Raw genomic sequence first — 288,358 nt, 5'->3', positions numbered from 1 at the left:
CCTTTTTTGGGGAAATGCATCTTGGGTCAGAGACTGCACATGAGAAACAAGAACAAGGAAGTTTTTTAAAAGGCGGTGTAGTCAACATCAGGCTTGCCATGAAAAATAATTACTGATCTCTGCTAAGAGGTTGACTGCAGAATTTTCAGTCCAGCTGTGGACTCCATGAAGCTGTGCTTCCCTTCAGTTCTGTGGTTTTGTAAATGGCTAGTTTTAATCATAATTTATATTTCAAAAAACAAAGGCAGAGCCATAGAGACGCAAGCTGGCAATTAAGGGTGGAAGTTTTTCGTCGTGGATTTTTCTGTGGTGTCTAAATGCTCTGTCTTGATTCCTGTGCTGCTGCTGAAGGGGACACAGGCAGCACACAGGGATTTGAAGCAGTGGAGAACTGTCAGAGGCAACGTGCATGGCTGCCACCAGCTTCTCCCTGAAGGACTGTGCAGAGCAGGACAAGCTCCTCTGCTAAGAGGCCAACGTGGGAACAGCTGATTAGACTGAAAAGCAATTTTCTCAAGCAAAGTAACCAGTGGAGACAACAATGGGAGGGTCTGAAGTTATACGCCTACAAAGTGACTTGATTTGTAAAGGCAATGAACGCATACCATCCTTCTTCACATCACTAAAAACTACATCATTTTCTGTCTTTGAAAACTGGTGCACATCTTGATCTAATTGTGCCTGATGAAGGATTTAAGATCCTGATACTAATTAACAGTTGGACACTTTATGCATTTCTAAAGCAAACGTGACTGACACTCACTTCAAGGTCTATTTACATTACCAGAGAGGTAAACTGTTATCTTGCATATGGTAACTTGATATAGTTGTTTGACTGAGACTACAAGTTTGGCTGATAAAGCAAATAAAGTTGATGCAATGACTTCTGTTTGGTGTTTGACTTGGTGCTCATAAGGTTTTGATTAAAAAGTGAGAGAAATTCAAAATCCCGGTGGCCTGGATGAAACCCCAGCTAACTGCTAGCAATGAAAATGTAATTGTGCACAAATAAATGGGTTTGTACTGAAAGGCAATGCGGCTGTTGGCCATTCTCTGCTTAACATAGATCGCAGATCTTGTATCTAGAACTAGAGGAGCTGCTATTAAAGTTTGCAGGGAGTGGTGCATAATGCAGGGCAAGCATCAGCCAAGCAGAATGATCAGCGCTGCACCTCGTCATTCCCCAGTGTTATACCTCTAGTTGACAAAGAGATACAGGATTAAGCCACTTTGATGACAGTCGCTGCTCTGTCTATACCTTAGTCAGGAGAGTCCCAAGGAAGATGCTGGTATCCAAGCAGCTGGAGGGTATTCTTTTTAAATATTAGAGTGGGTTGATGTAAGAGACTTCACCTCAGAGGACTCAGCTACTGACAAACTGAGGTGACACAGACAAGCTCACCACCTACTCTTACAGTGCCTGTTGGGACCATAAAACTTGCAGTACAACTGACGAAGGTGGTGTTAGTGGGATTGCCAAATTCACCATGCCTGCCAGAACGCAGCAAGCGCTGAAGGAAAGGGAAGGCAGCTTTCCACTAGGCTGTCCTGTCACGCTGATTGAGAGGAACTGCAAGGAAACCTGACCTGGAGGAGTGGGGGAAGAAGCACTGCTTACCTCTCCTTATGTGACTGGTAAGGCCACTCTCCCTCACAGCAGAGCGGCTAAGGTCCCAGCATCTGATATGCAAGTTGCTGTAGTCCAGGAGCCTCGTTGTGAACGTAAATGTGGCACTAATTCAGTCAAGTCCTATAACCTGTGTAATGTAAGAGGTTCAGATGGCTGATCATCATGGTTCTTTCTGCTGCTATTAGATTTCTCTCCTTTAAACCAATCTTTGTATTATTTTTCTTTTGTCTCTAGGGCACCAACTGATTCCATGCCCAACCATTTATTGATTTTAGGACCTTGGAATGCCATATATAATCTTGAGGAGTCCACTTTGTAACTTAATACTGAGCTAGCTACTTGGTAAGGACCCTACCCTATCTTTTTGTTATTTGCTGATTTTGGTTTGTTCCCCTTCTGTTTTAAAATCTGATCTCCAGCTGTCAAAAAAAAGAAAGATTTTTATCTGATGTGCTCTTCATTGACACTACAATGCAGAAGTATCAGAAACAATATGAAGACTAAGATGTTAATATCATATTGAAAAAATGTTTACATGTTTATTTCTAAAAAAGTAGTGCCCTTTATTTTTCTCTCTAATTATATCAGTAATGCAGTTTATTGTAAGGGTGCAGTTCTGCCATTGTGCTCATGCTTTACTGTAGTAATGTAGGAACTGTGAAATGACTCTGTCCCTTAGAGTACCATGTTTTGCTTTGTGTTGTCTAAGAGTGCACTTTCATTATTTTCTTCAGAGAAAGCATGTGGTAACTGACCTCAGTGCTTAAATACTTTGAAAAGTATTTCAAATTGATCAAGTTGATCTTTTGATAAAACATTGATACAATAGAATTGAATCTGAAGAATTTTGGCTCTGTGCCTTTACTGGGCTAAAGAATGGCTGGTGACAGCTGAAGTGAATCGGCAAAGCTGAGGTTTGAAGGGTTGCATTCAGTCATACTTATTTCTAGTATCATGTAATATTACATTGTTCTGTAATATTATACTGTGTAACATCTTCATTCATGACCTGGATGATGGGGCAGAGTGCACCCTCAGCAACTTTGCAGAAGATACCAAACTGGGAGGAGGGGCTGATACGCCAGAGGGTGGTGCTGCCATCCAGAGGGACCTGGACTAGGAACCTCATGCAGCTCCACAAGGGGACGTGCAAAGTCCTGCACCTGGGAAGGAACAACCCCAGGCACCAGTTCATGCTGGGGGCCACCCCGCTGGAAACCAGCTTGGCAGAAAAGGATATGGGTCCAAGCTGAACATGAGCCGGCAACGTGCCCTTGCAGCAAAGGCCAATGGTGTCCTGGGCTGCCTTAGGGGTGTTGCCAGCAGGTCGAGGGAGGTGATCCTTCCCCTCTCTATTCAGCACTGGTGAGGCCACACCTGGAGTGCTGGGTCCAGTTCTGGGCTCCCCAGTACAAGACGGACATGGATATACTGGAGAGAGTCCTGCAAAGGACCACCAAGATGATGAAAGGACTGGAGCAGCTCTTCTAGGAGGAGAGGCTGAGAGAGCAGGGAATGTTTGGCCTGGAGAAGAGAAGGCTCAGGGGGGATCACATCAGTGTGTATAAATACCTGCATAGAGGGTGCAAAGAGGACAGAGCCAGGCTCTTTTCAGTGGTGCCCAGTGCCAGGAGCAGAGGCAATGGGCACAGAATGAAACGCAGGAGGTTCTCTCTGAACATCAGGAAGCACGTTTTCACTGTGAGGGTGACCAAGCCCTGCACGGGTTGCCCAAGGAGGTTGTGGGGTCTCCATCCTTGGAGATATCCCTTCTGTGATTCTGTGTTATATTGCATTAAGACAGGATGCAAAGATGATATTGAAGAGCCACTACTCAATATTGCAAGTTGTTTCACTGTCTTTTATATGATTAAAGTGCTCTATGTTAATTTAATAGGATATTTCTCTCTCTCACCTGAAAACTGGTATAGATACTGACTCCATTTATCCACGTGATGTCTGGCATTTTTGATTTGGTACAGGTCTGCAAATCAGTACAGATTGATAAGAATGTACAAGTCTCCTTTTGCTTGACCTATGAGAAATTAACTGTTCATCTACATTCGGTCATGTTTGTAATCTAAGGCCAAAAATGCCACATTTGAAAAGAAATTTTGTGCTCCTGGGAAACAGAGGAAATTTGAAAGGCAACGAAGGTGAAGAGAGAGAAGGAAGAAACAATCAACCAAGGAGCGAAGTCCAGTATTTAACCATAGGTTATGGAGGTCTTCAGTAGATTGCTCTTCTGGAATCTAGCCAGACTATCATCTGACACAAGGTTAACAACTGTATGTGAAAGACTTGGTGGATCAGCTTAGTTCATAATTGATATTATTTCACAATAATCCTTGCAATCAGGAGTAACTGGCATTCTCATTTCCTGACACAGTAAGAAGTGGTGGACTAAAAAGCAATGCAGACAAATGGAGAAGGTCCCTTCAGGTCAGTGCTGTGACACTCCGTCAGCAGTATGGAGGGACACGTAACCATGTGCCTTTTGCTTTTGTTTTGTCTTTCATAATGGATCCTCACTGTTTCATTGTCCTCTTCTGGTACTCCACTATGTATCATGAAATGTTGTATTATCACAATAAAGACATCGTTTCCAAACTTTAAATTAAACAGAGAATACATACTATTGTATGTTTTCCTTTCACTTTTACTGCTAATATTTGTTTTTTAATAAATGCTTTCCATCACTGTTTAGATTCTGCTGCTTGATCCTATGGTGAAGTCATAAACCTGAATTTACATCATCGCAGGCTGTTGCCCTGGAAATAGCAAAGTTCAGACTTTGTACTCCTGCATAACAGCAATTTAAAGATAGATTGTATAGATTAAAATCTCATTTTGTGTGTTTAACAACCATGCTTTCTCCATTAAACATCTTTAGGATGACCAAGAAAAATGATGTGTTAAGTCATAGATTTATAAGGAATATTCAGACTTCAAACCTATCACAATTTAAAGATTATAATTCAGTTATTTTAGATCCCAAGTTAAAAGTGAGTTGCAATTTTTCTAAGGTCATATTGAAAGAAGTAACAGTATAGTTACATTTTTTTGAGAGTCAAGTTCTTTCCACAATTGCTCAGAGGTTCTGGGTAATATTTTTCAAAGTTGCTTGGCAAAACTGTATTTGAAAAAAAACCCATCCATTTTGATTTGAAACATTCTGCACCTAAGAAAATAAAGTGTGAAAAAAGAAATACTAAAGAATATCTTAATACATTTATTTTTAAACAAACTAACTGAACTCTTAGTTTTTCTATTTGATTTTTCACCTTACAGGTTCTAACCGTATACGGTAACACCTTGCAAGAGCATGTTTTTTCCAAAATACATCACAATTCATACTGATTAGGTACCGACTGATTTGTCACAGATGCACCCCTCATATTCCTCATTTAATCTGGATTTAAATATATGACTGGGGGAAAAGTACGGGGTGGTTTGGCTTACAGTACTTTCATTACGGCAACACTCTTGTCTGGCGTCTTGATTCAGCATCAGCTGAACTCAATGGGGCTTTCAATCAAGCCCTTAGTCTCATCTTCAGCAAAACAACTTGAGGTCTCTGCTTTCCAACTGCCTGAGAATGACAGGTGCTCAGCTGCAAGCTGCTTAGCTCAAATTCACCCCATATAAAATGGAAGTCATGCAACCTGATAGGTAGAGTGATGTATATCTGTCCAGCTAATGAAGGGCTCATTATTCTTATCTCAGAGTGGTTTGCAGACCCAGGATTTTACTCGAATAATAACTATAGCTTGAATTTGAAGGTAACCATGGTGACTTTAAATGCTTCACTGTATTTATGAGCCAAGAGACTGCTTTATCCAGAAATGGTCACCTTAGTGCACTTCTGCAGCTCTGTCCTATTGGACTGCAATGTATTTTGCTGTTAATTAGATTTTGAAAAGACCTGAAGGCTTCATACAGTGTTTAACACAGCAGCTCACCTCTTGCCTGGAGTGGGCTTCTGCGTTTCTCTACTTCTTAGATTCAGTGGCCTGTATTTCCTCCTCCATGTTATAATTCACAAGTCTGAATTTCTGCAAGACCTGAATTTCTGCAAGTTTTGATTCCTTCATAAACTTTTCCTTATCTATGTGTTTCTTGCCTGTAGGATGATAACCAAGATGTGTTTGCTCTTTTCTCCTGGAAGAGAAATATCCACAAGCAGACTGTGTGTATGTTCATAACAGAATGATCATGCCATGCAAACTGCTTTCGTTTATGTCTGGATGGCACCTTCATAATGTGTCCATCAGGGCGTTGTGTGAGGCACCTTTAAATTAACAGTTATCTTACCAGCCTGGCAGGGAGAGGGGATCTGTTTGCTGGTAGCAGGTGATTCTTTCATAGACATGAAACTGTGGCAACCTCTGTGGTTATTTTTATTTCAGATCACATAATTGCAAAATAATTCAGGCTGGAAGGGACCTCAGGACGTCTCTAGTCCATCCTCCTGCTCAAAGTAGGGTCAGCATCTGAGGTCAGACAGGGTCACTCACGGCCTTGTCCACTCGGGGCTTGGAACCCTCCAAGGACGGACACTGCACAAGCTCTCTGGGTGAGCTCTGCCACTGCTTGACTGTCCTCATGGGGAAAAAGTTTTTTCTTAAATCCAGTCTGAACCACTCGTTTCAACTCATGCCCATTGTCTCTCATCCTCTTCCCATGCACCACTGAGAAGAACCTGGCTCCTTCTTCTTATTTGATTGTTTACTCAGACCTAAGACATCATATACATTTTACAATGGGCAAAGGAAACCAACAGTGTCAGAATCATAACTGCACTGCGGCAGCAGCAGGAGAACTCACACTTCTATCAGCTGATAAATGAAAAAATATTTTGTCAAGCAATATTACAGCATATGCCATAAATTTTACTACTGAGCTCATACTAATTCATGTTATCTGAAGGCTATGTGATCTGTAAGCTTCTGAAGCATTTTTAGTGAACTTGAGGACCTTCAGTTATTTATGTTGTTCCAAGACTGTGGACTTCAACAAGAAACCCATAACACTGCAGAAGAGACAGACACTACTTTTAATATCAGAAGAGAGAACTCAACTTTTTGGAGCTTCTCTAGATAAAAAAATGAAAAATCCAATCATGCTAGAACCATTGTTAACCACAACAGATAGCATTAGCCAACTCTAAGCAGGTGGAAGAGATAGATGATTTTCAGACTTCTTTCTACAGATTAAATACATTTTTGGAAAATCTCACTGTTGTGACTCTAAAGACTAAGTAGCTACTAATGGGACAGCTCACCTTCAGAATGAGCCAAGACTGGAGATCAAGGTTGCAGAGACAGAGAGAGTGGGAGATGGGAGGTCATTTGCATCAATGGATGGCATTTTCACTCCAGCTGCTCACAGCTGGTCTGCTTGGAGCACTCTCTGGGATGGCGAGTGGCAAGCTGGAGAAGACGTAGCCAGAAATGTGCTAGGAATGAACATGAGTTTCTGGAACAATCTCTTCCACAGAAGTGGTGGGAGTAAAGGGCATCATGTAATACAGAATTTGATACATTTCTGAAAGAGATTATATGTTGTGATACCTGTCACAGGAAAAGGCTAGACTCAGTAACCCTAGAGGTTCATTTCTCTGCCATCTTTCTCTGCTGCTTCTTCTCTCAATTTCTCTCTTCATTCCTTGTCTTAACCTTTTCAGGAAACTGGAACACTGATTGTTTTTCCATTTATTATTATCAACTGACAGAGATATTTAAGGGTGGGACAGAAAAGCATAAGAGAGTGGGAAAGCATTCTGTAGAAAATCGGAAGGATGCCACAGCTGGCAAGTGTTATTTCTGAGGCATCCACAATACATGGACTGCTTTCCTTTCAGAACTGAAAGAGAAATTTTCACAATGTTATCAGTCCACTACTCTCTTTCTGGGTTGTCCTTTCCAGAATGCAAAAAAAGAGGGACAGGGGAAGCCTCACATGTTGGACTCAGATGGCCAAGGGGTGGTGGTGAACAGAAGGTTGAATATATTTCCAGCTGTGCACTGGAGTAAAGGACAAAAATCACACATTGAATAGACCTTTTCCAGAAAAGTTAATGAGAAGATATATAGGGGATTCTATGTAAAACAACACACATGAGTTTTCAGGAAGCATACAAGGTCTCAACCATAGTCACTGATTTTCATGAAGCCACATTATATATTTGGAAGTGTCTATTGTACTTCTGCTTCCCTGAAGTAAATTCCTGTTTCTTTTCCTCTCCTCTAAGAACCAATCAGTGCTAAATGAAACAATCCAGAAAAACTTGTCTTAAGAGTTTACGGCGTACCATTTCTGGCAGTAGCATTGGTGTTGGGATAGACCAGCCGGTATTGTAGGAATACGCAGGAACTATGGCGCCTTCACCAGGTGTACACATAAAGGTACTCAGTAAAACTGTGGACCTCTTCAGTTAGTGAATCATTTACGTTTCACCTTGGACCTAATCTAAAACTCATTTAAGCTGGCCAGATTCTTCTTGACTTCAATAACTTGGGATAAGATTTTATCAATCATTACATTTTACATACCTGAGAGAGCTCTTATTTTCTCTTACAGAACTGTAAGCAAAATAAACTGATTTCCAAAAGAGGTTATCCAAGCAGATGCAAAACCTACCTGAAAATAGTGTAGGTTGAGGAAAATAATGATTCCTTTATCAATAATATTTTTGAAGACTTTGTAGGAACTTTATAGAAATTATGTTGAAACTTTTGTAATTGTATTATGAAAGGCTAATCAAAATGTATTGCTTCTATTTCCACTTCTGCTGAGAAAATAATCGAATCAATTTAGAAAGTTTAAGCTGTAATAAATTAGAATCTGAACCTTAGAAGCCATAGAAGGATCATTTAAAAGACTATAAATTCTAGTGAAGGTAAGTCAAACACACTGACAAACCAGAAGTACTTTGGTAAATGCACATATGCTGAGAAATAGACATATAAATATATGGACCAACCAAGTGTACTTGAAATACTACTGTGTCAAAAATTGTTCAGATTTTGTAACATGCTGAAATCAGGGACATGCATAAGGACCTAGCAATTTTTATGAGTTTGGAAAATTCTTAGCACAGGTCAAAACTGAGGCCTTTACATAGACATTGTTTCTCATTTTGCACAACATCAGCTTGTGAACAGCTTCAGAAATCACAGAGTCTCTGGGGCCTTGAAAATAAGGTTTTGATATATACTGTAAATGCATAATGCAGAAATGCCTCCATCTGTCCACCCCCAGTGTTCACTATTCATAATGATGGAGGTAATCCTTGAAAAGGGGCATTTATTGGAAGTAATAGTGGTAGATATTGCAGGGTTTAACAAGCTCATTCTTGCAGAGTAGATGGATACATCCTCAGTAATAGCAAAATGCCCACATACATTACGAAGTTACTAACCTGGGTTTTTATAGTTCAGTAGGAACACTGGCCATAATATATTTAATATACTCCTGAGGAAAATGTCCTTAACTTCTGAGTTTGCCTAACCCTATAGCAATGTATCTGAGCAGGAGTGCCAAGTCTCAGTTCTCTCTGTACATATCCAGTTTTGAGATGTGGGTCACACCAGCAAGTTCTAGCCACATAACTACATTGGCAAGGAGCCAGGAAAGAGTATACACCTCATGAACAATGCTGTGGCAACAAAAAGGTTTTACGGATTTAGTTATCCTGTCACAAAAGTTTTTTTCAGTGATACAAGTTGTACTCCTTAGGGACCTGGTTTAGGGTATACTGGCAAAAATACCGCCTTCGCTACAATCAGCTATAGTACTTTCTACACATCTCACTTTACCTACAAGCCTCTTAAATGTACACAAAACATAGCAAAACATGAGAAATGGGTGGAAAGAGTAATCTCTAATAGTACGCATTTCATCCCAGTCAGCAACCAAACATTAATAAAACTAGATTTGTGGTTGGGAAAACATTGGTATGTTATCCATATGATTAATAAGCATCTTCACTACTTTTGCTAATTTTTAATCTTTTAGTTCTGAAATATTTGTAAATATAATTATGATTGAATGGTCTAGCCCAATTTATCTAATTGCCAGTCTGTTCCCTGGAATTTTCAGGTGATTTATAACCCCTATGATTCCCCTTTTGAAGTAAACCTTCTAGAAATGGTCAGCTTATTTACCTCCCTTTGAAGTAAATAAGCAGCATTGAGGTCAAGCATACACCTCAGTAAAAGGAGTTTAAGACATCTGGGCTTCTATGTGTATTTTTGCTCCTGAAATCTGTGAGCCCACATCTGCCTGTCTCTGAAACAGAGAAAAGTTCCACTCCATAGATGAAAAACTTGGGGCTAAGACTAAATGTGATAATTTAATATTTGTTTCAACTTGTTTTATTAGGAAAATATTTTCTCCATGTCTTACCGCTCACAGGCTTGTGTACATTAACATGTACATTAAAATGTACAGCTTAGCTATGTCTTACAGTCTGATATAAAAAGTATGCAAAAGGGATAAAGAGAAAAGGAACTCATAAGCATGCCATAATACCATCTGAAATGCTACTTCCTTTCTTTATTACCTCCGAGCACAATTATGTTGTAATATTTTTCTCTTCAATGAAGCATATTTCAGGAATTTCAGATGAAAATAAAAACAATTTGTATAGGAAACATGCCATGTGAACGTCATGCTTGGTTTCCTTTACAACCAAAAAAGGTTTATAATGGACCTCGTGCCACCTTGTGAGGGGCAAGAGGCAGGTGTGAGCCATGGAGGGGCTGCAGCGGTGCTGTGTCCCAGGCACCACCACAGCGGGGGCAGCTGGGGAGTGAGAGCTGGTGTGACGTGCTGCTGCTTCGAGGACACTTTCCCTTCGCCTTGACAGCCCACAAACAGATTGCTGTAGCTTTTCTTCTATGAGAAATGAGAGGTGTTTTTGTCTTTGTATTATGCAATATAGTGAAAAGGAGAAAGATTTTTCACTTGAATCTTTGTTGCAGTGAGAAAAATCTCGTGGTTTCTCTTGGAGCCTGCCCCAGCAATTCCCCAGCACTGCTGTTTCAGTCAGAAATGGTGTGAAAACTGGAAAGGGCTTTCTGGGCCCCTCTAACAGTGAAAAACTACCACCTGTTAAGCTAAAACTTCAGCATAAACTTCAAATGTTAAAGTAAAAGCAGCATATGATATAAGGTTATGCTTTATACCAAACAGAAACTGAAATACTGCAAACTTAGCCGTCTTCTTTGCATTCAGGAGCAGTTGTGAGGCTGTTATTTCAAAACTCACATTTTTCACCTTCGTTGTGAAATAGAAAGGTCTAGTCCTTAACCAACTGTTTCACTTTCTATTTATGGCTCTTATGCTAATATTTAACACAGAATTGCCGTTTCTGATACGGTATATTCACTCTGACATTGCCACTATATTGTGAAGAAAGTATAAATCTCCCGCTACCTCGTTTTCAGCTACAAGAACTTATTTGTTCATCACTATGGCAACTGCTGCCCCAGCCCAGCTTAATAGGGTGCTAGTCTAGACAGCATTAAACATATCTGCACTTATGTGTGTCTGGTTTTAACAGCCAGGTGTGCAGAAGGTGCAGTGAAGGGAAGAGAGGCAACAGAAAAGCAATGAGTAGAAGAAGAGTAAAAGCATTTCAGAAGTCACCACACTTTAGATGAGACTTTTTAATTCTGGAGGCCTTTCCTGGGATGCAGTGTTAAAATGTGTTCCTCACTCAGGACACACCGATTTATAGATGTACATGAAAGAATGCCAAATTGATTTCTAACTGACCTGAGCAAGGGCCACCACCATCTGTGGGCTCCTCCGGGAGCAAAGGTATCTCTCAGGGGCAGGAGTCCATTTCACAGTTCCCATGGAGAAGCGTGATGTGTCTGGGACTGACCAAGGTCAGCAGGTCTAAGCAAGGACCTGAGGAAGGTCTTAGTTCTGATTCAGATCAGCTGGTTGGATCTTGGGGAAAACAGAATAAAGCACCCCAGCACTGTTCCCTGTCACGGGAAGCCCCTCTGGAAGGGGACAGTGTCATGGAATCATAGAATCACAAAATCATTAAGGTTGGAAAGGACCTCTGAGATCATCGAGTCCAACCGTTAACCCAACTGCCTCGTCCACCTCTAAACCATGTCCCTAAGCGCCACATACACACGTTTTTTTGAACACTTCCAGGGACTGTGATTGCACCACTTCCCTGGGCAGTCTGTTCCAATGCCTAACCATTCTCTCTGTGAAGAAATTTTTCCTAATATCTAATCTAAATGTCCCCTGGCACAACTTGAGGCCATTTCCTCTCATCCTGTTGCTTGCTACCTAGGAGAAGAGACCAACCCCCACCTCGCTACAGCCTCCTTTCATGTAGTTGTACAGAGTAATAAGGTCTCCCCTCAGCCTCCTCTTCTCCAGGCTAAACAACCCCAGCTCCCTCAGCTTCTCCTCATAAGACTTGTGCTCCAGACCCTTCACCAGCTTCGTTGCACTTCTTTGGACACTCTCCAGCGCCTCAATGTCCTTCTTGTAGTGAGGGACCCAAAACTGAACACAGTACTCGAGGTGCGGCCTCACCAGTGCCAAGTACAGGGGCACTATCACCTCCCTGGTCCTGCTGGCCACACTATTTCTGATGCAAGCCAGGATGCTATTGGCCCTCTTGGCCACCTGAGCACACTGCTGACTCATGTTCAGGCGTCTGTCAACCAGCACCGCCAGGTCCTTTTCTGCCAGGCAGCTCTCCAGCCGCTCTTCACCAAGCCTGTAGCGTTACATGGGATCGTTGTGACTCAAGGGCAGGACTCGGCACTTAGCCTTGTTGAACCTCATACAGTTGGCTTTGGACCATTGATCCAGCCTGTCAGGTCCCTCTGTAGGGCCTTCCTACCTTCAGGCAGATCAACACTTCCACCCAACTTGGTGTCATCTGGCAAACTTGCTGAGGGTGCACTCAATCCCCTCATCCAGACCATCGATAAAGATATTGACCAGAACCAGCCCCAATACTGAGCCCTAGGGAACACCACTTGTGACCAGTCACCAACTGGATTTGACTCCATTCACCACCACTCTCTGGGCTCAGCCATTCAGCCAGTTTTTAACCCAGCGGAGACTGCACTTATCCAAGCCATGAGCAGTCAGTTTCTCCAGAAGAATGCTGTGGGAGACAGTGTCAAAGGCTTTACTAAAGTCCAGGTAGACAACATCCACAGCCTTCCCCTCATCCACCAAGTGGGTCACCTTGTCATAGAAGGAGATCAGGTTGGTCAAGAAGGACCTGCCCTTCATGAACCCGTGCTGGCTGGGCCTGATCCCCTGATTGTCCTCCACGTGCCGTGTGATGGCACTCAAGATGATCTGCTCCATGACCTCGCAGGCAGTGTCCTCGCAGGTAGTGGAGCAACTGAGCCTGTGTAGACCAAGAGCCACATGACTTCAGCTGGGTGCAGTCCATGTAAGCAGAGTTTACTCACCAAAATATGGCACTACAGTCACCCTGAAACTTCTACAAACATGTGCCCATCTCAGAAGTACTTTCCGTGCAGTAAAAGAAACGAAGCATTAACTTCACAGTGAAAGAGAGCACACCCTGATGGTGAGTTAGGATATGGGAGACACAGCCTTGATTTTCCTGTCCTCCCCCTCCCAAAGATTGTCTCAAACAGCATGCTATGGCATGTTTGAGCATGCTGAAATGTCAGTGTGCATTTTTTGGAACTGTCCTTACTTCAGTATGTAAACACAGACTAGAGCAGGTCCAGCTGACATCCAGACATTGACCAACGTAAGCCTCCCCCCAACCAACGTCTAAGCAGGCATCCTTCCGCCTCTCCTGTTTCCACTATGCATGATACAAGCAAATAATCACTGAGCCATAACAAATGAATGTTGAGGTGTTCTCCTGGAAGGCAGAGGGTAAAATACCCCTGGAGAGAGGCAAGAGTTGAAGTAGCTTTACCAGTACTGGAAGTGGGAAGCAACAGCATAAATCTAACCCTTCATTCCTATTTATTATTTTCTGTAAGAGGCTGAAAAACATAACACTTATTTCCAATCTAAACTAAGCAAACTTATTAGGGGGCAAGAACAGTGGGAAGACAGGGGAGAAGAGCAATAAAAATGAAGTGGGAGGAGTCAGTCTTAATTTCTGCAACACTAAAAAGCACCTAATTATTCATACTGCTTAGCCAATGACCCTTGTATTCCTAGATGGACAAGATATAATTTTGTTGCTCACATATGTTAGATAAATACCATGCATGCATTCCTATGATGAATACCTAAAATATGAAAGCTGTATGGCACCAGGAGCTGCATGTAACACTTAGCATCATCCTTGGAAATACACTGTGAAGTGATGCACAGGTGTCTGCAGGACTAAATAGCTGGATTTTTAATCATTATCTGTAAACTAGGGATTTTAAAAAATATTTAACCCTTAATTGTGCCCTTATTGTAAATTAAAGATAGCAGAAAGGTACATACAAACGAGGCCAACATATAAACTTGGTATTGCAGCCAAAATTAACGAGTATACCAGCAGATAAAAAATGCTATCTCTGACACTTACATTTTCGTTTTCTTTACTAAGACAAAAATTGTTGCGGTGTATGTTGGCAGGCATCAACCTTCTGGCTGGCACTAGGTGACAGAGGAATACAGCAGTGTCCAGAATCAATTCAGGGACGATACCTGCTGGCAAACAGGCTCATCACAGGAAAAGCCAGAGATGGGTGTTGCAACTACCTGTGATGCCGACACACTGCTTGTGTGTTGTGGGGCTGACTGGTTGCCAGAAGTGTTCAAAAAGTGAGCATCTCCCTTTGAAGAGAAGACAGTTAAGACTGTTGGTAGAGATACATATTCAGCACATTCCCAATACCACCTTGTCTAGACAGACTGTTACTGAATTCATGAGAAAATGCTCTCCAGGTGGAAACACTAGCAACTAGCTCCCACTACTGAGTCCTTTTTATTTGACACACTGTCTGTACAGGACACGGAGATGCAGTTTGCACTTTCTGAAACACATTGGATGGATTGACAGCAAAGACTGAAAGGGCAAGTTTTTAACAAAAACAGCATTAGGTGATCATGTGTCCAGTTACCTGGCTAGGTCCACTGCAACATAGCCATTTGCCCCTTTTACAGCTCTTCCAAACTCATGCTCACAAGATCATATCGTGTGTTCATGTGTTGCATGCCAGTATCCCACCCTAACATCTGCAGTTATGCTATATCCTTCCATGTGTTTGGCTCAGCATCACTCACATTGAAGCATTTGATCATTCCAAAAAGGGATATTCTTGTAACACATTAATTCATTCCATAAATATGAGGAAATGGTAAGCAAAACACCTACACATTGTATTTTATAGTTCAAAAGTATCACTACAGTCTCTCTTGCTAAATATACTGTCTTGAAAAACAAGTCCTTTTCACTTGAATTCACTACGCTACAGTGTGCAACATAGCATGAATTTTACTGATGTGTATAATTATTGACCTTTCCTACCCAAAAGATCCCCATTATTTTTACATTGCAACAGCACTATGCCAGCCTAGGTGTCACTGTGGGGTGGGCATTGACCATCTGCTTATTGTACAATACTAATAAATCTAATGGCTCGGTATTAGGAAAATCTCTTATTTACTTAATGATCTACCAAAGCCTTAAAATAAGAGTGTTCACCTGCTAGAAGTCACTCTAATGCAGCCAGATTAATTACCTGTAGCTGTTTGAAAATGCTTGAATTCTCTGAAACCCAATGTTATTTTGCTTTGGGGCTGCAACTGACGCCATGACAAGCTTAATGAGAGCAGTAGCATATACGGGGGTACTGTTGCTAGGCATCTGTGTGCAAGGTCCTATCAACTTAGTCCCAGCAGTTACCACAGAGAACTGGCACAATACCTTCTGCTTAAACTTCTTGAGTTTCCTTTGTTTAAACACTCTTGGGAGAAAAAAATAGCTTCCCGAGACGTCAAGTGCCTAAGCTGAAGCATTACTTGTAAGAGCTTAATATTCTCCGTCAGGAAGCCAGACTGCCGATGAATGCCAATAATTGATATAATGTAGAAGGGATTGTATATGAGTACGGATTTAATCTCAGTGTTAGTATTGCCCCTAGGAAAATTGCCATCTGTGTTTAATAAAGGATGTAACTCACTGATGGAATATGATTTTTCTGTGAATGAAGCCTAGTGTTTAATGCTCAGCATCACTTCCATTTCTGCAGCAAACTGAACTATTAGGATACTTCCCACTCTTTGGCAAAAAGTGCAGATGAAGAGGCATAGTTCAAATACCAAAAGAATGACATCTATTATACATACAGATGCTCCAGAAAGTTTATTGTTTTTCTAACCAGAAATTATGTCCAGATGTCCAAAGGTGACTTTCAGCCTACTGTCAGCTACTTCTCTCATGGGGCTGCCAGACATGCAGGAGAGCTGCCTGTGGGTGATGGTGCCTATGCTCTGACACCAACACCTCTATGCATTGGAAATACTGGCATTTGCTTAGAATATTAGGGGCATGTAATGCTGAACTGGACTGATAAAGGAGTGTTAGATAGTGTTTGTATTTAGTAGCAATTAATAAATATCTTTTTGCTTCATATAATTTGAAATGTGAATTTAAATAGCTGCTGTGCTTCATGAGTCATCATACAGCTACCACTGTACTATACATTTGATTGCATAGTAAGGTAAATGCAATTGCAATCACTGCACTCTTTAAAAAGGACATTACATTTGCTGAAAAGATATAAGCAGACAAATAATTTACAGATTATAACAAGAAAAACAAACTCCTGCTGAAAGTTTCTTATTAGAAATTGTAGAAATCAAACACATTGCAAAGTTCTACAGCAAAGCAGAACATTTTTTTGCTTGATTCACTGTTGTAATTGCCAAAAAAGTCAATGTTGTCAAAACTTTACAACTTACCAGGCAACATTAAAACAAAACAAAACAAAACAAAACAAAACAAAACACAACAAAACAAAACAAAACACAACAAAACAAAACAGAACCAACATACTGCTTTAACTCTTCTGTCTATAAAAAGGTGATAATTTCTATTTTTGCAGCATCATTTCTGTTTCATGGTCCTCGCTTCAGTGGACAGAGTTTTGTAATATTTGCAAAGAATTTTCAAGCTAGCATCTTATTTGGCTTTGCAGCTTTTCTGTTATACTGTTGTACATTTGCTGGTTTTATTCTTCTTGGTGCACTTACTAGTGCTTTCATCTTGCCAAACCCTACCTAGGAAGAATCACTTAAAATGGCAGTTAGGCTAAGTGGCCTAATGGAAGAAAGAAAGGAGTTCTGGATGCCTTGAAAATTTCTCCAGTATATAATTTTATCAAGTGAAGATTGATAAAGTTGTCCTGATAAAAATCACAGGCAACACAACTTTTTACCAGCATAATGGGAGTTTCATTTCAGTGGGACAAGGATTTGGCCCATCTGTATGTTTTTACTGACAATTTTGAGCATATGCACAAAGCATTTGAAGTAGTTTTCAGAGACTGACATCTTATTTCCGTAAACTTTTTACAGTTGCTCATCTATGCCTCTGTTGTGCTTAGCTTGAAAAAACAATTCTCAGTTGGAAACTCAGTCACACAAACTGTAAAAACATAAAATGTCATGCATTTGTCAGCTGAAGTAGTAAAACTGTACTTGATATAGATGCTACTTGACTATAACTGAGAAGTAACAGAAATATTATCTATCTATTTCTGCTCTAACATAGAGATCTGCAAATCTTTCACAGTGCAAAACCTTGGGGTCAGATTCTTGTTCAGCTGTAGCCTGACAAATCCTGGGAAAGAGAGGAAGTGCTGTGCAAATGTAATTGAAAGCAGAAACCAGTTTTTGCTCATTATTTAGCTACAGCTGTCACTGTATTATGCTATGGATTTGCATGGTGAACTTCATCTTACACACGTGAAACAACACAGTGGCTGTAGCTGTCTATACCTAGTCTGAGGGCTGTGACAAACACACTTCCAGGCTGTGCTACAACATCATAGATGTCGCACACTGGAATTGGATTGTGTGGCATTCTTTCCTGTGAGCCAAATTCTGATTCAGCCTTAATTGTATTAAATAAAAGACATGAAACACACATACAGAAGCAAATCTGCTCCATGTAGGCCAATGGCCGCATAAGTCATCTGCAGTCTTCAACCTCCAGGGACACCACGGTCTGTGGGAAAGCCAAAATAGGCCTTCCCATCCTGCTGTCTTCTCATTGTTCTACTGCAATCTCCTCTGGAGAAGAAGGTGCTGAAGTTTAAATATTCCTCCAGCAGTAGAACCCATAGGCTGAATGACCCTTCTGGCATGTTGCTTGCCAGGGTAAACTGAGCAAACAAGGTAGAATCTGGCTTTTATACTTCTATTTTAGTTTCAGCAGCAACATTAATAAAGCATGGCAGCTTGCCTTCATTCCAGTTCAGTGGCAGCCTTATTATACAATGCACTTTGATGTACAGTAGTCTTTATTTGCTATCAGATTGGGAGACAAAATCATATTGCAACACAGAATCTGATAATTTATCTCACTCTGACTTAGGAGCATGAAGGTTACAGCTAAAATCTGGAATTTGGTCATTACATACTGGACTTTTTACAGGAATTTTTTTTTTTAAAATTAGTATTTGAAATCTGGTATGGTAGGTCTCTTGGTAATCGTGAGGGTTTGTCTCTGCTGCATCAGTAGCAGTTCGGCCTTTCAGCATAATATTTATGGAGAGAAGGGGGAAATGCCAAAGGGAAGAACACTGAAACCTCAGTGTAGATTGAGTAAAGGCTGCTGGATTTGACTGGCTTTCAGAAATGGAATCATAAACATTCCCAGTTTCTCCTGGGTCAGTGCTGTTATGGAGTAGCACTTTATTTTCTGTGTTCACTGAGAAATTGAAGATATTCCCTGAGAAATATGAAGATTGAGGCCCTGGTTCACTGAGCTGATTTTCCTTTGGGGGAAATTAAGTATCCTTAAAACTAAAAATGATGAAAATATGTTCCCGAGGAGTAAGACCTAATCAGTAGAGTTATTGCAGACCATCACGTAATTTACCCCAAAGTGGCTTTACTTTTAATATAGAAATGTCTTACTCTTTAGCCTTTCTGTCTAGGAAAGGATTTGAGTATCTTTGTCAAATTAGACCTGAACCTCCTTAACAAGTGACCACAGAACATTGTATATCAAAATTCAGACAGATTTATCATTTCAAGAACATCTAAAACCATTGCAATGGGAAGAAATTAAGATAACAGAGACCTTCTTTCTGTACTGTATTAGCAGAACCAGCCAGAGATGCAACCAACAGGATCTCAGTGTTCCCAAAAGGATTAACACCAACAGAATGAAACCACCTTCAGATTTGCATGAAAAAAAATAGTGCAAAATGAGTGCCTTGCCCAAGTAAGATGCAAAGAGAGTTCTAAGAATTAAAATGCATTTTTCCTTATTAAGCTGCCCTGAGGGCACAGAGAATGTGATATATCCATTAGCTTCATTCATGTGCTCTTGTCACAGAATCACAGAACAGTTTAGGTTGCAAGGGACCTTTAAAGATCATGTAGTCCAACCCCTCTGCCATGGGCAGGGACGTCCTTCACTAGATCAGGTTGCTCAAAGCCCCATCCAACCTGACCTTGAACACTTCCAGGAAAGGGGTGTCCAGAACTTCTCTGAGCAACCTGTTCCAGGGTTTCACCACCCTCATAAAAAATTTCTTCCTTATGTCTAACCTAAGTCTACCCTCTTTCAGTTTAAAACCGTCACCCCTTGTCCTATCACTACAGGCTGTGGTAAAACGTCTTTTTGCATCTTTCTTGTAAGCCCCCTCTTACAAGAAAAGGGCACAGTAATGTCCTCCCAGAGCCTTCTCTTCTCCAGGTTGAACAATCCCAACTCTCTGAGCCTTTCTTCATAGCAGAGGTGTTCCAGCCCTCTGATCATCTGTGTGGCCCTCCTCTGGAGCTGCTCTAACAGGTCCATGTCTTTCTTGTACAGGGGACCCCAGAGCTGGACATGGTACTCCAGCGGGGTTCTTACAAGAGTGGAGTAGAGGAAGAGAAATGTTACTAAGAGAAATGCTGCTCTGTAGCACACCACCACCCTGCAGCCCTAATAACACCACTTCATCAGCATTCAGGCCTGATTGCATATTTTTATATATTAGTGAAAGCCACTGGTACGAAAGTTGCAATTAAACACATGGGGAGTCCTGAATATACGAGTGTAGGGAGTAGGGGAGAACAGATAAGCTGGGAAAGGAGGGTCTCTATGCAAGGCTGGGCAGGCAGCATCCTGCTCTCCCAGCCCATTCTTCCTCTGCCACAAAAGGCGTCCGTGCATTTGATTTCCAGAAGGGGCATATGCCAAATTTCACTGACCTTTTGGTAAGGAGGAAACAGTGGATGAAATGAATACAACACAACAGTGCATGCTGACGAGTATTTGCACCTTATTTGCACCTTATTTGCTCATGCAAAAGAAACAACTGGATTCATAACTCAAATCATACAAAAGGTCAAAGACTGAGGATACCATAAGCAAGCAGCCATGTTGGCATCTGTGATGGGGACCTCCATCTCTGCCCTGGAAGCAGCAGTCTCTTTCATGTCCCCAGCAAGAAATGCTAGTCCTGAAACTCCAGACAGATTTGCACAGCCTGAGGGAATTGTGCCTATAGATGAGGTCCTGCATGCCTTTTTCAAAAGAGCAACTGCAGGGCTTCATGCAGCCAAAATTGCTATTGGAACAGTTTTGCTCACCTGAAACCTTAGCTGAGTGTTAATTCGCTTGTTGGAAGTCTGCCCTGTGAAGTCTAGCAGACAGGGGATCAGATTGTCTGCAGCGTCTAGCTCCCACTGTCTTTTGGCAGAGTGGGGTGGCTGACAGGGAGTTAATAACGGCACCTTCAATCTCTTTCTAGTCGAGGGCCCAAATGTGGATTAGACCACAGGAGACACCTGCCAGCTGCTGCATTGGAAAGTAAATCTCATTTTGTCTGCTCCCCTCCCTGCACTTCTGGTTCAGGAGAGAATAATCATACTGGATCTATGACCTCTGGACCTGCTGGGGTTCTTTCCAACACAGAAATGTACCCAGGTAGAGAATCCTCATCTTTACTGGAATACTTGGGTGTCTAAGAAAGTATACAAAGATGTCTTCCACCCAGTCAGAAGGCTTCTAGGTGTCTTCAGAGACACTGCTGGCATCCAATACTGTGAAACCACCTGCAGATTTCAGGCAGTGGGTTTTAACTGGAAAATTATATTCTGGTGATAGATGGCAATGAAAAGTCCTAAAAATGAACAATATGACACAGAGGAAAATGCTTTTGATCTTGTTAGACTTAGACTAGACCCTTACAGAGGACCTGAGTGTAAGCCTTATACATAGCACAATCAAGACCTATGTTAGGCCAGTCTGTTCAAATCTTCTCTGTGGTGCAGAGACTATTTCTTTGAATGAGGGTTAAAAAAACCACACTTTTGCCATTGAACTTGCCTTCCAGAAGATACAAATACATCATTTACTATTCTGTATGCAGCAGTTGTGCTAGGGATTTGTCTCATTGTGCTTTACCAACATTTGCTGCAAATAAGAGGTTAGCAGAGTTGTTCCCTGCCGCCGGGCCCCTTGCTCCTCACCTTATTTCATTATTATACATGACTCCTGTGAAACAGCAGGAGATCACAAGAGGTCATCTAACTTTCAAAGACCATTGTCCCAGAGCTGTTGTCAAATACCTGCTTATACAGCTTACTGTACATGGCACTATACAGTAAGCTGTATAAGTAGGCAGAACAAGGAGTGCAACACCAATTATTTGCTTAAACTATTCTAGGGAGGTTGGTGGTTTGTTTTGTTTTTTTTTTTTTTTTTTCTCACAGTTCATAAAAAGTACCTGAGGAGAAAGGCAGCAGTGTTCTGTAAAATGTATAGCCAGTTTATGCTCTTATCTCTACAATACTAACATGGTACTGCCTGACCCAGTATTCAGTGGAAAACAATTTCTCTGCGAAGAGTTTTAGATTGCAGTGGGATTGCTGCCAGAGCAGAATGTCAGCTTAGGCAACAGAGCCTTGAATCCAGCATGGCTATCATGAATCCTTGCTGGAGGATGCCCCATTAGGCTTTAAATTTTGAGGCACTGCAGAACTGCCAACTCTTTCTTACTCACCTTCAGTGAGATCCAATCATTCATTACTTTGTATGTTGCACTTCTTTGATCATGGATCTCAGTAAAAAAATTATGAGCAACTCCACACATCCATAGGAAAGTCCCTCTCATTCTCCTCTTGAAGCTAATTTTGTAACCCTGCGTGAAAGAAGCTGGCAATGAGATCTTCCGTAAAGGAGTTCTGGATCATTTCATTATTACTGGAAATATAGTCAAGGGAAGAAGAACCCATCTGGAGTATATTTTTGCCAGCCTTCCATCATATGGTGACACACAATTGCCGACATCTACATTCTTGCTTAAATTCTGTTATTTCTTTCCTTCTTTCCCTCCATTAAATTACATCCCAAGGAAGAACTGATGTCTGAACTTCTGTGGAACAGTTATATTTAACATCAGCTTGTGATTCCATAACAATTGGTTTTTTTTTTCCCTTTGGGTCTTAAGAAACAATGTAGCTTTCAGGAGCACAAGGCTAATGAGAAGTAGTGAAGGTAGCAGCACTTACCACTGGTTTTGCTAAACAAAGTTCAGACTTCACTCTCTCAGACCAGGTCAGAAAGCTAGACTTACCAGAAGACACATTTTGAATAAAGCTTTTTATCAAAAGCTTGATCTAATAAAGTTATTTCTAGAGGACTTTGTGTCTTGGTTAGTTGCCAAACAGAGGTCAGAACCTGTCAGTTCAGCCGATGGTTCAGATACAGCCTAGGTTATCAAAATGTGGCTGTTGGTTAAGAAAAAGAAGTGACTGGTCTCAGGTTCATTTAAATTTAACAGAACTGGGGCCTAGCTAGCCTAAATATTTTTAAACATGTAAATATAGTGAATATGAAAAGTGCTGTCTTCTAGCTAACCCCTCAGAAGGGGCAGTGTACCTCTCATTCCCCAGGCAGAAACAGAAGTCAGCAGCTTCCACATCAATAGACTTCAGCTCTGATTTAGCAAAACCATTCCCAGGTGTTCAGTTTTCATTATATTACTACTGATATTGTCAACAAGGCTCTCAGTTACTGCCAAATCTTTGTTTAGTGTCAACCAGACTTGCATGGTGTAAGGGGAGTCCAGGGTTCCTCGGGGAATCCTAGGTGCGACAGGATACAGCCTTGGGGGACAATTTTGATTCAGCTTTACAGGGACAATAATTACATTCAGGGAATTCAGATGCTGTTAGAAAGTCTTGTGTTGAGTTCTGCCCAAACACAGATGTCCAAGAATGCAACAGCTGCAAATAATGAATCACAGTCATTTCCAGTGATACCTTTTTTTTTCCCTCTCAGATTTGCTATGTGAAGCTTAGGACCAAAGTTGGGAAACTTACAAAGAAAGTGGATTTGAGGAGAGCATGAAGAAAAAGCACTTTCTAAAAGTCCAGCAACTCAAGGCAATTATGCAAGATTGTACTACCACGTGAATCATTGCAGCTGTTTACTGGAAGTAAAGCAGATGTACAGAATGTAAATACAGGCATCGTGTTTCTGTGCTTTCATCTCTGAGATAATCTTCATGTTTCCAAATTAATATATAGTGTGATCACTGTGTTCTATCATACTGATTCCCCAGACATGCTTAAGAGATGGGAATTGTCAGATAAAGATAATACCTTAGTAAAAGTTAATGGTTCAAACAGGATCAAAGCTGGAAATTTCTCAAGGACTCTTCAGACAGAAAACATGAACTCTAAGTGTCTAGCTGTAAAAAGGACTCCCTTAGTAAAGCAGTCATGCAGTCCAGGCCAAGGTCCCTTCAGTTTCTCCCAGAAGATCCAGATAAGAGTATGAAGAAAAAAGAGCGTGCATGTAAAAGCAGCAAAGTGGGCTAAGGGAGCAGTCCCTAGTTCCAGGAATTTTTGTAACTTTTCACCCTAAAGCTAATGCTCCGTGATGCCACGGAGTCAGAGTAAAGCAGTCCTGTAGATGTTTTGCCTCTCTCAGTTCCTCACAGAATTATTGTCAGCAGAACAAGCAGTAATAATGTTTAGTCTTGCTCCACTCCTTTTCAGCAGAGAAGATAGTGCAGGGAGACCCTTGAAAGTATCTTGCTGCAAGGAAAATTAACAGTATCTCTGGAAATCATGCTTTCTGTCTTGCGTATGGACATGCATTCCTCTGGGAGGCAGTTCCAAGTGATGAGGCGATCCTTAACATGATGAACTACTGTACTGGGCTCCCTGTCTTCTTGTGGATCTTCTTGTGGCCCTGACTTCATTAATGCCCACAGCTGAAGTATACAGTTGAAACAACTCTTGGTTATCTTCTGGTTTTCTTTGCTTTGTATAATTTATATAAGCTTCTGCTATAACACCATTGATTGAAACAAAAATGCAGTTGCAGAGAATAAATCTTTTGCTTTTATGAAGCCTCAGGCTATTGTCCATAAAATAAAGGACTCATCAAGACAAGTTCACATGAAATCTTAATTCTTCCATTGTGTATATCTATTATAAAAAGCCAAGCTTTTCAGGAGAGATAACTCCTTCTATTAGCTGGCTGATATAGTTAAAAAAAGTCAGACAAGCTTACACAGTCCCTTCATCTATCCAGGCAGAAGCACCAAGCTCCATGCCAAACAGATGTTGGAAATTATATGTGCCTACATCACTCTTCCTATTGCCACATGGGCAGTAACACTGGATTGTAACTTGCTCCAAATAAAAAGTGACATTTTATCCCACAATAACTTTTTGGAATAAAGCAGTACAGAAATGAAGTGCATTAAGCATTTTCTTCTATATTGTTGGTATCTGCTTCCAAATGTGAAAGACGTAAATCACAGACCACATATCAGTCCATGGTTCAGTTTTTCAATACACATACCAAAGAAAAGGAGCTATTTAACTAGGAAAACAATGACCTCTTCAGACTAGCAAGACACGATCTATCCCAGTAGCCACAGAGAGGGGAAGATACTCAGCACTTTGCAGGTTGGATATTAAAAATACTACACCATAATTTTTCTGGGAAAGGAAGAAAGAGCCTTTCTGAAACTGGAATTAAAACTGTACATGAGTGTTTACTAGATTAAAATATCCTTAAACCCTGTATTAAAAAAAAAATCATGAAAGCACTGAGGTATATTCTAGGACTGAAACTGTCTTCCACTCCTTGTAATAGGCGGTACAAAACTATGCAAGAGAAAATCTCCTACTCAGTCTATCATTTCTAAAACAGTTTTTCAGTATGGATCATATTCATGCATCTCAGCCCCACCAACAAATTTAACAGATGAAGTGTCTATGCCCCCTCCCATCCTTACTGAGGAGGAAGGCAGGCAGGCAGGGAATATTGAGGGAGACATGAAAGAAAAGGGGCAGTGTTCTACGTAGCATAACCTTGCCCTCAACACGCACAATCTCCTCTAGCTAAGGAGAGGCTTTGGGAGTGGTTCTTCCCCACAAACCATCTGTAAGCAGCTGTTCTCTGCCTAAAGCAGGCAGTTGTTCCTCCAGCTCCTGTTGTAACTTGTGTGAGCTCTCCTGCAGAGCTCATTAAGGCACCTGGTTGAGGTGGTAAATTGAACGAAACTTCCATCATTTATTGGAAGCCATAATTGTAAACCTGAAATTAAGGGCTTGGAGGGATTATAGAAAATCTTCCAGCTGCTTGAAAAAAATCTATTAGTCCATTAGGAAGGGCTGCAAAAATTGCTATTTCAGCTAGTTTTCTTGTATAACTCATAAAAATTGCCTGTCAAATCCCAAACTCTTCACCCAGGCAAACTCCTCCTGAGCAAATGGAATTTTGCCTGAGGAAGGACTGAATAAGGTCTTCTGCAATTAACCCAGTGAGCCTGGCACTGAAGGACTGGTTGTCATGATAATGCTGCTTATTCTCATTGAATCTAACAAGGTGGAAAAAGCCACAGAGGTTATACATTTTTACAGGTTGGTCCATGAGCATTCATTTAGCCTAGGAATTCACTGATCACCAAATATTTACAATATATACAGTACAGTGGTCAAATTTGTGTTTGCCCTCCAGACACCTACAATTTGTGCATCGTTATTTTCGATAATTTGTGTGCCAGGTAGGGATACAAATACAAATGCTTTTTTTGGTAACCGTCAACCTTTTTTCAATTTATGGTTCTCCTAAAAAGAGAATGCTATTGACAATAACTTTGCTTTCCTTAACTGCCTTTTATGGATCCCTTAGAGGCATCCCTTAAGAGTTTCTGGATCAGAATGCTGAAAACCATTGCTAACTTAAATTATTTCCTTTTGTCCTGAAGCTGTTGACACATGTAGTCCACAGGCTAAGTAATTTTTTAAAATTTGACAACCAAAGGCAGGATTCTGATGTTCTTACTTGCCCTCTAACAGGAAGCTTTTCTGTGGGTCTACTCCTGCAATGAAGTACTACAAGATAAATAAGAGTATTATCATGCAACTTCAAATTACTGGTCTTCCTTATCAACACTGTGTGCACAAGACAAGTATCAGCTGTATTGTTTTGGAGCAATGCAGGACCTTGAAAGTGTCCTGACCTGGATTTTACTGGTACTGGGTAAATTCCCATTATTATTCCTCACAAATGAATTACACAGATTGTGTTTACCCTCTGTGGGAGGCACAGCACTGTGTGTTATTGTTATGTCTAATGCCACCATTTGCTCAGGGCAGAATGAGACAAAAATAAATTGGCTGAGATTAACCTAACACACTTCAACTTCACAGGCCCACATGAGTGGCAGAAGTAGTAAATGATGAAAGAAAGTATATCTAAGAATTTTGGATGTAGAAAATTCAGCTTAAGTGCTCTGAGAGAACTCAGTTCCCATTCACCCATGTAAGAGGTGTCTTGGTCAGATTCCAATTCAGTTAACTGCATGAAGTCCAATTCTTCCCTAAGGCATGAATGAGCAGATACTACTTGTGTGATCTAATATCATTGCAATGGGCATAATGTAAAATCCTGAACAGAATGACCTCTCTGATACCTGAAGCCATGCATCTGAACCATGACCATGAGATCTACTTACCTTTTCTGTGCATTTTCTGCACTGATCTAGTGCTGTTGAGGACAGCAGTAATGCTGCTATGTGTCAGTTAAAACATAGTCACACCACATAGTCAGTGGCACTTAAAAAGAAGTGTGAATATTTCAAAATAGAAGGCCTAAAATTATACTTAGCAACCCAAATGAGTGGCTTGATTTTCAAATGAATTGGGCATTTGAAAGTTCTCATTCAACTGTTGCTATTAAGCATCCTAGAAAATCAAGCTGCCAATTTGTATACAACTGCACATACAATATACAGATGAACATGAGTATATGCATATACCCATCATTCTCTGTTCTTCCTATCTTCATTCAGCAAAAATGATGTGTCAGAGAAAATGGAAGAGAAAGCATGAACTCAATAAAGGGCAGGATGGGAAGGATCAGAATTTATAGCTCCCCATAACACAGATAACAGTCTGGATCCCTGGATACCACATGCTTTATTAGGCTCATGGACAGTAAAGAACTAAGTATATTCTAGTGCAAGCAAATTCCCATTTGCTCATTCCCATGGATCCTGCATATATTGCCCGTTCTCTCTCTTTGCACTATACATGACAATGAGTTTGCAAAATTCCTCTAGAAGTTGATTTTATAACAGGACCTTCTTACATACATAGCATATACAAAAGAGATAACCAGAGTGGGATTCATGCCCCTATTTTCAAATGTCATTGATGCAGGCATCTGATTGTGAGCTAGATGTCTATGTACCCATGCCAGTCAATGAAGTCCTGGTCGATTTAGTTAGTAGACTGTAGCAAGCAATCATGCTGACCAAAGACAGGTGTGTGCTTTAGGATCAGATGAATCAATTTCTAGTCTCCATTGACTAGGCAGACACACACAACATGGATAGCTAAAACGAAACAAGACATGCATCACCTCCAAGGTTTCCCTACTTGAGCTTAGTCGTGTCTTCATTCAGTTGTCAGAAATCTTTGTGAAAAGTCAGCCATGTTCTTCTTCTTGAAATCTCGTTTTCTCTTGACTTTCGTGGCTCTTTCCTCTCCCGTTTCTCTTTGTCAGTCTCTGACATTCTTGCAGTCTGATCCCCTTGCCGGACCTTCAACACTACTCGTGGGGCACTGTCGCAGGTCCCATTCTATTCTCCTTTACTACTGTATTTCTCAGTTGTCTTACTTGCAAATGCAGGCCTAAGAATCATCTAGGCTGTAGACAAATCATAATTTTATCCCTTTAGCCTAGAACTGTTTCATTCTAGACAAACCAAAAGTTCAGCAAGTTTTTCCCAGTAACCACTGTCCAGTTCAAGCTGTTTCTGGGCCCCCACATTCAAGTTCTGATAAACATCAGGGATATTCTTTTCAATAACATATAGTATAACTGGGTCCTGACCCATGATATGTATACTTATATAAATAACAGCACTTTTCACTACATAGAGTAGCAAGCAGTGAGAACTCAGCCCTGATCCCCCTTTTTTTCAATCTAAATGGCAGGTCCATAAAAATAACAGAAGGCCAAATTTTCTTATCATATCTTTGCCAAGAATGAACTTTGTAGGGAGAAATGTTACATTTCCAGGTTATTACTGGCTACTCCACAGAAAAATTAGGCAGCCTGCAGAAAGATGCACAGCATGTAAAAAGACTGCTTCACACACCAGTATGCTTTTTCTGAAGCAACAGGCTTTGGATATAGATGACAGAATTCACCCTCATTTTAATGTGGTATGCCTCTGATTTTCTTGTCTCAACAAGCACTCAGAAGAGATCACTTTTCACATTCTTTCTTGGGGGCTTTAGAAAAATATAATTCATCCCCCACCAGATCTGAATGTACTCTTCTCACTCTGAGCTCTCCTTCTTGAGCCCACCATGTTTTGAAGGGCTCTTTAACAACAAAACCAGATTGTTTTACATGTACAGTTGAGCAGAAAAAAACATGTTAAAATACTTCATTTGGAATGTCCTGTGTCCCTAGCTCTTAATTCTGCTTTCTCTTTAATATTCTCCTTCTAAAGCCTGTTCTCATCAATAACGCTGCTGTGAAATGGCTATGAGCCGAAACTGGGAAACAGTACATATTTCCCCAACTCTTTTCCATTTCGATTTCCTGGCTGCCATTACTGTAATGTTCCTGGTATAAATGCTCAGACCAATAGTGGATGGGGAAGGAAAATGATAGGGTATGTTAGTCTCCTGTTAAAAGTACTCAGGCTAACACAGCAGCAGTAAGAGCAGCTATATCAAGTTATTGTACCAGAGGACATACAGGCAAAACCATGTGATCTTTCTTCTGTGGTGTCATACAATGCTTTAAATGTGTACTTCCCCTAAGTCTTGCTGCAAGGGTCAAGTTTCTGTACTATTCTTTATCCAATGCCCCTCCAAACAATATCACTCCTCATTTGAAATTTTACTGGAATCCTGTTAGCTTGATGATTAATGTGAGTTCTCCCAAACACTCTTACAAATGCAGCAAATTAAACCATGTGACATGGTCACTTCACTGTGCAACCCATAGATTCTGCAAGGCTTCCCTCTACTACCACTAGGACTTTGCATCTTTATTACCTAATGTTTCTCAGCCATTTCATTATCCTTGATAAAAAATGAAAAGCAAAGAATTATTGACCAAGGAGCTTTCCAATGAAGGTAGTTGGAAGAAGGTTTTATTCTATTGTCTCTCTGCTAATGATATCCCACATTTTCCATATACCTTGATTACTCATTTGATATATACATGGCCCTAATAATTGCTTTAGTAATTTACTTCATATCTGTAACATAAGTAAATTATTTTTGTAGGAATATTTTAAACGTACTTATTTTTGCTCATGCCTATTTTCAATTCTACCTACTTCAGAAATGTTAAATGACAAGACTGAGTAGTCAATGTGTCTGTTTTAAATATCAGAGAAGGTTAATATGTGTAAATCAATTTCTTGGTGCTGGGAACAATGTTTTCCTACAAAAGTATTAGTAAATCTAAAAGGAGGGACAAAATTAATTTCTGATTTATCTGCTTCAGAGGAAAGAAACTTAAAACAGACTCAAAAGCAGTGAAATTCAATGGACACAGAAATGGAAGGCCTTCAGTGATATGCAGTGATAACCAATGTTGTTGATCAAACTGTGTCCTTGCTTCAGTCTTGATCACCAGGAAAGGACAAATGTTGGCAACAGTGCCTAGCAATACAATCAGGCCATCTGCTTGTGCACGTCAGGTGCAGGAGGACTGCTGCAAGGCATCTCATTTGCTAGGCAGTGAGGTAACATATGGTGCCCTCACATCAACAGCTGTCCAATATAGACCTGCAGCCACACCTCCTGCACCACTGGGTGCATTTCCTACCCTTGGTTCAGAAGGTGCCGGTGTAGGCATGGGTTTGGGATATGGTAAAGCACGTGATTCTCAGGGTGGCTCCTCCCTGCATCAGTGCATGCCCTGCCAGGCCAAGCATCACTCCGCAAGACAGCACACAGCTGGGCATCCTCTCCCAGTCCTTTACCAGAGGTGCTGGGAAATACTACTGGTGTAGTGGGATCGGTTGCACGATTATCCAGTGGTCTCTGCTCTTTGTCATTTAGAAATATCGTGAGCTGAGCTGCAAAGAAAACGGCTAACAGCACTTTTCTGGACTCTCCAGATCTCCTGCTTCAGCCACTGACACCTTCATACCAGGGGGAAACACAGGAGTGTCGTGAGAGTACAAAGAAAGACAGGTGGCACAGAGATTAACCTGCAGAAAAACCTGTAAGTGATGAGGGTGGAAGATCAACTGAAAGTAAATATTGACTTAATGCCTGTATAAACAGAAATCTCTCCCTTCTTTTCAAAACCCTAGAGGACAGACAAGCAAGTTTGAAGCAAATCTCCCCAGCAGTGTGGCTGAGGCTGCTGCCCTGGTGTCATTCAAACATTCAAACCCCATCATTGTTAATCATTAGCAGAGATGAAAAGGTTAGCAGGGGAGAGAGAGAAACAGAGCTCAACCCATAAATAGCACCTGCTTCCAAGAACCACCTAATGACTACATCTTAGAAATCAGGGAGAGGCCGTCCAAATCCATTAAGGCACTTAGCATACGTATGTATAACAGACCTGTCATTTTGGGTTAGGGAGAAAAGAGAACAAATCTCCCAACACATTGGGAAAATATATAAAATTACAGACAGTTTCAGTCTGACTGTGCAGTTCATGGCCTGTCAGTTTCTCCATTTAACCCCCATTTTCAAGCTGTTATTATTATTCAACTGATAAGTTTGCTCTGGGTTAAGTCTTATCATGGAAGATTTTGGAAAGAGCAAGCAAACAATCTTTCTTTCATTATTCCTTTCTTCACAAGCGTTTGAAAACAACTTTGAAGGCATTTTAAATTTCAGTAGTGCAAGGGGCTACCTATTTTACAGTAATAGGGTAAGGATTAACAAAATTAGGATGTGAGCAGCAATATGAAGACCTAAAGAAATGAAGCAGTATGAAATGTAAATATACATTTAGACTGGAGACTGCAGTTTAACAGACAAAATAGATTTCCGTATATTGACAGAAGTAATGGTGAAGACAATAAAAAAGTGAGCATAGATTAAAAATATCATGCATAAACAGGGAAGTTTGGTTTAATGTTTTTTCCTGCTTTTTAACACATAAAATAAATTCACTTTTGGTGTAGTTCTTCAGAAAATGCTGGAGCTTCTTCAGGAATTACTTTGGCTATTATGCTGCTAAGCTTGCTTAGATAAACTGTTGCACCTGTGGGCCTATCCTGGGTATTTGGGAAGTAATGGAAACTTGAAAAGAGGTCAGTGATTTTTGCTGCACAACTCTGAAACAATTTACAAGTACTTTTTTCAGACTGGTGTGCTAGGAATGGGGAATATCACTTTCTGGATGTGACAAAAAATGCATAGTAACCTCTTTGCATGTGCTACTGAAAATGTGCTCCTTAATTCACAAAGTTACTACGGGTAATTCACCATACTCTCACCTAGGTCGATAGTGACCAAAGGCTGCTAATATATGGTCACCAGTTAGCAGCCAATATAATGTACACTAGCAGGCTCAGAAAGCAGACCAAACCAAAATTGCTCTGAAAATGAATTTTCCTTGAAGAACTGCTGGTGCATGTCTATGCTTTTTGAGTGTTATGCCTGCAGGACCCCTGACTCCTCTGGGCAGAAACTAGAAATACTTGATCCTAAATGCCTACCATTGTGGATCCAGACTTTACACCCAAGGCTTTTCCTTTGCTTCGTTTCACAAACCCATTTAAAAGGATTGTTTAGGTTGATGGGGATTGTACTTGGGCATCCATACACACATGGGTTCTGCATGGCTCTCCCCGGGGCTGCAAGTCAATGCTGCTCCTGGTGCTGTTTCCAAGAGCAACATAAAACCACAGATACCTCACACAAGATCATACAAAGGGGTAGCATCTGTCAAAGAGCAGTGACAGATAAATAGTGCTTCTATTCCTGTCACCAGCCTTTGGAAAACAGAGGTGAAACATACTATGTGACAGCTTCGCTGACTGCTCAACTTGAAAAGAAAAGCAACTGGACTTTTTACATAAGCACACAAAAAGCTCTTAGTTTGAAGAATGTAGTGGTATAAAGCAAGATTCTGAGAACATTTTTCTCTACATAATGCTTGGTAGGAAAGACTCAGATTTGGCAAAGTTTGCATCATGGAAATTTAATATTGTGCTTGAATGTAAGCTGTTAGAGCTATTGGTAGAAAACCACTACCACTAACCATTCCCTATAGTATACTTTCAGTTTCCTTTTTAGAGTTTGTTGGGGTTCCTCTGCTGTGTTGTTACTCGCTTTTCAAAAGCTACATATTCTCTCCAATATCATATTTTCAGCCTTCCTCTGTGTTTCTTCAACAAAGTACCTGGCCAGCCTCGGGTTTGGATCTGTTCATTCTCTCATCCACTGAGTCTCTCCTTCCCCCTGCGTTGTCTCTTTTCTGCTCTCTTTTCCATCCATTTTCCTTCCAGCTAACACAATAACACTAGTCCACAAGCAATCCATGGTTCCTATCCAGTGGATATCCTCACTCTTCCCTCTGTTGTTCCTCAATCAGGACACAGTCTCTTGTTTAGTTAATTTGACTTTCTTACTGTTCCATCAAAATCACTGGAATTTTTGCCCTTACCTGGAGCTAGGACTGGGCCATCCCTAATGTACCCTGACAGTAGCTGCCCACTGGGTCTCTGAATGGGATGTTAAGCATTTTTCATTCCTGGATTATTTTCTTTCCATTGATTTGAAGCCATTGGTGAACCACAAAAGAGGGCCCACAGGGTGAGGGTGACTGCAGTTCCTCAGGGACAGCAATCTTTTGTGCAGTAGACTAAGTGCTGTACTTTAGCTGCAGCATGATGGAGAGGATCAAAGGTGCTGGCAGATAGCTCTGGAGGTTTACTTCCTGTATTGTCAAAATCTTTGTTAGAGACTCGCTAACAAATAATTCCACAAATATCAAATGGCCAGTACTTATATTTGCTTATCTTTGTGCTCTGTGAGCTCTATGAAAGCTGAGAGCTTTTCCCTGCAGAGAAAAGTTACCATTTTCCACCACAATGTCCTGGTACTGAGAAGTGTAAACAAATGAAATGGAAGTGAAATGGTCTAGAAACTACTCCACAAGTGGTCTGCGTTGACTCCGCTGTTTTATGTTGCCAAAAGAAAAGTAGTTTACTCAGCACTTTCTTCCCATCTGCATCTTACACCTCTCAAGCATCGCTTCTCTGTGTGTCTGTCTGTGATATGAGAGGGATAAAAGGCAATGTCACCCCAATTTTCTTCCTTACTTTTTTTTCCTGTGATATGCCATCCAGGAATCACACTGTGAGGCAAGTAAATGGAAACAATTGCACCAAATCATGAGGGCAGCTGTAGTACTAACTATCTCTTTTCCACATCGAGTTCTTGTCTGGCTTGAGTTTGCTAGAGGCAGCTCTGGAAATGCAGTGGCCACCAAAGTTTAGGATAGCGGATCATACTAATACTGTCTTTTTTCCCAAGGATAAGAATAAAGTTGGCAGTGTTTCTAAACTATTCAGAATGTTTGCACTAAAATATTTACAGCAGGTAACAATTACAAGACAAAAGCCCATCATGCTATGACATATTATAACAAATTGTGATTTTGTGTAAATGGTATCAAATTCTTTAAATCTATAAAATCACAAGAAGCACTGTTTTAACTGCTGTCCTGGGTAAAATTACAACACATCATTTTTTTTCCAACCATCAAGTTCAGTTCCCAGAACTCTCCATATCCAACAGCCTCTGTGGGGAAGCTCAGGATATAATTTAGCAATTCCACATTTGCAGTGAAGAAAAGGGTGAGCTCTGTCTTGCACTGAAAAAACATAAATTATTTGTGGTACATATTTACTCAGACTGAAGGACTTGCTTCACATCCATAAGTTACATCCACTAGCCACTTCATAACATGGTGTACTCTACCACGAATTCAGCATTAGACTGGAATAACATCAGTAATAATAACAACTTCTTCACAGCAGACCCAGACAGAATCATCACCACAGCACTAGACTGACTGCATGTACATATCAACCAGCTGCCTCAAGCTTGACTCAAACAAGCCAGAACTGGTGCTGGCATGAAGAGAAGAAATAGGGAAGCTATCCAGGAAACTGGACTTGCCCTTTATCTAGTTTATGTGCCAATACGGAGCATGCGTATGCTAGGCTAGCTACTGCACATGAACACACCAATAGCAACAGTGGTAAGAAATGCCTTCTTCCATCTTTAAGCCAAAAAAACTGTGTCATTTCCTCTTGGACCGGAGCCTTGCTACCATGATTCATGCTCAGCTCTGCTTGGTTACTATAACCCACTGCACCTTGAGCTACACAGATGCAGAATAAAAAGCTAAACCAGACACATTCATGCAAATCCTGACTGAGGAATGCCTTTGTCTATGAGACCAGAGTGAGAGTCATCCTAGTACACTCAAAGTATAATTTCAAACAAAGTCTTGGCAAAAGCCCAGCCATTTTTTCTTGACCAGATTGTAATGGAATCATGGAAAAAGTCAGGGCAAGGTCTTTTATGTCAGCGACCAACTCATTCACAGAATGGATGAACATATTTAATGTTACTTTTATGTTTACATCCATTGTCTAGATATTCCAGTGAGAATAGTGCAGACAGACAAAAGACAGAAATCTGTTCATCTCGTACAAGGGAGTTTGCACTGCTTACATAGCCTCTAGAGCTTAAGGTGCACTTTTTTTTTCATAAACAATAAATTCAGTTAAGAAATAGCATTTTGGATTCCACTCTCTTTGAATCACCTAGTGGATCTGAGTCCAGTTGAATCTCTCTGCAGACTGGGGAAATCTGAATTTTATCAGCTCCATGAATCACTACCAGCTTTCCTCACTTGACTCCAGAGACACCCAATTTCAATTCTTTGGACATGAACCAATTCGGCAACAATGTGAAATAAAGGGTGGAGGGCTTTTCTGATGCAGTGCCTGGGTGTGGAGCAGGGTTAGTCATCTAGAACCTGACAAAAGACTTAACAAGAAAGCTGAAGTAATGCCCAATTATTCAAAGGAGAACACTTGAGTACAGCCTATTCCAAAACAAGCAATGTCTTCCAGGTAAACTAACCATGCTTCCTGTCATTTTCATGTAGTATCAATGATGTCCATAATTTTAATGAGATCAAATTATGAATCTAGTCACAAAAAGCATTCTTTATAGCATGAGTTTCTAGGATGACTGTTACCATGCCTCATTTGGCGCAGATGTGTTTTACCTCTAACATTTTTATTAAATCACGAGCGTACTCATCTCCAGCTGTTGAGACCAGCCGCTGGTACACAGTCAATGGAGACACCTAAGCAAATCTCTTTGCAGAAGTGCATATGGCTTTTCACTGAGTGTACAGAAGGTCTAGGAGACAGCTCTTCTGACTTAGGCACTGAGTACAGGCAGGTAATTGTCATAGGTATTTGGGATTGCTCTAAATTTCTCAACTTGCTAATAAACATTTAAAAGTTTCTTTCATTTTGTTTAGTGCCATATCCTCTATAAGAACAGAATTTCATAACAAGCTCCATTTCTAATATATGACGGAAACCTTGTTTGTATTTTCTGTCAGAGCATCTTTCAAAGATACAGTAACCTGAGGAGAACGTCTGCATATCAGGCAGAGCCATCCAGTCAAGAACACACCTGAGGCACAGCCATGACCCTTAATGGAAGTTTTCTGTCATTTCCAGGGAAGCCTAGAAAAATGTCCCACCACATATTGCTTCGCAAAACTTATTATGGCTTGAAGCTGCACAAACCAGGTATAAATGGACAAATTACCATGGCACCTGCAGCAGTAGCTGATGATGTAAAGTGGATGTATTTGTATGTACATAAGAGATTCAATATTGTATCTTTTAAAGACATATTTGCATTCTAATAGGATCTTGCCTAATGTTCTCGTACTAGTATCATGCCACGTAGAACCATGCTGTTTGAATGCTGCACATCACTGTCAGAGCAAAACCAGTCATAATAGTTTAATCATAATTAAATATGATTCACACTACTGAAAAATCTCGTGATTTACAGCCAAGGTTGATTTTGTACTAAAGCAACTGTGCTACACAGTTCTTTAAAAAAAAAAAAAAAAAAAAAGAAAGGCAGTCAAGGAATCTGTATTTAATCTAGCTATGTAGGTTCACATCAAATTAACAAGTTGTACTACTGGTAGACCTAGGGTAAAATCTTCAGAAGTGTTGACCTTAGATGTAGGTTCCAAAATGTCTAGACATTTTAAAAAATGGGATGTAAGCTCCTAGCTCATTGCAGTGATTGTCTAACACCTAAGTTGTATGTACTTTCCTTCCTACTCCACCCGCTGGCCCCAGGGTAAACACTTTGAGAAAAATTTACAAAAAGATCAAGCACCCAATCTCAAGCCTCTGATCACCACTTTCTAATGTTAAGCAAAATAGTGTGCATCTTCCAAAGTGCTGCCTCTCTACTACTTCTGCAGAAAGATACCTAAATATCAACAGTTCTGTGTTGTAAAGTGCCTTTGGTGAGTCTTAAGGAAGAAGCAGCTTCAACTGTACTGGTGCAGCGCAGGGCCAAGACCTAACACAAGGTTTTTCATTCCTCTGACTTCACCGTACCCATTTTCTTCCCCCTTTCCTGTATCTGCAGGACTCTGACCCAGTGTCCCATTTTCAAACAGCTCATCCTGAAACAAACTTCAGGTCACAAGCTCCAGCACTGCTCTCTGACAGCCCACAGGCTGTACTTGTGGATCAACTGTATCGCTGTTGTAATAACCCTAATGAAGAAAATCAATCTTAATTAAACAGACAAGCAACATGCCTCCTATACCTTCAACTCTTGCATTATTTCTTCTTGTCTATCTCTTGGCCAACCTGAATCCTGGGCTTCGTTGTATTATCTCCCCTGCTCATATTAGCAATCAAGTAGGGGGAACATCAACCATAAAGAACAGAAGTAGGCAGGAGACCCTGTGGTCATGGCAAATCCTGGTGGAATGTCTCTGTTGCTATGGTGAGTGTCTCATTTTTGGCGATGAGTGTGCTGTAGTGGCTAAGAGCAAGCCATGCATAGTGGGTGTGAGATAGCCATCCAGGCTATGTATAATAAGCACTTTTGCTTGTGTAGATTGAGCAATGGTTACCACACAAGTTAGTTTATCAGCTGGTTAGTGTCCTGATACTGAGGGGTCCTTTAGCCTGAGTAGTTTTCATGCTGTAATTGTTCCTGACCAAAAAAATCCCCTCGTTTTGGCACTTTCTTGCCTCTCCAAGGAGCTGTCCAGGCAGCAATATTAAAGCAAGGTATCCACTAGGACATCCTTAAAGAGTTTTTTCGGCAATTGCTACTCCATTCTTCACCTTGGCAAACAAGCCTTTCCTGGGTACTCAGTTATCATCTGTCTGAACCATATTCCAGGCTTAACGGCACCTTCATTGGTGTGTAACACCATGACTGAACGTAGGGTGTCCATCCTTTATTGCTTCACCACTAGTCAGCTGGTGCACAGGGCACACAGTATTGCTTTTTCTGCCTGATGGAGGCACCATCTGGACAAAGTCTAAATTTCTCCCCTCTGTAGCAGGCTGGGAAGCAGATAGTTCTGCACATCTTTGATTCAGATTTACATTACTGACAGTGGGAAAAAATCTTATCAATCTAAATATTAAACAAATATTTAGAGACACTCTTAGGACAGGTAAGGAGAGGTAATCAGCTCTTGGCAGATTGTACAGCTGATTTTTCCCAGAGAGTGATCTATAAAAGAGGAGGCACCCCAGCAAAATTCCTGAAAACCTTAAGTATGAAAGCTTCTTTACCTTTGTTAGTATTGTCACTCCAAAATCCAACATTTAGAGAACTTTCAGATTTTTACATTTTGTGGAGAAGACATATATTTCCCACAGATAGGCTTTATTGTCCTACTGAAAGCAAGCGTGTGCCCTAGGAACACCTTTGTTCTGAGTCGCTGTTGCCTAAGGCTTATTTTGTTTTTTCTCTGCAGCCAGAGAAAATAGGCGCTAAAGTTTTACATAAAATGAACATAAAAGGTTTACATATTGCAGTATATAACTACTATATATCTGGAAGGAATGCTTATAGTCTTTCCTCTCTTTTCTTTTCCCCTTCCCTTTGCACAAAAAGCTCCTCAAAAGAAGAGCTAGTCAATATCATCCATCAAATGATGGGAGCAGGGGGGGTGTTGAGAGAATAGATTGTGCAAATGTTTTAATTTAGTCAGCATTTCCTGGAGTTTTTTTATTCCAATGAAACCATAGAAAATGAAAAATTTTGCTCAGGTTTTGTGTGTTGAAAACTGGGTTTGGTTTTTTACATTTTGTTTTTGAGTTTTAAACCAGAAATGTTTCAGCAGAAAATATCTTGCCAACAGTAAAATCTTTCAGCTTAACTTTTTGTGAAAAGTTAGTTCCTGAGAAAGAACAATGATTTTTTGACTGGCCATTCTTAGCATTGATCTTCCCCTGCCAGTGTGGAACATGTTGTCAGTGAATTATCACACAGAAGAAAATTACTTTCTTTCCTCACTGTTAGTAGTCGCTAGGCCAGCTTGTCTCAGACAATATGAGGGACACCATTTATTTTAGAGTCAAATTGTTTTAGTCCACAGTAAGACTGATGAATACGCTGTTGACTTTAGAAACACTGAAACTGAGCTAAAAGAAGTAATCTTACACATACTGAAGAAATTCAAGTCTACTGCTGCTTGAAATAAGTGCTTTACTTCAAGGTTACACCATGTGCAACACTGGAAGTGTTGGACATTCAAGTCTGAGCAGGTTGAATGAACTGAGTTCTGGCTATCCATTTAAAATCTCGTTTATGGCTCATAATGAAAATGAATTACTGTAACACCGCTCATTTAGTTCCCATCAGTAAAACTGTCATTTTACCATTTCATGGCTCTTTCAGGTCATGTCACAGCCCTCTCACTTCAGGTCTTTCCAGTCAAATTAATATTTTACTGCAGCCCAGCTATTAGCAGTGTCATTGCCCCACCGATCTTATGCACCTAAGCACTAGCCAGCCAATACATATAATTAAGTAATTAGATAGAACTGGACTATTTGCCAACAGAAATAAGAATCACATTAAAAGCCCTGAATTACTACAGGCTGGGTTAAAGGATCTGAAGAGAAATGTACACTGTATGCTTATCACTTGTTTTCCCCACAAAAGCAGTTGTGTAAGGTCAGCGTAAAACCTTGGCTCTGCCTCCTCAACACACTGAGCAGTGCAGCTGAACAGGCACAGTTGGTGTTTTTCTGCTGATTTGTTGCAAAATTGGATCCTGCTGGATAGCAGCATGAAGGGATTTGACTCAGCTTCATAAAGCTCCTAAGGTGCTCTGGGGTGATGGGAGTAATATGACACTGTTTACTTCAAACATACAAGATAGGTAAAAGAAAAACACATATAACATAATAACATATGTGTGGTCTTATTCTAAAGCATGCTACAGCCATGCAAACAGATTGAAAAAAAAAAAAAAATGTGGCCACGCATTATTTAGGTAAGACAGTAAAGACCTAACCTTCACCAGTGAGTGCCTATGATGGGTGATGGGCTCAGAACCAGACAGTGCACACATCTGCCTTTACTGCCAGTAAAATATGCCTGATTAGAATTTAGCTGCTACCTTCAGCAGGGTATTTAGAGGTACACTCTAGGCCTGGAAGAGTAGCTGTAGAAGATATTAACAAATGAGAAGCTGGTTGCAATGGGGAGATTAATGTATATATTTTAGAATGAGCTGAAGCTTCTACTCTGTCTGAACAGAACTTCTAAGTTCTTCTGGGCCGCCTAATGCCTTTTTTAATGCTGGAGGAGGAAAACAGAAGTCATCTGTACCGGACAGCCAGCATGCTGGTGTGAACACTTCATCCCAACAATATTCACACAGTAACACAGGAGGAGTTAGCCAAGAGAGGAGCCACTAAATTACCTTTATCCAATTGCAGTGTTTCAAATATCATGGGCAACTCCTACAGAGAGGCTACAGATTCTCATCCCTCCTATAGACCAAAATACCAGCCACAAAGCAACCCTGTGCTTTAGCACAGAGGGCTGGAAATGTTACCTCGTCAGTTGTTCCATATTCTGCTCACCCACAGCCCCAGCCCTCAGGCCTGGTGTGGGTGAAGCTGATTTCCCCTTTACAAGGGAAGGAAGCTTCAACCCTTAGCCACAGATTGAATGGGACAAAAGAGACCGTGCAATGATCCTTCCCTCTTGGTGTTATTGAACCATTTTGGGCTTTGTATGCTATTTGGACAAAAAAGCCTCACCCAGAGATATGTCTAACATGAGCAAATGTGCCTAAGCTTGAAATAAGGTAAAGTAGCTGCCTTGTGATAATTATTTGACTGGTTTGTTGTTCTAGCTTTGTTTTTGCTGGCTCGGTGTGGCAGACAAAATAGTAAAAATGCATGTTTGACTTCTATTTGTCCTCTAATAATCTGCAGCTTAATTATACCATTTGGTTGTTAGCACCCTCTAATAAGACTTAAATTCAAGAGAAGAGGATATGACAGAGCTGGATGAAGAAGATGATACCCCTGTGAAAGTTCACAGTACAGGGAGCCATCAAAAGTAAATCGATGTGTTTCTGATGGAAGAAGTAGCCTAAACCTCTCCCAGGAAAACATAGTAATTCAGGCTTAACGCATAACATTTATACCGGAAAAAAAAAATGCAAGAGATAAAATAAAAACAGGCAATGAGGCTTGACAAGAAGTAGTTTGAAGTTTAAAGCATGTCCTTCAGTGGTAGGAGCTAATGGACAGAGAGGGACTCACTGACTGCTTGGCCCCATCTCAGAAGACAGCTGAGGCTTGCTTTTTTTCTGGACACACTGCAGCAGTTTGAATTCCTGACCCACTTGGATGGACCGATTTGCCAAGAAGACTCTGTCGCACAAGCCATCATCTGTATCCTGTGATTTAGCCAAACCTTTTGTTTTGCCAGAAGCAAGACTCATCCAAACTGTAGCAAGGGACTTAGCACAAGCAGTCTGGGGTGGTGCTCTGATTCATCTGCAACGTAGACTAGGACAGAGGGACTCTTCGTCACCTTACTGCCTGCTTGAAACAGGGCAAGGAATGAGCTTACTTCGTCCTGGCCACCATCCTAGGAAGCAAGGTACTGCAGAGCCATAAAAGTCATACAAATCCAGAAAAATAGGACTAGGAGGCACCTCAAGAGATTATCTAATTCACATCCGACCCCTAGCACTGCATTGCTTGCTGTCACCAGAGATGTGGCTGTGAGGAAGGAATCACAGAAGAGAAAAATGCAAACCCAAGTGCGTACATACCCACTCACAGCAATGGCGAAGGAATGGGAGACTGAATCTCATTTGCTACATATTTATTTCTGCCTTAGACTGTGTAGCTGTTGTAAGTCCAGTCTAAAAATAAAATTAGAATGTTGGCTGCTATTACAAAGAACTTGATGAAAGGACTACAGAGCACTGTTGAAGAAAGAGTGATAAAACGATCTTTTTTTGCCCACTGAGATTTTCACTCTATTCTTAACTCTGTTTATTTTCCCCCTCTGAAATGTTTTAATTACTTGAGAAGCAGAGCACACTTTTGAAGGAGAAGCTGAAAAATTCCATGTGTTTCTAAAAATTTCAAATTGTACTTCTGGTTTCTGGGCAATCTCCTTTGTATCTGAGTATGGAAACAGCACAGCCTCAGGACAAAGATCGCTCAGAAAATTAATACCTAGGTTTGGTCTTGCTTCTTTGTTTTTTTTTCCTGTTTTCTCAAAAGTACTTGTTCCAAATGCAATGTTGTAAACTCTGAAAAGTATTTTTATTCAATATTGCAGTATTTTCACAAATGTCTTCAGTTTGAAAAACAATAACAATTGTTAGGAAGCAAAGACACAGTGTATCAGAGTATTAAAGCATGCAGATCTCTAAAAAATACAAAGCAACTAGAAATTAATCACTAGTTTCCTGAGAGCACTAAAGTGACTAAAGGAAGTTTTGTGCATTTGCATCGTTTTTCTGGTGTTCAGTTCAAAGCTATGACTGCAGTTGTATTTTTGAAGAGGTTTCTTAATGTCTGCATCTGTAATGTGCTAGAGTAGCAGGGGGGGCTTTTCAAACATATTTGTTTTATTTATGAATTAGACACCCGCTGTTTACTTTTGTTTTCTCTGGAAGCCTCTGTAAGAACAGATAAGACAGTGGGTCATGTCATACATCTTGTAGATAATTTTCTTTTTCCTTGGCTGTGCAGAACTGGGCTACTTGAAATGAAAACATTTTCATTTGTGAAGAGTTTGCTGCTAGATCTTTTTCAGTTTTTCTCTAAAAATAGATCTTCCAGAGCTGAGTCATGGGTCAAACTCTGGTGTAAACAGGGGCCAAAAAGCACAGACCAGCACACAGCATTGCAACAGAAGAAAATGTTTCAGCAACACAGCTTGGAAAAAGATGCTCATGCTACAGCTTCCATGAGTAACAAAACTTTCAGAATTATTCCTTTACGTGCTTTCCAGCACAACAGTCATAATACTGGCACGTTCAATCACTCCTTGCAAGAGCTGTAGGCTGACATCTTTATCAGCTCAGAGCTATTTTGCACTAACAAGTCATGGATTTTCCTGCAGCCTGAGCAAAGGGACATTGTTTTGAAACAAGTGGGAAACTATTAGTCTCTTCATCAATGACCTCAAGATGCCTCCAATGATCAATATCAGTCAAGAAAACTTTGTGGGAAGGTGTTTTTCCATTTTAAGCCCTGACACAAGAAACATGGATGACTTACTGTTTTATAGCTGCCACCCAACTCATCTTAGTTTGGAAGCCAAAGTCGGTTGCATTAGTCATTGATTACATCATTCAACCTTTTCTTTAAAAGGGCAACTGATCAACTTTGTCTGAATGTATGACTATAGTGAGAGGGGACCTGATCTGGACTCCCTCCCACACATGACCTGGCCACCCACTGCCCACTCAGACACAGTGGTTGCCAGCATGACAAGGCAGCCACATGCTGTGGTATGACTTGTAACGCTGGTCCCCAGGTGTACAGCACAGCCACATCCTCATTTCAGAATGACATAGATTAATATAACCAATATAACTAGTTCTTTGGAGGCAGAGTGGGGAGCAAATCATACTCTCTAAAGATCTGAATCTATGAATAATAGTTGAAAAAATTGCATACGAAAAGCTCACCCTGGTCCTTCAGTGCCAAGATGAGCAAATGAGAGAAGTAACAATCCTCCAAATGCAGTTTGTTACTGCTTTCTAAAGCTAGGCAACTCAAATAAGTACATGCTCCTAGCTCATCACTTTGCAGTTGGAAAGTCAACTGCTAGTGCTAGCAGTGGTGGAGGCCTACCAGGCAGTCAGTTGTGAGGTTTACTCAACAGTGGTGAGCATTAGTAACATGGCTGAGATGAAAATTTGCTCAAGAGAATGGGCTTTCTCAGCTGCTGTGGACCACCAGGTGCATCAGGGTGACCAAGAAGGCCAATAGCATCCTGGCTTGTATCAGAAATAGCGTGGCCAGCAGGATGAGGGAAGTGATTGTCTCCCTGTACTCAGCACTGGTGAGGCTGCACCTCGAATACTGTGTTCAGTTTTGGGCCCCTCACTACAAGAAGGACATTGAGGTGCTGGAGCGTGTCCAAAGAAGGGCAACAAAGCTGGTGAAGGGTCTAGAGCACAAGTCTTATGAGGATCGGCTGAGGGAGCTGGGGTTGTTTAGTTTGGAGAAGAGGAGGCTGAGGGGAGACCTTATTGCTCTGTACAACTACCTGAAAGGAGGTTGTAGCGAGGTGGGGGTTGGTCTCTTTTCCCAAGTAGCAAGTGATAGGATGAGAGGAAACAGCCTCAAGTTGCACCAGGGGAAGTTTAGATTGGATATTAGGAAAAATTTATTCACTGAAAGGGTGAAGAGGAAATGTGTGTCCAACTTTGCCATGGACCAAAGGGCAAATTGAAGAATCAGCTATAGCTGTGCAGCTGTGCATGACAGCAGGAAGTTTTGACAAGCCTATGTTCTTTCAAATTAACTCTTGTCCCAGACCTACAACTAGCATTCTCATCAGACACTTGACCCAGTCCATCAAGGTACTTAATGACATTAAGCCCCTTTTACTGTCACCAAGGAAATATAAATGCACTGCCTAAGTGGCACATCCTTTGTTCAGGTGTTAGCCATCCTAAATATAATCTTGTCAAGTGATGGATGAACTGAAGTGATTAAACTTTTGGGTAAGACATTTTGAAGAGTTGTTTTCAAAATTATATTCTACGTTTTTGAAGGAGCACAGAAAATATGGCTCAATATATGAGGTACACTTTTTTTCCCCCCATGAATTATTTTTTTCTGAATTTACATCAAAGTGTGTGTCCGATGGTGTCCGATGAATCTTGAAAGCCAGCAACTGCAAATATATTATAAGAATATAGAAAATGGATTCACAGAGAGATTTACACAAGGTTGTCTTGAAGTTATAAGAAGAAAAAACACCATGCCAAACTTCTGCTGATTTGTGGTTATGAGTGCTTAGTCATGTATGCATGTATAGTTCTAACAACATGTGGCTATGAGTGCATAAAATGGCATTTGCACTGATATCACCAGTTAAGAAAATCAAGTCCACAATTAGGACAAAAATGGATTTTAATTACAAATGAAGGTTATATAAGTGTAAGTGCAGATGGAATAATTAGAACCTTTATAGTGAAATCCTGAATGCTTATTCATGAAGCCATAGAGAATTATAACAACATCTGGTTCAATAAGAGAATAGAATATTCTTTTCATTTATTAAGTACCTGCTAATGTGAAAAAGAAACATGGCTCTGCACTGAATCACATGTGAAGTGTACGCATTGCAGTGTTCATTTCTGAAAGTCATACTAGCATATTACTTACTGATGCATGAATGGTTTAAAGTAAGGCACTGATAAGCAGTGCATAAAGTAGTAAATGAATTAATTTAATCTCTTAAACAGTGTCTTATGCTGTCCAGGCAGTACTGTGGCAAAAAAGTGACATCGTGCTGAAAAACAGCAGACAGCAAAAAGAGATGACCCCTTTACAAACACTGCACTGAAGAGTGTCCTTTAGAAGAACTGTTCACCTTTTTTTGCTGTCTTTGATATCATTGTAACAAGATATACTATAATTCCTTTTTAGACTCTACTTATGACCACAGCAATCGACAAACAATTTTTTTTATAAGAAAGGGCACATCACTTCAATTCACAGTTACTGTGATGCTTTGATTACAAGGTAAAATCCTGAAGTTACACAGTCCATAACAAGGAAGTTTATGTGATTTTTGCTGTTAAAGGAAGAAATGCCCCTAATCAGAAAAATAGTAACACTTAGGGTGTTATTGCACTGACGTCAGTTGGGAATACCCCAGAATGACTGTGCCCCAGAAGTACTTGCTAAATATCTCATAGAAGAAACAAGGAAATATAAACTGAAATAAAATTGCTCTCTCTATGTTTTTCAATGGCAAAATTAATTTGACATGTCATGGTACTTCCTGTGTGAATGAAACACACACAGGTCTAGGAAGACAAGCTGTCTTTGGAGCTTAGTCTGGTCAAGAGAACTCAAAGAGTTTTCCATTATTCTCTCTAGTTGGTGCTTTCTAAGTGGTTCCCTAAACACAGATAGCAAATTTTCATTTTGAAACAATAAAAAAGAAATACTGTATCTCAGTTTTGACTTGTAAACTGAAGACTTGGATTCCCTGAGAAAACAAAATTCTATTCCATAGAGTGATATTTTTCAGGCTGTAAATACATTAACAGACAATTTCTAAACCTCATGTATACACTTCATTCATGCACCCTCCATATCTACTTCCTTAAAAGATGCCTTATGAAAAAAATGTTACATTGACTCCAGCAACTGGAACCACACAGAAAATATGAAGTATTGTGAGACTAACGTTAATCACAAGAGCTAGCAAGAAAAAACACTCTCTTTCTGGAATACTGCTATTGCAAGCAGTGTTTTTTATAATAATTTTACCCTCTTTCCTTTCTTTTTTCAGTCTCACTTTTTTTACTTACAAAGTTACTTGAGAGCTATTATTTAGTATCTAAATACACTTCTTGCTGCTTTTTTTTCTGTAGCTCAGAGACCCCAAGGATTTCTGCAGGTGAAAGTGATGCCACCTAAATACAGCTAAAGATAATTAGCTTTACACTATTTGATTCTAACTCAGCTTAGTTAAGGAGAGCAGATATATCCTCCTAAATCTCCTGTGCTCCTGTACACAAATTCTGGGTTAAATTAAGGCAAAGCCATCGGAAGACTTCTCAGCGGTGCAGGCAAAAATAAATTTTGCCAACTGACTGTGGGACAGAGCAGGGCTCTGTCCAGGACATAGGTTGGGAGTGGGAGCACCAAGCACTGTCTGGTTGCCTTGGCTTGCCAGAGCAGGGCTGGTAGTCATCACAGGGGCTGCAGCATTGCTCCTGCACATCAGACCGTTCCAGAGCCCTGGCACAGACAATGCAGCATTCAGCTTCGCCATGCAAATTATCTCCTTTTTTCCGTATACCAATAGCTGGCTCTGAAACAGCACTTCCCATGTAACACAGCATACCCGTAGGCACAGCAGCTTGCTGGATTGATCTGGATAGATTTAAATCCAGAACCAGTTCTAAGTCACAGACAAAATTCATTCCAGAAAAAATGGTCCCACTGCCACTGTAAAAAGATGAGGAGGAAGTTGTGAGTGGGAGAGATTTTGGGATACGCTTGTCAGACAGAAGAGTTTTGTTTATTTTCCTGTTCTGGGACATCGGGTATCATTTCCTTCTGAGCTGCAGGTTACCTGCATTTGGGGACCCATTTGGAAAGAGAAAGCTAGAGAAAAACAGTCACGTTTTCTTCACACTGGAGCTCTATTGACTAAAAATGTTTCATGAGTTGCATGTTTCAATTGAAGAGATCAATCTTAGTAAAGGCCTAAAAGCGGCATAACAGCAAGAAAGAGCGAACTGAGATATGATGAAATTAGTCTGATGCTTGGTAACCTTGTTTCAGTGAAGAAAAGGAGCCCTGGGTTTGAATCTGGGATTCTTTGTTCCCTTTATGGGCAGCAATTATTACATTTTATATAGACATAGGTTGACTGCATACACACACATACACAAATCCAACCAAAAAAAAAAAGCAAGCAACAGACAGAAGCCTTAAAAGTTTTTGCAAAAGTAGCTCAGAAATTCTCCAGACTTCTCTCCAACTGAGTCTAACTGAAGTAGCTGCATTCTCTGCCATACCTGTTCCGAATGGTTTTAGTTTACTTTAATGACTAACAATGTACTTATTTTTTGCATTACATAACAACAGATTGACAGTGAAAGGTCCCCTATTACCAATTTCCAGAGCAGAATAGCTATTTAAGTGTATCTATCTTTTCTATCTTCTGCCAAATAACAATAGCTGGTTTTATCATCCAGATGATCTAATGTATTTCATTAGATACCTGTTTGTACACCTCTAAAGTATTAACAATATAAATGACCATACGAGTCTCTTTCTCAGGCTCTCTTTCTTGTTTTTCCCAGAATGAATAAGGACTAGCCTGATTATTTTACTCTATGCTTATCGTATTGTCTATGTTTGTCTGAGCTGAGGTTTTGAATCTGAAAAATCATTTTAGGGGACAGTTAAATAAATGCTTTTACATTTATTTCTATGAGAAAATCTGAGCCAGTTTTGTTTCAGAAATTAGTAATCTAGTGCACATTCAGATGCTAGGGAAGTTCTGCCTTCATCACTTTTAAGCCTACCCCTATTTTATTGATCAAGCATACTGCAGTTGTTGCAAAATATCTCTGTCAAGGGCTATTTCTGATTACTAACCTCATGAAACAACTGGAAACGCTATCCTACACGACCATTATTTTCAAAAGGAAGTGAATAGAAAACAGCAAACAGAAAATAAAACACAGCGTAAATTAGTCACAGTGATTTTTGCTGTGAAGAAAACAGGCTGTTGCATTTCATACTTGCTGGAGCTTTATCAAAGTCCATAACTTCATTATGGGATATAATGGCAAACTGCCTTCTCTCTTCCACCAGTTTTGCGTTTGTTGCATTATGTTCACTGGAATATACTTCCTACATATCATGGTCTGGGATGACAGCCAGGGTCAATGAGAAGTCCTAACCAGTTCCCTAGAGATGATAAATATATCTTGTGATAACAGGAGCCAGGTCTGCCACCAAATGAATAGAAGCTGGGCATTGTTTTCATTTTGTATTATGTTTGTTAAGTCATCAGAAGGTAGGTATGACTAATAATGTGAGAAATTATTGGTGCCAGAAATTCAAAAGCATTTTTGTTGTTCTTGACGCCACTGCCTTTGTTTGGACTGAATTGAATAGAGAGAGTATATTTTATCCTTGCTAGAGCTACATATTATTTGTGTTATTATTTTCTTACCTTGCCACAGTAGGTCTCCCAGCATATCTGTAGTGACCATGATCTCTGCAACAAAGACTGCATGACTGAGGACTCAGCCTTCATAGTTGAAAGGAAAGTTTTGCATGTTTCTTTACTCTTGCCCCCACTTGAGTGCAAAGACCTATGCTAGTCTAGTGCTTTCACTGTATCTCACAGTCTGCTGGAAATGGAAAAGGACTGAGGAACAGATTTGCCATATATAAGGGAGACCCAACATACAAAGAATGAATACACTTTCTTTTTTCTGTAGAAAGACAAAAATAATCTAAAAGAGCTGTTCCTGTGTCTTTGTATTGTTTGAACTCTGGCTGTCAGGGATCCCAGATGTAAGCAGCTAGGCGGTAGTGGCAGATGGCTTTTCTTCACTTCTTGTTAGCTTGCAAAAGTCAAAATGTCATTGCATCACTTGTATCCATAGTGTCGTTTCAAGTGAAAAGGTGGATTCCCTTCATGACAGTGGATTTCTAGTTCCTACAGGGATATTAGATGCTGATTGCTTTCCTAATAATCTGGAAAGGAAAGTATTTGGGAGTGAAAATATTTCCCCATTTGCTATCAGGTCTTTTGTTGTGTCTAGGCCTGCTTCTTGGAAGATGGTTGTTTTACTTCTGGGCTCACAGTTAGCAGATTTTACCAGAGGTACACAATGTTATTTTCCAGTTGAAAACAACCCCCCACAGATTCTTAGGATGGGTTTATGTTTACATAAAAATTTCTTGTTTAGAAAAGGTTAAAAGGAAGGTGGAACTTTACTGAAGTTATAAACACAGCTCACTTCAAACAGCCTGTCCCAGCGCTATGCTAAAATACAGATTAGACTTGTTTGCTGATAAGCCTCTTATCTGTTGCTCAAAGACTTTTATAACAAGCTAAATGGTAAGTAATATTTTAATTTATTGTGATCACTTATAGGGTCTCCAATCTTGATAACACTGATAATGAACATGCTACACATCTCAATGTTTGATAAAGTTTTGACACCGTTGTGCCCTTCTTCTCTGGAAAGATTATCGCATTTTTGTTCAAAACACAAGGCTGACAATTTGAATTGATATGAGTTTAATTTTATAGACGCTATAAAAATCTAAAAATACCTCATGTTACTGATACTAAGAAGAACTCATTCTGAAGCTGTAGCCAGGCAATTTTCTGTTCATGCACTTCATTGATGGTGAATTCTCAGGAAAAAAGGAAAGTATAATTTGTACCTGAGGTTTCAAAAGGCTTCTGAAGTCCCCCAACTGGATTGAACCTTCCACAATTCACATGTCAGGGATGATATAGAGATCTATGTGCTGTATTTCATCCCAAAGAATAAGCACGGAAGTTCTGAACGTTGGCTTCACAAACCAACACTGCAATACTCTTTCTTCCAGAACCATGAAAGACTTCCATAATCATAGATAAGTGGAACAGAAAGGAAAAAAAAAAATGAAATAGAAATGCATTTAGAGAGAATGAGTTGCTCTGGCTTCCCGTCACATGCCAAGCTTTTCTCTGTGCTTTGATGTTACCCTACCACCCCTTTTATTCTCCTCTGACAGTAGTAGAATGATAAAACTTCTTGAAACTTTGTGGAAAATCCTTTTTCTGTGTGTGAAGTTACTGCTTGTTTCACCTATGGCTGGTTAAAGGGAGGGCTGTTACAAGAAAGCAAATGAAAGCAAATTGTTCTTGTCTTTCATAGAGCAGCCTTAGATGTGTTTGCCTTCACTACCTTGTTTAAAAGTTTTGGTCTTTCCAGAAGAAGCGGTTTCAGTATTCAGACCTTCTCAGCCATGCTTTCTCTTCTTTTTCTTTTCCCTTTGTGCTTATGCCAGTGCTACAGCTTTCTGTCTCAGAGCTATCGCATTTTCAGCACTAAGGATTACATTCCCCTCTAGCTGACAACAAACTGTAAGTTTATCTACACTCAACATCTGCAAACTCTCATCGTCCTGTCACCATTGGTGCCCTAGATGATGGCAGTCACATAAATATAACTACTTCTAAATTGTAATAGCACAGTTTATGTCAGAAGTCCTCAGAAATATAATGTGAATGCAAATGAAAGAGGATAGTCCTCAATGCAATTGTTGCCCACACTGATGGTGAAGTTCTTGTCATGAGATAAAAGCAGCATCTCCTGAAATTCTGTTGTTGCCTCCAAGAAATGCCCAAGAACCCATCTAATCTAAGTATTTCAGCTAAGCACTTGTAATAAAAACAACAAGCTAATTCATTTTTCTTGTCAGGTGGGTAAGTGAATTTTGGCACTTTTTCAAGCCACTTAGCTGGAGTTCCCTGGAAACAAAGAGCATTCTTACACCAAAGCTTCTTTTTTTGCCCCTCCTTCTTTTTTTTTAATTAAAAATATTGCCACAGAAGTAAAGAAACAAACAAAAAAGCCAGTTTAGAATATTTAAAATAACCTTCATAGCCAAAAATGAGGATGCCTTTCCCCCACTGGATAAGCAGGAAACCCATGAGAATTTGTCTGAAGATGATGAGGAAAAGAAGCTGAAAACAGAACTGGGAGCTTAAATGTATCATTGCTGTAACATCGCTGGCACTGCTTCAGCACTATAGACAAGAAAAAGCCTAAATTCAGCAGAAGGACAATTAATGTACTCCAATACAAGCTTTGTGGAATTATCTCAACAGTTCTGTACCTTATGAGCTGAAAAAAACAGTAACAACCCAACTAAGGAAGCATCAAATGCAGCTTGCTCTGAAGACATTAGAAGATACAAATATAAGCAGGAATGGATTTAATTGTGTTTTACTTAAGGAATTAATGGATAGTTAAAGCAGGTACAAAAGGGAGGTTTCATTGATCAGAAAGAATGCAACTCTGTGCAGCAAGAACTGAGAAATTAAATATGAGTTTTAAAGGGACAAGTTGATGGTCTTGAGCACAGTTTTCAGGCCAGACCTCCTCACTCAAGGAAATCGGTTGGCAAAATCAAAAGAATGCTGGATACATTTGTAAGACAACTAATCCTTGGAGAAATGAGGCTTGATAAACAGAAACTAAAATAGAAGATTTAATGAAAATGCCACTATAGCAAAATAACTCTTCCGGCAGCTATGAGACAGATACTCATGAAAGCTGTAATGAGTTTGATGAGTAACTTGCTTTTAATCAGCCAGCTTTTGCATGATGACTTTTTAAAATATGCAATTTGGTAATAACACAAGCAAATTTTTTTAAGTAGCAGCTGGAGAATATGGCAGGAAACCTGAGGTAACAGAGACTTCAGAAATACTACTTGTTTGCATATTAGTCAGTTACTAGGTGGTTTGGTTTATCCATATCTTGATTACATATTAACTCATGTATTAAATGCCACATTTGTTCAGATCACCAAAAGAAGCTGATTAGCATTGTGCCAGTAATTTAGCACTTTTAACAGAAAGCCTAAGAGTCTGCTAGGATGCAGTTCCTCCTGGGTCCAGAGGCACAGTACTCATGACACCAAATGCCTTCACAATCTGTTCTTCCTTTGCTGTTAGAGATATCAGGCTCAAAATGAATGTTCTTATACAGTCACTCGAATATTGGGCATTTCCAAACAATTTTTCACCAGTGAATGCAATATCTCAGTCAGGAAGTGTCCATTTTTGTCCATGTTGAGATTGAATTTCTGGGCAGCTGTGGTTAGAAACTACAACAGGGCAGCTCGCCTGTATGTTGTTGTCTCCATCTAAGGTAATCATATTTGGGCCGTGGTCTGTGCAGGAGGTGTGTTTTTAGGCATCCTTGAGAGCAGGATCTCAGGAGGCTTAGGCAGACTGGTTCATTCAAAAATCCAAAACAGTTGTAGTACAAGCTAGGCACCAAGTTCCTCTGCCCTGACAAATCTGAGGTTCCTGTGGACCTGTAGAGAACCGAACTGTTAGGAGGGGGAGAACTCCAAGGTGGCAGACTACAGTAGCTACAGCAGAGACCAACAGAGGAGGGCTTATAGAAGCGCAGTTTTGGACTTGAGTGTCTCCATTTTTCCCTAGCTGCCCTACAGTCACCTTATCTTTTGCAGAATTTTTGCATTATCATTATTAAAGATTCATTATAAGTTCTGACAAAAAATATGAACTGAATAGTGTTGTCACTGTTCCATCTGGCCTTTCCACCAAGAATATCTATCATGTAGCTTTTCTGGTCCCCAGGCTTGAGACCCTAGCAGCTTTCAGACCCTGAGTCTGAACAGATTCTGCCTGACCTCTCTTGCCTCTCCTGTGAATGTCTCTTAATGATCTTCCAGGGTCTTCTCCTTCCTTTTCTCCAGTCTTGGCTTCTAGACTGACTTTCTTATCCCCTCTGACAGGTGATATCTGAACAAGTCCTCTTCTCTTTGACTGCACTCTGGAAATGCCGATTTGGAAACTTCTTCCTTTGCACTACAGCCAGCTCAAGGTTCTGCTGCCCTTCCATGGAAATGAAAGATCACCAGGACTGAAAAGGCATGATGTTATCCCTGCTTAACCCTTAGATAAAACAAGGACTTTTCCTGATAGTTTTTCCTTCCTGTTCAAGAAGAAAAATGTAGTGACAAAAAGACTTTATTCTGGACAGTCTTAATGTTTTAGAAGCAAGGGAATACTCACAAAATATAAAGGTATATACAAATATCAGAGAAGTATGCAGATGTATATCACTCCCTCATCAGTCTGTTAGCCAAATCATATTTTCCAACACAAGTTTATGATTTGACCAGTCTCAGACCACATACCCTGCAATCTAATGCAGTCATGTTGGCAGCAGCATATTTGTTTGCCAGACTTCTTACCTGGAAACTCCTTCCTTTATAATCAATGTTTTCTTTTTAGTTTACCAGCAGCATCCCAGTGCTGACCTGCACCCCAAATCAAGACTGAACCATGTTGCACTAGATAATGAAATAATGCAGAGCAGCAGGCAGTCTTTGTCCAAAGGTGCTTGTCATGTACTTCAAGCAAGTCACAGGCAAGGAGAACTGGGAGGGAACACACGAAAGCTGTGGGTAGGATTGTGTGGTTGCAGTGACTCAGCCTGTGTAATTAGGATTAGATGGTGGCTTTCATGTCATTACTCTATGTAAGGGGGAGTGCACAGGAGGAGCACCAAGGAAAGTTTCCTTCAAGAAGCTGTAGTCTTTCATGGGAATATTTGTGCCCACAGGAATGAGTAATTCACTAATGCACTCTGCCCAGTTTATTCCTCAGGACAGAGCTTTCAGCACCCTTCCCACAGTACTGACTCAAAGCAAGAAGGGCTGGCACTCCCATGCTACAGAGATTGCTGGGCTGCATGAGGAGGAAGGAATTGCCCATCTAAATTTCGGCTCAAAGTAGAAGTTTCCCTTTTATTTACACCTACACTCGAATATTAGATTGCTTCAGTAAATGAAAGAGTACAATATGTGTTGGTGTTCATGTGATAGAGATGACAACTAACTGCAATATTTCAATGCAGTCAAGAGTAAATACAGGTCAAAAGAGTTTATCTGTTTCTAATTTCAGCAAGAACAAGTTTGTCTAGTTCTTATACATATCATACAATTAATAATCCCTTTTTTAATTTATTTACTTCGTCAACACAAATGTAACAGTAGCTAAATAGTCTATTGCAATAGCAAAAGAAACTCACAAAGATAGCTGATAGTATAGTAAGGTTTTTGACAAATGTGGTTTTGAAAGTTTAGTTTAAAAGATTTACTGTTTTCAAACAGACACTTAAAAGAAACTATCATTTTGGTGATAACAGTTTTCTCTAATATTTTCTGACTAATAAATACATCTTGAACAGAATAATCTCTTAATAATTTTAAAGGATTCAAGTTATTCCTTAACATCAGATCACACAGCTTTTTTAAAATGTGAACTTTGTATTTGATACAATCCCAACTAGTTTAGTGATAGCTCATAATAAATCCTGGCACATTAAATCCTGAAACACAGCTGGTTAAATACAGTATTTGCTGCAAAGAAGAGGTCTTCTATTCATTCATTAAAAAGAGTCCAAATCCAGGATTATGTTCAGAAAACAAAAATAAGTCATACCGAAGGAAATATAATGGCTTGGATTTGGGAACTGGGTAACCAGTAGCAACTGTTTTTTCTTTTCTTTCAGTGGTGATGTAGTAATATTTGTTCCTTGAAATGACTGCTTGCAAAGGAATCAAAGAGTACAAATATTACAAAAGAAATCAAACACAGTAGAATAAAATCATACACTAGGAATTAGATGATAAACCATTAAGAAATCCAGAAACAACAAGTGCATTTCTTTAGAAGCCATTCCTACAGCAGTAGCATAAACATCCCCAGTTCAACAATAAAAGGTTTCTTTATGACACAATAGCTGAATTTACAGTGATCTTAGTTCTCAAGTCATGATCTTAAAAAGCAGCTTTAAAACTGACAGCAAGGAGACTACTAAATACAACTTTATATTGTTTTATAACTGGCATTGTAATGTTCGAGGCAGTGAAAGATACTCCAGTATTGTAATTCACAACTCTACCCTTGATACCTGGCAGCCCTGGACACAAAACAGCAACTTGCTTACCTCCTTTACAAACAGGGCACTGTAAAGGTACAGCAAATTGTATTTTCCTTTAAAGCATAATAGCAATGTTCAGTTTTGCTTTGTCTCACCTAGGTCAAGAGAACTATTTGTTTATGTATTTTGATAAAATCTTCATTTTATCAAAACCAGAACTACTATTAAAAGTTATACTGAAATGGCCATTGAAATGAGAAGTGTTAGGCAGTATTTTTTGTTGAGAGATTCTTCATGCTATGTTGATAGTTACTGACATAATAGTAGTCATGATTCCTATCAGTACATACAGATCAGTCATTCTGGACCTTTCATAGTACCTACTAAAAGAATACAGCCCTAAATTTGTTGACATACACAATTTGTTGCCGCGGAAAGGAAGAGGAATACAAGCTGGGGTGGAGTTAACATAAAGGTACAGGCTACAGAGACAGAGAACTAGAAGGAGGAAACAGGGAGCTGCCTTTCAGTAGAAAGTTGTTTGGGAGAACATGGGAGAGGAGGTGAGAGGTGGGAATGGAGCTACTTAGGGGACAGGCGAATGAAGTCTGAAACTAAAAACTAGGCCTGTAAAACTAGGACTGCAAAACACAGGTGCCCCTCTCCGTAGGATGCAGAAGAACATGACTTTCTAATGGTTATCATATGTCAGGTTCTGGAGGGGACTGTATAACATGGAGCTTTGTACTCCTTCCTATGCCTAGCCTATACTGTTTTCCTTGACTGCTCTTATCTCCCCTCCTTCCCAGCTCAGACCTCTCTTTCTCCTTCTCTTTCTCTTCTGAGTTATTACTCTTTCTGTCAATGTATTCCTTCTCCCAGCTTTTGATCACCTTCCCCTGGCCTTTATTCTCCCTTCTCCCCATCACTCATGTCTTTTTCCTTTCCTCTCCTGCTTTCCTGGTGCCTGCTTCATGCCAGCATCAGGCAGGGTGCCCTGTGTCCGCAGGCAGGGTGGGTGGTTGCCTGCCGCAGGGGCATCTTGGCACACCGCCTGGGCAGACAGCTGGGCGCACAGCAGCCCTGGCTGGACAGAGCGTCTTCCACGCTAGAAAGCCAACAGCCAAACTCTGACAAGTTCCCACTGAGATCCTGAGAACTGACTTCTATTTTAGATTTATCATTTCTCTAAAATAGATTTTGCAGCGATGGCAAAAGGCACACTTTGGTTGTAAGCACCCACCCTTCCTGCCAAATTTCACAGCCTTACTTCAAAGCATGGGCGTGCAGATCTTCCAGTGAATGACTGTATTTCTTATATTAACATGGAGGGGAACATGAGTATTTTTGCCTCGTACAGTTCTCAGATATGGCTGCACTTTCCAAAATGTTTAAGTCTGAATATAAAGAAAAAAAAAAAAAAAAGATTAAATGATACACTAATGAACACAGGAGTTTATAAGGCAACATGCCAGGCAAAAATAAAGATAGGCTTCAACAAGTTGCCCTGTTTAAAATACCATGATCTGGTAGGAGCAAAGATACAGCTGAAGACCTCAAATACAAAAGCTGAGATGAAGTGTTTAGAAGAGATAAGCAAGTGTAATGAAATAAAATTAAGAAATGGAAAATCTATAGCAAGAAAAAAATCTTCCCAGCATTGAAATTTGATTAGTTGTAGAATATTGTTCCTTTGGGGATGCTGTAAGCCCCATGACTCATCACCTAGCCTATAAAAACAGGTTAGACAAAATATTAGAAACATATGTCCTGCTGAATAACCCCATGGTCTCAGAAGGATGAACCAGATGATCGAATATGACTTTTCCATCTGCAGCATCCATGAATCCAAGAGAATTTCTGTATTATTCTGCTATGGAGTTTAAGACTCTGTGGCTGAACAAACCAGAAACCTCACTGAAAGACCTGGTTCTGTCATCAGTGCTCATGCCAATTAGCACCTTGCTCCACAGCAGCCCTTTCTCCTCTGAATTCCCCTAGAAACTGTATTCTAAGGGAATAAGTTCATAGAAGAGAAGAAACAAAATGTGAAACTCCTTGTGTAACAATCCAGAAAATGTCTGAATTTCTTTCATGGACAAAGGGTATGGAAATGCTAGAAAAGGGAAGGAAAGAGCAAGTACATGATCTGCTAGAAACCCAGTCTGAAAATTATGGCTAGTCACCCAGGTCAGCACCTCATCCTGCAACACGGCTTTTTCCTCCTTTCCATAAGCAGTACTGCTGGCTCAGAGGCCTTATCATGCTGCTTACTCACTAGCAAATGCACACCTCCTCTCTCATCAGTGGAGGAATTTTTGTAAGATGCTTTAACAATGATTCAAGAAGCAGAATTAATTTATGGTTTAAATGGCCACACAAAGTGCCGTCCTTAGAAGCACTCCTAATTGGCATGAGTAACCTGCACTATGAGAAAGGTCAAGTACAAAGTTGCTACAGAGAGCTCTCTGCAGCAGCGAAAGCAGGTTGCTCAGTAAGAAAAAAGGCAAAAGTAAGGCAAAACAGAGGGTGATAAGAATTTTCATATTCAGTCATAAAAGTGCAAATGCTATACTTCCTACAAAGTGGGCTGCATGTCTCACTGCAATAGAATGGAAACGAGAGAATTTTCAAAGCAATAAACTGCACGAGGTTCAATAAAAGGAGTGCAAAGATTTGTGTTGGTTGGTGGGCAGAATGAGGTTTAACAAATGGATCTGCTGAAAGTCTGCTTTTATTAAGCATTTGTAGAACTGGTTATTTGAAATGAATCATGCAGGTGAATTCTAATCCTTAACAGGAAAAAATAGATACTTCAGTTGCCTTTTAAGAGTGATCATTGTGGATTATCTGGTTTAAAATTTAGAACCAGCATTATGAGGACTGACTCTTGAAATTACCATTTTGAGGTTACTTTCAAATCACAGGGACTATCTGAAAATCTGAACCGTTGGTTTTCACCAAACCAGACATAGATACATAAGCTTGTGGTGAAAGCATCATTTGATTTTAATTTTGCAAAAGTTGCCAACTAATTATACAGCTTGAGTTTCCACAGTTAATATAGAGTTGAATTTTGCATTTAAAGCAGGAATTCAGCTACTTTTGTTATGCATGAGGAAAGAAGCATAACTTTCATAATTATGACATTCATTCTCCATTTTATGAAATGTAACTAGTAAAGCAAAGAGCATAAAAGAAAGGTGGGGGGATTTTGTCCTTTCTTTTTTAAGGCCAATGAAAAGGAAGAAGTCGGCAGTGGCAAAACACAGACAGCGAGAAGTGGAGATGACCTGAGGACTGGCATGACAAAAATGAGAGGGTGCAGAGGCAGAGGGATTTCCACTGTCTCTGCAGGGGTAACTGGCACAAACTGTTACTGTGAGCAGTTTGGCCCAACTAATGTAACAAATGATGAGACCCAAGACTTAAATGCAGCTGGAGAGAATAACAGAGTTCAATGGAGATTTGTCATCATGATGCAGCAGAAATGGGTAGGTAACCCAAGACTGAGAGGTACCTGCTAGAGAAGAGGAGCAGAGAAATCCCTGGCTTAGACAGATTACCTCTAGAAGAACGTAAGGACAGAAGAAAGAGAGAAAGAAAGGTACCAGAGGAAAGAATTCACTGGGGAGGAGATTGGCTGCACTAAGAAGAAACAGAAAATGAGAACTATGAAGCAGCTCTTCCCAAAAGAGGGTGGAGAAGAAGAAATTATGAAAATAGGGAAGGGATGAAACAGAAGGTGGCATAAGGATGATAGACAGAAAATCACAAGAAAGAGGGCCAAATACAGAATGATATGCAAACAGAAGGAAGAACATGCAGGGGAGGAATTTCATACGAACAGCAGAAGAAGCAGGTTTACATGACTCCTTAGGAGAAATTGATGGGCTGTCCCCAGAGCAGATTCAGAGAAGAGAGTGGGCTGTCTGCCAGGATCAAAAATGTGGGCATGCTTCTGAAAGGGATCATCACAGGAGTGGAAGAGAAGGCAATGGGATGCATGACACTGCCAGACTCCTACTGGAATGACTCAAAGACACTTACACATAACTGGAGAGGACTGGGAAAGAGACAGGGGGACTCAGTCCCAGAAGAGACAAAAAAGTGGCCAAAATATTAAAAAAAAGTACACAAAGGTATTCAGAGAGAGAGAAAAAAAAAAGAATGAATGCTACTTCATGGAAGAAATTTTCTGGCTTCCTTCTGTTTCCTCTGTATTCAGAGACACAGAACTTGAACACCTTGCTCTGATAAAAAATAAATTAAAAAAAAAAAAAAACTCAAAGTGTGTAACTTACTGAAGGCATCTCTCTTGCTGCTGGCAATCCTCAGGATTCCACCCACCAACTAAACACCTGGGTTGAAGCAGGAACAGCAAGCTAACACTAGCTGTGGGGACTCCTCAAAAATAGCTTACTCCACTTAGGCAGTTTTTGTTGATGAATACTGACATGAGTGCAAGTAAGATAAAGGTCCATGAGTCTAAGTCTGTTTTTCAGGCCTCTGTCTGAAGTTAACTCTCTCAAGCCTCAGTTTTAAGACAGACATTCTGCTCAAGTATGATGAAATTTTGTATTGTTTAAAGTAAATAACGAAACTGCCATATCTAAAATATTTATCTTGCCAAAAAAATAAGGAATCCATGTATGCTTCTGTGTTATGTTTTCCAGGTTCTTTCTCCATCTTTAGAAAACACAAGATCTGTTATCAGTTTCCAGAATAGATTGAGAAAATTAAGAACATGTGTCTGATTAATGTTTCTGATTAATTTCTAAATTGGCAAATGAAAAACTTCATCTTGTGATAAGTTTAATCACTTACCATTTTTAATCACTACTAAATGCCAGTACCAGGTACTTAATGCCAGTACCAGGCATCAAAATATCCATTCTAAACTTACCTTACCTGAGGGGAGTAGAAACTTTTTTTGGAAACTCAGAGTATTATTATCTGATCCTACACAAAATATGTTAGATTTGGCAGAGGGAGAAAGGAATTGTTTTCAATGCCAATGATAAATGAAGAAAGACAACTCATTTATAAAAGAAGTGCATTGTGTGTTGTTGAAATCAAAGTAATCTTCTCCAATAATCTAACATTCAATACCTTTTGAACCTTTGAAATCTCTTTGGGAAAATATTATCTCTGCAATAGACCTCAAGTTGAAATCCTAATTATTTTAATGTATATATCTTCCAGCATTCACTTCTGTTCCTGTTAGCATGGCCTGCATTTTGGGAAACCTAGGTTTTCATGCACAAATGAAAAGCTTTTGTCCAAAGGATAAGTCATGATCCTCTATATCCCCCTAATTTTAAAAAGTAATGAGTATGGATAGCAAAACAAAAAGATAAAGAATGGTTCTTTTGACTGTCTGACATGTTCATAGACCCTTAGTATTTACTCTACTCAGGCAAAAGAGTATTATTAACACTGTTAATAGTATTAACTTTCCTCTAAATAAGCCAGCAATTCACTGTAAGTGAAAACATTCCTCAGAATGACAAGATATGTTTGTGTGTTGTTAATATTTTATATGCAGAGAGAGAAACACACAGAGAGAGATTTCCATTCTGAAATGTTTAGCCTCAGAGACGGACATCTGCTACCATGATGTTTTAGATCTTACTAATTTAAAACAGAAGAGTGACTTACATCTATGTGTAAAAATCACTTCAGACATTCCCTCTTCAGCTGTTCCAGCCCATCTGCAGTTGCTGGTTACCATCATCCAAGGACATATCTTGCCAAAGCACAGAACTACTGGGAAAGAATTATAATATCCTACTAATCCAAGTATGTACTTCTCCTTGGAGACTGCATTTTGAAATCATATCATTTGCTGTTTGTAAATGTCAGTCATGCTCCTAGACAATTTGAGTTTCATGGGGTAAAGAATTAAGGATTTGTAGAAGAATTCATAGAGTGTAAACCAAGTCCAAATGTTCATTTCAACTTTCAAACATCAGAATCATACATGTAATTTAATTGGGAGATTAATTATTTCAGTACTTCTCCATTCAATCCTTTGTGACCTCCATGTACAGCAATACTTATCAATAAATGAAAATGTCATCTTTTCTGAGCTGCATTTCATGATTTTGCTTTTTTTTAAAAAAAAGAAAAATATTTTATTTACAAAATAGAATGTATTTACATGGAAGTTTTCATTATTACATTCAGATTCTACAGCAATTCCTTTCTCATGAAAAAGTACTGAAAACTCCTAGAATATTAGAAAAGGCTGCAATGTTGGGATACAGTCTCCTAACCCCAATAAAAGCAGCAGGTACTGGAGATCACTGAAAGCTGCTAGGAGTACCATTAGGAACTACAATGTGCAAAAGAGTGGAGTGTGGCACGCACAGTCAAAATTTCTTCTCAGCATCACTATTTACTTATCACTACTAAAGGTTTCTGTAGGATGGTTATATTGCTAACAAATCCCATGCCATTAAACAAGATGAAACTATGCCATCCTTTGCTTTGCTCTCAATAGAATCTAGCGGAAAGGCAACAGTGCTGCCAATGGACTAGTAATTTCACATGGTAGGACTGCTCACGCCCTTTTTCTCCCTCCCATTTCTCCCCTCCCCTTCCATCTTTCTCCCAGTGAGAAGACTAAAATGACTTTTACAATAACATAAGGCTGTATCATAACCCCACAGTAAATAGTAGATAAAGGAGATAATAGCCCCAGTACATGACAGCCTCTCCTTTCTGAAGCTTTTCTTTTGAAGACTGAACATGGAGCTATGTGAGGAAACCAAACTCCCAAATTCTTTGCATTCTAGAGGTTCAACACAAGACATTCTGCAGCCTATCCAATTTTTCCTTTCCAGCCATATATTTTCCATAGGGAAACCACACAACATAATATGTAATAAGAAGCCTTGCAGACATACTGTATTGGCTTCCACTAGGTTTTGCAAGGAAAATGCTTAACAAAGCAGCTTTTTTCTCAGGTCTGTCCCATCCCTGTCCAGACATACACGTGAGATCTTACTGAGGCCCATCAGCAGGGAGAATAGAACTGGAAAGAGGACAAAAGCACATAATAGATGTATGCTGAACTAGGAACTTTTCTACAGTGCAGTATCAGCTTAAAATAATAATTAGTCACTTCAAATAGGTGACCTCACTACTGGAGTAATGAAAGTGTATTTGCCTTATAGAAATATTCATGACATGTCATTAAAGTGATTTAAGATCAGGCTGTATAAGATGAGGACAGCATGAGCTAAGTTGCATTCCATTGAGCTCTGATTTTGCCATCCATTCAATTGCAAAAGCTGTAGAAAAACTGCAGCCACGGGGCAAATATGCCATTGGAGCTGCATGACTGATAGCCTGCACCGCGGGAACAACTAGACTAAACCAGCATAGTCATGTACAGAGAATTTTCATCATTAAAATAGAGGGGATTATAGAAAGTATGAAGACAGGCTTATCTCAGATGCGCAGTGAGGAGACAAGAGGCAACTGTCACAGCTTGCACCAAAAGAAATTCTAACTGGATATAAGGAGAAAGTGTTCACTGTGGGAGTGGTTAAGCACCAGCACAGGTGCCCCAAGAAGATATAGAATCTCCATCCTCTTAAGTGTCTTGTCCTCAGCTGGGCCAGGCCCTGAACCACCTCATCCAAATTAGGTATGAGATAGGACTAGATGATCTCCAGAGGACCTGCCTGAACTGGGGTTTTTATGAAGTTAGTATTTCTACGCAAAGGCCCTCTAACCAGGTTTAAACTCACTTATCTATGTCACTTTGATTTTAACATCTATCCTTACCAAAATTTTACCAACCCGGAAGCAAAGCACATAAAATTGTAGATAAACTTCATCGGGTTCGAAGCACACTACACTATCTACCATGCCCAGCTTCCCTTCTGAGCAAAGCCAGTTCACATTTTTTTCAGTCAATTAGACCGAAAAAAAATTTGTTGCCTAGAGGATTAGAACAACTTTGCAGAGCTTGTAGTTCAGGCCAGCAGAACCAGAAGCAGGGAGCTGATTTTCCACCCCCACCCCTGCCACACTAGCAGTGGCTTTTATCTGCCTTTCCCCAAAACTGGCTCTGCCAGGCACCAGTCACAGTTACTCAGCAAGATCTCTAGCTGGTGCTAAGCAGCACAGATATCCAAGACATCATTCACTGAACAAAAAGTGCTAGGTTGAAGTGCCATTTAGGCCAGGTCTACTCTACCCGATTCTGCTAGCAGAGCCATGTTGATCAGGTGCTGTGAGTCTGCAAGTGAGGAATAGCAGTGAATACAAACAGCTTCCTCAGGTGAAGCACTGTCTGATCTTCCTCAGGAAAGATGAAACATTGCTAGCAGTCAGAGTCCTTTAGGCAATAAAACGCCTTTCCTCCTATCTTCCCTAGACAAACCTACTGCTGACTACTTCTATACTGCAAATAAATGGGTGCAGAGCTCTTCCTCTCCCTTTGTCGTCCTCCTCCCCTTTAAAAAGGCGGTCCCAGCTATACTGTGCACTTGGAACAGCTCCTGGACTGCTCCGAGAAGTTGTCAAGGAAAGCCAACATTTACCAAAGCAAAAGTTACGTCAAGGAGTCTCCTAAGTGTTAGGCAGCACAGGCAACTGCAGTCCAGCACTTGGGTCAATGACTTGGGCCTGTTTGCCAGTGTAAAAAGAGCGAGCTTGTCTTGGATATATCATTTACCAGAGTCTTGAGTATGATGCGCTCTGCAGAAATCTCCACCTCTCACTTCTGCCATACTTCGGAGGGTTGCCAAAGAGCCTTGTTTCAGCTCCCAACGTAGTTTTCTTCCCCGTACCATGCCATGGTGCAGAACTGAGCACACAGGTAAAATTTCATATAAGTGATGAGATAGACTACTAGAAACAGTTAGCCAAGGGTTCATTCTAGGAGGCAATTGTATAGCAACCAATGCAATAGCAAACAAATGGTGAATCATGTTATATTCATGAAATATTGTAGGCAGCTCCTCATCACAATATGATCTAATCTGTGGCAGGAATCTTCTAGAAAATTTGGAATTAACTAGATGAAGGTACTAAGAAAATGAATCAGCTTGAATAGAGCACTTCAGAAGGCAATTTGAGCCAAAAAGTCATACTCAAGGATCAAACCTTTTATTTGCTAGGAAACTAGGAGGAAGGATGTCCCAAGGAGGTATGACATGAGCAAATGACCTCCAAGTGCAGATATCACCAGTAAAAATCCAATACTCATCTAGGTTTACACTACAAGGAATTTGCTTGGGAAGAGTACGAAGGTATGAAGAGTATGAAGCCCTACCCAATGCAGCTATACTGACCTTACAGGAAAAACAACATTCTTTCTAAAGAATAGCTTGTTTCCCCTGGGGGCAGGTGAGTGGGAGGCCACAGTGTCTTTGCTATATATATAAATTGCAAATCTTTGCCTTTATAGCACTAGTGCTAATACACAAAGCCTAAGTCTCTTTATTCCCATAAAGTACTCCTTATGCAAACACAGGTTAAAGGTTAACATTCTCTTGTAAAATTTTTTAGACTTTTATGTCTTAAAAATCACCTTTCAGATAAAATTGGCTAGTCTGTGCACATTTTTGAAGCTGTCATCCAAGCAAAATTCTTTTGGCATGGCCAAGGCATGACCTCTTGAAGGAGATATTATAGAATAAGCATATCTGTTTCTATCTTGTTCAAATGCAAGTAGGATATATATTATTTACTGCATAGGAAACGCTAACACATAAGCAGCCTGAATGTGTTGCTTGTTCGGGTTTGTAAGCTTCAGAGTAAAAATTAGTAAATCAAAACTATAAGAAACCAATCAACCATGTTCTCTGATAGTCAACAAGACTGAGTCACATCTCTTGGAAGAGTTTGATAGTTGCCATAGATCTGCATACAAAAATAGCCCACTGCTGGCATAGCCCACTGCTGGCAGTGTCTGTAACTGCTGCTTCAGCATTTCCCTCCTCTGGTAAGCATGCTAGCCTACCTGTACAAGCCTGCCGTTTAAGCTAAAACAAATTACTCTCTGGGTTCTTGGTCAGGGTACTTTGAGCATGTTACTTAAAATGCAAAAATCATTTTTTCTGCTGACTTATTGAAAATGTTCCATATAAAAGATTAGGCTTAACTGGAACAAGATTTATTCCGGCCAAGTTTTTGGCTTGGCATCATGCAGAAGCCTGGGTAGCTATTGTCTTTTAGGGCCCCTGAATGGTGATCAAGTTTATCTAGCAATTGCCTTCAATCATCTGCCAAACATGAAGCCAGGCAGAAAAGTCTTCACAGTCTTGAAACAAAACTGGAGGGGAAAGGATTGAAAGAGGACTGCAATGAGGAAGCAATTAGGCAGAACTGCAAGGGTTGTGCATTTCAGCCAGGCATGTGTTCTTTTATTTATCTGGGTTTATAAGTGAAGATTATAAAGAGAAGCCAAATTGTAAAGAACAAATTGTACATCTTTAGTACTTAAGTTCCCACAAATATGTAATTCTGGATGTACTAGAAACACTGATCCTGGGCCAAGATAGAGTCAGTTAAGAACACTACAACAACAAAGGAGAAAAACAAAAAGTAAGTATAAATAATATATTTCCATACCACAAAAGAGCTGTAGATCATCTTAAGCAATTGTGATCACATGGGCTTTTCATATTAGATTCCAATTTCTTCTACTATATTACTTATGGGACAGAAAAAACCTCTACAGGTTTTTAGGTATCCTTCATGAAGAACATGCTAGTTTCAAATGAAGTCCTACCTACATTTATAAATTTATATAAAATATAGATGTGCAAAAAGCAGGCCCGTGTTGCTCTGTGGCAAAGATCCTTCCCTTCCACCTACACGCACAAAGGATACGTGTCTTGCATTGGTGAAGGATGCCCCAAGGCAAGGTTCAAGACCAAATGCACAGTCATACAGACAGGAAGTACAGCCCCAGGTGCAGCCAGAGGCCACTTTAGAAAGCATATCACACGCCCAGGCATGTCTAATACCTTAGTGAGCTACTGGACATCTTAATATGCACCTTATAGGAGGCAGGCTCCCCATGGGCAGCCTGTAGGCAGCCAGTGCAGCAGTTGTGCGGATTAGGAAGAGCTGATCCTAATGGTGGTGTTCACCGTTTTTTCTGACACCACTCACAAAGTATGACATAGATAAAGCTATAGGATTCAAGATCCATGTGACTGCAATTCTACTGAGCAAGGAAGAGCAAGATGTAGAAAGTTTCACCTGTTTCTTTCCATTTTGGCTCCTTCTACCCAAAGCACAAACTAGTTCAGAGCAAAGAGCGGGTCTGGCAAATGAATCCACAAGTGAGGCAACCACCATAAAGATGAAAGGGAGCTACTAGCCAGGGCTCACAGGCATGACCACAGACAGAATACACGACACTACCACGGGCATATGAGATGATAGTGGATAAAGGAGTCCCTTTCTTTCTGACCAGCCCAGAAGGGTCTTGTGAACACCTTGTCTTGTACAGACTGTGGAAGATTCAGATATAAAAGTTTTTTCTGTTTTTCCTGTTCATTCCATCAGATGTTTTTTCTAAAATAAGGTACATGCTATAGCCTGATCTGCAGCCTACTGGCTAGGTTGTTGGTGTTACACATCAATTCCAAAATAGTAATGTCCTATGATCTGTGTTTCTCCATGTATATCTTTTACCATTTTTGCTTAATTAGGTTCTGCATTATCATTTTCCCTGTTAACACTTGTTCAAAGACAAGTTGAACCATCTCCTTGGCTACTCTGTTTTCTTACCTGAAGACAGGTGTCAAGAAGCATTGGGTTTTCATTCCTAATACTACATTAAGATCAATTACTCATGAATGCCATGTTTCCATTTGTGTAAACTTGTGAGTAAACATCACCTCCTAAACCACAAAAAACCCCAGCAGAATATGGAGTGGATCAGAAATCTCTGACTAATTTCTCCTTATCCCTTGATTTAAATGTACAAAAAATTCTTACCTTTTTTATTATTATTTATTTGATTTGTACTCATGGCATTTAATTCATCCTCAGATTCACCAGAAATAGCCTTCTTTCCTTGTTTAGCACAGTAGAGATGTTGGTCTTAGCTCACATTTGAAAATGAGTAATGCCACTGCTCAGTATCTCAGTCTTTGTGAGTTCCCGCTCCCTGTGGGTGAAATTCATCTCTATGGGTGGGGAGGAGGGGAGAGGAGGATCTGACCTGGACCTATGCATCATTTTAATCCACAGAATAGGGTCTACTGAGATCTAGCATGAAGCTGATATTTAACCCTTCCCATCAGAGACTGACAAGTCATCTACTAGTTTAAAGCTATGAATCTGACAATGGCTGTAATCCCATAAAGATGCAGCAGTCTGCTCACAGCCTTCATGTTACAGATTCAAGCCTATGACTCAGACTTATAAAAGGTTTTAGGTCTCTGAAGTAAGGCATAACCAGAGCTTCAGGCACAACATGCAAGCCTCATGACCTCCATCTAAACAATCTGCTAAGTAAATCTTAGAGACAGCTAAGATTTGAGGGAGGCAGTTTAAGGGGTGCTTCTGGTTCAGCTCAGCATCTGTGCAGACATGACTCAGAAACATCACTGCTGAATTCAGTCCCTGGCCCCCTTCAGTGAGGTCCATCAGCGCCCATGGATGCTCCCTTCCTCAGTCCCAAGGTGCTGAGTTTAGCAGGCATGCTCAAATCACACCCAACACACCCCGACAGCATCAGGCTCCACACCAAGCAAAAGAGCAACAATTATGACTGTGTTCAAAACTATGGTCAGCCAAGAGAAAGCTAGTGACGGCATGTGTATCTGACAATGGCATACTCACTAGATGTCCACTGGCATATTTTGATGCCACTTGCCAAGATTAGGGTATATAGCTCCTAAAATGAGTAGTTCACGACACTCTTTTACAATACACTAAATTATTTTGGTTGATGCCAGAAGGGGTAAAAAGTGCACTGATGCCTTGAGGACTGGTCAGAAGCTTTGTCTTTCAAAATTAAATTCTGAAAGAAATCACAGATCTGGTTCTCCAAAAATTAGACTTTGGTTTTCTTACCTGTACACTGCCTATTACAACTTCTCACCAGATGAATCTTTGTTCCTGTCTCTCAAATTCCCATCAGCCATCATAGCTTTTCATGGAAAAGTGTTGTCTCCCCCTGACCCCACATACAAATTACACATATAAATTAGTAAATTATATATATATATATAGTGAATATTCACTATATATCTCAGAGACACTGGAATAAAGAGCATCAGAAAAAAAGACTCACATATATGTAGTGAAACACTCAACACCTGCTTCAAGGCTAGCAAAGACTGAAATGTTATAATGCAGAGAATTTTTCAAAAATAATTTTATAGGTATTTTTCTGCCATTAATTGCAATTTCCCTCCACCCAGAATGATCTCTTGAACATGATAATAATGCTGCCTGACTGATGCAAAAAATAAATTAAATTATTATTTTTTAAAATCTTCAACAAATTTTAAATTGTTTAAACAGTTTAAATGTGGCATATACAAAATAAATAATGATGGGGTGTATATTACTGGCTGGAGTGATATACATATAGTGTGATCTTATTAACTTAGTCTTGAAGCCATCCCAGACAAGTTTGCAAGCTAATACAATTTTACATCATATAGCATGCAATACCATCATACAGCCTGTACATGAAGTTATCCGCATTTCATGGCAACAACGAACAAAGTGATCAGCATTTCAAATATCACAGGAATCATCGATGTAATTAGTCACTAAGGAATGACTAGTACACATAACAGAATGTACTGAATAACTAATGTTCTACAGTGCTAATAAAAAGCACATCTATAGCTTATCTCGTGATTAATATAACAATTCAGACCCCAAGCCTTCACTCATACTAAAAACAGGACTGTTAAATCAGAAACTACAGGTCAGTTCTGTTCTCCATCACATCAGCTAATGTGAGGAGCTGTACAATTATAATCAGGAACTGTATAATTATAACTCATAATATAATTTTATCCAATGAATCAAAATATTTTTTTTATTCAATTAATTTGTATGCTCCCAAGAAAAGCAGAAAACATAAGATCATTTACCTGTATTATTAGTCCTTTCCACGAACTCTTTTACCTTTATGTACCAACCTGAGGGCTCCTACTTGGTCTGATTTCTTATACTGATTTCTTATACTACAAGATATGACTCTTTGCAACAGGATTTTCTTTCTTAGCTTCAGAAGCATCCTATATCACATTTACATTTTAATGGCTATGGGTCCTGTGGATTGTAAACGTCATATAGGTAAATCAGTAGTATAGTTTAGAATTATTTTTCTCTTTAATGAAATTTGTCCGTATTATTTTAATGTTTTGCCATTTCATGAGCATCTTGTGTACTGCTCCACTAAATGAAGTGGTACAGATTTTCAAATTTGACTACATTTTTAGTGTATCAAGTTTAGATACATTAAGAAGATCTCAATCTCTAAAAAAATCTCTTTAACAGTATCCAAGGTTGGGCACCCAAAGTTTGAATCCACAACTCAGGCTCACCAATTGCTTTTGGAAAATCAAATTCTCTTCTTTTTATAACCGTTTGCTATTTTATTTGATGTTCAATATAATTTAAAATCAATTTCTCTTTCACCAGTTTCTGTTGGATGAAAACTGGACAATTTACTAGTGTTAGCTATCCAGTTCTGCATTTCCAATAGCCAGCAATACCCACCCCAACTTTTTGCTTTCATGCCAGCCATTAAACTTAGAGCTTTCAGCTTCTAAGCCCTGTCCCAGTGAAGGTTTCACCAGAATCTTGAAGCTGATCATCCCCCAGTACAGAAGAAGTCAGATCACCTTTTTCAACAGAATATTACTGTTCTTTCTTGCAACAAAGAAATGTATATATTTATTGAAAAAAAAAAAAAGGCTATTAAACTCAGTTTAAACTAGCATACAGGAATAGGCATGTCCACAACTATGAATTTTTTGGATATTTCTGAAACAGCAGTGCAAAACAGACATCCGAGAGCCTGTCCAAGGTTGATTCAAACCAAGTATTTGGGTGGAAAGAACCCTTGCAGACAGAGAACAAGGCAGTACATTTCATAACTCTTCCAGTGCTCAAAAGTAAAAGTCATCTCACATCTGAACTGTGTGATGTGACCTAATTGGAAACCTTTCCAAAGCCTACAGTTCCAACGGGAGGTTCTTCCATGTGCATGAGGCTTGATTGGCAGGACAGGGCAAGAGTTCTTCCATTTCTCATTGTATTGTTAAGGAGATCTGTAACCCTCTTATGATTTTATGTTCAATTATGAGCCGAATTTAAGAATTAAAATACGGCACAGATTTTCAAAACTTCTTAGCTCCCATAATTGAGGCCAGATTTTCAGAAGAGTCATGTATATCAAGCATAAAGTCCTTGGGAGTCCAGTCATTGGTGTCACAGTGGGAACTGCTAAGCAATGAGCATTTAAAAAAAAAAAAAAAAAGATGGTCCTAAACTGGTTATTGAAATAGGAATTGAATGCACTTAGCATTACATGCTTTTAACTTTCTTCAAAAGATCAGGCACACAATACTCAGGAGTCAACATTTTCTCTTGCTTTAGCAAGGTTCATGATCCTTTGACTCATAATTCTTCAGGTTATAAATCAGGAATGGGGTGGAAATGAATTTTTATCAGATTTCAAGATGCAGGATGATGTCTGAATCACTTCCCCAAATCTGTAGTGCTTAGAAGATGGATAGTGTGGAGGAAGAGTGTACTTCTGATCAATCCTTTTAAATATTTGCTTGATGTCAATATTCCATTTATTCCAGATTTATTCTACTTAAACAAATCCACAGATGCAGTTACATTCTAAATTATTAGTTGGCTTAAAAATTGTACTTAAAAATGTTATTTTAAAACTGTTTTTCCTCTACAACTTCCCAGTGGTCTCTGGGAACTGCTATATACAGTTCTGGCAAGCACTGGCTTCACAGCTGCTATGAGTTATTTATTTATTTATGTACCATCCTACTTGGCACAATGGGTTTGATTTTGTTAAAGGCACAGTGAATGGGCACAAATCAGGATTTTCAAATTAATTCCTGACTATCAACTGTTAATGTTAGTGGCTGAAAGCCATTGCTCAGACCCAGAAGGGCGAAAGCCACAGAGGTTGCTCAGCCTTCCTCTCTCAAATGTGACTTGGCCCTTAAGCTGGAAGGACCATCTGTGGCATCTCAGGCTCTGGGCCAACACGTGCCTGACCAGAAAAACCTCACAGAAATTACCTCAGTGGGAATATTTGGACCAGGACACATTTTCAGGACCAGAGCCTTAACTTTTGATCTCACATCTATCATTTCCAACCAGGCAGCTGACAAAGCACTAAGGGTGGATCTTAAAGCATGAAACACTTTTCACTGGGAGGGGCCAAAACTCATTTTTCTTCAGATTACCCAGTAGCAGTCAGATTCTGTGGGGCTTTCTGTCACTGGCGACTTCAAATGTATTTGAAGCTGTAACTTCAACCCAGTGAAGTCATCTCACAGCATGTGTTGGGGCAGATGTGGCATTGTTCAGCGGTCAGCAATGGGGAACTGTGTAAAGCCTCTTGCTGATGTCGTGCGAGTGCGGCACCCCAGTGGTGCCTGACGGAGGACATTACAATACCAGCCTGTACTTCACACCGGTCAGCTTTTTGGCACTTAGGGTCTCTACCAGAAAAAAATTACCCAGTGGATGACATAACTTTGCAACTGACTCTGCTTCCAAGGATTCCTGGGAGAAGTGCCTGGAAGGTGAGGCAGGACATTTTCTGCTGGAACTGGCATTTGCTGTGAAAAGCAGGATGAAGTATCCATGTCTGCACTCTGTAAACAAGCTGGCAGGTTGTCCAATACTGATCATCACTACAGTTACAGAGCCTGATCTATTTTGGGTCTAAAATCATAAAGAAATGTAGAATTTCATCAATTTGTAGGTTGGCCAGATACTACAGTCATAAAAGCACTAAAAATGTGTATGGTAAATCAAGTAACTAAACAGAGGCAGGCAGGCAGATATGTGGATTTTGAAATGCAAAACATTATGCCTATCTGTTCTGGTTGAATGACACATCCTTCAGCATAGGATCTGGCGTGCTTATCTATAAAGCACCATGTGCAATTATGGTACTGTGTAAGTAATACACTTCAGGCAATAACCGCTAACTAACTGAAACAAAGAAAAATCACACAAAAATTATAGCACAAGTACTGTTTTATTTCTCAGAAAAAAATTAAAACCTAGGAAATAGAACATTCTGTATAAATTGTGGAATAACACCTCTGTATATTACTTTTCTTTTTTTTTTGGTTAGCAGTACACACTGTACTACAGTGTACTGATTGGAATTCTCAACAAATGCAATCAGTCTGATCACATTAAATGGGAAGGTTCCCGTAAAAACTGTCTTGCCTATGAAATGGAAAGCTATGCTGTTAATAATTTAAATATCATCTACCAATGCTGCAGTGTCCCACTGAATAATTCAGAAGGATATTAGGTTCATGTTATGAGATTTCAAAATTAATATTTGCATTTTGCAGCCACCCTTTCTAATCAAGTTTCCATAAACATCCTGATGAAGGTAAATGAATCCCTAATTTGATGTTTTGTGCTGATCAGTAAGTGCAACTAGTTTGCAGGCTAAGTTAAAGTTGTGGTTATGCCTAAATAACCACTGCTTCAGTCAAATCTTCTTTTGAATCTGTTGCTCATGTCACACTGCTACTGAAAGCTAAACCATTTTTGAGACTAGAAATGTGGGATCTCTACAAAAGTAAAATACTAAGAAAGCTGCCTTAAGCAAGAAGATAAAGACTGTCGTTCCTTAGAGAATCAACTGGTACCCACTTTGGGCTCTTCATTTCCAACACAGGAACCTGCCAAAGAGGAACAGGAGAGCACAGCTGAAGACTGCTGTCTTCTAGTGATTCAGGATAGCAGAATAGTGCTCAAGCAACCTCTGCTACCTTGCACACCAGGAGCTTCCAATGCTAGGAACTCAGAAACAGCTGAAAAGACAGTTCTCTCTTCTCCCTCCTTGATTTTCCCCAGTGTCAGGCAGGCCAGATGTTCCACACATCGCTCATTCAAAAATCAGATCAGTTTATCCCACATCCTCAAAAGTATTTGCACACAGCCACACGCTGTCTTGTTCATGGAAGCACTGATGAGAGGTTTGCCAATACCCCACTTTTTGGCTGACACCTGTCAGACTTGCAGGGACAACCACAGACAAGGCAGCCTGGCTGTCCCTCTGCTCTATCATGCTCATGAACCTGATGCTCTGCACCTCAGTGACTCACTCACGAGCTATGTGCCCAGGCTTCCTACAAGCAGACTGTTTACCACCTGTTTTCAGTGATTACCACCCTGTGCTATTGATTTTTCCCCCAGTGATTCAGTGTTTGTTTGGCATCACTTCTCCACTGTCTCACCATACTTGTGCCACTTTGTCTCCTCCTTCTTCCTAATGGCTTGCACTTTTGTCTTCTATCTTTTCCCTTCCTCCTCCTTGCCTCATGCCTGTTCTAAACCCTTGTTCTCTTTCTCACAGCATTGTTTTTCCACCACCTCTCCTGCTCTCCCTATCTATTCAAAGCAAGCTTTTCTTGCTTCCTCCTTGCCATTTGTCTTGCTCAACCTTGGTACTGTTTCCTACCTCATTATCATCTCTGCTCTTCCATGATTTCCCACTCAAGCCTCACTTCTATATTCCTGCTTGTCTCCCTCCTGTTCCATGTAATATTTCACCCATTTTCAGAAGTCACCTACAGGGTCTAGATGTCTCCCTTGGCCCTAGATCCCTGCAATTAATACAACCATATTTTTATGTTGGCCGTTCCTCTTCCCCTTCACTCTGTCCATTGACATTCCTAACAAAAAGTAGCTGGAGCATCAGGTTTCACTTTTCCTGTTCACATCACTTAGCTGTCCCTTCATGCTCTTATATGTCATATGCAAGTCATGACCACCTCAAATCTGGATCTTCTAAGTCAAAAACCTTGTGCTGTGCATCTCTCAAACAGTTATTAAAATGTTCCTTCTATTAAGACTTTTCTGCTGTTCCCTCTCCTGTTCTTTTTAGTTCCAGTTGGATACATTTGGTGTGAGAAGATTTAATTTGATTGTAAAGTCCTGAGGGATGTTCCTGACATGCTCTGGTTTTATTTACTGTCTTGTATACTTTGGTTTCAGTACTGCTTGGGACTTACATGTACTTCTAAATGACAAAGAACAAATACAAGTAATAAGATTCAGTTCCACTGCAGTCTGCAAGTATATTGCTGGTTTATCAAATGCTGATTAGAAATTAAAAGACAAGGTTAACTGTGACTAGTCCTTTTCTACTCTTTCTCTTGTTACGACTACCTTTTCCAGTAGCAAGTTTGGGAAATGGCAAAAGCAGAATGATGGGGAGAATACAAAGACGAGCTGGGGAATCCCAAACAGGAAGAAATTAACAAATTACAAAAGCAAATGCAGGAAGGAAAACATCTGGTGCACTTGCCAGTTGCTGGCCATATCCAAGATCTTCTGTGATCAAAGACTCATGCTTATTGCATTCATTGAAAAAGTGTCTTGCAGACTCCTAAAGCTCAAAGCAAAGGCCTAGGCCCATTACAGTGACTTCATCTGAGGCGCTGAAACATTAACAGATTTCTGAAAATTTGTCCTCACTGTCAAAAAGACAACGTTTAACTCAGTGAGACTGGTGGGAGCCTGTTTTCTAGTTAAACTACAAAAAACCTCACAAAAGTTTAAGCCCCTCTGATGGGAATATACTTCCTGCCCATCTCCTGAGTACTTGAGGCAAATCAAACAAAACTTAAGGACCATTTCTGACTAGCTGTTCAGGAATTATAGAAAACGTATCTTATTTTTTCCCTGTTATGTGTTAACTGATCTAGGAGAAAGTATCTTGTCTCCAAAGACATTTTCTTTGGTATGCAGGGAAGAAACATATTTGAAAAAATGCTCTAGAAAATTAATGAAGTACCTGGAACTTTCCTTTGACAGGATTTCCTAAAAGTTGTGGTTTCCTTACCCCTTTACTGGGCCACAGCAAATGACAATACATCTCCTGCTGGTCTACCTTTTTCTGCTTTGCAGCTCACCATTGTACAGGAACTAGAGCATGAGATGCTGTTATGACATACACTGGCTGTCCTTGAACCTTGCTACACGTAGTAAATTCATAGCTGTGTAAGATGACCTTGCTTGGGGAATCATCATTTAGATAATCAGAATAGCAGAGGACAAAATCTAATCTAGGATGGAAATCAATGTTGTGCAGAGAATACAGGAAGATTTCTCCTATTACTTACCACTGCAGCCAATATAAAATCACTGGTTTCTACCATGCCATTTGTGTTTTGCTGATGCAGCCTAGATTGTCACAGGTTATTGCTTCAACAAAGTGTCTAATCTACACCTGCATTACTCATTTGTTCTCGCTGGCTTTACAGAAGTTTATTTCATACACTCTTAAAGATGTGGCCAAATGTGCCCCTCCATTACCACTGTAATATCAATCAGAAGGCATTTTGAGCACCACTCAGCATGTACTCCACTAAGTTGGCAGCAGCAATCTGTGCACAAAGTGCATCTCACAGCCTACTTTCAACAACCCACTCTTGCCAACAGCTTTCCAAGTGGAGAGTAAACATCTGCAGGCATATTTGCGTACCTATACAACTGTAACCACAGGCACGGATAGGATCTGTCTCTGTTCCTCTTGCAAATTTAGCCAGCAGTGACTACTGCTCAGCTCAAATCGGTGGGGCCTGGAAACATTGCTGCTCTTAATTTTTTTTTTTTTATGTGCATCTGTTGCCTTGAGACCCTCTACAATCTTTGCTGCAGGCCAACTGTGGGAACAGGAGTGAGACCAAGTTCATTTTTGCAGGCCACTGAAGTATCAGAACAGCCCGCACCCTGGCCCCAGGATAATCGCACCTGAAGCTTTCTACAATGTGCAAAGAATTTTCCTAAGGAATAATGAGTGAATTAATTTTGCATTTTTCTTCCTCTTCATTGCATCTCAGTTTCTCTTTCAGTCTGCATTTTATCTGCAGTACCTGCAACACCATTCTGAAAGAGAAAAGGTATTTACCACCATGGAAGGAAATAATTACAGGTTTTGGAAATACTGAAGTATGCGGTTAGCTGCAGGGGAGATATGCATGCTTCAGTGTTGGCTGAGATGGAAGCAGGTAAAATTACAGAAACTACAGGTCAAAAAGGCTAGTGTGAACTTTTGAGAAGCATGTGTAATGTGACACTATCAGGCAGGAATATAATGTTTATAAACAAATGGAAGAAGAATCCTACCATGGCCTGTTACTGAGACAGTTGCCAAACAGGCTGAGTAAAGTCTGCCCACAGAAAAGCATGAGATAATGCTGCCATAGGTTAGCCTGAATGACTGTATCACAATTAAATCATCATTATATGAGGGGCATTACAGCAAAAGCAATATACTAAGAACTGCCTTGGTATAGCACGAGTTTGTTGCTAATACAGATCACATTCCAAATCCACTTCAGCATGTGGCACACAGCCAAGTGGAAGAGTATCTGCTGTGAGCTCATCGTCCGGGGGGAAAGGGAGTGGGCTGCAGGAAGCAAGCTATATTGAACAGCCAGTGCTGACCGGGTGAGCCTTCTTCTCACTCTGCCGGCGGCTCCCAGTGGCTTAAGATCTGCTGCCACCTCCAGTGATTTCTACACAGAGGTGTCCAGGAAAGTGTTTCAACCACATTCTGCCTTTAGCTTTCTTTCACTCGTCTCTCTTTTTCTTTCTGGAATTAACTCTTCCGAGGCTACTCAGTGCTTTAATCATCCTCCTGCTACTGTATTGCAGTGGCCATAACTGTGGATTGTTTATTAATCTCAGAATATTTAGAAGTGCTTTTGGGGAACCTAATTCTTAATTGCCCAAGGCTTTTCACTTTCTACCCTTCTCAGAGCCTTCTAAACTCAAGAAACGTACACCTCCCTGCACCTCAGCACATAGACTCCATTGAGACAAATGAGATACCTGTTTGTTTGTACTAGTCAGCTGCAAAGGCATCTGTGTACAGCTTCAGTTTTCGAGGAGTTGCAACTGAGGAAGCCTTTCTATTTGTACAGTTGTCTCCTCTTCCACTTCGTTCAACTCATCTGTCACTGACTACACAGGTAATCTCAAACATAACAAATTTCTTTCAGCTTAAAGTGAAATCCACTTCACTTTAAAGTCTTTTTTTTTTTTTTATGATGTGCTGCAGAATATTGCACCACTGCTTACTGCAGTATTAATCATTCTTATCCCAAGGCAGCATATCGTGAAATATCTGTCTCAAGCTACATGGTTGCTGAGGCAATTGCAGTTATTTCAATGTGCAAAGTTTGGCATCTAGGTCCAGGAGCCTATCCAGAGGGTTAGCTCCCACTGAATCCCCTAGGAGTCCTCAGTAAACCTTTTAAGAGTTGAGACTATTGTATAAGCGAGGTGGTACCTTGTGCTTGAGCTGAAAGTACTTGTACAAGTTGAAATGTAGTAGACAAATTCTCACACTGTTCCTGTGGGTTTGCATTTTGTGGCTTTCACTAAAACTTTGGGTTTAGGCAAGTTCTTACTTTATCTGCTTTTATGAAACTAACCATGCCTTCAGCTACTGTCTGAACTTATGTGAATAGCACCCTGTTTTATCAACTGGTAAAATTCCTCCTTTTCTTTATCTGCCATTTTTGCTGTTGGGTCCTTATGCAAGACACCTGTATGCATCATCCTGTTTCTCCCACACATGCACAGACCTATGATAAGAAGAGGAGTTAATAACACCATGGCCTTAAATTTCTTGGCTAGGGCATAAAAGTTGGACTCATTGCTAGATACTGAAAATACACATCTACATTCTCAAGTGGCTACTGTTACCTCTGGATCCTTGGGTTTATTCATGCTCTGTATGTCACAGGACTTGAGTCAGAGGGAGGCCACCTAACCCTGGATCCATCCTAGTTCTTTGCCCAAGACAGATCAGCATTACTGCTGACCTTAAATTATACCCAGTTTCAATGGCTGCTGCACAGCTTTCGAAGCAGCAGGGAACTGCCGTAATGCTGCAGCCATGCGCATTTCCCACAGTGTGCCTTCCATCCTGAAGCAGTCAGAAGAGAGGACCTAGGGGAAACTATGTGCTACCAGCCAAGCAGAAAACTGAGTAGTCAGGGACAGAACAGGTACCTAAAAGTTAATTTGTACTGGACCACCTACAAAAATTTCTGGTCTATTAATCTGTATCATTCCCTGTGCTTTGCCACCATTACTCACAAGTGACTTCACTGACCATTGAGAAAGAGTTCTGGGTCAGATGCAATTCTGCTCTGTTATTATATTTTATGCATCATTACTTTCTCTGGTTTTTGTAATTTATGGGTTTTTTTCAACATGAATCCCCATGAGAAGCAGTAAAGAGAAAGACAATACCAAACTGTGCTAGGTTAGATCCTGTCAACCTCGTAATCCATCCCTGAGAAGTGCAACACCCGCCTGCAGCACAGCACAGAAATACTTCGTTTTCATTATAGCTGATTGTGTTTGTTCAATTAAATTAAGGCACACAATAGTTCTGTCTAAATCAGAGCCTTCAGCTTTGTTTGCATAGGCAAAGGGAAACTTCAACCCTTTCAACACAACCAAGAACTACCTATTCAAGCAGAATGTCCTGAAAGCAAACATTCCCAAAAGGGAAACCAGAATTTAAAACCTGTTAAAACCTTCAAGTTTCAATGCAATCTGTTTTGTGGTCCCATTCTTTCTGCAGAAATTTCTTCAATACACAGTCTAGACAGTAGCCTTGACAGGCTTATCTTTTATTCATGGAAGATGAGGGGAGAGCAGGAAAGATGATCTGGCTGTTGCAGATTTCATTGTACACCCACTCACTTCTTGTTTCTGTTTTGCTGACATCAGTGTGTTTTGTCCTTTTGCATCTATATCCATCACCATATGTCCTCTGTTCACACATATGATCCTCAGGGAATCAAATAGCAAAGTATTCCAAATATCAGATATTCAGATTTCCAAATGGTCTGTCCCTTGCACCATACACACTCTCATTAGGTGCATGTCCCCACAACAGAACAGATGCAGGTTTTCACTCAAGTTTTAGACCCCTTTTCCACAAACCATGGCAACATGGGCCTTTTGGGTCAGTCTGTGTTTAATTTGAGCTTACGTTGTCAGCCCTGCACAGTGCTGACGTAGCAGTGCCCAGTCTCCACAATTCAGAAGCTAAAAGACTTCCACTGCCCTCTCCTGATTGCTGCGGGGCAGAAGGGGGGCATTTTTATGCCCTGCAAACAACTTTCCTTTTTCTGCCACAGGAGCAAGCCGAGGCCAAGCCATCTCCCCAGATCCTTCTGTCCTCCCCCTCACTCCTCCACTGCCAAGGACTAACTCCTCCACAGAGCAAATCTGAGGAGCAGCAAGAACAGGGCTCTAAGCTGAGCAGGAGGAACACACCTTGGCAATGCACCAGCAGCCTGCAATTGTCTGAGTGCCATGTCCTCTGGTCCACCTCAAGCCACCCTCGCACCAAGCAGAAGGAAATGGAGGAGAAGCAGATAGGTGCATTCTTCTATGACTGCAGGCACGCTCCCTACCTTAACTGGGGTCTCGAGCTCCACCTTGGGAACTATTTCAAGTCTCCATTGCTTTTACGAAACACAAGCTGGATGCACCATGTACCCAGAATCTTCTCATCGGTCTAGTTTCTAGGCTTAAAAAAAAACAGCTCTGCTGGTAGCCATGACTTCTAGCAGAGAAGTGATATTTTTGAAATAGAAGGCAAGGAGATTCCAAGGGAAAAACAGGATGCCTGATTGTGCACCTCAGGGAGAGACTGAGTAATGCCCGGTGGCAGTAAACCTCCGCTCACTGCTGAGAGGGACAACTGTGGACACGGGTGGAAGGTGGGAAAATGACTGGAAACACCAGAGAGAGGGGAATATAAATAATTTTGTATTCTTCCACTGTATGCCACACTAGAAATTATTTTCCAATTGCCACATTCTCAGGCATCAGAGAATCGGGAAATTCAACCTTCTCTCCCTTTTAACATGTTACACTTTGGCAGCTCACAGCAGTTCATTTGGCAGGCGTGTGCACCAAATGTTCCTTTCAGTCTTGTAACAGATGGAGTACATTACACACAGGACTGCACGCCTCACGTACAATATCTAATACTTGAGCTAGGGAAGGACATCCAGCAGATCCCACTGACCACAGAACTACTTCCATATCGCTGGGAGGGAAGAAGTCTATAAATGAGTTAGAAGTAAATATTTTCTCTGCACAGTAAATAAATGTATATGCCTGACTCCACAGCCTTTGTTTTCAGAGAAGCAAGCAATTTATTCTTGCATTCATATTTTATTTTGGATATGTCCCACCTGACAGTTAAACCTGAATAATTAAATATCCTCTGATCTATTTACATTTAGGGTATAATTCTTGCAGGAAGAATGAGTACCAGATCATTTTACTAGCCATTTGATTTTAGTGGCTTTCTTGTTATGTTGTTATGTATACCAAAATAAAATATTAGCCACACAAAATTGTCAGGGACCATAGGCTTTTGGTTAAATTACAGATTAAAAAGTTTTACTCAATTCATAGATCAAATCTAAAGTTACTGGCAGTTTCAAGTACAACTTAGAGAAGATTTTCAGAAATGCTTCTAGCAGACTAGCTGGTTCCTGAGTGCCCACAACGGATTAGTTGACAGAGCTAAAGAAAGCACCTCTCAAAACATGGCAGCTACTAGGTGCATGTCTACTGCCAACCAGGAAGGAACAGCAAGAGGTAGAATGAGAAAAAATAAGAGAAGGGCAAAATATTAAAATATAAACACTGGTGGGTTTATTATTTATATATTCAGAAGCTGAAGGAGGGCTTCACACAGCTGTGAATCACACAGCAAGTTAGAAACTAACCATGAGTCTTTAATATATAATATCCTGTATAATATAACACACGTATTAAACATATATCTATTAAAGACTCATGGATAGTTTCTAACTTGCTGTGTGATTTGAGGTGAGCTATTCACGCCCTCCTTCAGTTTCAGAATCTGTCAGATGAGGATAAAAATATTTGTTGATATCATTGCTCCAATCTGAGGATGACCTGGTATTTGAACAGCAGCCATTCATGTGTACAGTGTTACAGTTTTTATCACTGAATTATAGATAGTGCTGTGAGTACTTCAGCTACTCAAACACCCATATAAGCCATAGACAGAAAATCCTATCTTATTCACTGTGGAGCAGTACTTAAGAAACAGACTATGGGTCCATTTTCTCCTCTGTGATCAATGTTGCCTCATCTAGAGCAGGATGGACTGCAGTGACAAAGAAAATCACTGTCATATGTGTGCTGCACTGTTAGATGCTGCTTAACATGGCTTATCAGAGATCGTGGGAGACTTCCTCCCCTCCCCTGATATATCTGGGGAAGAGTTAATTTCTGCATTTTTTTATACACGTATGTATGATTAGCTGCATATTGATATACATCCTGATATGAAATAAGTCTGGTATATAGCAAAAGATAATGCTTCATTTGTGAACATAACGATGCATTGCCTGACCTGTCTGACCCCAATATCTGGTGGACAACTGCATATCCAATTAGACAGTAAATATACATACATGAACAGGCTTACAGTACAGAAAGGTTCAACAAAGTAGTTGATTCTATTTGTGTTCCTCTTACTGAAGATAACAATATTAGATCTACAAGAAAACCTCCAGAGCCAAATACTTTTCTTCAAAAAATTCATTTCCTGCTGCCATAGAAACAGTCTTAAACTGAGCAAAGCAGAGGTACAAAGTTAGTGCTGACTGAATTCTTACATTCCAACAACTTATCCAGGCCATGGAGACACAATAATAAGCAAGGGCAAATAGCAACTCTTAATTCCTGGAAAGAGAATAAGAATTTACAAAGAGGAATACTTCTGTGTTCAGCCAAGCCTTATCTCTCTGATCCAAGTGCAGATGGATTTTATTGTAGGGAAAACAAGTGCCAATAAAGCAAGTAAGTTCACACATTTCTGTAAGATACAAAAAATGCTGTTTACAACAACAGCAGTATGTAGATGTATTATTTCAGTATGAACGTATAACAAATTATTTCAGGCATGAAACTTCAACCCTGTTTGAGAAGTCAGCTGCACCTATAAAACAAGTTAAAACAGAGCAGGGAAAAAAAGGGGAGTAAAAAGCATAGCAGACTGGCTGTGGCCAGCCCAAGTCTTCTCCTCTCACACACACAGACACATGTCAGTCTCTTCAGTTCTGCTGTGCTGTTGAAGTTAGAGAGGGGAAGAATTGTACCCCACAGCACAGACCACTCTTCAGGACAGGGCTCTTGAATGTAGAGTGACATTACTAGACTGCTGAGGACTGTGTATGACCAGGGCCTCGAGGGGCTTTTATAATGTTGACAATAATGATGACATGGACAAAGGTGTTGATGACAATGTACCTTTAGCAGACAGACACAGAGCTGTGCTACTAACAAATCACTGCAACAGATAAATTATCAAGCTTGGATTTCCTAAGCTCTTTGCTTTCGCTGGGCATTTTCGTGCATATGGTCGTTTATCTGGCCTTCTTCATTCACTATTGATATGCAAGACATCGGTCGGTCTAAGCCATACCATGCTCTGAGGTGAGCTAAGCATATTGATTTCCTTATGCATTAGATCTAACTCCAGAAATAAAAGAGTAAACATGTGCAATATATATAGAAGGTGTAGGACTTATCTGCACAGTTCAGTGATGGTAGTTCAGGACTTGCTCTGCCCACAACCATGACTGGGCAAGCCATAAGGTAGGTCCCCTCTAGAAGCCATAGGAACACACTGACATTGTGCTGTGCCTGTGCCCTGCTGAATACTGACTCATGGTTACTGTAAAAGTTAGATGACATATGTCACAGATTAAAGAGTAATCACTCTCAGCTTATCTATCGCCTACCAAGCAGTAGTGACAAGAAAGGCAGTGTGTCCCCCTTCAGCAGCAGCAGTTCACAGCCAGACCATTGGCTTGACCTGATGTGAATATGAGGGAGCCAGCAGCTGGGGTGCAGCACAGTCTCTTACAAGACTTCTGGTGGAAGCTGCTGCAATTAGTCCAGCTAAGACCGAAAGGGAACCTGAATAAGATCTCACATAGACATATTCCTATCGTTTGACCCATGTTAGAGCATTGCAGCATCTGGTTTGCAGGCAAACATGTAGGTATGCCCTTACAATATCTGGAAGAAATGTTCACATAATTATGCACATCTTTCCAATATATATGCTCCTGTCTTCTGTTTCCAGCACACTAACAAAAACCTACAGTGTGGATTTGCTGTGGGATTATTACTGTACGTACACTGATATCTGACCGTTGAAACAGCAAGCATCTTAAAAAACAAAACAAAACCAAACAACAAAACAAACAAACAAACAAACAAAAACTAAACCAAACACAACATCAACAAAACAGCAGTGGTTTTAGCCAATTTTCACTCACAGTTACCAAAGCTGTGCAAAAATAGTAATTAGATACCTGTACTTACGCCCACAGGCGTGAACATAGTGTAAACATTTTTGTTTATACATGCTGAGGGTTTCAACCATCACTTAGAAAGATTATTAAGACAATAAAAATAGGTCAGCCTTTGGGTTGGTATTAGTCCTGAAGGCCTTTGCTAAAACTTTGAACAGAGGTGAAGTAACTACAAGTTTGAACTAGATCATATCAGATGCCATCTGCTTTCTTTACAGTCTGTATTTCACTCTTTTTGCTCTCCCTTCCATGTGATTTAAAACACGTTTTTAATCCCGGTCCCATAAGTGCAGCATTCTCAAAGAACATTTCTCATGATATAGAAGCTTTCCATGTAGGTGAAGGTAATGAAAAAGTCATTTATTTCCAGCTTTGGGGCAATTCACAGAAACCTGCCTAGTGACTATGCAGGTTTGTAAAAACAAATCATTTGAGTTCTCCAGGCCCCAGGCTTCTTGACAGGTTATGTCTTGGCAGGTATCTATTTCATCTTTCCAAATATTTGATAGAATTTGCATGGCTTTTTGACAGCTAAACTAAGTGTTGCTGGGAGCTACTATTCCACAGCAGCCCTGCTTCATCTTCCTCTATCTGCTCAGCCATCCTCTGTCTGGTGTGGGTAAGGATTTTAAGACCAAATGCAGCTGCTTCAACAGGAATTCTGCACTGTCTCCAAATCTGACACCATTCTTTTCAGCCCACAGAATGAACAGCTTTGGCACAACAACTTTATGGCGTTGACTCTTGAAGAGAGGATGATGCTGTCAAGTGGCTACAGCACTTTTGGTTTCCAATTGTATGCCTTACTCTCCTGGAGGTCACCAACACGCAATAGTGACATCTGAACTCTAGCTGAAACAGCTCCCAGATCATTGCAGTTCACGAATTGGAATGCTAGTTGAACCTGATCCAAGTTTTATATTGCTGCTGTAATGGGCTGGAAACAGCAGTGGCCCCAGTGGCTTCACTGGTCATCATCCAGATGTTCTCTGCCATAATGGTGGTGATCTCCAGGAGGGGGGCTGGGAAACAGCTGGGGGCAGTCTGGCTTCAGCACTGGGACTTAAATCCACTGCTTCAGCCCCCTATGAGAAACTATGATTGTCCAAAAAAGTCAACTGTTCATTTGACCTCAACTCCCACTTAGTAATAATAAATACCTTATCACACATTAACAAATTCTTTTTATGCTTCTTTGTCTTGTTTACAAGGCCTTTGCTAGATTCCAAGTTGGTTAAGACAATCTTATTACTTCAGTGGCCAAGGCAGCTCCTTCCCATCGATGTCTGGTCCTGGGCAAAGAGCAAATATTTCAAGTTTAGACACCTCTGCTGTTATCCACACCTTACTCTTACTGTGTTGCAATGTGGTCTTAATAATGTTTCCTCTTCCAAACTTGAAAAAGTTACATTGGTTTGCTTTTTAATCACTATCACTTCCTGAGAGTGCATGGGACTGGCATTCCTTGACTTTAATTAGTCATATGTTGGATTCTAGATGACATTTAACAGCATATTGCCTGACCTGAATAGCATGAGAGCTGCCTATGTGGAAAAATGACTCTTTTCTCATGGGGTACTGTTACTGCTTCTGCCAAAGGTATGGCTCCACCTGGAGCCCTGAAAAATAAAAGAAAGGGAATGATGACAGGTGTTTTCTTCTAGGACATCATCATCTTTTGACTAAAACTGCAATGAGTATTGTTTCACACTGAATTAAATCTTGTTGAACCTGGGAAGTTCAACCATTTTCCTTCACTGAAGACAGATGTAGCAAACATTAAGTACATTTTCCTGCTGAAAACAAGGGCAAAGGAATCCTGTTGCTATATGGGTTTTTTGGATATGTTTTTATTTGAAGCATGGATGGATGCTGGGAAGCTCATGTAGAAGAGGAGTGAGATGCTAATAGGAGACAAAAAAAAATTAGATCTGCTTGGGGCCCAGAAAGAGGTACAAAGACAGGCTTGGTCCCAAACTAAAAGACTGTGAGGAGGAAATGACTGGATCCCTCCTCTACTCAAAAAATCTGAATTTTCTGTGTCATTGCAAATAAACAAATCAGCACAAACTAACCCAGCTCTACACATGCTCTCTCCTCCTCACTGGAATACCCTAAAAAGCCCCAAATGTTTTCTAGGTACTTGGACCGAAAGGAAGGCAATTATCTGTGTTATGTCTTTCAGGAAGAAGGAGAATTTGTGTGGGTAGATCTATTCCCTGCCGTTCTACATTTGTTCATGTTTCTGATGGGTGTATTCTGGTTAATTAAGCTTTACATAATTTGTTATTTAAATAATTGCTAAATTATTTAATTGTTAAGTAATTGTAGGGTCTAGATCTGGAAACAGGTGGAAAAAAGAAATAGCATAGTTGCCCATGGAACATTTTCAGTCAGGTATTTTACTTTTCTCTCATTGGCTCCCTCTTTTTTCCTCATCTCTCAGGAGGATGGGGAGTATTCCATAACTTGACCCCTGTTACACCTTTGCTCCAGTTATCTGACTTTTCCTTCTCTCTTACTATAATGAACATGTAAACATTACTTGGAGACAGCTGGAAGCTTTTCCTAAAAGAAAAGCAGGGAAAAAATGAGCAAGGGAGACCATGTTTTACAGCCCACCCAGAAGACCAAAAGCTTTCTCTTTTCAATACAACTCCCCATGAGCCTATTTTGTAAATAAAGGCAGGGTCCAGATTAAAAGGGAAAAAAAAAATTACAAGCATAATTAAGAGAGCTTTACAGAAAAAAACTTGAAAGTTATCTTAGCTTTCTAAACTGTCCGTTACTGACTTGTGTATGACCTGTATCAAACTAAACATCTTTGTTTAAAACTAAATATAGTTCTCATTATCAAAATGATCCTTTGATTCCTCTCTATCCATCATTCTTTTCTCCACCCACAGTGGGTTGGCCACATGTTTAGAGCTCACTGAAGTGGGATGCTTACAGAAGAGAAGGGACCTTTTCTACCAAATAAGTGTCAGCAAAACCATGTGTTAAAGACCTTCATCCTTTCTTACAGAAGGGGAGAGCAAGGATGTAATTACTGCAGATGGTGCAGGGAGCACACTAGTCTTACGCTTTACAGGTTTTATTTTTCATGATAGATTTCCTGTATCTTATTTTTCTGCGTAATTTCATGGTTTGTGCATTTAAGGGGGGAAATGGAACTCGAGTTTTATTGCAGGTGGTGTTGACTGATAAAGATAGAGAATAAAGTATGTTTTTAGAACTAGCTAGCTAATAAGAAGTTTAATTGTTTATCACTAATGTTCCAAGACTCAGATGTTGTGCTAATTGCAATGGATGGTCTGAAGTGCAAGAAACAGATGCCATAAATGACAAGATGTGAAAATGTTACACCAATGTACTTAAAGTTCTGCTTCAATATACCTTATAATCTACTTAAAAAAAAAAAAAAAAAAAAAAACAACAAAACAAAACAAAACAAAACAACAACAACAACAAAAACACCTTAAAATCTCAAAATGTAAAGCTTTTCTTCAAAAAGATGTGTTACAGCTGGAATTAAGCTTCATCCAAAATACCACTTACATCACTTGATTTTTACCACTTAATAAATGCAAGAAAAAGACTTTGAAAATACAAAGCACACAGAAAGTGACTAGTGCTTGGGGAAATTTCTCCAGGAATTTTTAGATTTGTCTGTCTCCTCATCTTGTTCACATTTACTCTTTATTCAAGTCAAGTCACTTTAAGTTGTCCCTGGATGTCATCTGGTCCAAACTTTACCAAAAGCAGGGCTAGCCTCCAAGATGGATTAAGTTGCTCAGGGCCAGGACATAGAATCTTCAGGGATGACCACTGCACATCTTCTTGGGGCACCTGTGCCAGTGTTTAATCGCTCCCATGGTGGACAGATTTTTTTCCTTAGAAATCCCGTTAGACTCTCTTTTGCTGCAAGTTGGGACTGTTGTCGTTTATCCTTCAAGCATACAACCCTGAGAGGAGTATGGTTTCATCTTCTCAACAGCCCTCATTTTGCAGCTGAAGATTGCAATAAGACCTCCCCTTAGCCTTCTGAAAACTAAGCCAAACAAACCCATCTCCGTCAGTCATGGAAAATGTTATGTGCTCCAGGAATCTTAGGATCCGTCTGCTGACGTCTCTTGAGCTTGGCAGTATCTTTGCTGTATTGGGGTCCCAAAATTGGATACAGTACTCCAGATGTGGCCTTACAAGTGCATAAACAGAAGGGAAAAATCACTGGTGGTTGCATTCTTGCTAATGCAGCCCATCTTTCATACACAGTGCCCATCTTACTCACAGTGCTGCTAGTACTTGATATTTGTCTCTATAGGCAGTCAGGATCCAAACAGGCCAAAAAATTGTATTTGTGTAAATCCCAGTTGAAATGAAATCTATGATATCACTTCTTTAAGGAATTATTAAACAAGTGTTTAATGTAATATCTCTTCAGAGAGTGTCTGATGAGGGGAACAAGTCTAGAGGTCCGAATCTAAGATCATAAACCCTTAAACCATGTAACGTGGAAGTCGTTATTTCAAAAGCTCTTCTAACCTCAAGTCTCCAGCCAGTAACACAGTATGCAGAAAGCGATGTTTAGTACAGTTCCAAAATAGTCTGGGGTTAGAAACTAAACCAAGCATTGGGCTTTAAACTGGTTTGATGACGATGTTTGTGTCACTAATGTTATTCTAAAATGTTCATTTACTCTGAACAACCGCTAGTAACTGGAGACTGATTTTTGCTAGCAATTTGAAAGGTGTAATACATCATGGAACATTTCTTCTGTTCTGCTCAGATACTTGTTCATATTGATCAGTATGGCAATTTCTTTTCTTTATAAGAATTGCTGGTGACACGTTGAGTACACCTCTGTACAGAAGCTTGAAGTATTTATTTCAAGATATTTCCTTAAGTTATTCACTTGTTTGCACAAATAGGTTCTACAAGTAACTGAGAAACAGTGGAGAAGGAAGTCTTCATTTCCTCTCCTGCATGTGCACTGGATTCTTCTTAATAAACCGAACTTCCCAGAATGTTTTATGTACACTCTATTTAAACATATAGATATTACATAGTTATGTAGTTACTAGTCTTCTAAATAAGTGATGGCCTTAGATAAGATAATTTTCTTTCACTTGCTGTACACTATCTCTTCCTAAGCATAAACTACTTGCCTGCTAAGCAAGGTCTGCCAAACATAAGGTATAAAAAGAGGAAGATTATTTATTTTTTTTGTTATGACAATTTTCAGGAAGGATCTAAAATGCTGTCTGAATGAGATCTTTTTCATGCAATGTTTTTTCAAAGTCTATCTAGGCACAAGCAGTGATTTTGATAAAGCTTACAAGAATGTAGGGATTGAACTAATAGTTTCTCAGGTCACCTGCCAAAAGATTAGAGAGAACCAGTAAGCAATTACCTATATGATTCTGAAGCCAAAACTGATCTCACTGTTGTGAGAAAGCACAACCACAAAATGAAGGATAGACAAGATTTTTACATAAGAGGGCAAATTGTATTCACATTGATATCACTAGAACTACAGAATTAATTGTCTCAACCTTGGGGTAGAAAAAAGTGAGTAAACAGCTTTTCACATATGCAGATAAAGCCTATATCACTGAAAGGCACATCAGGGAGAGCAAAGACAGTCTCTACCATCTACTACTTTTGTTTATCAACCAGCATCTCCATTTCCATCTCTTGAAGTTTAACGCTTTAAGTCCTGTGCTGCTAGCACACTGCAGCCACGTCTAGAAATACTGGTCAGTGTCATAGTGTCAAAAAAAGTTAAAGACATATCTCATCTAGAAAAAAGAAAAAAAAAAAGGCTTTTGCTGGTATACATTGGTAAATTTGCATATAAATTGCAGCTCTTTTAGGAAAATCTGTTGGTTCAGCTAAACTCATGAACACTATTCTGGCAAAATCTTTCTATTGGACATGAGTCCTTTTTCCAGGATATCTTATACAGGAATGGAAACTACTAAAGCCAACCCGTCTCCCAGGAGATGGAGCAGAAACAGGCATTTTCCACTCTGAAATGTAACTTGCCCATGAGAACAGTTCAGTTACAAAAAATTCACTTGGAGCAACTGCGCAGCCTAGATTAAAACTGTGAATTCACAGAGGAATTAACTTCCACGGCTGTCAGTCCAGTATATTTAATGCTTACTAACCATTAGAAAAAAACCTAAAAATTTTAAATATAATATAAAGCAAAAGACTATGGTCATCATGAAGAAGATGGATATTTAAGAGAAACTAGAATACAAAGCCAAGCAGCCTGAATTGTCCCCATTTGATTAATTCACAGAAAAATAACTGGCCGTATTTCAGTTTCAGCCTTTATAAAAATGGCTACTTATTCATCTACCAGAACAACTTTTGCACCCACCTGACAAGAAATTGATCAACAAAATATGCCGTGAAAATTGCTTATGATTCTTAAATAGACTACTGAAAAAACACACTCTAACTTAATGACTCTTCCCAAATTTTCAGTATTCCACTCATGACAGAAATGCATTTCACTGAATAGATCCTCTTTGAAACACTAAGGTCATATATTGTCAAATAAATTGCTTCCTAATTAATCAGCATGGGAAAAAAATCCTCCAAGAAATCCTATTACAGTATGCTCAAGTAACAAATTTAATTCCTTTTGTCTTCTTATATTCAACAAATATTATAATAAATGAGTGCGCAGATGGGAATGTCCCCCAGAGCACAGCCTGTTAAGTGAATATGCAAAAATTAAAAGTATTCACATCAAAAACATGAACCTAAGAAAGAAGGAAATTTTTTAAGGGAAGAGAAACATGCCTGATGTACGGGGAAAAGCAACACACCATATCATGTGACCACTTTTTTCAATCAAAACTAATAAGCCTTTTCAATGTCATATATCAAATACGTGCAAAGAAGTACTCAGAAATTATATTAATAGAAATTGCTTAGCAACTTATTTCAAATAACAGACAAATACAAGGAAACCATAAATCCTTCACAATTAATTAATAGAAAGAGAACGTATTCATTGAATAAATGATTTGAATCAAATTACTGTCTTGAATCTCCCAGTTCAAGTTTCCATGACAACTTTTTTTTGCTCATGAATAGCAGGTAGTACCAAAGTATGATTCAGATGTACTCTACATTTCATTTGAGTTTATAAAGTAAGAGCCTTAGTACAGAGAATAGAAAATACATGCTTATGACGTTCATTTTACAAAGTACATCAGCATGCATTACAAAAGACACCACAACTGTGATGAGATAGTAATTATTTCAATTTAAACTCCTGACTGCTGGCAATAGTGGCAAATACTGAAAAAGAAAAATTTTGGAGTAGTTGATGTTCATCATTCCAAATCAAACCTATGTTTACAAAATATTTAATTGCTATAAATGAGGCTAGTCAAATTTATTTCAAATCTGAACAAGTTTTGTTTGTGAGTGAAATATTTCCACGTCGTAGGTCTAATCTTGAAAACTGCAAAGAAATTAAAACTTGTGTTAACTTCAAAGTATCAGTATATGAATGACAAGCAGCAAAAAGTACAAGGCTATTCCATTCTCATTATGCGAGCTCAGTATTAAATGAAAAGCAAAAAGTTTATGGTTTTGTCCTTCCACTGACTGTGGTGTCATCAAATGGAAAAGATTTTAAGTAAATGTATGATTTTGGGGCCTTTAGTACCTTTGTAGCCAAAAATACCCAAACTTCTGAGGATGTTAGAATTAAAAGAGACGAAGTTGATACAGCATGAGGCAAGGACCTTTGCAAAATAAATAAATGAGCTGGACTTCTTTTTCAGGATGAACTCTTCTTACACAAGCTCGATTCTCTATCCGAGTTCATCAATTTGAAAACCTCCAAGAATTAACAGGGTAGATTTAAAAGAAAGCATTTGCAATTCTTGCAAAGGAAGTGTTCAGCTTTCCCCCAAAGGACACATCTTTTTTTCTGTCTCCTGAAGCAGCTCTGGAGACAGGTGCAGAGACACATGAGCTTGCTCAGCATAGCTTATTAACTCAGGCTCAGAGCCATGGTAATGAAGCTATATGATCTGCAGGGCAAAGCTGGCCCACTTCCAGGCAACTTCAAGTTCAGTCAGAGCAAACATATTCACTTTTTGTATCTGTCCACAAAAATGTACTCATAGCCAGCATTTCAGCTTCAGGTATTCATTCTGGTTGTCTCCATGTTTAGAAGCTCATCATGAGATACACCAGGAGTGAGTTTTAGAGATGTTAAGCACTGTGCACATTTAGGCATCAGCTATGTTAACCCCCAGGAACAGAGATGTTCATCTGAATTTACTGGCCACATCTGAAAAGACTGGCCATGGTCAGTGGGTTTCAACCTGAGGACTCATGCATTATTTCGAACTACAAAAACCAAGCCTATTGTCAACAGGTTAAGGTTAAGAATAACTAGAGGGCTTTTTAGAGAATCTGCAAGGTGAAAAACACTGGCAGCTCTACCCAGGAAGGTACTCTGTTCACTGCCATGGAGCATCACTCCTGATCTCCCACTGACTGTACTGACACTTCTCATCCCACTGAGTCACTGAAAAGATAGATCATGTGCAGAAATTTTTCTGCCCTCTATTCGTCAGTAACATTTTCCTCTATGACTGAAATCTGTGCATGGCATTTTTACTCAGCTTTCTGTATCTGCACAGGGCATCTGTTTTCTGTCGCCTTGTGCTAATGAATATTTACGCACAAAAGATTGTCACCAAGCACTACTTCAATCTGTTGCAGAGAAATGCTGATTTCAAGTGTTTCAGAGTGTTTGCCTGAGGCATTCATTTGACCAATGCCTTTCACTTACTTGTGAGAGAATACATTTTTAGGCACTCTTAACCAGCTTCTGTTGTTATCTTTTGTCCTTCTCCCAGAGATGTCAAGAATCAAATTCTGTAAACAAAAAAGTAGGTTTATCACATCACATTTGTACCACATAAACTCTTTCCCCAGAAGTCTGTACACAGGCTTTCTCAGGTGGTCTTTAGAAGGGCTGATTTACTAAAATGAGTCAAAGTCACAAGAAGTAGATAATATCCCAATTCAGAACTGTGTTGATTAATCTCAACACAAGAAAACAATAGGAAGAAAACATGGAGCACAGTTGAGTCCCAAACAGCCAATCCTAGTATTTTAAAGGCAAGCTTAGTTGTTCTTCTGTCACATATATAGTTATATTATCAGTAATTTCTGCCAAAAAAAGTATTAGGAATACTACTAAATATTAATAAAATCACTGAATGAGGTGTTATGCAATTCCTCATAGCATCTATACCATGTCATCTCATTGCTGTACACTACACACACCATATATATAAAAATAGAATTAATGAACACTAACATATGACAATATTGTATAGGATCTGCAATATTTTTCTCTGCTGACAGCATTTTTCTCTTATGCATCATGTATCCAAATTATTGTGCTACAGAGGAATCATAAAGCCATCAATAAATTATATAAGCTAGCTTTTCTAAAAAAAATATGGATTTGAGGTTTTAAGTCTTTTAAAACATTACAGTTTTCAAACATAGTAAACATTGCAGTTTAAAAGCATATTTCTCCATAAAATTCCAGAGCTAGAAAAAATACTGGATTAAATTATATTAATGGCGGCTCATGAATAGAGATTATTTTTGAGAAAAAACCTACATAATGATATATTTTGAAAAAGGGCAGGAAACATTTCTTTGTCATGCTCTTTTTCCCCACCAGTCATTCATTGTGTTTAGAGGTTTCAAAAGTTGGAATAAATCTCATAGGTGGCAAATTAATGGGAACTGCTCATTACCATGATCAAAGTCACCAGATAAATCGTAGGGGGTTGGCCTATTTATCAGACGAATAATCCCACATTCATTTAAATTTATAGGTAGGCCAGATGGAATGCAGCATGGGTAAGTCTCTCTACTGAGGTTTTACCTGGAAAATACCTCAGTATTGCAGCACCATACAAAACATGAAAGGTCCAAGATAAAGAATGATATTCTCTTTTGCACAATGTAATGGCCAATTTATATTTTGTGACATCACACATTTTTATAAAAAAAAAAAAAACAAAGGCATGCTTACAAATATTTATAATCCAGAGAATATTCCAACAACCTGTATGTGCCATCTTTCGGAGCTAAACCTACTTCCTACCAGTGACCTTTTCTACTAAGACCATAATAAGATAAGCACATGGTGACTACCTTTCTTTAAACACAGGCTTGATTTTGGTGTATTAGGTTATTTGTACAGCAAAGCACACAAATGACTAAACTTCAGTAGAAAGTCATAAGTGCTCCATCAGCTCCATTTTGTGCAAACAGTTCGGTGAACCATACTAAATTGTAGTAATGAAGCAGCAAATATTTTCAGCACAATGCATAATGAGTGCCTTGATTTGGAAGTTGATTTACAGAATGCATCAAAAAATATTACCTATATACACTCCACAATGAATTTCTGTGTGCCTATATGCCTGCAAAAGGGGGTTAGCAAAACTCTATGGAAATAGAGTTTATGTTTTCATGGCAGCCATGTGAAGTACAATTCCAATTGCAGACCAGATCAAGGGCCTTGCAAACCGATGTTGAACTATCATTCTCTACAAGACCACAAGCACTAGAAAGTCTTTCTTCTGCCAGGAGGAAAAATCTGCTCACTCTCCTCTCCATCTGCTTCCAGTCTCCCAGGGCTACAGTGACGACACACAGGGACCCTCTTCCCACAGCCCCTATTCACACTGCACACCACTCCATGCACAGCAGCTGACGCAGAGCTTTGTGCTACATAATTGTACGGCTTTATGCCCTGTGCTGCATGAGCTGCACAAGCTGCGCGAGCCACGGGTCCTGATCTTTGGAAGGTAACTATGTTAGCTGTCTAGGGATGAGAAGTGCTCAGTCTGTGCAGAACATGTTCTCTCAGGCTGAGGTACTGCACCTCTCTCTGACTCAGAGTGAAGTAACTCTGAAGGTGTTCAGCAACTCCCAGCATCAAGCCCAAAATTTAGAAAAATAAAGATTGGTTCTGCAATCGTGTAACCAGTGAGAGCTTTCTCATACCCTCAAAAGAAGATACAGCATTTAAACTGGTCAGAAACAGCTGACTTAATATGGTTGCAAATTATAGCCAACAAGCTTTGGCATCATGACTGCTTGGAAATTCCACCTTCAGCGTGAGAGTGACAAGACCCAGCTCTGCACATCTTTAATTTTATTTTCTTCCAGTCTAGACACAATAAGTCTTATATTAAAAACAAAACAAAACAAAACAAAACAAAACAAAACAAAACAAAACAAAACAAAACAAAACAAAACACTTCACAAGCTACTTTAACAATATATTCAAAGCTTTTGGCATTTTGCATAGAGATAGAAACAAAAAAGGGGTAGAACCATAATTACTAAGGATTCCACCACTTACAGAAGAAACTCCATCACTCCTCCACACTCTTAACCTGCCCAAGGTCGTATCAAGCCCTCCATATGATCTTCAGCATCTCCATCACTGTTAGTGTATACAACTAAGAAGGTCCTTGTCCTGTAAAATGAAGGTCATGGAGTTCTCTCTTTCTTCTTCTTAGAACAAGTTTCCATTTATAAAGTTGTGTAGTGCTTCACTTAAATCACAACACACTATGATGGAATGACTTTGCTTAAAAAAGCACATACAAGGACACATGATTTTGTCATGCAAAAATACAGTTTGGTTTACGATGTAACATAGCAAACTTCGCTGAACTTCTCCCAGATCATTTCAAAGCAAGCATAAAGGTATGGCCAAATTTTCAATTCACTTGACCCTATGCGCCTAAGTCCTCCTTATCTACTTGATGGTATATATAAGCTTCTGTTTAATATTATAGAACTGGAATCAAGATGATTTTCCTTTCTAGTGTAGCATGTTGCGGCCAGGAGTGAGTCATCTTAATCACATGGCTTTTTAAGTGGCTAGTACTTGCTTTTTGAGTTGAACAAATTAAGCTTTCTGCAATCCTGACATGCTGTGGCCTTTTTTTAACCTAACTGTTTATCTTTCTAAGATCAGATAATGATAATAGACAAATGCCTAGTTTCTGAGCTCACTTACATTTGTGTAAATCCACAGCTTTGCATGTGAGTTCAGTGGAGTTATTCCAGGGGAAAAGTTTGTGAGTATCCCTTGACTAGAAACAGTTCTTTCTCTGACAGTTTCTTAACCTAGGCCTAAAATACGGCTATCTCTCTAAAATCCTCTAAGTTATGGCTTCCATGCTAGCTCAGATACACAGCATGTATAGTGCCCTACAAAAAAAAAAAAAAAAAAAAAAAAAAAAAAAAGAGAGAGGGAAGATGCCCAAGCACTAACAAAACAATATTTTGGTCCAATCTGCTCTCAGGTGTGTTTTTCTAGAGATGGTCAGAAAGCAGCTTAGTTATGTCGTGCATCATGCAATCGCTCAAGCAGTCAAGTGCATTATATTGCTTCTTTAGAAGCTAAGGTACTCTCTACTTAAAAAAAAAAATCCACATTAACAGTATTTTGTTTTCCCCTCAGTAACTAACTTGTCTTTTATCTAAATGCTTTTCATACCTAAGCTAACTGATATCTGCTTTTACTTTCAATTTTTAAACAACTACATAATAGCAATGTAAAGAATGTAAAAGTATGTGGACTTGTTTTCAGATTACCTTTAACATTCAGATTTAATTGTATCTCTCTTCTCTTCATTTTCAGATCACTTACTTTCTTAGACCCAGATCTTATATGTATGCACATTTAACCTTAAGCACACAACTAATAGCACTGTTACCCTCCAGGCATGCAGCTATTCTAATGAAACTGTTTTCACTAGCTCTTCACTACAGATCAGGCCTTCAGATAACAAGTTCTTCAGGCTGGAAATGGCATTTTTAAGGATTTCATTCACATCTAGGACAGCCGGGCTCCATTCTTATTTGAGTCATCTGAGCACTACTGAAAATGGAGAGGTAATGGGCAGAGATATCTGAGAAATCAGCCTAGATTTAACAAGTGATTTCAATTTGAACCCTGCATGTTTCTTGGTTTATCTCTAAAGAACAAAAAAGGAGATTAGCTTCAAAAACAGAAAAGTGTGTCCATGAGCAACCTAGGATTTGGAGAAGCATCCAGAATGAGCATCAGGCTGTGCTAGAGTACATGTCTAGCTAGGCTTCAGCATCAATGCTTATCAACTACTGCGGTTCCCGCACACACTCTCTGATTCCCCCATTTCAGGGGCAAGTGCATGATCTGATACTCACCTTCAGGGCTATGTGCAGTGGGCAATGACATATCTACCCTGCAGTCAGAGGTTTTGCTGGAGATGAGCCAAGCAGGCTTTATACAGGTAACTGAAATTACAGCAGTGTGGGGTCCTGTACAATCTGTCCCCACAAATAAACGCTCGTGCATCTAGCTTCTGCAGTGCTGCACACTGCTAAGTCTACATTAGTGTTAATGCCTGAATGGCCAATTTAACCTTGCAGGTGTCTGCATAAGTGAAGGTCATACATCCCTCTACATGTGCAGGAAAAGAAGTCAAGACTTAGACCAACCTCCCATCCCCCTACAATACTAAAGGATATTCTTGTTTGTTCTGACTGAATGTTATTAATTGTTCTGTTTTAATATTCTCTAATATTCCCAATGTAGATCTGGCCAGCCCAATACATCAGCAGTCTTGAAGAAAGATCTTACTTTACATTTCGCATTGGATCAATTTCTGGTTTGAAAATATTGATCTTCTCATCATCTGAAAGTGTATTACAGGGTGTTCTGTGGGTAGCAGAACTAACAAGAGAGCTTCCTATGGGGTTGTGTCCTTTGTTCTCTGCATGCTTAGACAACACCCTCACAAGGCAAGAAATAGAACATGCAGCTGCTAATATGCAACTGTATGTGTGACTGTTGGCTGCCAAACCAAACACCTAACAGCTGAGTTGTCTGTCTTTTTTTCTCAGTGAGGGCTTCTGCTTCTTCAGAGCCACCAGTTTTTATTAGATCTGTAGGAGTATACTTCATTCTAAGATTTTTTTTCTCCCCCTTGAAATCAGTTGTTGTCCAAAAGGGCTTAATAACTATGAGAAGGCCTGGCAGCAAGAAAGTCTGATCACAAAGGTTTTGTTTCCTTGGGTAAAACAGGCTAACAAAAAAATAATTGTAATAATAATAAAAAAGGAACTTATAATGTGTTCTTCCTTCTGAAAAACCCTTCTGGACAAAAATTGAAGAAGTGATTAGATCTTTTACTTAAGCAAAGGTATAGACTGTAGATTTTTTTACACTCTGCTTCCATTGAGTGGAACAGCTGTGAGGCTTAAAGAATTCCTGGCAAGAGAAAAGTTCTAAAAAAATTATTTGATATGCAAAAAATCTCTGATACTTATCATGTTTAAAGAAAACATATTATTGTCTACACTTGTGATAGCCAGTCTCTGTGGTAACTGTGTCTGTGTTCCAGCTGCTTGGTTGCTCCAGCACCAGTTATCTATTGCCTGCTTCTGGGTTGTAAACACTCCATGGGGTATGGGACTATCAACTATCGTTTTCCACATATTAGCACACAGCATAGAGCTTTCAAGCTTGTTGGTCCTTAGAGGTTTAAATACTAGCTTTAAATATTAAACAAAAAAGAAAAAGCAGTGCCTATATAGTAAATCTATCATTCTTTTAAGCTATTCAGCTGCAATTCAGGCATGGCACACTACCTGCCTTTAGCTTTTCATGGTCATGGTAGCCTTTCCTTCACATAAACACACAAAACCAAAGATTTTTTGGTAACTCCAGGCATTCTGCCTCCTATTCATCAGAGCAAAAAACCCAGCAACTCTACTGCACGCTACTTGTGATAGCTTGGTTTTTGGAAGTAGTTGAGTGATAATATACTATCTCCCTTATAGCCATATGCCAAGGAAGTTCCCTATGAAGAACTACAGTGACAGCTCTTTCTGGGAATCAGACCATCACACATTTGAGACGTATACAGATCTATTCTCTTGGCTACTTATGTTCCTGCCCATCTGCTGGAGTGGCAAGGTGCCTGCTTGCAGACTGACGTGTCAGTTTCAATAAAGCAAAAATAACAATTAAAGAAAAAAAAAAGCTTCCAGCTGACGTAATACTTCCAGCACTCATAGTTCCACAAGGAATCCCTCCTCAGTCACAGTGATACCATATGCTTCTTTCACACAACACCTAGTGACACTTGTGCCAAGCTTCAGTGGCAGGAGAAAAGAAGACCATGAGTTCACAACTGCCAGGATGACAGACTGTATATAGCAGTGGAAAACTGAGAAGTACACTAAGGCAACATGTGGTGTCCAAACATGTCACAAAGAAGCACAACTGGTATCTGTGGCTGGTAAAATCATTCCTCTCTTAAGTGTATCAGTTGTAACTGAGATATTCCAATTTGTGTCCTCTAACTCCATATTGAAAAAATAATGTAAAATATTTTTTTTAACTTGTGTCTCTTAGGCAGGTGTTTTGGGCATTCTGTATTTATTATTCTCCTGGAACCTTCATATCAGTATGTCCACATTAAAATGAAGTAATTTCTGACAAGCCCAAATTTAGCATGGGATTTGAAAGGCAAGCTGAGTTAATACTTGTTTGCATATGATCATGATAACAAACATTCAGCAAGAGAGATTTTGCCTTTGTGCAGGAACAGGGAAACCCATTGTTTTCAAAGGTCTTACACAAGTTGGCATTCAGTAAGCAACTCCATGAAGAATGTACAAAAAGAGGATTCAATATATTCCTTTTAGATGAGCTGACTCTAAGGTTAACAGGAGGAAAAGTTGGTTAATGCTTGTTTATCCTGTCCTCCCTGAATCCAGCGAGCAGATCTGCTGAGAAACAAAAGTCTTTCCTGTAGTTACTTCCTGTTATAGAGCAGAGTTTTTAAGTTTGATGTAAATGTAATTTTGGGCAAAGTGTTGTCTCAAAATGCCATATCTGGTGGCCAGTTTAGAGGCAAACTTCCAGAGTAGCTGCATAGATTCTAGATTTTAACCAGTTGAGATGGTTAATACAACACCACTAGGGAATCACATGTCAAGTTTGGAAATCTGCTTTTATTCCAAACATTTAAAGGACAAATTTGAACCTGGCCAGGGAACAGCAGAGTCCTTCATTGAGAAGTTTGAGTGAAACAGCAAGTACATATTGATAAGCAAAGCCAGCACTAAATAGTGATAAACAGGCCAATGAACATAGTTAAAGAGTGACATCTATGTTTGAAAACTGTTTTCATATGGATATCAAGTGCTCTGAAAGGCTTCCAACTTGATGCCCATATCAAGTCACATGCACAAGTCTTAACGCATCCCAGTGCACATCAGGCCTTGGCTCACCAGGGGTCAAATCCACACAGGAATATAGGCTCCACAACGCTGAGTGTACTACAGTGATACCATGTAGCCCTTGGCTTTGAAGCCTATCTCTCTCTACCCTGCAAAGGAAGAGTTACATATTTCAGAATGAGCACCAGAAAAAAAACAGTGGTCAATAGAAAGGCTATGGTGAAAGTCTTATGCTTCCCTTTCCAGAGTTTTGGCATAGTATTTACCCCAAGAAGAAGGCATATCTGCAAGGAGGCATTGGTCTTTGAGGGATCGAGCCCCTCAGTTGGCTCAGCCTGGTATACAGCCAATGTGCATCCCTGCATTGCAGCTGGGTATGTCCTCAATGGTCCCTGAACACAAAGATCTTCTACAGAATGGAAACCTGTGACCAGTGGCTGGTCTAGTCTAAGTTAAAGCCAATAGCTCTTGAGGACAAGTGGAAACTTGTATCCCATTTTCCTGGTGAATAAAGCTCTGGAGGTTTTCATATACACGGGACAAGAATTGAAAACCTATTTGTGTTGCAGTACAGATGAATACTACAGTGTATAATTTATCATTTATAATTCATAGCTCATAATTGCTCTTAGTGAATGGGACAAATATTGTAGATTAATACTGACATTTTTCTTATTGCAGCCTGAAAGGATCTTCTAGTCTGCAATTTCCTAATTAAACAGGATGTGCAATCACAGAATGAAAGAAAAGCTGTGATTATCTTAGCCTATGTCAGGCCAACACATTTTTCCAGTGAAACGGCAATGGTGAGGGTTAATGAGCAGTGTTAGTGTAAAATAATGTTAATGCTGCATTTTACTACCAGCAGATAACATTATTTCTCAACTATTGCATGGTCTCACAACTGAATATTTCATTCTCTGAATCACATGGTGCTTCCATTTAAAAAGAAAAATCTCCTGGGATTTTACATCCTACTAAGGAAGAATATATTAAAATAGACTGAAACATCCAAAAGATCAATGGTCATCACAGAATATTATAGAGGTGCATGGCAGAAGAAGGGGATGCAGAAAGAAGAAAAATGCATGGATTAAACTGATTTCCTGTCCTGTGGGCTATTTGCAGCAAGCCAAAGCAATTTCTCCAGCCTGTGGTTTCCTTCCAGCTGCCCTCTTTCCCGAGGGCTTAGTGGAAGCAGGTCACGAGATGCATGAATTGTTATGGCAGCTGCAGCCTGCACCTAGCTGCCTCCTTTTGAAGGATCCCTCAGGAATTGTCACTGATTTATTCCAGATTTCTAGGAAGCATCAGTTCTACCATATAAGCAGAAGAGAACTGTACTATATGCATAACTGCTTTTTCTGGTCAGGCGCTGAGACGTATACCTCACTGCTACCATTAGGAAAAACTACAGTGCTCACTGACTAGAAAAATTGGGCATCAGGCAAACATAGGTATGTGTCAAAATTTTCTGGATTTAAAAGGGCACCACTTCTTTCCTTATTTGTCCAAATTAGTCCGTTTCTAAGCACATCAGGACTAGAATGGAAATGTCAGAACACTACAGAAAAGGCAAGATGCAAGACAAAAGTGTCATTTGTTAACATTTTTGAGGTGGCCATTTTTAAATACTCCCCTCACTAGAAACATTGTGCGTCTGTTCTGCACATCCCTATGCTTCCATTTCCCCTGCTTCCCAGTGACCCAGAGACACAGTGACTTGCAAGATAAGTCATTTGTATATAGACAGCAGCTCTTACAGAAATGATGTGCCAGCACCCTTTCCAGGGCGAGAAATGCCAGCAGTGCAGTGAGTGCAGAGGGAATTGTGACAACCTCTTAAACGTATACAGAACCAAAAGGCAGAACACTGATGCATTGCTCTGCAACACAACTATGGGCTCCATTCTGACAAAGCCAGAGGAGCCGCGATTGTGGAACACATTTGCCAAGAAAATCTACTGGTAATCTGAGTACCCAGATGCCCTCTCCTGATTATCTGGACAAGAATAAACAAACCTTTTTCTGTACAAGCCTGGAATCTCTTCCATCCCTTTTCACTAGGTAGTGAAGAACAGGGAAGAAACAAGTAGGTAGCCCTGGACCTGTCCAAGGGCCTCTACAAACAGAACACACCCTGAAGAAAAGTCAAGATATTGTAATCTTTCTCACTGTTGTCCTGCCCATTTCCACAGGGCAAGACAAAGAACCTTATTCCAAGAAAACAGAAAAAAGGAGTCAAGCAAAACCTAGAAGCCATGCCTCAAACGTGCCCAGTGCCAAATGAACTGAACACCCTACCCCTGGCTACCATGCAAAGTGCCATAACAAGACTGAACTTCTGTGGGAATAAGAAAGCTACTTTCACAAACCACCCTGAAAAGCTACCAGCACTACCACTACTAGACAGTGGTAATTTAGAGAAACAAATAATTATGTTTTCCCAGTGCCCACCTTGACTGAGCTTCTCAACAACAAATAAACAGTTCAAAGCCGTAACAATGCTGGCAAGGATGAGTGGGTGCATTTTTACATTAAGTAATGTTTTGAAAATAAAAGCTATTTCTAGAATGTATGAATGTATCAGGAATTAGAGTTAACTTTTCCAAAACAAGTGTAGCGTATATACCATATACAGAGCAAGAGAGTGCCAATATACACACAAAATGTCTTGCTCTGAAATGAATCAGTCCTCCTACACAAGAATTAACGATCCTTTTGCTTCACAAAGGCCACATTCTCACAAGCAGCAGCTGGGGCAAGTTCATCTACCAGCTCCACAGAGCAGCTGAGCAGTTCACACCAGGCTGCTTGTTTCTACCAAACTTTCAGTCCTAGAATTACCACAAAAGCAAGAGCCTGGTGGATTCACATCACAGGGGGGAAAAGATACTTGCTTAAAAATTTTTCTTCCTCCAGAATAACCTAGTCTATTGTCTTGTTCATAGTGAAAGAAATCATAGAACAGGAAGGAAAAACTCTTCACGCTGAGGAAACAAGCTCCAAATGCAATCCACCAGATGAAGACTTGTGATACAGAGCGGCTACAGAAATTTCTGAAAGAAAAAAGTATCACACATTTAACATAATTATTAAAGCACCAGTATTTTACTGGGTTTTATAATTAAACATAGTGAGTTATTCAGGCTACCAATAGAAGCTGAGAGGAACTTTAGAAGAGCCTGCACAAGTCAGGTGAATAGGCAAATACAATGTCAAACAGATTCAGTAACGACAAATATATAAAAAGTAAAGCACACTGGAGAAAAAAACTATACGGCTAGGAGTCCTAACATGTTTCCATTTAATATTATCAGTGTTGAAGGAAACTGACATGTCACTGTAGCCCAGTGAAGACCTTTATTCAATGAACAGGTGCTGTTAGGAAAAGGAAGGGAAACACTGAAGTCCATTAATGAATGGGAGATGGGATAATAATAAAAATAATACAGTGCTTCTGAAGGAAACAGAATTCGGCTGGAATTTTGTATGCCATTACCAGGCATTCTACCTCAAAACAGATGGGATTTTTTTCCTAACAAGCTCAGGAAAACATAATAAGAATAATGAAAAAGAGAGCCTGGAAGATACGAGTACCTCTCTTCCATGAAAAACTGGTAAAAACATGCAAAATAATGAAGGCACAAGTCCTGGGAACTTGTTCATCCTGCCTCATAATACAAGAACATAGAACTGAATAAAAGGTGAGAAAATGAATATCAAATGACCTATTTTCTCACTCAAACTGCAAATAAGCTGTGACCTGTGTTAGCCCAAGGAGCCACTGAGACAAGGGCTTAGCAAGACTTGGCCATTTCTTTGGCTCTCCAAAATATCTGGAATGCTGCTAGTTGATGTTAACACCCTTTGAAAGATATAGCAAACTTCATGCTTCTGGAGTTTACTCAGCCTCTAACAGTCTCACCATCTACAGGTGACTTCACATTGACCTATTGCCAGCTTCATACCCGTCCCCTCATTCAACTGGTACTGACAAAAGACAGGGCACGCTGCTAGACAGCACTAGCACTGCTGCACTCGAGTAATTCCTATGATCCTAGCAACCAGCAGAAACTTGCCATTACAGTCCTGGCCCTATACCTCGGCATTCTTGGCATTACACTGACCTCTGGTGGGTTGCCGGAGAAATGAAGCGGACAAAAAGCCAAGGAAATCACACCCTACAACTTCAGTGGGAATTCAGTGAGGGCATGCAGAAAGCCTGGCGTTGAAAGTGCTCCAAATCACTCAAGACAACAGGGCAGGAGCAATATCACACTAGTGACTCACTGCTCACAAAGCACTTGAGAAATATTTCAGCTTCTACTCACAATGCTCCCTCAAGATACTCTCTTTATCAGCTTGTGTTAGGATTTCCTATAATATCACTAAAGTAGTGTGTACCCAGCAGCCCCTTATTCTATATGAGGAAAAAAGACAAAAAGAGTAGGTGGATCTGCAAGCTCTCTATGCAACACACATCCCAAACTGAAATGTGTATGTTAAACTCTAACCTTTCTTGGCTCTACTAAGGTTATATTTAACTATTTTTGTTCATTTTATTTTCTTCTATTGCACATTTTATTCGTGCCTAAAACCAAATCACTTGTTTTTAGGAGTCGTGATAGTTTCAGTGACCTGTTTTGTGGCATGCTGCCATGAATACTGGCACTGACAAAACTCATGGAGCAGTTAATTGATGCTGGGAACAGGAACAAGAGGCCACAAGCCAGGAAGGGCAGGAACTGGTTTTCTTGCTGAAGAAAGCACAACGGGGAATTATACCCTTACAGGGTAGTGCTGGAATTCACTCAGGAAAACTAAGGACACACCCAGACAGAGTGGAACAAAACAAGACGTTTATTACAGATTCAGATTTTGACTGCTTATTAGTGTCCCAGGAAATCAATGACTACTGAAAGGGATGAGGAGCCAGAACTGTTTCTACTGCACTGTCCTTGTAGAGTGAGACTGAATATTGAATTGGGTCAGATTAATAACGTCAGTCTCCCTTGCATGTAGTGGTAAATTTATAACATGACATTTCCAGGGGAAGAAAAAAAAAGCCCTCATCTGAGGATGTCAGTTGACAGCTGTTGAATTATACTTTGAAAATAGGAAATAAGAGCGAATGAAGAGATCATTGCTGCTGTGCAGTACTTTCTAGAATTAAAGTCAATGCCATCGAAGCCTAAATAGGCTCTTTCAGTGCTAACTTGTCAGAAATATTCTCAGGTCTGATGAGATACTTCAGTGATAAGAAGAGGCCTTTTGTGCATGCTTAGGAAGTGCTCAACAATATTTAAACAGACAGAGAAAACCTCTGTTTAGGTAGCTGGTAAGACTCACTTCAGTCCTGGGTTCTAAGCAGCTCAGTGGAGCTGGGGAACACAACTCCCATCCACACCTACTTAGAGACACAAGCACCTCACCGTTGGAAGACTGCAGTGCCACGCACAAGCTGGCTTCATGGATTTAAAAGAAAACTGTGGAGAAGTATACATCAGTGAATGTAGACATTACCACAACTCACTCCTCTGCTTTTTCCATTTGGCGTGGTGACAAGTAGTGCATGCAACACTTACCGGGTCTTTTGGCTAGCCAGATGATGATTTTTCACAAAACCTTCAAGAATTCAGTATTTCTCTAGCTGCTTGACAAATTTGGCTGAAACCAGCTTAAAAAATATCACCGACTGACACAAAGCAAAATCTTGTTAGTGATTAAATCATTAATCACATCTTTAGGAAACCAAACAGAAGATAATATCTCACTATTAACTTCAAAGCCAAAAAGGCTGAGTGTCTCAAGTCTTTCACTAGGTAGGTAAGCTTTCCTGTCTTAATCACTGCAGCATCGAGTTCTCCCCTTGTGCCCTATGGCTAAGTTGACAGACTGGAATACCTCAGCCACTGCATGCCGCAGGTCAGTGATTTAGCTCAGATTCCCCATAAGAGGCCACAAAAGCTACAACAGGGCTTTGTATCAGTGGTTAATTCACTTCTGCTAACCTTGCAACTTGTACAGTAACCTATGGCAGAACAACAAGGCAGACTGCTTGGACAGCAATGTCTTAACCTGCCAAAGCACAACTCACAAGCACCTTCTGTTAAAGCTCTGAGACACTTAAATGTGGCAGCAAGGTATCTGTTTCCACCTCAAGAGGGTGTTTTTATCCACTAGATAACTAAGAATTACTGTTAATTATGCCCTCAATTTAGCATGTCCTGGTTTCATGAGGACAGTTATAACAACTAAAATGTTCACGGATTCAGAGATTAGGAATTCAGATTCACTATGATCATCTAGAATAGCGGCCACAGAATTGCCTGACATGAAGTAATTCCTTTTTGAATTACATTGCCACTTTCAGAAAAATCCTATCCTTGATCAGACTAAATCAATCAGATTAAAAAAAAAAATCCAGCAATGCAGAATCACTTCCTGTCCTTTGTAAATTGTTCCACTGATTATTTTTACTGTCTTGCAAGTTGTCAGTAAGGAGAGGAACCACAGGACTTGTGATCAATGTCCTTAACTCATCATACGAAAATCACTTTGGTCACTGTTTTCTTATGGTATCTGACTGTTTCAGCAAGTTTACAGATGACACCAAGCTGATATGTTTGAGGGATGGGATGCCATCCAGAGGGACCTGGACAAGCTCAAGAAGTGGGCCCATGTGAACCTCATGAGGTTCAACAAGCCCAAGTGCAAGGTCCTGCACACGGGTCAGGGCAACCCCCAGTATCAGTACAGGCTGGGGAATGAAGGGATTGAGAGCAGCCCTGTGGTGAAGGACTTCAGGGTACAGGTGGATGAAAAACTGGGCATGAATAAGCAATGTGCTCTCACAGCCCAGAAAGCCAACTATATCCTGGGCTGCATCAAAAGAAGTGTGGCCAGCAGGTCGAGGGAAGTGATTCTGCCCCTCTACTCCGCTCTGGTGAGACCCCACCTGGAGTGCTGCGTCCAGCTCTGGGGTCCTCAGCACAGGAAGGACATGGACCTGTTCATGCGGGTCCAGAGGAGGGCCACAAAAATGATCAGAGGGATGGAGCACCTCTGGTATGAAGAAAGGCTGAAGGAGCTGGGGTTGTTCAGCCTGGAGAAGGGAAGGCTCCGGGGAGACTTTATTGTGGCCTTTCAGTACTTAAAGGTGGCTTGTAAGAGAGACGTAGAGAGGGTTTTTACCAGGGCCTGTAGTGACAGGACAAGGGGTAATGATTTTAAACTAAAAGAGGGGAGATTTAGATTGGACATAAAGAAGAAATTCTTTACTATGAGGGTGGTGAGACCCTGGAACAGGTTGCCCAGAGAAGTTGTGGATGTCCCATCCCTGCAAGTGTTCAAGGCCAGGTTGGACGGGGCTTTGAGCAACCTGGTCTAGTGAGGGGAGTGCGTTGGACTAGAAGGTCCCTTCCAACCCAAACCATTCTGTGATTCTGTGATTCAGTAACAATCTCTGGAGACACCTAAAATGACCAAGTTTTTCATATAATCAAGTTAGTGTTTTATAGATAGCATGTTTTCTCATTTAGCTATTTGAGCCCTCCTGTATCCCCAGGCTCAAATAACAAATGCCAGAAACATTAGTTTTTTCTTCACTGTACTGTTCACTTATGTAATAAAAATCTGGACTAGTTCCATTTGACTTAAACTTCTGTCCAGGCAGCTGTCCCTGAGCTGCAAATCAACACTCGACTGTTATCACCACCACAGACTAACAGATCCCCACTGATTTACTAGCTTGACTGTCAGTAACAATCTGATCAGTGTCCTCTGCAAGACCAACTACTTCGGTATTTTAAGTATCACTTTACTCAAAGTGATGACCTTTATGCATGCCTAAGTTAGGCTTGAGGCAATGCCTGAGACAATCTTCTTCATGTGGAAAACAGAATTTTGAATGACAAGCCAAAGCTACTGAAGGTGAATCTGCTTAAAATTAGTGTTAACAATATTTGTTGGTTTTGCTATAGACAGAGCACTAATACACCCACTCTGTTTTAGCGATATGCCTAAGCATAATGACACAAGAACTCACTTCTGTAAAGCAAACTGAGCCTAAATTACCAAAGGAAGAATCCTGAACTCCTGCAAGTCTGTACACTTCTCTAGAAGCTGTGAGTGGTGACATCTGGTTGCCCCATAGCTTTTTCTTATTCATCTTCCCCCCATCTATGAAGGCTGCAATGAATCATGCCTTTTCTCTAACACTTGGTCATTTGGCAGCCCTTCTATGACCTCCTGTAATTTAGGTAAGATGTCACATATCAGGCTGTCCTGCAGAAATGACTTTGCAACTGGGCACCAGGCGTAACTACTCTCTCTGCTGTTCCCAGGTAAGGAGGAGCTAGAAGAAGCAAGCAGGCCACAGCAGCTCTAAGAGGCAGAGCAAGAAAGGCAGGTAAGACAGCTGTACAGATCTCGGGTTTCTCGACAGCTGGTAGTAGCCTCATTCTGCTTTTTCTCCAGACGTGGTCCCGGTTTATCTTCCCAGTGTACGTAACTGCTCTAATCCCCGCTTCTCAGTCTTTTAAACATGGCATGTATAGCTTCCACTTACAGGGTCAGCAAATGTGGAAACTGTGCACTCAGAACTGAGCCTCTGCCAGCATTCAGGCATTGAATGTCCAGGGCTATTGCCCACTTTCCCTACCTGAACTGAGGTTGGTTACTTTCCACGTGCACCTGCAGAGCAGACAGCAAGGCACTACGGATATGATCACAACTGAGTAATACACAAGACCAGGATGCTTATGTGCAGTCCTCTCACTATGAACCTCATCACCTTTCACATGAGAGCTACTGCGAAAACGCAGACCCAGCGTGCTCAGAGGGAAACCTAACGCGGCCTGTGAGTGCGAGGATCACCTCCCACCATGCGAGTCCTCCAGACAGGAGGACTCCTGAAGGACGCCGTGCCTGCAGCAGGGAAGATGAACGGAGCGAGAGCTTCAGGCATGAGAGGCGCTTTCTGTGGCAGCACAACCGCACCCGCCGGGGCCCGGCTTGGAGAGGCCACGCTGCTGCAGCCCCCTCACCACTCCCCACCGCACGGCCCGGCGGCGGCACTGCGCATGCGCGGGTGGGGGCTGGGGGCGGGGTGTGCCCCGCCCCTCCTCCCCGGGTCGCTTCCATCGCCGTCTGGGCGCAGGTGGCCAGGGGAAGTGTTGACCCCAGACCTCTCCCCCTTTCTCCCGGCGAATTCGCCTGCTCGGGGGTCCGCCTGTTGAAGAGATGGAGGCTATAGCTCGCGTCTGTGGGAGACCCGGTACGCGGCCTCTGCGCTGCGGGAGGAGCTGCCTCACGGCACCGTCCCCCCTCGCCCTTGCGGGCATATTGGTTCACCCCTCCTGAGGCAGGCTGGGAGCAGCAGGGGCCGCTGGTCTCTTCCTCGGCGCGCTCGGAGGCTGTTGGGCGGCCGTTGGGGCCGGCATGTGCTCGCGGGGGGCCGTTGCCGGGCGGGGCGCGGGGAAGGGCCCGAGGCGCCCTAACGGCCCTGGGCCTGACCGGTCTCTGCTGGCGGCGGCCGAGCGAGTCAGGGTGCTCGCTGAAGAGGTAGGCCAGGCTGCAGCGGGCGGGGCGGCGGTCCGGGGCGGGCTGAGCCGGTAGCGGGAGGGGACGGCGGCGGCGGCGGCGGGCCTTGAAACGCCCTCCCCGCTGTGGGAGGTGCGGGGGGCCTGGGGGGCCTTGGGGCGGGGGGCTTGGCTGGGGCCGGAGTGCCGGTTTGTGAGGGGAACAACCGTGCCGTTTTAGCACACGGACGACTTTTTGTTCCCCCTTCATTAATTTTGTCTCCATGAAACAGCATTGAGTGAATCCGTGGCCCTTCATCCTCTGGAGATTCTGGTTTTGAAGGTTTCTGTGTAGGGTTCTTGCTGCTGCTTCGGAGAACTCTCTAAAAGCTCACCTTTTGGAAGAGCGAGCTTTCTGGTTTCTTTATATAGTTGGTTTATGCTGAACTCTTTTGGACAGGCTTGTGCCCTGCGGCCAGCACTGCATACAGTCGTCAATGCGCCATATCCCTCGATAGAAGGACCACCGATTTTAAAGGAATACTTTTTCAGTAATGTGGAAAAGATGAGTGGGGCTGTCATATACAGTCACTTGTGCCTGGCTTTCTGACATGTTGATGGCTTTCTGCATAATTCGTGGTTGCTGTAGCAGGCAACTGGAACTTGTGTAGTAAAGTAGCCCCTAGTCTTAAAGTGTGCTGATAGGGATGATTGGGGCTTTTTTTTTGTCAGGTCAGGGGGCATAGAGTCTGCCGAATATTCTTTGAAATAGGCGATTATTTCAAGTATTTCTTGTTAGACTCCTTCTACTGTTCGTATATCTCAGTCACTCTTCCAAGTGAAAGTGTATTCTCCATTTTCTTTCAGGTGAAAGCAGTGGAGGGCTGTCGATGGCCTAAGCAAGCACCAACATGACCACAGGATGTCCCAAGAGCATGGTATGCTTGGCTCGTCTTGGTAAATGCTTACTCTGTATAAAACATTATTTACTTGTGAATTTTTAAGTATTTGCCTATTGATGAATTGGTCTTGTTCATATGCTGTTAATTTAATTTTGCAGAGATGATCAGTTCTAATACTTACATTTTTGCCTTTGTGTTGCCCATTCATTCCTGTCCAGAATGAATGTGGTGTCAAAAAAGGCAAACAGGAATTCTTGCTCAAACTGTTTAAGGAGTTGGTTATTTACCTTTCTCCTCCCTGTTTTTGCAAGGACAAAAAAAATCTGTAGAAATGTACGGTTGAGCAGTTATAGTAGATTTTATGCTTCAGTCTTTTTAAATGAAGAATCTGACAGTTATTAAAAGAGGAAAAGCTAAAATGATAATGGCCCCTTCTAGCATTGTTTAGCTGTCCGGTCTATCATGATAACTTCTTACATCTGTGCTGCAAGTAATTGGTACATAATATTTCAGACTCCTGCAGTAGTTTCTAGTTTTTCTATTGCAAAAAGATATCTACAGCTTCAGAAAACTCAGCTACAGAAAAGATGAAAATCTTCTTTTATGGGGAAAAAATTTGTTTTGCCTTTGTGCATTTGCCTTTTTGTTATTTGTGTCTGCTGTCAGAAAGGTATAAAGAGAATGCCTCTGTAGGACTATTCAGTATTGGGTAATAATGTATTCCACTTTTTTGCTGTACATAGAACAGTCTTTCCTTGGATGCATTTTTGAAAGTGTAAAGTATACTTTAATATTGCTAGCAGCGGCGGCTCTTACCTTGGGGACTGCAGAGACTGTTCCTACCAGAATGCCTAACGCTATGAACGCTTCTTACAGAGTTCTAGTGTGTTTTGCTGGAAGCTGAAATGCTCACAGAGATAGCCCTATGTTGTGAAAGCCTCTGAGCATGAGGAGGATGTGTAGGAAAAAGTGACAAAGTACTGATTGCCCAGCTGTCCTGCAACTTCCTTCGCGAGGTGAGTGACAGTAACTTCTTGTGCAGCTGTGCCCTTCAGCCTTGTCTTACAACGAAGCAGACTTACTGTTGAAAAAGAAAGAAGTTTGGCAGAATGGCTTTAGAGCAGAAATTGGAATTGAAACACTGAGAATGAGATCATCCTGATGACTATGTTCTCATCAACAAACGCGAAGTGGAAACCCTAAAGTAAAAAGTTTGGTGTGAGTGGCTTACTAAAAGCAGTGCGTGGCTGCCAGTGTGTCCGAGAGGAGGCTGTGCTTTTCCATGTTTGGTTTTTGGGGGTGATACTGCGGAGCAGTTCAGAATACAGGGACTGAACGTGTTCAAAGACTCATGAAACATGAAAGCTCAGAATCTTATATGCAAAATGCCGTTTCACTCTAAAGTCTTGGAAAAGCCAACACTATTGAAAAGTTGAGTAGTGCAAGTCAGCATGAAATTCAGTGGTACAAACAACGCATTAATAAAAATTGCATGCATTAGCAAAGATTTCTTCAGTGCTGAAACCACGGTTTGTGTAACCTACGTACCCAAGGGTGTGCAAGTCTTTGAAGCCAGGAACTTCTTGGTCAATATTGCAAATGTGATGTAAGAAACATCCAGTACTGAGAAATCATTATGATAACTTACTTGCATTTCAGGGAATGTAAACCAAACAGGGTAAACTATTAGACAGCCTACTCTAAATTCCTGTTGAATACTTTGTGCAGTACTCAGTGAAAGAAAAAAATGCTGGAGGTTTTTTTTAGCAGCAGCAGCAGCTGACTTACGACTGTGAACAGACTAGTTGCTCTAACATAGGAAGGTACAGCAGTGATGAAGGGTAGACTGAATGGAGACCAATAAAAGATGTCCTGCTCGCACATCTTGTGCAGTTATGCCTCATTTAAACCTCAGTATTCAGGAGCTATGTTCCAGGACACAAAAAGAACCAAAAGTACCTTGCATATTTGTGTGCATTCTTGTTTTTGTTTGATGTATCCAGCTCTCTGTAGCGAAGAGGAGGGTGCTGAGACACAGTGCTGCACAATGATATTTCCAGGGGAGAACTAAAAGCTGTTCAAGAAAGCTTGGAAAAGATATAAAAGTTATGGAGAAGTTTTGGGAAGAATCGGGGTGGCATTTGGCACCCATTAATGAGTCATTTGGATTATTCAGGCTTTTGAGTGGTAAACAATTTCATTGCCTTTTTTTTTTTATTTTTTCACTGTGCTAGAAATCGATAATACTGTACAAACTACTACAGAAGAGAAGTATAGATTGTATAATTGTGTGGTGTTTGCAGTGGCAGCTTTCAAAATGTGATTGTAGCTCTGGGAAAGCAGACTGATTATTTGGCAGCTGGTCACAAAGACAGCATGACAGGCTCTTAAGCCACACTGAGCTGAGTTCTGAAGGAGGTTAGATCCAATAGCTGTTCATGCTTAAGAGAGATATTCAGAAAGTGATTATCCAGCAGCTGTCAGATCGGTTGATCTGGAGTTGTTTAAAGAATATGTGCTATTTCCTGATGAGAAATGACTGAAGTAACTTTTTGGGAAAAATTAAACTGAAGATGGTTCAGTATTTTGCATGAACATGCACATGTTCATACAAAAGTGCACTAGAGTGATGTAAGATCCACTACATTACTGTTGGTTTCCTTGCATGAAAGAATATAACAGGAATATTGAAGTGAAGCAATGAAATTCCTTCAAGTTTGTCACAATGCCCTTTAAAATACTAGAATCATGCATTGAAATGTGAAAATCTACTTGAGCAACATGAAAAGCACAGACGCACTTACTGCTTTACCAGTGCAGTCGATAGAAAAGGAACTAGTGAAATCCATCCCAGACCTATAGCCCCGTAGGCACTGGGGGTTTTTGCAAGGCTGAAGAATAAGATGGGCACTGTTCCCAGTGTATGACAGGGTCATATAAAAAGAGAAATGTATGTGTAATCCACTATGAGTAATGTATCTAATAACAGGGCTGGTACTTGTTTTTCAACATAAAATGACTAAACCTTGTCTTTCTATTATTGGCTCGGTATTCTTTTAAACTGTCGTATAATTCAAAGGCATATGTGTGCATGAGTTACTACTACAAAACTACCTATTGATTCTCAACAGCTAGAAAGCGTTAGCTACGCCAGCTTGTAGTTAGGATCTGAAATCTTGCTTAGATGGGCAAAGAGCCTCTCTTGCATGTAGGCTCTTTAAAAACTAGATTTGCAGATTGTAGCTTTTGACTTTCTTCCAAAGGGATGAGGGGGAAGCTGATCCTTGTAACTTTGTACAAGTCTCGGGGATCTAGAGAATGGTACTGAAAACAGCTGTGTGCTACGTGTGTCCAATCTCACATTGTGTTTATTTTTTTCCCTAGGAAGAATTGCTAGAACCAGCCTGAGACCAGTGGCAATCTATGCAAGACTGCTCCATAAGAAATAAAAAACTTCAAAAGATGGAATATTAAGCCTGCATGTAGTAACACAAGGTGCTTTTAACTGTATTAGGGCAGTGTCTGGTAATGTTTAGGTAGACAAAAAATAAAGATCTATGTTTCTGATCTCGGAATTTCTATCTTTCCCAAGCTAAAATAGAAGTTGCTTCTGTTTGACAGCTCTGACTTGCTCTATGTTGGTTTTAGGATACCAGTTCACCTCTTTGGGCTAAATAAAACCTAGGAGGTATTAAGTGGATGGGAGGTGATCACTGAAACCGTGGTTTTCTGTAGTACTCAGAGATTGGGTTAGCTGAGGTTTGTGTTGTGGTGAGGAAAAGTAGAAATCAAAATTCAGCAAACCTGGGTTTAAAAATAGCAGGAAAGTTTTCTCCAACATGGAAAACTGCAAGCTTGATTTATTATTACTTTCATCAGCTGCATAATATGGTACTTCAACTAAACTTGGAGTAAAATACTCTAGGGATAACAATGGGAATTCCTGCTTGTTTTTTCGGTGGGCCTTACCGTAAATTATTTTTATCAGAAGAGCAAATGCTGAAGTTACATACATTGCAATGTCTGATTTTTCAGTACTGAGTGTAAGCAAATTACTGATGCAAAGTCTAAGCATAAGTTAGTTTTTGGTTTTCAAGAGGTTTAGACGAGTAATTTTTAGTGATCCAACATGCAATTACAGGATGCACTTGAAAGCTTAGGGTTTCTGTTAGGGATTATATTCCCTAAAGATACCATCTGTTCAGGATTTTTGCTCATGGGTCTTTGTTCTTAAAGTGCAAGACTGGCAGGAGTAGCTTTTAAGACTTTTTTTTTTTTTAACTCTTGAGAGCAACAGCTAATGCCGAGTTTTAATGATGGCTGTCTAAAATGTTAATTCCCCTTTCAACAAGAAAAACTGTAGAATCTTAAGCTTCAGTGTGTAATACCTGTTTCATAGTGTGGTGGAACAAAGAAAAAGTGAGGTAGAGGGAGGAATAGGTGAGTGTAAGGGTCCCTGATTACTAAAATAGTAATGCTGGTAAACATTAAGTATGGTGTTAAGCAATTAGGACAGCCTTTTAGTTTCTGAGTGGCTAATGGGACTGTACCCTTGGAAAAAACCTCCTTAATTCCTTTTTTTTTTTTTCCCCTTCCTCTGTTTTACATGAACATAATGTCTGACAGACTGTTGAAGTTGATAGTATTAAAAAGTAGAAAGGAGGACAGATTCTGAGGTGGTCTAGGGGAGCAAGAGAGCAAAGATCTGTGCACTAGGTTGGTGTTGCACCAACCCTTCTTTGTGCTCTGTGGAAGAGGGCTCTCGGTATTAAAGGCTGCAAATCAGAACTCTTGAGAGGCGTGCACAAAAGGAAAACTGGCTTGTTCCAAATTCTCCTTTAACCTTTTAGCACATGGCATCTGAGTTGACTAAGGCTAGCTCTATTGAATGAAAAGAGTCTGTATCAGTGAGGGCAATCTTGAATGTAAATGTTACCACTTCTGCCTAGCAAAGGTGCTCATTTGTAGTAAATTTAACGGTAGTATCTTGTGAAGAATGTCAAGTACATTTTGATATCCTCATTGAGGAAATAACTGCATAGTCCTAGCTATTTTTTGATATTAGCAACTGATATGTGTACTGAATTATATTAACTGATATTATATATGATATTAACTGATATTATATTAGCAACTGCTATGTGTACTGAAGCCCTGCTTCCTGGGAAGTGGCTGGACATTGCCTGCTGATGGAAAGTAGAGAATAAATCTTTTGTTTTCCTTTGCTTCTGCACACGGCCTTTGCTTTATTAAACTGCCTTTATCTTGACCCTCAAAGGGTTTTTTCCATCTTATTTTCTTCACCCCGTCCTGCTGAGGAGGGGAGTGATAGAGCAGCTTGGTGGGCACCTGGTGTCCAGCCAAGGTCAATCCACCACAACTCTTACAAGGAGACAAATACAGGAGAGAAATTGAAAGGGAGAGCATCTGCCACACTGGCTCTGCATCTGTATGTCTGGTTTGACAGCTTATGTAGTCTGCTGTTGCCTTCTGGTGATTTTTAGGTAAGAAAGGAAACTAGTATGGATATGTACTGGAAGTATAAAACATATGCTGACAACTTTCTGCTACCAAGAAAAATACTTAATCTGGAGAAGCTGTATCCTCAAGTGGATTTTAATTGGTACTACACCTGTTTTTACCAGATGGTGTTGTCAAATGAATCTGTGTTTCTGAAGGCTTTGCTCCGTTGTGTAATGTAAATAAGACACGCAGGCAACCATGGAGTGCCCTAAAAATTCAAGTTTTACTTGACTTTTAAATAACCTGGACACAAGTATTGACACAGCCATCTATCAAACTCAATTTAAAATAAAGTACACAGTTGCTTCATGAATACTTAATGTACGTAGAACATACGCATCGCATTGATATGTTTATATATGTTGTTTTCAAACATCTTTCTAGGGAACTTTGAATTAAACAGGCTCTCCCAAAAGAAAATGTGCTATCTATTCAGTTCAACATTCACTTATATAAAGATGATTGATTTGGCAACTTAAATGGTAGTGATTTTTCCCCAACCAACATCTTCAATATAATGAGCTTGATTAGAATGCGAGTTGCAAGGTTACGGATATTGGTAAGAAGTGCAGTGTAGAAAACAGCAAGTCAAGGCTAGCTCCTAATGAAAGAAACCAGCTAACAAGCAAGGGGACCAATATGAGCTATACAAAAATGCTTTTGTGTTGTGGTTAGCAAGCCCTCTTTATTGTACAAAATACATTTCGCAAAGAGGTATATCTATGTTGGAAGTGTTGCTAATTAATAAGTGAGAGCGTTTGATAACTTACCTATCCTTAGCACTTACAGAAGTCTCAGAAGAGCTAAATGCAGAGGCACGAAGTTAAAATTGTTGGCCTGAGATCAATTCAGCAGACTAGGAGCAGAAATAGGATGAGAATGTCTCAAATATCAGTCCTTTGTCCGTGTGATGACAGGTCTGTATGGCAGGCAACCCCAGGGTAAACTCTGCCTGACAGGGTTATACATTTCCTGTCTTTTGCCCGACTCATCAGGAGGTGCAAGCAGTTTGGACCAACATCCAAACTCCAGGTCTGAAAACATACCTGCCTCTAGGCAGCAAAAGACCCGAGAGCCAGGGAAGGGTAGCAACAGTGGAAAGGGCAAGGTGTAGCCCAGAGTTCTAAGAAGCCAGCCACCTACAGATGTTGTAGGGCTGGTTTAGGGCTACAGAATGTAGCTGTGGCACAGTAAGTGCTTTCAGTGATTGATCACTTGAAGGTATCTCTCACAAAAATAACAAGATCACAAGAAAAGGTGCCTTTCTTCAAATGACTGAGGAAAAGAAGCTTGAAAAGAAAGGAGGTTCATGTATATGGAAGAGATTTCTTTTTCTGTACTATTAGGTGACAGTGACATCCTTGTCCAAGCTTTGCCTTGTTCTGGCACTGACACTTAATGTGTAATACAGGCATTAAGCTTAGTCTTTCCTTTGTGGATACAAAACTGTACTGTGGTGCCCCAGACTGAGCATTAGACTTGCTGAAACCTGCTTCCTACATAGTCTCATTGGAGGTAAGACCACTAACTCAAATCCAGGACTCTTCTTTCTGTACGTGTCTCATTTAAATGCAAAAAAGTTGGCTTGATTACAAAACAACTCTCCTGTGACTTGAGAATTGAAACCTGTCACTATTAGACTAGATCAAAGCCTATTTTCTGATGTAGTGGCATAAGTGAAATACCACACGCTTGGCTGTTGGTAACCAGCAATAATACACAAAAGCCCACTGGCAGATGACAACATACAGGAAAACATGAGGTTGGATATAAACTTTACAAGTAATTTTCTTCTTGATCAATATTTGAGGATTGGCAAGATATGGACACTATGTACAGATAATTCTCAAATAATAACAACACAAATCTTCCTGAAGTAGCAGATATGTTCTACTTGCCTGTGCCCGAGTAAGGAATGCAGAATAATGGTAATGATTTAGAAAGCAACAAACTACAAGCAAGTGCATAATGCACCAGCTTGGAACACCTTCTTGAAGAAATGAGGAGTGGCTTTCCTTGCAGACACTGTAACCCATTCTGGTGTGGTTTGTCATATTTCAGTAGTCTTCCAAAAGATTGTGATGCTCTAGAGTAATCTGTATCACCGCAATCTTTGCCACAGTGACGTTTTTTTGTGTTTGGTTTTTTTTCTTTGTTTTGTTTTGTTTTTGTTTTTTTAACTAGTGTTTGTGAGAATACTACACAAGGTCATAAATAGATCCTAAAGGATCACTCTAAATTGGAGCAATGACAATGAAACCATTTAACAGACTTACTTACAAAACAGTTTGAGCAAATCCTTTAAGCCAAGCCCAACAACGTCCTAGGATTAAATCTGCAGTAAATTCAGAAAATGCTGAAGAACCTCCCTGAAAACAGAATTTTTACCACAGAGGGGTTCTAAGCTCTCTCCGTGCCTTAGATTTATTCACTGAGACTGAAGACGCAGAACTGTCCAAAATAAGTGATCAGACAAAAATATTTATGAAGTGAATCTGCCTTGCCTGGCACAATGCAGCATCTCCTAACCTGCAGACCAATCCATACTGTGACAGGAGTGTAACAAACTGCATGGCTACCACCCTAGCTAGTAGCATCCACCTGACCACCTCGGATCATTAAACAATAAAGAATCAAAAAATGAAGTGCAAAATCAAACACATCATACAAGGTTTCACTTCTCAGTTTTCTTGTTTAAAATGTGTATTAGTAATCCCATGCCTCTTGTAAAGCATAACTTAGATGCCTTATGCTCCCTCCAGTTCTCGAAGAGTATTGCGTTTCTGGCAGGGCTGCAGTCCCCTGGTACGGTGTTGCTGGGGGTAGAAGACACAGGACCACTGCCAGTCACTGAAGGTGGTGGGGGTTGAGTTTAAGCAGGACAGATGTAAAAAGGCACATGAACTACTACAGCCATTTCCAATGCTGTTTGACAAATTCAATATTTAGTTTGGGGATTACACTTAGCAAGAGTTACTTCCACAACACAAAGATTTTACTAAGCTTCTTAGTAAGTCAGCAACGCCAGAAGGCTCATCCATGTACTGACTGTGGACAAATGGGAGGCAGAGGAATGACTTCAGCTATTTGTACGAAGCAACAGGACCAGGAGAAGAGCTAGGCATCACTTCAGATACATACTAGAAGATAACCCACTCAATGTGCAGCATCATTAAAACTTACTATTCCTACTGTGACAACAGAAAAAAATCGCAATTATCATACCTGAAATACTGCCTTTGTCACTTTATCATAGTAGAAATGGCTCAGAGAAAAGTATCGGAAGGTACTAGCATTGATTATTTCACATGAAAAGAGATTAAGGCAGACTTTGCTAATCTAGTTTAAAAAAAAAAAAAAAAAGCCTATTTGCTAGCTGTCTTAAATCCTACTCTACAAGTTTCATTTAACCAGTACTTAAGTGTCTTGCTAAGCAGTCTTAATATGGTGGGTCAGTACATATTCTCCAGTTTTTTTCCAGTGTGGTTTGCTATAAGGTGATAGATGTATTTCTGTGGTATGGAATGTTCAATTAAATAGTCCCTCTACATAAAAGGGCAGTCAAAATTGAGAACACTTAAAACTGCCAAGGGCAAGTAAGTCTGTATCACCTCTGGAACATTCTGCTACAGGGTGTTACTATTATTTCTGAGCTAAAATGAGTTGAGTCAACATTTGTATTAACATGAGCATCTGTTGTTGTGCGAGGCTAAAATAAACCTTGTAAGAGCTATTAGTCCTTATGTCTCAGGACACAAGTTGATCCCCATACAAAATTGTGAAGATTTCTCCCCATATCACACTGTATTGCACAATTGGCCAAAAATACGACTATTTTGCTTCTCTTGAAGCATCTGGTCCTGATCATGTCAGTTAACAGTCATTTTTTGGAAAAAGGCTATTCAGTTACAGAGCAGACCATAAAGCCTGTTTTGTGGCAGCAATTTTTTTTGTTCATTTTTTGGAAATGTAACCGCTGATCATTCAGTTTTACTACGACTTTTCTTTTTGGTTGTCTAATTAGGCAGCTTCTCCTCGATCAGTCACACCACTAGAACGGTGTCAGTGATAAAAGCATTGCTTGGCCTGCCCAGCAAGCAGGCTGCGCTTCTGAGTGTCCTGAAGAAATTGCTACCATGTTGACTTCGGTTCCTTCCCTTTCACACACACACACAAATTCTTAGTTTCCAAAGAATAAAATCCATTCACCATCTTCAGTTATGGCAGTCAACTCTCCACCTTGAAGCGTGACACCTGTACAGTTTTTATGATCTTACTGGTGGATTTTCCATCAATGTCGTTAGTGGATAGCTGAGATGTTTCCTCTATTAGGCTGTCTTTAGATCCGTTCTGTCTCTGAAGGGAACAAATGAAAACATATTGTTGAAAAGGTATAGCAGAATTTAAATACTGTATTTTGATAACTGCTGCTATGACAGCCTTAGACTAAGGATATAGCAATGTATATATATATATATACACACCAGGAATGTTAAAGTGTCTACATTTATTTGATCAAACAGAACATTTTCCCCCTCTTGCCTCCTCTCTCCCCTGCCAGCTGCTGCTGCTCTGAGCTATTCGCATTCAAATTCCCTATTCAGGAAATGCCACGACTAATTATTTGATATTTAGCAAAACACTGCAAGCCACTGTTGTGAGGGGGTCTGGGGCAGAGGCAAAAGAGAGGTGTTTGTGGACACTGAACATTTTAACATTAATTCCCTCCAGGGCATGAATTTCAGCCATATTGTATTGGATAAGAATGGAAATAAGACAATGTGAATTTTGAACAGGACTCAATCACACAAGTTACCTATTTCTACAAAGCACATAAATGTGCTTAGCCTTAAGTATACCAACTTCCCCTTCATTGCTGGAACAAGTCCTTACAGAAACATCCAGGACAGCTCAACTTTTTCAATTTCCATCATATGCAGGAATACAAATACCCTGGAACTTAATTCCTATCAAAGAACAAGTAGTCTGTTAGCTAGCCTTAAAGTGAAAAATATCTGTTTATTGTTTTAAAATTGTTCAAGCTTACATTATTTTAACTGCTTATAAGATAAAATATGACATGTTTCACTGGTGGTATTCTGCACAGTTTCCACACTACACACAGTATCAGCATGTGGTTTTGGTATATCCACATGCCAGATTACCAGACATGATGACTGGTGTGGGAAGTTAGGTAGAAATGTGTCTGGAATTCTCCATTCCATGTTTCGGTTTCCCTTTAGTGTGCTTGTCCAACAGACCTGCAAGTGCTTTTTGAATATCATTTGCTTCTCACATTTTCAGCTTAATAAAACTACCAAGCTGAGAGACAGGGTGCCGTAATTTATGATGAAAGCCATTGATTACATCTAAAAAGACAAGTTCTATCCTTTTCAGATTTGAATAACGGAAAAAACTATTCAGCATTTGGGGAAAAAAAAGAAAAAAGGAAAAAAAGCAATGCTTCAAGCCCAAGCAACAAAACTCTAAGAAAAGCTCTAAGAGGCGGCAAATAAATGACAGCAGGTTGTGACTACAACTGCATCCTAAGCACACTTGCATATTTTAAGAAATTGTGAAGGTTGATTCTCCTCCTGTGGAGAACAGGGTATCATCTTAAGGAAGCATCAAACTCAAACTGGGAAAGAGTCCTTCAGCAACAGAGGCAGGTGTTCGCAGGGGCGTATGCTACAGAACTACATATATTTGGAAATATAAACAAAGTAGTCAGACTGCAAAATATAAAATTTCAAGTCACACTGCTGCTGAAAAAAATCTCGGCCAGCTTTAATTTTCACTGAAAAACAAAGATGTAATTTAAGCAAAGCACTAGTCCAGCCCTTCCCTCTAAAAAAGTAAAATTGCAAAGGATGCACAATTACTAACCTGTTGAGTCAATTGGATGCTGGGACCTCTAGCATCTGAAGATCGTGTAACAGGCAGTGGAGGCACCAGATCAGTTTTTGCACTGGAATTACAATATTACAGAGTGGATATTACTATAATGAAGTAAACTATAACTGTGCACAGGAAGAATAATGAAACTGACCCAGAGAGCTACACAGATCTGAAAGGCAAAATCCAGAAAGGCTTATCACCTGACTTTAGACATCCAAAAGCTATTGGGCTGATCCTCAGTAGTTGGTGGACACCTTTGGGGCATAGGTCATCCCATCCCTTCTCAAGGGGCCTGTCTCCTCCTGGTCTACAGAGGCAGCCCAGCTTCATGCAAGATGAGTCTCACGTGAAATCATGGGTGTGCCACACCTCCTTCAGCGTGCCATCCAGCTAAAACTAGCCTCCCAAGTGGGTGATATTGACTGCTTTTGATATTTAAGGTCTTAATAAAACTGAGAACGGGGCTGTCACTATTCCATTCAGAAATATACAATTTTACAAATCAGTCTTCTAGGAAAGACTGATCCACCCATTGCTGACAAGTGTCGTACTAGAGTTCCCATGAAACAAATTACAGGAGTTAATACACGTGATATCTTAACTCTACTAAGGATTAAGGTATCTGGAAAGCAACTCATGAGTTCTCATACCTTAGGCAACTTGATGACCTACCACTGAATAGCAACACAGGTTTATTTTGGCTTTTTCAGTTTTTCCCCCTTACGAGCAGATCAAGCAAGCCTCTGTGGCCCAAAATAGACCAGAAATGTTTTTGTATTTGTTTGAGTCATTTAGCTCTGAAGAGGGTTGCCTAAATCCTATGCCAGCAAACAACCACGTTTATGCCACTTCTAATCCAATCATGATCATTGAACAACTTTTGGGCCACACTAAATCAGGCCATTGCCAATAAGCACATTCACATACTTCACTTCAGACAGGACAGATCTTTCACCATCAGAGCACTGGGACCGCCGATACTGACGGTAGCTTCGAGGGGAATGTGAATGCCTAATGCGGATTGGGTCGCCTTGAGTCCTAACAGAGACAGAATTCACAACAGTTGGTTAGTAAACCAGATCTTCAGCACAAAAACATAAATTCAACTGCAGACTGAGAGATCTTCCCATTTCTTATTAAAGTATAACAGATGGCTTCTTGCACAGGCTGAATTTAAAAGGCTGATGCTTTTCTTACGAGTCTGTACTTGGAATTCAATGTTTTAAAAGTGCAAAGGTCACAAACTGGCATGCCCATATTTGAGAATGAAACTATTTAATAAAGAATGCATTAATATATACAGCTTTAACATCAGCCATTTCTGTGTAGTGGTGTTGTGGAAGCACATTGTAATGCAAACTGGTATCCCCTTTTCTGCCACATGCAGCTGCTTGCACTGACACATGGCATCCCAAATGGGCAATTATCACAATGAAATAGATGTCCATTCTTGAGGAAATAGCTATGCCCTGGCAGCTGCCCATGACAAGCAAGGAAGGGGGTTGAACAGGTCAAACAGTGCCTTAGATGATTAGAATGAAAATTTAAAAGGTAGCATAAGTTTAGGAAATAAATGGATTTGCTTGTTTGCATTCAGTTCTCTCTGATTCTGTAGTGTATAACATAAAACTGATGGATGGCATAGGGAGACATGCAGAACATACAGACATCCGGCACATTCATGAGTGTGTGCGAGAGATAGGGAGAGATGAAGATGATTTTTTTTTTTTATTTTGGAAAGAGAAAATATTAGGTTTTAAAATTATTAATTATCCTCACCCAACTCATCCCAGATGAGCATTTGGAGTAGATAAAAGCTTAGAGATTATGTGTAAACCCACTCCTATTTCAGCATGACAGAGTTCACAGTAAAATAAGAATGGGCTTTTATATTCACAAATAAAAGTCCTGACATAAACTCACTCTATTTTAGTATATGGAATTTCTTTCAATTGCTCCTCAGACAGGCCAGATGGATCCACAAGCTCCTTCCTAGAAAGGATTAGGCAAAGTGAAAAATGTAACAGTAGCTACCAACTGCAAAACCATTCTTATTTTTATTATATTAAGCTGAAAAGATTTACTGAAACAAGCTGTTGTCAGCCGTGAAGCTATCTTGACATCAAAATAGGAAACCTATTAAGAAATGTGTCTAACTTCACCTTGATTGCTTCAGCTGCGTGTCGCATCCTGTTCCACCCTCCTCTCACCTCCCTGCAAATCTCATCTTGTTGCTTCACAATATATATGAACATTGTGTATACTGAACATCGAATATGCTTTTGAATAGCTAACTACCTTCCTAACTGGTAGTTCTATAGCATGTGGGACCTCATCCTAAAAGTGTCAGTGTTACAAACAAGGACATTTTGGAAGCCCCAGAAGAATAAATCTCTAAAACGCTGATTTCTTCTTTAATAATCCATCTACATACAATGGTCATCTGTATTCAGTGCATTCAGTGATCTGCAGTATCTTCTACACAGAGCAGGTCATTAACTCCCACATAATTTACTGTGGCACATAACTAAATCAGAATGTAATGCCTTATAGCCACAGTGCAGGGGATGTGAGTAACTACATTAGAGGCAAATCAAGCAGTCACTCGGACCCTACAAGCACAGTACTTACTGAATATGTTTCCACAGTTCTTCTTTAGCTTGTACATCTGGGCTTCTCCTATAAATACCAACAAAGACAACAAAGGCAGAACTGTGAAAACCATCATCTGACATGTTGCTGTTCAAATAACTTTTAACAGCACAGACCCTGCACAGAAATCATAGTAAATGTAATCCACCAGTGACTTCAATTTTAAGGCTTGTTATCTCAGAAAATGCATTAAACTTCATTGCTTTATTTCAGCTGAAAAGTCGTTTCTTGAATGACAGGCTCTCAATCACAATTTCTGTTCCACTAGCCTTCAGCAAGAGTATGCATAAAATATAAACAACCGCAGAACTTCACAAGCCAAATCAGTGCCCAGCTACTCCTACCCCTTATCCAGCTGAGGACAATGTGTTTTGGAATAACACTTTTGCAAGAGGCCCTCAGAAACGTCCTGTGGCCCACAGAGCCCTTTGTGGGCAGGAGGAGGGACAGGCCACGCCAGGCTGACACACCAGTAATCCCTGGCCATTTCCAGTGCGCACCAGTAAAGAGGACCCATTGCTCAGCTGTGATCACAGTACACCGTCTTGCTTTCTGGTCATTTCCAAGAAGGGTTTCTTGCTCACTCCATTTACCTTTGTGATGTCCAGGACAAAAAAACAACAAACAAACCAAACCAGTAAACATGCATACTTACACACACAAATATTTCAGCAAGTATTTCATTCACAGAGAAAGTACTTAGCCAAAATTGCAATTTCCCTGTTGCAGACATAGAGACATAGTAAAGCAAGCCTGAATGGCACGCCTCACATTTTCCACTGAATTACAGAAGATACCACCTCTAAACTGGATCACATTTATTTTTATTTTTCTTATCCTATTTTATTGCAGGGTTAGTGCAAAACCACTGCTGTTGCTGAAGTTGCACCTAGAATTCACCAAAACCCATGCAGCATAATAGATTAAATAAGCATTTTACACAGTGGCAGGGACTACATTTGCATAGAGAGATCAGATAACTCTTTTCATTGGGATTATATAAACTCTATGTCAACAGCTAGACCATTCCACACCATCTGAGATGTGAGGGATGCAACTTTTAGACAGATTCTGCATGCACAAATGCTCCCACTGAAGTCACAGTTCCTCAAAGATTAAGTTTACATCATCAGATCGTACAACTTGCCTTTTCTTCCTTAAACAAAAGGGCCTATCATATTCAAAGATGCTTTTGGAGTGACATAATCCAAATTTAAATTAAGATCAAGGAGGACAGCTGAGTTCTGCATTTCAGCATCTGTAAAATCGGCTCTCCATTGCCCAGTGGCAGAGCTGTATCAGAAATAATTTCAAACTGCTCTCTGGCACTAAGTTTCACTGTTTTCTTATTTCACTGCTATTGTGTTTGGCTCATTTCCAGACTTCAATCTAGGAATAATGTTCAGAGATATCTGTATTGCAGTAAATGTTATACAGTTGGTGTACAGGCAGGTTATTTAGGGATGGTAATGTTTGGGGTTTTTTTTTCATCTTTAATTTACAGGTGCAGAAGTGCTGGAAGATATTAGTTTACTGCTTTATAAATACCAGAGAGAGACAGAAGGGTGAGAAACAACCTTACATTTGTGATACCCCGGTGGGACTAATACAAACTAATCCATAACCTTCTCAGGCTCCAAGGGGGCGATGGCTTTCCAGACAGCCTGACACAGCCACCCCAGACGATTCCCGTCCTTGAAGGACTGCTCTGCTGTCTGTTCCGACTGCTCAGGTCCTCATGATGGGAACAGCTATGGCCACGAGTAGCTTGCAGTCCAATTCTTCTCAGCGTTCAGAGTTTTTTGTGGCTTTATGTGTTTGTATTTATTACAATGGATTTAATTTTCTGTAATTTTCACTTCTCCTATCTCTCCCTCTCCCTTCTCGCATTTACTTCTTCTCTCCTTCTTACCTCTGTCCATGCTGTTTTTAACTTCCTGATGCAGTAGCTTGGTATGCAGTGGCATTTAACAGCCTTTTCCACCCCTCAGTTTTGAATTGATTTCTCCTTCCATGCAACGCCCTGCTCACAAAATAGCAGCTGCAAACCCTGCATTCACCCTGGGGCTGGGAAGATAGGCATCCTCTTCTGAGGCTGAATAATCAGGCAGTGGGGAATGTGAAAGCTCCCTGAAAAGCACCAGCTTCTCCAGGGAGGCTTTGTCATGCTTACAAGCCCTAGTTTGCCTGAGGAAGAAAAGCCTCAAGGTCACTCCCAAACCCAGGATCCCCACAAAGGAGGGTATTGTGCACATCACTGACCCATCTGATCAGCTCATGGCTTTTACTTATTCATGGAAATACAACAGTTCAGGATGCGGCCTTAAGTCTCACATATCACCAAACGTCATGTGAAGCCTCACCTACAGTAAGAAGAAGTTATCTTCCTTTCTCTATTTTCTAGGAACTGTGCCTCCTGCTTTCTACAGCCAACTCCAGGCATTTAATTCTGTGATCTCTGCCATTCTCCCTCCTCCCACCCCTGCAACTACACTAATAAGGAAGCCACTGCTGTAAAAGACTGGTTTAGCAATATGGCATCCCATGAGGGGGAAAAATAAAAGGAAAAGGGCTAAACACAGTGATTCCTCAGAGCAAACTTTTATGAATTCCCATCTTGACATTTTTTTTTTTCCATCTGTTTAAGAAGTGTTACCATACTGGGATAACCTCACAGCATTTATTCAAGTTAACTCCCCACATAAGAATATGCTACAGATAAAGTATCATAATAAAAGTATTTTCCTTCCAAAGGTCTGTTCCTGCTTCCTTTGAAGGCAGAATTAAGAAAAGCTTACAAAAAGAAAGGTCTTGCTAAGGTGAAATGTAGGTATTGCACATACTGCATAGGAAATTCATGTTTGTATGGTTCTTAACAGCCCACAACAAAGCAATCCTTCTATTAAATCTTTAAAGCCAGATCACAATCTCTCTTTCACTTTGGTTTCATTTTTTTTACTGTGAATTGTTTTAGCACTCACAGTTTTGACATGTAATGTATACTGAGATTGTCCTATTGCAGTATCTGAAGCAATAGCTTCTGGACAATTTGTACGCTAATCAGATTCTCTAATGCACAAGAAATCTAATGGGAATTCCCAGTAAGTGATGAGTGCCATGGGGTTTTTTTTGTTTATTTTTATTTTGTTTTCACAAGCTTGAACAACTCTACACATTAATAAGGTCTACATTATTTTTTTGTGTCTGCATCTGCACCCTTATTAATATTTCAGTTTGAGTCACAAATGGTAAATTTAAATAGCCATGGAATTTTAATGGCCATTCTTCTTAATTAAAAAAAGCCCTTTGGCTACACAGATGTTTTACATGAACTCTTGAAAATAAACCCTGTAGAACTAGAATTGGGAGCTCTCCCTATTTGCTGATTCCTTTAGGAGAAAGAAAGGTCAAATTCTTGTCAAATATTTTTATTCCTGAGACTGAGGAGACACCACCCCACCACCACCACCACTGATTAATATTACTCATTATCAAACAAATGAAATTCACTGTGCCAGCCACAGTAACAAATATTTCAGCCATTACTTCACACTTCCAAAGTGAACCTCTAGTTAAGCTGACTACAATAAGGAGCTTAATGTGAAAGACTTACCTGTACTACTAATATGAAGGTTTGGTATCAATTAAATGTGCAAATTGAAATGACCATATGACCAGATTTAAAGAAAAAAAGCCAACCATACCCTACACCCTAGGGAATCACGTTTCCCTTCCCTCTGACCCACATCCAGTCATGTAAGCAAACACCTAAGCCAAACTAAATTAAATAAATGCTCTTATAACCTACTGCAGGTTAACAGTTAAATGCCTTCTACAAAACTTTTTTTAAAGCACTTTGAAAGGAATTCCCATTTTAGTTTTTTTAGTTCCTGCTTGCATATATTAAGGATCTCTGCCATACTTGGTAGGTTTGGGCTTATCTCATTGTTTTGTTTTTGGGTTTTTAAACTGAAGAGTGAGACAAAAAGGAGGAATATATTCATCATTAACACAATAGGGAAAAGAAATGAGAAGCCACCCAAAATCTTCAGGATTTTCTCATTTCTTTGCTTCCTCTAGGATCTTTCTTCGTTAAGTAAGATGCTACAGTTATATTTTTTGCTAATAGTAGTTTAAATAAAATGTAACTCAGAATGTCACTGTGCTGGAAAATAAAAGCCATTTCCTAAGTTAAATTAGCCACAAGAGGGAGCCTGTGCCGCCCAAGCAATGAAATTTACTTGGTCTATGGGAAAAAAGAAAAGTTGGCTATAAATTTAATCTAAACATTATTAACTGAGTACATTTCCTAGTTTATAGCACTTTCTGTATATAGTAAAAAAATGTAAATCAAACTTAATTAGCTATATTTTGTGGATTCCATACAAGTGAGCTTTAATATTCCTGATTTTTAGTAATATATCATTGTGTAATTACACCTAATAACATTTGACTTTTGTGCAGCTGAAAGTGAACAAGTCTGTACAAAGCCAGTTAAAGTAGAAATTCCAACATTTGGAATTTTAATGGCAAATTCTATTTCTCATAAAAGAATGAAAACTGTGCACTATGAAACTGGAAGCAGAAATGTGTTCTAGCAACACGGGCAACTGAAAACAGAACTCAAGCATATTTTAATACTGGAAACTTCAGTGTGGGTTATGGTTTCAACCGGTATGAATGAAATAACCATTTAAGGCACTATACAATTTGCCTTGGTAAGTCTGAACATGAAAGGTAAATTTAAGAAAAGACATTAATGAAAAGTATCTACGTAAGTGTGTTACAGAGGCCACACATTACACCATCAGCATCAGGGCCGGATAACTCATCTATTTTAGCCAGGCAGTGAGGGTGGGGGATACAGTTTTGAAGACTGCTCTCTCTTCCCTTCTCTCCCAGTGCCTAACAGCTGCTCTCCTGGCACTCTTCAACACCGTGGGCCCTGCCCTGCCCTGCCCTGCCTGCCAGGCACGCTGATGCTGGCGCTGCTTTGGATGGTTGCTTGGATGGCAGATTAGGTTGGACACAAACACAATACAAAACAGTGTGTTTATACCCCCAAAAAATGCCATTAGAAGGAAAATATAAATGAAAAGAAATCAGCGCTTTTATTAGTTTGAGAAAACTAATTTTAGAAGCTCACAACTTCACCATGTCAAAACCGGCTGTCAGCAGGAACGGCACTGCCTGGCAGCACGGCTCCATCATGGAAATCCTGACATCAGGATGCAAAAAATCACTGACTGCTGCTTGCCAATGGTAATTTGACATGGAGACAAGTAGCTGGTCTCAGCTGGAACAATACCACAGACATTATATGATTAAACGAGCGTGCATGCATTTCACAAAAATGCCTGCACCTATCACACAAAATCTGAATGTTTCCACAGACATGCTGCCCAGAAGAGGGAATCACTGTCCTCATTACAGAACCAATGTTCAATGAGCCACAAAACCATCCAGGACTCTATCCAAGGTGATGGAGAGAGTTCCTGACAAGCCCTGTTAGAAAGCCCTTCCTGTGTTATTTGTACCCTGAAATTCAAATCACTCTACAAAGCGAGTTTGACCACAAAGATAAATCTGCTAATGTGAGAACATGCCACGTGAAAGTCTCTGTTCCTCAGCAGCTGAGAGCCATCATCACACTAGAGATATTCCTCCTGCTTTTTAACATGCTACAGCAGTCTTAATTTTCCCATTAAAAAAGGCAAGGATTACATACGATCGAGATCTGTGCCTGGATCGCCGGTAGTTTGGATCCGCCTGGTTTTTCTCCTTTTGTCGCCGCAGTACAGCTTCCCACTGAGGAGCGGAGTCAACCATGTCATTCTCTTGCCGTAATCTGCAAAAGGAGTACTGGGAGTTTAGTCTGAGGTCTCTGTCACAGGATGCTCTGAGAAGCAATGGGGTATTTTTTTCCCCACAAAAATCCAGCTCCTGCAGTGCAATACTTTAACTTTTTATCTTGCTAAATTTTAAGTAATGCTCCTGAACAACATTAAAATGTAAGAATCTGTATCAAAGAAAACTCATTGATTTGCTATTTAGAAACAGTGTAAGCCAAAAATGAGATGACCCTTTAAAAACAGGACTACAACTTGAATTCAATTTGTCTTCCTAGCCTGAGCCAAACATCTAGAAGTTTTTTTCCTGCTTAAGTATTCAGGTCCACCTCATCTACAGCAGATGTAAGCCCAACATCATGATACAAGGCTCTGCTACCACAGCTTTTCCAAATACTTTTTTGCAGCACACACCTTCCTAGAATCCAGGGAAAATCCCCCAGGGATGCTGTTGGTGAGTTCCTGCTCAGAGGAAGCAATCCCTCCACCCTGACCTGCAACAAAGCCCAGCATACATGCAGAACTCCCTGGGTGCCCCAGACACATATAATCCTGCCATTGTCACCCCTTCTGCACCGTCCCCTGTGGCTTTGTCCCCTGCGGCTTTGTCCCCTGTCTCTGCTTATGTGCTTCTAAACAACATGATATGCCTTCTAATTATTTTTTTTTTTTTTACATCCAAGAATCCATTATTGGCATGTAGTACAGATTAAACCAAATGTCAAAATCCTACAAATTCACCACATTTGTTAAAACGCTGAAGTAACTGTACAATGACACAAAACAGACAGGGCAACCAGCATGCCAGTATTTGGCCATTCAAAGCTCTACAGATGTTTCACAGTTTTGGGGTTGCAGATATGAGTAGTGTGATGAAATGCTAAGATGGAACAAATGGATAAGCTTGGTCACAGCAGTGAATTTAAAATTCAGCAGGGATTTAGGAAGAACCCTGGAAAATATCGCTCCAAGAGTGGGTTCTCTGATAGCATGGTATGACTGGCATACTGAAGAAACCAGAGGAGCTTAAAAAATGGGAAGACTGACAGGTAAAACAACCAAACAAGCCAACAAAGATAAAGGGATTACACTGGAGATGTGACTGATAGGAAATGCAAAGCATGCTGTTGTTGTTGCTCTTCACTACAGAGGTACCTTTCTCCTTGAGTTTTGAATCGTGTCAGGCTAAACTGGCTATGCAGGCTGCTGCTTTTCCTTTAATCAGATCTCCTCTCACACACGTAATGAATTTTAGCTGGATCCCCAACTACTGTAAATGGCCACAACTCTACAAAGTGGCCCTGATCATCTGGAGAAGACTGCAACATCAGGTTTTGATTTCTAAGCAAGTCTTTTTAAACCTATAATCTGGTGACAGGGATTAACATAAACTTCTATCTAAGGATTTCGTAGAAAAACTCACACAGCAATAAGTAATGAATTGTGATTTTCATCCCGAATAATCCACTTTGTAAAGGCAGCAGTCATCCCACATGGTATAAACACTATCAACTGCCTTGCACATATGGCAGTCACTTGCACAAAAAGAAGACATGCGGCTGCCAGACCAGCGCTGCTGCTGTGGGTGGTGGGTCTGCCCGCTTGCAAGTACCTCGCCCCATCTCTCCCAAACAACAACTCCTAACAGGTCAAGTAGACAGCTGTGCTCTGAAGGAGGCACGTGGATGCTTGCCATAAAATAACCGAGCGCTACTCATTCTTCTCAGGAAACCCACACAACGCAACAGAGCACAAGGTCCGTATGCCATCACTGAGCACATGAGATCCTGCACCTCCGTGTTTGAAGCCACACTTCCACACTGACTATGAATGACCTCTCGTTAAGGGAGTAAACACATAATTTCTGCTCTGGTCCATTCTACTAATCTAGTAGATTAGCATCTACTGCTGTGTGGCAAGCACAGTCCTTAGCAATGCATTCATTTATCTCCCAGTACTTCATATTTCTACTCTGCCTCCTTTCTTCTACTTGTTGTAACAGTGTTCATCATCATTATTTATCTCTTTAATTTGAGCAAAATACCAAAAATCTAAATACATAAATTAGCATGCCAGCTATTAAAACAAGTAGTGTCAAAGTACACTCAATGTACACTCAAAGTACTGTTGCACCACAGCAGAACTCTACTAGATGGAGATAGGAAGCAAAAAAGCATTCATTTCGCAACTGCAAAGAAAGGTACTATGCTCACATTTAACAACATAAAGGATGACAAAGGTAACACAATGTGTACACAAAATACATTATTTAGATGCAATGATCAAATCATAACAATTTTGGGGCAAAATCTTTAGCTTTTTGGCAACAGACATGACGACAACAACAACAACAAAAAAAAACGAAACCAAAAAAGTGGAAAGAAATTAACTCAAAACCTTAATTTCTATTTAAAAATACTTTTGACAAACAGTGTTGCTTGTAGTCCAAGTCCATTACAACTTTCCTTTCATTCTTTTCACTTTTTGCTCCTACAAAGGAACAAGTTGATTTATGTCTTAGAGAAAAAAAAATCCTTGTTACTGGCATGTGAAATAAATTCAGTTGAGATTAATAGCTATCACAGTGACAAATTAGGCATCGTTTGCAGGAAGACTTGATGGTAAAATGGAAAGTTGTAAGACTATCATCACTCATCTGTTGACTTAGAGATGTGTTTTTTCCCCACTTCAGGTGGTATGATAGCAAGCTACCTTTATGCAATGATAAATTCTCTTAAGACAAGCAACTCTGAAGACTTGATTCTTGAAACCTCATTCACAGTATCTGAGTGTAAAGTTATTATTTAGGTACAATGTACAACAATGAGGGGCTTGTTGGGGATGTGAAGGTCAAAGGCAGCCTTGGCTGCAGTAACTATGAGATGGTGGAATTCAGGACCCCAAGAGGAGAGAGAAGGGCAAAAAACACAATCACAACCCTGGACTTCAGGAGAGCAGGCTCTGCCCTCTTCAAAGATCTCCTTGGAAAAGTCCAGTGGGATAAAGCCCTGGAGGGAAAAGGGGCCCAAGAAAGCTGGTTAATATTCAAGGGTCACCTCCTCCAAGCTCAAGAGAAGTCCATCCCAGCAAGTAGAAGTCAGGCAAAAATGCCAGCAGGCCTGCATGGATGAACAAGAAGCTCCTGGCAAAACTCAAACACAAAAAGGAAGCATGCCGAAGCAGGGACAGGTAATGTGAGAGAAATATAGAGACATTACCTAAGCGTGCAGAGATGACGTTAAGAAAGCCAAAGCTCAAAGCAGAGGTGTCCATAAGTAGACAGGCAAAAAAAGGAAGGCTAGGGCCTGCTGCTGAATGAAGCAGGGGACCTTGTAACATAGGACATGGAAAAGGCTGAGGTACTGAATGCCTTCTTCACCTCAGTCTTTACTAGTAAGACCAGCTTTCAGGAATCTTAGTCCCCAGAGAGCAGGAGGAAAGGCTGGAGCAAGGAAGACATAACGTTGGTGGAAGAGGATCAGGTCAGGGAAGACTTAAGCGAACTGGGCATACATGTCCAGGGGCCCACGGGTGCAGAGGAAGCTGGTTGATGTCACTGCAAGGACTCTCTCAATGGCCTTTGAATGATCATGGTGATTGGCAGAAGTGCTGAAAGGCTAGAGGAAAGCAAATGTCATTCATGTCTTCAAGAAGGGCATGAAGGTGCACCCAGGGAACTACAGGCTGGTCAATCTCACCTCGATCTCCAGAAAGGTGATGGAGCAGCTAATCCTGGAAACCATTTCCAGGCACATGAAGGACAAGAAATTAACCAGGAGTAGTCAGCATGGATTCACCAAGGTGAAGTCATGCTTTACCAACTTGAGACTCTTCTACAATGAAATAACTGGCTTGGTAGATGAGGGGAGATCAGTGGATATTGTCTACCTGGACTTCAGGAAGGCTTTCAACAGCATCTCCCATAAGGTCCTCATAGAGAAACTGTCGAAGTATGGGCTGGATGAGCAGACAGTGAGGTGCACTGAAAACTGGCTGAACAGCCAGACCAGAGGGAGGTGATCAGACATGTAAAGTCTAGTTGGAGGCCAGTTACACCACACTACTGGTGTACCCCAGGGGTCAATACTGGGTCTGATCCTGTTTAACATCTTCACTAATGATCTGGATGATAGGGCAGGGTGTACCGTCAAGCAAGTTTGCTCATGACACCAAAATGGGAGGAGAGGCTGATACACCAGAGCATCGTGCTGCCATCCAGAGAGATCATGACAGGCAGGAGAAATGGGCTGACAGGAACCTCATGCAGTTCAACAAGGGGAAGTGCAAAGTCCTGCACCTGGGGAGGAAAACCCCAGGAATCAGTACGTGCTGGGGGCCACCCAACTGGAAAGCAGCTGGGCAGAAAAGGACCTAGGCATTCCAGGGGACACCAAGTTGAACATGAGCCACCAACAAGCCCTTGCAGCAAAGAAGCTGAATGGTATTCTGGACTGCATTAGACAAAGTACTGCCAGCAGGTCGAGGGAGGTGATCCCTCTCCTCTACTCAGCACTGGTGAGGCCACACCTGGAGTACTGGGTCCAGTGCTGGGCTCCCCAGTACAAGACAGACATGGACATACTGGAAAGAGTCCAGCAAAGGGCCACCAAGATGATGAAGGGACTGGAGCAGCTCTCCTAGGAGGAAAGGCTGAGAGAGCTGGGACTGTTCAGCCTGGAGAAGAGAAGGCTCAGGGGGATCTCATCAATGTGTATAAATACCTGCAGGGAGGCTGCAAACAGGACATAGCCAGGCTCTTTTCAGTGGCGCCCAGTGGCAGAAGCAGAGGCAATGGGCACACACTGAAACACAGGAGGTTCCTCCCAAACATCAGGAAACACTTTTTCACTGTGAGGGTGACCAGGCACTGGCACAGGTTGCCCAGGGAGGTGGTGGAGTCTCCCTCCTTGGAGATACTCCAAAGATGTCTGGGAATGGTCCTGGGCAACTGGCTCTAGGTGACCTGCTTGAGCTGGGGATTGGACCAGACAACCTCCAGAGGTCCCTGCCAACCTCAACCATTCAGTCGTTCTATGATTCTAATCAGATAGATCTTCTAAGTATAGTCAAGTAGAACACTATGCTCCAGTGCACATTGTCTACTAGTTTAATACATTTTTATCCACACAATAAATTTTGACCACAGCATTAAAAAAAGCAATATAAGTTTCTTCTATGACTGAACTATGCTCATCATCGGTTCTTCCTTAATCTCGTATGAACGTCTGCTTAGAATAAAGCATTCATATGATGGAGTGAAACATCAAAGACTGATTGAGATCAAGGAAAAAGTTTCTCCCTAACTTTTTTCCACTGTTTTACCTTCAGAAGGTCTCATCTGCATTTCTGTTTTTTTTCTGATAATATGTTTTCATCTGATAAATAGTTCACAGTGATCTATTGTCATGTGAGCAATAAATTCTACTCTTCTATGATCAGAAGAGGATTCTTTTGAGTAATGTGAGTATTCAGTCATTTTATTCCAATAAAACAATACAACTTTGTGTCTGCTTGTGCCAGGGACTTGATTATCGTACTGGGAAATAAATTAGTATTAATCTATGCAACAGGTAAAACTTCAGTAATAGCAGTTGCAAGCCTCATTATATTGTCCCATTTAACCCTGTTAGGGCTGGCTCACCTCTGCTAGCGGAAAGCTATTCAGTACCTGTGCCCTTTCAGCTTATTGTATTCCAGCTGTGGCTGCTAAGAAAATGCAGAAACTCATTATGACTGGTGGTTTTCCTGCACCTGATGACAAGGAACAAGTCTCAGCCCTCCAGCTCATTTAGTACTTGTTTACTTTAACACTGATAATGACTTTTGATCTGGTCTGATTTCAAGTGACCACCTAAGAGTAAGAGATGCTGCAACATTAACATTTTTTATGTATCCTGCATTTCTGAAAATGTGAAAAACATGAAAACAATCCACACAAATTGATTTTTTTTTTCTTTTTAATTTTAAGCACTTTTCCATGAGGTGAGGAAGGGTTGGTAAAGACCCTTTTGTTCTTCAGAAACTGATAAGCAGTACTTAATCCTTCTTACAATTCAATCTTTATATTGCAAAAAGTTCTTAAAAACATTCTTGTGGTCAGTCTCTTATTTCCTTCACTTTCTTGTGGAGTTCCCTGAACAAGAAGTTTCACAGGAGAAAAAACCTGGCAAGAGTGTTCTAAGAGAAAGGGACACAAAATACCATTTTCCTACTGATCACTGAAACTATACTCAGCATTTCATTCAACCTTCAGAGCTCACCTGGAAAACAAATCTTCCATGCACACTAGGTTATTGTTAGCTGAGTATCTCACAAGACTGTGCTCTGATTTAAATAAACTCCAAAGAAATCTCATGGCTCAGCTATGCTTATACCAGCCCATTTGAATGTCACAATGATTTTTTTAGCATCTAACTACTGGAAGTCATGCTTAAAATATTATTATACTGCATACTTCTGCAGCACTATCTGGCATATAATTATCTAAGAGCTTCCAAATATCTGAAAATCATTCATCACTCATAGTACTGCATGTGAGACAACAGGAAACTATGGCAGCTTGTGCAGACAGCTTCTTACAAAATTTGCCTTAAACAATTCCTCTTTTGTCCAATGACAGTTCTCTTATGCTCTGTTTATGCAATATGAAGAAATTCTATGTGCTTTATAAAAAATACATTTCCATAAATAACTCTCAAATACTGTTATCTCAAGTGTAACATAAAAGTTGCAGCTTTAAAGGAAATTTTTTGCTAAAATAAATCAGTTGTTATGCTAACTTTTTCATATCAGCAACAAGAAAAATAGAATATTAAAAAAAAAAAAACTTGCTAGGATCACTTGGTATTAAATAATGTTGTCCTATTAAAAGTTGATCCTGTACACATTTTGGGTTTAAGCCCACACTTTACATTTTGGAAAATAAAAATACATATAAAATTAAATGTATGCATTTAAAAACAACACCAAGTTTCAGATCCATTAAAATATTTTGACTATTCTCCTCAAAAGCTCATTTTCTGCTAAAATTCCACACTTCAAATTTTTGAGGTATTGAAGTATACGATGTGAATATCGTCATCACTATTATCTATTTTATTTGCATTAATATTGCAAGTCTTTTGTAAATGTGTCCCATATTTGATTTTGCAGTTCATTAATGAGTTCTTCTCAAGCAACAGGAGGGTATGCATTCATTGCATACACTTATGATGTATGCATAGCTTGGCAATTATCTCTCTTCTTATTCAAGAAAGGACCTTAAGCTGCCTCAGGAGGACTGTACACATATAAAACATGTTAGATTCCTTCTTACTAGGCTTATCTCAGAAAAGTCCATCTCCATTTGTTTGTGTTTCATGCCTCTGTGTCTAAAATATATAAAGGTCACCTGTTTCTCTTCTTCCGATGCTCTCTGTTGGAATTTTCTGATTCACTGCCACTGCTGGTGTTACAGCGAGACCGTGATCTGGAGAGGAGAAAAGCAGCATCTCAAGTTGAATTTATCTATTAATATCTGAAGTACTGAAGTTCTAAACAAGGAATGAACCACACAGCAAAGACATTACTAGGAAAATGACAATTAAAACACTCTAGAGGGCTTGTCTACACCCGAAAGTCATATTATCTTTTTCTCATTAATTGATTGGGAATAACTGCTTCGACGGTAGTGCACCCAGAGTGCAGTGTCAGGTGACTGCTATTTTCCTTTTGAATCATTGCACTGCATTTTTGTTTGTTTATTTTATTTTATTTCATTTCTCAGCATTCTTTGTGTGTACACCACAGTGAAATGTTTCTTTGAGGTGGGAAATGTTTTGTCTCTAAATTGTATGCATTCTGGCTCTTTTCTTGCATATTGTGGGACACCCAACACCACACTAATTCTGTTTTTTCAGGCAAAACAAAATGCTCATCAGATCTGTCTTCTTCTATTCACCTCTAGTTCCATCTGCCTTCTACTAAGTTCATATCATTTTTCAAGTGTCAGGCAGTATGGAAGAAATACCACTAACGCTGTGATTCTACTAATCTTTATAAAAACAGAAAGGCTGAAGTGCACACATTGGCAGGTGTGTGTATCAGCGCAGCTCTGGGATGAGCTGATGTACAGCTACAAAGATGGTACATCACTGTGAGGAAAAAGAAATAAAGCAGTTACTTCTCTCTCACTTCTGACTGCGAAGCTTCAAATGGCAAGGTGACATTCATGGCTCTGATTATTTATTACTGAAGAAGACTGGTGGAACAGGCTGATGCTGAACTTCAAGAAGAAAATGGGCATATGCCTACCTACAGACAAACTACTCTCAGCAGAGAGAAGTGCTTGGCCACTACTATCTGAGACCCTTAAATCCTTGACTGCCACCAATCTACATTCTGGAGCAGACAGACCAGCTGTCAGGGCCCTAGTCCTGGAAATCAGGACTCTGTTACTGTACCACTGGGCTAGGTCCTAAAAAATGGCACTCTCATCAAAACTTGGTCTGGACCATTCTTTAGAGGGATGATGGTCTCTGAATGCATCCAAAGAAAGACATGTTTCTCTGCGGCACTGACAGCCCAGCTGATTAATGGGGAAAGTTGATCAATATTAAGATAAGCTGGCCTAGAAGGACTTAGGATATCAGGAGTCAGAATAGGTGATGATTTTGCTGCAATGGAAAACAGAATTTTTTTTCTGATGTTTCTGGGCATGAAATAGGAGATATAGGGGGATGACTCCTGATGCTGCTGGCAGGGACACATACTTTCTTGTGCCTCCTCGCTTTTCTTTTGCTCTTTGATGATCCACTTTCATAAGAGAACAGATTTGTTAAACTACACCTCAAACAAGTTGAGGAGTGAAGGCAGTTCATTAGGTGTAGGTAAGAGGTAAAGGGAAGCAGTTCATGACAAGGTGGGAGGTTATTGACAAGCACCTGCTCACTGCACGTTCTAACAGTTTAGGGAGAAGAGCCCAAACAGAATGAGAGAGGACAAGAGAACAGCTGCAGCATGGACCTCCCCTGAGTGTCCTGTCTGGTCAGGGACACATCACTCTACCCTCTGTCTCTGAAACCAGGACGTTGTTAGAGATGTCCTTCTGACACAGCTGAGAGTTTCATGAATTTGCCCATAATACCAGTGAATTATGGTTAGTTTTATCAAATTGCTGTGTCATTAAATGTCTCAGGGTCTATGGAGTCTGGTCTCGCCCCCCTCCCAAACTAGGAAGTCACTAACTCAAATAGCTCCCATTCAAACAGAAATGTTTTAGAATAACAGGACAACCAAAGCTTAGGAAAATCAGTTCAATCCAGCTTGTCTGTAGGGAACAGGCTTGGAAAAGTGAAATTTCCCAGAGGAGAAGCAGAAACCTCTCCCCATCCCCAAATTTCATGGCTCATAATTTAAAGCCATTGAGAGGATAGCCAGTTTCCCAGGTAAAAATACACATTATTTGGTGAAACTCAAAGTGGGGATAAGAAAGATGCATGTTACTACAGAAAAATGTAACCCCGAAGGAAGAAGAAAGATTAGAAGATGGTGTTCAAAAGATATTGGCTCAAGCACATTCAGAGAGTTCAGAGCAATAAATGCCCCAGAACTGCAGCAGACCTTACATGCCCCAAAGTATACGTTTTTTCCCCCCGAAATCTTGTCAGATGTTTAATAAATATTCCACTAATCTTGAATCTCAACATTACTAGGTCATCCAAGCAACACTGTTCTTTCACACTTCCAGGTCATCGGAGCGACTCTGTTCTTTTACATTTCTCAGCATTTTAAGTATTTTCTAACTCTGGTTTAAGCAATTTATCCCATAAGGTACAAAGGCAGCAAAAATCACACTGTGGTGGGAGAAGTGCAAGATAAAACATCCTATTTGCTCAAATTCAAGATAAGCCTTTCTCTAGCTTTTCAGGAATCAAAATCTGATCCACCTTTTGGATGCTGCACATCAAATTATCTTGTGTTCCCTGCCAGGAAAGCACTTGCAGGGAGACAGCAGGGCTGCTGAGCTGTCAGCTGAGTGGTAGCTGCTGATGCTGGCTGTCAGAATATCATCTTTCACTGAATATTAAACATCAGCTTTTACTGAACTGAATAAAATACCAAAAATGGAAACAAAGGTGGTTTCCTAAGTCAGGTGCAAGAACACATGAGATCATCGTGACCTCTGACAATTACAAAGAACCTTTCATCCTTTCTCATGCTTTATTGGTCATGCAATATATTTGATATTTTGCAGGTGGAATATCTATATGGTCTGACACAAGGAGCAAAGAAGAAGGCATAAGCAGTTTGGCAAGAGACAGAACAAACAGAGCCCAGGAGGGGGCTGGAGGGTGGGGCAGGTTGCAGGATTTGGTATTTCAGAGAAATAGCTGACAGAGAAGGCTCATATTCTGGTGCAGTCCTTTTCTGATTAAAATGAGAGAAAAGTAGCAAAATTGTGAGGAATTGGAGAAAGTCTATTCCAATATACAAGAACAAACGTGTACATTTGTGATGTAATACAGCAGGCACAGCCTTTGGGAAGAGGTCCCTTCTAAGCACTGGGGTTTTCCACCCGAGATGCCTGACTAAATCCTCTCAGTTTTATGTGCTGGACATCTCCCATGGGACCATCACTGGGAGCTTGCAATGGTAACATCCTTCAGAAAAATAATCTGTTATCTTATAATAGGTGCAAAGTACGTGAGCACTTTCCCTGACTTCCTGTGATTGTCCCTGAGATGTTTGTATCTCTGCCAGAGCTCCTTTCCCATGCTGCAGCAGTGAATCAGATCCTGGGAGTGCCTCCTCTCCTTTGCAAGCTTCAGGAGACTCTGACATTGAAATGCACTGCCTTTTTCCAGCAGCCAGGGCAGGAGCATAGGAGCGAGGAGAAGCATAGCACAGAGTCATGGCAGGCAGATGTGGCACTAGAGAACTCCAGGTGCAAAAATCTGTCAAAAGCTGAAGTTGTTGAAGGGCACATCCAAATTCACACCAGCATTTTGTTTGGAAATGTGACAACTAGTCAAGACTGCACAAGAAAAAAAAGAAGCTGAAGAAAAAATTCAGCAAAAAATGTGAAAGACAGTGAGAAGGCCATAAGAAGTTGCATATACCTCTGCATCTACCTTTTGCAGGACAATTCATCTCAAATGATAGTACACTTGCTTTCAAAACAGATTAATTAAGAGTGGACTGGGAGGCTGGAGAACTCAAAACAAAATGTGCAGATGCAAAATCCAAAAGCTAAAACTTCTGGAATTGACTTTCAAGTTGCAGACAAGCCTTTAATAAACTTCCACAAATTGCTTCTAGCATTGTGTAGAAACAATGTGCAAGGCAGCTGGTAGGAATCTCTACTGTGATGAGGTTATGCTATAGAGCATTTTAGCAAAAGTAAAATAGGAAAGAAAAAATTAAATGGGCAGAACACAACAAGCCTTTTAAACATTTAAGAAGATGGGGGAGAAGGAAGGAAGGGAGGGGATGCAGGGAACTAAAATATGATCAGTACCTTCGCTGTCATTTCATGGCTCCTATAGATCATATATTTACCTTCTCCTTTGCTTTAAATCTGAATCTTCACCACTGTTTTGATTTTTCCTGTGACATTAAGGAAGTTTCAATGAAATACCATCAGGTCACTTAACACAAATACACAAAAACTCCCATTTTTTAAACAAACAAAAAAAAAAACTTTACAAAGGTTTTTTTTCAATATGATTTAAGGCAGAGAAAAAAGAGCATGTGCTTGTTTTGAACTTTTCAGGACACTTCTACAGTAAGTTGCGAAGGCATGATCCCATTCAAGCTCTCATTGCAAACCCCTGACTCGCAAGGTTAAGCATGGTATGCTAGCCTTTAGAGTTTCCTACTGTTTCCAGGATAGCAAAGCCTGATGTTTTCCTCTTAATTCCAGTAAGGAGTGCATAAACAACACAGCTATTGTTATTAAAAGGTTGAAAAAGGAAAGTGTATGAATAAAACCAAGATTCAGGAAGACATAATTAGGTTAGAATCTACTTACTATTGTCAGTCTTCACAGTCTCACATATGAGATAAGACTTTTAAAAACATTTTGTTGGTGTGGTGGCCCAAGAGAAAACTTGCTATTGGCATGACCACCTGTCCACTGAGTAGATCAGCCAAATGCAAATCCCAGATGATAAACACTTTGCATTTCAAAAAATTTCCTACTGCACAGTGCACAAGCATTGTTTTTTTCTTGATATAAGACAGTTTTGCACTGCACATCTCTATTCCTTTGTTTTTACAGAGCCCAACAAGTCCTTCTGACAACTAAGCTAGCAATGAATCAGAAAACCCATTCAGGAAACACATTGCTATTAACACTTACAAGGGCTCTATCCAGCAGGGTAAATCAACATAAGTCTATTGACTTAGACAGAGCTACGGTGATTTACTTTAACTCAGGCATGAGGTCACTAAGCACACACCATTGGTGAGTTTCTTCGCTCCTGTTCTAGACAGCTAATGGCAGATAAAAGGTCTGGAGCAGCTCAGAAACCTGAAAAATATAAAAGCTCCACATCTAACTACATTTCCTCACAGATATAGCTGTGTCTTCAGAGATTCCTTTGCAAACCCTGGCTTTGAAAGCCAAACAGGTAGTCACTTCACAGATGTCAGGAGATGTAACTCCAAAGTGCTGGCTTGTAAGGCAGTTCTAGAAGACTGAGATGAATATGGCAGAGTAGTTATGCTTGTCTATACTTCACAGCAGATCACAGCACCGGGGTACCTTAGCAATGAAAGCAGCTTCTCAGCAGGACAAATCATCCCAGGTAACATGCAGTCTCTCAAAACTGTATCACTTCAGAACTGTCCCTGTAATTCGCATTTTGGACATAGTCCAGGACACACAGCACAGAATCTCCATCCATTTAATTTTACTTCTCTAAGTTACTCAATTCAGCATGTACCCATTAAAAACACATTAAGTATCTCATAGTTGTATTTTTGCTGGCATCCTCTCTAATGTAAAGTAATTCATACGTAGGACTGTTGAAGACAGCTTTATGGCTCATTCGTTTTATCTTTGTTGCAGTGAAAGCAAAGCAAGGTACTTAAAACAAAATACTGTTCTGTATTAGAAGCTCATTGTCAAGCAAGCAATACCCATCAATCCTTTCCTTCACAAGGGAAAATAGCTACAGCAACTGAAAGGATCTTGCACATGCCAATAATGCAATTTCTCATATTTTTAACATCATTTTCGTAGTACCCAGAACAGCACACAAGCAAAAAGCCTGACCAAAGCTTTCTTTCCAAAAGTAGATCTGGTATTCTTGCTCAGGATTTTTTTGGACTAACAACTGGCCCCTAAAGTACCCCTCTTCCCAGGACCCAACTGTGTCACCAAGAGCCTTTACTGAACACAGAGCATGCAGGACCTCCAGCTTTCTACTGTGAGAAGCTAACAGTAATTAACCCCAGGGCTCTCACCTCCTCCGGACTGGCTGCCCAGACTCATTCTCGCTGCCACCTGATGGGTTCCGTCGCCGAGAGTAAGGAAACTTCGGTGATTTATTGCGGTCACTGGGAGAATTATACAGCCCACTAGGGTTAAAAAGGAAGAGCAAACAGTTGGCTATAAAACTTCCAGGAAAGTTAGGTCAGCTAACGGAGACTCAGACTACAAAAATGAGAAGGTTCACGCACACACTTATATACATATTCAGCTATACATGTACGTGTGTGTGTGCATGCTATGTAAATACAGACGGTACTGCTTTCCAGCAATAAATATTTTACACTGAACCTTGAAAATGTAGGAGAGAGACCTCTTAGCATTACGAAGCCAAGAGCTCTAAGCTTACAAAATGTAGAACCAAGTCTATACATATTCTTTTAGCATAACAAAATTTCTGTGCTTTAGTATGAATTATCCAACCCAGAGCTAGGCATTCAAATGCACGCCTATTCTTTATGTTTTCCACTGATATAAGTATGAAAACATTCCTGTTGCAACATACATCTTCATCACAGAGCTAATGCTTGGGATGGTGAAACAATTTTAGCTCCATCTCTCTCCTGTTGATCCACACAACCCTCTGCCAATGGTCTGGAGGTGTTTCAAACTTCAGGTTATGTACTTAGGCCTGGGCAGGACCCAATGGGTTGGGTTGTTATCAAAGTAGATGTAGACTATCAAATGCCTGTATAGATTATCCTTCGATACCTTCCTACATATGTGTAAGGACCTATTCCAACAGTGTAACAGAGCCTGTGATGGAGTACCTATCACCCTAAGGTGGTCTACTGATGTTCCATGACTTTTTGGAGGAAGGATGCTAAACTCAACCACACATCTTTATCTAACATTACTTAGCCCTTTTCACAACAACTGTGTGCTAAGATATTTCTTTCTGCTTTCATAACCCTCTGGCCTTCAAACTGGGTACATTCTTCTTCACCTGCTTCTGCAGACTGCTGATTACAGCACTGCTCTGCATGGTTGAAAAGTTGCCACAGTTCATCTCAATGAGAATTATTATTAGAAGCTGTGAAAGCCTCTGCTTATGTGTCTAAAACTGTGTAGTCCTTTAGAATAGATGGACTTGCAAAAACTCAGTCCTACCGTTCTTTGGATCCTGAGGGATCAAGCTTCCTGCTATTCTAAAAGCAATTGTAACACTGGAGCCCTAATGTGACAAGCTGACGCCACTTCTTCATTAAAACTCACAAATAAATGTCTATCGTACAAAGAGAATATTTGCACACTCCCTTGTCCTCACTCCGAAAACTCTTGATGTTTACAGAAGGAGCACACGTAGTAAATCATCATGGTGCCTCAAAAGACACACCATGTATAGATCTGAATCATCACACAAAAGCAGGACAGTACTGGATTACACTTAATGTGCCATCTAGTTCCGTGGCCTGTTTCCAACAGGGGCCATAAACAACCACCTACAGGAAGCAAGAAGCTGAATACGTATGACAGTTCCCCACTGCTCTCTCAGTCCCCACTATTCCAAGTCCAGGGGACTTACTGAGCCAGCTGCTATACCTCTGTCTTCAGAAGCCCTTGGGGATTTCTATTCCGTGACTCACCCAGCTTCTCCCAGGAATCCACTAACTTCCAGCAACCCTTCTAAAGGAGGACTACAGATCTCCTAGTCACGGTAAGTCACTACTCACTGCTTTTCTCAATGCTTTTAAACCACCTCCAATAGCTTCATGTGAAGATCTCAAGTTCTTACACTGGAAAAATTCAATCCTGATCTCTTTCTCCTTTCTCTGTACTACTCATGATTGTCTAGACCACGTCTCCTGAAATTATCTCTTTCCCAGACTGAAGAAAAAGTCCTGCCTGGCCTATGCTCCTTGTACAGATTTCCTGCACAGCCATTCACTCCTTTGATTACCCTTGCTGCCCCTCTCAAGGCCTTTTCCTTCTCGTGAGAGAACCGCACTCACAATTCATGGAGCAAATATGTGATCCACAAATTTATGTAATGGCATAATGCTGTTCTCTTGCTTTCCTAATAATTGCTAAATGTTTTTCTGACTGCTACATAGTTTATGTTTCCATTAAGTTATCCATCATAACTACACAGCACCTCATTTTACTCAGAAATCTAGGGTTATTTTTTTGCCCCTATGTGCCTCGCTTTACACTTACTCACTCAATATCATCTACCATCTAGTGACTCGTCACTCATACTTTAGGGGTCTTTCTGCCACTCTTCACAGACAACTTTCACTCTCACTGTCCTAAACAATTCTGTCCCATCACCAAACCTTATCACCCCTTTTCCAGGTTTTTGACAAATATACTCAATAGCAGAGGTCTATGAACAGACCTCTGTGGACAGCCACTGGTGACTCTCATCCACTGACCACTTCCTCCTACACCTACTCTCCTAATTTTTAACTGATTATTTATCCATGACAGGACCTATCTTCTTATATGCAATACAGTTTTATTGTGACCCTGTTAATACATTAATATATTATATCAATATCCTTCAACCTATTGTCATGGCATGATATTTACCATTGCACAATACCTAGGACATCATGCCTTGCCTTACCTCTGTGGGCCATTTTCCTCCCATGGTGCGCTTGTTTTACTTCTTTGGGTTTCTGGACTGTTTTCATTTTTCATCTTTTTAAAGCTAAATAAAAGTACAGATATATATATATATATATATTTAAACCCATAGTGTACAGATCACATGTTTTCTCCCCCTGACCTCTTAAAAATTAATCTCCAAGGCATACAGTCATCACAGAGACACACCCTGCCATATAGCTATCTGCCTGCTATGCGAAAGAGGGCAAACAGCTCCTATGTTGAAGAATCTCTCCTAGAAAGAGAAATTGGAAGGAAAAAAACCAAGACTTTAAAATCAGCTCTACAAGCTCATAATTATGGCTGCACTGAGTCAGAAAAAAGGTCAATCTTGTCTCAGAATAAACAAGAACAGATGCTTAGGCAAAAAATCTAACAATAGGGCAAATACACAATGTACTCTCACTGTCTTCCAAAATATGCAGTTAACAGATTACTGAATCAGAGGCTTTATCTGTTTTTTATTCTACATAGCTCTTCATGGAACTTTTTTCTATGGATTTAATTAAACACCTCTTGAACATTTTTTAATTTTTGGCATAAATAGTGCATGGTAACAGGATGCTCCAGAATTTAACTATGGCACAAACAATTCTCTCGTTTTGTTTCAAAACTTCCACCTGGTTCAAAACTTCCATCCTGTGTTCCTCACTAGTTCTGTGCTTATAGAAAGAAAAAAAGCCCTATGAATGATTGTTCCCTAATCACAAACTCCACCCCATAATTTTTTTTAATACGTTTTTAACAACTGTCTCATCTCTTTTCCAAGTGAAAGAATCACAGACTATTTAATCTCTCCCATTATAGGAGTCACCACATACCTCTGATTATCCTTATCACACTTCTCTATCATTTTTTCAGGTCTACAGTACCTTCTTTAAGATGGGAGCAACAAAGGCAGCAGTGATAACTATTCAAAACATGACAGACCACAGGTTCATAGAGTAGCATATTTTTCCCATTTCTTCCCCAGTAACTCCCTATGTTTTCTTTTTGCTAGACACTGAGCATAGATCTGACAACATGACAGAGATATCTTCACTGACTGCTGCAAGGTGAAGTACCAGGACAGTCAAAATAGTCACCTGGCTTAAGAGATATATCAGTGTTTGTAATCAGTCTCCTGTTCTACCTGCGGAAGACAGGGGGAAAAACAGCAGGATGCTCCAATTTTTCCTATTCCTACCATTCTCACCGTGTCAGGTTTTACAACTTCCAACCCATTAATGCTCCTAGATAGCCTGCTCACTGCCACTCCAAGTGCTGCAAGGTGGCCTCCAGCTAGAGCATGCTTTTGCACCCACGTTCTCACCAATGGCTAGTCATGCTTTTCCTGCATCATCATCTCTAGAGCTCGCTTTCTACCTGAACAAGCAGTTCACCTGATAAAGAACTAGATAGCCACATCGATTTCCACTAAGCTTTTCAAGAAGTATTACTGACAGCAACCCACTACAAGCATTAATACCACGTATCTTTCCAAAGTGCAACTTAAGCAGCAAAGAAAAAGCTTTACAGATGCTTATAGAGAGCAAGACATAAGCCAGAGTTCTTTGCCCAGAGCAGGAGGTGACAGACTCGGCTTTATGAAGGAATTGTGGCTACTTAATGCACTAATCTGCTTTTAACCTCAGCCTTTGGTTACCACAGGTCACTGAGTTAATCATTTAATTCTCACATAGTGAACAAAATGCAAAGCTACAGAAAGTCTGTAGGAAAGGAAACTAAATTACAGTTTATCAAGTAAATAATTTTCTTAATACTGCAATCATTAATTATTGACTCATGTGCATACAATCTATTCCCAGGCTTAAAAATATGTGCTTACTACAGACTAAGCAAGAAACTCGGGTAAATATGTTTCAGTCCTGTATTGCAAAAAGCAATTGTTTTTGCACACCATAAACTACTGAACAATACTGAGATTGAAGTTGGGCTTAGAGAAATTTGAATAGTGTTCTCAAATCTTAAAAAAGAGAGGGAGAGAGAAATTACCTTGGGAGGTGAATTCACTGCATTAGATTCCTAAGTCGTTATTAATTCAGAGCAGACATACACTTTACAGCCAGAGAACTATTGCATGGCAGCTCTTCAGATACTGGTATTATCTCCAGGAATGCAGTTGCAAAAGGGACTGAGTTCATTCAAAGTATTAGAAAAGGTTAGGATCTGAATTTCATGTGAGATTACTGTTGTTGGGGTTTATTATAATTTACCTTGAATTTATACCACTTATGCAGAAGTGGCCAACTATGAATCTCAACAGTGAATGAGATGTTACACTATGAAAACTCAGCTTGTAAGAATTGCTGAAAGATGCTTTGCAAGCATGACCGATAATTAATGCAAGAATTACATGGGATGGAGTAAACTATGAAACTGTAAATGCTTCACAAAGTGCTGCCTGTCACGTGTACTAAGCCTGGCAGACCTGAAAGGTGTTTTACACGTGCAGACAGAGACACTGAGAAAAACAAATCAATTTCTAAATAGAAAGCATGCAAGAAAAACAACTTCCAAAACTTTTTTGCTGGAAGTGACTAACACTATTTAAAACTCTGACTCAGTGAGAGTCTGCCTGTGAATTGCTTTTAAACTATCAAGGTAAGAAACTGAACTCAGAAACGTTGAAGCTGCCTTGTTGAGAGCCCCTTATTTTGGTTCTTGCTCTACAACCTGCCTATCCACTTCTTTTTAACAGTTCATTGCTAAAAATTTATACACAGCATTTGGAGCACAACCTGTAGTGAAGGGCTCCTATTCCTTCCCAATACGATCATCTCTGCACTATGGAATAAGGGTACCTCTTGCTTTGCACCTTCCTCTCTCAGAACAAATCACAGAATGACAGAACGGTTGAGGTTGGCAGCGTCCTCTGGAGGTCATCTGGTCCAGCTGTCTGCTCAAGGAGGGCCACCTAGAGCCAATTACCCAGGACCACTCCTAGGCAGCTATTGAATATCTCCAAAGAGGTAGACTTCATAACCTCTCTGGGCAACCTGTGCCAGTGCTCGGTCACCCTCACAGTCAAAAAGTGTTTCCTGATGTTCAGAGGGAACCTCCTGTGTTTCAGTGTGTGCCCAATGCCTCTGCTCCTGTCACACAGCACCACTGAAAAGAGCCTGGCTATGTCCTCTTTGCACCCTTACTGAAGGTATTCATATACCTTCCTATTGTTTTCTGCTCAATGGCCTAGCTTCAGCATGACCAAGTGGCAAAATCATAAACTTTCTTTTAACCCATGATTAGTGTTATTTTCTGAGGGCTAGAATATTTGATCCAATTTCCCTCAAACCGAGGAAGCCATTAAATTCAGCTCTCCTTTTCTGGGATAACTGTTCTAAATATTAGGCAATAGAAAACACTATCCACCAAGTATTTGCACTAAATCTTTTAGACACTTCTTCAGAGGTCAGTCCAGATACCTAGTATGTGAAGCCCACAGCTTCAATGGAGATACAAGGCCAGAGCTGCTCAGCTCAAAAAAACCTGTCAGGGTTACTAGGCATGCAGAGACAGACATTCAGGCAACTAAGCAAAAAAGCTAGGTGCCGAGTTTTTGACTCATTGTTTTGTCAGATCACTCTTTTTTGATTCAGGCACCCAAATTCCACCTAAAATTAAGGGTGGGGATATAAATCCCTTTCTGAATCTGAGTCTCACCTCTTTCTCTCAAATATGCCCAATAACGAGAGATGCGCACTTCAGCACTGATAATTAAGCACAGCAAACCACGCAAGTCCAGAGAAGCCATGGCAATTCACTGCTCCTAAGGATCAGGCCCAAACACTCATGAGTTTTATTCTGGATTTACCGGTGTAACAGGTAATGGGCTGAACAATTAATAGCATGGCTGGAAGAGAGGCCATGCCCAGCTCTTCCCTGCCCACACATTCCAAGCAGAGCTTGCCCCGGGCAGGGGCAGAAGACGCATGCCCTGAGGGCCCTGCCAGCCAGCCCACAGCTCCCAGGGGAGAGACACGTAGGAATTCACAGGACTATCCTGACCAATGTCCCCTGGGTCATTACCTGTTTTTTTCATATTTAAACTCAGACTGCTTACCTCCCCATAAACTTGTCCCCTTTCATGGGTTTCCAAACTCCATGTCACCTGGAACCCCTGTTCCAGGTTCCTCAGAAGATCAGGGCTTGTTAAAATGAATTACTGGGCAACACTCTCTGATCTTTGTCAACATAATATCAGACTGTCCTAAACTTAAGGGCAGGATAAACTGTTACTAATGATTACTAAATGTGTTCCTCTATCCAATGCAATACACAATCTCTTAAAAGCTGGAAGGGAACTGCTGGTCTACGTACCTTTTCACAGGGGAAGGTGCAATAATTTTGGTAGTTCCTTCATTTTCGCCATTTGTTGTAATCTGGCTCATGTTCTTAGATCCTGAAAAAAAAAGCACAAACAGAACAGTCCTGTAGCATATATGCTTGCACACCTATTCAGCATAATCACCTACTGAACACAGTGCAGCAGGAGAGATAAAATGATACACAAGACATCTGGTGCATGCTCTACTTACTAAGGGTGCATAAGGATCACACTTTTGTGTCTTATCCTTATTTTTAGTCATACCACATCACAAGGAAGTTTAACGCGGGGGACACTTATTACTCTTCCACATAAGACAGAGGAGTTTGAAGCTGTTGTTCTCACAAGGCTACTATGCCATTGTCACCAGGAGGGAATTCCCTGCTGGGTCACCAAAGAGAAGAAAGGTGTGAGGAGAATACAGGGTATGAAAAAGCTTGGGAATCGCCAATGTAATAACTATGGCCTCTAAATCAATTGTTAAATTAGATGGTAAAGCAAGATGAATGTTTGTTCTAAGAAACCATTTCAAATTGATGTAGCAACACAGTGCAGCACAATACTAACATATCCTGAGTTACGACCAGGAAAATAATAACTGTACATCAATGGATTAGAAAACTAATAATGTAAATAGAGAGAGACAATAAAGGGTAATACTCTGACAGAGACAGGTAAGGATCAGTTCCAATGAGTCAGAAACTTTTGGCCAATATTTGAAAGTTATCTGCCTAGTTTCCAATCTTGTGCCCAATACTCTTTCCATTTTGATCCTGCACTTTTTGCACTGTTGGCACTTAATTCCTCACCTGAGCCATGAAAAGTAACCTTAAGAAGCAGGACGAACATGCACTTTCCTCTCTTTTTGAGCCCCCATATAACAGGCTTCAAAGAAACAGATTAGCATATTCATGATTTAGGAGCACTGAGGGCCAAGGCAATCTGGGTATTTCATACTGGGTTAACGTCAAAATGGCATGATAAGATTATGCTCTACAGATGTATACAGCTCAGTATCATGAACAAAAAAAGAACGGTTCTGTTCAGATTGCTATGTAGTAATATATTAATCATCAAGACAGGTTTGTTCCTACTGGTGCTACAATTTTAGTTTCCATGTTGTGCTTATTAATATTAACCTGTAACTTTTCTTCAGTTCACACATTCTCTTTTATCTAACTGGCAATTTGAGTCATTTCTTACAAAACTGTTACCACCTCCAGAAACAGATGTTAAGTAAAACGGCAAAGCAGCATCACTGATGATGTCCATAACCTCTGGACAGGATTCTGAGCATGTTCATTGAAGATAATGCAACAGATTGACTTAAGCCTGTAAGACTGCTAGCAAGAAAATACTATGTCCTCTGGGCACAAGCAACAGCATCATAGTGTTGTTAATATCGTGGTATAAACTCAAAGCCTTTTGGTTTGGCTAAAACTGAAATGTAATGTCTTAAATTAAGCTGTGGTGGGATTTTGCATTGTAAGTTTTCTCCGCAATCTCAGAGAAAAAAATTTCTCCACAATCTCCCTCATCTTTCCATACTACCCCTTTGACATACAAAGTCTCTGGACTCTGCTTTAACAAAAATATTTGAGATACCCTAAGGGCATTGCCTGGCCATCAATTGCCTCTCCTACAGGTTAAATCTGCTAGCCTTCTGCAGACGCCTCATACACTGCAAAGGGTCTCAAGTGGCATTAGTCACCTTTGCTTAAGTAACTCATCCAAGCCCTTTACATGTTTGACCTTGCCACTTTTAATGATGTAGTTTACTCCTTTCCCTACTTAGTTTTTCAGACTAATGCCTGGCAGTGGAGGCGAGCAGCCTGGGTCCTGTCTTGCATGATATTTGCTCCTTCAAGGCACTTCTTGTTATTTATGCAAGCATAAGCACTAGGAAGAATTTTGAATATTCTGAAGAAGGAAATGCAGAATAGGCACAGATTCAGACAGAAAGGAAAGTGAAGTTTTGGCGTTCTGAACAAATCCTCTATTTTATACAATAAGAGACAACTAGCTCTCCAGACTCTCTGAAGCTCTGCACATCTGCCCGTACAGTTACCTTCTTCTGTTTTCAGGAATGAAGCAATAGCTACACTGCCACTATGACTTGCTTGGCAACAAGACAGAATTACTGAACGAAAAACTTTCTTGAATTATGTGGATGAGAAAACGATCACAAAAAGAATCCCCAGTCTTCATTAAGGCCATTAGAGACTGCTACAAAAATTCTTCCTCTGACCTCTAAAAAGAGAAGGATGCCTACAGTGAAAAATCACAAATAAATGAAGATGACACTATAAGAACAGGAAGCAGAAATTTCCCACCTTTAAGGAAGGTACTGGTAGTGAAATGAAAATGGAGTAGGTCAAAGTGTTAAACTACGAGGGTATCTCGGGGTTTCTGACCATATTTTTTTGCATGCAGATACATTTAGTTTGCCTTTCCTAGGCCATCAAATACATAAGATAAAATAACCCACTATAGTAATCTGGCCCACAGAAGTACTGAAATCAGCAAAGATACGACTTTTTCAAACAGAGGAAATAATTTCAGTACTTCACATATTACTGTTTAAGTGAGGTAGCTTCCAATTAACCCCCTCAGAGTGCTCATAACTTGATAGAGCAATAAGAACTCCTGCTCCAAAACATTTCATAGCTATGAAACAACTGCCAGAAAAAAAGCCAAGGGCCAAGAGCTATGAAAGTAACAGCCACTTCCAGAACTGATCCTTTGCTATGTGCGGCAACAGCCTTACCATTCTGCTGACACCCAGTCGTCTCTGGGTGTCAGGCGATGGGGGGGTTATGCAATGCAAAGTCAGCCCACCCAAGTGCAGAAAGTCTGTGATGCCTTTGCAACTCCTTGAGTGCCCTGCATGAAGGCTGGTGCTGCAGAGCCTCCATGGGGCACCTCAGCTTTTGGAGCAGCTAGTACTAGTAAATCCTTACAGAAGCATCAGCTCCTTCTCATTGTTGAGTTCCCTGGTTACCACTCTACTATTTTAACAAGTACTTAGTTGAGGGAAAATCAAAGAAAAGACAACATAACAGTGATAATCACACGAGGCAGAATCCACCCAGAAATACAAAATAGGCTTCTACTGAGACAAGATTTCATATTAGCCATGTTTGACGCCACCGCTGGCAACAACAAGGACCTTTGTTTTGCTTTTTCACAAAAAAAGCTCTTGCAGTACAATTCTTTTGTACAAATAACTAGCTTAATTAGGAGCTTTCTGTCCACACTTACAGAAACTGTAATAATTGTCGTGAAGTACATTCCACCTCATGTATCTTTTACTAACTACAGTACTGTTCTACCAACATACACCTCTGTATGATACAGTATCCCTAATATAAGAGAACAGACTCCAGAAAAACTGTCCAAACACTAACCCCATTGCAATAACTTATCTATACCACTGTTTCTTGCATGCCAAGGTAATAGGCCTCTCAAAAATACCTTAGATAGCCAGAAATCTTGAACATCTCACTTGTAGCAGGTTTTCCTAGTTGTTTACCTTTTGTCAGATAAGTTACTGTCAGCATTCACTGCATGGAACATTTCCGATAAGGTGAATGCACACACTTCGATTCCCTTTTACAGCCATCTTGATGCCGATTTGTACATTCAATTACATTTTTAAAAACTCAAATGTCCAAAATCTCAGGAGCCTGGCAAGCTAATTAGCTTGCCATGCCTGTTTCTTATCAACTAAAGCCATTTCACTGACATTATCTGAAAGTAGTGTTTGTATTTAAATCTATTAATGAGAGCAGAAGATAGTGTGATCAAGAGGAAAACATGCAGTAAGAGCTTATGCTTTGCACTGTGTGTTACTAAGAGGCTGCAAAAATGAATGGATTTCCATATGTCTACACTAGTGTAGCCTACTCTGTGGTATTGTTTATTTTCCACACTAGTTTCCAAACCTGCAGCCTCAAAGGTTTGTGCCTCTCACACCATATGCATGAAATGCAGCAGCAGTCACATCCATCCTTTTAAAAAACCTAGATTTAAAATATACTTTAAAGTGTAAAGCTCAAAGTAAATAGATAAAATTACCCCAACATTCATTTTCTAAAAGATAACTTTCAAACCCAGTCTCACAACTTTCTGGGAAAAGATTCATGACTTTGAATGTGCCAGACCAACAGTTGTAGCTACCATGACTGAGGTTGGTGAAGCAGGGTAATGATCGGCATCTGTGGTAATATGTAAGTTAGTCAGGGCAGAGACTGTGACTGCCTGTGATTGCTTAAGGACTATTCTAATACAGACAGTACTCTAATTTTAATACCCGCTCCCGATTCTCCATGTGGCTTTTAAATCAGAATGGCAGCACTTACTTTACACTAGTTTATACAACTACCCAATGTGCAAGGCAGGGACAAATCATGTCCTCAGCTACCAAACAACAATAAACCCTAAGCAATGTGTTTTCCATTGCTGAATAAACTCAGACCCACGGCAACAGGTCTGGTCACATCAATGTTTGTCCAGAGAGGACGTTCCCAAGGAGCTTTTCACATGCAGCATTCAGCCAAAAGAATAATGAACGCTTTCACCCTAAGTACTGTTGCGAAAGCTGAACATTATCAGTCTTGCCCTAAGAGGGTAAGACAGAATAATGAGAGATCCTGTTTCATGTTTGAGTTTATGATTTGCAACCAGAACAAAAGGCAACTGTAACTCCCTCTGAAATGAAATGGGGAGAATAAGCAAATAAGCAAATGAAACAAGCTACGTATATCTCAGGTATAAGACTTTACAGAAAAAAAAACCTTCTCCAGCTGAACACACACACACACACACACAATAATGCACTAACATTGATTGCATAGCCATTGAAGTTTCCTGGTCTGATGTTTCCACTAACCCTAGAACAACGGAGATATAAAACATATTAAGAAAGTGACAAAAGGGAGGCTACTGCATTTTAAACCACTGTAATCTGGATTCTAGGAAAATAATCTGCCATGCTAAAGCCAAACTGTCTACACTGTCTGTCCTATCAGGGGAATCAGTCGATGGCAGAGGCTGTTATGCAAGAAAGCTAGTTTCTCTCTGTTATCATCTCCTTCAATCCCTCTCTTAAAGCACAAATGTTTTTACTGAAAACATAAAAGTAAATATTTTCTATCAGTGTCTTGGCACCTAATTCCAACTCTTAACCCAGAGCTCACCAAGTGGCTGCAGTCCTAATGACTTTAGCATACTTTAATTGACCAATGTGACAAAGAAACATTATTAGTCGCTCAGCTCTGCAAAAGATAGCTAACTTCTACCTTCAGATGACAGAAAAAAAATGTAAAAAATACATACTATGTAACTGCGAGTAACACCAGAACATGTATACAAAAGGAAGGAACAAGGGAAAACATTTTAATGAGATGCCAGTGGTTAGAGACTTTAGCACTTCACACACACCTCTACAATGGAGGCAATGCAAACTGCACATGCTACAGCCATGCATTTGTAGCTACTGGTTCATCTAATTGCCCCAAAACCACTGCTGTGGCTGGTCCCATTACTGGATGAAAAAAAAAAAAAAACCAACAAAAAAAAACCAAAACAAAACAAAAAAGACACAGAATGGCTAATTGAACTGGCTGCAGAAAGGAAGCTTTGCATGCACTTAACTTTGCAATTTTAAGAAAAGGAAAAAAAAGTAAAGATGCAGGTGAGGAAAGATGCTGACCTTGGAGAAGGTAGAAGGAAGATACTTCATAAGAACTATCTGTAAGTTGCTACTGGGTTTTGGGATAATAAATGGAACTCTGATTTTCATTCCAAAAAGCTAGATTATAAGCCATGTCCAGCTGGACAATTTAAGTGGCATTTGGCAGAAAACACCTTAAGAAATAGGTAATACATGCAAACTAAAATAACCCTGTTTAAAACGTTGAACAAAACATGTTTAATCTTATTACACCAATTTATTTTATTTTACTTTTGTTTTTTTTATTACACATGATTTTTTTGTGTTTGTAGAAACACAAAATTAAGAACAAAGTACTAGGCATCAATGACAACCATCAGCGTAATCTCATTATGCAAAAACAATATTTATTTTAAGAAGAAATGTCATATTATTCTCTCAAACTTTTCAGTCAGGGAAAATTTTAAGTAACTCATACGACTGTTTATACCACCAGGCTCATTTCTGAGATAAAAATTATTCTGTAAAAGTAAAAGCTACATTGGATTAGTATTTTTAAACAAGTGATGCTTAAAATATATCAAACAGATTTGATTTATTGTGAGAGATGGACTTTGCTATATCCAAGAACCAGTTTAGGGGAAAAGGGGTGGATTTATCCCAGTGACATGCAACACACTGTCACATGGTGTCTGACACATGGAGGAGAAGTCAGTCGGCCTTCAGCATCTGAAAGCTCATTTAAATGAGAAAGAGTTCTAGATGTTTATCATTGTGAATACCCAAATACAAACTGAAAAAATAAAGAGTAAAAAACATGCTTATTTATAGGGAAAGATGGAATTTGAATGACAGCTCTCTTCCTTTAGTCCATATTTTAAATGGGAAATGAAACAAATCCATTTAATTTAAAAATCATTTGAGGTAATACACCTACCCCAGTGGAAAATGACTGCACACTTGGAACAAATGGGTAATCAATTAAGTTGAATTAAAAGCAAAACAACCCAGACGGGGGATACAGATTACACAAATACATACAAGAAAGATGGTAAAAAAGCAGCCTTGTTATTTTAAAGTAAAACATAGTATTTAAATCCACCAAAATGACAAACACACGTTACCCAGAGAATTCTCCATCACGTTATATCAGCAGAACAGGCCATGGGAAGGTTTCGGTTTTCCTCACAATTCCAGTCAAAGAGACTGGAAAAAATCAACAAGCACAACACGCACACCCTTGCAGCAATATAGACTGACTTTCACTGCCTCTGCTAAGGCAAATATATTTTCAACTAAGGGTTGAGTTTGAGCTGAGAAGTTTACCTCTGAACAGCAACACAACTTTCTGCACAACTGAACTGGGGACTAATGAGGTGGGAAACACTGTTCATCTTGAACTACCACCGTGAGAATCGGACAGCCCAGCTGAACAAAAGTCTAAGTCACGACTAGGTTCAAGGGTGAACAACTTCTTGTCCTCTTAGGCACCCATTGACAACTGCAGACACAACAAAAAGATATCATAATCAGAAAGCAAAGCAATCCTTCTCCTCTTACACTTAACTAAATAAGATTAAAAAAAAAAATCTGTAGTAAACTGTTTGTGTTTTCCAAGGGCAATACTTTTAATTACACTACACTTCAAGACCCACTGCAGCTAAAAGGTAGAACACACCAGCTTTGTTTCTGAGTTAAAAGATGGCATCCAGAATGAACGTGGGAGGTTTCCAGATGTATATACCTGCTCTCTTTTTAAAAATGGGGACTCTCAAAAGCTTATAATGCTGTACTAACCCACGATAAAGAGAAATCTTGCTCACATTTTAAAGCCCAGACAAGTTTTTTTTCTCAAACTGCTAATACACATACATATATACTTAACTCCATGCACGAATTCAACCAAAATCTGCATGACTGCTGTCATAGATGAAGCTAAGCATACATGTGTAATCACATATAGAACTGGAGCTTCACATTAGAAAAGCTTTTTGCCTCTATTACTAAATTTCAGGAAGCATCCATTATTCTAGGCATGACTCCTGTGATCGGTGCTTAATCTTACATGTTTCCTCTAATGCCTGTAAAAATTTCCAGCTTCCTCTGACATCTTCAGCATGCAGAAGAGATTTCCAGCTCACACATCTGAAGCAAGTTAAAACTGAAGAGGGCACAGCACTAACTTCTGTTCCACTTAATATCAAAGTAAAGGGATACTGCCCTTGAACTGGGAAGAGGATGTACAAGAGAGACACCTTGGGTCAAGCAGCTGAAACAATAGGATACCAACCAAGACACACAGGTGTAAAATTCTTTAGCGAAAGACAGGACTCCTGGAAAAAAAAACATGTTCTCACTACCCGTTTTCAAACTTCCCCTTCATACTTTGCATTAGACCTATAAACACAGGGTTTTATCACGTTTGATCCACAACATCTCTTTTTCTTTTATGCACAAAGCTGGAGTTTTTAGATCCAGTTAAGGTTAGGTATAAATACTGACCTAAGGCAAAAGAGAGAATCCACTCTGAGAGACCCTTGAGGACACTGCACAGTTCTGAGTCGCCTCTTGAAAACAAAATGAACCCAAGACCAAAGAAGACATCTCTCCACAGGCCCATCAGAGAAGGACTTACCGGTCTGTTGTGCTCTTTTGGGGTAGGTCTTGCTGCGGCTTCTTTCAATGCACTGGTCAGGCCGCGGAAGCTGCACAGAAGAGTCTCTGGTCATCTGCAAAGATGTCCTGCCACTTGAAAACACAAGAAAATCATGAGAAAACACTTGGAAAATGATCAAAGAAACAGAGGATCTTTAGATTGAAAAAAATGCATGGTGTTTGGGCAGCATGTTTTGTTAGCTATTCACTTCTCATTCCAGCTCTGGTTCTTCTGCAGAGTAGCACTACCTTGACCTCTGTGTTGAATCAGTCATTAGCAGAACTATCAACAGATTGTGCCAATCTCTTCTATACTGAGTATTTTCAGGAGGAGCTAAGCAACTAAAACAAAATGCTGGTTTATTAGGAAGAGGCTAAGATGGTGTGACCTTTTGTAACCTTGAATATTCTAACATAAGACTTTCTTCAATAATTTGATTACTTTCTCATTTCTTTCCCTAAGTTTTTATCTCAGGAAAACACATATTTAACATTGTCCAGTTCCAGTCAGTAAGGAGCTCCTTCTCTGCCATGTGGAACGACAACCTAAAGGGCATGGAAAACCCCATGCAAAGCAAACTGCAATAAAGTACTCTTCACTAGCACAGTCCTAAATGATAATAAATTGAGCAGAAGTCCTGATTCCTGTTTACAGTGAGGCTCTTCTTCATTGCACAATTTAAATAAGTTATTAAGTTTAAATAAATTCTTTTATGCTCATTTTAATGTTCCTCTCCATGTGACTATGACACTCCAAGTGTTCATGACAAAAATGTAAAACAGGCCTCATATTCCTCCCCAAAACTCCATGTTTGCTTCTGGAAACTTACTACACAAGAGAAGTAATTTTTAGTATTAACTCCCACTTGCTCAAACACCTGTAGTTCAATGACCTAGAAGTAAACAGGTATCATACCAGCAAGTGCCAAGCAACTATACAGGCATTACATATGTAGATTATGCGAATAGATTCCATTAGGATGATTGTATTTTCACCAATAGCCCCACAGAGGTACTCAGCACTGCAGAATTTTTATCTTCTCAATATTTGTAAAAGAATTAAAGGACAAAAAAACCTCAAATTCTAACATTATATCACAGTAATGCTGTTTTTTGATATTCAGTTTAATGGCTTTTTTTCTCCCAAGTTAGCCAGAAAACACTTCTATTCAACTTTCAAGTTTGGCAGCCATGCCAGTCTTGCAAGTCCCAGAAGCAGTTTTAACAAAACATATGGGGATAAGCCCTTCCACTCACACTAACACCTCCACATATTAACCAAAGCACCAGATCTTAAGACAAGGAAATTGCTTTCCTGAAAACTGTCTGCCACCTAATAAGAAGTGCTTAGAAGATTTAAAAAAAGCAAAGAAAAAAAATCCAAAAGATAGTATTATGGTACCCTTACATACACAGTCAAATGGTGGGATTATGGTTTCTGCTTTGAGCTAATGATGTATACAGATACACAACACAGTCACTGCTTTTGGTGCTACAACAAGGACCAAAGGCAAAGAGGGAAGACAGTCAAAGCTGATGGATAAGCAAAGAGAAGATTCTTGAAGCACATGAAAATGCTGTTACTGTTGTGAATTCCAAGACGAGAGTTAACAGGTCAAACATCAATTGATTATTACTAGTTATAATTAACACTGTATAATCAATATGGTGCAACTAGATGGCACAACCCACATTTACTAGAACATCCCCTCAGGTCAGGGGGAGTCCTCAAGAATCCCTGCAGCAAAACAGGGAACACTTCACACTAACAGGGTAATATATACTTTGATGTGTCCTAGACAAAACTAACATTATAAACGTAGCTGTCAGCAATGACCATCACCCCAACATGGCAATCCATATCACAGAGCACCCTTGAAACTTCTTAAAAAAGGAAGACGAACTTAAATGCACCACCAGCAGGAATAACTCGAACATAGTTAACTGCTTCATAGTATTTTTTTAAAATTGATTGGAAGGTCCTGGTAAGTACGAAGTTTTCTCCTCCCCAGCACCAGTGCCCTGCTCCAATCTGCTGAAATGGTCCAACAAAGGAAACTCTTATCTGCAGTACTCTGGCAGGACTCCACTGAGCTCCTACCCAGTTTCACAGATGGGGTTTATATGGGTCAGGATCCAACTAGAAACCCCAAAGGCAGTACAATCACTCCCCTCTTATCTACAGTAAAAAGAAGCTGGATCATGCCAGATAATGTGATAACCCAAATAATCTGGATAATTATGAAATACATTGAAGAAGACGAGACAGAAACACACCAGTCATCCTGGCTGGAGTCTGCTGAAATTCAGTCACATGAGCTCAGGCTCAGCACTGGCATAGTCATCTCTCCATCAGTAACACCTTCCTTGCAAGCAAGATCTTACATCCAAGGGTAACAGACAGTTGACTATGAATTCTGACTGACTGATGACAAGTGTAATGGAGCTACTATTACACACTGCTATTAGTACCTACCACAGATACTAACTCCAATCCAGGAGCTGCTAGAGAAATCGGGGGTTATGGTCTTCCTGTTTTTAGAAAAGTCTCCCTAAGCAGCAGTGACGAAGAACTGCCTAACTAATGATTGTCAGCCTTACCCATTACGATCCATGTATTTCTTGCGTGATGGTGGAAATACACACAGGAAGGAGAGACAGATAGAGAAGCCAAAAATAAACCTAAACAAACCTGGTATATTTGCAGGCCATGGAAAAAAACTCTAAAATTTGCCATTATAGTAAACAGAGGCTTTTCACCCAGCAGCTTCAAAATAACTACAAAAGATGACAAACTATTTTTATTCTCACTTGACCAACAGGGAAAATGAAAATGCAAAAAGAAAGGGGCCTGGCTTTCAGATGTGCTGCTTTGAATTTGATTTGGTGCTTTCCACCATCCTTTTGAGGTTCACCGAGTACACAACTCTAAAGCAATTCTAAAAATCAGACCATAAATTATTTGCCTGAAAATTGTTCAGCCAACGTGACAGAACTGGATTTAAAACAGTGGTTGCCAATTGCCAAATCAAGTGCCTTACTCACTAGACAAAGACTCCATCATTTCAACAGACTCAAAAACATAAAGTCTCAATAAAACTCAGTAAAAACTACTGCGTTTCTTAGAATTATCTTAGAATTTTAACTACATCCTATATTCTGTTAGTCCTTTGTGGCACAGCAGCTAGAGGATCTTAAACCCACTCTCCCTGCCACATCTTCCTCTGTATCACAGTATGAACCGTCCTTTATGTTACACTGTCTGCTTTGTTAAGTCAGGCTAAAATTGAGACTAAGTGCTCCCTATACACCTTTAGTCTGAAGTTTACTGCATCTTTCAAGGCTTGCAGCCTTGAATGCGTATCCAATTTTGCCACTTATTCCTGTTAGAAAAGATACCCCCATCTCCCTTCAGATCTGCCCTCATTTTTACTCTTAAATCAACAGCACTGCACCAGCAGTACTGCTACAGGATTAGACATGATTCAGACCAAGAACCCTTGCCATAGCTTAACTGCAGCTGTAAAGAAGAGCATCACAGTTACAGACTTTATACACTTCTTTGCACCAATGCTTTGCCAATTCCCAGAAGAAAGGCAGCAGCCAACATGCCTCCTCATTTTGCTATTCCACAGTTGTCAGGAAAAACCCTTTACAACATGAACATAATTTCAGGACTTATAAGGAGACTTTGACTTAAAACATTGCCAAGGCTGCTCTCACTTTCACTACGGGCTACAGCAGGCCCTAGCCAACTCTGAGCATCTGGAAAATGAGAAGTAACTCACATTTGTCGCAAAACTGCCAGACTCCCAACAGGAGTCTGTTAAAACGGCCCTGATTCATGCTTTGTCAGCAGAACTGCTCTGAGTCATAGTCTGGGTGGGGTTTTTCTCTCATTGGAAGAAAAGAGAAGAAAAGAAGGAATGAAGAAGGAATTAATTGAGGTTTAAACAATGAAATAAATTCACCTGTACCGATGTTTATAACCTATGGATCCAAACTTGCTGAATTTTCTTGACAGAGAGTTTGATTCATTCTCTGGCACTCTATGTAGTTTGAAAAATAAAAGAACAGAGTAAGTTACATAGATAAGTCTCAATTACAGTCCCCTTCCCAAGAAAAGAGAAGAGAAATACAAACTTTTCTGCTACTTCCTCTTCATCCCTACCTTCAGGAAGACTCTCATGGGGTTGAGAGCTCCACAAGGCCTCATGTTTATGCCCTCCTCTTTTGACTGCGGACCTCTTTATTTCAGGGTCTACTGTAAACTGCTGGCAACAGCAGCCTTTCACTTAATATTTCACAGGAGCAGGCAAAAACATCATGCCACAGTAATGAGATTGCAGGAGGGATTCTGAGCTTACTCATTTTCAGCACTGCTAAAGCCAGCCCCAAGCCTCCCATCAACCAGTTCCTAGATAGACACCATTGCACATTTCTGTTAGTGTTTTTGCAACAGTAAAAGAAAGTGTTTTGAGATGTGTAATATTGGAAACATTTTACACAATTCAATAAGTAAGCAAAACATTATGGAAACTCAACGAGTTTTTCTATGAAAAAACAAAATTTCTATGCATTATAGGAAATAGTAATGTCTGAAATCCAAAGGCCTCACTCAAGTCAATTCTGGTACAGAAAATTTGATGGCTAAATACATAAAAATGTATATGGCAGCTTAAATCCCTCCACATACATTTGTGGACACTTCTGTTAAAGCCTACTTTACGCAACCAGAAAAAAAAGAATTCTGAGACAAAAGAAACCACCGAACTACTCAATTTAAAAATTATTGTTTCACGTCATTTTAAGAGAAGGAAAGGCATCAGCTTTTAAGAGCATTCTGTAACCAAGAGAAAAAATGTGGTTCCAGGCACCAAGCCTGTGTTACACGACTCTGTAGGTATGATAAGGTTCTTACTCAATATAGTCTCCCACCTTTTGGTAACGAAACCAAAACTTCTGCATCACTCACCTGAAAAACGTATGATGTTCTACACAGCATTTCCAGAGATGTTTGCATGTGATCTTGTTACGTGCTTCAAAAAAGAAGGAAGTTTCATTGCACTGAAAACGAAATAAATCAATATTTTTATGAGGGATTCTGCCAGTGAAGTGAATCTTCATTTACTGAACACAAGAACTGACCATCTCGTATCAATGCACATAAGAAAAGACATCAATATGAAAAAAAGCAGGTTCCATAATTCTGCAGAATTCTTCATTTAAAAGAGGTTTTCTTTTTGGTTTCTCATTGCCTGAAAATAATTAAAGAAGCAATTCCTTAGATACAGAAAAACAGAAAAGAAAGTGTATTATTGAAACACTTCTGTTCCTTCATTCTTGTTCATAGATATCGGCCTTTTACCTAATTAAAATGCACAAAGTTTTTTTTCAAATAGTATGTTTCCACTGTTTTCTGAAGTTGCACCTCTAATGTCAAGCAAAAATATATTCCCAAGGCTCTGCTTAACAGTATACAAAAAGGCAAGAACAAGTGAAAGAAAGAAACTCAAGATTCGTGATAAACTAATATGAGGCAACAACACACAGAGAAAATGCACAAAACATACATGTAGAGAAGAACCAAGATAAAACCAGAAATAAAAAACATGAGAGGAAGGAAAGATTTAAAAAAAAAAAATTAGCTAACTTCAGAATAATTCAAAATACTAGGAAAAAGGTCAAAGGTAAAAGCCATAAAATCCACCTTAAAATCTCTTAAGGAAGAAAACAAAAAAGAATATTCAAAGCTTAAAATCTAGTCACTGGAAAGTGGCTGTCAGTACAGCAGACATGAGAAAAAGGCAGGGAGAGATGAAAGAGAAGTCAAGACATACACAAACTACAAAATACTTCCAACAGGCAAGAAGAAGCAACAGACACATCACACTGCTTGTGTGATACACAAACTAAACATTCAAATATGTTCACATAAAATACACTTCCATATATCTGTCACTCAGTAAACTTAAGTGCTCAGTTTTGTATCTGTGATCTGCACAAAGAATGAGTAGTCCCACTGACTTCAGTGCAAATCCTCAGTGTGGTACAATACTGTCTGTAACAAAACTGAGTCCTAAAACCATTTCCCCAGTATGTGAATTACAAAGGGGGTATGATTCATATCACTTTCAGCAGCAGATTTTAGGAAATGGATGCCCTTGCATTAGTTAAACTTCTGCAGTGCCAGAGTTCTGGCAAGTTTCTCCCATTCTTCATTTAATGAGGTATGGTGACCTAAAAGCACCTTGCAAACTGTGGACTAATTCAGTATGTTCTCTAGAATTCAAAATTTCACCTCTAACAAAAACCAATTATATCTCTATTAACAGCTGTCAGGCAGTCTCACAAAATCACAAATTACCTGCTCTAGCAGCCTTTCCTCCACCTTGAAACAAATAACAGTAAAAATGACAGAACATTGCACCTGTGGTTAGAATAATTGAGATTTCATTCCCTAACAAAAAAAAAAAAAAAAAAAAAATGGAGACATACACATGAGCTTATTTTCTCCCATGGATTATTTTAGTTAGTTTAATGGCTGGCTGGAACAGTCCCATGGAATATCTAAGGAATGAAAATCATCCTCTAGTCTTCTCTCAAAAGCACATTTTCCTCTCTAGGAGTACAGTAAGACATACAGCCACTGAGAATACTGAAAACTCAGATTTATCTGAGATTGCTATGTATAGCATTAAATGATTATATAGTAGATTAGTCACATAAATATATGCCTACAGTTCCTTAAAATACAATTTCAGGCTTGATAGGGATCTTCATCTCTCTGCAGGATTCACAAGGCGTTCAACTCAGAGAAAAAATAAGTTTCATTTATAAAAAATAAAACCACAAACTTAAAAAATGAAGGTAATCTAAAACAGAAAAAAAATCTAACTGGGGAAAAAGAAAAAAAAACCACTTCCTGGAGAATCCTACAGATTGTCAAGGAGAAAAATCTACTTATACTAGAATTTTCAAGAGTAACCATATTGCTCTTGCTCCTCTGGCAACAAGAAACAAGACTCTACCCACTAAAAGATCATACTGCATTTTCACATTTTTAAAGTTTTAAAGAAGACATGTCAAGGGATACTTTTCATTTGCTTATTTTACACATAACAGAAATGTAGCTTCAGATTTTATGATTTAATTTACGTTACAATTTCTAGATCAGACTGTCATCTGATGTGATTTCACATAAACCCACACAATCGTAAGTCGCCAGTGCACTTTTAAATAATAATATCAGATCAGGCCTGTGGTATTGCAAACTTTATGCAATATGATGAGTCAATTTAAATTCTGTTAGGAAAGAACTCAATGACTCACTTTTAATATGCAGGATCTTGCTCCTTTTTTGTCCACTTCTAAATTTTTTTTTTAGGCAATGAATCCTCTGTTGCACTTAAATTTATTTAATTCCATAATCTCAGGGGAGAGAGTTTGTGGGTTGGGGGAAAGGAAGGGTGGAGAGAAGCCAGGGGTGTTGTGTTTTTTTTTTTAAAGAGACTTTTTAAAATAAGGTATTTCCGCCATATCTTATTATTAGCCCAATTCAAATGCCACTGGAATTCAGGGAAAGATTCCCATCAAGGAAAAGGTTCTACTTGTCCATTTTTTCTTCTGTTTTAAGTTAAAGTTTTAGAATTTTCCCATGAACAGAACAAATGGCACATAACACACAAAAATCAGTAAGTGACTAAAAGAGGGACAGTATAGCTACATTGCCATATGACTGAAAGATCTGACCAAACATTACTGATTCCATCATTTGAAGGCATTGTTTTCTAAGGTGGAAGAAAGCTCATCTCAGTTGGTAAGAAAAAAATTTTTATGATTAACTACGCGCTGAAACATCTATACTTAGTATGAAGCAATCAAAGGCACTGAGGAAAAAACAGCATAGTCCTATAGATCCAATTTATCAACAAGTTATGGAATTCAGATCTGGAAGATGAAACAACTGCCTAAAAATCAGGGGACGGATGACCAAGCTTTCTGATAACACAATGAGATTTATTTATTTGAATTTGAAGGAAAAGCACAGGTCTGAAAACTATTGCCTCAGAATGGATGCTTGTAGTAAGTCAAATGGCACAGTTAAATTTTACTAAAAAGAGAGAAAGCAAGCCTAAAACGTTTACCTCCAAGGTCTTTCACCAACACTGAGAAAATAATTCATAATTCTGTTACCATTTTTCACTTTTTCTGTGAAGGATTCAGTAACTTACTGCAACTAAGTTCAATATGACACTGCATACAGCATATCTAGGTTTAGGACTTCCTCCATTTCCTTTTTAAGACTTTTTAAGGCTTGCAAGAGTACTGTGATTACCCTCACAATTTATAAATGCATATATAAAAACTAAGCAATACTGAAGGCACTAATATCTTCCAAGTTTAATTTTTCTCCCTTAAGGGAATAAATTGATTTGTACAGGTAAAGCAAGGATGACCTTACCTGTTAACACCATGAACTTTTGTTTCCAATAAAAGGTAACACTTTTAGCACCTTGAACAATTGTAATTTCTTACAGGTAGTGAGAGTTAGCTGTTTTTTTTTTTCTTATTATTCTCATACATCTGAACGAAAAGAAACAAAGACCTATCGTACTTTTACTAATGATTTATAGGAAATTCCAAACTCATTCAGTGTTGTTTGGTGTCTCACAAGCTACTCCCTGCTACTCATCCTGTTGCTTTCGTAGTGCTCAGTGTAGTAAAGGTGAGGCACCGTAAACTGTGATGGCTCACTGCTTCCAGAGCAGTCCTGGTTGTCTGCATACTCTGAAGATCTCCCCTCTCCTTTGAACCACCTTTGGTGTTTGTCTGTTCTCTCAGGAAACCAGCTGTGCTCACTAAACAAGCAGAAAAACACTTATTTTTGTATGGTGATTTTTGATCACATCTGTGACTTGCACCAGCAAGGGATGGGGCAGGCCCACATGGCCAGGGGCTGCAAAAGGACAGGCGTCCCTTGCAGTAGTATCTAATTGCTGAGCTCTTTGACTGACTTCTCCTAATCCTGAAAAAAGGCAAGACACTAAAAAACTGTGAGGACAAACAAAATATTCTCCTCCTTTTAAATGCTTTAAAAGCTTGTCCTGCAGTCTCCAAAACATGCTGAAGCTCATACTGCCATAGCCTTGCCACCATTTTTACCCATGGGAGGAGAGAGAGACCAGAACAGGGGATGCAGATAGCTTGACTGTACTATGAGCTTATAAATGGACAGGCACTCAAACATGTAGCCACAGCCCTTATCTGTTTTATGCTGTCTCTAAAATTAGCCAGAAGACTGATCTGGCAGGGCCTTTGAGATCTCCACTAAACAGCTGGTAACTGGTACAGCGCTCCACCATAACTCACCCCACCACTTAACTGAAAGACTGAAAGCATGTTACTAATGCCTTCAAAGGAGGCAAGTCAGAGGGGTCATTGCTCTACCTAACCACAAAATGCCTCTGGAATTGCTAGAGCTGATATACTAGTTCAGGAGTGCCCACACGGCCCTTTGCAAACAGCTCCCAGCTTGCTCTGCCACGCCAGCCGGATTACACAGCTTCCAAGCTCAGAGCTGCTTTGCACCCAGCTAGCTCAGTGCCCAGGCAGGGCAAGCTCAAGTCCGCCTGGAAGAGAAGACACACACTTAAAATGACAGTTGTTTTCCCCCTGGGGGCCAGAAGGTCCCTTGTTTGTGAAGTTCATGGATTACTCCAAGGATAAGAGGGCCACTGTCAGTGGGCTTACACCCGTTCCGTGGAGCACTGAGCACTGCACTCATCCACAGATCAAAAACATTTTGAAAACCTATGATTCAGAGTAGGCTTTAGCTGCTATAATTTATGACAAGACATATATTGATTCCCACCAATCCGGGCTCAGAAAATGAAGAAGAAAAACCCAAACCAAAAACCACAGTAGGAACCCTGCCAGCACAGACTCCACTCTTCCTAGTCACACTGAATATTAACATAGCATAAGGAGGGATCTTGCCCCATTACAGAGCGGACTGCATGTACATGTAATACACGTGCATATACATCAAACAGAAATATTAACACTAGCTCTGAAGCTACTGCTTTCCAACATTATTCTTTGCCAGGTTAGGCACATACCTGTATACTATCAATTGTTAACTCCAATAGGACATATTCTGTCTTCATATATTTACATAATGCATACCAATCATAGCTTATGTAACAGACAATGTATTATTACTGGTTACACAAGGTCAATCTTTAAGAACATTACACCAGTCAGGAATTAAAATCAATAATGCTGTGCCAGTTTGCATAAAGCATGTCAAGATTGAAACTAACATATCTCAGCCTCATATTACACCAATTAAAAAAAAGACTAAAGAAGAACTTACAAAAAAAAAGCTGGCAGTAACACCTTAGTGGCTATGAATTTAAGTTCATGCAGGAATCTTAATCTTAGCTCTCCTTCAAAAATGTTCATTACTGAAGATTTTGTTATCAAGCCTTGAACCAATCTTACAATCCTTCTTCGATGGCTCAGAAAGTGGTTAAGAAATGGCAAGAAACCCCCCAACCAACCAAAACAAGCCAAAATCATTCTGTATGATGTATTAACACCACTGTGCTTGCTCACCTCCACCCTCCAGTACCACTCTGGCTTAAGTGGGCACAAACGCAAATGGCACAAAAGTAATTTCTAATTTTTAAACCATAATAAAGATCAAAATGCTATTTTTGTCTGGAATTGAAACCTAAGCTAAACTGGACTTTAGAACAGGAGGAACATCTTTTCAAACCCTGTTCAATCTTCCCAAGAAACTCTGAGAGGAATAAATCAAAAGTTCCTGCCTAGAACTTGCAACTCAAGATGGAACATAGCATGTGACAGGTCAAGAAGGGGTACAGCTGAACCGCCTTATTAACATAATTACTTTTCAGACTTCTGACACTTACAAAAAGCAGATTAAAAAAATAAAGCATATTTCCAGAGTTTTGTGAGACTATTTAAAAGAACAGAAAAATCTTGTATTTCGACAAGTTTCAGCCACCAGAATGGGGAGCATTATGAGCTTTGGAATTGCCCTGAAGTTCCTGTAGCATACATCAATGGTTGGTATTGCTCCTGAAAACCGTCTTTACCAACTTCACCTTACGAATTCAGCTGAGCTGGGCCTCTTCATCTGACTAAGCAAGATTGTAGAGGAAGGCATGTCTTGAAAATTTCTAAATCATTTTTAATTGCACAGTTTGGGAGTTTGTTCTGACTTGAAAGAACCCTAATTTCAAAATCCCTTTAAACAAAAATTTCAGACTTCCAAAAGACCCTTCTCTTACAGGAAAAAATAATGAAAGCAAGTGTATAGCACATTCAACACTTTCTGGTTTGGTGAAAGAGAAACATGGAAAGTAACAAGTACAGAAGCTTCACATAAACTCTGCAAAGGAGTGAAATCATTCACTTGCATGTTCAGACACAGTGCAACCAAAGTAAAAGGCGCTGTTACAGAAAACAGTATGGGGTTGTGGGGAACAGCACAGAAGTACTTGGTACCTACAGGCAAAAAAGCTCCACATCCCTCACTCCTGCATATTATTACACTTACGTTCCCAGCCTAGACAATCTACCAAAGCACATTTTTCTCTATTTTGTCTGTAGTTGAGAGAGAAATCTAGGAAGCAAGCCATGTTCCTCACACGGGGAAAGCACAGGAGCTGTGCTGTGCGTCCCTTTGATTACCCACTTCCACATTCTGCATCCATTGTGATTAGGGTCCCTTTTGCTGCATTGGGGCGGGAAGCGGCGGGGGGTGGGGGGGGCGGGGGGGGCGCTTTGGCAGCCACCTGTATTGCTGGATCATTTCCAGCAAGGTTGCTCAACTGACATCTATGCTACCAGGAACTGTGCACAGGCATCAGATAGATCTCTTGGTTTTCTTAAAGGAACCCGCACAAAAATACCCTTTTCTCATCTTCAAAAATTATTTGCCATTGTTTGTTGTGTTCAGGGAAGCCTTCTGTGCAGTCCTCGCAGAGGAAAGGTTCCTAATTTCATGCTGATACTTATTGGTTTCATGGAAAGCCTAACATGTTTCTAGCTCGGAATTCACAGCATGGGTCCATTCGGGGGACAATGAAATACTGATTCAATGATTAACACCACTGAAAAAAGAGTTCCTGTCAGCTGGTCCAGGTCATTAGTCTCATATGTCAGGGTCAGTCACGGACAGCCAAATATTAACTGCAGCATTTTGTTTATGAAGGGGCAATAGCCTTAGGGAGAAAACATATAATACAAGCAAAGCAGTGAAAGATAAAACCAAAATACTGATGTTCATGCTTGCACACAATAGTAACAGGTATGCAGGAAAAATACAAAGAAGCTAAATATACACAAAATGTTCTCATGCAAGAGATATGAAGAAATACAAGAGGTAACACTACAAAACGGGAAAGGTGAAGCACCTTTATTGTAAGACAGAAATCATAAATATCTTCTGCTCAGTAAATCATCAAGTCTATGAAAAGTGAAACAATGTAAACAACAAACTCAGCAGCCATAAATATGGCTGACACAGACGTCCCACAGTGTATTTTTCAGGTAGCCTAAGGACGTGGACCTGTACATTTAGACTGCCATGTATGCTGTCTGTCAAGGAGATCAGGATGTCCACTTCCACCCCTTTAGTGGGAAGTACACATTCAAATTCTTTCAGTAGGTTTGAAAAAATCTCAGACAAATTTATTGAAAGGGAGAACAAAGAAGTTACCACAAGCAACCCCATGCAGGGGAAAAGCAACACTCCATCGGTACTAAAAGCACCAACAGCTTCCTCTTGATGAGCAGGTGTACCCATGAAAGGTGCCCGTCAGTGTGAATAAAGGTAGCTCGTGTGTGGAAACACAAACAAAAATCCAGCCTGCACAGAGTTTTCCCTACAGTATGGAAAACATGATTCGCACAAAGCACTCAATACACTCAGAAATAATCTGCTCTTCTTATTACATGATGTTAACTCCTTTGCTATACGTCATAAAGCTCTGTCAAAGACACAGGAAAGTGTCCATTATTTCTTCTCTTCCTGAATCTTTTCTGGCATTCTCTCCAACTAACTGGAAACACATAACACGTTCCAGACTTGGTGTACCACATCTGAAACAAGGAAAGTATTAATTCCCTGGGCTGTAAAGTGATATCCCAGGAGGCAGAATGAAGTAAAAATGGCACGTTTACTCTCCTATCATATACTGCAAACTCATGTGCCAATATGGAAGGACAAAGTGATAGCATTCATTCAAAAAAATGGAGGAACAGAAGAAATCTGTGAGTTAAATTTTCAAGGAGTATCAGAACATACAGTTGTATAAATACACTGATGAGCTTTTCCTCTTCTGGGTGCAGGAACAGCATAAATTATTACAACGGCTTTAACCCAGAGACTAGGGCTACTGTTTACTTATTCCAACACATAATTTTGTCCAAAGTAACACCACCATAATGTTTAAAAAAAAAGGGAGAGGAAGATTTTTCTGGGCCATTTTAGCCTTTCCTGATCTTGTTAGGATATGAAGCACTGTAGAAACACTTCATATGAGTATTAGTTGCAAAGGAGATTTTAATGATGGTACACACCCTTGTACTTACTGTTCTCTTGAACAATTTCCTAAAAGTACCTGTCGAGACTTGAAATTACCAAGTGCTGTCAAAGTGTTTGCCTTATGATCACAATAGTAATTGTTCACCAGCCATCAACATTCACAGTCTCAACTTAAGCGTGTTTTCCAAAGCTTCCAGGTTTTCTGCTCAGCATGTAAAACCTTTGCAATTCCATATGGTTCAGACTAAAACTATACATATGTGGCATCAAACAGAAACTACAGCATCACTTCAATGCAATTCACTCTAAGTCAAACTCAGACTTGTTTATACATGAACAGGCATTCACCCTTCACGTGAAACATCCATAAAAGTTTTCCCAACCTTCCCCCAGCCTTCAAACAACTCTCCGATTTCAAGAAACACATCATCAGAAATAAACTTCCCGTAGATCACCACGCCAAACAGAAACAAACCACTTGGGAGTAACACAAGCAAAACTTGCCAATACATCTGCAGAGGCACAAGAAATGCCATCCACCACAGAACTAAGACAAACAGACAGGGGTACACTTACATTTCCCAGAATGTACCAAACATACCAAATGGCCGCATGGAAAAGTAACGGCCAGGACTAACAACAACTACATAGACGAATGAAGATACATAGATAATCAGTAAAAGGGAGCACTGCCAGGAGGTTAATACTTCTTCAAAACTATAAACTTTCAGTCCTGATATTCCAAAGAGACCTACAAAGTATTTTCAAAAAATAACTCAGCAAACTTATAACTCAACCAGATATCAAAAACGACAGAATGACTACAACTATTTGTTTTATTACACTTCATCATTTTCCCTACATCTTCAACACTCTCCACCTTCTCCCCCCTGCCCCCCCGCCCTACATGCTTCATAGGTGATAAATATATTTCTCTTTTTTTCTATCTTAAAACCTGTTCTCTTGCTATCAACCTGCTATCATTGCCCCACTGGAAACAACGTTGTTTTCTCTCAAATGGTCTAACAACACAACGAAGTTAAACTCTGACAAATGGGTTTCAAGCTACATTATGTGGCTGCTTCTGTTTCCAAGCTACAAAATTACTTGTGCCTCACAGCTTTGTGAGTTTTCCTCCATCCACATTTTGGTTAATATTAGCTTTCCCTGTAGATTTAGCCTAGTTTAAAAGCACAATGTAACACCATAAGTAGCCTACTCTAATTTACAGAGCATGATATAAAATGATAACGCTTTGTTATAAAATTCCAACTTCAGTACTGTTCTGCTGAAAGTTCTCTCCCCTTGCCTGCAAAGTGTGGACAGAAAATCTTCTTCCTCCTCCTTCTTTAATAAAAATGCAAGCACCATCAGGAACATACCACACTTGAGGATAAGGTAATTTTCTTGCAGTAACTACCAATAAAATTAATTTCACTTCGATGGTTTCTTGTAGTAAATTTCATTAAAATAAATTGGACTTTGATGGACACACAAAATTTCCCACTTCATTAGACCTGAGATTATTTTTTTTTTTCTTTCAGGCTTAAATAAAAACTTACATCTTTTCCCAGGACTCTAAGTTCAAACTGTGTTTCCTTGAAGTGAACTTTTGTAATTCTAGGCCTGTAATATTGGAAAAAAAGACAGATAGAACTTCATGAGACTTTCATTTCATGTGTAATATAATATAAAGTTGTATATATTTACATAAAAAGACAGAAAGGAATTCACAGGTAGATTTTTTTTTTTCCTCAGGTATGCACTAGGTATCAACACAAAATTAGCAGTATTTAAACATTTCAGCATGACTATGGTAAAAGTGAACTATTTTTTTCCAATAATTGGATTATCAAAAAATTAAAAATCTGTATAATCCAGACAAAGATTAGGAATTCCAACTATACTTTTTTTTTTATTGATACAAGTAACCTTTCAAATACATATCACAAATCATACATTTCCATAAAACAACATTGTTATTGTTTTAGCACAGACTGCACATTTAAATTATACATACCAGAAATATTTTCCTACTTGTTTTTTATTCTTGTAGACAACAACTCCTATGGGTGTTAATCCTAAAAAATATTCAGATTTGTTTTCACCCTAGAAAATAAAAATGTATGTCATTCACACAGTTGCAAGTTGTATCACTGTAGCAGTGAGGTATAGTGAGGAAGTCAGCCTGAGGACTAACTTGAACATAATGTTTCACTCTCCGTGCAAATGGAAAAATAGTACTTGACCTACTATTTTCACTCCTATACGAAAACTTGTAGGCACAGAGGCAAAAAGGCAAGAAAGAAGGGCAGTAAGGGAAAGAATGGGACATTCCACATGCCGTGGTGAAAAAGAAAAATAACTTTTTTTTTTTTAAGGAATTACTTTCGGCTATTTGGCAAATGGCCAAAACGCAGAAACTAAACTCTTTATTCAGACATGAATGCAACAGACATCCAAACTTTTAGCTGAAGGTAAATAGTAATTTTCTGACCTCTTCTACTATAATATAACCTCACAGCTGCCTTCTCCCTCCTAAAACAGTATGGCCTGCGTACTGCTACCAAGTGAAGTAGCTCCTTAGAGAGATTCAGAGCATCTTTTCTGTTCAGAATGGGTAGTGACATGCAAGAACAGCCGCATGCATCATGTCCTCCAAAGGAAACCGTTTCTAAGGTCGGTATCCAAATCGCAAAACCGCGTCGGGAGAGAACAAGGTGAAAATGCTGGTGCCAAGTGGCAGAAGGCCCCCTCCTCCCTCATTTACAGTCAGTAACCAAAATCAGATGCACCCTACGCTTGAAAGAGTGCAAAACTTAGCGCATGAGGTTAAAAGAAAGTCAGCTGCAAAAGCTTGTTGATCTGCCTACTTGAAGCAATGAGGAAGAGCCCTGCAAGCTCTAAACCAGCAGAGCACAAACCACAAAAAATACCAACTGTGAGATGGACTGACTGTGGAAAGTGTCCTTCTGTGTGACTACTGACGTGAGAAAGCTCAAGCACACCTCCGCAAGCTCTGCTGTGCTCCTCACTGAACTAAATGCTAAAGGCAACTTTACTTTTAATATGACCAAGCAAGGAAAAGAACTACATCTCTTCATGTGTGCAGCTTCAGTCTAAAATGAGGGCTTTGGTTGCTGTTGTAATATAAACAGAAACAATGATATTCATGGATTAGACTTGGGCTTATTACAACTCACCCCTCATTACCCATGCAGGGATCTCATTGCACAGCACATGCAAGCTAAAAGAAAAAAAAATTCCAGGCTCTGCTAATTTAATATGATTTTGTTGGATCATGTTGAATCTTGTTCCAGTAACTCCCCCAGCTTTCTATGAGTGGGAGGAGCACAGAGCATGGTATATGAATACAATTAAGCCACAGGGTGCATTAAAAAATACTTCATATTGCACGCTACGCAGCTTTCAGCAGGAAATACATACTTAATCTTCTGGTAGTATCTTGATTTCTTTATTTTCTTTCAAGTAATTTTACAAAGTAGTGACATCTAACTCAGTGAACTATCTATATTACAACTCCCCATTTGAACTTCTGATTTCCTTTTATTCAAAAAAAACCTGTCACAAGCACAATTATTCAAACAAGATAGAATGATGTTTCCACCAGGAGCACATAGCCTCCAGGTGATAACTTGGATCCAATCCCAACATACATGCTGTTTTACAAAAGAAGAAGGGTTTTGCTGAGGCAATACAGACAACTTGCAATGCTGCATGACACAGCAAAGGAAAAGCTGGAAGCATACTCTGGATCTTTAGCAAAACCTTCACAACGAATATTTAAAAAAGCCAGACATGCTGCTGCTACCCCACCCTAGTTTTTGCAATGGTATTGAAAAGGTTTCAGGACACGCTTGCTGTTATTTACACAAGAATAATGTGCAAATTCCTGTGTCAAAGACAAAGATTATAATCCTCTCTCATCTCTCCTGACAATTGCACTAATTACTTCTTATTTATCTGAATTGTTTTTTTCAGAGTATAACTGTTTGGTTTTTATAGGTGTAATACAAACACAGCCTTTCATCTGAATACCACTAGGCTTCTGTACATATGAATGACTGAATCCCCTCAGTCTGTACAGATGTCTTCCTTTCAATTTCTTAAGTACAGCATTTCAAGTTATTCTGTGGCAACTAAACTATATAAATACTTTCCCTCTCATTAGTACAAGATTTTTTTTTTCATTGTTATCAAATTTAAAATATTTAAACAATACTTACATAAACAGGATGGAGATCCACTCCATACATTTCCAGGGATTTGGCCACCCCTAAGTAGTTCACTTCTGCCTCAGCAGGAACTTGACCCCTGAAAACCAAATTCTCCGTAAGAACTTTGCACTTTCAGCCAACATATTAAAATAGATCATATTAATAAATACAGTCTGCTGGACAGGTATGCAACCTTCCTGCCATTTGTTTAGACTGTCATTATCCTTTCAGCACTGTACTTCTGCTGACTGCAAGTGAGACTGGACAGTAGGCACAAACTTTTACTAAACTCTCTGCTGTAAGATCCTACCAAGATATATGCTATCGTATATACAGTGCATGCCTACTACAGTGGCTAATCTTTTCCCTGCTGTCACAAGCACACTTCAGACATTCCATTTTTAGGCTTGAATATGCAAAATAACTTTTTCCCAATAACTACAGGATTATTAAGAAAGCAGGAATGGAATCATTGACTGGGGTACTATTTCCCCATAGCAGTGCTGAAACTACAAAGGATTTCTGAAAGCAAGATTCATGACTTCAGATAAAGTATTTCTTTTTCATAAAATCTTGCCTACAGGAAGTCACACCAACTGGTAATACCCAAGTCTGCTATTGTGAAAACAAAATTTGGAGTCTGTCTCAAGAGACTACCAGCTTCAAAGATCCAGCCTGCCTTCCTATCTGCAAATATCAATTCATCAGTTAAAAACTACCATCAGCTGTATGCTGGTAGGAAACAACAGGTGGGAAAAAAAAAAAAAAAAACAAAACAACTGGCTACTAGGACATATTTGACATCACTGATGAAGGATTTCTTGTCAAAAAGAACAAAATTGCTAAATAAATTCAAAGCCTTCTACAGACTTATCCTCAGAATTTAATTTGTTCTTCCCTTAATTACTGCCATTGATACAACAGCAAGACAGTCTGTTGCAAGCGTGAAATCATTGAAGATGCATTTTCATCTTCACTCCTTTTTAATACTTCTGTGAAAGCTACTGGATTGTTATTGGGAAAGTATTGCACATCTTGTGGAAACATCAACTCAAAAAGATGCATCTCCTGCTTCACCCTGTGATTGTTCTCTTGGGGAAACACTTCACTGCATTTGCTACTTTTCAAATTCAAGGTGTGAAGCAGAGCTCAACATTTTGAGCAAGACCAGGAAAAGTCCTGCAACATGCACATTCTCGCTTCTTGTCCTGTCCTCTCTCCAGCCTAGCAGCTACTTTCCAGGTTTCCCCAACTTTGTGTTATGCCTGACAAGGTAAAAAACACATCCAATGTGAAATACGTGAAAACAGCAGGGCTAGCAGGAATGCAATAGCATAGGTACTCAAAATGCCTTCTTTGTATCTGGGAGATGGGCTGTTTCAGCCCATCTTATCCATGCAGTAGCACTGATACTGTTTCAGGTGTTAGCCCTTCTTTCCAAGGAAAAGCAGCAGACCTGAAGCTTGTGAGAGAAATCCCTTTCTTCAAGAGCTGGATTTCCCAGTAGATCTGTGATTCATCTCTGTATTCTGAATATGCAGAACACTGGATATTCAGCACGTCAGTGTTGTCACATCTGACATGCCTTTTATCCAATTCTGCTATTAAAATTTACTCCACAGCTTGATTTTTTTAAAATCTTGTTGATAGCTCTCAGAAATATAAGTAAAATATTCACTGGAGCAGTATTGTCCTACTGAGTCCCCAGGGAGGATAAATATCAGTCCTGAGCAAAGTGGATTACCCCATTACTGAATTAGTGCTAGAATCCAACACCAATTTAAATACCACCATTAGTGTTTCCTTACTGACGATACTTAGAAAAATGCTGATGTGCTTATCCCACTATTCTCACCTGTCTCTGAAAGTACCAAAAGGCTCAAATGTCAAATAAGTGTTTGCGTGTGTGTAAATATTTTCACAATAATACATAATTTATAAGAAAGTGTATTTGCAAAAATATTAAAGGAAGTAAAGATGTGAGCTGGAGCTTCTGAAGGAAGCAGATGGAAGCCAGAGGAGGAAGTCTTCCCAAATGTAAATAGTGAAGACAGAACATGAAGGGGAGAGGGGAATGTCAGGGACAGAAACTATTCCCACCATTACAAAGGGTAAGTGTTTCTTTTTTACTGTGCATGAACACACAAACTCTCCTCAGCATCATAAAACTTGACAATACACACCAAAACTAAAACAGTCTTTGCAGTTGGTAAAGACAGAGCAGGCAATGTAACAGCCACGAAGCTGACATGCACCGCTCATTTAGATTGACAAGGAGCACCTGAGTGCCACTGATGGGCCTAAACAATATTGAAAGCTACTCACAAAGCTAACTATCAGGGGCATTTTAGCTTTCCTTATGCCCCATTGACAGCATGTAATCTCGATTCAACATACACCAACAGCTGACTCGCCAAGTATGAGTTACTCCCAGATCTGCTGCAGTCTGGAACAGGCAATGTCGGATGGCCAATACAAGATCTCCCATTTGAACTGAGGGATCATAGAATCATAGAATTGTGAAGGTTGGAAAAGACCCTTAAGATCATCGAGTCCAACCGTTAACCCATCACTGCCAAGTCCATCTATACCATGTCTTCAAGCACCGTATCTATCCATTCTTTATATACCTCCAGGCATGGAGACTCAACCACTTCCCTGGGCAGCCTCTTCCAATGCTTGACCACCCTTTCAGTGAAGAAGTTTTTCCTAATACCTAACCTAAACCTCCCCTGGCACAGCTTGAGGCCGTTTCCTCTTGTTCTGTCACTCGTTACTAGGGAGAAGAGGCCGACCCCCACCTCGCTACAACCTCCTTGCAGGTAGTTGTACAGAGCAATAAGGTCTCCCCTCAGCCTCCTCTTCTCCAGGCTAAACAATCCCAGTTCCCTCAGCCACTCCTCATAAGACTTGTGCTCTACGACCCTTCACCAACTTCATTGCCCTCCTCTGGACACGCTCCAGCACCTCAGTGTCCTTCTTGTAGTGAGGGGCCCAAAACTGAGCACAGTACTCGAGGTGCGGCCTCACCAGTGCCGAGTACAGGGGCACTATCACCTCCCTGGTCCTGCTGGCCACACTATTCTTGATACAGGCCAGGATGCCACTGGCCCTCTTGGCCACCTGAGCACACTGCTGGCTCACGTTCAGGCAGCTGTCAACCAACACCCCCAGGTCCTTTTCTGCCAGACAGCTCTCCAGCCACTCCTCCCCCAGCCTGTAGTTGTTGTGACCAAAGTGCAGGACCCGGCACTTAGCCTTGTTGAATCTCATGCAGTTGGCCCCAGCCCATCGGTCCAGCCTGTCCATATCCCTCCTCTAGCACCATGAGCATCTGCTTCCTCATGTGCAAGCCCCGAAGCCACTGCTTGCTCCTCCAGATGTACATGACAACATAAAGTTACCTCACCCTCCTATCTGACCTTGGGATTGTCATGCTGGTTTATAGATGGGACAACAACTGCAGTAGGCAGGCTGCAGACACTTGATGCTGTCAGAAACCCCACCCCCACCTCTGACTTCTCTCACCTCACTTGATTTAGAAACTTGCTCAAAAAAATGCATCCTGAATGAATTCCTGAATAGCTATTATGCCGTGTAAAAAACTGAGAGATAACATGCAACCAAAACCAGTTTATCTGGACATAACTAGCAGAAGCAAGGTACATGCAGGGCTACAGCTGTCTTGCAAAAACACCCCATGTTTCCATGCTGGACTCCAGAAAGGATAAAGAAGTCCTTCCAAACCATATCACAAACCTATCCCTAAAAGATCTCTGGTAGGTGAGATAATTTGGGATATGCCCTCAGCCATTCTAGCTTCAAATTTCTTAACTAAAGAGACCACTGTCACCTGTGCAGAAGTCAATGCTGGTAGTGCTGTTGACAGTCAGGCTGAACTAGCAATGGGTACACTCTTAGTTTCACTCTCTTCTGATGCTGCTAAATCCCTGACACCTAACTGCAACCAAGCAGCAAGAGTATCAGAGCTTTAGATCAATAAGCATATAAAAACACTAGAGACAGTCTTAAGACAGTTATCAATCCTCTTCGCAACACTGTTCCCCCAGCTTCTGAATTACATCTTCAAAATTATAAACTTTTTGAGGCAAATGGGTCTTAATCTGATTTACTACACTAATGACTACAAAAACTTGAGAAAGAGGAATGAAGGTTGCTCAGTATCAGTGGCCTGGTACATAGCAATTCATCTCAAGTTTCATTTCTCAAACACAACCTCTGTGATGTTGAACGAAACAAACTTTCTGTGACTCAGTTTCCAATCTCTGGAACAGAAAAAAAGGTACTTTTTTACTTCACAAAAGGACCTGTAGAAAGGTTCTCTGTAACGCGTCAATTATTATAAGGCAGTCAGGCAACCACACAGAAATAATTGTTGAACAACAAACTCTCTTCCCTGAAAGAGAAAGCTCAGGTCAATGTGGCAACTGGCACAGACTCCAATTACAGGAGAACTTTTCAAAGAGAACAGCTGTGTCTCTGAGTTAATACCTATTCTCATTAAACAAGGCACAAATAACACTAACATGCAAAACTACAGGCAAGAAATTATTTAACCTTTATCCAGACTGTGGCTTCATTATAGCAAGAGAATAAAGAAATCTAGATCTACATACAAGATGGCTAGTTCTGATTATCTCTACATTACTTTAACAAAGGGTATGATGAACATACTCCTAAAATGTTTCTTACTGCTCTCATCTTAGTAAATGGTTATATCACAATTGCACCTAGCTTGGATTTGTTAGAACAAGCTTCTTTACACTTACCAGGAACATGAACTTAGAGATAAGCAAGTAAATGTTTATTTTGGCTTTATGTAAGGTTGAACTTCTGGCATATGTTTTATTTTCAAAACCAATTTCACATCTTGCATTTTTGAAGAAACTGTGATCTAATATTTGGAACAGCAGGTTGGGAAGCCAAATCTCTCTGACTTCCAGTGTTTTCACACAGTGACTGGTGGTTTGGCCTCTGTTACTCATACACCAAGAGTACTTCAGTCTAAAACTAATCTCACTGAAAGTATTTCATACATAGCAGGCCACTTCTAAAAATGAGTCTGGGGGACAAAAAGTGGCTCTGAATTGCTGGGGATTTTTTAATATTTTTTGTATGCCTAGAGACAGTGTAGAATTAAACCTCCTCCAAAGAGGACTACTTACACACCTCCTGCAAATGCACCTAGTATTTAAGCTATATTCACACAGGATCACTTTCTGGCTCTGCCTTCTTTACTGGAAATTATGTTCTTTGCTCTAACTCTGCTATGAGTTTGCTATGTTTTTCCTCTCTATGTTGCTGCTGTTGTTCCTCTCTCAAGCACTGACAGAGCCAATGGGGTCAGAGGTCACTAGTTCTTATCTTGCTTTGCTTATCTGTTGGGCACTCCAGCCCACCTCCTGGGTGCCCTTATTGCAGTTTTGCTTCCCACTACATTGACAAATAATCAAAGGAAGACATTGTATGCACAAACTGCAGTCTGACAGAAAATCAACTGACTCCCAAAGCAGCATCTTGGGATCCACCAATCTATCAATTATCCAGAATGTCAATGATAGTACAACTCACATGTTTTGTGTCCAAGGTGATTATTATTCCTGCAACTGGAAGATGGAGACTTGAAGTTTTGCAGTCTCTATTATAAAAATTGAACTGTCTTTTCCAGTTTTTACGAATGTTAAGTTGGGATTGCATGACTCTCCCAGGTCTGTTGACATACATGTTTCAGATATCTGCAGTTCTCCTTTGTCCTGTCTGCAGTGCGCCTAATATTCTCCTCCTGCAATCTCTTCAACAGTTGCCCCTGCCAAGTACCATAACTCCAGCTTCTCAGCTCCTTCTCATATATAAGAAATGTTATCAGGTACAGTTTCAATGCCTGTGAACTTCTGTAGTGCCTTGTTCAGTTTAAACCAAAATTATTTCGAGGCCCACCAGATACCCTGTGTTCCCACTGCTTTAGCATCACATGCCAAACTTGGGAATTTGTTTGGTTTTTGTCCAGAAACCAGCACTTTGAATGCCCTGTGTTATTCAGCTCTGCCTGATGACTCTGTTTCTAGGTGCTGCTTTTTTTTCTTACGAATCATATGTTCTTCCTTACAGTGGAATCCATTATATTGACCACTGCCAATACATTTTATGTAAGATATGTTGGTTAATAAAATGAAAGGACTTTATGCTTGTGAAACCAAACTGTCTCTTTAATTCACACAGATGTTGCAACTGAGATTATCACTTAAACTATGGCCATACAAACTGCTTTCCTGGTACCTCCTGCAATGTGAGCTGCTCCAACAAAGATTCATGCAGGTTGCTACAAGCACTCCATTACCCCAGCTAAGGATCTGGCAAGAAAATAGAGGTTTCATTGCACCAAGTGCTGTACATTATGAGATTAAAAGTGGCTTTGTCCTAACAGTTCATTTGAATACACAGGGCAGTACAAAGAAAAGAAATGTTATTATCCCCATTTGACAGACAGCAGACTGAAGCATAGGCATAATAAGCAATTTGTCCAAAATTATGCAGGAAATCTGTCCTGAAACAGGGAACTGAACTCACAGATTTTTATTTCATTCTTTTTAACTACAAAACTAAGAGGAAACAGGAGAGCTATTAAACTGCTGGTTCTGAAACACCCGTACCTAGGTCTGACAGACATCGTATTTCCAGTTATTGTCCTACTCAGTTCCTAAAAGAACAACTCCAATTATGTAAAATGCTTTCTGTTTCTGAGGGGCATAACTGGATGCACTCTGTTCTTTTGTTGGGTCCAGAGACCTCCACTCTGCACCACAAGCTGCTCCCTTCCTCACCTACCAAGTATCTCCCAATCTGATGTTACCTGCCAAGTTCCCAACAGTACTGAATTCTTACATCAGAGTTTTGTGTATCCGCTCTATGGCATCCTCCAGCTCTTCCTTCTGGTCTGGAACAAAGCGGTACTCCGAGACGTAACCTGCAGTGTGCTTATATGGGTCATAGTCTCCCAGCTCAGCTAGAGGACACAAGAAGAAAAGGAAGGTCACCTATTTTCAATGCTTTATGTTAACCACAAAAATATGTTATATAATCCACCTATTTGTTGCCAAGCCATCTCTTTCTAACTGACTGTCAATTTATCATGCAGTCAGTTAAAAAAAACCCAAACAGTACAGAACTGTTCATATCAGTGCACATAAAACCAAGGAAAAAAAGTCTTCAATCATCTTAAAAGAGAAATGGAAGGTTCAAAGAGCTACAGGTTTCGTAAGGAAATCTACCACGTCTACAAGTCTAGATACAATTTGTCCAAGCCAGCAAAGTTGAAGTTTGATTATATACATTATTTGGCAGCATACGTAAAACAAGTGGAGAGGTAAAGTCTAGTTTTTGGAACACCTGTGCCCTCATGATAAACTGTAATATTACAGACAGAACTGATCCATATTCTTACTGGGACTCCTAACATAAATGTCAGTGTGGGAATGTAAATGGAGACAAATATTCTGAGACACCCAGAGGTACACCCTTCTAAGGGTAAGCGTCATTTCTTGTGAGGAAACACAAGACTTCATTTTTCAATAAAATATTGATATATTTCCTGAGCATTAAATTCACTTTCAAAATCAAAATAATTTAAAAAATATTTTTCTTAAAGAACCTCATGAATAGCTGATATAATTTTCTTTAAAACAACCTTGAATTTGCATAATTAGTCACATCAGTTTACATGTTGCCATACAATTATAAAATAAATATGCATCTTGGTCAGAACTCACGTCTACTGATCTTAACTCTAATTGCATCTACCTGAGAAACTCTGTGAAAGTTGGTATTTCAGTTTTTCAATGATCCTGAGTAAAATCTGCGTAGACTGGGCTTCTCTGAGAAAAGTTTCAAGGAAGGTTTCAATCCAATGCTCACTAAGCCAAAAACATAGCCAAAAGGAGGCTTCAAGAGCCAAGAAGAAAAAGACTCATCTAATAACTCATGTTTCTTTCCAGAATTTAATGATGTTTCTAGAACAGGACAGTGATCTGCTCAGTAGAGATATTGAGAAGTTTCTCTAGAAAATGTCCGTAAAAATTATGTGGTCCTTGCCCATAGCAGAAACAAGAACAGGAATGACTACAACAGCAACAACTGCAGCATTCCCAATAAGAAAATCGGTATATTCTGCAAACTGTGCCATGGGTACTGATTTTTCCACCATCACCACTATAACAGTCTTCAGTCTTTGGCCACAGAAGGAGGAAATGATTCATGTGCTAAGGACAGGATCCGCCCAGAGACCAAAAATGGCAGGTGGGCACAACCTGGATGGTGAAAGCAGGGCCCATGGATGGAACAGGACATGGGCAGAGGACTTTGGGAGAACACGTGGCCTTGGCTCTTCCTCCAGACCTCAGCAGCTGCTAGCTCCACTGGGAAAGACGCCACTGATACCATTACAGAAGCAGAGCTTCTCAGCTATTACTGAATTCCCACAAACGCACTTCATCTCCGTTTGGAAAAGTAAAAAGCATGGTCTGGCACATCACCCTTGGAAAGGCTGTTGACCTCGGTGCTGATGCTTTGGGTTCATATTTTCAGTATTGGCACAGACATTTCTCAGGTGTCTTTATATACTCTGAACAACTGCAGGCCCTAAATAAAAGGGCAAAGCTTTTTATACAGTCAATGGGAATGTATGCTTGCTGGTGCCAGGACTAACTTTAAGCCACTGTATGTAATCTTTGCCATGCTTTAACTCTCCTCTCTCATGTGAGCTTCCTCATTGTTTTCCAATAGAATATCTGAGATTAGAATCAGAGAAACAGGATTTTATACCAAAACAACAGGTCCCCATACTCTAACCACCTTACAAAATGACCAACAGACAAGAATTTATTCTTTTTCCTCATTTCTTGTAATATGATTAAGATGTTACCATCATTACATTTTTTCCTGCTTCATATTTGCAGTATTTTTTCAGGGAGGGCACGTATGCCAGTAAAGTGAAATGTGCATTGCAAACAGTTTTTCAGAGTATGACACGTCACATTTCTTACACAGCAAAATGAAGCTAAAAATAATTGTACAAAAAAAAAAACTGTCTGAAATTTAGGTTCTTGGAAACACATATAACACACCATGAAATTCTGTATAATGCCCACTCCCATTTCATACACAGATTATTCTGCCTTGTTATTCTAAAATGGAAATGAAAGGAGGGGTATTTTTTATGTTGTATTAAGTGTTGTTGAGTCACACTTGGAACACCAATAATACAAATAATCTTTGCTTAATACATATCACTCATGAGAAATCCAAACTTAACATAGAACAAATGACAGATACAGGTCCCAGCATGGATCATTATACGATTTTTGGTTACCAACTGTGTTTGAATACAGAGCTGTAATGTGAAACGAATAACTAACTGGTAGACAGACAGCTCCTTTCTAGTTGATTGCTAGTTCTATCAAGTATGCAGGATATAACATCCACTTCTGAAAAGCTAACTACTGATGGGTGAATGCAAATAAATGACAGATAGAATTAAAATTCTTCACTTCAGGTCAAAACACATCCTACCTTCAAGCATAGGTGCATTCATACTGACATAATGTAATTTTTGAAAGAATCTTTTATTTGACAGACTTTGTTGGCTGGAGGCTACCAATAGCCCATCAAATCTGTAAACCTCCTGATGAAGGTATTGCGTTACTCTATATGCAATCCAGAGTAACTCACAAAGTCTTAAGTACATGACGAGGTATTCCTCAGCAAGGCAAAGAGTGTTTGGCAGACTCTTCAGACTGACTTTTTAGTTTCTTCTTTACATTAACTTCTATATTGCTTCTACATTATCTGTTCAGAATGGTCATCTATTTACAGTTCTTTACCTGAAATCAGTCATACTAGTTTTGTTCTGTTTTGAAATGAATGCATAAAGTGTTAGTGAAATCTTCAGTCACCACTTAAAATTAATCATAATACAGGATTAAAAGAAATAAGCTCTCAGTTGGCCAGAACTTACACTGAATTACATATGCTCCCAGCTGTGCTGCAGTGTTGACTGGACAAGGCAAGCGACCCTGTAAAACGTCTTGCTTGACCTGCAAGAAAAACTGATACCTAAAACACAGAGAGAAAACAAAGCTATTATTTCAATATTGAGTCTGATGCTCCAAGTAATGTTTCATCATTGTCCAGTTTACTGAAGACATACCACGTACCATAACTATGTGACATTCAAAAAGTGTATTCCTCTCTGAATGACATTTCCCCTGACCTTGAAGTAAGGTCAACTAAGATTAATCCAGTGAAAGAACATAGGTAGGGGAGCACTCTGCAGTTTTCCCATCTGCTTATATTGTGCAGATACAGTTTATTTTACTCCTGAAAATGTAATTTCTCTCTTTTGACTTTCACAGAGCACTCAGGAAGTGGGGAAGAGGACTAGGAATCAGAAAAATGGAACAAGAAACCTATAAAGGGCCAAAGTTTAACCTGATCAGTGGATTAACATAAGGGAGAACTAGTATTGCACACTTCTTGACTCAAAGGTTTCCTCTTCACACACCAGAGCATCAACTCTCAAGCTGCAAGCGGATTTGATGGAGTCAATGCTCCCATGAAAAAAAATGGATGGGCAAACCATCAGCAGCTAACTGTATCTGTCATAGCATAGGGTATTCTCCTTCTTGGTATACAGATAGCAGAAGTAAAAATGTAATTTTCTAAGTCATAACCTGCTTCTACACTTGATGAAGCACATACTGAGACCACTTACAGTGAAACAATATGCAGAAAACAGATGGAAAAGTAAAGACAAGAAAACAAGCCATCATACAAAGGATCTGCTTGTTTTTGCAACTCCCCATACTCATTTACAAGAAATCTTTTAAAAGCTGTTTGGGTTTTGTCTGGTTGTATTGCAACAGATTTACGTAGCGTTTCACATCATCCTAAGCAAATTTCTTGTACCAAGTTCATACAAAAGGTAACAATACTGAAGAGGTAACTTTTTAAAGAAAAAAATAGTCATCCATACAAGTATATAGTTTTTTCATTATTCACTAATTCAACTTTTATCTATGTAGAGCCATTCAGCTACACTGCAAATAACTTATTCTGTGTTAGTACAAATTACTTATGAAAGAACCTTGGAACGATCTGTAAGTTCAAAGTGCATGTATGCTGATTTCAGGGAAGTTCACAAACTGCAGGTTACATGATAGCTGATCCACAAACCATTTAAGATCCAATCAAATTTATTAGACCTTATCAGCCCAGATGAGCCTCTGAATAAGGATACCAGTGTCTTTCTGGTTAATGATCTACCAGAATTTGTGCTATGACAGATATTATAGTAGGAATGTCCATCCTTAAAAAAATGGCTAAATATTCTCTGCCTTAAAGGACCAGGGCACTGCATAAGAGGTTTCTGGGAACATCATTAGGCAACACAAAGCACACACACTCAGTGTTTCTTCACTCTTAAGCAATACCTCGGTACTGCTTCTAGCTCATGCTTGCCTGTCCTACCTAGACAAACCTTCTCTGTATGAATGATGATAATGACAAAGATGATTTTACATCTACTGTGGAGTACACAGCATCTTCTTTTTAACATGAAATGCATTTCTGATATGCACCCATCTTTCTGTTAGCACGTCTGCATCTCTACAGTGCAGAGCTTCATACCAGATGATACTACAAACGTCTTTTCCATTTAGCAGGTATCGGTATTTCTGCATTCTCATAATGTCGTCTCAAAATAAAGCATGATAGGAAACTGCAAAAAACACCACCTCCCTGCAAAAAACAGTCAGAGCCAACTGTGAAGTGCTTAAGTGACTCCTATACAGCGAACGATCTCAATTCCCACTGAAGCCGCTAAGCTCCTCACAAAACCAGGGCTTTTGTCCAAACTTGTAGCTAAAGCACTCTCATCTTGTGCGCTGTCAAGTTTGTCATTCATACATAATAGTGCCTAAGCACTAGTTTGCTCTAGCAAACACATCCAGCAAATGTTAATGTGAATCACCACTGTGTTAGCTTTTGCCTACAAGCCAGATAGATTTTGCTCTGAAGCAATTACAAATTTGACAGGTTTTCATTATTTGCAAATAGTAATCACGTAACATCATGGATCATCAACACCTAATAACAGACTCACTCTCATATCCATTAAAATAACAAACACGTGCTCCAGAGAAACATGTTGGTTAGCACATCACTGGAATTACAAACTTAGGCAGAAAATTATTATTTTAAAGAAAAATAGGGCCTTTAATTGCTCCTAAGTAGAAGGAGGTTTAGTTTTGTCTTTTTTTTTCTGAAAAGGTACACCTTCCTTCCAAGGTTTAAGAGCCTATAGGCTCCGAAATGTTGAGGGCATTTGACGATTCAATGTGTTTTGTTGAAGAGTGTCAAAGAAGCATATCACTTTCTTATGCTCTCCCTCTGTACCTCCTAAGGTGCAAATCCTGCATGACCAAATACTGCGCAGACATGAACAGAGCCTTACTAATTATACCAAAATGCTTCTCAACTACATTTGCACACCTAATCAGCAATGCAAATCACTGACTGACCTTATCACAAAGCAAAGAGAAACAGTTTTCGAAAATTTAGCCCCTGTCATTTCCCACACAGAAATCCACCCTGCCTCCCAGGTAGCAATCACAACAGGCTTGGTGGCTGAAGCTCCCTTCCTAGGGCCATCTGCCTTCCCCTGTGAGCAGGGTTGAAAGTGCTTCTGGAAAAGTACAGGAAAATGGCATCAAACTTTCACGGTACAGGGGAATCACATTGCAGTCAGCTTACGCTCTTTTACCTGCAAAGTCGCAGTGTTTATTATTTTTACCAGGCCACCCTCAATCTTGTTACATTGGAGACTTCCATACCTGCTGTGCCAGTATGGAAACGAAAGCACTTTCTCACTCTGGTACAAGAAAAATATTCTGCCCATGCTGCAAGAACTGCCACCTTTGATCAAGGAAAATTAAAAACCCTATGTGCATTCTAATGAATTCTCATGTGTCATATCCCTAAGACATCAAAAGAAATATTTTGGCATTTATTAATGCAAGCCAGCACACTAATTTTGTCCACCTACCTATCCAAATTCTCAAATTTCCTTTTGAACCTAAAACTAATTGTCTCAGACCTTTCATAAATAAAGCAAACAGAAAACCCTGTGCATGAGAGTTCAGGCAAGCATGTGTGTGTACGTGTCTGTGCGCATGCGTGTGCATGTGTTAGTGCATGAATCCTCATAATTTGTAGAGGCCAAGCTTAGTTAAAAGAATCAAAAGCATGCAACTCTCCAATTTCCTTCACATATTTTTAGAAAGACCGAAAGAAATCCTCTTGAAAAACAGTTCTGGAATTTAAGCTATGGCAAATAAAGTAGAAAATTCCCTGTATTTATATTTGATATCCAAGTAAACTCCAAATTTGATTATAGCACAATATAAATGCAGATGTGACAATGTATTCCTTAAAAAAACAAAACACAAATGCACATCAAGTCCCTTTGATTTTTGATGCACCAGAGGGCAGCTTTTCATCTTGGGATTCCAAATAGTTGTCCATACCAACCACTGCGAAGCTAGTCGCAATCCTCTTCCTACATGTACATGTTCAAGCAAAAACTTCAGATGTTCAAGGGAAAAAAAATAAATACCAAAACAAACAAAAAAAACCCAGCCACACCACAACAATATGCATGTGGCTGGAATAGATTATTACCCTGAAATCGACAAACTACACTCTTATTAAATACTGTACCTTGTTATTTCTTCTTTAAGTTTACATGGATCCTCTGCATAGAATTTAATGCCAAAATACAGAGTGTATGGTGGTCCAGCTGAGGGAAAAAAATATTCGGTGCATAAGTTAGTTGTTATGAACTGTTAATTGTCATGAATTGTTACTAGTTGACTACAAAACAGCTACTAAGAAGGCCAGCTTAATATTTTATGAACCTTGGAAGTTCCATAAAAAAATCTTATATCCATATAGCAAATCTGTACATCTATACTCATTACACGTGAGGAAAAAAAAAGTAAGAAAAGGATTTTTATTATTATTTTTCTAGTCTTGTGTTTATTTATTCACAGCTTGTCTGTCTACTTGGAGTTTTTGGTTATTTTGAAGATATGAATTTAGATTTAATTTCTAACTTACTGTTTCTCCAAGGTTTTTTAACTGCTTGATTTTGATCTTTAGATACTTTTTCCACTGAAACTTTTTGAAAAATGTAATTGTGCAGGAAATGTGATTCCCTGGCATAACTAATAATACTGAATACTAATCCCTTCCACATTTCCAAATATCTTATGGAGTAACTTTAATTAAGAAATATTTGGAAAAGCTGTTCTAATTCACCTTTTAAAAATGTTATTCTCCCGAAAGATTCAGTTAACTCAGTACCGAAATTCTTACAGCTACATTTATTCCATGCATGCTCCACTTCTACATCTTTTTATAGGTCTCCACATTCTTAAGTAAAATAATCTCATCATGATCTTTAATTATAATAAAAATAACAGATCTTGCATCTGTGATATCTGAAGAGTGATAGTAACAGCAGACACTCCATTATCAGCAAGAGGCACTACTTTACTTTCAGAATAAAAAAGGAATCTAAGTTGCTTATGGTATGGTACAGTATGGTAGAGGTATCACAGCTACTATAAAATTAATTACACAAGTTAGGAATAGCACCATTTATTATTCTAAAGTAAAATTTAAGCACAGATAAACCTTTGGACAATAATCACACAAATTATTGGAAAATTAAGGTATGTTCAATCTATGTGTGAAACTTTGACAGCTACGAACTGCAGTAATTGATAGTTCTTGAACAAGTTTATCTCTTGTGACTAGAATATAAATGTTGTACAGGCTGTATATATGGAACATTGCCTCTGTTACTTCATCTTCGGATGCATTCTTTAAATTCAAATTAAATACATACTGTTTATCAATTCTTTATGTTCAGCAAGGGTCTTTGCAGGATCCAGCCAGTACTGTGAGACAGATAATTATGGAAATTAGTCACTTAACATGGAAAATTAATATAGAACAATTGCAATTCTATATTTATTCACATATTGATATTTATTAGCAGACTGACACACTTCAGTCTGCCAATGACAAACTAGTGCCAGCTTCTGATCAGAGAAACACTGTCTCTACAAGTCTAATGTTGTGTATCTTCCCTGGGGTAGGAGTCTTCCTGAAAGGAAACCTGTTTCGTAAGAGCCACAACATCTCAGGCTTGTGACAAGCTGGCTCTACAGAAGAATCATACAAAGTACCCATTGGTGTCTACCTGATCTGCTATAGCTACTATATGGATGTGCAACCTTGCTATTTTCTTCTGGGAGATTAACCTAAGTAGGATAACTCTAAATTTAAACAGCAACAACAAAGCATGTAAGACAGGACCTACAAGGAAAGAATGAAGGGCCTTCACTTGTTTTCTGAAAAACAAGAGACTGTAGGGGGGAACAGGCATAACAGCACTCTTCCAAGACCTGAGAAATTGCTGTAAGATCATAGTTATCAATTTTTCATGTCCACTAAGTATGAAGAAATTGGGTTAACCAGAAGTAAAGAAAAATTAGTTTTGATTTTCAGAAACGGTTTCTAATAGCAGAGAGAGTGGGTGACTGGAAATCGGCACCAAGGTAGGGAGGGTACAGACTCTTCCACCAGATAGTTTACAGAACTAGTTGGACAAATGTGTCAGAGATGATCGAGGTACACTTAGTACACCGCAGAAGGATAAACTGTTACACGGGTTCCCATGCCATTTGATCAACAGACAATCCATAGTATAATTTCTCACTAATTACTCCTGCCCGGCCTTTATCAAACTTTTAATAGAAGTTTTTCTGATGTTACTGCTGAACACAGACCAGCTGTGTAGTTCATATTATGGCTACACAGATCACCAGCATCCTGGTCTTGTAATCCCTCCAGCAACTTATTTCTTCCTTAGCTTGACATTTCTATGATTCAGTTTTGGAAGAAAGTGCAGAGGCAGCTGCCAAGATCGTTCTTGTCTTCCTTTTTTTCAGTCCTCTTCCCTCTTACACAAGCTTTTTGGACTAGCTGAGATTGACACCCCTTCATAAAACACTGGAAATAAAAAGGCTGCAGAACACAGCTTCTGTAAAGGGCAAATTGAGGCAGATTGAATATACATCCTTAGCATCCACAACTTCTTTAACTGAGGAACTACACAGACCAATGAATAAACTCTTTACCTGCACCCCTGAACTAACCCTATGGAGAATAAGAATAAAATGATTAATCAAAAAATCTCCCCTCTCTATCCAGAGAACTTCTCTGGACTAGAGAATTTCACTATTAGAAAGGAGTATCATAAAGAAGGGAGGGAAAAACACTACAAGGCATTTGAGTGGAAAATTTCAAGCAACTAATTTCATAAGTGGTTGTAAGGAACTATAATTTTGATAAAACATGAAAGCAAACTACTTCCATTAGCTGCTGATCCACCTGCAACAGAAACAGCTGTATGCCTTGTTCTTGACCATTGCTATTTCAAATCCAGGAATGTTTGCTAAGAAAATTCCCTAAATTTTGAGGAAACAAAATATTCAGTACATGCCTGTATCGAATACCTCCAATACTGCTTTTAACCTCAACGGAAGGTGGGAAGGAAAAAAAAAACTTGTCACACTTGTTCAAACCTCCTATTAGAACTCCCTATCAGCAATAATCTGAGCTGGCACAATAGGCTGATAAAGAGATTTTACAGTCAACAGGCAGAAAAAAAGGCAAAATGACTCTGCAGTGCACATTCTGGCTATGCAATGTGGTCAAGAATGTGGTCTGACCTCTTCCCAAAAGTGGCATCACAGTATGAACAACACATTGTCAAGCTATCTTGCTTATCATTGATAGCTTTGTGTTACACTGCAAGAGTTTCAAAATCAGATCAAAATCTATCACAGAATAACTCCTTCATGAAATTCTCCTGAAGTGAACTGAAATCAGCGCCAAGAGATACTGTCTTATAGACCTCTTTGCAGTTTAGCTTTAAATGCGTAGGTAGATTGATTATTTGGGAAAAAAAAAAAAAAAAGAAAAAAGATATTGATGGATCATTATTCAAGTTTGCAAGTCAAGCACAGAACAGTTACAGATTTCTGTTTGTCTCTGCAACTTGAATTCCATGTGATTCACTGGCTGTCATGAGATAAACCAGAATTGGGCCAGGTCATTAAAGACTGTGTGGGCACTTGTAGACCATACAATCAAAACAGAGTTGCCTTAGAAGTCTTAATTCTCACTGGCCTGTACTTGACTTGCAAGTCAAATTATATTCTTTGTATGGTCTTCTGAAGGCAATTTCCAAGCTTAGGGGAGGTGGGCAAAATTCAGGGGGAAAACTGCAAGTTCAGATTCAGAGGGAATCTGAAGAGAGAAGAGGGAACAAACTGGTTATTTGTATGGCTAAACATGTCCTTTCCTTCCCCCAAACTGAGCCGACAGGAGGAACTGCAGTCAGTCCTCATCCCTGTAAGACAGATTGCTGCTACTCATGCTAGTGAAAATAAGAATCAGCTGGCACGAAGAAATATGCTCTTCTGAAGGTACCACAGGCTTCAAGATCCAGGTGCTGCATAGGTGAAGTTAAACACTTCAGCTCAGACCAGTTTACTGCTGGGAGAGGAGTGTTGTGAAAGAGGCAAGAATCTCGTCTGCTTCCTCATTTCTCCAGTAAGTATTTAGCATTGTGGCAATGCCACAAGCCCACGCTTAAAATCACTGTGTAGCTATTTATTATTTCAAAGGCTGCCAAAATTTTCCTGAAGAATGCAATGAGTGGGGGGAGGAGAGGGAGATTGCTAGCATTTTATTTGTAAGCCAAAGATGAATGGAATTCATGGATAATGAAAAGGCGTTTTTCAAGCCAATGTTAAGACAATAAAGATGAGAACATTTATAAAACCAGACAACAGAATCCTCTAAGCATACATACTCATGCATAAAAAATAATGTGTATTAGATACCTGTTAAATGTTTGCATATACATATAAATAGTGTTGGGTATAGTTACAGTTTTGAGCTCACATGTTAAAGTGCCAAGACAAATGGAACAAAAACGCAGAGTGTCTTATTAATCCAATACACTTGCACAGCAGGTGCTGACAACAAACCCTGCATTCGTGAATGCCAAAGTAGCTCCAGCACGCAGCCTCACTCTTTTTATGTTTGGCAGCCAGAATGCCACTTCTCAGTGATTTCCCACCTGTATCTCTCCTGTACAGACAGCAAGGGTTATCTGACTTATAAACAGCTCACCACTACTGCAAAGAGGTGGAGAGCCCAGCATACACCCATCCATCTGCAGGGGACAAATTTTGAGAATCTGAAAGGGGAATTTAACATTTACAGAAGAAATAAGAAAAAATAATTACTTTGAAATATTCCTAATCAATGCAACTATCCAATTACTAAAGTGATGGCTACTAGTTTACTAATTGTTATTTACAAAGACCATATAGTATTAGTTTAATTTAATAATTTTCCATTTACTAAGACTGATTATAAATGTACAATGTTATTAAAGAAAATAATTCCCTTTTAATTTTTAGGTAGTAATTATAAAAAAAGATATTTTAAAGTACAGTGTATCTAAGAATAGATGGGCTCTGTTGTCCTTTGTACTTTTACAAATCTGGCTCCCATACGAGCCAGATGTGTAAGCAGTATGCATCCAAGCGCCATGCAGTATTTCATATTTAGCCCTTTTAAATGACTGCAAACATTTTTCCACAAATCTGGAATCTTCATTCCTTGTATCTGCATAGGGTTAAACCTGGGTCAAATTCCATGAACCTGTTTGAAACAAAATATTAACTAGGTTGAAATGTTTGCTGTGGTATCAATCAATGAAGTGTCTGGTGAAGAAATATCTATCAACTTCAAACTAAATCCTAGGCTGTCTTAATTAGATTCTTACGAAGCTGCACATGTCAGTTTTTGTTCACATTTACAACAGGAAAAACCACAGCTTTCAAGAGAAAACCCAGTATTTTTCAATTATAATTTGAAATTATCAAGATTTTTCCACAATCTAAGAGAACACTAACAATTAGAATTATTTTGTTTTTCTGCAAACCTTCAGTGCAAAGAATCTAAATCTGCTAAGCTCAAGACATCCTTGTTATATAAGAAATGTATACATCACCAGGCAATTTCTACATACAAATAGGTATTTAATACCTCTGTCTTTTCTTTATTAGAATCTTATTAATATCCTTATTAATTAGAATTAACTCACCTGACCATCAGTTTTGTCTAAGTTGTTTTAATCCATGAACAATCTTCTAAAGTTTCTAGCTTCTAATCAATATTATCCATCTCCATTTTCCTTTCACTGGCTATGCCATCTATTTTAACAAGCACAACAAGTCTTTTTCTTTCTAGATAATTTGGTATACCATGCTTGTGGGCAAATGTCAAATCCACACAAAAACAAAAATCTGTACAAAACCAGAATACAAGCTAAGTACAGTTCACCTGTTTTTCTAAGAGCTTGAGATCAAAATGCACACTACATTGTATGACAGTAATTCCCTAGAGAACAGACATTTTTGATTGTAAACAAATCTTTTGTTAAAATCACGCCCTTCTTTCTATAGTTAAGTTACATACAGCCTCTTCAATCTGTTACCCTATCCAATTTGGTACAGTAACCTGGCAATCTGAGCATGCTGCAGTTACTTTATTAATCATGTTGGGTCAAGAAACATCTTTCCGATATATGAGTTTGCACAGCAGGGATATGCAATTCACGGGACATGTTTCTGTGCTCAGCTTTGCCACAGCTGACCTAATCTATCACTGCAGCACAGCAACTCAGAGCAGAAAGTTCAGCTTCAGAAGAAACCGAGACTTGCATCTCCCCTCTGTCTCTACGTGCTGGGCTACGCAGCTGCGAAATATATTGCCACAGGCTACCTCCTACCTGCTGTGCTCTCATGTCCATACGTTCAAAAGAGAGCTTCCTCATAGCAGCAGAGAAAAAAACACATCTACGCTACAGAGTGGATGCATGGTACCAAGACAGAGCGCTGCCCGTCTCATGTTAGCTGCAGATGTTGGAGCAGTACACATGTGTTAGCACAGCACTACACTTGAACTAACTGGGGCTGGGGAAATGAGCTTGGATGCAGTACTGAATTAACATGGTGCTACGGCTTTCTGTATTTGTATTTCTCCCCTTAGAGCCCTAAGAGAGTGTCAGTATGCTGTACACTGTGAATATAATAGCTCAGATTACCATTATATCAGACAAGAAAAGAGGGATATTTGCATCACAGGCTGCTGTACAATGCAGACATGCCTCTTGCAGCTTTAGGTTAAGCAGGTTTAGCGTGAGAGTTAGGGATGGTGAGGGGCAGCCTGACCAATGTGAGATTGTAAAGTGCAGCCAGGTTTCTGGAAGTAAAAAAAAGAAGTTTTTATTATCAACAGACCTTTAAAATGCTTTTGGTTGTCTAGTGTTCTGCAATAAGGGAGTTTCAAAATCTTTTTTGTAAGAGAAGCTCTAATAGCATGACTCTTTTCAGACCGCTTTTGTGATTTGACAAGGGAATGCCTTTGGGCTTCAAAAGTACCCTTTCCCTCATCAAATTCCACTCAGCTTTTCCTGAGATATTATGCGTTAAAATTGCCATTTCCATTCTCTCTTTTGTGTGCCTCAAGAAAATACTGGCCTCCTGCCAGAACAGTAATTAGCACCACTATCCTAAGGCACACTGGAGATACCACAAAGGCAGTAGCAAAGGGACTATGTGGGGAGCACCAGGGAGCTGCACGGTGAGACCCAGAAATGAGAGGGGCAGGGGACCTTCATGGCCCTCCCAGTACTGGCTTACCCAGCATTTGGCCTCTCCTCCGCTAAAAGAGAGGTACATCACCAGGCTGCTGTTTTCCCCGGATACTAAAGCGATGAGAGACTAAAAGGCAAGACAGAGTTTCCTACGCCACCTTCAGCTTCTGCAACACAGATTCTGGGGATCATGTCTCACCTGAAAACACAAGATGGGGCACAATGTCCCGCATTTCTGGCAGATATGGCAGAAGACAAAAATGCCTAATCAGTCAGGACCCAGCTGACCATCCACATTAAGAAGCATAAAGACCACATCTGGTCTCAGCTTAGCCTAACTTGAGTGTCAGCAGTCTCTGCAGCAATGCAAAAGGCTCAGGTGAAGGGCTGAAGAACCACACTGAGAGATTCAATGGCGCTCAAAGAAAACCGGTCTTCTTTTTAAAGTATTTGCACCAAAAAAGGTACTCATGTACTACATTAAAAAGCACCATGTAGTTGGTCAACCAAAGCACTCAGAGGTTAGGAAACACTACTGACAATCTACAGCATTAGTTCAACCCATCTGTTATTTGGGTGTAGTTTTATATTACAAGATTTTTAATTAATTTTTAAGTGTTATATTTTGATTAACTATAGTTTTTGTTTTTCCTTAGGAGTCCAGTCTTGTTAAAAGCACAAGATGGGTATAGCTTACACTGTTCTGGCAACTCGTAACCTTCCAGAGCTTGATTTTGCAAATTAAATACTGTCCTTTTACCATGGAGAATTTGGGGAACCTGGAATGTCAATAAAGCGAAATTTGTGTAATACGACCAAATTACTACCCTAGAGACAGTGTCATCCAATTTATGCTTTATCCTACTGTTCATAGTCTTCCCAGTGCCATCCATTTCTGTCAATCTGTTTGCTGCATCCAGCTATTCTCTCTCACATGCTAATTAGTTTGTTAGCTGTTTGGGAAGAGACCATTTTAGTGTTATGCATTTGTATACTACATAGCACAGTGAAACCTTGTTCACTGATTGGAGCCCTACTGGTACTACTCAAATAATTATGATACCACCCCCATAAGAGGTAGCATACCAACACAGCACTTAAAAGTCCACCTAGAAGTGCTGAGGCATGCCAAAGTAATGGGGAAAATAATGAAACAAGTTCTTTCAAACCCTTAATAAAAAAATGTTTCTTCCGTGACTGGGTTGCATTCTTTAAAATACATAGTTTTGTCCACCCTGTTTTATTCATCATTCAGTTAAATATATAGTGTGACAAAAAACCTGACAGAGCAAATAATAAAATACTCCCCACCACGAGCAATGCATTAATAGGTAGCCAAACCTCCAAACACCCTTCTCTGTCTGAGACTAACTCAGGAGCATGGTTTTAAAACTAATTAGCAAGGTAACCTTTTTCCCCTTCCCTTAGGAAATCTGTTGTGGCCAATCCAAAACATATTCAATCCAAAATTCAAATCCCGGCTTCTTGCCAGCTGTTACAAGACTAATTCCCACAACAGCCCAGAGAGTTTTAGCCACATTCAGTGCACAACTGAATATATGTTTACAGCTAAAGCACAAGGTGTTATTTGTTGCATGGAAGCTTTACCTTTATACTGGCCATTCTTAAGAGCTTACAAGATTTCACTAAAAATAGTAAGCTAGCAACAATTGTCATAAAACGCATAAAACTAAATACAGTTGCACAGGTTTACTCATTCGTGAACTTTACAGATAAAGCAGCATCGACTTTTAATTACCCATACACAGAAAAACAACATGAACAGGCATTTTCACAATATTTTGCTACAACACAGCCCAGGTGCAAAGCCTGCAGCACAAACTTGGTCAGTCACTGTGGCAGCACCTACATGGCAGGGCAGACGCGCTCTGTAACATGGCCCACCGTTGTGGTCTCTGGTTGTACCTCCTGGCTGCTTCCCAGCTGCATGTCAGGACAGAGCTGATGTGTGCACCGCTCTCCCACACACCTGGGATTTCCCTGCAAAGAAAACCCGCAGGTGGGGGGAGACACACAGCACTCCCATCAGGGGAGCAGAACACAAGCAGGCAGCAGAGACGCCTGCCCAGCAGTGCAGAAGCCAGGCAAAGCACGGGCCGGTAGATCTCCATGCAGAGAGGGGCTAGAGCTTCATGTCCGTGCTACTGCAAACTGTATCCCCATGACATGACCGATGTCGGTGCAAGAGCCCGCAAATCAGGGAATCATAGAATCATTTAGGTTGGGTTGGAAAAGACCTTTAAGATCATCAAGTCCAACCGTTAACCTATCACTGCCAAGTCCACCACTAAATCATGTCCCTAAGCACCACATCTACCCGTCTTTTAAATACCTCCAGGGATGGGGACTCAACCACTTCCCTGGGCAGCCTCTTCCAATGCCTGACTACCCTTTCAGTGGAGAAGTTTTTCCTAACATCCAACCTAAACCTCCCCTGGCACAGCTTGAGGCCGTTTCCTCTCGTCCTATCACTCGTTACTAGGGAGAAGAGGCCGACCCCCACCTCGCTACAACCTCCTTGCAGGTAGTTGTACTGAGCAAGAAGGTCTCCCCTCAGCCTCCTCTTCTCCAGGCTAAACAACCCCAGCTCCCTCAGCCGCTCCTCCTAAGACTTGTGCTCCAGACCCTTCACCAGCTTCATTGCCCTTCTTTGGACACGCTCCAGCACCTCAATGTCTTTCTAGTAGTGAGGAAGTTGGATGAACGCCTTTTTAATCCATGGGAAAATCAAGAAGCACAGTGGCTTCCTGTCCTTGGGCTGGCCAGGGAATAAAGACAAAGGCTAACGTTAAATTTACCACCATCATGTAAGAGGAAAAAGGCAAAAAGGCTGTATTCATATTTGGAGAGGCTGAATTAATGGGGTTATGGCCTACAGCTCAGGCACACTACCATAATACAAAATGCACAGGTATCATACAATCAAATCATCTAGTCTGTTAGCAGGACGTGTCCTAAAATGTGCCTTTATCTGTTAAGCGTTTCACAGAAGAGATGTAATCTTCTCTTATTTTCATAATGCCATATACACCATTAAATACACAGTGTGTATGCTGCTGGAAATGTTCCCAGTAATAGCCATTTCTATTTTATTTGCCTCTACAGGAAAAAACAAAACACTTCTGAGAGCAAAAAATACCTACCTGCTCTTCATTCACACCTCAATTTCCTCAGGAAATCAAAACCACTGTTTTTAACAGTCTGCCTTTAGTTCACAGCTGAATCTGACTTTCATCTCCACGGAATGAAACTTGGTTAGAAGCTTATCAAGGAACTGAATTAATAAATATCTAGACTATAGCACAGAAATAAAGATATACTCAGTAGGGCAGTCTGTAGCTCTGAGCAGCAATCAATAATCTTCTGCTAATACTGTTCTGACTTCAGCCTCTACATGTTCAACTTCTGCTAAACAGAAGAAATTGGCAAATATTCAGCCAATTCAATTACTTATTATTTTTAGATGAAACATGACATCTCTTGAGGTCATGATCTTCTGCAGAACTCTCAATACAGAACAGTGACATTAAAAGCATAACTGCTTCACTTAATTTAACCACAGGCCAGGCATTATTGCCTTTATAAAATTAAGGTAACATGATGAGCATCCTATGCATACAGCACTGGTCCCACCTGCTGAGCATCCCCTGCTCCTCACCTCTGACTGCAGTAACCCTGCACAGGCCATTTTGGGACTGAAACATCTCAGCCTGGTTTCAATTTTCTTACCTATTTAGGACTGTAACCTCCTGGTGAAAAAAGCTCTCAGACGTCTGGTGAGTCTCTGTCAAGAAGGCTCAAGAGAGCATGGGCTTAAGGACACACAGATGGTTCAGGCGAAGTGAAAATGTCATTGCCAACACCCTGACTCCTGGGGCTCTACCAGTGAACAGGCAGCCACCACACCAACTATACAATACACTCTGAAACAGGCGTTCAGCAAGTGGTCCAAGTGAAGCAGCCTGTGCACACTCAGGGACACTGCTTCCCAGACACCACAGGGCCAAGCGAAGCCAGACAGCCAGTACACCAAACACTGGCTTCAGGGCACAGTATTAAAAGGGAAAAAATATTAATCCTACTTTTATATCATACTTTTGTACTATTTATACTTTCTTCATTTAGTTTTCAACAACATTTAGCATCTGATTCTGTTCCTATCTAAGATATTAATGGCTATTCTGGGACTTTAATGCAAAGAAACACAACGAAATTATTATTGGAAACCTGAGCCATGAAATAGTGAAAGTTAGTGAAAGTATGACAAACCAATGCTCTACAGGCAAATGGTGCAAACAGGGTAAATTTTACATATGGAAACTCCAATTTCCCATGTCTTTTACTCACCGTTTGATGACTTCGGTCACAGTAGCGCAGTCCAAAGTAATCTATCTCCACTAGGTTTAAGTGACGGAATACGTAGCCCAGGACAACCGATCCTTTCGTTGACTTCTGTGGGAAAGAATTTACAGAGCCTTTTCACAAAGATGCTCTGCCTTTGTCAGCTATGTGCAGTGGCATTCATGCATTCAGTTAGCTTTGTCTAAAAAAAAAAAAAAAAAAAAAAGGAGGCAGTTCCCAGTGCCTTTAACAAAAATTTCAGCTGTACAGAAGAAAATACTTTGTCCTTATACATGTTTAATCAATCATTCTGTAAATACTATTGGGTAGCTGGCAGGTCAATAGTTACAAAACAAAACAAAACAAAAGCTCAAGTGTACATGCGTAAGCACAATGCTGGCAAACCTTTCATTTTTCTAGAAAATTTCTGTTCTCTGATCAAAATTCTAATCTCCATGACATATTGTAATACTAAAATCATACTCTTCCTTCCAGTACAGACCTGTCACTCAGATTCTGACAACGAAGACCAGGAGGCAAAACTTTGCCCTTAAGATCTAAATTACACATCATTAGCTGCTCTGTAACTACTCTTTGTAAGGAAGGTGAGGTTTTATTTGTTTTCTTCTATAATATTTTTGAGAGTAGAAGTGGGAGAAATCCAACACCCTGAACTGAAATAATCCCATTGTTTTCTTGAACAGTACTTCATTAAGGGTGTACGCCAGTATTTGCAAACAATGCTGGGACAATATTGCAAACAGCATTGTACCATTGAGAATGCATTATAAAAAGCACACTTCCACTTGAATGCTTCTTATTTGTTGGTTCACCTGGCAGCCAACAACAAACAGACTAGGAAGACTGAGAATAATTACAAAGAATGATCCCCCCTCAGAATCAATTAGAGCCTTTAACTATTACAGTCCTAAATTCCACAAGAAAGCATGAACATAATTCATAATTAGGTGTTGGTTAACTGCTTCATATTGTACAAACTGCTAGATTATAGTAAAATCACCAGAGACAGAAGAAACAGGAAGAGGAAGCTGTGGGATATTGCTTGTGCTATTTCACTTTTTAGCCTACAAACAAATAATTTCAAAATTAAAATGGCAAATAATATTGATTAAAAAATCATTTAATTTAGCTTTGCTGGTGAAGTATCAATCACATAAAGACAGTGAAGATGAATCAATTTTTTTTCAGCAGGTGCATTTAGTCAGGATTTGTACCCAGTCACACAGGCAGGGCCAATACAACAATTTCAGATGGCCACTCACACCCTAAGCAAGCCATGACAAAGTAAACATCTCTGGTAGGCTGGGAATTGTGTATCCATGCTGTTCACCAGTTTTACTATATATTTGCTTAAACCAGGAGATGTTCTTGAAAAGTTCTCAGTGTGCAGCAGTCTAAAGCCATCATGCAGGTTGTTTACACTAAGCAGCTGTAATTACATATTCCCTCAGCATGTACAGTGAGACTTAATGATCAGCCATAAAACAGGAAACAATTTGTGGGAAAACATGATTAAGGTAAGTGGAAATTCACTAAATCTCATTTTTGCATTTTAGATAAAGCAGAGCAATACAGTGATTTTATCATCAGATTCCTCAACAAGAAACTGAACTTGGGTTGTAAGAACAATGCGAGACAAGAATCAGTCCCTCTTAGCTATGGAGTGACTACCAGGAGCACCACAGCAAAAAGGCAGAAACAAAACAAAACGCACCTTAAAAAATTTTTTTTAAAATACAGGTTAAACTATTAGACAGCAGGGATTCAACAATGAAGCAGTAATTGTCCTGCTTCATTTTATCTTTAAATCAACTGTTACTCAAAGAAGCAGGAGAGATGCCCCATTAAAAAGCAAGTCGTTGTCTCATCATTCCTATGTCATATAAGGCAAATTACCTTCATCATTGAAACTGCTTCCATTATCATTTAAACAGTACAACAATGTCTTGGGAACCTAGGATTGGACAGGCATCTCTAGAAACTGACACAGGAAAAATCTCAAAATAAACAAGCAGCCCTGACTCCAAACAACCCGCAGGGGTAACTGATGGCAACACTTCCAAGTGGGTACTAAACGTTAAAAGAATACTACAGACAGAAGGAGCTCCACCACCTCCTGCTCAGAGCCACAGGGTTTTGACATGGTTAACCAAAGCGTGGTTAGTAAACCCTTGCAGAAGGCTGCCTGCACCGTGGCTTACACGGGACATGGAGTGGTGCCCACCGAAGGCATGCTCAGCTTCTGTGATCGTGAAGCTCAAATCTGTTTGCTTTCTATGAGCTTTCCAGTCTTTGTCTGACCAATAACATTATTCATAGCGTCAGTTAGTTTTATTAGGAGAACTAAGAAACAGTAATCCAGTGGCAAAGATGAAGCTGCCAATTTTCCATTCAGGCATCTTACAATAATAATACACACTCCTGGGAGTAATCAAAGATACTAACATAACAAAGAAGCTTAAAGTCTTATAGGAGTTTAACTTAGGTAACTCTGCACCAGTTTAGGATTCAGTGAGCCTTCTTGGCTGGAAGTCTTCTTCAGTCAGCTGAGGACTGCAATGGGCTCTACGTAAGGAGTCTTTGGGACAGCTTTCCTCCTGTGGAGGCTACAGCTAGTGTGTTATCCCCAAGAAACACACACATTTCACACCTGGTTTGGCTGAAATTAGACTCCCTTCTTTCCTTTCAGAGCTAAATGGTAACAATGCGTAAAAAGCTTTTTAACTGCTTTTTACTTATATTCCTAGGCTGAGAGAAAACATAAAGGGCTGTAAATTTATTCTCTTGACACAGCTCCGTTAAGACTTCCATCACTGCAAGTCCTGGAGAAACAAGTCATCCAGCTGTGGGGAAATGCTGAGCAAAACCATGCAGCTTACAATGGCTGGGGGTTCTCCAGCCTTACAGCAGCAAGATGCTCAACACTGGTTATCCTCAGCCAAAACAGACTGTGAAGTAGCCTCTGTAGCCCTCCTCGCCAACCCCTTTCACATCCTTCAGCAATGCCTGCATATACACAAGGTAGCGCTTTGCAAGGGAACTGCCAGGGTGAGAGCCAGCCCGTATCCCCACACCCCTCTAACCTCACCTTCCCAGCACTGAGGAGCACTCTTCAGGTAAAACACCGACCCTTGCTGAAACCACTGCAACCTTATATTCAATTAAAGTCCCCATTTTAAGCCACATGATTTCAGGGTTTCATGCAAGTAACTTGCCTCTTCAAGTGGTGTTAAGAAAGCAGTTTTGCTGATGGATCCCTAAGTGGCTACTTCTCAGTCCTGAAATACATTTTTACTGCATTTGAGGAAAGTTTTGCAAACTAAGAAAAGCCATCTTATTTCCCCTAATAAAATTAAGGCAAAATTCAGCAAAACTTCAAACTAAAACTATCAACTATCAAAGATGTTAGCAGGATTACATTCACATCATACGGCATTGCAAAAATTACATAATCTGCCTTGCATTAAGCTCAGACTTGCTAGAGGCTTGCATTCTTACGTGTAAACCCAAGTATATTTGAAAATACCATCAGCAATGCTTTCAAGAGAGAACAAAGAATTGTTCGAATGAGTCATAACATCTTGCTGTACATGTTAGCACCATGGCTTCATAAACCAGAAAGGCAGGTTTCTACTGGCTAAAGAAAATGACAGGCAGAACATTCAGGAGAGATCTGATTTAATTGTATTTTTTTCATCAAAAATAAATCATTCTTTTAAAAATGGCACGTACAGTACTATAATTTAACATATTCATATTACTGTATATTTAGTCACCAGGAATTCTTATCTTGCACACTGCTCGCTGCTTTTTAGCTTCAGTGAGGTTCTTCTAGTTGGGTATTTTTTAATTTTCTCTTTTGTATTGTACACAGCAGTGCAGGCCAAATCAGATCCATGATCGATGTTAACTGAATTTAAAGACAAAGCAAGACGTGCAGCAACATCTGCCTCAGCAGGACGCTAGTCCCTCTCATAAAGGAAAATGGTGTAAGTAGTGAAGCCTCTTTTTATTAAAAACACAATAAAAACCACATCGCCTCTTTTAGTTCAAGCACCCATCATGAAACCTTCCTCCTGAAAGTAATTCAATCCACAGACTCTACTTCTTACAACCTCATAAATGCTAAGGAAGATGCAGATGAATTCATGAGCCTTCGCTCAAAAAAAAGGCTTAAAACTTTGTCTGAACATAACCATTGCCTTTTGAGATGCCTCCCCCCACCACGACCATTGTTAGAGTTTATTGGAAAGTCACACCTGATGCTGAATTAGTTATTCTGCTTGTGTACTGACAAGAGAGAACAATACGGAACAAGAGCAGAAGGTTTCTAATGCTGAACAAGGGAGTTTATATTAGCGTATGGAAAAACAAGGAGGATGTTATGGGGGATGACACACAATCATGCTGAGATATTCAGAAACACCTGTGTAAAATCCCCGCATTTCTCTGTCAAGTACAGGACTGCATGGGTTAGGCTGCCAACAAGCCCTCCAAGTGGGAAGCGCATTTGATCTGCTACCGATGTGCTAGACAGCAGCTAGTGCCCATGCAGTACACGAGCTGCTCTCTACGTGGAGCGTGGGCACCGGCACTTTCCCCACAGGTCCGCAAGGAAGGGCAGAGAGCAAGCACAGCTCTTGACGTGCATGTCAGCACCGCCCCATGTGCGTCAACCAGCCAGACAGCATCAGTATACTGAGGCAGACATACTCCAGACAGTAAACTTTACGCAGCATTTTCCAAGACCAAACTTCAGTATTTTGCCCTAAGTAAAGGTTACTCAGGAGAGATGAAAATTATGCGTAACAGCAGCATACAGTCATGCTACTGAGGGTGAGCAGAGCCACCAGTTCATCCCATTCCTGGTGGGTATGTAACAGAAACAGGTTTCTCCAAACAGCACTTTCTCACTGTTCTTCTTTGTCCACTTTTCCCCCTTACCTCAAGCTCAGAAAAGACCAGGCACCACCGTCGTTTTCCATCACCCTCCATCTATGAAAGCAGCAAGGCACAAGGCTCTAAAATCACACTTCTTGGTGGTCTTTACCAACATAGAGCAGGCACCCCTTTTCCCCAAGGCCGTCCACCAGCCAGGCCTCAACTCGCATACTGCATGTTCAAGCACAGAAAAATCCTTAAATGAACAATGCTAAATATTTACAAATATTCACCTAGATAAAACAATTTGACCTTAATTTGCTGAATGCATGTCCAAACAGAGAAGAATTTACATTAATGTTGTATGTGCAGACATTCCCCAACACAATCACATAACAGAAGTAAATACTTTGAGAGACTGAGGATTTAACACATGCAAATGGAATACCACAGTCTGCCCTAAGTATACATCACACAAATGTACCATCCAAACTGTACTAATCCATCCCTCCCTCTCTCCTCATCTTTCACTGACAGCAGACATGCCAACCTGTTTTCAGAGGCTTTTTTCTGAGAACTCCTCACAAATCTACAGACACATGCACAGACCTCCCCATCTTTGTTCCCAAGAACTCAACGCAGCGCCTGATCTGTCTGCTGGATGTAACCTATGGCACTGACTTTTAAGTGCTGTATGTTAAGATGCCTGTAGACTCGTCGGGATTTTTTTAGTTTGTTTGTTTTTTTACTAACGTCAATCTAATGCATTCTAGTTAGAAAATGCTATTCTAGAAAAATATCCAAAGGTGCATCTTATTTGTCTGGTTTTGCAATTAGTGTATCTGTCCAAAATTCATAAATACCTTCAAAAACCCACTTAGGGGCCAACTCCTTAAGAGAGTGGAAGATTCCTGGGAGCAGGGTCTCCAGCCCGTTAAACCTCTCCCCTTGTAACTACTGCCTACAGTGCACTCTGAGGCTTTGTCACAGACACACGTAAACTGATCTACTTGGCTCTGAGGAGCGACCCATAGAAGAAAAAACTTAATCAGAAATATTTAACAAAATAGTTGGCTTATGGGCAACTACTTCAGCTCAGTGGGCTCCTTTTTGGGGGGTAGATATAAGCAACTATATTTACTTGGTATAGTAATGCAATTTGTACATGCACGCACATTATAAGAAATGCTCCACACAGAAATCAAAGTCCAGTGAAGACAACAAAGGGCAATTAGAGCAAGTAAATAAGTAACGGAAAGACAACTAAATTTTGGAAATGTAATTAAATACTTACTAATGCTTTAAAATTGATATCTGATCAGCCATGAATGGTATTTTGTAAAATGGCAGCAACTAGTTCTGTGTAGAGGGATTCTGGCTGTATCAATTTTATTTAAAATTCTATTCATTAATCTATCCCCTAATATTAACATTATCCGGTTCATTAACATATACATTTACCGTATGACAGATGAGTTAAGGTACTAACAATAATGCATTTCAACTTTTCACAGAAAAGAGTTCTTCTGAAGAACTGAATACCAATTATCATTTCCATCATTCCCATGTACTTCGAATAATTCCTGCATCAAAGAAAGAAACTATTATAATAATAATGAAATTCAAAACTACAGCATACAATCACACATTTGAAAAGGTTAAGATGTTGGTTACTACTATTTTTCTACTTTTCATGAAATACTTTTCACACATAGCTGTGCGGCCTGGTGTATCTTCTTGGCAGGCAGGGGCTCTGTGTGTCCTGATTAGGGGTGCTCCAGAAACAGACCACAGGCCCCTGGCGAGGCAGAAGACAAGTACATGCGAATTTATAATGCATGCACTTCTCAGGCACTTGCACAGATTTGTTTTAAATAATTCCCCATGAATAGGGAAGACACGTCCCTTTGGACCCACCAAAGGCTGCGAAGCTGCGAGACAGGAGGAGGCCCTTTTCTCTCGGAAGCTGGGAGCAGCTCTGTGGTCGAGCTCATGGGTGAAAGGTGGAAGCCAAGAGCCCAGGTCCCAGCCTGGGGCTGCCTGGCAGCAGGCGCCTGGCAGGGTGGGAACGGGGAGCCCAACACGCCAGCTGCTCTGCAGGAAGCCCCTTTGCAGGCAGGCTGCCTGCAGAAGCGTGCCGCCCTGGGACAGGGGGAGCGGGGCTCACGCTGCCCACCTGGGAACAGCACCCACACGCAGAGCCCGCGGAGGCTGCTTCGCCCTAACCTCACCCTCCTGCACCATGCCACAGCCCGCGCGGGCAAATCCCACCAGCAGTAAAAGCAGCAGGGCTCTGCGATTCTTCCCCAGAGGACAGCGCACAAACCCACTGTGAGCACGTGAAACCCTGCAAGCGTAGAGGTGGCGGGCTTTGGTTGTTTCCTCACAGCAAAGCTCAGTGCATCCCGAGCCTCCTCATTCTGACTTGCACCACCTCCGGAGGACAGCTCTGGTTCACACCCAGCCTGAGCTGCTTTCAGAAGTGCCTCAGCAGAGCTCACTCTACAGAAAGGTCAGCTCTGCGTCATCGGGGTGTGCATCTCGCGGAGGGAAAGATGCCAAAGAGCCAAAGATATGTGTGCTCTGAAAGGCTTGTTTAATGGAGAAGGCTACTCTTTTTTGCTTATATTTCCCCCTCTCTTCTTTTCTTGCATTACCCATGTCAGAGCCAGAAAGAAAAGGAGCCTCTGTCCTTTCAAGAAATGAATTCTCTCTTTGTCTCTTCCATTAATTTTGCATCTGAGAAGGATTCCATTGTTTTTCTGGTAACTTTTCTCTTGAGCTTCCTGTAATGTCTCTTGACTGAATGATAATGAGACAGTTCAGTTATCTGAATCAAATGATTAACAAAACCAAGTCTGATACTAACACCTTTGCTTTTGAAGAAGGAAAATATGAGAAATTTTCCAAAAATGTTTTTTTAACTGAGCTTGATAGAGGGCCCTAAGATGTGAAGTGACTTGAAGACACAGATTTAAACCTTTGCATTATTCCATCATAGCCCTTACTCTTGAACAAGGGGAGTGGAAAAAAGGTTAAAGAACAAGCTGAGAATTTATTTGGGAATTACCATCATAAGTTTTTGACTCCATGACCAGAGCTTTGAGAAGACTTAGAGAAAGAAAGTGGAGGCTTAGAGGGGAAAACAAAAAAAAAAATAATGTCGGATGACACAGGTAAAAGTCAGGGAGTAGCAGAAATAAGTATCCTAAGAAAGAGAAGAAGAGGCCGTTTACACTTACGACTCATTCTGGAGGAAAATATGGTGAAGAGGTTAACAGCATCACCAGGGCTGAGAGCAAGTGCTAAGCAGCATGACAAGTTTGGGCTTTGCTTGGGGAGAGGGAGCGTGAGAAGGTGGTTTGCTCTTTGGTCAGAGCCTTGTGATGCTCTGTGCAAACAAGCTTTTGCAGGTATGCTTAGCTCTGACAGTACAGCTATTCATTCTGAATGAAAGAAATGGCAAAATAAAGGATTAACAAGATGTATGCTGATCTTTTCTCTTTCTCATTCTTCCTGCTCCTAAAAAATCCCCAAACAATCCAACATAATAAACCCCAACCATTCTACTAATAGTTTGAGCCAACTTCTTACAAGAAGACTGTAACTGTATTACTGCTCTGCTTAACAGCTGAAGTAGTAGTAAAATCCTGAAACACTGACAGAATGAATACCTCCTCTTTAATTTTTAACATTTTCTGTTTCTGAAAACCTTTTAGTATTTAGCTCTTTATTGATATTCTCCCTTGACAGTCTTGCACTTAAAGCAGTTATTCAAAGCATATGACATATTTAAATTACAAGTTCTTGTGCTCTAAAACTGCTATGCATAATGAGCTTAATGTGCTCCATAAAAATGCATACAACACCTAATTTGAAAGAAGTGTTTAGACCAATGACTATAGGAAAAGTTAGAAGTGAGGCTGTGGTACCTAAAATGCTTCCCTTTTGCACATAGGCAGAAATCACAAAGTCTATCAAAGAGGTGGAATAGAACTAAACATACCAGAACTAGATGATTAAAATGAAAAGATTGTACCTTTGTATTTATTCTGCAATTTGTATTTTGTATGTACATTCATAGAACCAACCTAAGAAATATTGCTCCAGTAAAACATAAGAAATAAAGGAAACAGGGCAAAAGAAATAAGAAATAAGGCAAAACAAATGACAAGGTGGCAAAATGGAGATGGAAAATGCTTCAAAACAGATTTATTTCAATAGAAGACAAAATAAGCGACATAAAAAAATAGATTTTTTTAAATTGCAACAAATTTATATGAGAAAGGTTTCAAGGAAGGCTTCAATGAATGGAAAAAGGTTTTGCAGAAACCGTATCAAGAAAATTAACTAGAAAACAGGGCATGATTCCTTTATTTGGAATGAACGTGCCAAAAGTAAGTACATCATCTTTTCTCTGCCAGGAGAAGACTCTGCTGAGGCACTTCTGAAAGCAGCTCAGGCTGGGTGTGAACCAGAGCTGTCCTCTGGAGGTGGTGCAAGTCAGAATGAGGAGGCTTGGGATGCACTGAGCTTTGCTGTGAGGAAACGACCAAAGCCCGCCACCTCTACGCTTGCAGGGTTTCACGTGCTCCCTGGGTCTGGAGCAACAGTGGGTTTGTGCGCTGTCCTCTGGGGAAGAATCGCAGAGCCCTGCTGCTTTTACTGCTGGTGGGATTTGCCCGCGCGGGCTGTGGCATGGTGCAGGAGGGTGAGGTTAGGGCGAAGCAGCCTCCGCGGGCTCTGCGTGTGGGTGCTGTTCCCAGGTGGGCAGCGTGAGCCCCGCTCCCCCTGTCCCAGGGCGGCACGCTTCTGCAGGCAGCCTGCCTGCAAAGGGGCTTCCTGCAGAGCAGCTGGCGTGTTGGGCTCCCCGTTCCCACCCTGCCAGGCGCCTGCTGCCAGGCAGCCCCAGGCTGGGACCTGGGCTCTTGGCTTCCACCTTTCACCCATGAGCTCGACCACAGAGCTGCTCCCAGCTTCCGAGAGAAAAGGGCCTCCTCCTGTCTCGCAGCTTCGCAGCCTTTGGTGGGTCCAAAGGGACGTGTCTTCCCTATTCATGGGGAATTATTTAAAACAAATCTGTGCAAGTGCCTGAGAAGTGCATGCATTATAAATTCGCATGTACTTGTCTTCTGCCTCGCCAGGGGCCTGTGGTCTGTTTCTGGAGCACCCCTAATCAGGACACACAGAGCCCCTGCCTGCCAAGAAAACATCGTGGTAATTTCATTTGCTGCTGTCCTACAGGCTAGTCAAGCTATTTCTTTCCACCTGTCAATTGCAAACTGGGTATTTTGGTATTGAATTCAATGGAGTCTACACTGCAACCCATCAACAACTCTTTTGTATATAAACTTGTAGTTCATATACAAGAGTGCTTATTTTCAGTTTAAAATTCACCTATGTCTGAAAATACTATCATTGAAACACATACTGTCCTTTTACAGTCTATGTAATGATGAGTTGCCACATCCCCAAAAAGCTTTTCCAAAATGTTGTATCATTTTAATTATTTAAAAGTTTTATTTCCAATTTGATTGAGTTTAACTTCTCATTTTGACTGACACTAGAAAATTACCTACTCACTCCTGCAATGTTGACAGAAGGGAAAAGGATACAGTTGTTATCCTAAAAAATGTACATACTTTTTCTGTATAGCTTTGATAACTCAACTGCCACAGTGCTTCCCATAGAACTAATTTGATTCTACTGGAAACTTATTTCTCATTAAAATTTCTCATGACAACCATCTGGAATTTTGTTTGAAAAAATTAAAGACTGAAATTTTTTTAAATGCCTTTTTTTTTTAAATGCTTTTGTTTGTTTTTTAAATAGACGTTCCTCATGAGAGCAACAGAAGATACACTGCGGGCATTTTTGTTCTAAAAGTAGTTTTCTCGATAGGCTCATTAGCAAACCCCACACACAAAAAAAACCAGTCAACATGTTTGCACCAGGACAGGAATAAGTTATCCATTAGCAGGCTGTAATGGCTGCTAATGGGGAACTCTATACACCTGCATTCTCTCCTGCCCCTTCTAGAGTTTCTGGCTGTCCTGAAGAGCTGCTATCCAGTGCCACACACTGCACGGGGTCGCATTACCATTTTACTGCTACTGGGCTGCATTCAACTTTTAACAACCTTGACTGAAAAAAACAAAAAAGCCCTTCCATGGGAAAGGAAGGACTCTAACAGACCCGGGCAGCAGAGGGGCATAAAAAGAACGTATCCGTCACAGCTCCTAGCCGCTCTTCACCTTCTGACTAGTGCTGCCTGCCCCCTCATCCCACGCTCACAGCAAGGGTGCCTCATTCAGCTGTCAATCAATTCCTGAACCATTCAGCTGTCAGTCAATTCCTGAATCACTGCAGATTTCAGCCCTGCATATTCAGATAAACCAGAATCTAAGACAGGTTTTTTGGTTGGTTTTTTTTTTTTTTTTTTTTTGACGAATTATGTCCCTGCACATAATCAAACACACAAGGCAAGTGTTAAGTTCAAATAATGACACACAAAATAAAAGTTTAAAGCGTTAAAGCAACCTACAAACTGCTAATTCAGCCTCTTGCATGTATGTACTGTGTCAGTATTACCATCAGTTTCCCGCCACCCAACTCACCCAGGACCATTGTCCTCTTCTCCTTGGCATCATTCCTCATCTCTGGCTGCCACTCCCAAACTCCTTAATTAGATCTACCTACCATGTCAAGGGATTTTTTTCCTGTTTTCCCTAACCACTTCCCAGTCCTTTGTCCTTTCCTACCACCTGACTCTTTTCAGATAGCACCCTCCATGCTCATATTCCCTTGTCCCATACATTGCCACTTCCCTCAGCCTGTCATCCCCACTGGTTCCTGCACATTCCTTGAACTCCCTGTGCACTGAATCACAGGCCCTTCCTCCCTCCTCTACTTCAACACTTCTCCAAGCTACTACTTCACTCCATCCCACCAGTTTGGCCCTTGTCCCCACATGAATCAAGCCAGGAAATTTCTCCATGGTATTGTATTGTGGGACGGGTAACACAGAAACACACCCAACCGCTCCAGATGCAAGAAAATTGTTTTCAGTTCTCATGCCCAAACTCAAGCACCAGAAACACCCATTACACAGATGATGCGGTGGCCACTGGGACCTGACAGGGATGGTTAAGAGATAGCATCCTTACAGGATTTAACTGATAAAGTTTGAGGAAATCTCTACTGAGAGAGATATTTCAGCATCACAAACAGGCTTATTGGGGGCATACCTTTAAAAGAAAGAGAACAATACATCTCTGGCATGGTGACCATACTGATAGCAATTAGCAAGTATTTGCTTCAAGAATTTCTTAGACAAAAGCTGCCTGTGTTTCTTTTTCTTTGACAACCAATTTTCTTCCTTGCTTCACTCTTGAAAGTAACTAAACTGCTTTGAATGAAGCTTTGTGAAATAACATAACTCATCACAGCATTCAAAACTTGATGACTGGCAAACCTACAAACAGACCAAGCTACTTCAGTAGTGGTAACAACCCTCTCCCTTAGCACCTTCCACTCAGGAAGATCCCACAAGCTTTTCAGACTGAATTTATAGCTATTTCCTCAGAGATTTTATTTAAAAGTCAGTATTCTGAAATAGTTCCTAGGCATGGAGCTGTAGTGATAACCCAGCTTTCTTCCTCTGAAAAAGTAATGCACAAAAAGTTCTGTGGTTTTAAGGGACACTGGGGCATATTTTAGCTAGTTCTTTTCTTCCCTGTGACGTCCATTCCTTTCCCCTTTTAGTAATTAAACCTTTCAAGTGGTAACTTGATGTTAATCCCAATGATTCAGACAAGGACACTACTTTCTCACTGCTTAATCTTCATTTGTTCCCTAAAATGGTTAGTGTATTTTGAAGAGCCTTTATATGCTATGGGAAAACTGTGTATACATAAGAACACGATTTTGTATGGTCACGTACAAGGAACGGTAGGTCACTATTCAACCAGTCAACATTCAGTAGCTACTTGACCATCAATACTAAACCTGTGTTGAAAGTTTATAGCACAGAACATGATAGACAGCCTTCTTTTTATTGACCTCAAAAAATTTTGTATATACCACAGTTTCAATAATGCATAGAAAATAAGATTTCATATGCACTGTATATCTTTAAAGATCATCGCGAATGATTTTTCTAAAACTGTAGTACAACCTGTCATGATTAACTTGTAAACTCATCAATAAAAGTACCACAATCTCTTTATTTTTAATAAATGTTTAACATACCGAGATTGCTGGGGAAAGGTGTTTTTAACATGAGGATACAAACCAAAGAACTGCTATGCCTTGGCTTTGAAATCTATTCCTTCAGAAGGTTTTTGTTCTTTCATGCAAAACCTAGAAGAAACTGAACATCTTATACGTGGTATAATATGATATGTATGAGATAGATAGATATGAGAGATATGTATTGATATATATGGTGGCTGCCTCCCTGTGCTAACAAAAATATTCCACATGCTAAAGAAACAAAAATAAAACAAAAACCTTACTTCATCAGCACTTCTGTAATACATGTCCATGAAGGAGAATATAAAGAGATTATACACATGTACAACATTGGCTGAATTTCTTCACTTCCAACTGATAGGCAGATTAGTGATCTATCCACAAATATGGCACACAATTTTGCAGAACTAGATCCTTCTTTGTCTACATTCAGTACAAAACTAAAAAATATGTCTGTTCATTAACAGAAGTGTTCACAGACATGTGAGCAGTTAACCCCTGAATGCTCATAGTCTAAATATTGTGACTGTAATGAAAAATGTATCCTTGCAGCATCTTCGGTATCAGACTCAAGAGGTTAATTAATAAAATGCCTCAGGCATGCTATCCTCTGCTAATGGGGGTGGCTATCTGCTGTTCTCTGTCAGTCTAATCACACATCTCACGCAAGAAGGAAAACAGTTTTTAAAACAGCTTTCTGAATACAGAATGAAATCGCAAGCATATTTCATATTACAGAAAAATGTTGATTAATACCAGAAGACAAAAAAAGTCTGTTCAGAATCCACGAGTGATGTGAAAATAGCTCATTCTTCAGTGTTTTCACTCAGAGGGAATTTTGATAGTGAAAACCTGATCCTGTTTAAATCAATATGAATCTTATTACTGATTTTTGAGGCAGAGGATTTTAAATTAATGTTAGAAATAAAATTTCAAGCCTTCAGCCTAAACACTGTGTAAGACCAACAATTGCTCACATTGGAGCTACTGGAGTCATGAGCTTAATCACCTTTGTTTGGACCCAAGCAGTATACAGCTCCCAGCTCCCTCCCAATAATCTAACAAAGTAAAAACTGATGACTGTAATCAAAGCAAAATAAACTATGAAACTGAAGACTGATTGTAAAAGCTTTTCTGTTTAAATCACAAGCTTAGAAGTAAGCCACTAGTGTCAGGAGTCCCCATCAGAGTATCTCCAGTTCTGTTGCAGTTGTACCCGGCCACAGAGCGGTAGATAAACCTCAAAAAATCATGATTTAAAGTGAATTAATTTAAAGTACTGGATATGCCTAGTGCACTTCTTTCACTGCAGGCAAATCATAACATGTTCTGTGGACTAGACTGTTAAATTTCCAATAGAAAATCACTACTTTCATTTTTAGCTTGCTTGAAATGCACTTGGTTATATCCATTTTTTGAAGCCAAAATGATTCATCTCTGATTTGTGTTGAACACAAGACTTGTGGCAGCATTACTTTTGTTTACATTAAATATAGCTTACTGTGTACTTTGGACATGATCCTATTCACACTGAAATCCAAAGGCAAAAAAAACCCATTTGTTTGAAGACAGGAGGCTCACATTCTTCAGTTTTGATCTGATTGGTTGAGGATAAAATAATATGGTTTACTTAGAGTAAAACTAGCAGCATATTCAGCAGGACTGAATAGAGTAATAGCCCCTAGGTTCACCCTTGCATGTTACTTGCATGTTACTGTTACTTGCATGCACCGTTTCTGTAAGTGTGCCACTTCATGTGGACCTCAACCATGCCTGTACTCATCACACTTTGGCAATGGGCTAGTAAATGAGATACGCCCAGGTAGTGCTTCTTGAAGTGCTATTACAAAGCCAGTGACACTCATATTCCAGAGTGAAATACTACTAAGTACCCTTCCTTGAAAAATAAAAATTTTTAATTTTTCCATAATTTTTTCCCCGGTGATATAAACTCTTACTCACAAAACTTCTCTGCTGACAATAACCACATCAGGACTGTTACTTGAGACAACACCTGAAATCAGAACTTTAGAATATATATATATATCAATATACATAGTTGCAATGTATGCCTAAAATTATTTTTAAATAACTGTATTTGTTTAAAAGTTGAGGAGGCTGTTTTATTATTTAAAGCAGCCCCCAAAATACCAATGCTTTCCAGCCAGGGTGAGATCTGAAACTTCATCCCAAGTAGCGAATAAAAAGAGAACAGATAGTAAGACTGCAAGCAGACTGTCTTCCCACTGAGAGATGCAGTTCTACATGAGTCAAAACCTCCCAGGTAGGTTTCAGTAAATTTTTTCCACCATAGAAGTCTAAACCAAAGCTTTTATTTCTTAACAGGTGTTAGCCCAGTATCCACCTTCACCACAGTACAGATTCATCCCAGCACTATTTCTCCCAGGCTCTGCTCCCAAGCCACCGTGATGTACCACAATGCCCGAGCCACACAAAGGGAGCAAGGTGCTCATTCATCTGCCCTGTAAACTCTACCTTACAATTTCCTGCTATACAAATACCCACAAAACAAATGTCCTCAAGGACAGTCTCACTCAACTTGCCAGTTTTAACAAATCTAGCTGCTGCTCGCTCAGATGCTGAAGGTGCCACACATCCCCTTCCCTGTGCTGAAGAGATGATGGACACCAGCCTACACAGCTGCTCCTACTCTGCTGAGCTGCTCTTGAGAGCGTAACTCATCTGGTTTCACTGGAAATAAACTAGGCTAGCACAGATCTCTCAGTTAAACTGCACAAATCTAACGGATTTTGACTTACCATAGCCTGCTGATACCTCTGTCAGAAACCTGCTGGGAATTTTAGGCTACAGGTATCTATCTAATCAGTACTAAAATTAACAAGTCCCCCAAGCTGTATGAGTTACACTGAGGTAGTGATCAGTTATCCCAGCCACGGGCACTTGGTATATCCAGTTATGCAAACTGTACAAGATTTTAACAGAAAGTTGGCCAACTCCTAGACATAGTTATGCTGTTAAAAAACGAGACTTACATCTAGCTTGGGCCTGGGAGGAATACAACACTATGCCAGTGATGTACATGTCATTCATCCGGTTATTAAGGAGGAGTTCATTACCTAATGTCAGAGGCTTTGACACTTCTAAGGCCAAGCCTGGACCTGCTGCCATGCAACACCCCACAAAAGGCAGTGATCGCTCTCTTTCATGAATGAGTGGACAACACTATTGCAGTATCTTCCCCGTACTCTAATCTAAATTTCAAAAAAAAACCCAAAAAAAACTCATTGATAGAAGGATGATCAAAGATCATCCAAGTTAACTAACAAAATATGGAAAAAACACAAATTGGACACTGAAGGCTTGCCTTGTCCTAGGCGCACTCAGACACTGTCCCAGAATGAAGTTCTCCCTTTTTTTACATTCAACTGTTCACAATTATGCACTTTAGAGTTGTCTGAAGGCTTTTATAAACTCAGCTGCTACCTGGCTGTTACTCCCTGCCATGAGAGCAAAAACTTCTCTTGGGAACACTGTGAAGAAAGGCGGCACTGACACCATGCTTTGAAGACATTATCAAAGCCTTAAATAAGCTGCTGACGTTGCCTCAAGAAAGGGAGTTGATGGATTTGGGGGATGTCACATTTTGGCACAGAAGCAGCACAGTATGATAATCAAGTGCAGACAAAGGAAAGCAAGTAAAGTAAGAGGAAGCATCACCTCCACTTGCACAGCTACTTTGAGAATGGTCCATCCAGGCTGCTGTACTCAGAAACCAAGACACACATTTTGCTCAGTTCAGAGTTGCTGGTCTTGACAACTTCACATTTTTAAAGCAGAAATAACATTTGACTCTACTGTCTTGCTAAACAAAGGGAACTCATCTGTTGTCCTGTTCAGAGTTGCAATAACCCAAACAAAACTAGAGATTTCAGCTTAGGTAAGGCGATCACTTAGGCCAAATGATTTGATTAACAACACTATTTGGAGGTGAGAGGGGCAGTTTCTCATCACTATGTAACTGAGGTAACGCTTTAACATATGCCCTCTATATCACTCTCCTTTAGTCTGTCATTACAGGATTAAATCTTGGTGTAAAAAAACCCAACAATTACCAAGAACAAAAACATTGCATGTTCTTACTGAAACTAGAGTACACCTAACATTAAAGGTAAGAAGACAAGAGTATGTTAATATTCAAAGACTGAGAGGTTTGCATTGACTTCCTTTTGTCCACATGTATTTTCAGTATAATTATCAAAGCTCCTCCGGATCTGATAGGAAAGCCTTCTCTGGACTTCTTCCCTCAGTAAGAATCAAAATTTTTCCATTTTTCACCTCCACATTTACAAGCATGATCGTTCATCCTTTCTGTAATAAGAAATAAAATGCTACTCACCAAAATGCCTGTGTATTCACTGGACCCTTCTTATTTTTTGGCATAAATCCACTTAAGTCAGTAGACCTGAGCTATGTCAGAGGAGCATTGAGCCTTTTCTTCCTAGACATAATATCACACAATACCAAGATCCAAGTAGCTAAAATAGGTTAATTACCCAAATTATACTAAGGAAGTCTACACTTCAAATATATACCAGTGAGCCTTATATTCATTATGCAACTCTTTCTTTCAGGTTAGAAGAAAAAAAAAAAACCTATACTTCTAGTCATGAAACCCAATTTCAAGTTCATTCCTTAAGGATCACAAATGCATTGCTACAGATTAACTGAACAATGGCAAAAGAAAAATCCCCACTTGTTTAATTTTATCAGTGCAACAAGTCCTTAGAGACTCAAGACTTTAGAGTGTCTTCAGCTGATGCAGATTAGAATAACTTCAGTTAGGTCCACAGGGCAATTCACAACACCTGAAAACATCCAATGTTCAAACAACTGTTACAAAGCAGTTGGCTATACTGTTCCAGGTGACAAACCTAAAGGAAATGTTTGAACAGTTTAAGTGCACAGCTATGGAAAAGTCAAAAACATTGCTGGTATACCAAACAGCAGAATATTGTAAGCCATACTGCGTTCTTCTATATAATGTTTGCTCTCAGATCTGTCATGAAGGAGAAAAGGTATATAACTCCACTGTCAAAACTAAGTGGCATAACTAGGCTTCAAAATACTTCCCTGTTTGACAAGCCAACTGGTGACATAGCCGTTTCGACAGCACTCAACTCATTGAGTCCTAATGCTGCATTTACTGCACAAATAAGATACTACTCAAAAAAAATGTATTTCACAGAAGCATTTAAACAGATAACATTTACCAAACTAAGCACTAATTTAAGACCTAACGAACTTAGACTGAAAAGTCTAAGATTTATGTTTTATGGAAAAGGCTATTTTGCTGCCAAATTCTTCCGGTAGTTTACTTGAGAAACAGATGCCTCATTAAAAATAACAAGCAGAGTAGATTGCCACTAGAAGTATGAAGAGGACAAATATTTCCCTCCAAGTCATTTTATAGATATTATAACACCTATTTTTGCCTGCCTTCACAAGCCAGACCTGAAATAGCTAAGATTGGTTGCAGTCAATCTGGCATATTCACACCTCTACCGTTCTGGAAGAGTTCTAGGCTTATTAGGATCAGAAGTTACATATCAAAAGTCTTTGATAATTTATTATCATCATAATCTAGACAGAGATAAAAGACAGCTTTTTTGCATATTACATAAGGGCAGGCATGAGAAAATTCACGTCTCTTCCTCACGTTGTACTGGCTGACTGAGGTATATCTCATTGATTAAGCTTCCTCTTCTGTAAAAATGGGCTGTGAGTCTGGCCTCTCTACCATACAAAACTTAGAATAATTTTGAAGAAAACAATTACTAAAGCCACACCGGTAAACAGGATGCAACAAGACACATTTTCGCTGGTTGTAGGCTGTTCTGATATACTAAGGAACCACCCTTCATTCCTGAGAAGCGATTTTCAAGGAACAAAAACACAGGATGTCTCACCAGTCTGAGCTTCAGTAAAATATCTGGTTTGGTATCACATAAGACATTATTAATTAAATTAGATAAAATATAGTTTAGCAGAGGCATTGTAAAACAGACAGGCTGGCTAAAGAAACGACTGCAGATTTTTCATTTTTTAAAGGAACATTACCAAAACAAGTTCTTCTAAGGTCAAAGGTGGAATATACACCACTTAGCGTTTTTTGCATTTCTGCAGTTAATACAAATGTCAGTCCAAAATTAAGAAGTACAAAGGAAGAGGATAGGCACACCTTACAGAAAGAAAACTACCTGGAGGACAGGACCAATAGAAATGAGTTTAAATTCAACCAGACAAAATTGCAAGGATATGCTCTTACAGACCAAAACCATACATTTCTGTTACAGCTGGAACGTCGCTAAGCAGAAATAAATGGGGTACAGAGGACAAAGGTGTATTAATTAAACACGGCAACACTAGCACTTGTCGTGAACAACCCAAGTTAGCTGTTTACAAGATGGTCTGATGCAGCTTCAGCGAAGCTGCAACTCACTACCTTTTTGATACTCGGCTGAAGGGCAGAGAGCTGTTAAGTGTTCCGTTACCCCAGCCACACAGATTACCACACCAATGGGAACCCAACCATTCTGAGTTTTCCACTCAACTTGAAGTTTTTTTTACATTACACTAGTGTTAATGTAAAAGCGAGGAATGTTTGCAGTCTCACAGTCATAAATTAAACAAAGGTCCCTGGTAGGTTAGAGACAAAAGAAAATCACAGTAGGTTCACCCAAGTACTGTACAAAGATAACCTAGGATGACGTTCTGCAGAGGACCACAAAGGTGGCTAGGGGGCTGCAGCACGTGAACATACAACAAGTGTCTAGAACTTGTTTGTCTACATTGGAGAGAAGAAGTCAAGGGAGGCTGTAGTTGCAGTAAGAAATGACAGAGCCAGACTCTCATCAAAGATGCACAGTAAGAAGAGGAAATGATCACAAGATGCAGGAAGGGAAGTTCCTTACTGGAGAGTAAGTGCAGGAACAGGTTGCCCACAGGTTATGGAGCCTCTGCCATTAGAGATAGTCAAACCTCATCTGGGAAAGGTCCTGAGCAGTCTGCTCTAACTTGGAAGGCAGCTAGACTACATGACCTCCAGAGGTTCCTTCCAACTTAAATGATCCTATCACGTAACTTAACAGACACAGATTACACAATCTACAGAAGAAAGTAATGCCTCATCACTTTACTTGCATTTGGCTGAAATAAGACTTGAGCATGAATTCATGGAAAGAGTAGTTTGGGGTAAGGATGCCCCTGTCCCTGGCTTTAAGGGATGTTGTAAGAAAACTGTTCCTCATACAGAAAATATTAAAAGAAATGTATATGACTGATATCACTATAAATACTGGGAAAAAAAAAAATCCAAAGTGGTCTGCAAAACTCCCAACTCCTAACAGAGCCTCTATAGACATGTAGTCAACAGGCATTATCAGTACTTTTTCATTGAAAAGTTTAAAAACAGTACACTTACTGCTCCAAGACAATAAAATATTGTTTAGCCAAATGCTATTCACTTTAACTTTGAAAAAATATTTTGAAGGTATATATACAAAAACTGAAAAATATTTTTATTAAAGTGTGATAACTTGTGAATAATTCACAGGGCACACACTCATGAAGACCACCCCCTCAAAAATATTTTATGCTCATTTTTATATTGCTTATGTTTATATAAAAGGAAAGCAGGAGTCCAAAAAAGTTATCCAAAGCTCTTAGATATTAACTACAACCCTTAACTACAGTGAAATATTCTAGTATTAACCAGCAAGTCTGCTTAACTTTAAAAGCAAACACACCAAAAGATAGGTTATACATAAAGTCAATCATCACCATTAATCTGTGTTTACCTTTAGCACAATTTCCAGAAATGTTACCTCTGAGGAGTTTCTAAAGAGAATAGCTAGAAAACTCCAGGCCAGCAATACTTGTCATGAGTTCCTTTAAATAATGATTAACAGAAGTCTCTTAGTTCAAGCAGCCTACTTGCAATAAATTACCGTGCTGCTAACAGGTCCACTTTGGAACAATGGCACAAGCATCTCAGTGACCCACACAGAAGCCATTTCAAGCATAGTATGATCTGATAGCTTAGCATTAATCATAACATAGATGACTGACTTTGCAATTCTTGCATTTACTTTTGTCTTTCATGTTTTTATTCAATCGTTTTAGCTATACATACTACTATGCACTACTACTGTTGAAAAGAGCAAACTGTTTGGACAGCTTAAACAGGGCTAGCTGTAATCACCTCTATTGTAACAGAACAATGCTTTGACTTTCCTATGGGAAAGGCGATGGAACACTGAATTTGCTTACACTTACTAACTTGATGAGGAAAGCAAACCAGTCTCAACAGAAACTGGAAATCAATCTTTCACTCTTCAGTAATTACTGCTCATGAACTGGCAAAAATCAAAAAAGAGCCATGCCATTATATACAGCAGATATGTCAAAACTTAGCACTGAACTGTAGCTGTTAATGGTGTCATTTCTGCCATCTGTGTCACAGAGCCAAATCTGCTATGTTTTGGAAATGTTCTGTTGAGAAAGAAAAACATCTCTCTTACATGTAACTTTCGTTAAAAGACAGTTTTCTTACTATAGCCTTATAGCTCAAGCATTTCACAGCCAAATCTGTGGATACATCAATTTTTCTTCTTAAAGCTAAGATTATTCTTTATCCTTCATTTATATACGGAAATGAGAAAGACAGTATCTGGAAAATACTAAGTTGAATACCAAATTCCAAGTATCTTCCCCTGAATTTTTTCTTTTCCTTTTATTTTTTGCTAAGGGAGAACAAGTGCTATCTGCCTACAAAACTCAGGCAGACCACATAGCATCCTCACACTTCAAAAGCCACCTCCAAAACAACACTTGCGAGTAATTTAATTATTTTAAAATTTTTTAAGCCCAAATTTGTTAAAAAACTGATTGTTCTAAAGGCAGGATATGTTTCTTGGTTGTAACAAGCAAGGTAATTTTAAAGTCCTGGCTCAGCTAATAAGGCATTAGGTACCTTTACAACTGTGCAAGTTTAACATTTAAAAGGAAAGTTTCTTTCAAGCCTGTGTACTCCTTAAAACTTTATATTTATATGCCTTTCAGGGAACATTTCTGATACTTCTTCACTTACTATTTGATACACAAAAATGTAAGAAAACATTCCAATCTTATGTAATTTCATGACTCAAAACATCAAGCTAATCTCCCAGGTTGAAATACTATTTCATAACCTCTTTCATAACCCCTGCTGTATAGGCAGCTAGCTAACTGATGCCTTCATCAGGTTACACCTGTACACTGGTTTAAATAGGTGCAATCAATTAGCATGTAAGACATTTATGTTAATAATGCACAAGAAAAGATATTTATCTTACTGGTCCTTCATTTTCTTATCTTTATAAAGCTGTTAGAAGGAAAATAAATTAAGTCAAAATTTCAGCCCAAATCTGTGGTACTGCAGCCCCAGGCACTGTTCTGGAAAGGAATATTGAGATAATTGGACCCCACACAGATATGCCAGCAAATCTTGATTTAAAGCTGTTGTATTAGGCATTGGTCCAATTCCTCTGTAAAACGGGAGAATTGAATCAGGTCTCAATCCACAAATTATGCTGTAGATGAGAAGGTCGTCTGTTAGTTGAAATCACACCATTTTCCATGGACAGGTTCCACAAAAGGAACACATTTTAAACATGAGAACGTATTTCCAAATGTTTCAAATAACCCAGTTTAAGAATACAGAAAACTGGCATTAACAAGGACTATTAACATTGTTGGCTCATTCGTGTGTATAACACACCTAACTATTCAGATGCTATTGTCTCGTTCAGACCTCGCGAATTCTTTGAAATCCAGCCCACAAGGTCTACGAGACAGACACATCTCAGTGGCATCTCAGGATGCACAAGTCCTCCATGTCCTTCATCCAGATCATAGGATACTGGCAGGCCACAGAGCTACCTTGAGGCTGAGGAACATCCAGCAAACCTGTTGCAAGCTTGAGTAGGCTGTGGCCAGACACCAGTGCCTGCCAGCTGCCTCTGGCATGGGAAGCTGTGGAGCTGTTAACATGTGGGACGCCAGCATCCCAGCCGAGGAGTCTGTCACAAGCAGGGAAAGAGAAATTCTCACGATTAGCATGTAAAATCTGGCAAGTTTGACTTCAGACAATGCTTGCATCATCCATCCAGAAGGAGAGGTGAATAAATCCTAGTCTGTTTTCTCTTTGAAATAAAAAGACACAACAGGAGGTTCCAGGACCCAGTTAACATGCACTTCAATTAGAAACTTTCAGCTTCTTTGAGAAAAAGATAAACATTACATAAACTCCAATCCATTTCCACTCCTAATTTGCTGGGCTTTAACCAGCACAACACCACTTCAAACAAAAACAAAATCTTGACTGTGTCTGAAACCAAAGCCGTAATACTAGGCCTCATTCTGCTAACTCAGTCTCTAGGAGTGCATTTGAAAATACAGTCACCACTCTGAGATACGATATACATCGGATTAGTTAAAGAAGATAAAAAAAGAAAACATATTGCTCTGTGGAGCACCCAACAAGTGAGTTGCACAAGTACATGTATCACAAACCCCATGGAAGGACCTAGAGATGTCTTCATGCCTGCTACTCTCTATCCATACAGTAATAATAAAAGTAGTCTTTTTCACTGTAAATTATTAGTAACACTTCGGTAGCAGAGCAGATCTCAACATATGCACTTTACTTTTAAGCCCACTGAAAAATTTGATTGTACTAGGAAGAAGCTTTAACAGAAGACAATAAATGAAGCCAAATGGCTGACTTCTGTGTTCCCTCAACAACTATGACATTAAATAACTGGAAAAAACCCCACATGCTTCTACGTACAGACTAATGAAGCAGACAGAGGACATACCCTTTACAGCCCACCATAATACATCTGTGCCTGTTAATTTAAATACAATAAACACAGTTATAGTGAAGAAGTAAGCCTATGTGGGGCACAGAATTAGAGAAAAAGAAAGCAAAAACTCAAAAAGCAAGTCCCCCTTAGTAGAGCAGATATGTCAACGTTCAAGATGTTAGTAGATAAATACAAACACACCTTACAAGGTACTGAATTTTTTCCATACATTAATTCACCACCCTCCGCTCTTCAGAGCTCTAAAACTTTTATGTTGGTCACATTCCGAAATAAACTATCAGTAATTAATTATCAGCATTGATTTCTCATATGCTGTTCCAAAATCCATGGACTGGAGCTTGCGGTAAGAAACAATTACAAAGATCTTCCATCGATAATAAATGTTGGCATTTTTTCCTCCTTTCTTCAATTTTAAGGGAAGAGTAGTATTATAATGCACCAATATTAAAAAACATAAAAAATTAGTTATTTTACACAAAGTCTATAATGCCATATAAAACCCTAAAAAATGAAATTATCAGAAGTGTCAAAAAGCTATTCCTTCTGCAGCCAGACTAAGGTTATTTGTATTTGAAAATGCATTAAAAGCAGCAAAATAAAATTAAAGATGATTAAAACAGGTATAAATAACTCCTATAATTAGTTCATTTTTAAAAGACAGCAAAGTATTTTTGAACTACATACAGTGGTAGAATAAAACAAAATGTGTCAACTCAATGCTACAACTGGGAAGGGAGAGCAGTCGTCCACCAGGACTACTGCCAAGCACGTGTATGACGTAATTTTTTTTATATTTCCATTTATCCAATACTGTTATTCATGAATGTGAGCAGCATTATCACAGCCCTTTACAATAACTTATTATTGTTCTAATTCGAGGAAACAAGACTGCTAACATTTTTTGTCAAAAATCTTTATTGATATGGTGGGTTGACTTGGCTGGCTGCCAGCTGCCTACCTAGCTGCTCTCTTGCTCCCCCTCCTCAGCTGGACAGAGGCAGAAAATAAGATTAAAAGCTCACGGGTCAAGATAAGAACAGAGAGATTGCTCATCAGTTACTGTCATGGGCAAAACAGACTCAACTTGGGGAAAAGGGATTTAATTTATTGCCAATTAAAAATAAGAGTAGGATAGTGAGAAACAAAGACAAAAGCTAAAATACTTGCCCCCTCTTCTTCCCAGGCTCAACTTCACTTCATTTCTGACTCCCCTACGTCCTCCCCAAGCAGTGCAGAGGGATGGGGAACCGGGGATGTGATCAGTTCACAACAGCTCCTCTCTGCCACTCCTTCCTTTCCACTTTTCCCCTCTCCCCTCACAGAGGCCACCCCTGCAGACCCCTGCTACAAAACCCTTGCAATGTAAAACCAATACAGTTGTGTAAATAGATAGCAGAATAAGCTTTGGAAGTCTGATGATATGGTTCAATAATGATGTGATTCTGGAGGATGGGAGGGGGAAAAGCTTTGTTTAGAGGTTTCATAACATTTCAGCTCTAGCACCACAAATTTCGTATGTAACATTTCCTTCCCCAACATAATTAACCACAGTTGGGGGAAAAAGTAAAAACCAACAATTTCCTTTGTATAAAATAAATGGGCATTGTAATGGGGATCTGTTTTTCACACACACACTCTCAAAATTAGGAACCTGTTATAACTGCAACACCGTACTGGAGAGCTCTAGCAGTTATAAGAAGTAAATCTACCCTAGCCAATGTTAAACAGTAACACTATGAAAAAAATACTAGTAATTAAATTAAATAAAAATGGGGCAAACTATAAAACCCAGAATATATTTTTTAGTAGAGAACTGTCTTCCAGTTTCAGACAGGGTTTTGTAACAGTTTATCTACAACCTGCAAGATAATATAAAACCACCCTAGTAAAATTTGTAGACATCCCAAAAACTACTAAAGTAACAAATAATGAGGCAATCCAGTTATTTGTGAAAATAACCTGAGTCATTTGGTAAAACAGGCTTTTCTGAAAGCATGCATTCTAACAACTGTAAAGGGTAAGATCATCTATAACAAGAAAATTATGCCAATTTTACAAAGTGAGGCTTGTGTCCTGAAAAGCTGCAGCTCTGAATGGGACTAGGGCATATCCATGAATAAGCAAGTGAATGTGAGATCACAGTGATGCAGTTATAAGTGGGGGCAGGGTGAGAATACAACAGCCCTATGAACAGAAAAGTATCCAGGTAGGAAGGTGGCAACGCTTTCATATAAGTGAAGAAACATAGCTAGTTCTTTGCATCTATACTTCAAGAAATTAAAAATGGTTCAGACAGGGATTTACAAAAACCAGAGAAACTCTGGAAAGCTTGTCATTTGAGAAAGGGCGAAAGTAACTTGAAATAGTCTGTCAGAAAGAGATTAAAGGAGTCGTCAGTGCCTCCCAATATCAACACAAGGAAGATATCTGACAGACGGCTTTTTAACAACAACAGACACAGTAAGGTCAAATGGGTGAAAAATATCTACACAAATTTACATTAAACATTAAAAAAAAATAACAGTGATGATAATAAACACACCGAACAACCTAGGAGATGATAAGGTAATTCTTAATTTGAAACCTTACATTCTCATCACTGCCTTTTTAAAAATTGAGCGCAAATTACTGGAGAGGCAGAACTGCATATACGTAAATTATCACCAACTAATGAAGACAGAATGTTTTCTGGGTCAGGACTGCTAACAGGATGTCACTCTAAAACGAAGGATATATTTATTGTAGTTACTGATCGCAGCTCCAGTGAAGGGTGTGTGGCTGCCTGCAAATACAGCAGAAGCATGTATATTCCAAAGTCTGGACACTTGACTCATGCGTTCGTCTTTCCAGTTTCCTCAGAGCATTCATCTGTCTAACCAGTTGCCAGCACCAGTAACAATGAACCTCCTGACTTCTTGTTCTGCTAATGGACACCAACTACACCGAGCTGCAAAACATTCTTTCTTTGAGGGCATTTCCCAGGGTATGTTTTCTATCAGCAGATATCATGCTCCACACATACGAAGATAAATGGCTTTCACCATGCACTAGGTATTATTCCCCTTCACCTATTTCTTACCACTCCTCTTGCACACGAGGTGCTCCCCCGTTACTTTTGCTCACATCCCTGCATCCTCTCCCCACCTCTTCTCCACTGGCAGCAGAACCCAGCAGACCCTGCTGAACCCTCCACTCCTACCCAGTGCTGTGCTGCAACCCGCGCCTGCTTCTCCCCTGCTACACTCAGCTTATAAATCTTTACGTGAAGCCTTACTTGCTCATGGTAGGGGAAGACATGGGTACTGAATGAGTTTATGTGGGTGTGGGTACATCAAAGAACTGGAGTAGAACTGGAAAAGGATAAAGGGAAAGGGAGAAATAATGGACATACACATGCTCTGTCAAACACGTCATTAGCCAAAGCAGACCTCAATAGTTCTATTTCTTCTAGGTTAAGCCCCATTTCACTCACACCACCATGGACATCCTACATTACTACTCATTTCTAATGCCCCCTTCCTGGGGGGAGCAGAAGGGCTGATTGCCAGTCACACTCTCCACACTTCTCCTGAATAGCAATGCTAAGGATCCACATACACATTACCATGAAAGTTAACGAACAAATTATGAACCATGAGGGGAGGAGGTGTACAGTCCTGAAGCTAAAGACTTCTGTGGTGGAGGAGTTAATTTCCTTTTTTCTGACCAGAAGGGGTGAAAAGGCACTACTGCCTGGGAAAACTCTACTTCCCCTAGATCAAAGCATTGCCTTTGGTGGTGCTCAGGTTTTCACATTGCATCAGGTGGCAGCAGAAGCTACAGACACTCCTGTGGGTCTGTTCCTGAGAAATGGTAAGCTAAATTTTACGTGAAACATATACCACCCATTGTGCTTTATGTCATAGCTATATTACATAATAGCATACAAAAAATATGGATGATTACTGAGTAAGTACACTAGGTCACTTCGTCCCCCTCTCCCACTTTGATACCAGATATCATTCTCTATCTCCAACAGACTACATCCCTTCGCTAGTCTTTAGGATTTATTCACAGAAAAGTCATTTTGTTTCTAGCAAGAAAGCAGTACTGCATTTAAATGCTGATGGATAAAAGGTCTACCATACTCTCAAACGAGCAGGAACAATGTGAAAGGGCTGGAAAAATGACTTTTATATTCCATTGCAATTGCTATGTCAGGAGATATCCTGAGGCTCTGGGTTTCATTATATGAAAGGTAAAGTAACCGAAGCAACATGACAGTAGCTCAAGAAGACAATAACTTAATTTCAGGTATAAAGGAATATTTTAATGCATTTTGTCTGAAAGAAGATGAATACCAGTTTTTAAGCACTTAGCTTTCTTGGGGTTCTTTTACCAGACAGGCTGTTCTGTCAGATCTGGCTCTGCAGGTTTATGGAACTATATGAGCCAGCAAAAATGAGACAAAGGATGGGTAGTTTTATATAATGATTGCTCCAAATTTGAAGCTGCATTGAAATTAGCACTTAAATCAGAAACAAAATCCTTTTCCTCAACAGTGATGGGGGTTTTTCACTTCAATTTGACTCAATCTGCCATAAAGAAACCACACTGTATTTTCTTCTTATGGATGCTACTTTTTTTAAGAACATAAAGAATACTAAATTCTTTCGGTGAAATAAATAGAAGCAATTTCTCAGCAGATCTTTTCAGACTTCACCCTCTCTGTCAGGTTTCTGTATCTGTATTTCACTCGCATTTATCTATCTATGTAATACCAGACCCCACAAACTCCATGTTCACAGTTATCTTCCTAAGTCAGCCATAAAGTACACTGAGCTTTTAAAGTGTCACACTTTGACTTATATATGCAAGACACACACACAGCTTAACTTGTCATGACTGATTTGATCCACACCAAAAATGGATAATGGATACTAAAAAACCACCCTTCAGTTCCCCTCCTCAAAAGAAGTGAATAACCAGGAGGAGAATGGAATTTGTTTTAAAAAATGATGGAAAATAATTGTACAAACGCTAACTGGATTTATTAAAAGGGGTGGCTTTGTTAACTGCCACCAGCTCTGAGCTCTTTCCAAACAATTCTGACCACCACTATGCAACCAACCAACCCCTCCTTCTTTCACCCTGCAGATACAGGCGTGGGTACACAGCTGAGGCGTACATGCCCGGCGTAAGCCACACTCAGCTGGGAAGCCCTACGAACAGCAGCAATGCACTCATTATTAGCTGTTTCCAACCAATCCTGTTACACTGATGGCTCTTTTTAAGTATAGTTTAATAACAGACACGGATGCATTTTGAAAAGACTAAAATGAAGAGTTCCCTTTTGTGGAATCTCTCTGGCTGAGTGAATGAGAAAATGACCGTGCAAAATTTGCCTCTTGCTTGAAAGCCAGGTGCCTGAGACCAAAAGATCTCAAGCTGTACTGAAAGCAGTCATGCATTACGTTTCATGTACTGATAAGCAACGTAACACTCAGCAGCTGAGGTCTACTTTCAACACAGTTGGGCAACAGAATAAAGATTTCAACCCTGCAGTCTGTTTTGTTAGTCTTTTTTATTTCTGCTACAAACCCAAAAGAACATGCGTAGCAACTGGAAGGATGGGTGTCCCTGGAGCTGCAATCAGGAGGGAGAATGTCACAGATGCATTAAATGAAGGCAGAGCAAAAGAGCAGAAAGAGGCAGAGGAAGAGATAGCACGGCTCCTTCTTTCTTCCCACTGCAAACACTGTGCCATGTGTGAAATAACAAGCATCTTCTTCAGCTCTGCCTTCTCCTGCCTAACAGACAAGGCAGCACAAATGTCTGCCTTCGGGAAGCAGCACATGAGCTCTGCACGTCCCCTGCGCCCCGTCCTCCTACTCTCACACTGTTATGAGACTCCAGTTGTGAAATTGTTGGCTCTGCAAAACCATCATCTATCATACACAACATGGTGAGAAAGACCATAGGTAAGGAGCACATGTAAGCAACCAAGGAGACAGAAAGAAAAAACCCATACACTCACAACACCTAATAAAAACTGAATAAAAGAGAAAAGGTAAGAAGAGTGTGGGGATGAAATAGGAACGAAGCAGCAAGCCCAGTGCACCGCACAAGGGAAAGCACAGAAAAGAGCTGTCAGGCATCAATTTATTGTGCAGTTTATCTGTAACTGGTTTTAAAAGCATAATTTTTACTTCCCCTTGGGTACTGGGTGTAAGTCTAATTACAGAACACTCCCATTCAGGTGACGTATACAGCATGCAGCCTAGATTGGCTTTATATTCCCATCACACTATTCACCGTCTATGAGGCAAAAATTCCATGCCTTCTCCAGTCCCTGCCTTCTCCATGGCTTGCTGTTATTGCATAGGTGAAAGGATAAGCTGCTGTAGTATTTCACAAACAGAATACAGGACAGAGTAATTTGTGAGAAGTGATCTAGAAACAGAGGCTTTTTGGCAGTCCCTGTTTGCCCAAGCAGGGATGAAGGAAAAATTTTAATTGCTGTGCCAGGAAGTTACTAATGTGTTGGTAACCACACGCATAACCTACAAAATTCTCTGAAACAGACCAACGTGTGCTGTTGAGATTTGTTGTTTATTCACTTTTAAAACTGGCCAAGACCATGTTCATTTGTGAGACCGTCAGAAGCATACCTGACTTCATCAAGCCAAGACTGGCACCCTGCAGTCACGTCAAGACAGATTACTTCCACAGTGATGCTCCACAAAATCTGTCATGAACCAGGAACTGTAATAGTGCTATTTTCTTCACAAGCCCCCAAACTATTTAAAATCCGGACAACAGCTATAAACCCACTTCTAAACATTATACTAACAGAAACTTTGGGAATATTCAGATCATATCCACAAGCTTCCCAGTCTGGCCCCGTGTCTACTCAGAACACACTGCCACACACAACCAAAGCACAAAATCACACCTGGCCTAGTCCAGCAATGCATTGTAAACTTTGTTCAGAAAACCAAAATCAAATGAGCTCTTTGCTTCCAGGAAGATTTCATCCTCTCTGCTATTGTGAAGGTTTTGACACCAGGGCAAGCAAATCTGTCTCCACTGACCTGATTTCCCTGATACTTTGTTTTTCCATGTCGCAGCCAGAAATACCTGGAAATGCATTTCAATGTTAACATTATACAGCTAGAATCATCTCTAGTATCCAATGCAAGCAATGAGAAAAGACTGATTAATGACATCTTAAAACAGTCAGTAGCTGAACTGGAAAAGAAAGGCTGCAAAGAAAACACACTGGAGAAGAAACTGATAAAAAAACCCCAGCTAAAACACATACAAGTAACATAAACCACACAAAAGATCTATTCTGGAGCGTTTACAAACTCCACAGCTTACAAGTTTAATGAATAGTCAATGGAAATCTACGAAGCTATGTAAGATACCAAATATGCCACTAACACTTGAAAACCATACCTGAAAATCCTCGCCTTACATTGTCTGAAAAAGATACTGGAAAATGTGAAAAAACACACTACTTGTAGGACTTAAATGGCTAAAAATGTGAGGTCATGCAGTCACATTATATTAAATCGTGCTTTTTTATGTAAATAACGTTTTTACATGTTAAACTAGTCTCTTGACAAAGATGATTAACACATGAAGCAATCTTTATGGTATGCAAGTGTGCACAATTGCATCTAAAATTAAAAGATCCCAGCGAATACTAATGTTTTGAAGCTTTTTCCACCAATTCTAGTTCTGCTAGAACAACATTTATGTAATATAAACAGAGCTTTTTAAATTTCTTTTGAGAAAATTGCATACACATACACATTTTTTCCAGGCCCCTGTCAAGGTTATCAAAGGTCTTCTTCAACAAAGGAGAAATTGACAACAGTCTGACCCTCAGCCTTTTGAAATCAGTGGAAAAATTTCCATTTACAGAACAATTGTGCATCAAACCTAGATCACTATATATACAAGGGAAAAAAATGCAAAGAGCTGTTCACAAACGTGCTCTCATGCACACAATAGAGACGTGGGGAATAAAGCCAGAAGCTGTGGAGGGTGGGGTTTTTTTTTTGGTAACTCGCTTGGTTGTGACAATGCTGAGTGCCACATTTAACTAAGCTACGTATATGAAGATACAATTCCAATTCTTTGAATTTACAACATCTTAGTCAGCCCAGATGACTAATACCACGTTACACAGACAACATATCTGTAACTTTGATTCCATCGTCAACTAACTCACATGAAAATACTAAAAGCACACTCTGTTCCTTTATAAGGGGTTCAAAAACCTTTTCCAGACTTTTAGGAATGGCACGTGAGCTACAGCAGCTCAGCAGTTCTTCAGCCCACTGCACTGTTCAGCCACTAGTCTCCTGGAAAAGAGCTCTGGCCTTTCAACTACTTTTTTAGATAGATAGATAGATAGACAGACAGACAGAGACATGCAAGTGTATAATATATTTATATGTTTTTATATATATGTAAGCTATATATACACACACACACGCATGTATCATCTACACACACACACTCACATTCCGCTTGTTTATCTACCAAGAATTGCTACTGCTAACACATCTGACTTGGGAATAACACTATCAGCACCTCGCACGGGGCTTGCAGGATACTAATTCCTCAAAATCTAAAATGAGGAAAATATCATCTAACGTAACTGAACTGCCACCATTAAGCCTAAGCTCAGAAATATTTTATACTTTTTTTCACCAAATACTGCACGGTCAAGCATGGAGCTTCAATATAATACCAATTAAAACAATTATTTGACTTTATCAAAAATGCATCAGCATAATTTCTGCACTTTTATGTGATACTACTAATCCATAGCAAATTTACTGATGAAAAGTAAAGTTCTGGGGAAAGAATGAAAAATAACGTTGTGAACAAGCTGACACTACAGTATAAAATAAAGACACAGTCAAAACTGTTATGTAACGGGTTTGTTTGACGACTATAATTAGTAAACTTTTTGCTTATGGAGGTTTTTTCCCCGTGTTTTAAGGCATTTTTACACTGTGTAGTTTTTTATTCGGTTTCAGGGTAATATTTTCAATAACTACTCAGTAAAACTAAACCAATTACAAAACTCTGCGGGTAACTTGCACAGAACACATCCAGATGCTCAAAAATTGAGAAAATTAATTTTCACAATCAATATTTACTCAAAGTTTCAGATTTCCAGTTACACAGCTTAAAATACTGTAGTTAACTATAATCTTAAACCAGCCCAGGTTCTGTAAACCAGACAATGAATTATTTTCACCACTAATTAATCTGCTGAACTGTGAAGTGAAACTTTTTCTTGCTGACAACAGGCTACTGCAACATGAAGTAAAAAGAAAAGGTTAAGATGGGAAAAAGAAGAAACCATACTTCATTCTGCTTTTGTGATAACATTATGGCAAAACGATATCACGCATTTTAAGATGTATCTTGTAGAATGATGAGCCTATTGAGAAGGCTGCAGAGAACAATTCTTCATGTATGAAAAAACACTTTTCTTAGAACTGGTACAATGCATTGGAGCAACACTGTGTTTCTGTAAGCTCTTGTAATGACATCCCAATTCCTAATATATTACAAATGTGGTTGCATTACTTCTAGCATCACCAAAGATGGAAGTCAATATTGGGCCTAGATATAAATCATGAAGTTTAATAAATACATAAAGCAGCAAAGTAACACTAGAAACAATATTGGTGATGGCATATCGTCAGTGGACGTGCCTTTTTTTTTCTTTAAAGAAACAATAGCTCTAGAAAAACCATAGACAAGAAATCAATTCCTACACTTCAGCATGGCCTTATATAAAGAGGTGAAGGAAGAAGGGTAGATTTAACAGCATTTATTAAAGTATTTCTGATCCAGAGGACTGGGGAAAAAAAAAAACAGTTTACAGGTTGAATGAAGTATGACCTGACTGTATTGTGTAACACTGTATTCTGTAATTATTTATTGCATTTACTATTCATATGTACTCAGTTAAGTGAAACTGCATGATAAAACTCTTTTCAGCAAGATGAACAATAAGCTCACCTCTTGTAAATTAACTAAGGCAACTAACTTCTCTTTGAAATATTCCTATTTTGCTTGTGCAGGTAACATTTTAGCAAAGGCTTCAGAGACAAAATATTAGCACCTTTGACTTGCAAACTGCTGTTTAAAGAAGTGTTTTAACTATAGAAGGTCCCTGACAAAACACATTTACTTCGGTGCAGAGGTCTTAATGCCTATCTTTAAAATTACAGGGCTTTGGATAGTAGCATTCAAACTTTTCATCGTGGGGATATGGGAGTATTTGAAGGAGGTCCTTCTCTGCACCCCAAACAGCTCGAAGCGCAAACTCTCGGCAAGTTCTCTGGTAGGGGCTCCCCGCTTCAGGGCGACCTGCGATCCAGGAGATCCAGCTCCCACACACTCCTGCCCACAGTGCCTTCTCAGGGTGGGGAAAGGGAGTGGCTGTGATAAGCCCTGTTCTAGCCATAGCCAGGTGGCATATGACTCCTCAGGAATCACAGCCAACTGGAGTAAATTAAAGTAGTCCTCAGGCTACCTTAGATAGGGCTGGGCCAAGTCAGGAGAAGAGAAACATGCAGCTGTAATTAGGATAGAGTTCAAGGAACGCATTCTCTCTGAATCAAAAACATTTTTCTTCTTAATTTGGTCAAGCATTAACAGTTTTACAAAGGTCTTTGTAATGTACCCCCTGTCCTTCCCATCTCTGCAGCCACAGATACAAATACTAGCAAGTCTAGGCAGGAAGAAGGATGAATGGAAGGGAGTGTTACCTCTGCCATGTCATTTTTATGTCTACTGCACTCAGGATTTTTGGATCCTCAAAGAAGGGGCCAGATGACAAAAATCCAACTGCAATGCCAGTGATGAGAATGAAGGTACTCCTCCTCCCCAGAGGATTCATCAGGTAGGTAACTCAAAACAAGCTGTCCCTGAAGCATCCCTGAGATGCCCCCTCAGCATCTCAGCAAGCCAAGAGCCAAATCAGAGACAAACACAAACTGTTGTTCTTGAGTTCTACAGAACTTTGGTGAAACTGAACCCAAACTGGAACAACACTGGAAAATAATGATTCAACGCCCTTTTCCTGCTTCTGTAATTTTGCTGCCTGCATAGCAGCAGGCAAGAAAGGTGGTTAGTACTATTTACACATTCAGCCTAATGTTACACTGTCAGAAGAACAACATAACCACAAAGACAGTGGAGAACCTTTCAAATACGAAAGATAAGAACTGCCTAATAAGAGGCCATTACACATTCAGGTCCTTCAGAGCCTGAGACCAAACTGCAAGTAGCTTTGCCTGTGGAAGACATGAGTTCACTTCTAGGAACTTCCTGAAAGCAGAGGGCTTTTCTAGAAATCATGAGTTTTCTAAGATCTTTCTAAAATCATGAGGTTTACCTTTGGGATGTGCATTCATACAAACTTTTAAAAATGGGAAGGGACACTGGATGCAACAGTGTCATGGAGATGGCAAAAATCAGATGCATAAAACCAAGCTAACAAACTTAAAAAATAAGTCTGCAGAGAGAAATAACTCTGTCTATGGCTGCAGGCATTTTTTTTAAGGGGAAAGAGGTCAGGAAGTTGGCAGAGCTGGTGGTGAGGTTTGTTTGCATATTTTTTTACTCTGCTTCTGTTTTGTGGGTTTGTTTTAAGTCAACCCTTGTTCTTTGAGGTTAAATAAAACCCCAGATTTTTGCCTGAACACATTTCCAGTCTTCAAGGTCCTCTCAGATCTTCTAACAGAGAACTGTATGAGAACTTGTACGTGGTAGAAGGACTTATATCTGATAAGATCAATTTTAATTAAAATATAAAGTAGCTGTTTCACACCACAGCGCTTATTTCCCCCCGCATCACTTGCCCCTTCTGCTCTATTACCATCATTGTCATTTACAGAGATGAGACACAAAGAGACTGCCAAAATACCGAGGTTCCCTGTGGTAGAGATTATGAAAAACACATCTACTAGTCCCTAACTCCCAAAACTTAAAGTCAAAATAATGAAACAAAACAGAAAAAAAGAAGGAAATACAATTTCCCCCTGTCTTAAGGGCAAAACCTCAAAGTCTAGGCCCTCCCAAGGGGGTTAGACTGGTAGAAGCAAGAACTGCACTCTGCTCATTTACATACCATCTCAAGGCTTTGGCCAGCAGACCAATCTTACCAGTTTTCAGTCTCCTCATCATCTTCTTCAGAAGACTGTTTCATATCACATCTTCTGGATTTCTGCTGGATACCAGCCTGGCTCAGTTTAAAGCTGCTTTGGAACAGGCAACATTCTGCCAAGCAAACAGCTCCAGGGACAGCCAACATGAAGCACAGAGATAATGATACACATTTGGAAAGTGTGTTGTGGTTTGGAGCAGGGGAGGTAGAAGCTGCCAAAGCTGCTCTTTTGACTTTTGTGGAGTCATAAGGTTAAGTCCTCTCTGCATGGAGACTCTCAGAAAAACACAGCAGAACAATAATCCTTAGAGGCAGCAGCCTAAGGACCACTCCTGCTCAACCTCTCAAATAAGAGTATGCATATACACTATTTAAAATGTGTTAACAACATTAGTTGATTTGCTGCACACAGTGAGAAAGGGTGTCTATGAGTGGCCTTGTAACCATGGATGAAATAGTTGCTCAAATTTTTTTGCTTTTGTGTCATTGACAGTGCAAGATATATGCTGTCCTCTAGTTGCTGGGAGGCCTCTGTCTCCCTCTCACTTACCAGACTAGGCAAAAACAAACCAAAGAAGGTGGGGGGCACTAAGAAGTTGTTTAGATTAATTTAGTCCTTTCTCCTCAGCATCCAGTAAAGAAATAACAGAACAAGAAGAACTATTCAAGAAAGACAAACGGGAACTACAAAGCAGGATTTCAGTGAGGACACAATGCAGAAACAAAGATGAAGTTTCGTAGGAGTACACAAAACCACTGGGCAAAGAGAAACAGCTCAGGTAAAGCAAACCAGTTCTGATATTTTCCCTAGGTACAGGAATATGAGATGGTAGTGGAAGACATCTGCATACAACCTAAATGCCCCATATATGCATACTCTCCTTCATCTTGGGTGCCAGACAATTGCCTGAGTGCCTGTCCCTACCCAAAGTCAAACCTGTCCAGCATTTCCTAGCATCAAGTCTCCTCATATAATATAAAAAAGCATGTTAAAAAAGGTTAAGCATCAAATGTACTCTATGCAAAGACTGAAGTCAGGAAAAAATGGAAGTAGCTTAACTGAAAACAAAAGTGACCCTGGCTAGATGTCAGGGAAAGCTTTCTAACTAGAAGAATAACAAAGGACTGCAGCTGAGCTCCTGGAAGGCTCCTTTAGTCAAGGTTTTCAAAAACAGATCAGACCAAAAACCTGTAAAGAATGAACAATGTATTTGTGACCATGCCCTCATGTAATGTAATTCACTATAAATTGACTATATATCCTATTCATCTAATTCCCTTCTACCCCTGTTGGTCTACAGAAGCCACCCTAGCCATTGAGAAATAATGATGTCACCTTCAAGAAAGAAAGAAAAAATAATCATAACACTTGCTTTAATTCTGACCTTCCTCACAAAAATATGCAGGCTTACTGGTTTTAGGAGTCAGCAGAGTTCATGCTTTTGAGTTCCTCTCTGCAACCATGACAACGGTAAGTTTAAATTATTTTAAATGAGAGCAAGAAAGAAATTCCAAGACTTTGCATTGAAGAAAACACCAACATGGAATCCACTGTAAGAATCAGACTGTAACATTGCAGATTTGAAGATTTCCAGAGTAACAGAAGACCCTTGAAGATACCTATGTGAGCTGAACTACCACTACCACAACCTGTGCAGGCTCTTAGCCAACAGCAAATGAAAGGTAATGCAACTAAGTCCTCTTATTGCAATCTAAACTAATCTGAATTACTAAATACTTGCTATTCATGCATATGGATAGCTACCACAGCTGACACTTACCAGCTTGATCATGGGCCCAAACCTTTCGATAGAAACATGTAAGAATCAGCAGAGCCCACAAATACTGCATGCAAGTAAAAGATTTAGATACCGTAGTCCCAGTGGCGAACTTAATTTTAAAGAGGGTAACACACCTACCTGAATCAGAACTTTCAGCTCCACGTCACCACATAAATGACTCTGTGATAGTCAAACCTTCCTTTTGAAATACAGTTTTAATATGTTCCTATGTAAAGAATTACAGTATTGCTTAGAGGCAAACATTTCTTTGTGTCAGCAGCAGCTGTTCCTTAAAACTGTTAAATCCACATTTAATTATCTAGGATTTTTTTTTTTCCAATTAACAATACAGATTCAACTGCATAAAATCCTCTATCTTCTGCTTCTAGCATTGAGTAAGAAAATGACAGCTCATAATGCTAAGATGCTGCTTCCCAGTTTCAGCTCATGGGTCTAGCTCTCTTATGCCAGGCATCATAAAGGCACCTCAATGTAAGTGATACTGTTGTACCGATATTTACTCTGTAACCAGTAATTCAGGCTTTGAGGCAGTTTTTCAGAATTAGCTGAGTGCCAAGCACAATCTTTAGAAAAGACTTTTGAAAGACTCTTATGCAAGCATCTGAATACTTCTCAAAATAAGTATCATGCCTGTCTCCTTTGAGCACAATTCCAGTCCTGCCTATGCTTGGGGATACAAAATAATCCCCATTGACATCGACACGATATTCCTCACCAAGATCAGATCCTTCCAATTTCTTCTTTTTCATATGCATATTTTTTTCTGTTTTGATTTGAATTTTGTTTGCTTTGATACATTATTGCTTAAATGACATTTGAGATAATCCAACAAAGGACAGTAACATTTTTTTCTCCTGTAGCAGAACGCGTGTGAGCTGACTAAAGCCTAACCACTGACTTAAATTATTTTGGCTTAATCAAGCTAGATAAAGACTCCTACTGTCACTGGAGGATATAAATCCCAGTTGAAGCAACAGCCCAAAACCAGAACAAACTTTTTTTCAAAATAAAAAATCCTTTTAAGCAGATCCAGCTTTCTATCTAAGGAAGTAGATCAAGGGCGGGGGGGGGGGGGGGGGAAATCACAAAAATCATCTGTTCCAACAGGGTTCAAACAAGTTTGCTATTTCACCAAAATATTTTTTCTGCTGTAATCCTTAGCATAGATAGATATGTACATATGTTTCAAGGTGCTTTAACCTTCTCCAACATATTCCTTTTCCCACAAGTGAGTAGCCTATATAACATGAGCACTATCATAATGTGTAGCCAAACAGACTACAGGAGGATTGTATTTTTTTTCCCCATGAAAGCACATCCAGTTAGTCAGAAAGACAATTTTTGCATGCAGAGAAAATCTTGAGGTTTGGGGGTTCGTTGGACTGGCAGGGCTGATGGGTTGATCAAATGGGTTTGACAGACTGTGCGTTCTGTGTTTTGATAAGGTCAGTACTTACTGTGGAATTACCTGCTAGGCCTTTGGCAGCTGAGTTACCTTTGCAGCTTTGTGTCAGAGACGCTTAAAATCTTCAGACTTGCCTAGAAACCTTCTTCAATTCACACTGCTCCTGGTACCACAGTGTACCTCCCTCCCAGCCTGCCCCAGGCAAGGGTGGTCAAACTGCTAATGCTAACCTATTATCCTTCTCACTTAAGGAAAGGTTAAGCTAGGTAAATACAAAACTATTTGTATCGGTATAAACTGTTTCCACGCTGTTTTACCTTTATTAATTTTTTTGCGATGAAAACAGAACACCCTTAACCAAAATCACGACAGCCGTGCAAGAACTGGATACACATCAGTCCAGAGCTACCCATAATATGCACTCATAATTTGGGAGAGACACCTGGTGCAATTTACTCACAGAAGAATTCTGCAAATTTATACTACCAGAGCAACAACCGCAGACTAATCAGCTATTCTACTGCCTAGAGACAATACTCCCTGAACTGACAAGTTGGCCTCTTTTCTCCTCCATCCTAACCTGCTCCCCTCCCACACTTGTCAATTTCCTCACTCGTGTATTGCTGCAGCCCCAGACAGAGATCTCTCTGGGGCAGGGCCTGCCTTTGCGTTGGCTGTTTGTGGAGTACTTTGATGTTTTATCGGTGTGCTCAAGTACCACCACGACTAAACCAATATATCAGTCTACAAAAACTCCAGCCCCAACTTTGTGCAGGAGGAAACAGCTGTACACTTGAAAAATAACCTAAATCTACACGTATCATGAATGCTGGAGCATGAACTAATAGAGTCAAAGGCATTGTTTACTTATATGTTCAGTCCCTTCTTCCAGATTGAAAATGGCTAGTACTCCTGACAAGAGTGTAAGGCTTCCTTTGTGTATACTTAAAACAATCACTACTGCAATTTCCTTCAAATTGTTCTTCTGGTTCCACCCTCCTGCTTCAGACTTAAAAGACCTAAGAAGAATCATGCTTTTCCCTGCATTATGATTTTGTTTTCCTTTTTGCAAGCCTATACTGAATAGAAAAAGCCTGTATCAGGCTGGTCAGGTTTCCTGTTCCCCCTTAACTGTTCCTAACAGACTTCAAAATGCAAGCACATTTGTATGCACAGTGAACCTCACAGCAAACACCTGCTTCTTAAAGGCACTGTACACTCTGCTAGCTCCTGTAATTTACTGCTTGAGTACATTCTTTCGCATCATTTTTTGTACACTCAGAAATCAATGTTCAAAATTCAATTACGCTACTTTTCTACAGTTCAAGAGATTTTTCTTATCCCATACGCTTTCTGCGTGCAAGAAAAGGAATATGAATCAGAGCAAGCCTGAGAAACTAAGTAATAAGCAGCAGCCTGTTAGATGTCCTTACAGATAATAATACTAAGCCCATCTGCTCTATATGATGATACTTATGTAGGAAAAAATGCATATTAAGATGAAGAACCTTAATCCACTGTAGGCAAAGGCAGAAGAACTCCACCAATTTCAACAGAATTACATCAATCCATTGGTGGATTAGATACAAATACACACACAGTATAATCACCTCGAGTTGAGCATGGAGATGGGCATAGCATACATTTATATAATTTTAACAGAGAGGTGAATACAGTAATGAATAATGGTTTGCACTTTTGTGACTTTTCAAGTGCATGATTAAACTTCAGTAGAGCAGGTATGTAAAGATCTGGCTGTTTTGAATCATCACCAAGAAAAGATACATAATAGGATTAAATAATACTGAAGAAAAATTCACTTACCCTTTTTATTTTGGAGTTTCTTCGGGTGTGTTATTTGCTTATGAAAAGTTCTTGATTAATATTCTTGGAGGAAGGGTTCTATAAGCACACTACATGTATGTTGCATGCAGCAACAAAGGTATTTCTGTATGCTGTCCTACTGCAAAGCTTCAACCCTGACCTATGTAATACTCATGGACAAAAAATAAAACGAAAAAAAATTTTTTTAAAAAATCCAGAAAATAGAAAATGTCATGGGCTCAGATACAGACTATGTAACAGAAAAAAATCCCCATCTATAACAAAAAGCTGAGTTTGATTCATTTTCAGTGACCTCAATGCAGGTGGTTTAATTCCCTCCCAATCAAATCTTCCTCTCAACAAAGTACGCCAAGTCAGAAGCATGCCTTCCCGCAGGACTTCTGCCTTCTTCTGAAGTTTCTGCATGCTACAGTAAAAATTTTGAGCTCTTACAAAAACACAAACAGGACAAATCACTGCAAAGAAAGACTTACAACAAAAGAAAGCAAGTACTGGAGAACTTCTTTCCTTTTGACATTCTATCAGTTCCTCTCCCCAAACATATCAATTTCACCAAGACCCCTCCAATTTCTGTACAGACATGTACACAATATCAAAAATAAACCTATTATTTTTCTGACCATCCATGATGACTTTTGTTCACCTGTTCACAAAGCAGCAGACACCATAAACAAACATGGTTTGCATTGCAGTGTGTCTTTAAACAAAGAGTTCAGGAGACAGTTCATGAAACCTGCTTCTATAGCAGATTTTTTTCAGGAAAGTGGGAAAAGAGAACAAACAGATCTAAGACCACAGAATAAAGATTCAGTCATGAAAGCAACAAACACAGCTTTCATGCTCTGAACAGTCAGACTCAAGATCTGAACACTGATGAAAGGCCAACGATGGCTAAGAAAAAGTTTAACTTTTATTTAAAAGGTGGAAAGTTTGTAAGTTTCTTTTATGTGAACAACATCTAACATCTTTGTACAAGATCTAACACATTCTATTTTCAGCATCATCATTTACTAATTGAGCCTGCTTGCAGAAAAATTGGGTCCAATTTGGCTCCTCTTGAAGTTGGTGCCAAAGCACACCAAAACACCTATTGTCTTCATTGGAATTGAAACCAGGTCCACAATTTCAGGTATTCCCAAATCAGGGAAAGGCTTTGGTAACTCACTATTCCTTTCACAAGAAAAAGAAATGTTATTACCAAATCACTGCCTGAAGAAGAGAACTGGCTTTTGTGGGAACAGCCCAGGGACACTGGAGGAACAGCTGAAGGAATCACAAGGCCAAGAGTATTTTCTTAATAGTAAATCTCATCCATACCTATCTGGAGTGTTGGGAGAGCAGACAATACCCCCCATTTTCAAAGAAAGACAGTTTGTAGAGGTGATTTTAAAGGCACTATAGTTTGTCAAACCTTAACACAGAAGAACAAAAGACTACTCAAAATAATCCAGAATAAATGTGGTACCTTTGAAGGACAGCAAAACCTTTTGTTTCCAAGTATGATCCCACAGCTTTAGAGCTTACTACGTTCCAGGTGAAGAAGGTACGCGCTGAAAAGAGAACTGAAGTGTCCAGCCAACTTAAACGTTATACGCAAAAGGAAAAGGCATATGGGCACGTGTTTTGGAACATCTAGGTCCTGCTGAGGGACTTTTAGAGAGAAAAAAAGAATAGCGGGAAGAATATGGCTGAAGAATCTCACATCACTTCAAAACAGAGGCAAAATATTGGATCTTTTGAACTTAAATCTTGAAAAGATTATTTAAAAACACCTTTAAGCCCACTCCCTCCTCCCCTACCCGAAGCAGCCAATGCAAATTAAACCTAAAAAGCTGAGGGCAAGTCAGGACATTCACATACCTCTTCAAAAGGTTCCACTGCAAGGTCTTGTGGCTTTCTTCACGTCTTTCACAGAGGAAACAGCGATACAAGAAAAGTTTTTTGCAAGTGTAACCATGCTATCAATTTGCATCTCTCCTTCATTTGCCCAGGGTCTTTTTGTCCTGATCATCACTACTGAACTTAGGCTACTTTTCTCCCATGATCCCTTCTGAAGTGTCCTAATTTCCTCTGAAGGGAGATCAAGGCACAGTTGTCAGGATCATTTGCTGCCTCGTCCCCAATACAAACGGCTTGGTTTCAGTCATTCAAGCCAGCCTTCAACATTACCAAGCAATACATGCACCTTCAAAGCAGCCTGATACATATCACTCACCCCTTACAGTCATGCTATGACAATCAGAATTATGATAGTCTGAGACGCAGCTTTCTTTTATTCTGGCATACTGAATAAACAAACCAACCATACAGACAAAAGATTGTAGGACCCTCAAAGGGAGAGGTCTGGGCTGGGTGCAACACAGCGTAGGTGTGGCCAGCTGCACCACTTAGCCCAGGATCCCATGGGCTCCTTGCACTCCCTCATATTGTCTTCCCAGGTAGTAGCGACATGGCCACAGAAAACCACAGGAAACAACAATTTGATGGTTCCTCAGCACAAACAAAAACTGGAAAAGTAGTAGCAGTCATGGCTTTCCAGTCCCATTTGGGTCTGACACACGACTTCTTTTCAACAGCCTTCATAAGATTACACTACTTTACAAACAGCCATCTTCTATACCATATTCAAATAGATAACAGCACCGAAACAGAATTAGAGCAGAGGCAAGGCCTAACGCAGTATTCTTCTCTCTCTGGTGTTGGCCAACACCAGCTAGTTTTGAGGACAGTTTAACATGACCCCAGTAGGCAGATGTGGAGAGTCTGCTTTCATATTACATGTCATACCAGTATTCAGAGATTACCTCCTTTCAGAAGGGATATCTAACCGTTTGTTTCAAGTTGTAAGTCAGTGCTGAACTCACTCCTCATTACTCACTTAAGTGTTCTTCCTCATTTTTTTAATTCTCAGTAGCTAGTTTCACCATTTTCCTGCGGTAGTCACACATGGCATAAAAAAAAAAGTTTATTTTCCCTTATGGTTCTGAATGTAGCCCCTTATAAAGATACCTCTTGTTCTGGTATTCTGAAGGGAAAAAGAACTAAACCCCATTACATTCCTTCTAGCCACCATTCATCCACGAAATAGGAAAGAAGTTTGTCGCATTTTTTTTACACTGCGACACTGAGAATCTGCATAAAACTGATGAACCAAAACCAGAACTGTAATTTTTCCATATCTAGTTTATTTTAAAGATTCATAATAAACTAGATCTTCAATATTTAACCAGGTATTACTATAGATAGAAAATAGTTTTGGTGACACTACGAATAACCTATTCTTAGATATAAATGAGAACTTACAGTGAAATATTTAGTATGTAAAAAATAAGAATCAGGTCTGGTGTTTTTTATCTGGATGATCTTTCTTCTGGCTCAATCCTGCAGGATGCTCAACTGCCTTTAGTTCTGCAAAGTGTTAAAGCATGTGCTTACACACATTAGTAGTCATGCCAAATTTTACCACTAATTACATAGGGAAACTGCCATTTTCTGCCTTCCAAATACTTTTCATGCAATTGAGATATAAAAGATCCTCCTTTTCCATTACTAAAAGGCATTTTGTCTCACACAGCCAAAGAATTTATCCCTCAGTGCATGCAGTTCTTATTTTCCTGAGAACACAGGAAAGATAGTAAAGTGCTGAGCCACTTATTATCAAACTAGCTCACTCAACCACATACAGATTTTATCCACATACCCAAAACTTCAAGAACTAGGGGAAGACAGTGTCTTCTTGTCTGGCTTATACAGAGCCATCTGTAACCCTGAAAAGTTTAAAAGGTAAATACTGACAAATAAATAAGTACATGAACCATACAAAATATAGCCCACTTTTTCCTCCCCATTAGTAACTATCCATGACTGTAATTACTTTATTATATATTTTAAATGTAAGCAGAAGGAGCAGTTGGATTTCACAGAATGTAAAGGATTCTCCTTATTAAACATAACTATGCTAATACCTGATAGGAGGAAGGGTTTGCCACTTGTATGCACTTCCCTCGTGTCACACCAAGACAGAATAAAAAACTTCACCAGGGGCAATGAGAAAGAAAGGTTTCCTTACAAACCTCTGAGACGTCTAACAACCAAGCGTTAACATAACACCCCTGGTGCTATAGGTTAATGATGCATTCAACTCACTAAAGATTTCCATGAAGAATGATCAAAAAATCCCTACACAGGTATTTTAAATTTTAGTTATTATTTTCAGTAATGATGATTTGTACTATCAATTCAAAGAAACTACTGAGATGTCTTTTTTCCAGCTCTGCAAAGGTACTACTAGAACTGCATTTCACAAAAGGTATTTTCCCTTGTCATCACAGCATTTATTTTCCTCTCTCAGTCATATTCCCAACTGTTTCTCTCTCTCTCGACTTCTAACCTCCCCAATACTACTGTTCTTCTTTTCCTCCCCCTTATATAAAGAATGCAAATCCACTGGCTGTGTGACTACTGCTGCCTGTGTTCCCTTATACACCTCAGACTGGACCATCCTGACTCATTTTCTTACAGGTAAGCACCTGCCTCCCGAAGAGTAACAAAGTACAGTCTACTTCTTACCAGTGGGACAACAGGCAAAACAAGGTATGGTATGTTTATGGTGATATTTAAATCTCTAAATATGACTATTGAAATTTTAGCTTTAAATACTTATGGTCACAAACCAAGCAATACAGCCTTCTACCGGAAATAAAAAAGCACATTTCCCACTTGGCAAAACAGACAGGTTCTTCTCTTAATGCTGCAGCAAAACCAAAGGAGCAATGTTCTCATTTCACAATGTTTCAACTGGTTTTGCACTTCTAAATGATAGTATGGGTTGACCCTAGGCGTGTCCTTTTAACCTTACTGCCTACAGCATTCAACCATCCCCAACACAGCATGCAAAGGAAGAAGTGGGAACAAAAGCACAATCAATACTGAAATTACAATCTTCATTTTAAACTATGAAATTGAATTGGTATGCAGCAAGCAGAAGATGTGATCAAAAAGGCAGTATCTAAAATGCGTAGTAAAAATGCAGTTTGCAAAATTCTACACGTATACTGAAATACGATTATTCACTTGCAAAGATCTCACTTCTGAATAAAATGCAGCTAATATACCTGCTCTATCATTACAAAAATTAAATCCTCTTGAGGAAAATAAGAGTTTAAGTTAAAAAAACCACTGACAAGAATGAAGAAAGGAGAATGCATCAGTAATCTCTTACCTTTCTACCAAAAATATGGATATTAGTAATGATGCAACATGACTAATACATAACTTCTCATATTTTCATATGTGCTCAATACCATCTTAGCAACAGATATTTTACAGTGTGAAGTGACATGAAACTATAGCTTCTTAATGAAATTCTTTCTGAAGCACCTTTCAAATTATTCAGTCTCTTCAAGAGTTGCCCTCATACCACATCGTAATTTTTATCAGTTTTCTTTCTTGAGAGGAAGGGTTGCAATTCTGCAGTTGAATTTTAGTTTAGAATTTTAATAAACTAAAATTAATAAAATATCAAATGGTATTTAAGTATATTAAATACACTAATATAAGAAATGTTCAATCCGAGTTACAGAAATCCAAAAGCATTTAATAAAAAGGCCACCTCACACAGCTTACATTTGCCCTGGTTATATTAAGAAATTATCACTCACTGAAACCAGCAAAACAGACCCCTCTGACAGTAATTGCTCAAACCTCAGGTTCACTAAGAGGTAACTTCATTTAAAAGTTAATGGATTTCCCTCTTGCTGTCATGCTGGTTTCATTAATTTAGTTAAGTGCACCTAGGGAAAATCAAGTGTCTCCGTGTTCATTTATTTTATGGTTATTCCCTGGAGTATTCAAAATTGCTGGTCTCATCTGTAAAGATACTGGTGAAATTAGTAATCTATTTCAAATATGTGACAGTAATTTTGAGACGTAGTTAACAGCAAGGTTCATGAGCCCTTTTGTTCTTTTCATTCTTTTTTAACTAGAATTGTGCACTATTTCAGTCCATTTGTAGACGACTGAAATAGTGCACAATTATACATGCACCATCTTGTACTCAGTGTGCAATCAGATGACTATTTTATATCCATAATAGAAATTTTAAAAAGAATAGTATCTTTCTAATATGGAAGTGCTATGGAGTATCATTAATTTACATCTTTGTTATTTTTTTTTTGTTGCTTTTGTTACAAACAATCGTTAGATGTATTGCATCTATGACATTAAAGAAGAAAACACGTTCTTATTTACACTTGGAGCTTGACAATATTATCTGTTTCATTTCCCTGCTGCTGTGCAAAATATGAACAAATAACAGAAAACTGTACCTTTATAAAGAAAAGAAATTATGAGGTTGCCAACAAGACTTAGAATGGTATCAGATTTTCTAAATACTGTTTTCAGTGTTTAAAAAAAAAAAAAAAGCTGGATTTCCAGATTGTGTCCTTTTAACCAATTCACTTTTTATTAACTATTCTTTTCAAGACAATATTCGGAATATCTAGAAGAATCTGCCTTGGAAGTATCTATTAACCAATACCAAACAGGGCAGAAGAAAGAATATGATTTAATATGCTCGAGTTTTGATATTACAGTTTAGTAATTACTGTAGGTGGTAAGTAAATTACCATAGGTGGAAAGCAACTGCAATCTACCATTAAAAAGATTTTTAGGATTTCTGAAATAGTGTACCTGCATAATTAAGAACATTTCTTACAGAAAGATGCTTTCCTTTTTAAAAAATGTAGATGTATAAAACAGCAGAAATCACAATCACAAAGAATACATTCCATACTCACACAGCAAATGACTACCAATTTGACTTGTAATGCCAACTCACACTTAGAATAATTAACACAATGTGAGATCTTTCTATTCATAGGGCTCCTTTTTCTGCTGACATGTGCATTCATTAAGCATTTTCACCAGGGAAAAAAATAGGAGCCACCATTCCCATATTGACTCCTTGAAGTCCCTGGAGCTAATTTAGCTTGATCCAAAAGTACACCCCACATTTTCTGTAGATACTAAATTTTGAAGGCATGAAGCCTGGAACATTTTGAACTGCTCAGATTTAAAAAAGAAAAGAAAAAAAAAAAAAAAAGAACCAAGAAACTTCACTGGGGAGTGAAACAAGAAAAATCATGCCAGAATAATCCCCAGAAAACTTTCTAAGAAATGGTATGTTTACGTATTTCTATATATCATACTAATCATATTGTCAATTATTCCATAAGTTTCTTAACAACATGCATCATATTCTGATGAACTCACTCATGGTTTTTTACATATCAAGTCATTTAACAAAGTTCCTAACCTCAGTCACTCACTATTTCAGGTATTGGGGGGGGAGGGAGGGTGTTTATTTTTTTAAACCCTGTTGAGATGTTGAAGCCTGCTTTTAGATTGTTGGATCTCATTTTGTTAAATTCTCCATAAATTATCATGAAGAAAAATCTGTCTGCTTATTTTCCAGATAAAAACCACGCACTTTCTTTGGAGACTGAGTACCTTATACAGAGATACAACCTGTAAGCGTAGCTCACAAAGTACACTCTGTAACAACAGAAATGCATCTCTGTATGGAGACCCACATATGGAGACCCACACAGCCTTGTATGCAATTAACAGAAGTAGCAATTAACATTTTAGCATACCAAGTAAGTGGCATTCGGGCCAGAATATCACTATTAGATGGTACTACCTAATAATGTTACAGAACATACACTATAAATGGAGTCTTCCAGGAAGAATTAGTATATCTATCCTGTTCAGCACTTCTCCTACAATGGAACTTTGCTATTGGCCCATTACACATGTCAAATTAAATAGGACTTAGACAGCACAAAAATAGTGCGCAGAGAGGAATTTCAAGGAATACTTCAAAAGTGCCATGACCAGATGGCTTAAGACTAATTAGAGAGCTTGTTCACTGGAGAAGTAGCTAATACTTTTTGAAGAACTTTATGCCAACCAGAGATACAAACATAATACAGAGATGTTTCATAATATTTTTAACTTCTTCAGGAAAAAGAAAACAAACATTTGCCTTAAATAATGTTTTCAAGAAAGATAAGTAAGAGAGTTGTTAAATTCCTGTTACGTACACATTACAGGATGGCTGTTCTTTCTGAAACAGCTAATCACAAATAGGCTTCATAGCAGTATTTTCTAAGGGCCCATAGAGGTTTCTTTGACCTCCAGTAACAAGTCCGTGCAACAAGGCACACCAATCTCCTTCTGCAAGGACAATTACTCGAGTTCTTAATAGAGTCAAAATATGTAATGCCCACAACCTGTCAGCCAGGTATCATGTCAAAACACTATTGACATGTCTTGTGACATCAACAAATAAGCTATACCTACTTAGAAGGTAGTAGTACCACACCATAAAAATGCCTAAGTTATTGTTTAATCTATGTGAAGATGAGTCAAAGTAACAGTCCTGGAAAAGTGATTATTTTTCAGTTAACAGCTGATTTTTACCATGTTTGTAGCAAAAGTCTGTTAAAAAAAAAACAAACACATTTCTTCATTGGCATCCTTTTTAGAGGAAAAGCTGACCCAATATAAGATTCTATACCTTGATTAGACAAACTGTACCAGAACCTGGTGAATAGCCTCTTTTAATCCAAAATCATTTGGACTAACAACTGCCATTGCTTTACTACCTCAAAACACGCACTCTCCAAAACATCTCTCACTGTTAATGTACTATAGGGAAACATAAAAATTGAGATTATGAGATACCTGATGCCCTTTCCTGATTATCTAGCTATTATCAGCCTGCTGTAAACCTGAAGGCTGCAGAGCCAGCTTCCACATTTTCACACAACAGTGCTCTGACCTTAAACCACAAAGACATAAAGGGAGAACAGCAAGACAGCACTGCTAACGGTGAGAAAAGAGAAACAAACTATGAGAAACAAAACTCAGTTTGAGCAACTGCAAGGAAGAGATCATCACAAACTCCTCCAGACAGCGTGGCCCACAGCAGCCTAGAGGGCTGGGAACTTTATTCCTGGCTCTGATGTTGACCTGTTGCATGCCCTTGGAAAAGTCACTCGACCTCTTTGCACCTCAGCTTCCCCACTTGGAACCAGAAAAAAACAATCCTTTCCTTTCCCTAACAAGCTCTTTGAAATCCACACAGAAGGGACAAGTATCGCTAAATTGCACTCAAAGTCGTAGTCTTGTGCCACCTCTGCTCATTGTTTCAATCTGAAGTACAATTTAAAGCCCACTGTAGTACCAAGAATGTGTTAATAAAAATGGCAGTTAAAAAATATCGTATTTTGCTGCATATAGTTGCTGTCAAGCATACCAAGTCATACACAACTACCTTGCAAACTAAGCAATGCATCTTCCAAATTCTACATCAGTTCAGAAACAAGTATCTACTTCATGCCTTTATTTCAGATTCACTGAAGAAACGAAGTTGCGTAGGACTCCTACAGTCACAGAGCTCAGTCTTCCACCCTTCAAAGCAAACAGGACTAAATCCACTAATATCAAGAAGTACATAGACAGTAAATAGCTATTAAGTTGTGGCTTTTATTTCTAGCAGATGTGCATCTGCTTGGGGGAAAAGAAGGGAATGAAGTTGCTTGTATAACCACTTAATACCTCTGCTCTTGTAATAGTTCAAGATTTGTAAAACAGTACCAAAAATGTAAGTTTCCTGTGTAGCTTTGAACCCAATTTAAAGCGTGGGGACAAAAGAAAGATCACATCCAGGATCTAAAGTTCTAAGGAAATCTTTGTTTTAAAATAAAATGCGTAAGAACATTTATAATCTATACCTCAGTGTCAAAGCTGAAATTCTGTAAAAACTAATAGGAGACTCTGCATTTTTAGGCATATACATGCTAACAAAAGAATTAAAACAAAACATTCATATTTCAAGGTTAAAGTGCAAAATGACAGAACATGACAAATTTTAAGTTCTGTTTTACTAATAAATAATTATGTAACTCCAGTGGGAACCTGTAGAATAAAAACAACATGAATGCTGCCTGAGCAGTTTAAAATGGCATAAGCCAGGACTCAGTTGAAAGAGCCGGTTCTGCCCTCCTCCAGCTGTGAAGCGGATCAGGGCACCGATCCAGCCGAAGGCTAACCCAGCAAAAGGAAAACCAGCGGTTACCCTTCAGCTGGACATGCGCTGCTCTTCACACGCAGCTGCACAAACACTTGTGCGAGTACAAAGGCCAGCGAGAACACAATGGTGGAAACCACTTAGGGGAGAGCTAGGCAGTTGCTCTGTGGAGGTTTTCAAAGGTTCATGGAGCTACTGCGCTGGGGTGTGGTTTCACATTATACAAATTTAATCTTAAATAAAAAAATAAAATAAAACAGGCTGCTACAGAGAGGGAGGTTCTCCTTTCCCTAAAGTTCCCTGCCGTGCAGTCTCAGTGCCTACCCCAAAATGTTAACGAACTACTACTTTTCTGTCAGATCTGCACACTGTCCCAACTGCTTCAATGACTGCCCCATGGTTAGATTCAAGACAGAGAAGGAGCAGGTGGAAGGGGTGAAAGCTTCAGCATCATACCACATTCAGATCACACTAAGAACGGCAGGAAACCACACCCTCCTCTTAAACTAGACAGTTCCCAACATTGCAAGTCACGCAGTCTTAAAAAGAAGTTACACCTTCATACCCTTTCTTTCCCATGGGACATTAATTTTTATTAGATACTGCACAAACCTGTCACCTTTCAGGGTTTGGATTCATGAAGCTAACCGTAGGACTATCTTTGCAGATTATTCTTTTAATATACTACTTCTGTGACTGCACATTTACAGGCTACAAAAGCATATATGCATACGTAACATACATACCCACATCTGCACATATAAAGGTAAGTTTTTCAGAAGTGTCTAAACTTAGACTTCAAAGACCCTACGTAGGTACCGAATTCCAGCGTCACAGTGATTTGCTTACTCCTCTGTGCTAAGCATGGATTTATGAGCCTATCTGCAAGCAGTTGATTCAGCAAAGCCTGACAATTCTCCACACATGTGGAGGTGGTAGTGCCACAGATTATAGTTAAAATTACATTGTTAAAGTTAGACGCCCTCTCCCCCTCTTTGGGTTTTCCTTTCCCCAGTTGCTTGACAAAACTTCAGTCATTCAAGCTGAAACATACGGGCATACAGATTTTTATTTTTTGCCTGTCTTAGGTAAAACAGATCAGCCATTTCCAAGAACAAATGTTAAAAGAACTGAGTTCGTTCTTCTTTTTTTCTCATCCAACATTGAAACCACGTTCTTATGTTGCTAATAAATTCAAGTCTCCGGCTTTTCGAACAAGGGCTTCAAGTGTCTGCGAGATGCCATTTGCTGTCATCAGGCTTAACCAAACAGGACCAAGTCAAGGGCCTTTAGAAAAATCTCAGTTTTCACATGCTCTGTCAGGGCTCATTAGCGTTTGGCAGATGACTACTTTGAAGAGTTCATCGGCGCCGAGCCTGCTGCAGCAGCGCAAAAGCTTTTCCCACCGCCCAGGCTACCGGCCACAGGGCTGGAGAGGAGGCTGGACCTTCACCCCTCCGCTCGGGAGCTGCCGCCCCGCCGGCCCCGGGGCCGGGGGGAGGCTGCGGGCTCTGCCCCCGCTGCCGGCGAGGCGGGCAGCTGCGGGGAGGGCACGGCGGGGAGCGGCGGCCAAACGCAGCGGGAGAGGGGAGCGACCCAACAGGGGTGCGCAACCGCCTGCGCACACCGCCGCCTTTTTCTTTCCTTTTTTTTTTTTTTTTTTTTTTTGGCAGCATGTGCAGAAAAATACTTGCGCCAAGTGTCCCGAGTGCTCCGGAACGGTCGGCACCTGCTGAATGAAATTACTATCTCCAAGTGAAGTCCCCCCAAGCCACGTCTGCCCCACCGGCACGCGTCTTCCCGATTCATCTGTCCCTTGCGCGACCGCAACCAAAGTTACGAAATTATTTTTTCGCCTCCCGCGGGATCTCGAAAACCCTTTTTCCCACCGCCGCTCCCTTCCCGGCTACCGAAACGCGGCGGGGCGGCAGACGCCGCCGGGCAGCTGCACCGCACGGCGCCGAGCCCGGCTCTGCCGCAGCGCATCCCGCAGCCCCGCCGGCCGCCCTCACCTTGATGCCCTGCTGCTGGGTGGTCAGGGTCAGCTTGGACTCGTCCAGGAGCAAAACTTCGCAGTAGAATTCCTCCGGGACCGCGCAGAAACAGCCCATGCCTGCTGCGATGGCCGCGGACGGGGCGGGGAGGCGGGAAGAGCCCCGAGCGGCGGCGGAGAGGGGCTGAGGCGCAGCCGGGGCTGGGCCGCGCCCGGCTCCGCGCCCCGCCGCAGCGGCTGGAGGCCGGCGGCTGCTAGTGCGCAGCGCCCGGCCCCACGGGGCGGCCCTCCGCCTCCGCCGCCATCCCGCGGAAGAGCCTGGACGGGGGGTGCCGGGCGCTCCCTGTGGGAAAGGGGGAAGAAAAAGACCGGCGGCTTTTTAGGAAGGAGCCCAGGGCACAGCCCCCGCCCGCGGCTGGCTGTCACGGCGGCTCCCCCGCCGCTGCCGCCCCGGGGAGGTACCGAGCCGTCCACCCGCCCCGTCCCCCGCCCCGTCCGCGCACGTTTCCGCGCCTCCTCTTTGTGTGGAGGAGCGGGCGCCGGGACAGTCCCGCCGCTGCCGCCGCCGCCGGGGATGGAGGGGCGGGGGTGGGTCCCCGCTCGGCGAGCGCGTTACCGCCGGCCGCGGAGCTGCTAGCGGAGCGGGGCGGCGGCGGTGCCCGGCGGGCGCGGCGCTGGCCTCCCCCGGCTGCCCGCGGCCATGTAGGGAGGGCGCCGGCCGCCGCTCGCCTGCTCCCCCCGGCGGGGGGCGGAGGGATGGGGGGCGAGCGCGGCCGGGCGCCGGCAGCGACCCAGCCGACGGGGAGCCGCCGGCCGCCTCCCGCCGGCCGCCGCGCACGGCTGCCCCCCGGGCGGGCGGCGGCGGACCCGGGCGGCTTTCAGACGGAGGCCGGCAGACGGCACCTGCCCGGCCGAGGAGCCGCCGCCCGCGGTCTGGACGCTCCGCGATCGCCCGCCCGGCACCGGCACCGGCACCGGCACCGGCACCGTCCCCGGCGCAGCAGGCGGACCGGCCCGCGGCACCGCGCCGCATCTGGCGGTGGCCCACCGGCATCCATGGTCTGGAGCCGGACCCTCGCTGCCCGGGGCTCAGCTGTGCCGGCTGCCGGCGGTGGGGCGTGGGAGATGGCCCCGATCCCGGTGCCGGGCCGCCCCCCTCGGTTCCCCCCGCCGACTCCTGCCGCCGCTGCCCGCCGCACGCCGCGGCAGCACTGACCCCTGCTGGGCCGCGGCCTCGGGGGGCGCCGGGGCCGCGCTGCCCCCTGCGCTCCCCGAAAGGCGTCGGGTCGAGGAGCGAGTTTTGTCCCTGAGCGTCGCGGGGGAGGGCTTCAGGACACCGGTGGGGGTCCAGCAGAGGCTGACTTTGAAAGTAGCCTTGGCAGGAAATGGTTTCTCCAGCATGCTGTTAAATACTGAGCTTGCTGCAGATACATTTAGTTTAAAAACCAACAGCCGTGTAGTATTAAAAAAAACCCAAAACCCAAAGAAAAGGTAGAGCATAAAAGAACTTGCAACTGGCCTTGCAGTTGCTGTCTACAGTTTCTGGAGCTCACACCAGTCCACCTTTGTATTTTAATTGCTGCACACCTCTGTAGTCTATGATTTTTCCCCCTCAGGCAGAAAATTAAGCCCTGATCCGATAAGTGCCTGTGCATTTGCTTAAGTTTGCATGCATGAGTCGTCCTGTTGAAGATCATACAAAGTTTGCATGTGCAGATTTAAGAATATGCATAAATGTTTTTTGTATGATAGTTAACTTGCTCTTATTGCATAAGAAAAGGGCACAAGGAGATTTCTTACTTGACAAACCCTACTAGGTATGTAGGAAAGTGTCACAGAGAACAATATCTCTGCTTTTAAATCCCTGCCCTAAATAAAACCCTGCTACTCCCAGGAAATACCACTTCCATTTTCTTGTTTGGTGCAGGTAGTATTTAGACTTGGGCAGTGGGTTCTTGGGATCTCTGCATCGATCCGATAGGTGTGAAAACAGTGTTCCATGAGCATTGTGAAGATCAGGGCAAAAGGCTTTCTACATGTTCATAAAAATACAGCCTTTTGAACAACTTATGGAATATGAAGTCTCCCAAAAGCTTAAAAATTCAAGTTCCTAACCTTGGTTTTTGGGCTGTATATACCCTAAAAGAATGTCATCTAGACAGCGCAAGAAATTTTGATAAATTTACTCTTGGTTTTCTAAACACATTTTTCAAGCACGCTTCTTGAATCCTTCTGACAGTGGATGGTTTTCTAGAGAACAGATGGTTCCTTTTTCCCTCTCTTTAGTCTATTTAGATCCATATATCATGCACATCATGACATAAATTACCCCCTAAGTCAGTTAAAGGCATTATATATGTATAAATCACTGATTAATCAAGTGAGAGGGAGGGCTCAGTGAACTCAAAACCTGTTTTAAAACCTTTAATTATAATTTTTAAATGGCTCATATAGCTACAGCACAATCCCACAGCTGAGCAGTTTAAATCAAGACTAGTCTTGGTTACAAGCAGTCCAAGTGAACTATTTCATGTACTCTGTTTCTGAAGATCCATTTCACACTACTGCACATTAGCTGATTGGTCCACGGGGAATATATAAAATATGCACTCATGTTCAGCTGATGCCAGCATTTGGAGCACAGAGCCATTAACATACGAACTTATCTCCTAGCCAGCCACTGCCAGTAGCTAGGCGCTGATTCAGCAGCAGTACCAGAACCTGCCATTTGAGGTAAAAACCTGGGAGGGGGTCCTGGCCTGGAGAAGTGAGAAAATTAGCCGGGGAAGCAGAGGAAGAGGGCATGGGATCTATACTGGCGACCAGTATGAGCCCTGAGGAGCTCAGGAAAGCAGAAGCACTATTAATTATAGGGGCAAAAATGTAGGGCCCAAGCTTTGCTTGGAGCTCCATACTATGTAAGACCAGACCTACCTCAGCACGTCAAGTATCAGGCCAGCTCATGACTTGTGAGAAACATAAGATAGTCATCTGTTCGCCAAATCCGTTAGGAAACTGAGCTCCTTTTTACTTCTCCCTACAAGAAAAAACACAGGTCAAGCACCACAATGGAAAACTTGCTGACATAAGCTCTCATCACACAAACACTTATGGACATGTTTAACTCAGGCATGTACAGGACCAGAGCATAAAGGCATTTTTGTCCATTGCCTCTTTGATGAGGTACCCAGTGCAATTCACTGCAGCCACTATAATCCAATATACCTTCATTAAAATGATCAGTTTTAACTGTAATCAAGTGTTTTCAATGTGGTCGTATGAACAAGACACTGAGCACCACAAGGACTTCTACATATGAAGTGACCTACATCCATATTCTAACATACCAGCAATGAGACTAACTGTCCAAAAGAAACAGGTTAGCATATCTGGTTTCTCACTAATTTTTACACAGTTTTGCTCACGAACGTTTGCTGCCAGTAGCTGAACATGTTGTAAGAGGCATGATGACCTATTTTAGCCAATATCACTATCACTTACCTATCACTGTTATTTACCAATCTGTAGAGATGCAATTCCTATATCTTATCCATGTGGAATGCCAGGGGATGAATAAAAAGTTAAAGCAAGCCACAGACCAACCTTTTCATCTTCCTCCTCATGGAAAGACAAGTCTCCTGGACTCAGCTCCCTGCTCACACGGTGAGCAGAGAACAGCACCGAGGTCTAACGCAGTAAGTTTAAAATGAAAACAGAAAGCAACAGCACATACTTTCTGGGCTAAATGTACAACCCTGAATGCATCTTCCATTAAAGAAAAAATTCCTGCCAAGAGTACAACAGTTATTGTCCAGTAGGGTCTGGGGTGTTTACAGGAAAAATAAGGTACAACTCCTGCAGCAGCACTGCACTGCTCTGGTTCGACACGTGGCCACCTGCCCATTCATCACTGCCCCCAGATGTCTGCAGTCCTTCCAGAGAGGTTCTCCAGATGTTCAATGTGCTATTGAGAGCTATACTTACTTGTGTCTCTTCCACCCAAAGAGAGGACCAAAGCAGGCAATGGAACAAGAATCATTTCCACATAGCATTTGACAGCATTCAGAGGCTGAAGTTTGAGTGTGTTGCAAATGTGCATGAATTCACATTTCTCGCTTCGCTAATGAGGGTTTTACTTGAAACACACTCAGGGATGCGAGCATCTAATGATTTCTCTGGACTCTGTGTTACTACTACACATCACACATGTATGCATCCACTGCACAGTAACAATCCACAGTCAAAAACATTATAAAAATAAATTTATTAATATATTGATCAGTTTTGTATTTCCTCCAAAAATGTAGCGACTTGACATTATACTGTACACAATATACTTAGAGAGCCCTTAAAGTAAGACATGCAAGTCAAGACCACTTAAATATGAGAAATGTTAAATTAAGGCAAATATTCAGGTCTATAATGCAGTGATAATGAGAAAAAAAAAAACAAAAAAAAAAAAACAAAAAACCAAAACAAAACAAAAACAAAACAAAAAAAAAAAAAAACAAAGAAAAAGCAAACAAACAAAAAAACTTAGAAGGCCCCAAAGTATACCGGAACAGCTGATGAAATGTATTAGTACTTCCATAGCAATAACCTTGAGGACCTCTGAATTGACATGGCACTGAGTAAAAATCCATTGTTCTTTTTGTTTGCTTGTTTAACAAGACCCTAGAAGATTGCAGCACTGCAAATACACAATAATTAAGGAAATCATAAGCATCTCTCACTTTCTGATTTTTTAATAAAGAAAACATGACATTAAATATACTTCCTCCACCCAAAAATATAAAATGAAGTTTTCAGGGTATTTATTGTAAACTATAGAGCTAAAATGAGAAACTGCAAAATCTGTATACTTATATCAAAGTAAGAAAAATTTCTGTCTTTAGCTACTGTTTATTGAACCTAATTTTGTGTGTGATGTGGTTTTACAGTCTCTGTCAAGATTTTGACAAGTTACCCCTATGCAAAGAAGAACCAGATGATCCTGTTTTATTTTGCTTATGCTCAGCTTCCTCGGCAGAACTTAAATATGTTTTAATAGTAAAGATAATTGGGTGGCAGGACGTAACAAACTAACTTACCAAGAGGAAAAATAAGTACATTCTCTCCAGGACTTTAAGTCATGCTCTGACAATTTAGATTGGTACCTTGTGGCCCCAATCAGCAGAAAAATAGAGACTGTGAAGACCTGTGGACATTTAGGTGAGGTTCCTGTGGAGAAAAGCATATCTTTTTCACAGAATACCACCTAATAGATAAATTGTCACCTTTATTAGTAAAACAGGACTGAGTAGACCCATGTCTAAGCACAGAAAAGAGAAGATTATTGTCTCCAAACTACTGTGCTCTTTTCTACCACATTAGAGGAGCTCCAGAAGTGTATCTTTGGGGTAAGACAATGAGCAATGATCTGCCATAACCTTCATGCCCAGGCAGCTGGTGCTGTGCCTGTTTCAAGGCACTAGGTATACTCTCATATTCTTGTAAAAGGCAGTTGTTTTGAATATGCTTAGTGAAGCATCTTTTATCCCAAAGATAAGCTGGCCATGCTGACTGGCAAATTATAAGGGACTCCGGTAATAAGTCAGTCTGCTGTTGTTTGAGCCCCACGCTATTCAAACACAACAGAAACCATGTTTATCTGTAACTATCATCTCTTCTTTTCCTCTCCCCCACTTTCTGAATACAAATTTTGGGGGGCGTTGTTGCCAAGAGATCCTCAGTTCTGTTTCCCAGGGGGTCATTAGACCTCTACACACTGTGGAAATAAACCCAGGGATACAATAAACCTAAGCAATGACTTAGGCAAGCCAAACATCAGCTGAGAGGATTCCCCCAGCCAGAGGTCCAAGACAGTTTAGGGAGGCAACCAGTCAAGACCTAGTTAAAGGGACGCAGAGGCCAATTAAGATGAACATTTTAACAGGGAGTGCCTCCCACCCATAAAAGAAAGATTAGCCATCAGTAGGAAGCTCTGATGGAAAAAATTGTTATAAAGTTTATTAAACTCATCGCTGTGAACCTTAATTTTAAAAAAGTCAGGTCCAATTTTTTTATTACAGGTATTAGATCTTCATTCTATTTGTCTTCTGATGTCTGGGTATTACAGCCACATTCACAATTGAGATCTTCAATGCTACCCTTAAATACAGTATCTAAATTAAAGCTGTCATTCTCATATAGCTAACTCGATTTCTAATATTGTGAGATCTATACTGAAATAATATCAGCTTTAGTATGCAGCAAGATTTCAAGTTTGGATAATCTGAAAATCTAGAGATTACGATTTGTATGAAGGATTGCCCTTCCTGGAAAAGCAGTCCTCTTTAGCTGTAGCTCAAAAGCAAAAAATACAATCATTGTCTGGAGAACATCACCTATCATGAGCTATGATGAATGGGTTGGTGATGGGATGCTGTAGGTAATTGGAAGAAATAAGTCTTTTCTTCAGTGACTACACTTACCTATGTTGATTTCATAAGCAAAAGGATTTCAGCAGCTCCCTGTAACTGATCAAGGGAATAACCAGCTCGTCATATATCTTGTAGACTCAGATACTTGAAAAGTGAAAAGACAGACTGAAGCATGTCACATGCAGCCTGCTGTGACTTCCTTTCAAGTTTCCTTTCTGTAGTCGGAGGATGGGAAGGATTCCCTCAAGCTTCTACACCAGTCACTGAATCTGAGTGATGCTGAGCCTGCTGAGGGATTGCTCCAGTTCAAAGTCAGACCGGACCACTAAACCACCTAATTGATGTCCTGTTTATCAGATCCCCTGGAATAGGGAACATTTCTTGCTGCGGAGCCCAGGAAATCGCTCTGATAAAGCTTATTTTCTGGAATTATCAAGTCAGCTGAACAACAGGAATATCTGGAAAGTTTGCCCCTTTTCTGGGAGTTTGTTTGTAAGTGTGGTTACACCTGACTGACGTGTTTCTGTGTGCATCATTTGATAGCCTTTGATTCCTTCCTTAAAACATAAAAAAAATGTAAATGAGAACTGCATGGGACAGGAAGTCCCTTAATAAACCAAAGAAATAAAAGAACTCAGCTTGCCTTCAGAAAAAAATTTCTCAGACCCAGAAATTATTTAAGAAACTGGATGAGGTAAACAAGAGATTCACAGCATTTTTAAAGTCCTGGTACTGCTGCATTTCCTATTGTCATAGTGTAAGTCTGACATGGCCTTTAAGAGTACAGCAATACTTACTGTTCCTCATCATTCTGTATAGCTAACAGTCTAACTTCTTGCCACCCCACTTTTGAGTTCAAGTTACTTGGTCATGCTAACATTCAGCTGGCTGAAAAGAAGCTCGATTTCCAGGGTAGGAGAGGAGAGAAGAAAATACAAGGAAAGGGCAAGAGAAAGGGGAGGAGGAGAAACAAACTGATCTGTTTCTCGTTGGGATGACAAGAACTGCAAAGTAAGTATACAATATAGAGGTGAAAGCTAGGAGAACAAAAGAAACAATGAGAGGCACATCAGAGAAGAAAGAAACAAAAGGAAGAAAAGTAGAGGAAAAAAACCATATAAACTGAAAAAAGAGAAAGAGGATAGAAGTATAGCAAAAATGCTCTAAGCAGGAGATGCTTCTGTAGGAGCTGGGCCTGGGGAACAGGGACAGAAAGACAGGATCAGACTGGGTCATGAAAATGTAAATAGCTTTGATGGAATTGAAGTGCAAATGCTGCTTGCACAGGTCTTTATCCTCCAATGTAACATTTTGCCTTGAAGGCAACTGGAGTGTGGTCTAAGTGCCATGGGTGTTCCTCCCCATTATCTGCCTTCTCAGCCCTCCTGTGCTCCTCACAGTCCCAACTGCCCTCCTCACTTGGCTTCTTACTTTGGTAGACGGTGTAACACAATTTTGAAACATGTGCTTCTGGTGTTTCAGGCAGGGAGCTAAGGATGTGTCTCACTGTAACTCCTTCTAACCACGTGGGTTAAACAGAAAGTAAAATGTATTACTAACACATGCATGTTTTCAAACCCACCACATTACAGAATAGCACAGATTGCCAGGGATTGATATAGCAGTGCTCCAAGAATGCAAGAGCTCTGTACACAGCATCTGTGAAGAGAAGATTAATGAGATTAAGCCATTCCTTCCCGACTAATACTTCTAGAGAAAAGCTAATTCTTTACTACGTGGTAGTCTTACATATTCATAATACCAAGTTCACTGATAATGTTTTCACTGTTGCTAGCACTGAATGATCACAATGAATTCTGAATTTGCTTGTGTGTGCATTTTATATCATGTTCATGTTGTTTTGATAGGGTCTGGATTCCTAGCATCTTACTTCATTGCCAGAACAGCATACCTGAAATACCATTTTGAATGGTTGCTTATTTATACATTAAAGTCTGTTAACCCACCTGATGTTTATAGCCAAGTTCTACATCATTCCTTGCATATTTATAGACATGTGTTTGCACAGACTATAATGTTACTAAGTTTACTAATTAAAATTTAAGCCTAATTATGTTGTACTTCTGTTTGCTTCTGTCTGTATTGTCAAAAATTAATTAATAGATCATTAAAAACTAAGTAAAAGTCTTTTATTTATACTTTTCTCTTTATAGAGGTGTAAAGAAAACCAAGAAGGCAATATTGACTGCACACTATGCATTACCAATGCTTCAGTTTTTTTGTAAAAAGTGTAAGGAGTGGCAGAGAGCTGGCTGAAACAATTTTGACCTTTTCAGAATAATAATTGGGTCTTCTAAAGTGATTGTTTCGTCTACTACTTCAAAGCTTTTAAAGAGAGTATGCCACTACTCAGCTTGGTATCAGCATGATGTTTCAGGACCAGAATCCCATTTCAGGAACAAATTTAAGAAGCTCACCTGCTTCTTGTTCCTTCCTGTGTAATCCTTCTTGCCTTGGAGCAACCAAGTTTAGAATACTGCTGAGCAGAACTTGTACTGGGTGCAGGTGCCCAGGTGCTCACAGCGGGTCTGCAGGGGTGACCTCTGTGGGAAGAGGATGAGTCTGCCCCACACACAGACAGTTCCAGCCAGCTCCAATGGACCCACTGCAGGGCACAGCTGAGCCCCTCAGCCAAGATGGTAGTGACTCCATAATAACATATTTAAGAAAGGAGAAAACGCTGCACAGCAGCTTTGACGGAGGACTGAGACAAATCTGAGAGACAGCCCTGCAGACACCAAGGTCAGTGAAAAAGGAGGAGGATTCTCCTGCAGCCCATGGAGTAGACCATGGTGGAGCAGGTTGTCCCCCTGCAGCCCATGGAGGACCATGGCGGTGCAGATATCAAAACTGTAACCCATGGAGAACCCCACACTGCAGCAGGTGGAGATGACCTGAAGGAAGATGCAGCCCATGGAGAGCCCACTCCAGAGTGGCTGTGGCCCATGGAGAGAAGCTCACGCAGGAGCAGGCTTTCTGGCAGGACCTGTGACCTCGTGGGGGACCCACACTGGAGTAGTCAGTTCCTGAAGGACTGCACGCCATGGAAGGGACCCACACTGGAGCAGTTCATGAAGAACTGCAGCCTGTATGAAGGACTCACATTGGAGAGGCTCGTGGAGGACTGTGTCCCATGGGAGGGACCCCGCAATGGAGCAGGGGAAAAGAGTGAGGAGGAAGGAGCAGCAGAGAGGACCTGTTATGGACTGACCCCAGCCCCCATTCCTCATACCCCTGCACTGCTGGGGACTGTGGGGACAAGGTAGAAGAGGTAGGAGTGAAGGAGCGCAGTTGAGCCTGGGAAGAAGGTGGGGAGGTCTTTTAGGTTTTGTCTTTGTTTCTCACCATCCTACTCTATGTTCATAGAAACATAGAATCATAGAATCGTTAAGGTTGGAAAGGACCTCTGAGATCATCAAGTCCAACTGTTAACCTAACACTGACAAGTCCACCACTAAACCATGTCCTCAAGCACAACGTCTACCCTTCTTTTAAATACCTCCAGGGATGGGGACTCAACCACTTCCCTGGGCAGCCTCTTCCAGTGCCTGACTACCCTTTCAGTGAAGAAGTTTTTCCTAATATCCAACCTAAACCTCCCCTGGCACAGCTTGAGGCCATTTCTTCTTGTCCTATCACTTGCTACATGGGAGAAGAGACCGACCCCCACCTTGCTACAACCTCCTTTCAGGTAGTTGTACAGAGCAATAAGGTCTCCCCTCAGCCTCCTCTTCTCCAGGCTAAACAACCCCAGCTCCCTCAGCTGCTCCTCATAAGACTTGTGCTCCAGACCCTTCACCAGCTTCGTTGTCCTTCTTTGGACACGCTCCAGCACCTCAGTGTCCTTCTTGTAGTGAGGGGCCCAAAACTGAGCACAGTACTCGAGGTGCGGCCTCACCAGTGCCGAGTACAGGGGCACTATCACCTCCCTGGTCCTGCTGGCCACACTATTCCTGATACAAGCCAGGATGCCATTGGCCCTCTTGGCGACCTGAGCACACTGCTGGCTCATGTTCAGGCGGCCGTCAACCAACACCGCCAGGTCCTTTTCTGCCAGGCAGCTCTCCAGCCACTCCTCCCCAATGCTGTAGCAGTACATGGGCTTGTTGTGACCCAAGAGCAGGACCTGGCACTGAGCCTTGTTGAACCTCATACAGTTGGCCTCAGCCCATTGATCCAGCCTCTCCAGATCCCTCTCTAGGGCCTTCCTGCCCTCAGGCAGATCAGCATGCCTGCCCAACTTGGTGTCATCTGGCAAACTTACTGAGGGTGCGCTCAATCCCCTCATCCAGACCATCGATAAAGATATTCAACAGGACCCGTCCCAACACTGAGCCCTGGGGAACACCACTTGTTACCAGCCGCCAACTGGATTTGACTCCATTTACCACCACTCTCTGGGCTCGGCCGTCCAGCCAGTTTTTAACCCAGCGCAGAGTGCACTTACCCAAGCCATGAGCAGCCAGCTTCTCCAGGAGAATGCTGTGGGAGACAGTATCAAAGACCTTACTAAAGTCCAGGTAGACAACATCCACAACCTTCCCCTCATCCATTAAGCAGGTCACCTTGTCATAGAAGGAGATCAGGTTAGTGAAGCAGGACCTCCCTTTCATAAACCCATGCTGGCTGAGCCTGATCCCCTGGTTTTCCCACACGTGTCGCGTAATGGCACTCAAGATGATCTGCTCCATGACCTTCCCTGGCACCGCGGCCAGGCTGACAGGCCTGTAGTTCCCCAGATCCTCCTTCCGACCCTTCTTATAGATGGGTGTCACATTAGCTAACTTCCAGTCATGTGGGACCTCCCCGGTTGACCAGGACTGCTGATAAATGATGGAAAGTTTTAACTGGCAATGAATTAAATCAATTTTCTCCAAGTCAAATCTGTTTTGCCCATGACAGTAATTGGTAAGACATCTCCTTGTCCTTATCTTGACCTACGAGATTTTCATCTTACGTTCTGCCCCTGTCCAGTTGAGGAGGGGGAGTGAAAGAGCAGTTGGGTGGGCATCTGGCACTCAGTTCAAGGTTGACCCACCACAGAACTGATGATAATTTAGCTGATGTCAAAGCGAAACCTTAGGATCATGGTATCAGAGGAGAAGCTTGGAAGGGATCTCAGGAGGTTTCTAGGTCAAACTCCTGCTCAAAGTGCAGTCAGCTATGGGCCAGACAAGGTTGCCTCAGGACATTATTTGGCCTGGTTTTTAAAACCTCAAAGGATGGAGACTACATAGCTTTATACACCCACACAAGTAAATGACAGCAATCAAGGCAGAATATTGTTTGCATTTGTATAAATATGCACAAGACAGCCACCAAATTAGGCACCATGTTAGTTTGCATGAGTGTTTGAACATACCAGGGTTCTCTGACCACAGACTATTCACTTCAACAGATATGTGTTTCCTCATCAGGTATGCCTGATGCCCTTTAGAGAAGCCTCATACAAGATTAATAATTTGGCCATAATCACAAAGAAAACTCATTAACAGTGTGAGCTTACATTTTACCTTCTGCAAGAGCATGAGCTTTAAGTTCATGGAGGAAATCTGAACAACTGAGCAGTTTCTGGGTTTTGAGATTATTCAAACTCCTACAGAGTTAGCCACAATCTGCACAACATTTGTGGGATTATCCTGTATATTTTTTCATAGGCAGAGACATACCCAGTAAAAGAAGCCGTTTCTGATGCCTGCAGCTGATCTTGCATGAACTCCTGTTATACCTCCTGATATTTCATTACTCAGTCTTCTGAAGGGCAGCATGTGCTCAGTACCTTACTACAGTTAGGACAGTAGTTATTCACTTTGCAGAGGGTACGTTATGACACAGTGTCAGTAGCAGAAGAGTGGATTAGGAACAATGGTCATTTCTATTCTCGTGTTTCTCTCCCCTAGTAAGGCAGATTCAGTGAAAGTGTGTTTTGCTAACTATGCCACCTTGGGGTGGGACTGATTGCTCCAGGTCACTCTCCCACACATTGCTTTATCTGAACTGGGCACATAAAAATTACTTGCAAACAAGTATGACTTCTAAACGAAGGATGTTCTTTCTCAGCAGTCTCCTAGGGCTATTAATTCAGCAGCAGCCTAGAAAGAGAATCACGATGTTTGGTTTTTCATATGCCATTTGGAAAAGAGACTCCCCTTTTTCTGCTGTGTTACTAACCAGCTGACAGAAAAGATCCCAGGAGCAGCAAGGTGCCTATTGCTCTTCTTCCCTTTCCAGCAACTTGTGTGAATGGTTAGAAGAGTGATTAACTGATTGATTCACATGACAAAGTCCTTGAGCCATGGCCCATAGAAACAGTTGTCTTTTTCACAGGATGAGTTTCCCACCGGACCATTTTCTTCTGATATCCATCATTGGTCACTACTGCCTCCAGAACCAGCATCTGCTGCGCACTAATTTGTCTTCAAGTTTCTTTTTCCTTAAATATCTGTTATTTCCCATTATAATACCAAATAAAAGGAGACCAATTTCTGATCCTCTGTGATAGGAAATTCTAAAATCTACTTATAACAATAACAAACATTGTTAAGAAAAATCATTAAGGGAATATAAAACATGAAATTTAATATTTCAAAGCACTGTGAAAACATAAAAATAGTTGATTGATCCTCACAAAAAGGAGCAAGTGAGATGACCAAAGGTCACTATGCTTTCTCTATAGCAGAGAAAGCTGAGGTATAGACAGTAATTTCACCAGGGAGTTATGCTGAGTCAGTGGAAAAGTAGGAATTGCATCTCAAATGCCAATCTCTTATGTGTAAACAAGTTCGTTATTGGCTTTTGACATGTCATTTCTCTTCATCTCCTCCATAAAAAATGCCTGTGATTAAAATATTAGTGAACACGGTAACTCATGACTTCTGAAGAGACTATAAGTGTCATGTTAACAGGCCCAGAACATTAGAAGGATAAATACATTAAACCATGTTTTAAAAAAGGCAGATTTAAAATCTCAGATTATGAAAACCAGAAATAGTTAAAAATCAGTATGCTGAAATTCATTCTTAATGTTTGTTGTTCCATTATTTTTAGTTTTACTTTGGTTTTCATGTAGTAAAAGAATTCTATGTGTGTGCTATGATAATATTTAGATTCCTAGGCCCACAGGCCCACAGAGTCTTGGGATCAACCCATTTTTTCTCCTCCAGAGAAGTCAACAGGAATGAACACTATCAGCAGAGCACAAGATGTACATAATTTATATACATTATATAACTTGTGCCCTGAGTGTCTGGAAATTATCTTCTATGGCATTAATTAGACTGCAGAGTGAGGATAGACATGTGAATTGAGTCAGCCTACCCAACACAAAGCAGCATATTTAAGAGCTTTGCTGATGCTGTTGCAAGAAACCACTTGGGAGTAAGGACTCGCCTGTTCTTCTCATGGATCTCAGTCTTCTGCAAATACAACTCATACCCATCTATTTTGCTGTGCCATAGGACCCACATTCTCAATTATTCTTTTTTTCTTAAGAACTGGGAATTTTTTTTCGTTTGCTCCTGGCAATAACGTTGGTTTAATAGGACCATGAGAAGAGTAAAGCCCACAGCAAAGCTCTGCGTGCTTCCTGATGACAGAAAAACAGCCAGGCAACTGTGGCTCCTGTCTAATCACTTCCAAATTGATCATTTAAAGACAGCCTACAGAGAACTACTTTGTACTAAAGTATCAGGAGTGTGACCTTCATACATGAATCACACGGTACTAATGTATTATACTGCTACTCCTCTTTGCAGAAGAAAAGGCCATTTTTCACCCCATAGTGGTTAAGCTGTACATCCACAATGAAAACCAAAGTCTCATTTCTGGGTATGATAATGCTGATGTGTTTTCCTATGCTTTTGTTTCTAGATACACCAAAATATGGGTGTGTAAAATTAACAAAACCAGAAAGAATGCAAACACTACTGGGCTGTCACGTACATTGTGCCACCAAAAACCTATCATACAAGTATTCATGAAGATTCATGGTAATAAAATTTCTTGTAAAAAGCTTCTAAACACTTTGAAAGAAATCCAAAGACAACACCAAAGTTAGAGGTGCAGAAGAAGACTAAATAGTAAATACCAGTAAACTATATTAGTAATTCTGGAAGCAGATTTCGTGAAAATAGCTTTCTAGTAGCGTTTATAGCATGCCTAAAGAAGCCTTCTGATACTCTACATCTTGTTCCCAGTTCTTATGTAGTATTCAACTATACCACTATAATAAAAAGAAAGAGTATGGCACCAAACTTCATGCCATTAGAAAACAACAAGCAATTATGTATTTTTGTCCTTTTCCATGAAAGATGGAATGTTTCCAAATAAATACACAAGCTGATATTTAATGCCTAGACTTATCAGAAAAGGGGGGGGGGGGGGGGCGGGCGGAGGGTTACCTGTTAAACTATGAGACCAAGTCTATTAAGTTTTCCATGCACACCCAGCTCAATGAATTTTATTCAGTGCCTGCTGACAATCCTTACAAGCAAAACTAGTCAGACGAGTGATAGCTCCAACTACTGGCACTATTTGTTTTGTGGTAGACAAAGAGGCATTATTTTGAAGTTGATTAATATTGTTCATTGCAGCCAAATGTCAGGTGGAAGTCAAGATGATCTGTCACAGCTGAGTTACTTGCCAAAAGCAACTGACAAGGAGCGAATGTTTCCCCCCATCCTCCCAACTAAAGGGACATTACCAAGATAAAAATCTGATTTAGAAAGAGATTTTTCCCTTGCTTGTCATGTTAACACCACATTGTGTCACTGAAAATACGATCTTTTCTAGATTAAGTTTCCCTGTAATTTGTTCTGGTGTTGTATGTGCTCCTGACTAAGTTCAATCACTAAAGCAAGCTGGCGAGTTTCGTATCATTTCACTCATTCTGTTCTGCTAGCACAAACAAGTCTGTTGCCTTCAGATTTCAATACTGAAGAAAAATAACTATTTGGAAAAAAGAACAGTTTTTCAAAATTAAGTCAAATATCACATAATCACAGAAAGACAGAAGAGTTGAGGTTGGCAGGGACCTCTGGAGGTCATCTGGTCCAATCCCCCTGCTCAAGCAGGGCCACCTAGAGCCAGTTGCCCAGGACCATTCCCAGATGGCTTTTGAGTATCTCTAAGGATGGAGACTCCACCACCTCCCTGGGCAACCTGTGCCAATGCTCGGTCACCCTCACACTGAAAAAGTGTTTCCTGATGTTCAGAGGGAACCTCCTGTGTTTCAGTCTGTGCCCATTGCCTCCACTCCTGGCACTGGGCACCACTCCTCTTTGTGCCATCCTTTGTATACATTGATAAGATCCTGTCACAACCTAAAGGGTTACACAGCCTGCAGGTATGTAGAGATCACAAACGTGGGTTTGTAGGATTTCATAATACACAAGGACACAGAGGCTTTTATGCTCTTAACTTCTCTACTTTATTACAGATTACCACAAATTCAAAAAAAAAAAATCACCACTAGTAAGTATACCTATGATTAACAAGGAAAAATATGTGTATATATCAAGCTATTACAAGTTACTATCAGCAATCAATAATATTGTGTCAATCAATAGTTTGGCAGCAGTTAATAATAGCAGCAAACCAGTTGTATAGCGACAACCAATAACAGCAACAGCCATGTAGGTATATACTATTACAGGTTACTACAAACTTATCATTAGTAAAGCAACTTATCAACAATATAGCAGCAGATATAATTATGATAGATGACTTATATGTATATATAATAAAGGTATCAAGTGAATTAGATTTTGGAAGGGCCAAATCATCCCAAAGGGGAGGACAAACTGATCCCAGAGGGGGAGCCAGCCATCCCAGAGATGGGAGGACAAAGCAAGCCAACCCCAAAACTGGGCCCAAAGGAGGACGATTAAGATAAACAGGCAGAGTCCCCCTTCGAAGATGATCTGCATCACAGAGTCTGGAGTCAGCCAGGCACCCCCAGTGAGAGTCTAAGACCTCGTAGAAAGTTTGTGAGGAATTCAACCTCTTTAGCGAAGGAGAAGTATATGTAACACAGGAAGTTCTCAGAGAGAGAGGCTCCATTCTGGATAAAAATTAAGTCCTTTTTATGTCATAGAGACATAAGAGGGTGTAGGACATCACCACCCCAAGTAGCCAATAAATGCTGTTAATTTTAATTTTTCACCTTAAACAGCCAATAGATGATGCTGTTTTCTGTTCTTTCAGACCAATTTTATTTTGCCAGACTGTTTCCACTTTTTCAGATGGTATGTTGCTGTTAGAGTTTCTTTGGGGTTTTGTGCTTATTGATGGTAGCTCAGGATGTCTCTGATTTCTTGGTACCCCAGCTGTATTTCAAAGAGGCCACCTGCACTTTTCAAGGATGTTTCTGGTTCCAAGTCCTAGTTCCCAGGCTCACGGCTCCCAGGCTGGCAGGCTTTTTTTTTTTTTGTTCAGTAATTTTCCCTTTCTCACCAGGCTGCCCTTATGGCTGCTCACATCAGACCCCCCTGAGCCTTCTCTTCTCCAGGCTGAAGAGTCCAAACTCGCTCAGCCTTTCCTCATAGGAGAGATGCTCCAGTCCCTTCATCATCTTGGTGACCCTTCACTGGACGTCTCACCAGTAGCTCCATAAATAAAGGTGAGCAACCTTGAAATACTTCGAATAGATCAAATTTGTCCAGTTGATTTATGTGGTACATATGGATTTCTATGGTATACTTGAAATAAGGTAGCATTTTTTAACAAGGATATAAGGCTCGGATCAATTAGAATTTGTAAGATTCTCCACCCTTACTGTAATCTCTGATTTTGGTCTGATAAGATTTTGGTAGATAGATCACAGACAGCAAAGGATGTTTAATTTGAGGAAAAAAAGACATACTACCAAAGCAACTCACAGAATCATTTTTTTTGGGGGGAGGTGCTGTTGACTCTCTTGAGGGACAAAGATGCCTTGCGGAGGGATCTAGATAGACTAGAGAACTGGGAAATCATTAACCATAGAATCATAGAATGATTTAGGTTGGAAAAAACTCTAAGATCTTCACATCCAACCATAAACCTAACACTGCCAAGTCCACCACTAAACCATGTCCCTAAGCACCACATCTACCCATCTTTTAAATACCTCCAGGGATGGGGACTCAACCACTTCCCTGGGCAGCCTCTTCCAGTGCCTGACTACCCTTTCAGTGAAGAAATTTTTCCTAATATCCAACCTAAACCTCCCTTGGCACAGCTTGAGGCCGTTTCCTCTCGTTCTATCACTCGTTACTAGGGAGAAGAGACCGACCCCCACCTCGCTACAACCTCCTTTCAGGTAGTTGTACAGAGCAATAAGGTCTCCCCTCAGCCTCCTCTTCTCCAGGCTAAACAACCCCAGCTCCCTCAGCTGCTCCTCATAAGACTTGTGCTCCAGACCCTTCACCAGCTTCGTTGTCCTTCTTTGGACACGCTCCAGCACCTCAATGTCCTTCTTGTAGTGAGGGGCCCAAAACTGAACACAGTACTTGAGGTGCGGCCTCACCAGTGCCGAGTACAGGGGCACTATCACCTCCCTGGTCCTGCTGGCCACACTATTCCTGATACAAGCCAGGATGCCATTGGCCCTCTTGGCGACCTGAGCACACTGCTGGCTCATGTTCAGGCGGCCGTCAACCAACACCGCCAGGTCCTTTTCTGCCAGGCAGCTCTCCAGCCACTCCTCCCCAATGCTGTAGCAGTACATGGGCTTGTTGTGACCCAAGAGCAGGACCTGGCACTGAGCCTTGTTGAACCTCATACAGTTGGCCTCAGCCCATTGATCCAGCCTCTCCAGATCCCTCTCTAGGGCCTTCCTGCCCTCGGGCAGATCAGCATGCCTGCCCAACTTGGTGTCATCTACAAACTTACTGAGGGTGCACTCAATCCCCTCATCCAGATCACTGATAAAGATATTAAACAGTACTGGCCCCAATATTGAGCCTTGGGGAACATGACATGAAATTTAAAAAGAACGAATGCTGGACTCTGCACCTAGGATGGAGTAACACCAGATAAAAGTATAAATTGGGAGAGGAATGGCTGCAGAGCAACCATGCAGAAAGGGATCTGGGGGTGCTGGCTGACAGCAGGCTCAACATGAGTCAGTAGTGTGCCCTGGCAGCCAAGAGGGCAAACCGCATCCTGGGGAGCATCAAAGACAGCACAGCCAGCTGGTCAAAAGAGGTGATTGTCCCACTGCATTTAGCATTGGAGCGACCTCACTTTGGGTACTGTGTGCAGTTCTGGGCCCCACAATTTAAGAAGGATGTGGAGGTCCTTGAATGCATCCAGAGGAGGGCAATACAGCTGGTGGAAGGGCTGGAAGGCATGTCCTGTGAGGAGCAGCTGAGGACTTTGGGTTTGTCTGTTTTGGAGAAAAGGAGGTTGAGGGGTGACCTCATTGCTCTCTGCAGCTTCCTGAGGAGAGGAAGTGGAGAGGGAGGTGCTGAGCTCTTCTCCCTGGGATCCTGTGATAGGATGCAGGGGAATGGCTCAAAGCTGTGTCAGACATTAGGAAACATTTCTTTACTGAGAGGGTGGTCAAACACTGCAACACACTTCCTAGAGAGGTGGTCGATGCCCCAAGCCTGTCAGTGTTTAAGAGGTATTTGGACAATGCCCTTAATACCAGGCTTTCTTTAACTTTTGGTCAGCCCTGAAGTGGTCAGGCAGCTGGAGTAGATGATCATTGCAGGTCCCTTCCAACTGAAATATTCTATTCTATTCTATTCTATTCTATTCTATTCTATTCTATTCTATTCTATTCTATTCTATTCTATTCTGTTCTGTTCTGTTCTGTTCTATTCTGTTCTATTCTATTCTGTTCTGTTCTATTTGAATCAGTCATTGAAAGACTTCTCTCATAAAGACAAAAACTTGCTGAAAAACTGAATATCCATGGACTGTAAACTCATCCTTTATATTTGATCTAGTCAAAGTAAAGCTGGTTAAAATATTCGAAGTAAAATCATGCCTTTTGCATTGAAGTTTAGGTGCATACTAGTTTTCATTGTAATTGTCTTTCAGAAGCCCTAGAACATGACACAGAATTCCCAGTCTATTTTAAGATTTTGTAAATTACTTTATAGAAGTACATAGTAAATGGCTAGTAGAGAAGGCAATCCCCATCCTTGGTTGTATATAGAAGGTAGAAGGAGAGGATAATTCAGTATTAAAGGACAAAAGCTCAGAGATGCACTAGGGGAAGACTGATGACCTGTGTCACGGTAGCTGTGTAATGTTGCCATCATTTGCCACCCTCTGCACTTCCTCTGCAGCAGAAAAACCTACTCGCATCACTACATCAGTGAACAAGCCAACAGAGATAGAAAATAAACATCAGGTTCAGGTCAGACTGAGGCCAGACACAGTCAAAAGCACACCAGCCCAGGACCCAGCGTAGCACATTTTGGTACCTGGGCCAAGATCTGAGCAAGGTTGAGCAGCCTAGTCAGTAACAGTAAATGGGACAACAGGGGCAAGAAACAAGAACAGGTACAAGAGCTTAGACCTGAGGTAAGGATCAGAGTAGGAAGACAGGTCAGAGCAGAACTCCAAGAGAGGCCAGAAATCTCTGCCCTGCTTACTAGTTAGAAATCTCTGCTCTGCTTGCTAGTTATAAAACTGTGCATGGTGTGGAGTCCACACCCCACAAGTTCGGTAGCCTTTGCTGAAGTCAGGCAGTCACTCTTTACAGGTGGGCAATTGCTCTTAGCCAGTGCAGATTGGAGCAGCTGAAGAAGGGTTAGGGCTGCACTCCCTTTCTGCAGATTGAGTTTCACTCATTTATAGGAGAGAAGGATCAAGGCAGAAAAGACTAGCAGTCCCAAAGATGCCGTACTCTGGTTTGTCCTGATACCCAATCTTGATAGCCAGTGCAAAAGATTAAGGGGAGAACAATCCACCTTTTGCAGCTGTGCAAACCAAATACACAGGTTTGCCCATTGTAAATGAAACCATGAAGATGTTGCTGATTCATTTCAATTGCCGTGAACTACTACATTTTGCAGATTAGTAAGAAAGATGGGTATTGTACGTGCACTGTAAAGTACAAGGAGAAGAGAAAATTGGCTATGTAATAGTTTCCGCAAACCACTGTGGCAAATTTAGTAACCTTTAATATTCCTGTAGAGACTCTTGAATACTGGTAAGAACTGAATAAAGAACAGTCAGGCCAAGCTTTATTCCTAGATGTCCCAGGGCCATTTAATCTTCTTCCACTAACACTAACAATCCATCACACTGTATTTGTTTCAGTTCATCACAGGTACTGCTGCCTCGTGGCTATGGATCACAGGGGCAGTAGCATGAAAAATAGCTCCCTTCCCCTTCAGTAGCGCTGGAGCTGCATAAATCGTTACACCACTAGATGGCATTCAAAGCATGAGCCATAAATTTTACTGCAGTCTTGTCAGGATTTCCTTGACCTCGTTAGGAAAACATTAAGAGAGGCCATTATGTGGTCAGAAGACCATGGTGTTTTATTCAATTAATTCTTAAATAATGATACTGATGCTTCAAAGGAATCTTGAAACAGAGAAGTACCAAAGTAATCTAGCTAAAGGGCATTACTCTTTCTCCAGTACTGTAGAAAGCAGAAATTTTGAAGGAGAGGACAGTATGACCCTTGAAGTGAAATACTATATAAAATATCCCAGAAGTGTTCCGATGAGATAAAATAAATCATAAAAATGGCAATAGAACTAGAAGTCTATGGAAATGGAAGCAAACCGCTGTGGGAATAAATGAGATGGTGTTTTACTTTGACGAGATGCAGCTGTGCCCTTGAGGCTTGTTACAGGTTCGCAGGAATGCAGCTGTGGCCTTGAGGCTTGTTACAAACAAGTTTGTGAAACATAGAGGCAGAAAAATAAGGATGAGATTGGATACATCCCTGAAAGAGGAATTCGTGTGCACCAGCTTGAAGAACCAATAAGTAACGCTGAAGAGACGGGTGGACACAAGACAGTAAACAAAGAAATAAGTTTTGCTTGCTCGTGAGCACTAGATCATATTATAAAATGGATAGATTGTAAAAATAAAGGGTCTTCACTTGCCTTCACCTGAACTCATATGCGGAGTCTGTGTCTCATTCCCTTCAAACCACTATCTACATACATGTGCAAAGCATGTATATACATCTTATACCTACACCTATGCCTCTTGACATGACCAAGAACTGATAGCCGAGCCTCCAAACAAAACCAAATGTGGCCAGACACCTTGAGCTCAATCTTCTTCATCTATCTGAAACTACTTTATCAATTCATACAGAAAGTAAAGCTTATTTAAAAATACAGGTGCCACAGTTTGAAAGTAGAAAGAATAAGTTCTTAAGTACAGTGCAATGCAGAAGAATGCCTGAAAGTTTCAGTTTTCTCTCTCTTGTCACATCTTCCTTCTGTTTCTCTTTTTCAGGCTCCCACAAATATAAATACACACACCTCCTATTAGTTTCAAAGTTTAAGAGAACATGCGTGCAAGAGGTGGTCAGAGGTAGGTGGTCAGAGGTAGGTGTTTAGAGGCAGTTTTATGCTACTTTTGTGCATTTCTTAAAAAGACCTAGCAGCATCCTGGCAAAAACAGGGGGGACACCTCTCCTCATTCCCATTTCCCAAGAGTATGCTTAATTCAGCCTGTGCCAAGAGAACATGAAAAAGGGACAGGGTCTTTATGCCAACTCTTGTAGTGCCTGGGGAAGATCAGTTAGCAGATTTGGTATGCGATCAATTATAGAAACTCTACAGCCCTTACGTTGTAATAGTGTTAATGTAATGGAACTACAGACCGATAATATATTGGAACCAACTGTAAGCAAAATAGAAACTAGTCTGTTACCCAGAACCACTGTGAATCTTCATTAGATAATGTTTTTTGTCAATTAACAAATACAAGAGTTTCCTTTTACAGGAAAAAATATTGATACAATAGAAGACTAAGAGTGTGAAGTATGTTTTTCTCCGTTTTTCAGAGAGCAAGTAATGAATTGCTTGTACTGCAAGCTCTTGAGGAGAGAGACTTTCTCTTTGGTTTGTGCAGATTGTCACGTTTGTGCTACTCCAAAACAAATCAGTAATCATCATGACAATAAAAAATGGCAGTCACAGAGACTCATCAAAGACATCTGGAGAGTCAGTAGACAAAAGATGGCAGGCTAACAAAGACAACGTCATGTGGAAAGGGATGTCATATACTTAGAACCGTGCCCAACAGAGCAATCACAGAACATTAATAAAATAATGGCAATATCCCAGAAGCCCAAACAAGACAGGGTGCAAATAAGGGCATAAGCACATGTTTCTGAAGGAGAAAGAAGACATGGCAGTGGTCATTAAGGCCAATTTTTAGTTTATTCAGAGCAGTCTTGGCTGGTCATGGAGTAAAAGGCAGAGTGTTAGCAGCTGAAGAGAAAAGGATGGAGTTCTAGGTTAGTAGGAACATATCACCCTCTGGAGTTCATAGAAAAATCAGAGACCAGGGTAAGTAAGGAACTGGTCAGTAAGGAAGCCAGAATCTCTCTTCTGATTTTCAAAGGTTTAAAGTCCTCTGCCACATGAAGGACTTGAAAGTTAGCCAGCAAATGCTTGCAATGACAGTGAGTTCTCTGTGTTTCCCATATAAGTCTGACTTCACTGTGGCACATGTAACCTCTGCCACAAAAATCAACCTCCACAGTTCATGTTTTATGACCTATTTGAAAGACTGTAAAAAGTTTGTTACATTACGACACATAGAGGCCAAAATATGTAAGTCATTCTGATATTTCATGTGCTGCTAATTCTTTGAGCAAAACATAACAGGAAATTCATTATGCTAATAATTTTATAAATGCTAGAGGCATGTTTTTATTATGTGGATTCCCCTTTGAACTACCTTGACTACTCCTCATCATGGAAACCTTCAGATGCCTTTTGAAATGATGTGTTGAAAAAGTAATGATGAAACATTCAATGCAGTAGACTGTAACACAGTGGTCTTTGTAATACACCATTTATATCACCTTTCCTCATTAGCTACAGGGGCATATGAAATGATATTGGACTGCTGCATTTTTTCAATAAAATTAACACAAGCAGTAGGTTGTGATGTATTTGCACTTCAAATGGATTAGCAGGAGTAGAACTCATATAGCAAAACACAGTGTCTGTAAAGGAAAAGCCATCTGGGTATTTCATACAAGAAGTACCATGGAATACACAGAAACCTAATCTTACTTCTTTTTTTGATCTAAATTAAAAATGCTTACTGTTTCTTTACAAGTAGCTTTCAAGTGCAGGAGTAGATTAGCTACCTGGAATAGATCTGGTAGGATCTGCCTGATTTATTTCCACCCATTCATAAGGAATCTTGTTACAGATTGAAAAATAAACTGAATAAAAGAAGTTTATAGCCACTTGATCCAGATTTTTTTTTTTTTTATTATTAGGTCATCCCATAAAGATACCTCAAGGCTGAGGGAACAGAAATAGCTTTCATGCCTTTTGCATGATGTAAAATAATACCTTGAAACCCCACAGTCCTTGCTACATCTTGCTCTGTTTACAACCAGGTATGTCAGGCATAATCCACAGAGCAGGTTCTGAGGCTCACTGTGCACTGCGTCCAAGTTGCAGAGATGTTATCATTCAAGCTGTATGCAATAAAGAAGCCCAGAGTTGTTCTTCTGGCTGAGTTAATGAGTTAACTGATTCAGAGGAGGCTGCTGAATATGTCTATTTATGAGATTAATTTTTACATCATAACTCAGTAGCTGTGTTTTCCTTTCTTTGTTCCCTTGCCCCCTTCCAAGCTTAAACTCTCTTCTTTCAGCCTTATCTCTTTGCTCTGAGAGTTTCCCTTGCTCTACGATTTCTCCTTTCTTTCTTAAGTACTCTCTCTCCACATTCCCACATACCCTGCCTCTTCTGTAAGACTTTCATCAGGGTCAAACAAGCCTAAACATGCAAATCCTCTGATTAATGAGCAGGGGCGGGGGAGAAGGCTGCACAGGCAGCTGCACAGATAACCCCTGAGCCATGGTAGCAGTTGCAGGCAGTTGTACTGGTGCTTCTGCAGCTTGGGTGCAGTGAAGGCAAAGGAGTTTGTTCTCAACACGTTTCAAACATGACCATGCTCTGATACTTCCACATCACTGGGCTTTGGCTGTTTGTCAGTGCCAGAAAAGTTCAGGAGGCACTGGACATCAAAGTTGAAACACAGTGTTCCTCCATTTGCCCACAGTGTGGGCAAAACAGAAGATCTGGGGCAAGAGATTGGTGAGATCTTTGATGTGCCTGTCATGGGAAGCAGGAGGGAGCTGCCAGGCAGGACAGCGGGCAGCCAGGCTTGCTATTCTCCTGCTGCCAAGGAAATGGGCTGATGGGTGCTACTCCAGCTGGAGCAGCCAGCTTTGACCTCAGGTAGGTATTGCTATGCAGTGCTGCTTCCTCAGCAGCAGCAACATGTAGACTTTTTGGCTTTCCTGGTCTGCAGCATAGGCCAAAAAGGTAAGGCAATTTTGTTTCTCCCAGCTGTCTGTTGTCTTTGATGGCTGCCTTGAGTTAGCCCTGTCTCTATGTTATTCAGACTACAAATTTTTTAATGTCAGAAGATGCCAGAATTAAGGTTAGCTTGTGTACACAGTCTGAGACAGCCTTTGGTTACATCTGCTTTTTCTCTGCAGAGCCCATGCCTGAGTTAACACATAGAAAGGGCAACATTCAATAAATAGCTATGTTTTCTACCCACTGTCAAAAGTTTAGGTTATAGACCTTAGGGTGGTCTTCTGCAAATTGTAAAGCCCTTCCTTCAACGGAATAATTATGGGCTTTTCTATGAGGCTCCTTGCAACAGTATCCAATGACCTCACAAATACTAATAAACTCATAAAGCACTTGTGAGATGAGTGGTATCCTGCTGATAATCCACAGAGCTCAGCAGCACTTCCAGAAGCTCTTCGTCCATTGCACAAAACTCTGCTACCGGAGCTAACTGAGTAACTGATTCAATATTAGGATGCTTTGCTTTCTGCAGAAGGTGATGAAGTGTATGACCAGGGAATGAACAAGATGCTTTGCCTTTGAGTTTCACATACATTTGTTGGCTGTAAAGGAATAGTGAAATTCAGGGCACATGCAGTCCAACCGGGTGCAGCGATCCCCACACAAGCACTGTCTGAACTAGTTCCAGGTCTAGCTGTATCAATGTAGGACTTAGCAGCCCAGGAGCACCGCCACACCAAGGTGGCTGCTGTTCTGGGATCCAAGCCAGTGTTCTGCCAAGAGGTGTGTCACAACTCATTGGCGTCAGTCAAAGCTCACGTGTATCCGAGGTGGAACTGTACAGCACCAGGCAGACTTGGACACACACATTTGTCTGCTCTCTGTCCCTCAGGCTTAACATCCTCTTCTCTGTTTCTCCCACTATGTTCATCCCAGCTGCGTTCCTAAACCACTGCTCTTTGTCTTGCTCCTGTTCTCTTCTCTGACTTAGCACCAGTCTTGCCTACTCAGGCTGCTGGTCCCCATCCCAGCCAAGAAATTCTGTAAAAAATTCTGAACACCAGGTGTCGTTCCTGCTTCTCTTTCACCCAGAGGACTGCAGGCCAACATCCTTCTCTCTGCTTAAAATGAAGCTTTAACTGCAGGCCACAAACATATTTTTATGTTTTTTCCTGGTTACATGTTACAGCATCGCCGATCCTACTTTCCAGCTAGAAAGGCTCACTGAGCAGAGGTGTCTCCCTTATGTAAAGGTGTCACCACACAGTGATCATAGGAAAATAACCTTCCTGTGGATCCCCAAAAATACACATGCGCTGTTAAAAAAAAAAATCTCCAAAAGCTTTAAGATATTAGAATACAGGTTACTAGTCTGAAAGAAAGTAAATAAGTAGAGAAACAAAAACAGTAGAGTTACAGAATCAAAGAAAGCACAATTGGGAAGGACTCTGAGAGATCATTTCATCCTTTTTAATTCCTGTGACAAATGCCTGTCCAAGAATACTCCTGTCTCTTCTGGCAGTCCCTCTCCCAGTACTTCACTTCCCATTAGAACATCTTCCCCAATATCTAGCTAAAATCTCTCTGGCTCTGATTTAAGCTCATTACTTTTTATCCTCCCCACTTTGCACAGGTAGCAAAGTGTTTGAGTTTATGGCAGCCTTTTACGCAGCTGCAGATTATTATTGTGTGCCCCATCAGTCTCCCTTAGGCCAAAGAACACAAGATCCTCTGATCTTTCCTTACTGGTCATATTTGATAATTTTCAGTGTCTTCTCCAGACTGCCTCCAATGACTTACATCTTTCTTAAGAGCAATACCCAAGCCTGGGACAGACTCCAGCTGAGCTTTACCAAAGCTGCATTGAGCAGACAGATTAATGCTCTATTATACTCCAGATATCCTGTTGTTGCCATGGGCAACAGCGAGCAGGAGTAGCCAGTGGCTGAACCCCCTCCCATTAGTGAGAACAGTATTTGCTACATAAGCAGAATTGAAAGAGATAAGGAAGGTTGTGGAAAGTGGCCACGGGTGGATACAGAAAGGAAAACACCAGCTGAGTCAGGATAAAGGAGCAGCTGAGGTGAGTGAAGGTAATACCACATGCAAATGAGGAACTGGAAAACTCCAAAGTGACTGAGCAAAGAACCTATGAACACTTCATAGACTCGTTAACTTAAAGGAGATGCTTCCAGTCATGCCCAGATCTCTGGCGTGTGCCCTCTCCAGGTTCCCAGGGCTCCCGGCTGTGCGGCCAACAACTCTGTGCTGCGCTGTATCCGTAACGCCTGTGTGTGCGGGGGCAGACTGCCTCAGTGCCGAGCTGCTCAACTGGCTGTATTCATCACTCATTACTATTCTCACATATACGTGGCTAGGAATGCTGTTTCCCTTTCTCACAACAGCATTACTTTTTTTTTTTTTTTTTTACTGAAGTAGTCCAGTGTGCTCCAGTTTCCTTTTTGAAGGACTGCTGCCTCATCACCTTTCCTCGTTTTGTATTAGTGATAACTTATCTACCTTGCCCTTGTTCCTTCTGAATGCCATCCTAATTATTTTATTTGCCAAAATAATTTTGATTTTTAAACCCATCCTCCAGTGTACTCACTGTCCTTCCCACCTTCATTTCATTGCAAATCAAGCAAGCTTATACTTCGTTTATGCAGCTCACTCATATTCTTTCTTTAGCATCAGAGCTTGGAACTGGTACACTTCAAGACAGTATTTAGGACCAATTTTATTAGTTGTTTGTGTAGTCCTTGTTTTGAGTCCTCTAGCAGCTGAGGATGAAAAACGCAGCTTTTCAGCAACAACACGTGAAGTTTTGCCCCTGCCCAATTTTTATTATAGACTAAATTTTTAAACAATTTTTAATAATTCTAATCCAAATGACTAGATCTTGTTAGTCATATCAAATGGCATAGCTACTAAATATGTACCTGTTTCTCAACCCTTTCAGAATTTGTTAGTCACCTGAAATGCTATTTCAAATATTTTTCATTAAGAGAAACAATAAAATCCATATGTAAACTGCTTTTTATACCTCTCTCTAATACTAAATCTCTATTTAAGTAAGAATTTCATTAAATATATCAAAAGCAAATGCTAGAAATATATATACTAGGGTGGAATCAAAGCTATTTACTTTGAAATCAGATTTTTTCCCATTCCCGTTTCCAATACAAAACAACAATATCACTTCTTCTTAAACTGTTCTAGAAAACTCACTTTTCAGTGCTCCCTCTCTGAATAAAATATACTATCTGCAGCCTCAATGCTGTGGACACAGTGCATACATGTAATTTCAAGTCCCCCTGTTGCATCCCTTCCTTCAGCATAAGCACAGGCATCAGCATTTGCCATGGTGGGATGTAAGAAATTGATCCTGTGAGCTTTCCCTTTTCTCTATGGATCTGAAGGTGTCCAGCCTCTGGCAACCACCGACTTTTTCTGCTATCAAAGCCACCAGCCAATTGCTGTTAAAACATCCTTATTCTCACCAAATTTCTCCCAAACTACTGATTTGCGCAGCTTATTTGATGTGTATAGTTTCAAAGATTCCTCTTCTAAAATGTGTATTGCTCTGTGTATTCCTCTGCTACACAATGCACTTTAAAGGTGAAATGAAGGTCTCCTTTCTAAAGCTGATGATCCTGGGAGAGCTAAGAAACCCCACTCTGCAGCTACTGTCTTTCCACGGCATTGGTGCCATGTTCAGTGCTTTCTGGACCACATCAGAGCAGCATTGGCCACAGCGAACAAACATTTCCCTAAAACATGTGCAACTGGTAGTTACCATAGTAACGCAGAGCTGTCAAGTGAAATAGCGTGTTACCAAAGATCTGCAGCTCAAATTACTTCACCAACACTCACATTAATTAATATTCTAGATGTTTTAAGCAAACACTTTAAGAAATAAAGAGCTAGCAGGGCACTCTTAAATAGATTGACAAAGTAGTCTCTGGTTTTAAAGCCAACCCAAATTATTTGATAACCACACAAAATGGTTACAAATGCTTTCCTAATCACTAATGGCTGTTCGATACAGAGCATATTCAGCTACAGCCGCTGTCTAGCTTATTGAACGCAGAGCAAGTATACCGTTTAATTTTTTGTGACATTCCTAGTGGACAGCTTCTCAAGTCTTGTTCTATATGGAGATTACTGTGAGCTGAAGAGAAGAAGGCATTCTCTAAAAGATCATAAGTGGAATTTTCATAAGTACCCAAATTATATAACACAGGTGTCTCCATTTCAAGAGGACAGTAGATCTAGAAGTTTGACTCTAGTGAGAGCCAGCCTTTTTCATACCTCTGTTTATAAATCTGTTTATAAAAAGAGTTCAGGTCCCAAATAATGGAGACACTTTTTGAAATTTTGCTCTAAAGAACCACTCCTCAGCAGTAAGGAATGTGAACAGAAGGCCACCATTCAGTTCGTTTGCATTGATTTTGGGGGGCCTATCTTATACACTCCTAATTAACTATGGCATTTGGATACATGCTACACTGTAAAAGAAATAGTGGTATTTGAAGTGAGTGTCAAAAAAAAAACCATCTCACAAATTTAATACTCTTTTGGAACTTGTTGGTTGCCCTGTACAGCAATTTGTGGTGTTCAACACCTGTTACAGTAAAGAATAGCTGACCTTATCACCTGGCTTTACTTAGCTGCACTTCTAGAATAAGAAAAACTCTCTAGCCTTCTCTAGATCAGTTGGACAACTCATCTCCATACCTTTTCAGAAAATGCTACATATAGACACAGGTAAAAAACGCTGATAGGCACAGTGTATGGGTGGTTGTGTTGCACTGGCTGGGTACAAAGACTAACGTGGCAAACAGCATCTGTAATCTTCTGCTGATTCACAAAGAATTACAAGATCTCAACATCTTTAAAGATTAGGACACACGAAAAGGTACCTCCTTTAATAGCTCTGTCTTAGAGGAATAGTGATAAAGTTCTAAAGCGAAGTAGCAAAATAATTCCTATTGATCAGATCCATGCAATGCAAGTTTCAAGTCCACAGGCAAAAGCAATTTGCAATCATCTCTGTTCAAGTTCTTCAGAAAAGTTTGTTTCTAAAAATATAACACCTGATTTTCTCAAACTGACATTACTTTTCTTTTCTCCATTCTCTCGTAAAATGCTGTTGAATTGCATTACCTTTCAGTGGATTTTGAAAATTCAAAATTATTTTCATTATAGAAGTCTCTCCCGTTACTGTTTCCATGGATAGAATCATTACATTCAGAAAGATGTACATTTTTTGAAAAATCTAATGCATTCCTGTTTTCTTACCTTTACTTGCATAGAATAAAGCTCAATTATTGCCAGTCATTCTATTCTAGGCTACCTTCTTCAATTTGGCCAAGAAATTAATTTGAAAGATTGCTGTTTCTGTCTTTGAACTGTTGTGAAGGATCTTACCAAGTCAACCTTTCTTCATTTTGCCTGAGGTTTCTCACTTAAAACTTTTTTAAAAATCCATTAAAAAAACAGAAAGTACCTTAAATATCAGTGTTGTTATAAGTACATTGTGATCATAATACTCTTTAATAGTCAGACTGGTCATCCTCAGGGTTTTCAGGCTTCTGAGCTGGGAGATGGAGATAGGTTGCAGAATGAAGCCCCAGTTGTCGAAGACGTGGCAGTCACCGACCTGCTCCTCCACCTGAATGCGCACAAGTCCATGGAGGCAGATGGGATCCACCCAAGGATACTGAGGGAGCTGGCAGAGGAGCTTGACAAGCCACTTTCCATCATTTATCAGCAGTCCTGGTCAACCGGAGAGGTCCCACATGACTGGAAGTTAGCAAATGTGACACCCATCTATAAGAAGGGTCGGAAGGAGGATCTGGGGAACTACAGGCCTGTCAGCCTGGCCGCGGTGCCAGGGAAGGTCATGGAGCAGATCATCTTGAGTGCCATTACGCGACACGTGTGGGAAAACCAGGGGATCAGGCTCAGCCAGCATGGGTTTATGAAAGGGAGGTCCTGCTTCACTAACCTGATCTCCTTCTATGACAAGGTGACCTGCTTAATGGATGAGGGGAAGGTTGTGGATGTTGTCTACCTGGACTTTAGTAAGGTCTTTGATACTGTCTCCCACAGCATTCTCCTGGAGAAGCTGGCTGCTCATGGCTTGGGTAAGTGCACTCTGCGCTGGGTTAAAAACTGGCTGGACGGCCGAGCCCAGAGAGTGGTGGTAAATGGAGTCAAATCCAGTTGGCGGCTGGTAACAAGTGGTGTTCCCCAGGGCTCAGTGTTGGGACGGGTCCTGTTGAATATCTTTATCGATGGTCTGGATGAGGGGATTGAGCGCACCCTCAGTAAGTTTGCCAGATGACACCAAGTTGGGCAGGCATGCTGATCTGCCTGAGGGCAGGAAGGCCCTAGAGAGGGATCTGGAGAGGCTGGATCAATGGGCTGAGGCCAACTGTATGAGGTTCAACAAGGCTCAGTGCCAGGTCCTGCTCTTGGGTCACAACAAGCCCATGTACTGCTACAGCATTGGGGAGGAGTGGCTGGAGAGCTGCCTGGCAGAAAAGGACCTGGCGGTGTTGGTTGACGGCCGCCTGAACATGAGCCAGCAGTGTGCTCAGGTCGCCAAGAGGGCCAATGGCATCCTGGCTTGTATCAGGAATAGTGTGGCCAGCAGGACCAGGGAGGTGATAGTGCCCCTGTACTCGGCACTGGTGAGGCCGCACCTCAAGTACTGTGTTCAGTTTTGGGCCCCTCACTACAAGAAGGACATTGAGGTGCTGGAGTGCGTCCAAAGAAGGACAACGAAGCTGGTGAAGGGTCTGGAGCACAAGTCTTATGAGGAGAAGCTGAGGGAGCTGGGGTTGTTTAGCCTGGAGAAGAGGAGGCTGAGGGGAGACCTTATTGCTCTGTACAACTACCTGAAAGGAGGTTGTAGCGAGGTGGGGGTCGGCCTCTTCTCCCTAGTGACGAGTGATAGGACGAGAGGAAACGGCCTCAAGCTGTGCCAGGGGAGGTTTAGGTTGGATATTAGGAAAAACTTCTTCACTGAAAGGGTAGTCAGGCATTGGAAAAGGCTGCCCAGGGAAGTGGTTGAGTCTCCATCCCTGGAGGTATTTAAAAGATGGGTAGACGTTGTGCTTAGGGACATGGTTTAGTGGTGGACTTGGCAGTGATAGGTTAATGGTTGGACTCAATGATCTTAAGGGTCTTTTCCAACCTTAGCGATTCTATGATTCTATAATAATGTACTTTTTCACTAATAACAAGAGAACATCAAAAGGACTTTTTAAAAAAACGCTACCGGGTGTGAGTTGCATGCATTTCATTTGCATCTGACTCAGGAAGTGAAGAACAAATTCCCCATACTTGGCTGATTCTACTCTATCTAACATGAAAAGATAGCTGCAAATCCATCAGGTAGGTGTGATATGCTGTAGTGGCATTGCTGCAATGTCATTCATTATAAAAATTCTGCAGGCATCTTCTTTTACCTGCTGCTTCCTTCGGTATTTTTATTCCACATAATAAATGTAAAGAAAAGCTTCAAAGCTGTTTTTGTCTCTATATGTATGAATTTAGTATGCTCTAAAAACACTAAGTTAAGA

The 288,358-nt window shown here is 40.3% G+C and overlaps 1 protein-coding gene, 1 long non-coding RNA gene and 1 other non-coding gene across 5 annotated transcripts; 2 read left to right on the top strand and 1 right to left on the bottom strand.

The window, feature by feature from the left end:
• The first annotated feature begins 109,589 nt into the window (after nt 1–109,589).
• LOC148050454 (uncharacterized) lies at nt 109,590–115,995 on the top strand. Its single transcript, XR_015701051.1, has 4 exons — nt 109,590–109,867; nt 110,692–110,762; nt 111,603–111,742; nt 114,111–115,995. It is a non-coding gene; the product is annotated as an uncharacterized LOC148050454 (long non-coding RNA).
• Nucleotides 110,913–111,044, top strand: LOC148050455 (small nucleolar RNA SNORA13). Its single transcript, XR_015701154.1, has one exon. It is a non-coding gene; the product is annotated as a small nucleolar RNA SNORA13 (small nucleolar RNA).
• Nucleotides 115,996–116,450: 455 nt separating the features above from the next.
• On the bottom strand, nt 116,451–256,261 carry EPB41L4A (erythrocyte membrane protein band 4.1 like 4A). 3 transcript variants are annotated; one of them, XM_087742221.1, is made up of 23 exons: nt 255,861–256,261; nt 202,458–202,562; nt 192,192–192,243; nt 191,000–191,078; nt 187,239–187,336; nt 184,112–184,232; nt 177,218–177,305; nt 174,991–175,079; nt 174,533–174,596; nt 164,364–164,455; nt 163,360–163,437; nt 159,369–159,481; nt 151,053–151,134; nt 146,692–146,775; nt 144,098–144,211; nt 142,187–142,234; nt 138,039–138,116; nt 130,528–130,647; nt 124,779–124,826; nt 124,071–124,139; nt 123,075–123,185; nt 122,136–122,217; nt 116,451–120,605 (listed from the first exon to the last, which is right to left on the bottom strand). In XM_087742221.1, exons 1-23 carry the CDS (start codon nt 255,957–255,959, stop codon nt 120,477–120,479), a joined length of 2,043 nt encoding a protein of 680 aa, XP_087598347.1. In that variant the 5' UTR covers nt 255,960–256,261; the 3' UTR covers nt 116,451–120,476. The 3 variants fall into 3 exon arrangements, with proteins under 3 accessions (XP_087598347.1, XP_087598348.1, XP_087598349.1); XM_087742222.1 differs by lacking the exon at nt 142,187–142,234; XM_087742223.1 differs by lacking the exon at nt 146,692–146,775.
• Between the last annotated feature and the right edge of the window lie 32,097 nt (nt 256,262–288,358).

Source organism: Nipponia nippon, unplaced genomic scaffold (genome assembly GCF_047370975.1).
Source record: "Nipponia nippon isolate SJK-2023a ecotype South Korea unplaced genomic scaffold, ASM4737097v1 scaffold_8, whole genome shotgun sequence".
Classification (NCBI taxonomy): Eukaryota; Metazoa; Chordata; class Aves; order Pelecaniformes; family Threskiornithidae; genus Nipponia; species Nipponia nippon.
The sequence above is the reverse complement of the archived record's forward strand: the minus strand, read 5'-3'. Positions and strand labels throughout refer to the sequence as shown.

What these genes read in the sequence shown, in the direction of transcription:
- EPB41L4A (XM_087742221.1), bottom strand. Translation starts at nt 255,959, where the DNA reads ATGGGCTGTTTCTGCGCGGTCCCGGAGGAATTCTACTGCGAAGTTTTG. An exon ending in ACATAAAGAATTGATAAACA is followed by an intron (nt 191,079 to 192,191) that starts GTATGTATTTAA and finishes TTTTTCCCTCAG; the next exon opens with CTGGACCACCATACACTCTG. An exon ending in GGGCAGCCAGTCCGGAGGAG is followed by an intron (nt 142,235 to 144,097) that starts GTGAGAGCCCTG and finishes TTAATGTCACAG; the next exon opens with GAAAAATCAAAACAGTGGTG.